This window comes from Dromaius novaehollandiae, chromosome 16 (genome assembly GCF_036370855.1).
Source record: "Dromaius novaehollandiae isolate bDroNov1 chromosome 16, bDroNov1.hap1, whole genome shotgun sequence".
Lineage (NCBI taxonomy): Eukaryota > Metazoa > Chordata > Aves > Casuariiformes > Dromaiidae > Dromaius > Dromaius novaehollandiae.
Genome location: NC_088113.1, coordinates 9,617,340 through 9,901,341, shown reverse-complemented (window position 1 = coordinate 9,901,341; position 284,002 = coordinate 9,617,340). Strand labels below are relative to the sequence as shown.

The window sequence follows — 284,002 nt, the reverse complement described above, 5'->3', positions numbered from 1 at the left end:
GGAAAGAAAAGGGCGTTTCCCTCCCTGGAAGTCTCAAGAGCTTCCAAAAATAGTCCCCAGCCCCAGCCAAGGCGCACATAGCCAGGGCTTGCTTGGAAAGTGCCAGGAACCGGAGAGGAGAGGAGGGGTGCTTGAACCAGCCCATGCTTGGAGGGCTCTTCCCTGGCCAGCGCCCTGGCGCCCCGCTCCCACGCCTGCCCCACCACCATGTCTTGCTGGGAAAGCTGGGCTGGGCCAGGCTCCCCCAGCCCTGTCGGAGCTGCCACCGGCAGCCGGTGAGGCTGAGCAAGCCCCCAGTTCAGGGCCATGCAGCCCACTTCAAGAGTCCTCCATGGAGGCTGGGGGTTGCTCAGCACATGGTTCAGAGGAGCAGAGATTTAGAAACAAATAGCAAGGAAAGTGGAATGGCTTGTGCATGGGGAGGGCATGGATAGGTGAACTCTTCAACCTGGGAAAGAGAAAACTGAAGGGTATGGGGGACATCACAGGGATTTAGCAACTCCTGAGTGCCCAGAGAAGGTGGCTGGATTCACAAAGCACTGGGAAAGTTGGGCATATGTGTGGCCTCCATAAATTAAAGCTACTAATTGGCTTTAAAGTGCTATGAAAAAAATATCCTGGACTGAAATCCAGGAAGGATCCTCATAATGCACCACACTGTCAGCCCATGGACCGCTCCTGTGCCCGTGGCCAGATGTGCTCTTCTACGTCTGACGCAGTGGAGCAGAGGGATGGCAGCTGGCCTGTGTTACCCCGATGCTTCGCCTCCTGGGAGGAGGGATCCGGTACCAAGGGGGCCAGGGTGATGCCCCCCATCCGGGCAATGCTCTCAGGCCTGTGCTGTGTGGGATCATGCCCCCTTCCCAGATTGCCTGCACGGAAGGAGGATCGTCTGGGGAGCCCTCGGTGAGGCCTTGCAGTGGCCAAAGTGCCGTTAGCGGCACCACTGCATCCCATCAGCGCAAGGGGAGAGGCCCAAAACAGCCCTTCTCCCGGCTTTGCATTTTATAGACTTTGGGCTTCTCCCAAGCCTTCATGCAGAAACCCTGCTCGCACACGGTCGTTGTCTCCCACATCTGGCAGCCACGCTCTGCCCCTATCAAAGGGAGCAAGGAAAGCTGTTCCACAAGAGGAGGCACGCGCGTGAGGAACGGAGCTTGCCATGGAAATTTGGGCCTGGCCCCACTGGCTCGTCTCGCCGAGCCCCGTGAACGAGCCAGTTGCAGGCTCAGCCGCTTTTCCGGGCCGAAGGCACATTCTTCCCTTAACCCGCGTGCTTCAGTTCAGCGTGTGTGTGCACGAGTGCACACGTCCTCCAAGAGCCCCAGCCGGTGGCCAAGAGACTCCAGATGTTGGAGGAGCTGTGCACAGCTGCCGGCCAGGAGCAGCAAAGGGCGAAATAAAAAAATAAAGAAATTTTCTCCTTCCCCTTCCCTATTCATAACAAATACTCCAGCCCTTTGTAAGCCAACTTGCGCCTGTGTCCTGTGCTTATCCCCCGGACGCTTTCCGGGTTCAGACACTCCCGTGGTAGCGCTGCTTCCTTTGCTGAAGGCTTCCCGCGAACTGTGGAACCGGCAGACCCACGGCAGGTAGCTGCCATTGGAGGACACGTCCTGGCCCTGCGGTTCCCTGGGAACAGGGACGACTCCGTGCGGCTCTAGCAGTGTCGTGGAGCTGTGGAAAATGGCCCCTGTGCCTGGGCTGCTCCTTGGTGCAGCTGAAATGTTCCCCCGGCGCAACTGAGCAGGCGACGCGCACCTCTGCTTGAGGCTCTTTGCAGCGTTGCTCTTTGTGCTGTTCAGCAAGAGCCCGGCAGCTTTTCGGCAGCTTTTCCCTGCTGCTCTCATGCATGTGTCTGCAGGAAGGAGACATTGCCTGGCCCTTGTGGGACCCCATCTCTGGCTCTCTGCCTGTCCTCAGCTGCTGCAAAGTTGATCATTTACCCTGCCGTCTCTCCAGGCATGGCCCAATGGTTTTAACCCTGGTGGGAAAGGGAAAGTGGCCCCTGAGCCCAGGCTCCCCTTCCCGATACCCTCCCTCCCTCCCTCCTGGCTCTTTGCTAGCACCGGTGACACCTGCTCCCGGGCACAGAAGTGGGACATTTCTGTGTCCTGTCTGTCCTCCTTTGGGAGGAATTCGGTTCCTCCTAACATCCTGCTAGGTCCCAATCAGCTGGGAAAATGGATTAAAAACTCCATGATGGATGAAAGAAAACAAACCCAAACAGGTCTTGCTGCTACTCCTAAACCTGCCCCTCTCCTGCTTTTTGGGGAACAATAAGAGGTGGGTGGATGTTTCCCCTCTCAGCTTCTCTTATTCTGCTCTCCTTGTCCTGTTGGGAAGACAAAATGTCCTCAGGAAACCCTACGCTGTTCCCCCCCCCCCGAGGCATCTATGTGCTGCAGAGTCTCTGTCCATACTCAGCTGCTGATTGTCAGGACAGTCTTCCCCTTTTCAGCCTTTCTGCCCCTTCCCGTTTTTCACAGTGAGAAGGGGAGGAATTGCCTGGCTTTGCCTCTTTGCAGAGAGTCAAAGTGGGGCTGTGGCTGCAGGAGCTGGAACCCCCGCTGGCATAGCTGCCTAGTTGGCACAGAGGGAGGAACTGGAAGAGATTTTGGCACTCTTGGAAAGGGAAAAATCTCCCTGAATAATCACATGAGAGGCCAGTGAGCTCTGCTCTGCCTCAGCGCAGGGCCTGCTTGAGAAATGATAGCATGGAGCAGGAATGCCAGGTATTTCCTTCTGCTTCTCAGTGCTAAACTAGTCCCAGGTAATGGGAAAGGGAAGAAAAAGGGGACAGCGTTGCTTCCCCCTCATCAGTTTGTTGCTGAGGAGCCCTGGGTAACTTCCAAATCACAACAAGGCTGCAGGGCTGGGAGTGAGATTCTGTCTCTCACTGGCAAGATATGGACCTGATACGGTCAGCTTGCGCCGGAAAGGAAGCAGGGAGAAAGCCTGCAAGATTTGCAGGAGGTTTTATTCAAAGATTACATTGATCTGAACCTTTCCCAAGTGTGGGGGCTGGGAGGGAAGCTGCCTCAGAGGGAGACACTAATCCCAAGCTTTGAACCTAAAATGAAAGTATTTCCTGGGCCATCAACCCAGTGTGTCCAGCAATTTGCTTACCAGAGCGCAATGGGGATCATGTTTACAGGGGCACCGTAAAAGTGGAGGTTCATAAATAGGAGTCTGTGCCACTAACCGTCTGATACCGCCTCCCTGTTCGGGCACTTCGAGGCTCACATCGGAAACTTTGCAGGGTGGTTTCCTCAAAGGGAGCCCATGCCCGCGTAAGGCCAGAAGGGCATGGGAAGGGGAACAGACTCCAGGAGAGAATCGGAGAGGCACGGAGAGGAATCACCCTTTGAAAGTGAAGAGGGGGATGCAGGAATCAAGAGAGACTAGCCCCCAAAAGTTGAATTCAGGTCACGATTTCACTGCCCCTAGTTTTTGTTTCTTCCCCTTTGCGTGGCTTGTGGTTGAAACTCTAAACCGGCTCATCTGGCCGTACGGCCAATTGGGAACGGGGCTGCAAAGCTGAATCTTGGCACAGAGCTCACGTCAGCTCCATATAACCCCCAGTCATTTGTCCGCAGTGGAAAAGCACAGTAAAGCTTTTGCGTCCTCGTTTGTATAAGCATCGCTGCCATTTCCACGTACGACCGCGCGAACAATAGGCAGCTGCTGGCGGTGGCTTTGAAGGCTGGGGCAATTTGGAGAATGGCTGGCGCAGAGGAGCGGGAGGGATAACAGCAGCAGACAGTCACAGGGAGGGTCTACGCACGCAATGAGGCTGAAGGTCTCATTCACTGTGAACAAGCATCAGTGCATGTTTACATGCAAACATCACCAAAGCTGAGCTAAGCAGAGATGGCAGGAGCACCAGCCAATATACGAGTGTTGTGCCTATGGCTGTGCAGGGCTTCCCAGTGCGGAGTATGGTCAATGTGGGCTCCAGCCTGCAGCCGCCCCCGGCCCTCTGGGTCCCCCCTGTTTTCCCGGACCAGCGTTTTCAAGTGTTTAGGTGTGCAAGCACAGCGCTTCCCTGCAGCTGCTCAGCAGATGAGCGCTTTGCTCACTTGTCTGGCAGTGCTCTGGTTGCCTGCAAACACTCCCTGATTACACGCGCTCTTCCGAAATGCGACCAAATGGCAAACGAAATAATCAGCTCTTTCCTTCCCCTTACTAAACTCGGAGGCTGAAACATCATCGTCTCAGTGCTTGTATCATGTGCCCATATCCTTATATCCCTTATATGGGATCCAGATCCCAGTTACCCCAGTTCCCCCCAGGAGATTAGAAAATGGAAATAAAGACAATAGGGCAAAATGAGAAGCTAACCCCAAACTTAAAATCTATCATTTTGCTTTTACCTCCTTGCTCCTTGCGTTGTTTCTGAGCATCAGTAGGAGGGCTGGCCATGCTAGCTACCTTGACATGGAAAGCGAGGTTTGGGTTAAATCAACACAAATGCCAGCTGCTTTCCATGAAGAATAGCAAGTTTTTCTCAGAACTTTCTAGCTGAAGCTTTCAAGTTTGATAGCCTGAAAAATCCCTCCTGGTGGCTCTATAGCCCAGGGTACCCTCACCTCCTCCTGCGAACACTCCTGCTGCTGGGAGCTCATACCAAGGCCTCCTTGGATGAGTCCAGCCCCACCATCTCCTCCTGGGTCACCTTGAAAAGTGAATCTCAAAGAAATGGCCTCTTTGGAGCCTGTATCTTCTGCTCTCTGTCCCGGTGTGCTGTGAGCCGCAGTGCCCTGCAGTCATGGTGCCGTGGCTGTTCGCCTTCCCTGGTCTCCCTTGGATGCAGCTCCCAGCAGTCCTCTGCCCCAGCTCTCTCTAACCTCAGTCTTTACAGCTCAGCAATTTCCACTTTTGACCTTTTCCAGACTTACTCTTTCCCAGGGAGTAATTCTGCCTGTTGCGGGATGCACCCATGTTCTCTGTGCTTTTATCAAGCTCCTCAACACAAGACTGATTTTAATGGGGTATGATTTTAATGGCACAGTGGTCACCTGCTCTCCCGCAAGGCACCAGTCCAACCTAATATCTGTGGATACTTCTGCCTTTCCCTTTTCCTGGCCTCTGAAGGCCCTGCTCTGGCTGTCCCTCCGCTGGAGCCGTCCAGCCTCCCGTGCTCTGAGCTGTTATCCGATATTGCCGTCTCCACTCCGGGCTCCTCAAAGCCTGTTTTCTGCCACTTGTCTGTTCTAATTTGGTTCTTTAGCAGGATAAGTCTGTCTCCTCTCAGGATGCTGATCCAAGTCACACTCGTGCGACCCCGTTTCTCAGCTGCATGTTGGACCCATTTGTATGTGGTTGAGCTGACTGGCAGCAGCTCCGGCTGTGGATGCCCTTGATCACTTGTACGGAGAACCACGCTGCTCTTCCCAGCCAGGTCTCCAGACCTGGCAGAGCTTCAAACCTGTGGCAATCATGCAGGTTACAATTCAGCCCTGTACAGCGAAGTCTGGCCCGTGGGCACTTCCATCAGTTCAGCCCCTCGTTTCCTTGGAGGAGGCAGGGAGACCCCAAGGCACTGAACGTGCCTGGACTCCCGGATACCTGCTCCTGCAATGCAGGGGCCTGGCAGGACCTGCCGGAGCTGTTGGGGCGTCAGTACTCACCACACCATGCATTGCATGAAGACCATTCCCACCTTTACAGCAAAGGCACAGGGTGGGTCCTGAAGGAGCTTGGGTGAGCAAAGGACCTCTCTTGTGAGCTGGCCTCTGCTCCACCTTGTCATCCGGGCACGTCAGCAGGGACAGGATCAGGCCTCCTCCCATGGCCTCTGCAATCAAGCACTATGGGGATGTATGGTAATTATAAAGCCTGTTTAAATGCTGTAATTGGGGTTTTGAATTGTTTAATAGCAGAAAAATGAGGATGTAAAGCAGCAAAGAAGACATCGATGCTGCAAATGGACATGTAGATCCATGGACAGAGGTTTGGTTTCCTGGGGTTTGGTTTCATGTGGCTCTCACCTTTGGGGGATCTCTAATGTCCCCTAACAGGGTTGCCCTCACCCAGCAGGTTTTCCTTCAGTGGGAGACCTGATCTGCCTCTCTCTCCTTTACCTGGCCAAAAACACGCGGGAGTTTTATACTGCTGAGAGCTCTACCCCTCTCTTGAATCAGGCTGAGGCTGGATAACACGTTCCAGAGCCCTGGGGCGGGGAGACAACAAACGGCATCTCCGCAGCAAATGAGGCAAAAATCGTGGGAGAAGCAGGGCCCCATCAGCGCTCGCTCTTGGGCTGGTGCATATCAGCGCAGTCAGCAAAGCACAGCCCATTTTTACCATGTGAGCAACAGGCCCTCGGTGTTTAATCAGAGCTGCCTGCCAGCAGCACGACGAGGGCCAGGATTGCGGAGGAACAACAGAAGAGGCTTGGGGGGTTCATCTGACTTTATGAAAGGCAGAGGAGAGTGCTCCGAATGGCAGGGCAGCTGACAGCTTGACTGCTCCGACTGCATACAAAGAATGAGATAAAATTAATTATCTGGGATGATATCATTAAAGAGGGGGGAAAAAAGTAAATGGTTCTGGCACAGTCCCCTCTCTCCGTCCACCAGGTCCTGCTGCCTTGCTCAGCTGCGGGCACCTCGGGAGGCCGGGAAGCACAGCCAGCAAACACGAAATCCACGCTTTCCCTTTTGCAAACCCAAATCCAAGCAGAGCCTTTCATTCCTCAGGAGAGTCACGTGGTGGCATGGCCACGGCAGCCGGCCAGGGACAGGGAGGTGGGCTTTGAGCCCGCAAGCAGCACCCTGCTCCGGCTCAGGGGAGGGAAAACGCAGGGAAGCGGGACTGTGGCTGCGCTTGCCGAGGGGGAGGGGACCGACTCTTTTTCTAACAAAAATCAGATACTTGCCAGGAAAAGAATCAAACATATTTTCCGTTGTGTCTTGGCTGTGGAAGGGGGTATGTGACAGCCATGGAAAATGGGAGGGATTATGTAATATCTCGGGAAGTAAATAAATAAATAAATGATGGAGGGGATGTGGGGAAAAGATCCCAAACCAAAAAACAAGTGTCCCCCCATCTTCCAAACCTACTGCTCTCTGTGTAAAGCCACTAAAGCCTCTGCAACTCATTAGGGGCAGAGACTGCTTTACGGAGTACATTGTCCTGCTGTGTGCTGGAACAAAAAGCACATTTCTAACCATGGTGAGAGATTCTGAGAGCAATAAAAAAATCGCTTCCATGTGCCCCCCCCCCTTTTACTGTGCTGAATTTTCTACAATCGCATTTTCTTCTCTCCATCAAATACAGGTTTCATGTTCCAAAGCATCAGGCTGCGGTTTGAGAGGAGCAGTGGAAATTCCCTTGCAGTGGAAGGGAGCCAAAGATACAGGGGTGCAGCAGGGGAAGGAAAACGGGCTTTTTTCATTGGAGATGCAGTGGCTGATAGTGGCAAGGAGCTAGTGTGGGGCGGAAACCCAGCGCTCTTTGCTCTGCAGCATGCATATTTGCCTGGGCATTAATCCCAGCACACCACCCAAGTCCCTTAGCTGAGTGTCTGCACCAGGAGGGTGTGAGGAGCCATCTGCTTGCAGCCCGGTTGCCTGCCCTGTACCCCAGACCTGCTGCTGCCTCCCCTGCTGGAAGAGGAGACACCAGAGGGTCCCATCGCCCTGAGACTGCCTCAGGTCCTGAGGTGGTCAGGCCCATGTGAGGGTCAGAGCAGGGTTTTCAGTTAACGCCTCCATCCCCTGCTTGTGGACATCACATGGGGCACTTCCCTGCCTGGCTGGTCTCCAACACATTTTCCTTTCTCAGACATCTGGGGGAGAAGCGAAAGTGCTTCTCTCAGTTCCTGAGTGAGATCTTATTTACAATGACTTCAAATATTTACTTAAAGTGCTGCTCTCTGGCTGGGATGTCAGCACATGGCAGCTGGGTCCCTCCACACAGCCCTCACAGCATCTGTTGAGGAGGAGGGCTGGGCTCCGTATTTCCCTCCCTGGACTTGGGCCATCTCCTAGTATTTATTTATTTCCCATCTGCCTTGAGGATCTTCCTTGCGGTAAATCATCACTGGCGGAGCTGGCCGGGGGTGATGGGATTCAGCTGCCCTCGAGGTACAAGCTGTGTGTGCAGAAGCACCTCTGGTTTTGTGGTTGTAACTCTGGTGATGAATTCGCAAACCGAGGCTCCCCTGTCATCGGGATCCAGTACAGGCAGAGCAGGCAATGGCGAGGATGAGTGGAAGAGGCAGGAGGAAGAGGGACACTGGCCTGCTGCAGGGAGGCAAGGAGTGGGAAGTAGGCTGTGATCTGCTGGAACCCCACAGCAGCTCCTCTTCTTTTTATAAAGAGCTGGAATTAATCTTCAGAACAAGGAAAAGCACCCTAATCTCCAGAGGATAAGGGACCTTTGAAGCAATTTGGGCAAAACCTTGAAAGCCATACCTTTGGGGCATCAGTTTCAAGTAGTCTTTTCACATTTGTGACCCCACTTTGCAGCTTGCCAGTCATCTCCAGAGACCGTTCACTGGGCTGAGCACCTCTCAGTGGCTTGGTCCATAGATATCTGCAGTGGGGTCGGGGCCTTTTTGATCTCTCCTGCAGCACATCCAGACAGGGCTCTGGTGTCCCAGCCCCATGGGCAGGGGGACATGCATTTCTCAGTGTTGTCCATATTTCCCACTTCTCCCTTCCAGTACTGGTGGGCAAGGAGTAGGGCTACAGAGCTTTGGCCTGGCTTGGCCTCGTGGCAGCAGTGCTGAGAGATGCCACCTCACAGCTGGGCAGACCCAAGCCACCCACAGTTCGCCCTGCATCCCAGCCGTATCACGTGGATGACCAAACCTTCAATGAGATTGACTTTAGCCCCTTCTCCTTGCTGTTTCCTTTCATCTGAAGGAACCATCTCAGACCCAGAGGGAGCTGAGAGTTGTGTTCCCAAACAAGGTTGCTCTTCATAATGCATTTATGGAAATTTGATGTTTCTTCCTCCTTCCAAGGGTCACAATAATGTTGAGGTGTCTGCTCTACTGACACTGAGCATGTCATTAGGATCACCAGTTTTATCTGATGAGTTGTGCCTTCCCTCCTCTCAGCAAAACCTCTCTGAGCTGGATAATATTCCTGCAAATTAATTCAGACACAGCAAAACTCTTCCCAACCCTTTGTTTGCAGCTTGCTGCTGTGTGAGGTCTGACACCGTTGCCTCAGTGGGAATGGTACAAAGCCAGTGGCTCCATTACTATTTCCTGATGTGATGAGAGTAACCTTTCAAAGTGGATTTCTGGCACAGAAGCTTGTGTTCAGTTTGCTGCCTCTCAACACTCATGCTGGGCAGCTTAAAAGTCCTCTTCAGGCAGTAGCTCAGCAGCTGTAAGGTGAAACCTCCATGGCGAATACAGCAGGGTGAAAAGCTGGCTGCTGGAAATGCTGTCCAGAGTCCAGGCAGGTGTTGGCTGCAGGGCTGGTAGTCTCCAACCAGGACATTGCATCCAATAAAGCAGTCTGGAAAGGCTCCCTGCTCCAGCCTGGACTTTTCTGGCTGCTGGGCTTCTTCTCCTGGAGGACTCTCATCACTTCATCTCTCCAACACGTCTGGCCCATGAGCCTACTGTAGTATTGATACCCCAGGTCCAGAATACCTGTAGGAAGTTTTCAATGATTGTCTCTTTCCTTGATGCAATTCACCTCCCTTACATCATGTAAAAACATGTCCAGATGATTGTCTTAAAAAATAACAGCCATAGCCAGGTACTCTGAGTAGGTCTTGGTGGGCGGTTGTTAATACAGCTTGCAGCTACTGGGGTGGAATCATTCACCCACCTGTCTCTGCATAAAATACCAGTATATTCTGCCAGTGTGGTGCATGATGGTCAGAATAAGCCCAAACCAAGCGTTTGATAGAAGGGTAGTGGCAGAAAGTAGATTGCCTGCTTGCAAACATTTGGACGTGCCCTTTAGGTGTTGTTCAGCTTACTGTCCAGGGACCTTTGCTTTCTGTGACTAGCTCATAATATTCACCCCTCATCAGCCAACGCTGATGCTGAGCCTTTCCAAACTGCTTTATTGGATGCAATGGTAATAAGAGGGCAGGAGTGGATAAGCCCTGTAGTTCAGGCAGCCCATAGTTCTGTCTCTGGTTGGTCCAACACTTCACAGGAAAGTGAGATGCCCTCATGGTTGGCAGTAACAGGGCAGCCTATACCCAGAGCACCAGAACATCCCCCTAGTATAGAAGGAGGCTCATGGCCTGCAGCAAGAGTGTTTCCCTCCAAGGCTTCTTGTCTCCTTTCCAACTCTCGCTCCTGTGATGCTGTGTGCTCTTGGGACCTCTCAGGGAAGCAGGGCAAAGGGGTTTGGAGGTGTGTGCTCTGGATATCCAGTCTGATCTTATTAGCATTGCTTGTTTGTCTCAGCCACTTTTTTCAGACTTAAGACACTCAAATCACAGGCTGAAAACGGCAAGGAATGTCACTGCTGTCTCGTATGCAGGGCAACAGGCCCAAACTGTTCCTGTCTGACCCAGTAGCTGCTGATGTGCAGATTCCTTCCACTGTGACCCTGAGCTGATGAAGGGTTGTGGCTGGGCCAGAGGTCTCCTCCCTCTTCCTAAATTTCTTGCAGTAAATCCACATAGTTTTCCGGATAAAAATAGACTCATCCGCTGCCCTGGGGTTTGACTGAAGATATGTTTAGCCTCACAGGTGCAGCCTGTCATGCCAAAAGGGACTGTGGCAGCAAGGAGAAAGCCAAACAGGAGTCCCCAACTCTTGGCGGCCGTGCATGGACGTGGGGCTCTCTGTGCAAGGGGCACACTGTTTGTCGCTTCGGAGATCCCAAGTTGTCATTGCATGATACGTGTAGCTCTGCTTCACTTTCCTGCAGCTGGGGAGAGCCCCTGGCTCACCATCTTCTTCTGGTCACAGGCCAATCATCCTTGCTTAGTTGTGACTCTTAGGAGTGACGTGTATTGCTGATCTCTTTGGGAGCATTCAAATTGTGACTGCATGAGGAAGAGCCTAGGGTGGAAAATAAGAACCAGACTGTGTATCAATCTTACTTATTTATCTCTATAATAGTATCATGTCACTATTGAAAAAAATCAAGATACTTCTCAGATGAGAAGAGTTTTTGCATCAAGAGCTGATGTCACTGAGCATGTGGGTGTCTATCCCTCTCATAAGACTTCCACTTCCCAGTGCCCAAATGCAGGGTATGATTTTCCAGAAGCACTGAACATGCACATCTCCCTGAAGCTCAGCAGCTCAGAAGGCAAGGCCTGAACATGCCACCACCAGAGCATCCAAAGATGGATGTATCCAAAATGAGAGAGCCGTCTGGGTCTGTGAGCCGCAGATCCTCCACTTCCCTCTTGCATGCCTAAGACTTCCCTCTGTACCTTAGCATTTTATCCAGCTCCTGGCATGAAACCATCACCAGACTACACTGACAGCAGGGCAGCTACCTGCTCACAGCCTCCTCCTTGTCTGGCCTCATGTCAGGGTTCCTCCATGCTCCTCAGTCTGGCTCTTGGCTCCTCAGAAAGCCATTCTAAACCTGGGCCTGCTTTCCAATTAGCAAAGTATTATTTCCATCCCTTTGCAGTGCCAAAACAAGCAGGGCTTTTCCAATCACTGCTGCCTTTGTGGCTATTGCCAGGGCTTTGTTTTCTGACAGCTTAAACAAGGGACAAGTTGTAAACTGGAGTCTTACTGCTGGTTCCGTTGCTGGAAATGGCATCTGTAATCCCTCACTTGAGACAGAGCAGTTGTAGGCTAGAGGAGGGGGATTTTCATGCCTTCTTCCACCCCCAGCAGCCTAAGCATGCCCACAGCCCACTCTCCATCCTGGTTCCCTTTCTGGAGCCCCAGGCACCTTCTCAATGTCTCTGGCCATGTGGGTGGGGTGGTGGGGGATGAAGACAGGGCAGGGCTATGGGACATGGGGAAAAAGCCCCTGTGAAGTCATTTCAGATAACAAGTTCTGAATTTTTTCCCATTTTCTTTACCCATAAAGGTTCACCCAACTGGTAGGCTGTCTGAGAGCTGCTCAGTCTGGGGAGGATCAGGATGTGCCTGGTCACCACAGCCTATATTCTCATCAGATAAAATATCAATGAGGAGGAAGAATAAGTTTCTGGATTAGATTCTGGCATGAATAAACACTCGTGCTAGAGTTTGCCAGTCTGTCAGGAAACTGCAAGTATTTTCCCAGTGTCAAATGTTCATGCAGATAATGTATAAATAATGGCTATAATTATGTCAGATACTGCAATGAGCAGAGCTCTGGGCTTTTGTTCATAACAGTAACTACAAACCAGTGTACAAACCACTTTTTTGCTCTTCCCAGTAGATTCCTCACACTGTATTTCAGTGCTTCGTCACCCCACCTCTGCTGAGAGCTCCTCTCTCTCTCTTTCTGGAATCAGATGAGATGCTTTTCTCAGTGGGCCCTTGCTTCTGCAGACACGCACAAAGCTGGCCTCCTACTGAAAGAGCTGGCCGTGCTTTTTGCTATCTCATTGGCAATGAGGACTTCTGGCACACAACCTACTGCTGCTCTGTTTCCCATCTCCGCTGTGAGGTAGGAGCCCAGGGTACGTTTGATTCTGCAGGCTGGGGACAGCCAGTGCTTTGAGGCCAAACGCCTTTGTTTCCGGAAAGGGAGGCATGTCCTGTTTGTGCGAAGGGTCAAAGCAGCCTCCTAGTACCTTCCCTGTAATGTGACCAAAAGGTAGGTCCACACAGCCTGGCATATGGGCCCGTCCAGCTCTGGCAGAGACGTGGGATGTGCCTCCTGGGGGGCATCTGGCCACCTACCCATTGGCAACCTTGTCTGAAGCACCTTCTGCAGCTCTCCTGGGTGGAAACAACAGGCTGATCTCCAGCCTGGGAGTCCCAGAATAGGATTCTGGAGCTTTCTTTTCTCTCCTGAGAGGGAAGGAGGTGTCAGCCCCATTTGCCTCTGCAGCACGTGGCAATGGCATTGCCGAGGCAAGTGAATGACCAGCAGCAGACTCTGCCAGTTCAATGACTGCGCTGGAGAGCCCAATGCAGTCCTCCAAGTGGGATGCAAGGGGGCCCAGGTTGATGAGATCAGGAGCATCTTTCCTTGGCCTGGAGGAGAGCATGAGAAGTGTAGCTGCCAGCCATGAGACTCTGGCATGGAGCAACCCCTCCTCCGGGACTGGGACCTCTGGGAGATAATCCTGCCTACCAGGCTTTCCGCCCTGTGCCTCAGCACCACTCTTGGCCATCTCCTCCAGGACAGATCTGAGACAGAGAGTGGAAGGTATCTGGGGAGAGCTGGGGACACTCCTGGGTGTGATTCAATTGATCAGTCCTGATTCCTCTTTGAGCTGGGAATCACTCTCTGCCTGTGGCCCCAATCACTCACAGAAACATGACATGTAGGAAAGGAATGCTTGGAGTTTGCAGAAATAGCTCTTTTTACCTCTCTGCCATCTCAGAAGCTTCTCTCCAGAGACAACAGTGACCAGGGAGGAACTACCTGTCTACCAGAAGCACAGAGAAGCACCAGATCCAGCAACTTCGCTACTTCTCTGGCTAGAAAAATGACATCCTCAGGCTGTAGGCGAGAAGAGTGCTAGTGGGAAATAGCAAGGCAAGTATAAATTAAAGCTAATCTGAATGTCTGCTTTTTCTCCAGATTCCTCTATTTGTTCACAGTCTTTCTTTAATAAAATTGGTGGAAAATCAGTGGCAATGTACAGTGATTTCCAAACAGACAGAGAGGGAGAGAAAGAGAGAGAAAGAAAGCAGCTGCAGTAAGGAGTGCCATGCAGAGAGAGGCCATTGAAGAGGAACGAGCAAAGCAATCCCATTGAGTTCAAGAGCCCTTCTCCCCAGCAGCCTACATGTGCTGCTCCTTCCACGCAGGATTTTCCATTAATGTGTAATATTTAAATCTGCAAATTAAGAAAAAGGAAAATAAAGACCTTTTGTCTTCAAGGCTTGTAGCAACTGGACAACATCTCCCAGGATGATGGCTGCAAAGATGAAATCAAAAGCAGGTACCAGCTTCACATCAGCCTTGATCAGGATTCTGGAAATTGTATCCTTTTCTTGTCTCTCACTTTCCCTTCTTCCTCATTCCCTCAGCTTGTCAGAAACTGGCCATGCTTCACCCATTTAGGATGCCTACAAAGTACAGGAGGGACTTTACAGGAGGTTGGAAGGAGAAGATGATATCAAGAGTGCTTTGGTTTTAGCTAGAGACTGCAGAGTGCGAGAAAGCCTCCAAAAAAGAAAAAATTAATAAAAAAAAAAAAAAAAGAGCAAAGACCAGCCTTACAAATTTCCTGTAGTTTTTATTGTAGGTGGAACCAGTAGCCCCACCTATAATGAAAGTTGCCTGACACTTCCATTTACAAGACTCTGGTTTCATTTGCTTCTAGCTTTGCCAAACTAAAACAGCTCGGCCTGAAATTGTCTAGGCTAGCTGAACATCAGTCAAAATAGCGCCACCATTTTTAAGGACGGGGTTAAAGAAAAAAGAATGGCATTTCCTTTGAGAGAGCTCTAACAACTTCTGCTGTGGCAGGAAGATGTGTTTCATGTAAGGATAAGTCTTCTGGCAAAAACATGAAAATCTGCCCAGATGTGGCCAGGTTATAACCTCTGAAAAAATGAGGTCTGTCTGGCATATATGGCAGAAAAAAGAGTCTGTTTTTTAATTCAATCTTTTATAGTCCAGTGTAAAAGGAAAAGAGTTCAGCCTTGCTCTGAAGCATGGAAAGTGTTAATGCTGAGCAAAACCACCCTCCCCCAGACCCTCATATAGAAAGCAGAGCTTTTACTGGGATGTGGCAACACAATCACTGAAATCCACACAGAAATTCACCATTCCAGTCCAAAAAGGGGATCTGCTTTCTTTCTACTCACTCTCCTCCTGTGGGGAATTACATGCCAGGAACAAACCCAACCAACATTAGCCTCCGAGCCCTGCGTGGAGAGCAGGTTGAACCGAGCTCTGCATACCTGATTTGTCCAGAGTGCAGCAGTGTCCTCTCCTGCCAAAAACTTTTAAGAAAGTGTTTGTAATAATCAGTCACTCTGCTCTTTTATTGCTTGCCAGAATAGCTTTTACCATGTGGCTCTGCGCAGATCTGTGTGTGTCAGGCATGTCCAGGTATCGTTTAAGCCCCACTTGCTGCTCTGCTCTCGCACCCGACTGCCTCCCATCAGCGCTGGGCCAGACCCCGCGCAAGGCTGCAGCACTGGCAGTGGGGCCATCGGACTCCAAACCGCGCAGATCTGCTCCCACACTCAGCTGCTCTCAATGCTGGGGGAAAGAGGAGGTTTTTCTCGGTGTACTCAGGGCAGGTGGAGAAATCCTGACCCTCCCCACGCAGCGGGTCAGGAGCAGCCAGGAGCAGCCATGGTGGCCGGTGCTAGCCAGGGAGCTGGGTCACCACTCAGCACGGAAAGGCAGCAGCGGGTGCGGAGCTTGGGATCGTGGTGCTGAGTGGGGAACACAGGCCGAGGATCATCCGCTGGCCAAGGGCTGCTAGGGCTGGTGGCCCAGCCCTGCCTCCTGCCGATCCAGCAAGCCCCAAGCGCGGCTGAAGCATGGCCAGGACCAGTGATGTGGGCATCACTGGCCATGAGGAGCTGGGCCTTGCTGTGACGGGGATCTCAGGCTGTGGTGGGCTCGCTGCAGGGGTTTTCCCACAGTGCTGCTCTCTCCTGACCACAGTGATGGGCTACCCTGATGTCCCAGAGCACAGAAGTGGCTGATGGTCTCTCTGTGTGGCCTGGTGTTGGCCTGAACCAATGCTCCCCGTTCGGGGCAGGAGGATGAGCGATGCTGAACAGCCCCCTCCACAGCTGGCACCCTTTCTGCTGTGGCTGCCCCGTGGGAGGCTGGGGCAGGCCATGCATACCCAAGAAACGCCGCTTTGCTGGAGCCTGAGGGCCGGCTGGGCCCCAGGGAAGGGGCCAGGGCAGGTGAGGAGCATTTGGCTGGTGGGTCAGACCTCTCCTTTCTCCTTGTGCCAGGGCTTGGACAGCCACACTCTGGAGACTGGAGTGCAAAGCACCCCCCTGCACCCCACGATGGTCTTCTGGACGGGCATTCACCATGCAGCAATGAAATACCCTGTCTTATGTCGGTATCCTGACTCCAGACATCCTTGCAGCTGGGGTCTTTCCCTGTTGAGCTCCACCCATTGTTTAAGAAACTCACTCACTTTCTTGCAGATAAACCAACAGCAAGGAAGGGAGTTTCCATTAATTTTGTGCCGGTCCAATTCTGACCTATGAAAGAGACTGATTATTTATGCCTGAGTAGCCAAATCCCTCCTTGCTGCTGCTGCCTGGGGCCTGCTAGCGTCAGGCAAAATCTCTTCAGCTGCAGGGCTGCTCTAGGCTGGGATCTGAAGGCAGTCAGCATATGGCCTGGATCGGCTGAGGAGCTTCAGGCGAGCCAGAACCGCAGCCATGACGCTAGAGAAAATTGGACAGTTAAAAACGTACGGAAGGAACACCTGGTAAATGCTCAAACCGGATCTTGGACACAGCACCAGAACTAGCCCCCTCACCCTGGCTAGGAGCACCGAGGTCTCCTTAGCAACCTCACTTCAATATTTAGCACCAAGTGCATATGCCCGGACAACCTTCCAGGGTTGTTTCCAGGCAGGCCAGAGCATTGCTGCTGAGCAGACTCCAGGCGAGCGGCCGCTACCAACTGAGTCACTGCCAGCTCAAGATTTCCTCTATGTCTCCCAGACGAACACTCACTGGGCTTGCCACGAGCCGGTCCGCTTGGTGCTGGTGAGCTCATGGCCAGGGAGGGGCCTTCAGGAGAAACTCTGCAGGCAAGAGAAACAACGCGACATGGCCCACCATCTCAGAAGTTAGAGAACGCCAAAGTCAAAAAGGCCCATGGATAAAGACTGTTCAGTCATAGCCACAAGATGGAAAGGAGGGAGACGTGTTTGGAGCGGTGATTTGCAAAGGGGTGGAAAACAATGGCAGGCAGAAAGGCCTCAATCCCAGCATTGTCATGACTTGAGAAAGGACAAGCATGTTGGTGGCTGATGAGTACAAGGAATAGAGATGAGACCTGGAGAAAGTCTGTAGGCTGATTGCACTATGTCCATGAGGACAGCAGTTCTGATTTGCAATAAGGAGCTAATGGGACCTGAAGGAGAAAACGGCACGGCCTGGAGACTGACTGCTTAGTCAAGAAGACGGGCAGTAGTGTCTCTGCTTGCAAGAACGGGCACAGCAGAAACTCAAGAGAAAATCAGCAAAACAGAGAGGTGGAGGCTGTGGAAGCTCAGCACTCAGAGCATTAAAGGATAGCAGAGCGAGTGGTGTAAGGACAGGAATTTCAAGTCTAGGGATGATGCTAAGGTTACAAGTGATGATGAAAACAAATTGAGGATCTCAGTCAAGGCTAGGGAGAGAGGAGATGGAGTGATGCGCTGGGGAGATGCCTGGAGGTACTTCTAATGTGAGGATTTAGCTGAAGGAGGATGGGCTGGCTTTTGCTGGTGAGTGAAATAATATTCAGTGAAATGGTGAGTATATAATATTCAGTGAAAGCGAGACCACCGGCTTTTCTCTGGGCCCATTGTAGAGCAGGTTAACACAGATTCAGGCACAGAGGTGGATCTCACCAAGGTATTTCCAAAATTCCACTAGACAGGAAGTTTTGATTTCACCAAAATCAAGCTGAAGTTGAAACATGGGTTCATTTATCCCGGTCACCAGAGTTGTCAGGGGAAGGGACCTGAGGGCTTTCACCTGAGGCTTTGGAAGCTCAGCATCAACACAAGGCAATGTTTCCTGTTAACTTCCTAAGCTCCCCAAACATGGATCCACATGGACTGCAATCACTACTATTCCTCCTTCACCCATTTTAGCTATTTCAGCTTTGCTTTTTGATCACCCTGACTTCTCACTACAGTATGTGCTTGCTTATTTCTGTTGCCATGAAAGGCAGGTCTGACATTACAGTTCGAAAACCATGCCTTTCCTTCCTTCCTTCTATCCGTACCTTTACCACCTAAGTGCCTCCAAAGCACTTACTTTCCAAAGCATTTACCTTCTTTGGACTCACCTAGAAAGCCATCTCCTCAAAACTCCAGGGTGGCTAAGGGGAAAGCATTGAGGCAGCGTGACCCTGGCCATCAGCTCTGGGAGGTTAGCAAAGCCCACAGCTTGCTTCATCACGCTGCACTTTGATGATAACACAAATCACAATCTCAGCTTCCTTTGGACCTCTGGTATCTCTGTGGTCTCCTGCTTTTGTTGGGCCTCCTCCCTGCAGAGGCGCTGTGTAAACATGCTGCTGTCCACTCCCATGAGCCATCATCTGCACTAACAAAATGAAATTTTGGGTGCAGGATGCCTAATACCCGATCTCAGGGGCTGTGTGACATCTACAGAGACCTCAGAGCTTGGGACCTGGTGAATCTTTCAGCTTTGTCCCCAGCACCGCACCTGCCTTCAGTCTGAAATCTTCCCCTCTGTGCCTCCAAGAGTCAGCATGGAGGCACCGTGTGCGCAGATAGGAAACATCTCTTCTTTGAGCAGGAGGTGGGGGAATGCTTTATGAGAAGCAGTTACTGCCATTCTTAGAGGACTTTGGCTCTGAGCCCCTCTGCCACATTCTTAGGAGAGATCATATCAAAAACTATTTTTACTAAAAATGTAGTGGTAACAGGCTCCAGATGTCCGCTGTTATGTAATAGGGTTTGCTTTAATGGATCTGACTTCCAGATGTTCAGTTTGGACTCAAGGCGTCTGGTTGGTCCTCGGAGGAGCAGGCAAGAGCAGCCAGCCCAATGGAGCCATTATCTGTGCCGTGCAAGAGGGGGCAACTGCCTCCACCAGGGACAGGATCTTTCCTGGCTTGTGCATTTTTTCTGAGCACTGCTTTTCCTTGTCTTTCTTTCCGGAAAAGCATTAGTCATCCTGGGCAGCCATCTCAAGTCCCGCATTTCATTTTTAGAAGAGGTCAACGAGAAGGGTCACCGAGCACTGGCTTGCTCAGTGCTCTGTGAGAAAGGGGGAGGTTGTGGGCAAGGCTGGCGTAAGGAAGCAGTTCCTGGGAGCACCACAGTCTCCCATGAGACTCACCCAGGACCATCTGTAGGTATCACATCACCATCACATAGATGGGAAGAATTGCTCTCCCTCATGGGAGAAGATCCTTCTTTGGGACCTAGCTAATGATTCACAATAACCAGGGAGTGAGGCCAGGGAAGCTGAAGAGAAATAAGGGGCTGGCAATGTCCTGACTTTGCAGGGTCTGTTCTGTGGTTTCCTATCTGTGAGAAAAACCTGGACGTGAAGGCTACTAGGAGGAAGCAAGGAGCCAGTCAGGGGTTTCCTCAGGAGGAAGCATTTTGGACCTGGAAGTAGAGAGAGACAATGATGAGCTCTGAGGAAGGAGACAGCCGCTCCACAGCCCAGCGCAGCCGGGTGGCCTGTCCAGGGAGCCTACCCAAGCTCTTGTATTTCTTTCCTCACTTCACCCTTAGCGTTAAGAGGCCACAGGGCCTGTCCATGAGCTGAGGAAATCTGGGGAAAGCCCAAATAGGGGTGGCACCCTGGGGGTGAGGGAGGTGCTGACAAGTTATCCCCACGATGTGGAGGAGAGTGTCCAGGGAGGGGTGGGGAGTTTCTCCTTCCCCCAGTGCAGGCCTGGGAGCTGCAAGTACAGGATCTCCCAGGGTCCTCAGCACTGCTGGACCCTATTGACTGCACTGCTGAGATTCAACCTTCAGCTAGCACTAGGAAATACAGCTGCTCACCCCACTGATAGGAAGGGCTCCAAGTGCAGGATATAGGCAATATCTGCATCCTCACTGCTAGGTCGACAAGGGCATGAGTGGTGCATGCTAAGCTGAGAAAGATTTGAATTCAAATTATGTGGCTCCGTGCCATTGCTATTAGCATCTGCTAATAAAACGCTAAAAGCTATTAAGTGCCCGGATCCAGGAGGGAGATTTAAGGGGGATGCACTTGGACCAAAGGCGAGGAGGTTAAGTGCTTTCCTGAGAACACAAAAACATGAACAGCCAGGCGGCTTGACTCCCTGAGGAGCAAACACAGCCGCTACCTGATTACAGAAGGAAACAGCTGGAGATGCAATACCAGCCCTATCATCCCCCCACCCTGGACATGAACATGCTCCTCCTGGGCAGAGCAGGAGCTCCGAGGGGGAAGGAGGCAAAGCAAGGGGGGACAGGAATAGATTTGCACCCAGCAAAGCAGGGACAGAGTTGAGCTCCCTGCCCCAGGTCCAGCTTCTTGCTTCTGTCCTGGTCAGCATGTGGCCTTTGCCTCAAGGAGAGCAAGATCAGCTCCTGTACTGACATCATTGACCTCCCTCCCAGGCTGAGATTGCCAAAACAGGTCAGGCAGAACTGCAGCCAAAAACCTCCCTTCGTACTTTTTTTTTGTCTCAGTTTGTACATTCTTAGCATCAGCAAATAAAAAAAGGTAAGGGGAAAAAACCAATCCCTGATCAGCTGGAGCCTGGCAGGTCTAAAGGGGAAAAGAGCTGCACTGGGTTCTCTGGTTCAGATACCATCTTTTACTTGCTCTTATACACACAGAGACTCTGGTGGACTCTGAGGTTTGCTTTGCATTTCAGCCACGTGCTTGTCTCAGCATTTTGATTTTCTTTCACCTTTTTGCAGTGCACCACAGTGCAGGTCAGGGTCTCTGTTATACACATGCAGACTGCCTCAGCCACGGAGTCGATCGGAAATCCATCTGCTCACAAACTAATGAGAAGGTTTTCATGGTTTTGCAAAGGACGCTTTCTTTTTTTCCCTCTCCTTTCTTCCTATGGTCAAGCCATACATGTGCACAGATAACAGTGCCAGAAATGTGGTATTTATCAAAGGTGTATTCCCCATGCTGACACAGGACGAAACTCCAGTGAACGGGTGAGAGTGGAACAGGGTGGAGGGGAAGACGGGAGAAAAGAGGAGAGCAAACATAAAAGCATACCCAAACCAGGAGACAAGCGGGTGGAAGGTGTGGAGACAAGCCCTGTGAAACTGGGCTGGGGAAACAAATGAATGTTTCAGCTTGGACCCTCCTCCTCCCAACAGCTCCATGTAAAATGTGGAGATTAGGTGGAAAATCCGTACAGAGGGGAAATGTATGCCTTTAACAGAACAGCTTTTCAACAGGCCAGCTAATGATTTTGAACAGAAGTCCTGGCATACAGAAAGTCCTCTCTCATTTTCCTTCCCCATTTCTACCATTGGCATTAACCCACCTGCCATGGGAGGACAGTAGGCGGGAGAGAGGGGACAGTCCCTAATGCCACCAGACTTCTGCAGGAGGGCACAAGGAGACCACCACAGACCCACATTGGCTGCTGCCCTGCTGCCTGTGGGGGTCTCGGCTTGTGGCCCACGCTCCCCCAGCCAAGCAGCATGGGGACCAACACCCCTCTCCAATGGGGCCCTGGGGCAGCTCTGTGGTTATTTAACCAGGGCATCAGCTCTCGATCCCTCCAAAAGCTTTCAAAAAATCACAAGGTGTGGGGGGGATTTCAAGATGCGATGTGAGGGGTAAACATACGATGCTGACAACAAACAACCAAGGCAGGAGGAAAGCACTCACTGGTGTCCTGGTTACCCCTTGAACTGGCAGAGAACAGACACGGAGGAGACTGAATTAACTTCCTAACTTAACTATTGGTAATTTATACAGTGGAAATGGATTCCTCTAAATACCTTTAAATGTCAATACCCTCTGGGGAAAGAAGGTCTAATGCTGCATTCAGAGGGGCTGAGTAGATGTGAAAAGACAAGCATGGAAGAGATATCCAGGAACTTTGCAAACAGGAAATCATCTTTGCAAGACTCCTAGGTAGCCATCTGTGCTGGCACACCAATGCACGGCAGCAAGAGGATGCTACCTTGCCTTGAGCAACTCCAGCCCCAAGCAAAACCTTCACACATGGCTCCTCACAGGGTTGAAGGGGGATGCACGAGGCAAAGAGAAGAGAATATCATCAAACAAGGGCTTAGACTGAGGAGGGGAAAGCTGGCGTCCTGGAGCATGTTCTCCAAGGTCACAGTTACAAGGGAGGTATTAACGAATAGGCCAGACAGAACGGACAGACAGCAAGCGCTTCTATGGACCAGCATTGGGGGGGGGGAGGGAATCAACATTCAGTCAGCACCAAATGCCCAGATCATCCAACAATGAACTCACCCAACATTTTCAGGACCTAGGTCCTGAGCTGCTCAAAGCGACTTGGAGAAAGAAGTGTGTCTGACAGGAAGGCAGAAAGCCAAAACAAAGGTTGTTCAGTGCCCTGCCCCAAAGCATCCAAGGCAGGTTGGATACCCAGTGATGATGTCTCAGTGTCATGTCTAGTCACAGGGGAGGGTAGAATAGCCCAGCTCTTGTCTAGATCTGACTAGATCTATCAGACTTCCCACACAGGAGATCTTTCCTCAAAAGGCTGCAGGGAACTATCCCAGCCTGTCCTGGCTAGGGGCTGGGAGCAGGGCTTGGACAGGGAGGAAGGCAAGGTGAGACCAGGGAGGGACCCATCATCCTGCTGAAGCCTCAGCTTCACCACCTCTGTAGCTTTGGGAAAAGACTTCCTGCAGCAGCTCCCAGCCCCTGGCAAGGGTGTCCCCCGGCTTGTGAGACCCCAGTCGCTGTAGCTGACAACCTGCAGGCAAGCGGTCACAGCTGCACCCTAGACCCCAATGCACAGGACCTCATCCTATGCCAAGGCTGCCTCTGGCCCACCAGGTAAGTTAGGGCCAGGCACATCTGCTTCTGAACCGGGGAACAGGGGAATGAAGCAGCAGGAAAGCCCTTATCTCCTACTTTGTCAAACCATGCTCACCATTTCATGACGCACACATTTACACCCCCCACCACTAACTCACCTCCATGAGCTCAGGGTCCCTGGGAGGTGCAGTAGCCTGAGACAGGAGGGCAGAGCACAGTGAAGGCTGCACACTGCAGTGTGTTGAAAATACTACCGCTAATTACACAATGGGTTCCTTATGTTCCCTGGAAAAGCAATATGCAGGAGGACTTCCAGCCAATTCGTGTTTTAGGACAAATCAGGGCAATATATTACTCCACTCAGCTCTTAAATTTGGTCATTCTTTAGCTGGTGTTTTCAGACATTTGTGAGCTGGGTTGGCCAATGCCACAGAGAAAAGTGATGGGGCAATTATCCTAACTAGGAACAAATGCATTACTTCTGCAAGTTATTTGGTGCTTGGAACAAGCCCATCCCATTGCGTGACTACTTTGCACAGTTAACCCCCACTGAGACCTCTGGGAGGTAACTTCTGTGGAAGATGTAAAGGAAAGATCGGTGCCCATCAGATTGCTGGGGTTAAATGCTGTGCAACCCATGATGCTTTTACAGCAACCAGCAGCAGGCTCAGCAGCTTCAGTGGCACTAGGCAACTTCTCCCCTTCATGGGAAACCAGGCCAGGCTGTGTCTCCTGTGAAGGGGCCTGTGCCATTTGGGGATTTGAGTGCCAATCAAGGGAAGAGCTTTGCTGAATAGAGATGTTTGCTGACTCCATTTTACATTCAGACAACCAGAGCAGAATTAAAAAGAGGCAAGTAAACAAACCAAAGGGTTGGAAATGTCATATGGACTTCCAAGCCCCTTCCAGGGATCTTGTTGCATATCACACATGTTGGATCAGGCAGCAGCTTCACCATGTGGATGAGCAAAGCTCCTCTTGCCCTATCCCTCAGTCACAGCCTGCAGGCTCCTGTGAAGGGGTGTGAATGAGGCCTCACATTTGGGACCCCCAGAGAAGAGCAGGACAAGATCAATTAATGACCCAACCCTTCCCAGCTGGGCACTAGCTCTGCAGATTTACCCCAGCATTGAAGTCCCTGGAGAATGTCTCTGCAATGAAGAAACTGGCTGCTAATTAAAAACAGCTTCCTTTTCACTCCACTGCTGTCCACTCAGGTGCAAGGTCCCAAAAGCCTGCAAGCCAGCACTAGGTCTGATGGCTCTGGTCTGGAGCTGAAACAGGGTTCTGGCTCTCCTCATGGAGCAGCTATTTGCACGTTTGCTTATCTGAGTTGGGTCCAAACTGGTAGGTGCAAGGCAAAACCAAAGTACCACATGGAGTCTTCATAGCGAATACAGATCTGGTGCTATCCCTGGGTCTCCTGGTCACAAATTTAGGCAGGAAAAGGGCTCAGACACACGATGAAGGCACCACATCTTGACAGCGCTGCTGTGAGTCAGCTGAGCTGGAGCAACTCCTAGTTCAAGAGAAATGAGAGGTTAGGTAGGGTAGGCAACCCTGCTTCCCCGCAAACTGAGCAATGTGAAATTGTCTTTGAGGTGGGCTGATGATCTGTGACACTGAGTTCAGCTGTGTGATGGTCTGTCCCCAGGCAGTCGCTTGGCCACAGCTGCACCCCAAAGAAGGGCCAAAGCAGGACTGAACTGTGAGGAAACATCACAGCTTTTTCTTCCTTTCTTTTTTCTCTGCTCTTGGTCCTCAGTTTGCAGATATGGAATAACAAAGCTGCCCCTCGCTGCAAGGCGAGGTGCTGTGTGCTGCCTCTTCCTTAGGCCCCGTTAGGTCCAGAGCACAGGAGACACAATGAACCTCACCATTTCCTCGCTAGCCTCATCTCAGGGGGTCCCAGAGGATCTGCCACATGATGTAGGAGCAATGGGATGTTAGGTTACCACCACTAACCCTCCTCTCCCTTTCAGCAGAAGCAGAGCTACCCTCTTCATGCTGCTGTCACAGCCAAGAGCTGCTGAAGTTGCATCCATCCAGGGGGCTTTTGGCAAGAGCAGGCAGGCTGAAACTCCTGACCCTGAGATCTCTCTTCACCTTCACATTTTGCCTTGTCATTTTCCCCCCATTAGCAGCAGGCCCATGTGCTTTCAGGGGCAGGAAGGACCCTCCTGTCATCGTCGTCATCCTCCTCCTCCCCCCCCCCCCTTCTTGCTTGCACAGACTGCAGGGAATTCACAACCCATCAGCACCCACTCAAAGCAACTCTTCCCACAGCATCACCAGAGAGCTCATGGGCCAGCAATTTAACTTGTTCAGGCTGTCGCATGACATCATTTGCAGTTAATGAGGAGAGAGAGGAAAGACTCATCCACCCTCCTGGCCCTGCTCTGGTCCCAATTACAGAGCTCTTAAAGTTGGTTCCTGGAGGTGTTAACGGGGAGCTGAAATAGGGAGCACCTGCAGCATGGGCTGAGGCTGGTGCCCCCATCCTCCCTGCTCTGGTGGGGGCATGGAGGCGGTGAGGGAAGAGAGCAGCCATGTCATGCAAGTGCCATCCATGCTCGCTCCCCGAGCTTGGCTCTGCCCCATGCCTGGGGAGATGCATGCTGCTCGTTGCAGCGCTGCCTTTTTCCATGGGTTCTTCTGCTTGGATGAGGGAAACGGTGCTGCTGGCTCCTCCTGTCCTCTCCAGCACCTGCCTGAGGCAGATGCATGGGTGCTAACGCCAGAGAGCAATCAGTGAAGCTGCTCAGGGGCTGCAGCTACCAGCCCCTATATCCCAGCATCATTTTCGGACTTGTTCAGCATCTCAGCTGTGTCTAGTAATGGCGCGATGCTGACCCCATAGTGGGCCGCCATGCAGCAAGGTGGGCTCAAACACCTCACTGCACCTTCCCGGCCAGGCAGCAGGGAGCTGGTAGGCAGTCCTGCCCGGAGCCAGACCCCCAATTTCTGCAAATATGTCCCTGTGCAGCCAGCCCCATGGCTCACACAGGGCTCTGCATGCTGCAGGGTCATTGCCTCCTGCGTTGCCAGAGCTCTGGGGGGACACCGTTACAGCCAGCTGGGCAGTGCAGGCTGGCCCTGATGAGGGGCTGGTCTCTGTAGCGGGGGGCAAGTTGGCATGGGAAAGTGCGCGCTGGAAAGCCACCCCGGCGCAGCCAGCCTGGCTCGGACCACCTGCAGCAAGCCACTTTGCCCGGCCATGGCTGGGCAGGATCCCCATGATGTCCTGCTTGGGGTGGGCCGAGCTGGAAAATCCCAAGCCTCTGAGGGACTCCCTGTCTTGGTCCCAGCAGGGCAGAGGGCACAGAGGCTGGAGGAGCTGGTTGTATTCACATCCCTTTGTTTTTGTATTTTGTCTTTCCTTCTTCTTTTTCTGCTTTCTCAAAAAGGGCCCAGATGCCTTTATTTTGGCTGGGATCCCTTGGCCAGCAGCCCAAGGAGGCACCAGGAGCCGTGTGTGTGTGTGTGTGTGTGTGTGTGTGTGTGTGCACGCGCGTGCGCAATATTAATATACAGAAATGGAAGGCAACCAGCATATAAACATTCTTTACTGTTTGGGTCACAGCCCAGGGATCTGTAAGAGCTTTTGTGCTGAGTTTTGAACACAGACTAAATAGAGAGGGAGCGAGAAGGGCAGAGAGGATGAGAGGAAAAGAAAAGGTGGGAGGATGAGAGGGAAGGAGGACCAGCATGGACCTTCTTTGGCTCGCCGAGGGCAGCAGTGCAGAGAGCGGGCGGGGGCCGGCTGGCGCACGGGGTGGCAGCAGCACGTGGGGAAGGTGCAGGGCTGGGGGCTACTGAAGGCCACTGACAACTGCTCCTCGGAGATGGCTGAGCTGGAGGTGGACGAGAGCCTGGGGCTTGGGGCTTGTTTTAATGCCTTTGGCTTTTTGCATTAAAACAAAAGAAGGCATATAAATAATAATAACAGTAAAAGGCAACATCCGCTGAAGGCTGAAATAAGCAGGATTCCGTTGCAAATCTCATTAGAGGGGCTTAAGTGTCTATTGGGGAATAAGGAGGAGGGGGCTACACTGGAAGTATTTCTCCATCAGCCAGTGAAAATGACAGTCTCTTCAGAGCTAATGAGACCCATCTGGGGCTCGACTGCAGCCGAGAGTGTTAAATCAGAAACTATTCCATCAACAGCCAGTTTGGCCAAATATGAAACATTTACAGGGAATCAATGGCCAGTGCTGGTGACGCAGAAGCCAATAGTCTTGACTTCTTTTCCAGAGCCTCCAGAAATATATTCATCATTTTGGCCTTAAAGGGACAGGCTGCACTTTTTCCAGTAATCACATTGCACTAGGCAGAGCCTTACTGAAAAATTCAGATCCCAGCAGCGAGAGGGATAGCTGGGTTGTTTTAAGCCATCGGTTAATGTTTGAGAAGGGCCCTCGAGGCATGCAGACCTGCCAAACTGCTCCACATTAGGAGTTCGAACTGGACGTGTCCTCCCCAAATGTTTTCCGTGGAGATGAGCTCGCATTGAAGACTCGAGTTTTACACAGCTGAGCACGGACCACCATTGTTCTCGTCCTCCACCAGCGGCCGAGCCTCTGACCTTCACCTGCATTGAACACATGGAAACCATATGTGAAGGCCTTGCACATGTGGATCCAGGACGCACCAGACGTGGCACGAGAGCAGGGTTCCCCAAACCTTTTGCCAGAGCCCTGCCACAGACAGGGTTGACTGGTATTCACTTTTTTTGTTTTATAACATGTTCAACCTCTTGGTCTACAAGCTCAGCACAAATTCTGGAGCCAGCGAGCACATCTCCGAACCACCGTACTCTTCAAGGAATAAAACAGCTCGTGGGGAAATGGTGTCATATTTTCTCCAGGCCCGTGGCCCCTCTGGCCTGCTTTTTCTCTCCAGGGCACCAGGCATCGCAATGGCTTGTCCCAGCCCTCCTGCCAGCCTGAGTCACCATCATCCCATCCCAGAAGAGAAACAGTGTCGGTGATGTATCCCCAGTCACAGCTGAGCAAGACAGATAAATTGTTACAGTATAGAATAAGGATCCTTGGGGACAACACAGAAAGGGAAGAAACTGGCAAAAAAATGGTATCGAATAAATGCAAATTACTCAGACAATGGAACAATAAAATCTGTGGAGTGGTATTTGCTTGCTGCAAATTAGCCCTTATTGCTATTTCGAGCAATGCAGCCCCCACCCCCACCCAGCTCTGACCTTTGCAATGCACAGTAAAAGCTAGCGAAAGGATTAGAGCTCTGCAGCAAAGCAGGCAAAGCTGAAATTTGGCATCCCTCAAATAAGGGGCTGGGCAGGCAGTGGCCCGTGCCTACTCTGCTGTCCCAGGTCTGTGCCTGGAGCCCAGCCCTTGCAGCCTGAATACATCAGCCTCCTTACACTTCCCCCCTGTCTCGGAGAAAGACTCATTTTCAGCGGGCCATGTCCTCCATCAGAGGAGACCTACTTGTGTTCTGCCCCCCAAATTGGCTTCATTTTAGCTGAGGCATGTCCACATCTGCAGTTTTACACTGTAAAAAGCCTTGAAACCAGGTCCCCATGATGACTAGCCACAATTTTCCTCCTTGTAGCCAAGAGCTGCTGACCAGGGGGGCACCACAGGTGCCACACCGCCAGGACAGCAGGGATGCGGTCTCACTTTGTCCAGGGTGTGTTCAGAAGTCATCTTGCTTTGCACGATGCTTCAAGCCCACCAGGTGAAGGGCACTTTGCATCTGCAGCAGGCAGGATTGATCAGTGAACTCCCCGTGGTGCCTGGGCTTTAAAGGCCTGGCTGGTGGTCTCCTCCATGGATATGAAGCTAGCATGGCTTTTATCAGCAGGCAGGGAGCTGCAGAAAGGGGCCAAGCATCATATTTCTCTTTCTCTGCTGTAGGCAGCCCGAATTCCCATCAGCTGGTAGCAGGGAGCTCTTGCAGCAAAAATAATCCTGGGAGTTCTCCTGTTAAGCAAATTTGGGGAATAAACAAAGTAGATGAAGAGGTTAAGCCAGGCGGGGATGGGGTGCACCCAGCAGCTGGCACAACTAGAAGCAGGCCAGGAGACGTCTGCAGAGCACCCGGGGCAGGACATTGGCGGGGTGCGGCCATCGGACTCACGGCCATGCTGGGAGGAGAGTGGAGCAGCCCGGCCTTGCCCCAGTGCACCCCACGCACCCCCATGGGTCTGCACCTATCGCTCATGCTGGTGGCTCCCCTTCAACGTGTTTCCAGAGGTGGTTCCAGCATGGAAAGTTCTATGTGAAGAGCATTTTTCCCTCTCTATTTTTTTCCTTTTGGACAAAAAGCTGAAGGGCTGTAAGCTGCAGAATTTCCCACCTAGTTGAACTGGAGGAAATGAAGCTGACCAAAAGTTTAATTTACCCCATCGCAGCAGTAACTGCAATCAGGTTTTGGAGATGGGCAGAACAGCTGGAAAGAATGAGCTGGGCTACAGCATGAAAGAAGAGGGGGGCTTTGCTTCCCAGACCCCTGCCTAAGCAGCACTCAGTGCAAGGCTGTGCACGCACAGCGGGGTCAGAGCAAAGCTGCCCCGTGGCTCGTCTGCTTCTGGCTCTCCTGAGGCCACAAGCACTGTGAAACAAGGCATGTTGTTGGTGACTGCCCTGAACATGAAAGCGTCCCCCTGTCTGAAGTGAGCCAGCTCATGGAGCCAAGGCAGCAGGCTAAAGCCTGGCTATGGCATCTCCCCCAGGCTGGGCCCTCTTTCCCTGTTATGCCTCACCGGGGGGGAGTGAGTGGTCCTCAGCCAAGGAGAGGATGAGGCCAATTGCATCATCAGCTTTTGCAGATGATGCTGCACAGCCCTGGAGCTGCCTTCCTGTGAAGACCCGGTCTCCCCAAGAGCTGTTCTTGCAGCCTGTCTGGTCTCTAGGTGAGCCAGGAACGTATGCTGTCTGGCTTGGTGCTTCGTCTCTCTCTGAAAGCAAACCAGGCCTCTCCGGGGCAGCCCTGCATTCATACGGATCTCCTGTGTTCAGATGTCCATAGGAAAAAGGAGTGAAAGGGCCAGCCACAAGCAGAGTGAAAACACAGGATCCTGCCTCTTGAATTCTTCTTGTTAGCTCATGAGAAACCAGGCATGTAGGTAGGAACATGTCAATAAACATCTTACATTCAAGGGACAGATGAAAGTGGTGTCTTCCATTACATCAGCATTGTAGAGAAGTACTTAGAGCTGCCAAAATGTTTCCATGAAATACATTTTTCTTTTTTTCTCATCAAAAAATAACACCCAAGTTGCTGGGGAAAATGTATTGATTTCAAAGAATTTTCATTAAATAAATATCCCAACTTTTCAGCGCTGAAAATAATCTGAAAGAAATCAGTAAGAAATGCCAGAGCATCCTACTTGGAGATGCCTGGCAATGGAACAATTAGATTTTTTGTTGTTGTTTCTAAGATATTTTTTCAAAGAAAATTTAATTCTGGTTGATATAGGATAAAGGTCAGTGCTGAAAGGAAATGAATTGTTCTGATTTTATTTGATCGTCTTGGGATGTGGTTCTGAGCAGGGTTTGTTTCCATCTGCTCCAGGGTGTGTGTGGGTCTTGGAAATTCCCAGAAGGAAAAAAACCAGACAATCTGGATCCTTCCAGATCCAAATGCATCCATCCCCTCTGGTGCCCCTTATCCAGGAGCTTCACCCAGGTGGTCACCGCCTTGGTGAGCCGGAACCAGCAGCACTGAAATGACCAAGCTGCAGCTTCCCCATCTGCCCTGGGCCCATGGGAGATGCTTTCCATGGCGGATGGGCTCTCTGCTCCTGGGTCTCTGGCTGGCGCTTGCCCCTTGGCCAGTGCAATAGCAGCACTCCCTGGATGTGACGTTTGGACCCCGGAGTGGAGCAGGTTTCCCCATCTCCTCCTGGCTCCATCCTGGAGGACTGGGCCCACTGCAGGCTCATGGCAGGCTGGCTAACGAAGCGAGCTCAGCGCATGCCCCATCACACTTGGTTTGGCTCGGTCCCGTGCTGGCAGGGAGGTTAATCAGCTCCTGGGAAACCTCTGGGAAAAGCAGGCAGGGGGCAGGTCTGTCAAAAGCACTGAGAGGGAGGGAAAAAGCATCATTATTTTTTCTTTTTCAACTCTCCCCGCTGGCTGGGAGTGAAGCGCGGGCAGTAGAGGTCACCACTTTCTGGGGACGACACCAGGAAGTCACTGGGGTCCCTTGGTCAGGGGCTGCCCAGGGACCTGCCAGCCTGTCAGGGATGCAACTTGGCTGGTGGGCCACACATCACCATGATTCCTTTGGAGGATTAGACTAATGCGATTTCCTTCATTGCATGGCGATTTTCCAGCCTTGCCAGCATGCACAGTTTTAACATATGCTGTGGAACCCTGCTGCAATAAGTGGGCAATTTTTCAGTAGTGCTGATGAATCTCCACCGTCCTCCCCTGCTGTGGGAGAGCTGCTTCGAGGAGGGTTTGGCTCCCCGAGTCAGAGGTAGTATGGAGCCGGGGACCAGAGATGAACAGTGGGGCCCCTATGTCCATCTGCTGCTGCTCAAAACAGACAAGACTCCGAGCACCAGGAGGGCAAGAAATGCTCCCTCAACCCTGCAGGCACTGAGAAAGTAATGCACATGGATGTAAAAGAGGTTAAGGGCTTCCAAGAGATGGGAAACTGGGTGATGGAGAGAGATCAGGGAATCTGGCTTTTCTGAAAGTGTGATGGGTCAAGGCAAGGCCAGGTCTCGGCAAGGGCCCCAGATGAGCCTGCCTCCAGGGCACCAGCGATGCTCCGTGCCCCAGCAGTTCCTGGTCCGGAGCTGTGTGGGAGTGCAGGCTGCTGGACCGCACTGGCCAGACCCAGAGGGATATTTCAAATCTTTAAGAGCCCTGCTGCTAAGTGCTGATCTGGGGATTTAGCCAGCCCCAGCTGGGATCTTAAATTTCCCACTCCCCTCCAAACAGAGCCACGTTAGTGAGAGAGCAATACCACCCAGCAGTGGGTCATGATATTCCCCCATCTGACAGTGCAGTGTAGCTGCTGAAGTCCTATTGAGACTCAATACCACCACGAGCACCAGGCTTGCAGTGAAAATGAGCCCTGAGTCCATCCCACGCAGGCAGAAGGGGCAAGCTGAGAAGGGCCAGTGCAAACACCTGGGGCAAGCAGCCAAGTCCAGCTCCAGCTGAGGGTTCAGTTACACTGGCACTGCCAAGGAGCACAAGTCTGGGCCCTAATCTGGCTACACTAGACAGTGGGTAAATTAAAGGCACATGCTCCTCCTCGAGCCCTCACCACACTGAGCATTTGCAGGCAATGGTGTCTGACCAAGGCCCAGCAAATGCTACAGGTCAGGGCCCCCTTGAATCATTCGTTTCCAACTAATAAGTCAGCTGCACACTATGACCTGCCAGGTTTTGCAAGAAAGCAGCCAGGAACACAAGTGGGTTGTTGTGCGAGTGGTGCACACAACCCCTCTGGGGCAGTACTTGGTCTCTGACTGCAGCCAGGGGAGCTGTTATTGGGCTACTGCCAGGCTCCCTGGGGTGCAGCCCTGCAGCTAGAGCCGGCCAGCTCCAAGAAGCAGCTGGCGGATCCTGGACTGGTTCGCGCCTTCCAGAGAGAGCACATCAGGACGTCCCCCCTGAGGGGGAGCAGATGGTCATTTCCCTGTGGTTTTCCCTCGTTCTCAGCCCTGGGTAGGTTTTGGGATGCACACTATCTGTCCTCAGAGGTAGCGCAGAGCTGAGGAGTTCAGATTGGACTGTGCGCTCAGATTTCGTATGCTGCAGCTGGTCAACACCAGGGGAAATCCCCTCCTATGGTTGCCTCTGAGACTCTTCAAACTCAACAATTCTTCTGTTTTGGGGGATATGCTGGCACTCGCTGTCTGAGTCACCCTTGTATTGTGCTCATTCTGTGTTGGGCTCAGCGATGCTCCCGTTGCTCCTCCGTTTCCCCTTTTTGTTCACGTAGGACCACAGCAAAAGAACAATCATCTGCAAGTGCTTTAGATAATGCTACAACCTTCCAGAGAGCATCAGATGCATCTATAGCAGCAGTGGTACCCAAAGCAAGACTTCTCCTAAGACAGTATTCTCCCTGTAGGTTGGGAACTGCCTTGGGGAAATTTCCCTCTTGTTTTACACACCAGATCTCAGTGAAGGGGACTTCTGAATTCAGACTCTCCATGGTGAAACTCTGAAATGTTGCAGCTCTGCCCAGCAGTGCCTCTAAGCGATGTGGTCTTCCATACTGCTAAATATTAAGGATCTAAGACTGAAGAGCCAACTTTCCCCCCAGATCTGGAAGCCACACCAGCAGGCTTTGCATGGAGCAACACTGGGAGAAAACATCCTGTAGGGCATGAGCAGGATGGTGATTAATCCTTGGAAAAGACTAACTGACATGACCATCAATAACTACAGTAACTTGTTATGGCTGCCTCATTCCAGGAGGATTACATGCCTGAACACTCCTTAAAACATCTAATGAATGTCATTTTCTTTTTACTTTCAGTGCTCATGCAAGTGAAGCACTCAACAGTGCTGGCCAGAAGCATGGTGTGAGCCGGCAGGACTGCTCTGAACTTCCCACACACCGACCTGTCAGCGCACCTCTGCACTGACCTGAAATATCCCTGCTGGACCCTCAGGCAGCCCTGCTGCTGGATCTCCTCTGGCCAGAAGTCGCCTGCTGGAACTTTGTTACCAACCAGGTGTTGGGTCTCATTGATTTTAGCTGGCTTTGAAGGACATCTTGCTAGGGAACACCTACCCTGTAGCATGTATACCTTGGCTCACACCTCTCTCTTTCCAGTGACCTGAAAGCAACTTCTTAGCCAAGCGGAGCATGGATCAGGTTGTCTGTCCCGTCCCTGATTTGGAGGTTTCTATGGTAATCCTCAGGTAAGAAGATGGCAAGCGCATGAGTACTGACCCAAAATTGTTTTTGTTTGCTCATTCCTCAAACTTCTCCTCTTTGTCCTTATGAGAGAACAAAATTAAACAGCAGAGGACTTCCCGTTAAAGGCCAACAGATTTTGCTCTTCTTGGAGCCATGAGCTTTGCAGACATCTGCAGGTACTCTCTCAATAAGCTAAGGATGAGGTGTAGAGAGAGTTTCCCAGTAAGAGCTAAATCCCGGTATGCCCCACTCCAGGAATGCCACTTATCTGTGAGGTCCATGCTAACTAGGGCTCCTCTTAGTTTTGCTGAGGAGTGTTTAGAAAAGAGGAAGAGTGGAAGCAAGGTTGCAAAAGGCATTTTTTGCACTGAAGGACCATGTCATTTTGACTTCCTGCACAAACAAGCCATGATGCATTGTATCCCATGTTTCAGCCTTGGCAGGCTGAGAGCTATGAATCAGTGTGGAGCTGTTCACTTGACTTGCTCACACAGCAAGTCAGGAGAGAGGGAGAAAGGCTGTGAGCAAAGGTTATGTACAGTTCCAGTCACCTTCTCCCGAAGGTTACTGCTCTAGCTCATGCCTTACAGGGATGCTATCAGTCAAAACAGTGGGGCAGTTGTTGCTACTGTGTCAAATCCTCCCCAAAACACCCTGAATCCATTTTCATCAGTGGAGCTACCCTGGTCAATAGTAGCTGAAGAGCTGGTCTCATGTTTCACTGAGGACACAGCAGGGAGTTTCAGCCACCATAAGGCACTGCCAGTAGCTGTTCCTGAGTGTGTCCATGTCTACCATTTCTCTCTCTCAGACATGACTTTAGGAAAGGCATTTTTATTTTCTACTGGAAACGCTCTGGGTTCATACCAGGATTGCCCTGCATTCCCAACCCAGGGGTAGCTAGCAGTCCTACCTTGCTCACTTACATTTTCTGCTTTTCAGGGGGCTGCAAGCACATTTGACTGCCTGCCTGCTGATGCCATGGGAGACTTTCTGGGCCCTGAACAAAGGCCCTCTGAAAGGTTTGGAGACACTTCCTGAATTTGCGTGCACAACCCCGCTGATGGTCTCAAGTCCTCTGAAGAAAGACCACAGTGCTGAATGGGAGATCAAAGAGGAGCCCAGATGCCAGAATCCCACCCCACTCCTCCCCACATCCTGCTGCGCTGCCAGGATAAACTGCCTCGTCAATTACTTACTCTATTGCCTTAAACATGAGACTGTCTGCAGAGATGCAACCTGAGCCCAGCCCCATGCGGCAGCTCACACCTGACCTTCCTTTATTTCCTCACCCCAGAATGGCTCGGCTTTTACTATTAGCAGAGGACCTTTTTGCCGCTTCTTGTACTCTGAGCCTCATATTTCAAATTCCTTCTGAGCTGTATCTGGTTTTCATTTAAATGTATTACATTTAAATATATATATAAAATACAATGGGAAAGGATTTTCAAGGTAATAAATGGAACATGCAAGCCTAATTATTCAGGATGACCCAATGCAATTCGGTAAGTCCAAAGAGTTGTTTATACTGGCAAGATGAGAGTGAAATATCATTGGATATGGTCATTACTCTTATAAGATTTCAATATATATACATTGTCAGGAGTCTCTGAGTTATGAAGTCCTCCTTGCTTGAGGAATAAACATGCTGGGTAGTAATCCTGGAAGCAATCAAAATGCCTTCAGCTCGGTGACTGTAAAGCCCCTATCTTCGGTGAAGTCTGGAGTCAGCCCTGAACCCGCGGGCTTAGGTCACAGCCCAAACTTCCAAACAGATAGTTTATCTCACTATGAGGCCACGGACAGAGTTCAGCGAATGAGCAGAGACAGAAATATGATTCTTGGCATTTCAGATTGAATTACTGGAGCTGTCTATGACTGGCCCCACTGGTCAAATAGGAAAAGACAACACTAGGGAGCTGGCTTCGTTCTCAATATGGCTGGAGGAGCCTGAAGGGCGTCTGCTCTCAAGTGCTGGCCCGGAAACATCCTTTAGAGGCTTTGGCTTTGCAGAGGCAGCACTGGCTGCTCTGTAGGCGGTTAAGGCATCTCCCCCACCTTGGATGCCTTGATGAAAGCTCCTTTAGCTGTTGATCCAAAAGCAGGCTGTGGCAGTCTAGCATGAATGGTACTGGAGTGAAAAGGGCTGGCCTCGGTTCCTACCTCAGATGTGCACCTTTTGCAACTTGAGAAAGCCCTCAGAGCATTACTGGTGGCAAAATCTGCTCGTGATCCTGAGGAAACTGGACAGTACAGCTATGTGAGTCAGGTCAGCACTTTGATAGCAAAAGCTAGGCACACAACAGCAACCTTTCAGCTACCACAGGAGGCCTCCAGCCACATAAAAATACACTTTTGTGGTGGTGACACACAAATTCCTCCACTGAACAGGGGCAATGGCAGCAGACCTGCACTCTCTCAGCACACTGCTGAAAACAGCACCTGGGTTGCCTGTCCTGGGACCACAGGGTGCCGTCACCCAAGCCTCCTCTGCAGGACAAGGTGACCATCACAGAGCACAGCGGAGCTATGGCTGAAAGTGCTCTTCTAGTCAAGATATCACAGCTATCGTCTTTGCAGCAACACATCGCCTCTCCCCGCAGCTAAAATTCTACCTGCTCCCAACACAGCTGTCCAAAGGGCACCCAGAAAAACTCTGGAAAACTCTGAAGCTCTTCTGATGAGAAAAGAACCCACCCCTCAGCTGTTTCTGTGTCTGGAGGATATAAATCAGCCCAAAAGACAGCGTTTCTGTTTCAGGGAGAAGTTAACTTTCCGCTGAATGCACTGAACTGACAAGCAGTGAAGCTTTGACTGTTTACTGCAGAGCGCAGACTTCATGGTCTGCATGGCTGAAAGTCTCAGTGGGGCTCTATTCACTTTGATTTTACACCAGGGTCAACTAGACCCCGGTAATTATTCCCTTTTAACAAGGCTGTGTTTACACCTATGAGAAAGGGTCAGCTCCTGACTTGCTCACTGTGGCTGGAAAGAGAGTATTGCCCATGGCAGCTAGAGAGGTGAAGTGACTATAGGGGGGAAAGAAAAGATGGGAAGAAAGAAATTTAAATAGGAAAGATGATATTAAAGCTCAGATGAAAAATATCTCTCATGATCTTTGACTCCACAGCTTGATCTCTCCCTGTCAGTCCTTCCACCCACCATGTTTCAATGCAGCCAACAAGAATGGCCCTAAGAATGCACACAAAGATAGTTGGAAGCTGGGACAAGTTGATTGATTTTCTTAGCTCCTGGGCTATTAAATGTCTGGACCAGCTAATTTTAAAGCAAACAAGCAAAGGCCAAATGACAAATTGTTTGGGAGGCCCTTCAGCAAGAAGATGGAGTTTTATGACCATCACGAGTACTGTTGCTGCTATTAAATCTGTAGACATGGGGGAAAATAAGACCTGATTTATTTGGTGATTGTGAAAGATGTTATCCAAGCTATAATTTATTGATCATTGCATCCTCCTGGCTTTCAAGGCCTCTTTCTTGTGCATATGGAACATATACATATTTTTCTTTGTATATGAGACTGAACACAGCAGCACTCCTGCATTGCAGGACTACGAGGAATTTTTGCATGGTCTGCTGATCGTGGTGCAGTAGACGGGAATGTGGGCAGACAGCCACAGCAGCATGTGGGAACGCCCTTCCGTGGTGCAGGACAGGGCATCCTGGTGCTGGGGCACTCATTTGCAGAGCTCCTCCTGCCCCACGGCGCCTGGGCGATGCTGCCAGAACGGCAAGGAGCCCTGGGCTTGTCACAGGGCCTCGCTGCCCCGGACACGGTCGAGTCCTCCTCCAGCTATGGGGGGATGTGTGTGACCGCCCAGGAATGGCAGATCCATTCCCCCATGGCAGCAGGATCTGCGACATGCTGTCTCTTTCCCCAAACACCTGAAACATTCCAATTGCACTGGATGTGTGCTTGCAGGGAATAACTCCACGCTGGCAGGGGCTGCTGGTCCAGGAGGGCTCATCCAGGTCCAAAGTCTCTATCAGGATGTCCTTGGGCATCTGCCCATCTCCTCGGTCTTCTTCTTGTCTCATTGCCTCCCAGGGATCGGGGACCGTCACATTCACCAGCAAAGGAGGCGCTCCTCACTTCCCCAGACCCACGGGGGTACCTACCAGGCTGGAGGTGCTCACCTCGCCTCCACGTCCATCCCCACCCTTCAGCTAGAAGAGACCCTGGGACCCTTCCAGCCCTTCGGGCCTGACCTCTCTTGTGGTCCTGTAGGTGTCACAGAGAGCACGTGGAGCCGTGTTGCCCCTGGGGAAAAGTGACTTGGCTCAGGCTCCCTTGAACATCCACGGCAGCTAGAAAGCACACCTCGGGGAGGTGCATTAGACGTAAAGGAGAACAGGGACATGCTGCTCTCCCAATACAGCGCTGCCACGGCAAACCCGAGCCACCTGGTACCCTCCGAGCTATCACCCCAGAACAGCCCCAATGTCACCCCCAAGCTGCCTGCAGCAACGTTTGCCAGACGCTTCCAGCCACAGCCTGTATATGGTTTTCATTTTCCAAAGCAAACAAGGGACTGGTGTCTCCCTGAGCTGGGGCCTGTGGAGCCCAGCTGCCTCCGTTACCTGGCTGAGGAAGCAAGATTGCTTCCCACTGCAAGCCTGCGTGGTGGGAGCAAAATTCAACATGGCAAATGAAAAGAGGGCAGCCTCAGTCTCTCCGGCCTCTGGGGACCCTCGCTGGAGCTGGAGGCTTTCTAAGCCAGTCCATCTGGTGAGGAGAAAGCCAGGCTCTGAAGGGACAGCCGGAAATAACAGCAATTTATGCAGTTATGTTTCCAGAATTTTTTCTCTAACCATCAAATAATACCACACAAAAAAAAGGAAAGGAAATAGAAAAAGTAATATAGGGACCAGAATTTTTAATCCTCCTTGCTTTCCCAGAGAAAGCCACGGCCTCTTTCCACCCTTTAACTCACTCCTGTTCTCCGTTAGAGCCTCTTCCAGCCGACTCGGTGAGAGGAGCCCGGTCTCTGCCACCTTTTGCTGTCCAGAGGGGCTGGGTAAGAGAGTTGAAAATGAAAAGAGAGGATATTCCTGAGAAAAACAGGTCCTATGGGAGTGCTGACTCCCAGTGACATTGCAGCCAATGCTCTGGGGGACCAGAGGGCTGCACTGCAAAACTCCCAGTTCAGCCATAGGCAAACAAAGGGAGAAAAAAGGATAAAAAGACAGAGGCCACACTGCACTCCAATGTCAAATGCAACAATTGTGACCTGCAGCTTTTGGAGGTGACCTTGGTGGCTTTTCTGCAGCAGCCGGAGCTCGCAGAGCGTGCACCCCTCGAGCTCTGCAGCCGGGAGAAAGCAGCCGGGGAGCTTGGGCTGCTCCTAACAGCAGTGCAAAGAGCTCAGACTCGCTCCCGGAGAGGATGGGGCTAGCTCCGAGCCAGAGGCTGTATTTCCCTGTGGTGTCCCTAGGACTAACTCGCTAGCAGTGATCACAGTGGTCCTGGTGTGCTGTTGCTCTGACAGTAGCTGTGCTGCCACATCCTTGGGGAGTTACAGAAAAACAGCTTAGAGGGGCAGGTTCAGCCTTCCCAGCCTCTCTGCTGAAGCTGTGCACTCCTCTCCGAGGACTTCTGAGTCCTGCACGGCGTATGAATAGCGTTGTCCCTGTGAGGCTTCTGGATGAATTTTGGCTCAGAGCGGTGCAGCCAGCAGTCGTGCCTGCAGCCCGTGTCAGACCCCGGCTTGCTCCGGAGCAGCCCATTGCCCAGGGGCAATGTCCTCAGGGGATGCTGGTCTGAGCGGTGGTGGCCCAGACGTGCGGTGATGCCTTGAGTCCCTCGGCCAGCAGCTCACTTCAAAGGAGAGCGCAGGAGAAGAGTGGGCCAGGAGGTCAGCATGCCGGGGAGCCCAGGAAGCACCATGCTGGGGTGGTTTGCACCACGGCTCCCGCTCGTTTGTTTTCCTTGATTTGGGAAGCAAAGGCCAGGGGCAAAGGTGGGTTGCCCGGACCACCCACAGCCCTCCGCGGTGACAGGGACTGACGAGGCCAAGAGGGACCTGCCACCCTTTGGGACTGCCTTCCCCTCCATGAGCAAGCCGCAGCCACACGGGCTGCAGAGCTCGTTAATGCCAGTTGTAGCAACGATGCCCGAGGTGATGCACCGACTGCTCCTCTGCTGCTTCCACTAGGCCGGGGACAGGAGAGGGACAGGAGACCCCGGACAGCAAGGCTAAATCTGGCTGTGTGAGGTTACACCACACAGCCTATTCTTCCTCTAGCATCTGGAAATGACATGAAGAAAACAGTATGGAGTGGGAGCGGACAGGGCTGAGGGTTTCCGTCACACCTATCAGGCATCAGGCTGGGAAAACAGGATTAATAGCAGCATTCTCCCATTCTTCATGTGTAAAAGGGACAGCGCCCAGAGAGCTGCCAGAGCTCCTGCCTGTGAGACAGATGGACCACGTTACAGGTCCCCATGCCCAAATCTCCTCTTGGTTAAGGACAAGTAAGGGAGTTCGGTTTAATGAGCACAATGAAGGCCTTTTCCTAAGGCCGTTTTCTTGCTAGGGGAGAGGATGTGGCACCGGACCAGGGTATCGCAGGTCAGTGGGGAAGGGCGACCCTGGGAACAAGATTCTCCAGCTCCAGCATTAGCGTAAAACAGCAGATATTTTCTCAGTTTTGGAGCAAAGCGGGAAGAGGGCCATGCTGAACGGAGAGCGGTGCCCTTCGGCTGTGTTTGCGTGTCCGTGAGACTCAAGACCAAGCACCGCTGGGGGTTTCCCGTGGCGTCCAGGCCCCTGGAGGTGGGTCACGAGCAGAGGGACGGGGTCGGGGCGAGCCAGCCTCTGCCGAGCGCCAGGATCAGGCAGGGCACATGCAGCCCTCGCGCTGCGCAAACAGAAGAGGAGCTGGCTTGGCATTTCGAGCTATTATCCCTTCTCAGGGTAAAAAGCCCAAGTACTTGCTATATTTAGAGGCCGGGGCTTTTCAGGAAACAGAAAGAGGCTTGTACGAAACTCTGTGTTCACCTCCGGAGATGGTCCACTGCCTCCTGACCAGGCTCTGTGGCCCTGACCTGTCCTATGGTGAGGCGCCCGCTGCTGAAAACCACCCCGGCGGCTTTCACATGGCCGTGGCAAGGGAAAAGGCTCAGAAAAGCTGGCTGGGGGCCAGCGCTTCAATGGGAAAGAGCAGCAGAGCCTGACACCGGCTGCCACGGAGGGTTTGGCGCTTGCCTCCGCGGTCGCCGCCGAGCCCTGGGAACGAGGGCTGGCTGGCTGGCTGGCTGCGGCCCGGCAGAGGGCACTGAAGATAGTGAAGCCATCCCATAATAACAGCCCCTCCAGCTTTCCAGGCAGGACAGCAAAAACAAAAAACAAAAACAAAAAAAAAAGAAAAAAGCTGGCCTTTTTACACATGCATCACTGCGCGTCCGCCAGCGTCCCTGACGGTGCCGCGGCTCGCTGGGGCGCCCGGCCCGGGGTTCCCCGAGCCTCCCGCGCCGGCCGGCCTTGCTGCTGCCCCGTGGAGGCTGGCGGCGGGGCCCATCCTCCGGCCTCCCTGCTGCCAGCTGGCCGCCTTCCCGGCAAGGAGCAGCAGGAGAAATCTTGGCTTCTGGTGGGGAGAGGCAGCCAGCGCCGGGGAAGGGCGGGGAGCGAGCGCGATGCGTTTATAGCGCTCGAGCACACCAGCCGCGCGAGGATCCCCGTAATTGCAGCCACATGCTGCCTCTCCCAGCCCCGGGCGCGCTGCCGCCCCAAATCCCCTTCTCCACTCCTGGGGCTTCTGTGGAGCCCCCGCTCGCCTGCCCCAGCCAGGCCCTTTATTCCCGCTCCAGGCTGGCGCGGAGCTGCACCCATTCTGCAGTGCCAACCTGCAAACTCCGCCGGGGAATTTGCAGCGCGCCCCGCAGCTCCAGGGGAAAACCAGGGCCCCGACAGCGCGCTAGTCCCCCGGCCTCCTTTCTCTTTCTCTCCTCCGTCTCTTTTACAGCATGAATATTTATTCGCTGGCCGCGGCTTCCTTTGCTCTTGCTCCCGGCGTCGGAATTCTCCGCGGAATTCCTCGGCATCCCGCTGCCGCGCGCGGCGCGGGGCCGGGCCGGGGGGAGCAGCCCCTTTCCCTCCCGCTGCCCCCGTCCTCGCCGGCGAGCAAACATTGTTCCTCGCACAAAGGCGGGTATTGTGGCGACGCTGGGGTGCCGGCGCGGCGGAGGGAACGAGCGAGGCCGGCAGCGAGGCGAGAGACCCGGGAGAAGAGGGCAAACGGGATGTGAATATAAATCCTGTAAATATTTTCTTTAAGGTGCTGCGCGTAATCCCAGGAAATTGGTCCGGTTTCCCGGGAGAGCGAGGGGCAGCGCCACGGACTTTGCAGCGAGTTTCTCCCCGTTGTGGAGGCGGGGGAGCCCCCCGGGGCGAAGGGCTGCCCGGGGGCAGAGGTGGCCCTCGGCAGGGCTGCGACCCAACCGTCCCCCCTTGCTGCCCTCCTAGCTCCCAGGGCCGGTCCCTAATTTCTGCTTTATAACATCTCTGCGATACCCGTCGGATGGGGTCGACTCTGATGCTGGGGTGCCGCAAGGAGCCTCCGAGGCGGCAGCCGGCGAAGCGGGCGCTGGCGGAGGGCACTGAGGGATACGGCCCCTTTCCGCCTCGCCAAGGCGCTGGGGACCTGGTGTCCCCGCGCTTCCCACGCCAGCAGTGCCGGGAGCCCCTCCGGAGGCGCCAGCTCCTTCCTCCGCTCTCGTATCACGGCACGCTGGCGCGGCGAGGCAGGAGCTGGGGCCTCAGCCCTGTAGAAAAGGAATTTCTAATTCTAGGGAATTCCAGAGGATTTAGCAGTTATTGTCTTGGTTTGCACCTCCCTTTTCTACAGTTATGATCGATTTAAGCACTTGCATAAGCTGCAAGGTTTTTTTAAGCACGAGGAATGTGTCGCTAGCCACTTGGTGCCCCATCTTTCCCCAAGACAATGGAGGCTGCGGCTGAAATCCTCTTTCACACAAGGCACCATTAAACTGTGACACTCGCTCGTCAGGGCGCTGCGGAGGTCAGAAGTATAGATGCATTGCAAAAGAGATTAGACGAATTCAGGGAGGTCCATCGGGGGCTATTAAACACGATGACCTGGAGGTGTGCCTAACCCTTTAACTGCCAGAAATCAGCAGAATGATCGCGGTGCACTCGTTTTCTCCCTCCTCCCCCAGTCACCCATCCCTGGCTGATGTTGGAGAGGAGCTATGGAGCTGTAGAGACCTTTGATCTGCTCCCATACAGCTCTTCGTAGTCCTTTATGTAAGGGACCAGAAATGTGACTTAAATAACTGACAGAGTGCATAGGAGCGAGCGTGAAAAGACCACAAATATACATGACACCATGCCCATGACTGACACTAAATAAGTTTTGAATAGAACGGATGGTATAAATAGGATGAAAAGCAGAGAGACTACAGACGTAACAGACTGGAGGCCAGGCGTGCCGGCCACAGTGCTCGGCTCGGACGCGGGCGCAATGCGGACCGGGCGGGATGGGTGGCCAAAGCTGCAGGCGCAAACACGGCGGCGCAGAGCCGGGGGCGGTGTGGGTGAGCGCGTCACCCCAAGCCCACCCCGCGGGCGATGGGCCGCACACACCCACACGCCTGCCTTCGCCAGCCGCCGAGCAGCCACACGCGGGTTTCGAGTTTCACCTTCGACATTTTTCTCCTTTCTCGTTTCCTTTCCTGTCCTTCCCCAGCGGATGCGTGCACCCCGGGCTCCACTGGATCGTGGCCCTCCACGCTGCTGTTTATGGCCCTGTTTGCAGCAAGAGCGGGGCAGGCGCTGATGGCATTTCTGGCTGGTACGGGCCATCCAGGTGGCCTGAGCAGGCTCGTTTCCTTGGGACAGTCATTTTGCATCTATTGCTCAGCTTGAGGATCTCCAGATGCTCTAGCGAGCGCAGCGCAGAACCCGCACCAGGCTCAGCAGAGCTGATGTGAGTGCTGCAGCGCCTGTGCAGCTGGGACACCATCCCGTGTCCGTGGCCCAAAAGCCCGAAAGCAGGAGCAGAGCCCAGGAATCTGCCCCACCGGCGTGACCCAAATCGCCAGGGCAGCAAAAGCTCAGCCTGTTTAGCTGTCCCGGGCACCCGAAGCCTGGCGAGGCCCGGCACCCACCCTGGGCATTGAGACAGTGCGCGGGAGATCCCCGTGGGGACGGTGCATGGTGCCGCTTGCAGCTGGTGCTGTGGCGGGATTCACGCCTCCGCCCGCGCTCCCGGCTCCGGACGCAGCGCCGGCATCGCTCAGCGCCGGCAGCACGTGAGGACGGACATCCCGAGCGGAGCTGGGGGGCAGAGGCTCTTTGGATACTATCGGCAGAGGAGCTTTGCCCAGCTGTGATGCCCAGCGATCCTTGCCCGGTGGAAAACTCCCCCTCCCTCCCTTCCACCTTCCTTGCCGTGGGTCCCCCCGTGCTCTGCGGGCCAGCAAACGGCAGCGAGCTCCCCCCGCATTAATATTTGGACACGTTGCAAACGCACCCTCGGTCCGGCAGCATCCGGCTGGGCTTGGTTCAGCGCGGAGGGCTGGAGCTGGAGGCGGGGAGCTGGGGGATGGAGGGCAGAGTGCGGCTGGGAAGGGCCGAGGGGGCTGCAGATCAGGGCTGATATGGCCTGGCATTTTGGCAGAATTTTCTAGGACAGTTTGTACAGTGTCTTCCCTATACAATGGTTGTGTCTAGCCGCCACGGTACGACTCTCATTTCCCTGAGCAAGGAATTCAACCGAAAAGTAAACAGGAAAAAACGTTACATCTCACAGTTTATAAATATATACAGAATTATTTAGGCAGTCAGGCCAATTTGCACAGATGCCGCGTATATGCTGTGACAGATCTTTATGTTGTTTCGGAGCCACCCCGCATGAATGGGAAACAGGGCTGGTTTCTCGCCATGTCTGCATGAAATATCGGTATCCTCCTGCAAGCTGGCTGCGAGCGGCGAGCGCTGCGGCTCTTGGGAACAAGGCTACGAGCCGATGTGAACTATTTGCACGTAGCACTGAGCGATCCGAGCCCTCACGTTTCCAGCTCGGGCTGTGCTCAGCCTTCCCAAAAGGCAGGGGAATTTTTACTCTGCATTTCACAGAGATTGAAGCCTGGGACCTGTGAGGGCCATAGGACAAATTGTCCTTTGGTGGGATGGGGGGAAGGAGCCACCGGGTCCTGTGGGACCGCCGTGGGATGCTGCCAGGCGGGAAGCAGCTGGGGCATCGCGGGATGGAGCCGAGAGCCCTGCACCGGCCCCCCAGGCAGCGCGATCTGCTGCTTGCCTAAAGCCCTGAGTTTGCCCCAAAGCTCTGCATCCAAAAGCCTCTGCAGACTGCTTTTAAACGCCGTTGCGAGTCTCCAGCCAGTGGGGCACATTTTGGAGCCCCGGCTCCCCGTGGGATGGGCTGACGGCGCTGGGTCTCGGGGGGCAGACAGACGTGGGGCAGGGACAGACCTGCTCCTGGCTCCACAAGGGTGCTGGCGAAGTGCCACCCGCGGGAACTGGCCACCAGTGGCATCCCATTGGCTTCCTCCGCCGCGAGCAGCCGAAAGCCTCCGGAGCACGGAGACGCAACCTCCAAAACCGTGATTCAAATAGAAATGATGGGGTCTTTTTTCCTCAACAATGTCCCTTCTTCCTCCTCTCACCCCCGGGGCTGAGCCTGGAGGTTTATTCAACCTGACAGCTGAGTGACTTGATCGTTCAAAGCAACGTCTTAATTACAGGACGTCCTCCATGGTGCTCTCGGGCTGCGCTCTGTAAAAGAAACTTCGCTTCCCCCATCTCCCTTTGCCCCCCCAGCACCGCCAAGCCGCGCGGAGCCGCGCGATCGGCTCAAACAGTGGGGATATTGTTTGGGCCATTGCCTGCACGGCCTGGCCTCCTCAGCTGTAAAATTACCTAGAGGATAACCAAACAAACCCCAGACAAACACTTCTTTAAAGCGCACTGCTTACTTTGCAGCACTGATTTCCCCTGCCTGCCACATGTGCTCCCGCCGGGTTTCTTTTCCTCCATTTCAAAGGCGACGCATTCGCAATGCCCTCGCCGAGCACGCGGGGATGGGGCGGTGGGACGGGGGTGGCCAGGGGAAGCAGGGAGCCCGTCTCGGCCGCAGGACATGGTGGGCTCTCCTGCGCCCTGCACTGCTCAGCCCTGGCCTGGCCATCAGGTCCAGAGGCTCGCGGGCAGGAGGCACCCGGAGCATATGCGGAGGCAGCAGCGGCGATGCTGCAGCTAGTTGGTGTCGGCACCAAGAAAGGGATGGTGGTTTGAAGGGTTAAATCCTGGCCCCTTGCCTGGGGGACTGGGTTTTTCCCCAAAATTTGCAGAATAGCGCTGCCTGCCCAGAGGGGTGCTGGTCCCACCAGCCTGGCCCAAAGTCCATTGAAGCCAGTGGAAAAACTGTCCCAGACTCCAGCATCATCCATGACCCAGTGGGATTTTGCATAGCTCCAGGGAACGAAATCAAGGTTTAGGAGATGATAAAGCACCTCCGGACAGGGTGGGATGAAAGGGAAGGTCAGGGCAGGCCCTGTCCAGGAGGTTTTTTGATCTCTAACTACCCCTCAAATATGGGAGAAGTTTTGGCCGAATCCTCTTTCAGAGTCAATCTAAGCATTTCCTGACTTGGTGCTGATTTCACAGAATAAAGCTTGTCAAAAACAACCTGGTTGAAATCCAGCCAGCATTAATTTTTTTGAAAAAGCAGTCAAGGAATTTCATTTGAGTTTGTTCTAAGGGGAAGGGCTGTGCTTTTCCCACCCAGCAGACTGTTTGCTTTTGGAATATGTGCAATAAACACACATATGTCAAGCTCCAACTACAAAGAGGTTGCTTTCTGGTGCAAACGATGTCCTGGGCATTATTTTGTGTAAAGGTGTGGGGTGTTAGTCAATATGGGGTTTTGCCCTTAATTTTCAGGACTGCCAGTGAACCACGAACCCCAGGTATTACAACTGCCCCCAAGTTTCAGTGTTCACGTGAAGGCTGCAGGAACAGTCTGGGGTTTGGCACCAGGAAGCAATATGGGAATTCAGGATCAAACCTCTCCTTGATCCCAAAATAAAGGGAGGATGTTAATGAAATCCCTGTGTATTATTGCAAGCAGTCAAAGAGAGGTTTCCCCTTCTGGTTTCTTTGACCTGTTCAGATAGAGCATGCCCTGCAAGACAGGAATGGAAAACCAAAACACAACAGTGCAATATGTGCTCTGCAAATATGTGTAGTCAAACTGCGGCAGATCGCAAATTTTGGCAGATTCCTAAGATCAGGAAATTCCTTGAGAGTTCGGGAAATTCTCCAAGACTGAACCCAAGCTATTTCACTTGCAGAAGATATCAAGTTCTCCTCCTCTTTTTTTTTTTTTTTTTTGTGGTGGGTCAGTGGGACCTTGGCACACACGCGCTGCTGTACAGTGGGAAAGAGGATTAGAGAAACCCTGCCGAAGGCCAAATGCAGATGCAGGGCCCGCAGGAACAGCTGCTTGCAAAGGGAAGCTGGCAAAGCCAAAAAGCAGCCGTGAGGTCCCGCTTCTGAGCAGGTCTGGAAGAAGCCCAAACTGGTATCGGTTACACTTTCTTCCCTGCTCCTTTGCGTATGCATAAATAACTGTGCCTTATTAATGGCTGTTCCCCATCGCACGCACGACACGCGTGCCTGCAGGTCGCCTCGGAGGATGGGCCAGAGCTGGCTGTGGCACGGTGCCCAAAGGGCCCCTTTTAGCTCCTGATGATAACTCCACCTCACCCCTGTGCCTGAAGCAACGTGGAGGACAGCAGAGTTTCAGCTGTCATCATTTTTGCAGAGGGCAAAGCCCCGTCGCTGGCGCAGGAAGCTGGTGGTCTCACCACGAGGAACCGGGCACGCGCAACCCCTGCAAGCATCGCGGCACCGCAGCTTGACACGGGGCAATCGCTTTGCTTTGCAGGTGTCGGGGACAGGGCGCAAAGGAGAGTGTAGCGGTTGCAATTAGCTCGGCTGCACCACGGTGCTGAGTGACTTTTTAAAAAATCAGTAAAAGGTGCATTTATATTGACATCCATCAGCATTCCTGAGGTCCCAAAGGAAAAGTATACCACCGCATACAGCAACGAGGTCACCAAGCAGAGGTTTTATGGCTAAATTGCTGGATGCTGCCATCAGTTCGCAGGAGAGGCAGGAGCTGGGCTGTCTGGACACACAGCTCCTGCCCAGGGCTCCTCCCGACGCAGCTGGGGAGAGGCACAAGCGAGGAAAGGCATCCTCCGCACCAGGCTGCTTTTGCATCCAAAAGAGCCCAACCTGCCGCTCCTGACCCAGCAGTAAGGGGGAAGCCTGAAAAACAGCAAAGCACCTGGCCTAGCCCTGGAGAAGCGGTCAAATGTACCAGTTTTAGGGGCATTTCTTTAAATCAAAACACCAGGCTACGGCTCCCTCGCTTCCAGTGAAACTGTTCCCTGCACTACGGCCTGTCCCTGGACAAAGGCATTTACCCAGGAGAGATGGAAAGGGCTGCCTGGAGTGCTCGTGCTGAACCCCTGCGACGGTGTGGAAATGATTGAATTATTTCAGTAGCACATGAGGTCATCTTCTCCTGCTGAAGACAACCTCTCCTCAGCCTCGCAACACGCGTGGGCTGGGACGCAGCACAGAGCTGCTTCAGGAGAGCCTTCCCCAAACACACCCGACCGCACAGGCCAGCAGGTAGCACAAAACTGTGCAAGGCTCTCAAAGCCAGGGCTCCTCAGACACTGCAAACTATAAAGCTTGTAGGAAAACAAATGCCTAACTGTCTTCTGCCTTCCCCACAGAGCAGTCCAGCCCTGGTGAGAGCATGGAGATGGGCTGACACCCTTTTCCCATCCCAGGTCTTTGCTCCCATCTGCAGATCAGCCCTCTCTCTCATCCCCTAGCTGCAGAAACATACAGCCCCTGCCCTAGACACCTCTTGCTCCTCACTCCCAGCTCCAAAACCCCTCAGCTGTGTGTACACAGCCTTTTATAGAAGTCCTCCAGCTCCTTCCCAGCTGAGCCCAAGCTGATGGGGACTAGCTGAGATGAGGGCTGCTCCTCCCTGGTGCTCTGCCTGCCTGGGAGCAAAGCCCAGGTCCAACCAGGCCCCCAGCATCCTGCTAGCAACATGCTGGGCATTACTGGGAGGACGTCACCTCCTTCATCCTAACCTCCCTGCTAGATCTTCAGTCTCCTCACCCTGCATCCCTGTGCTGCTGAACCCAGCTCACGACTGCTCCTGGTCCCTTGTCCTGCTCCATTCCCCTAAGCCAGTCTCCACAGCTATTGCTTGGTAATGCTCTCTCTTCCCCAGGATCCTGGCACAGCCGCGAAATGCTCTTTTAAGCACATCACCCCTGTCCCACACACAAGACCTCCTGCCTGCCCCTTGCCTTTGCTAAATCTCCCCTTACAGCCTCCCTGTGCGTTTTCCTGGAGGAGGGATGCTAATGGGCATATAAATAAAGCAACCTGAGTATTATTCTCCCCATTCAGAGCTTATTTAACCTGTGGTTGACCCCTCCTAGTCCTCCCCAAACCACAGCCCCAGTGTGTACTGCCTGCTGCTGCTGCTGCTGCTCTGGCATTTTTATGAATGGCCTTGAGCCCAGGGAAGAGATTTGAGCATGGATTTGGAACAGCTCCATCCCTTCTACCGCACGCGCTAATCTTGACAAATGATCAGCGTGTGGCTTTCAAAACCAGAGATAAGGCTGTCTGACCACTTCAAGTCACCACATTTTCTCACGAAGAAAGCAAGTTTGTTCTCAGCCCCTGGCCACAGCTTCCTCTGGAACCTGAGCAAACCCAGATGCTCCCCACAGAGGCGTTCTTGCTGCTGATGCAAGGTAGCTGCTCTGCGCCGAGCAGTGCTGCCTTCCAGCCCCATAGCCTGTGTAGGGACCCTGCATTCCCATCCCTTGGAAGTGGGGCTGGGGTCTGATTCAGAACAAACCCTCGGCAACCTCCAAACCAGGCGCATATGGGACATGCTCCGGCTTTCTGATCCCACTGGCTGGACCACAGCTGCTTCTGCCTGCATGAACAGGAGAAATGGTTCGTGCCCAGCATGGAGCTGGGATGTGGCAGAAGCCAGTGCTGGGAGTCAGCAAGAGCTTCCCGTCCTGCAGCTGAGCCATTCCCACGGTGGGCTTCCTTGAGCTCACAGTTTTAGCTCGTACATTGCTCTGGGAACTGGAGCACCTGGAGAAGTCCTGGCCCAGCAGGCCCCACTGGAAACATTGCTCTCTTTGGGCTAGTGTCTCACTGGTATTATGATACTTCACTCACTTTGTCGTTAGCCTGCTACCCCAGGGCATTTGGGAAATGCATCTTGCCTGCCAGTCTGGGCAACACAGCATTGCTGTCCCTCCCTGGGGTCCTCTCCCTCCCCAGCAGGGAGCTGGGAAAAAGCTATGGTGCAGCTGCAGTGTCTTCAGGGAGACACTGAAAAGGCAGAGATAGCCTTAGATGGATCCTGTTGGATGTGCATCTTGGAAAGCTGGGCTTTTCCCCTCTCTCACCCAGACACAAACCCACTGCCAAGGGCAAAGGCCTCTGTGAGTGCCAACTCAAGGAATGCCTTTGGTCCAGTGGGAATTGACAGGGAGGAACTCTGCCTCTAAATTAGGCTGCTCTCTTGCCTCACCACACTGGGAAATGAATTTATACTCAGAAGAACTCAGGCTGGGAGGGATCTTGGGAAGTTATCCAATCCAATTCCCTACCCCTAACTGGTTCTGACAGATTTTTTTAAATCTAAACTCTCCTTTAAAATCTCCAGATGGCTCAATACAGTCTCCTCCAGGGCTGCATTAACTTTACTACTAGAATTTTTTCTTATTAATATCCAACTAAGGTTTCCCTTGCTGCAATCTGCTCCTACCCTTGGCAATCTGGAGGACAACTGTACTCTTACCACTGACCCTCAGTGTATCCCACACTGCCCAGCGTGGTGGCTGCCTTTCCAGCAGTGGTGGCTCACATGGAGCTTGTGATGTGCTCTGTGTCTGGATCCTTTCCTGCAGGACCACTGCACAGCCTGGGCCTCCTTGTCCCAACATGTGCAGCTGATTTGTCTCACCTGTGCTTGTTCCCCATCCTCCAAGGATGCAATCCGTGAACAGAAGTCTATTTATTTCAGACTGTTTGGCAAAGGTCAATGAACCAAGACCATTTTGAACCTGGATCCAGGTTTGTGGTGCTCCACTGGCTGCTTCTTGCGAGGTGTCCAGTCTCGGCCACACCAGGTCCAGAGCGACATGTCCAACTGCCTTCCAGAGCAGGGTGGTGGGTGCTGGTCATACCGCAGGTGCCCGGGTTGAGCTGAAGCCCGGCGCCATGTACTCTGCTCTTGCTGGGGTCCTAGATATCACAGCAGGAGCAGAGGAGAAGAGAGGGCAGTGGGCAGGAGTGTGAACTGACTAAACTGTTTAAAGCTCAGGACTAGAACAGCCAGGGCTGATCCCGGCCAAGAGTGAGCAGCATTGAAGAGCCCCTGGACTGTCTTATCACTTTTCCTGTTACAGCATCAGCTGGAGGGAGGATTTGGCCATGTGAGAATGCACATCCATTGCACCGAGGCAGCAGGCCCTGCCCTGCGCAGACACTAAACATTGTACCCAGGTGGGAACAGGAGGTCAGGGGCTACTGGCTTGTTGACCCATGAAGAGAAGCAATTATTCAGCAGATGAGGCCATGCAGGTGTTAATTAAAATCCATGTGAAGCAGAACAGGTCACTGTTTGGTGTCATCCACTTGTGAAATTAGCCTCGCGATGGTTCACCCAGCCCTCCCAGGAGACAGAGCCAGGAGAAGAGCTGCCCGTAGCCCATCTGCATTGACTCTCGTGCCCTCCTACTGAGCTCACATTTCTGGGTCCCTCTTCGGTCCTGTGCAATGTCCCTGCTTCCCTCCCTCCCTTTATCCTTCTACACTCTTTAATCCCCCTTTTTGACCAAATCTCAGCTGGATCCTTAATGCAGAACTTCTAGCCATTCACCCCCAGACTGGCCCTGAGTGTAGCTGTGAACAGGGACACAGCACAGTTGCACAGTACAGTGACCAAAGTCTGGGACAGTCAGACAGACAGCAGGCAGAAGCTGTGCCCTAAAGGTGGGCTGGTAAGAAGCTTTTGGGGTCCCCTTTGGTGCACCACAGGCAGAACCTTTTTGCCTGTGTCTCCACTTCACTAGCGTGAGGTGACAAAGCAGGGCAGAGCCTGCTGTGTCCACCGCAATGTAGTAAAGTGAACCCATCACCGTCCCGCTGGGTAATAACAGCCTGAAAGTCTTGGCATCCTGCAGGACAGATGAGATCCAGCTCTTCTCATGAGTAGTTTAACTCTGTGAAATAACCAACTTCTGGCAGTGCACACAAAGAAACAAGCTTCCTAGTCAGCTGCTGAGCTGCTGCAGGAGGGCGTGGATGGACACAGCCTCCAAGGTCATGTACCCTTGTGGATGTCCCTTCATAGGGTCTTGGATTTACTAAGTGTCCAGATTTGATCTTCAGCATTCACTTTGGTATGATCCTCTTTATTCTCCAGCCAAGGCCAGAAGAGGAAACAAAGCTTCCTTCTGGGAATGACCAAGGGCTGGTGCTCTCTGACCTGAGTGCCCAAAGTTTACCAGTGAGCAGGTCTGCAGAGGACTTCAGTGGTAATTTGAAGTTGCAAACCCATCCACTTCACTGGAGAGCTCTGTGCTCAGCACACACACTTCATGGGAGATGAAGAAACTTGGCATTTTCTCTGTTAACCCCCTCACAGGAAGAGGACATGCCCATGGCAGCAGGATGACCTGGTAGGAAAGAGTGTCCTGTTTCCACTCCAGGTGAAGACTTCTCCAGAGCCAGGCTCTGATGACACAGGCATGATCCTGGGACTGGCCAGTGCTTGTTGCAAGATGAGGACAGACAGCAGCATGGCTGAGCATCAGAGAGTCAAAAACAAGCTACTTGGTGAGAAGTGGGACTTAACAAATCCTGGTTTCCTGCCACTCTGTGTCTCATAGTTGGATTAGCTCACAGCTAATAAGGGACAAGAAAGTTTTTCCCATGGTTTGGGGCACTCATGATGGCTTTCTCCATGTGGATTCTTTGATGTCTGATAATAGAGTTCATGGAGAATCCATTTCCTCAGTGGGGACCCAAGCTTGGTTCTCTGCCTGTTCAGATGCCTTTTTTCATAAAACAATTAAACAATAAAACAATAAAATGGAATTCAGTCATCTCTCTGAAAATTCTGCCTCTCTATGAAATACATCTGAAAGTGACCCAGAGCTTCAAAAGTTATTGGGGTTGGACAGTGGGGACAGACAGGTACACACATGCATCTGTGCACCTACAAGTGCAATGGCTTATACCACGTTTCCTCACAGACCCAGGCCAGCGAAACCTTAACTCTGCCCTGTTGTGCCCAGTCATTACAATATAGTCTTGAAAGACAAGATCAAGGGCTTTTTTTGCAAGTGTGCAATGACAGATGTTTTTTCCTGAAGCCTCAGACACACACATGCAACAAACTGTTATTAAAACTGGGTCTTACTCCCTGCAGACAAGGGAAAGAATTAGGGCCGTGTGTGAGGTTAGTTCTCAACTTTGGCATCCAGCATTAAACCACGCAGGCTCTGTGGACTTTTGTTTGTTTTTATAGAGCCGCTTATAGACCATCCCTCCTGCAATATCCCAGAGGACCATAACAATCAGATACACCAGCTGGATGAGAACTGCTTCATGTATTGCCAAATATACCATGTAGAAATCATAATGCAGCCACCTCTGGGGTGTAACCTGACAAATGCTTAACGGCTTGCAGCAGTACCCTGAAGCAGACTGAATGGAGACAAGGGAACCTAATCAGAAAGGCAATTTGAAAGGATGCATTGGTTCATTACACAAACTTCCTCCTCTTGGTTTCCTGCCTTGTCTTTCTAGTGTCCCTCCCCTAGCGTGGCTCTGCAATGGATTTTCTTCTGCCAATGTTTTTGTATTCATCTCAGACCTAGCCAAAGGCTCCTTTTACCTGAAAATGGCCATTTGTCTCAGTGTCTTATTGTCTCTGTATCATTCCAAGCCTTGATGCCTCTTTCCCCTAGCAGCAGGTTTCCCTCCTGCATTTGGGATCCCATCCATCCACCCTTTCTCAGCCACTTCTTGCTTCTTCTCCAAGAGTTCAGGAAAAGCACTGCACGCCTCACTGTGTTTTTCCCCTCTCCAGGCTGTTTTGGGGCTGGCATCTACCAAACAAGAGCCTGCACCAAACTCCCAGTGTGGGATCGGTGCTGTGCCCAGGGGTGTGAGTGTCCCAGGGCGGTGGGATGCTCAGCCCGGGATCTGCTTCTGATATGACAAAATCGTGTGCTCCCCAGCAGGCAATGGTGTGGTGGCCTCAGCTTTGCAGGGACATGGGCTGACCTCTATCGGATAGCACCAGGGATGTTACCCCACGGCCTGGACCCTGCTGCATCCCACATGGCTCCCAGTTGTTCAGTGCCTTGGGCAGGGTGGCCTCTCTTCTCCCTGTTCCCACCCACCCAACGGCAAAGCCACTCTGTGCAAATGACCATAGTCACTGCTCTCCCGGAGGGTCGGGAAAGGTGCTCTATGGTTAACGTCGTGGGGCCTAGGCGGTGGTGCCAGGGCATGGCGCGGTGTTTGGCATCCAGCACCCACTGCCACGGCTCACCGCAGGTGTACGCAGGGATCTCCACAGCACTCAGGAAGGGTTGGAGTGAGGAAGGGTTGGAGGCCTGAGCCCACCTTTGAAAGCCACCTATGAGGAAATGCATGTGGCTGCGTGAGATTCGCTGGTCCTCAGAGAAAGGCCAACAATTTCTTCCCCCTCTTCTGGAACGCGTGCGGAGAGCGGGCCGCTGCGCTCCGTGCCAGTGCACCAGGGCACCTGGAAAAGCAAATGGGGAGCCTCCAACCAAAGCTCAAATCAACCAGGAAGGGCTGTAGTTGGCTCCAAAGCGGTGCCACTTCCTTCTTGCCCTGTCTGAGAAATCCAGGTGCTGGGTTCACCAGGCCCTTGGTGGCGGTGCCCGATGCACAGGCTGGTACCAGCCAACCGACTGGCAGCTGCCATCTGCCGCACGCCAAATGTGCCCAGCGGGCTGAGTCCCGGTGCTCCAGCCCTGCTCCTCGCCCCGCTCCCGGGCGAGGGCAAGCCGGCCGCCGGGGCCGTGCGAAGGAGGGGCCGCCCGGTGCGCGGCGGCTGCCCGGGCAGCCGGGGCGCGCGGAGCTGCACCTGCTAGCGGGGGGAGGGCGAGCCCCGTTCCCGGCGCGGGGCGAGGAGGGGCGGCCTGGGGGCGCAGCCCGGGCCGGGGCCGCGCTCCTGCCCAGCGCCGCCGGGGCGGGCGGCGGGCGGCGCGGGGGGGCGCAGCCCGGCGGGGCCGCGCCGTCTACCCGCTCGCGGGGCCGGGGCCGGGCCGGGCCGGGGCCGGGGTCGGTGGCGGGCGGAGGGCGGGGAGCAGGAGCGCGGCCCGCCCCCGCCGCCGCGGTACTAAAGGGGAGCGGGCGGGCGGCGGAGCAGCGTGTGCCGCCGGGCAGGGCAGGGCCGGGCAGGGCAGGGCGCAGCGGGCGGCGCTCCGGCCCCCTCCGCAGCGCCGTCCCGGCGGGGCCCGCGGCCGCCCCGTCCCGTCCGGTCCCGCCGCGCCGCCGCCGCCGCCGCCGGCCCGGGACCATGCGCAGGGCGCGGGCGCCGCGCCGCCGCGGGGCTCTGCTCGCCTGCCTCTCCCTGGGGACGCTGCTGGCCCTCGCCGATGCCAAGGGCGCCTTCTACCCCCCCGCCGCCCCCCTGCCCTACGGCGGCAGGTACAGCCTCTACACGGCCGGCTCCAGCCCGCAGCTCGGCCCCGGCAGGCCGGTGGGCAAGCACAAGTAAGCGACCCCCGTGCGCCCCTCCGCGCGTCCGGCGGCCCCGGCCCCGGCCCCGGCCCCGGCCGGCGGGCAGCCGCTCCCGGGCCGCGGGCACCGGCCGTCGGTGCCGCCCGCGCGGTGGCGCTGGCGCCGCGGCCGTCGGGCACCCGGTCCCGGTCCGGGGCGCGGTGCAAGGGCAGCGGCGGCGCGGCGGGGCGCGGCGGGCTCCAGCGGCCGCGAGCCGTGCACCGAGCAGCGGCTGCCGGGCACGGACCGCGGGCACCGCTTACCGAGCACCGAGCACGGGCACCCCCTGCCCGGCGCCGTCCCCGCGGTACCGTCCGTGGGCACCTTGCTGGGCACCGGCCGTGGGTGCCACCCCCGGCCCCCGCTGTGGGCACCCCTTGCCGGGCACCGAGCACGGGTACCGACCGTGTGCAGCCCTCACCGAGCGGGGCAGGGTGTCCGTGTGTGTTTGCGCACCCCTCCCCACGCGGTAAGGCTGGGGTGCCTCGGCGTGGGGTGTGTGGGGGCTGCATTTCCACGAAGGAAGGGGTGGTGCGTGTGCGCTGGGGGGACGCGTGCTGCAGACCAGTGTAGGACAGGGCTGCGGTGTGTGTCCGTGAGAGCGGGGACGCGTGCGTGCGCTCCCGGGGTGGTGCGTGTGTGCGCGTTGATGGGGTGAGGTGCGTGTACCGGTGCTGCGTGACACAGGCTTTGGGGGGGGGGGGCAGGGTGATGTGCAGGAGCGGGGGATGGCTGTGCACAGATGAACACGTGAAAATGCAGCTCAGTTCAGGGAAATGTGAATTTACTCATTTGCTTGTGAAGCAGGGACTTACTAGAGTTTAAATATGTTTTTAAATAACCTAGAAAGCTCAGGCAGAAGAGGAATGTGAGCTTTAAGTGTACAGGAGACTTTTTCCATTTGATCACAAAGAGGGAGTTATACTGGTGGGGGCTCGCTTCCCTCGGCGCTTGCTTCCTAGAATCACTTCTATCTCCTTTGAAAGGGGACGGATGTGGTGTTACGAACAAGCTGAAATGAATAAAGTAACATTCAAAATGAACAATACTGGCAATGCCAGTGAAAGGTCTCCAAAACCCGTAACATTTTCCAGCTGCTCATTCTTAAAACATCAGGCTGGAGCTATAAAACTGCTAGCCACAGGTGGGTGAGAAGGAAAGGGCTCTCTAAAAAGGGGCAAGCCAGAACAGCTCTAACCTTTTATCCAGGTAGTCACAGGGAGCCATTGTTTGTTACTAGTGGCCCAAAGATCTGCCTGTGTTGGCTGCTAGCTTACTTGAAGAGGGCTTTTGCAGTGTGTTTAGCAGTGGATCCTGGGTTTATGGATAGACAGTGATTCTAAATTTCCATACACATGCACACATGACCTTCCTTCCCTCCAGCTAGGAAAAGTTGCTGGCCTTAGTTCTTGAGTAGCCCTATGTAAAGACAAATGACTCATTTTATGGAGTAGCAGGGAGCAGAATTGACCCCTGCACACGCGGTGAGTCCTCTTGCCAGGCGAGAGCTGCTTGCCTGCAGGCAGGCTGGAAATGCCCGAGGTTCACTACTGGGAACGGCGGTGCCTGTCATGGTGAGGGGAAGAGGGCCCTCAGGGAGAGGACCTGGGTGCTCCATGGGGGGCAGCCGGGGTGGGCAGGAGGGCCTTGCTGGGAGAAGCTGACTGGTGATGGGGAGAACCAGAGTTAAGAAGTAAGATGAGCCCAGGGAGCTGTGGGTCCCCTGTTTATGCCCTGCTTCTTGCCCCATGCAGGGCTCTTGGAGCCTGCTCGTAGCTTGGCTTCCAAAAACAGAGGCAGAGGGGGGCTTCTGGCAGGCCTTGGTGTGGGGGGAGGTACTTTGCTTTGATGTGTTGGTGCCCACAGTGCTTCTCCTTCCTTCACCTTTCTCCCCTCTCTGCTCCATTTGCTGTGGCCACGCTCAGCACTGTGACGGTGCTGGGGCAGGGTGGGCTGGAGCCCCCCCCCCCCCACGCTGTCCCCAGAAGGTGACAGTGCTGTGGGCACAGGGACACATAGCAGCTTCTCCAGTCACAGACCATCAGGTCTCTTTTCCCTCCACGATCATCCTGGCAGGCCCCAAACTTGCTCCCTTCCCCAGGCAGACGCGAGGCTGGCCTGCTCTTGGCCAGGGCCAGGGGGCCACACTTGTTCACCTCGTTCCTTCAGAGAGGTGGCTCAAGCAAGCCCAAAGCAGAGGGCTGCTGCTAGAGGGCTACACGCACGTGCACACATGCGCACAGGACACCACAGGCTGCTGACTGCAATCCCCCCTTATCCCTCCCTGTCCTTCTCCTCAAGCCTTTCTGCCCCAGTGCGACTGTCTCAGTCCCTTCTTTCCATTGCCATCACCTGCCAGAGGCGTCTGAACATCATCTTCATGGACCATCTTGATACCAAGAGCTAGGCTGAGACCCCTGCAACTCGTGTCTCTGGTGAGCACCCAGGGCTGCTCTCCCAGGCCATGCAAGGGCCTGTTGGCTCTGTGCTAGCACAGGCGGCGCCGGGGGAGCTGCAGCTGCTTCCTGGCTTGTGGCCAGGCGCCTGAGCAGCATCAAACCTACCTCGCAGGGAAAGAGCTGGGTCCCCCAGCACTGCTGAGCAACACCTCCCGTGCACCAGGAGCTCGCTCCAGCCCATCTGCTCCGGCCCGCTGACCCTCCGCCTCCACCTTGGCTCTGAGCTGTGTGCTTGCACCCTGCTCTCCTCCCACTCTGCCATCTGCCGTGTCCCTGTGCCCTAAATCACTGCCTTGCCGCACACCCCTGCTGTCTCTGCCCCTGCAGACCAAGTGCATCTGCTCTGCCCTGCAGCCCTGCCTCCAGCTGGAGCAGCCTCGGCCTCCATCTGCCCCAGCACCTCTCCGGGATCCCTTCTACACGGCCTTCCTCCCAGTGACCTCCTCGGCACACAAAGTTTGCCACTTGGCTCCAGAGTGGGCTTGCATCCGTGGGAGCTGCCCGGCACCCTGGGGCACCCAGCTGCAGGTGGGATGGCAGGAGGGAGGAGGCTCTGCTCCTTGCTGGAGATTTCACTCTGCTGCAGGCAGACTCGGGTAATGCTGCATGTCCGGGGAGCTGAAGGAGTTTCCAGCTGTTGCCCCCGTGGTGGAGGGAGCTGTGGTCCTGCTGTGGTCCAGGAGAGCGGGCAGCCTGGATCTCCTCCCCTCCGGCTGTAGCATGCTGGGTCTGAGCATCACATGTGTTACCGCAGCAGCATCCTCGGGTTTTCAGGCTCAGTCCCAGCTCTGGCCGCACTGCAGGAGCCAGAGGAGGATCCTCCGCCCCTGCCAGATGCTGCTGGAGCTATTTTGGGGGAGCTATTGCTGTAAGTGCTCTTGCTGGTGGGGCTTTGCTTATCCTGCAGCCCGTCTCACCGCCAATACCATGCTGCACTGAAGGCAGCCTTGGCTCAGCGCTGCTGTGGCTCTGGCTAACCCCGGTGCTGGGGCGGATGCAGCGGTGCCCATGGCGGAGGCAGCGCACTTGCAGAGCGGCAGGACTGCGGGCGAGCCCACGCTGGTCCCAAGGAGCTCTGGAGCTCCTGAAAGTGCAGCCTGGAGAAATATCAGAGGATGCCCCAGGAGAGCATGCACAGCCCATTTCCAGCACCAAGAGACTGATTTCTCAGGGGAGGCTCGACTGCTGAGGACTGCCAGCCAGGGCAGCCCTCTGCCCCACCCCTGGGGTAGGAGGAGGATGGGGGAGCAATCCATGGGGAAGCTACCAGCTCAGAGGGGTCTTGTGGGCGAGGATGCTGTCCCGAGGCTGAGACCTCAGCAGAGCTGAGGCCGAGCAGAACTGTGTTGAAGGGTGTAGGGATTTAGCTGCACTCCTGTAACCCAGTGGAAAAATACCTGGATCTACCTACACCAAGGAAAAGGCATCTCAGGCCTGGGCTTTGCCACCATGACAGAAGCCAGGTCCCAGCAGCCAACTGGCCTGGCCTCATGCCCAAAGGGCACATGGCAGCACATGAGAGGGACTGGGCAGAGTCTGCTCCCTTTGGGGCTTTCCAGAGCTGCTCAGGTGAAGGTGGGCAAAAGCTGGGGTGTATGGGGCCACTCCGGAGGAGGGATGCAATTCGGTCAGCCTGGCCAGACCGGCAGCACCTGCCTGACTGTGGCCTGTCTGCACCCAGGAACCAGCCTGGGCATTCCGGGACCCTTCGCTGTGTTCCCAGCCCTCTTGCGGTCACTTTTCCAGGTCAGTGGTGGCGAATGCCTCCCAGCGGATGTGCGGGTCGGGAGGGCTCTCTAGCTGCCTCACCCCACCAGGGACCCCAGCAGCGATATTAGCTGGGGCAGGTAAAGCCAGGGCTGGATTGGGACCGGCGTGCCACCGAGTGGCCTGGGGCGATGCTCTCTGTCCTCGCTGGTCCCTGGGGCAGGGGGTGATGGTGTCTCGCTGTGCTTTCCCCTAGGAGCTACTGCGCCTACGTGGTGCAGCGCAACGTGACGTGCACGCTGCAGGACGGGGCCGAGAGCTACGTCAAGGCCGAGTACCACAAGTGCAGCTGGGGACCCAAGTGCCCTGGCAAAGTGCTGTGAGTACCTGAGGGGTGCGGGGCGACGGGGGGCAATGCTCGCTTCCTTGGGGCCCTTCCCTGGCTTCAGATCACAGCAATCCTCGCAGCCCCCAGCGGGACGGAGGGCAGGGGCACTAACACCTTGGGCAACCCTGTATTTGACTTTTGGCCACGAGCGAGGGAGTGCTCTCTCTCACCAGAAATAAATCAGTGCTGTTTCCGCGGGAAGCAGGGCTGTGCGGAGGTGAGGAGGGGACCGACTGTTCAGAGACCTCCGTTTTGGTAGAGAGATGGCAACTAGGTGAGAGAGTGAAAGGAAAAGGAAATGGAGCCCATGGTTGGGGCCAGCTGAGGGCTTCCTGCCCCAGGAAAATATTTGCAAAATTTTCTGCCTCTTAGTAAATGCTGCAGGGAAACACCCCGCTGGGCAGGAGCCGGGCGACGGTGGACACTAGGGCTTTGTGCTTCGCCACGAGCCCTGGCCCGGGATGCTGCGCTGTGCCCAAATGCAGCACTCCCCCATCCTCCCCGAGCCTGCTGCAAGCAGCAGAGCCAAGCACCAGGGCAAACGGGGCTGAAAGGGGCTTTTGCTGGAGCTGCGGGGCTCAGCATGCACCGATAGCACCGCGGGCTCAGCGCACGGGCTGGCCCGGCAGGGAAGGGCTGTCGTGCCCACTCACCGGTGTTTTCTTTCCTTGCTCCCATCACGAGCATTATTCCAGCTTTTGGGGGTTTTGGATATCCTGCAGCTGCTGGTTCCTGTGGAAGAGATCAACGGAGCATCTCCCAGCTCCATGGTATCACGGCTTGCCCACAGTGCCCGTGGGAACAGACTCAGACCAACTGCCCGCAAAGCGGCCAAAGGAGCTAAAGAAGAGGTCTGCCCCGAATCGCAGTGTGGTGGAGCGATGGCAGCTGGCCGAGGAGGCGCCGCGGCAGGAAGGACACCGCGTGGGGCAGCTATGGTGGGGAGCATGGGAAGCCAGGTGCTCTGGCCTTGCAACCAGCCCCCCAGGCGCTGCCGTGTCCAGCTCCTTGCTGCTGCCCAGCCCCTCTCCAGCCCCTCAAACAAATGCCAGTGCGAAAACTGGGTGTTTCCAGAAAGGCAGTGCACCCACCAGCTGAACTTTCTGCACAGCCTGTGATGCTGTGTCCACACATGAGGCAGAGACATGGTTTTTCCAGGCAGTTCGGGCCATCAGCAAGTGTTTGTGCAGCCACAATAAATGCTTTCCCTCGCTGCTGTTTGGAGGAGAGTGTGGTGCCGAAGGGCTCTGGGTTCCCTTGCAAAGGTGGTGGGACGTGAAGATGCTCTGTCCTCTGGCTGCCGCGCTCACTCTCCATTCGCAGCCTGGGCTCTGCTAGTCGAGAGGGAACATTAGGCTGCAGCCTGGACAGCTGAGGAGAGGCTGGGGCCGGTCTTGTTATTGGCAGTGGCTGGGTTCAGCAGTTCCTGCCTTTTCTGCATGCCATGATGTTTCCAAGCATCCATACTAAGAAAGAAGGAAAGACCATAGAAACTTGGAAGCTGCTGTGAAGAGGAATAACAAAAAGAAGAGCTAGTTTTTCCAGCCACTGTAGCCACTTCCCCCCCCCACACACACTTTTTCATACTCCAGTGGTGAGCAAAGAGTAGCCTCCACGACAGCGAGGCGCTCTGGCAACTCACCAGAAGGACACAAGAGCCATGGTTGTCAGTGTTAACTGCATTTTTGAAGCCTGGTGTTTCCAAGAAGACAAGCTTGCCAACCCCACTGTCCCATAGCAAGCTGAAGGCAGCCGAGCCATGGCAGGCTTTCTCCTGCTTGCAGAGACAGGGCTGGTGGAAATACCTTTGCTTGAACTGGGCACACTGCCTGGCCGTGTGCTGATGCCCAGTGGGATCTGCCTGTGCAGCCTGGGTCATGTTTTCTCTCATTTCCCCACTTTGAGATTTTTGCCACCAGAAACTAGAGCACAGCAGTTCTCAGCAGCACTTTGAACCCTGCAGGAGCTGTGGCTCACTCGTGCGTGGAGATGGGTGGGCACTAAGTGGAGGATTGCGATGCAGGTCTCTGGAGGTGTGCCCCCGCCTGTGCCATGTCCTGTAGCACCAAAGCCTGCTGGGTTTTTTGTGACAAGAAAAGCCCCTTCCTCTGGTGTTCAGCAGATGAACAACACCTTTCCCTTTCACTGCAGTGTGAGGAGCGGGGAATTACTAGACCTCAACAGAGGGGCAGGTTTGAAGACCAAACCAAAATCAGCAGAGAAAGTCCTGGCTGAAGCAAGCTGTCTGAAAATGCCCCTGTCTTTGGGAAAGTGTCAATGTTAAGAAATTTCAAAGTGATTCAAAGGATGGAGGATTTTGGGTTGAAGTCCCATCCTGCCCTGCCTGGGAGTTTATTTCCCCGTGTTATGTACCGAGGCAGCCATACGTGCTTGGTATTATGCTTATGCCGAGGAAGCAGTGCTGCCCAGAGGCTGCAGCCCGAGGCAGGGGCACGGAGGGACCTTGGGGTGTGGACCCCTGTGCTGCCCGAGCTGCCGGAGAGCTCCGAATGCCTTAATGCACTTCTCTGGACCTGTGTCTGTACAGCAAGGATGTTTGTGCCAATCTCCTCCAAGGCCTTCCGCTGAGTGTGCTGGAGAAGAACAAGGGCCGAATTGTGCATGTTTGTTCAAAACAACAAACTTCAGGATTTTTAAGCCCCTTGGTAAATTTAGACTGGAAATTTCCAAAAGCAGCTTCAAATCATTGGCATTTCAGAGGTGGTGAAAATCGTGCTGTCTTCAGCTCTGTGTAACTCAGCTTGGGTGGTGGCAGGGAGTGCAGGTGCTGGCTATGCCCTGTCCGATCCCTGCCTGTGTGAGGGCTCTAGGCGCCTCATGGGAGAGCAGCTCAGAAGAGCTGGGAGTGGCTGAGTCCTCCCTGTGGAAATGGGGCTATTGACCTCCTTAGAGCAAGAGCAGAAAGGGAGGGCGTTAATGTCACATCGAGCAAGGAGGTGGGCACCAGCCTTCCTTGCTGCATATGGAAGTGGGTAGTGCCCCAGTCAGGGCTGGATAAACTCTGCTCACTTCTTAGTGCAGCCCTGCTTGGGGACAACAGGGCAGCAATAGCAAGAAGCATAAAGGAAATACTTTTCCAAAAGTATTTCAACCCTCCCAGAGATCTCAGGGCAAGAATAGAGTTGAGAAGAAGATCTTTACCCTCCTAGGAGATTCTCAGGTCAATCCAAGCTGTAGAACACACCCACAAGCTAGCATCCAAAACTAGCAAACTGTTCCAAACTAGCATCGGGAGTTCCATTAAAAAAAAGAAAAAAACAACCCTACTAACGAGCCTTCTGCTCAAAATCCCCACAGCTACGTAAGCGATGGCTCTACGCGAGTGCTCTCTCTTCCCACCCCCAGGGTATTTCTCAGTCTTGCCTAGTTGTATTATCAGCTTTTTGGGGAGAATTCCAAACTTTGCTGTGTGCCACCCTGGAGAGAGTGGGCAGATGTTTTTGGAGTGTCAGTTAAGGACCTGTGTCCCCCAAAATGTATTGCTGATGTTACATTGTGCAATGGTGCAGGAAGAGCTCTTTGAGGAGGTAGGTAGTGCTCTGCTGATGAAGAACTAGAGTCTTGGCCAGACTTTCCAAGATGCCCCATTGTGCACAGCTGACACAACCCATGGCAACTCTTCTGCATTGCTTGGAGTCTAGATCATCTTTCTAAACTGTCTTCTCTCTCCCTTCCCTCTCCTGGAAAGGTACCGCACCTTCTTCAGACCCAAATACAAGATTGGCTACAAGACAGTGACGGAGCTGGCCTGGAGGTGCTGTCCAGGCTTCATGGGAGAAGGGTGCCATGACAGCCCAACCGACCAACCTGGCCTCCTTCCCCAACATCCCAGCCCTAAAATGCCTCCTGGACAAAAGATGTTTCCAATTCCTAGAGTTCCTCCCCCTCCAAAAAGCCACCCTGATCTGTTTCCAGGACCAAAGAAGAATCCATATGGTGAGACCTCTCTCATGCTTCACATTGCTAGGTTATTCCAAGAAAGCCCACTCTGCAGTCCTTGGTCACAAGCCTCCCCATTTCTTCTCTTCCAACACGGGGGACAAATTTGGCAAGCCTTCAGTTAGTGGCCTGCTTCCTGATCAGAGAACTGACTTTTTGTTTGTTTGAGGATCACTTACCTTTTTTTTTAATCTAGTTTTTCTCAAAATACACCACTTCAAAATTGCCTTTTCTCATTGCTTTAAAGCATTTCTCCATTAATTTTAAGGTAGCTAGAGTGTGTTTTGAGACAAAGCTCCTCCAGACCGTTTTCGTCACTTATTCTTCAACTTGGGAACAGAGGGCCTGATCCCACATAGTGAAAGGAAGAGGGTTTTCCCTGTCACCTTGGGACTGTTCTCAGTAGGAACATTAGGGGAAAAGGGGGGGGTTGACATTTGGGTGAAATGGCAACAAGGGGGAGGCTAATGTTAGTTACTACGGAAGAGGACTCAAATCAAGAAGACAGCACAGGAAGGAGGCTATAGGAGCACCAGCCCTGACTGTCCCCTCTCTGTTTCTTTTCCTGTGCAGGCAGGAAGTTGCCTGGCCTTTTTGGAGACCGCCTGGATCGTCTGGAAGAGGAGGTGAGGCGCCTCTCCCAGGCCTACGACAGCCTGCACACCATGGTCAGCGGCCTGGGTGACCGCCTGCGGCTGGCTATCCGGGAGGACACCACCAAGATGATTGGGTCCCTGATGAACAGCCCAGGTGTGCCTGACTCAACGGTGGGTTTTGGCATCATTCCTGACGGCCTGGTGGATGTAGCAGACAAGGCCGACATCGCCACGTACCCTCCCGTGGGGGAGATCTTGACCAAAGTGACAGAGGTGAGCGACGTGCTGAAAACCAAGGCAGACTTGCTGCACGAGGTCCGTGGCATGGTCCTGGACCATGACGGGCAGATCAAGCACCTGCTGGAGTCAGCCCGGCCCTCACCCCTCACCTCCATCGACCTGCTGGAGGAGTACGTGGACACCCGGCTGAGCAACCTGCGTGGAGAGCTGCTCGATGGCTTTGAGAAGAAGCTGGGGAAGATCCAGACCACGTGTGACTTCCGGATCCAAGAGGTGCAGCAGCAGTGTGAGGAGGAGAAAGCTGCCAACCTGCGGCTGCAGCAGACGCTGGATGGGAAGGAGTTAGAAATCAAGAAAGAGATCTCCCAGCTAGAGACCCAGATCCAAGGGCTGACAGTGGTGGAAAGCTGCTGCAGCAACCTGGACTACCTCATCGATCGTATGAACATCCTGGAGAAAGGCCTCCACAGCATCTCCGAGTCCCAGAAGAACTTACACTCACGGCTGGATGGAGAAGTCTCCACTGTCACCCTAGAGAATCTCTTTGAAGGGCGCTTTGAGGATCTGGAAGCCAGACTCAATGCTACAGAGAGAGAAACAGGGAGCTGCTGCTCCAGTATAGAGGACAGCATGAGAGGCACGGTTGTAGCAGAGGTGGATGGCATGAGGACTGCCTTTGAAGACAAAATGCAGATCTTGGAGGACAGGTTCATGACCATTGTGGGGGAGCTGAACAACATCAGTGCTCCTGTGGGCATGGACGGAGCAGTGGTGCCCATGCTGGAGGGGGAGCTTGCTAGCATGAGGAAGCGTACAGATGAGAGACTGGAGGTGTTGCAGAATCGCCTCATCACGCTGGAAAGCACTTGTTCCCTGGGCTGCACCTCTGCCTCCAAAGACGTGGAGACCTTCCGGACAGAGATTGAAGACTGCCAGAACAAGAACCAGGACCTGCTCCTCCGGATGGACAGCAACTATGACCTCCTGAGCAAGCTGAATGCCACCATCTTGGAGATCCAGCGGCGAATTGAGGAAGAAGCATCGGGAGCTTTGCAAGGGGAGATCACCTTGCTAAAGATCAACCTGAATACCATGAGCAAGTCTCTGACAGGGCTCAAGGACTCTGTCTCCCAGTACTCAGACACCGTGACACATGTCAACTCCTCACTGGATGAGCATGAGCGGAAGATCGAGGATGAGGTCCACTCCATCCAGGAGAAAGTCAGTGACCAAGGCTCCCAGCTCTTCTTTAGCAACCGGCGTGTCCTGAACCTCAAGGGAGACTTGGAGCGACTCAAAGCTAGGATTGTCAGTGACCTGAGCTCCTGCAAAAGTGCAGCCCACGACCTGCAGCGGGAGATCGCTCACTTCGATGACCGGGTAGCCCGGGTGGAGAGCGTGTGCGGCAGGCTGGGTGCTGTCACGGGAAGCCTGGACGTCATCAGGGATGAACTGGAGAAACACACGGGCAGCTTGTGGGACTATATGGACCATATGAACAGGACCCTGGCTGCCCACTCTCAGGAAATAACAGGACTGAAGGACAACCTGCTTGACTGCCAAGCCAAAGTCTCTGAGCTGTCGGAGCAGGTCAGCCACTTGGAGGAGCAGGCAGACAGAAAGCAGCATTAGCCGTCCTGAAACTCACTTCTTTCTTCTCCTCCCCACCTTGAAGAACAGAATTAACTTATATCATACAGACTTACTCCAATGTGACAACAGTTCTTTGGATATCTTTTTAATTAAAAGATAAATTAAAAGCTGCTACAAACCCTTCTTCCCCATCCCCTTTTTTTAAAAAAATACTTACCAGTCCTGCTTTCCCCTTTGCCATTACCATACTTTCCTCCCGAGGTTTAGCAGCTGTACTGACCCCCGTGTAGCAAGGCACCTGCCTCTGTAGCTGGGGGTGTTGTTTTGGCTCCTGGACTGATGACCCCAGAAGAGCAATTCAAGAGGAAGCTGGAGGCGGGAATGTTTTTTTTATTTTGTGGATTTATCGCTTCTTGAAGAATAAAACTCTGGAGTTGTGAGTTGAGGAATAGAGTTTCTCTGACCTAAAGACCACCTGCATCTTAATCCAGGGAGTAAGAGAGCCAGGGCTCCTTACAGGCAGCAAAAACTCACCACAGGAATTGTGGATTTCAAAGAAAACATGTATTCTCACATCCCCCTGGGAACTGTATTCCCCTCTTCGAGCTGTCAGCCCTCCTTGTGTAAGGTAAATCCATTTATACTGCTCAGTTCTTCATGCAAATGCACATGCACTACAGAGCATATGAGGATATGCATTAGGAAAACATATATATATGTATATATTTTTTTTGAACAATCCACTGTCATGGTGCTTGTCCAACTGCAAAGTTTTCTCTTGGTGCCCCCCTTTCCCTGTTTTGAAAAACCACGCCAAGCAGTTAACAATTGCCACAACGGCCGTTGCAGGAAGGCCCCGCAGTGCCTTGGCGGTGCTTTGCGATCCCCTTGTCCTTTGCTCTCCAGTAACACCTGGGAGTGGCATGAAGGCTTACAGAAAGCTTGCGTCTTCCCTGATGGGCCACAGCCCTTTGCATGTTACTGAAGACACGTGTCTGTAGGTGCCTGAAGAGCAGTCCTGTCCTCCAGCTCTGGCTCTCTTCTGTTTTATTGCTTAAACTGTGAACGCAGGTTTCCCTGTGTCCTCGTGAGGCAGACGAGGTCCAGCTGCGAGAGCGAGAAGGCCCCCATTCTGCAAGGAGTCACCGTGCTTCCCTTTCCAGCAGTGCAGGAGCGCGAGCCTGCTTCCTCCTCACATTCACCTGCTAATGCCACCAGGGAACCCACTCCCAATAGTGAGTGCTGAGGAAGAGGAGGAGGAAGGCAGGGATTGCTCACAGCATCTTTGAGAAGCAAGCCAAGACCTCTCCTCAGCTCGGCCATGGGGAACTGAACTGGAGGAGATATGAGAGACCTGGGTGATTTGCCCAGTTTCACTCTGGTTTCCCATGAAAGCGCAGACTGGAAAAGGCCATACAGGTACCTGAGCGACTCCAGATTCGCCATATGGAGCTAGTGCCCCTCCCACACCACCACTCCCCGCAAAATCCACCTCCTTGGAGAGGCCAGGCACAGGCCGCCTCCGCTGCTCACCCCAGAGGGACTGCATTACCAGAAAGGACGAAGAGGAAATTAAAGAGCCTCCATTTGACCAGCTCTGGTACTTTAGCAGAGGAATATGTTTTCCTATGGACTCAGCACTGCAGCTAGCTAAGCCTTTCGCCCCAGCTAGCCTTCAGCCCCCCTGCCCTGCATCCTTGCTCTTCCCTGCTGTGGTTTCCTGGGTCAGGACACACTGTGAGAGCAGCGAGTACCACGCACAGCCTGCAGCATCCACCCTGAAGCTGCTCTCTGCTCCCACCAACACAAAGCAGCAGTGATGCCCGGCAGAGGTTCAATAAGGACAAGTTTTCTCCTCCATCCTATCCCATCCAAGCTGAGTTAGCTCTTTCAAACAGAAGCTCCAAGGCTAGGAGGAATCACAAGGATCACCAAGTCCTGCTGGCCACGTCACGTTACCCTGACACGGTAGAAGCGTTTTCTCCTGCCACGTGAGCTTGGGGCATCCAGCCAGCAGTACGAACAGACCCAGCCTTCCACCATGCTCTTACCTAAGCCTGCTTGGGCTGAGGGACACTCATTGCAGCAAAATCCACTCACCCCGCTCTGGACTTAGCTGATTTGGGGCTACACTGCTACTGCTGGAAGACTCTTTTCCAGCTGAGGGAGGAAGCAGCTGAGGAGCAACATCCAGCTGCCTTCAGGCATCCCAAAGAAACTGCTGTTAGACCACAAAGACAGTTTCAGCCCCAGCCAAAGGCAGGGGTTTCAAGCCAGCCCTTGCCCCAGAAGAGCCTCCTGCCCAAGCCAACCTCCACATCTTTATGGAACAGGGAGAAAAAGGGCTGCAGCAACCAAAGAGGAAAAATTAACCAAGCGCCAGGCTAACGGGATTTCCAGGCAGGCCAGTAAGCCGCAGCTTGGGTTAGAGAGCAGCTGAATAGGAACAGCTCCCTCCAGCACAGAGAGGGCTGAGATGCTGGTAACAGAGCTAGTGCAGGAGGAGGAAGGAAGAAGTCAACCTTCCAGAAAATGGTGCTATGTTTGGACTATTCCTGACTAGTCACTTGAAGATATGGACAGTTTGTATTTCAGTTCTCAGCTATTTGCGCTTAAAAAGTGAAATGAACTTTGTGTAAAATAGGGCATTTTTTTTTTTGCTTGCAAAGAGGGGAGGAGACTGTGCCTGTGTGGTTGTTCTTGCACTGGGCAGGCTTCTGAGATGGTTGGCGACTGAGCCTGTTAAGAGGCTGTGCTGTATTGTTTTTAAAACCTTGTACATTTGTTCAGATTTTAAAAAGCTGAAAGACTGTTTGTACTGGAAAGGAAAATAAAGTATTTCTTGCTGAGGTTTCCAGCATCAAAAATGGCTCGTGTGGCTTTAAGGAAAAAGAAGGCGGGGTGGGGGGAGCATAACACCAGGATTGTGTTAAGACAGGGAGCTAGAGTTAAAAACACTGAGACTCTTTGAGAGAGGAACAGTGAGCAGGCAGACTAGAGGGAAGTGATTTACATTCGCCCACCATGGTCAGGGAAGGGAGAAGCTGGATACCAGACGAGAGGAAGACGCCCAGCAGTGCTCCTGCCTGCATTTTGTTTTATATCATTACGGCTAAGTGCCCCCAGAGGAGGACCAGGTTGTCTCAACACACAGCTGCCTGCATGGTGATGCTGACAGCTGGGTGTTGGAGCAGTTCCCCACCCAGCATGGGGACAGGCTGGCTGAGGCCTGACAAACACAGAGCTGTGTTTTCCTTGAACTCTCCTACACAGGGGCACAGGAGCCAGCTCCTTTATTGGTACAGGGAACTGGCAGGCTGCAGGCACAGATGATTTGCCTCCCCTATGCACACCTGTAAGCCAGGGTTTGTCTCCTGTATTAAATCAGCTTTGCCTGAAGGTAATAGGGAGGAAAATCCTTTTCTAAGCTGCTCCACAGGCCCAGGAGGCTGCATGTTTCATCTCCACCAATATTAGAAGTGCTCTGTCCAGGGGTCATGAGGATAAACCCACCCGCATTTGTGCAAGGCCTCCGTCTGGCTCCCCACGTCCCTGCACAGGACTACAGAGGACAAGAGGCAGCCTAGAATAAGGCACCGTTTATTAATGCTATTAGTGAAGAACACTCAAACCTTGACCATTTCCAGCCATCTTTATGAGTTAAGTCACATGACAGCTTGAACCTATCAGTTACCAAACTGCAGGTAGCTGGACCATCTGGGAACAACCAGTCGAACCAGAGGTAGCAATAGCTATGCCAGAGGCTTATCAATAAATAAAACAGTGATCCATCACCTTTAAAAAACAGCCATGCTTTAAACATATTAAGAACCTTAAGAAAACACCTGGCTGATAGGAAGTTTCAATTTAGTAAGTGATTTTTTCTAAAGTCAGAGCTCCTCTACCCCCATTTTGTCCCTTGAGAAGGAGTATTTCTAGTGCAGAATATGACCCATATGAGAAGTGCAATATGCCCGAGCAGTACACAGCGGGAGGAGATGCCTCTGTTGCATCCAGTCCTCGCAGCTCATCCTCACAGCAGAGTCCTCAGCCTGGTCTCCATGGGCAGCAGGGTCAGAAGTCTTCCAAGTCAATGACAGGCAGTGGAGGTCTCCAGTAGGTGAAGTGGCTATACTCTGGACACACCAGAGCAACATTCCCAGTCTGCCCTAGGGGAGGGAAGATCAGCTCCACCAGCTCCGACAGCCGCTCATACCTAAGAGGGTAAGAAAAGAATTGCAGCAGTAATGGATAAAAAGGGGCTTGAAGCAATCTTGACCGCAGGGGCCTTGCAACTGGGTAGTCAAGACCTCCAAGCTCGTGCTAGCATTATGGCATGCACTGGTCCACGCTCAGTCATGTAATCATGTCCCAGCACTGCCATCACAGAAATCCTCCCAGGAGCCTGCTTGGCTGGCTGCATGGGAGACAGTCTAGTTTAAGTCAAGAGAGTTTTGTTTGCTTTTTTTATCCCACAAGACTCTTCCTTGGGTTAAATCCAGGTTAGCCCAAAGGTGCTAAGGAGCAAGGAGGCAGCTTACGTTGACTTGTGGTTCTTAGTGAGCTCCTGGATCAGCTCTCCCTTGGGGTTGACAGTGAATATGCGAGACTCTGGCAGTCCTACTTGCTTGTAAGCATACACATCCTGCCAAGGGAAGGCCAATAAGAAGCATGAGCACGACAAACACGCTGCTACCCCTTCCCCAGCCAGCACCCTCCTCTTCATCTCCAGCGGACCCACTCACATTGAGTCTGTTCCCAAAGGCTGCAAAGAAAGGCTGCTTTGCAGCAAACAGGTTTCGGATGTCCATCAAGCAGGCGATCTTGAACACCTCTGGCTTCTTCTCAATCACCTCCCTGCAGCACAAAGGACATGCATGGAGCCAAGGTCAGAGCAGCATCACCAGGCCAGGACTGTGGACAGCCAGGCTGTTCGGGGCTTGAAGAAGAGTTTTGAAGGGCAACAGAAACTTTATGCATTGCAAGATCTTCTCCACAAAGCTTCTGGAAAGGCAGGCCCAGTTCCTCCCACTGCCTCCCATGAAAGGCATCCAGCACCATGCAGGCCAGATATGGTTTAAAGCTGCAACACCCCTCGGCTTCAAGCCTGGGGAGAGGGAACTGCCATCACCATGGGCACAGGAAGGTTCAGGGCTGGGGACAAAGAGAGGAACAGGTACCTGTGGAAGGCAGAGAAGAGGCTGCTGGGGGCAAGCAGGATGGGGCCCCTGGGGAGGGCACAGCCTTGCTCATTGACCCATTTCAGGTAGCCTTTGGTGATGTGTGCCATGCCAATCGCTCTTGCTGAGCAATAGAGGAACTTGTAGCCGTTGCTAGAGAGAGTACAGGGAGAACCCTTGAGAGCTGTGCTCTGGACAAGGCACCCTCTGGTCCCTCCTGCCCTCACCTGAGAGCAGAGGGTGAGACTGAATGACTGGCCTAACCCAAATCTGCTTGACCCCTTCAACAAACAGGATGGCTTCACAAGTGGTGCAGTTTGCTTGCTCGAAGGAAACCCAGATGGGTCTTTATCCTTGTTGTAGCAAAGCCCAGAGAACAGAGGTGAAGACAGGCCCTGTGCCATCTTCCAGGCCCTTCCTAGCAGCACCACTCCTGCTGTAAGGTGCCCTTCGCTATTTGGTGCCACAGCTGCCTCCCGCCCTTTGCATGGACCTCTGCTGTGCAACTGGACAGGACTCTCAGGCCAGCATATGACAGCACCTTTGTCACATCCTTATGGACTCAGTGCAGCTTATGGGGAGCTGGACATTGCCTCTACAGTCCCCCCAAGCTACTAGCATCGCTAAATTGGCTGCTCTGGCACAGACAGTGCACTGCTCTTGCAGGATCAGAGATGGTACCAGGTATGAGGTGCAGGTAAAGGCAGGCCTCAGCTTTGCAGGAACACATCTGTGGCTCCCAGGTATGGCACCACAGAGGGGCTGGGCACCACAGAGGGGCTGGGCCCAGCTTCACTTCCCAGTGTCACGGGGGACAGAATAAAGAAGTCCTGTTTCCACACCAAGCCTGGCCGAGCAAACAGCAGGCCAACAGTGCCTCTTAGTGGCCAGAGATCCCAAGTCAACGGGACAGACCTGAACACTAGGCTCCTGCACATGCTGCTATCTGCAGCCACAAAGACTGAATAGCAGCAAGAGCGAGCGGGGACAGCATCAGATCTCAAGGCAGGTTTATCTCCTAGAGGGGAGAAATATCATAAATGACAGCTGGGTGCCTAAAAAGGCAACTGTCACTGATTGAAGAGACTAGAAAGGTTGAGTAAGCCCTTGTGCACTGTGTGTGCTGTTATACCACAAGCACAAAGGACTGGGTACAGCTAGCAGCCCAATAAGCACTTTCTTGTCTGATCTCAGCCTCCATGGTTGCATCTTCAGCGCTCAGCTACCTCCTACTTCTCACTTGCCAAAGCCTCAATCGACACACCCCCTCCTAGCCACATCCCCAGGGAAGCTATTATGAATGTGTGCTCCCAGCATCTCTGGGGAAGACAGTGTCCATGCAACTGCAGGCCTCACTCCTTACTCAGATCCTCTAGATCTGAGTGGGACATGAGCAGATCAGGCCATATATTTGCTCCCATATGCAGGACAACCCTCAAACCTCCCAGGTTCTGGCTGCTTCTGCTGGCAGTAAGAACTAGGAAGTCCTAGGGAGATTTGTGGCCATCAAGGGATACAAGTAAAGCCAAGCTCAGTGTTTGCAGAGGGGGAAGAGAGCTATGAGCTTTACTCAGTGTGAGTTAGTCTTCTCACCTGCACCATTGCAGCTCAGGCAGCAGGAAACAGTAAGCTTTGAACAAGCAAACAGGAGGGTTTGCCACTATGGTAGCACTTCTCTGCTTGGCACATAAGCTTCCCAGACAGCCCTGCCAATAGCAGGTACCCACAGAGCACAACCTCCTTTCTCTACCACGTTCTCCATGGTTGGAATACAATGACAGAAGATTGAGTGAGTCTTGGCCTATCAACGCCACACTGCTGACAACAGAGCAGCTCACTCAAGTGTCTACAGTAAACCCCCCTGCCTTCTTCCCCCAGCATCCCAGACAGCACAGCAAGCATCAGTTATCAACTACATCAACAGCAGAAAATTAAGACCAGTTTGGCCATCCTCAGCAAGTGAGGAGCCCTGACTCTGGCTTCCAGACCTTGGTACAAGACCTCTCCTCCACCACCACCCTCCTGCCTCCCCTCAGCCTCAGAGTGCTAGTCAACCTGATACCTACAGGTGGATTTTGTGGAAGAGCTTAGCAATCCCATGATGAGTCCAGTCTTTTCCCAGATGTGGCAAGATGTGCCCTAGAGCATCTGACCTAGCAGAAAAGGGAGAACAGGTTAGGCAAATCCAGCCTGGCGGGTATCCAGAACACAATGTGGTTGGTGTCCTCCTGGCTGCTTACACAAGCCTTGAAAGGACACCCCCCTAACGAGGGCAGCATAGACACAGTGAGGGAGAAGGATGCTTTACTTGGTGATGGTGCCATCAATGTCCGAGATCACCACCTTGTCGTCCCAGTTCCACAGGTAGATGGTGGCCTCACAGCGGCATGTGCCCTGGTACTGAGTCGTCACGCTGAATGCCACCTCATTGGGGCCATCCTGCAGATTCAACCTCTCCTGCAGCAGAGGGGGAAAACACACCAGGGAGATGTGACACCACCACGACATGGGGGAAAAATAAACAGCCTTTGGTGGCTCAGCCAGAAAAATAAGACTCTGAAGCAGAGTCCTCAAACATGGTATGCAAGCACCAATTCACTGCAGGTCCAAAGACCAAAGGCCAAGACTGCCACTCAGCCAGGTCACAGAGGCCTCAGGGCTCTAAGAGGGAGGCAACCTAGGGCAAAATACTTGGAAGCCCTATAAAAACATAGGGTCAGGAGTACAGAGAGTCCCATGAGAAGGCTGTGTTCCTTCCACACAGACAGACACCAATGAAGGGGGAGAGTACATACAATTTGTTCAGAGGAAAGCCGCAGAGACTTCTTGTAGGTTGGCAGAGATTTCTGTGCCGAGCCATCCTTCGTTAAAGAGTCCCCAGAATCCAGGAGCTCGTCATCACTGGACGATACCTCCTCCTCCTGCCTACACAAGGAAAGAGCCTGTCTGCTTTTCCATGCAGGCCATGGCTTTACCCATGAACACCAAGAGAGATCTGGAGGGGATCCAGAAGGAGAACTTGTCTGTCTGACTGTGAAGGGCCTTGCCTGGCCTAGGATCAGTCAGAGTGTTAATGGAGCTTTCTGCTCTCATATACTAAGTGGATTTGAGAATAACTGGCCATTTGGAAGAGATCTGGTCTCTTAAGGCAACCCTCCTGCCCTAGCTAGAGGCCAGCAGCAGGAAGAAGGCACTCACCTCTGCTGAAGGGAGTCTGGCTGCAGTGTTCCTGCATCAGCCTTCCCTGTCCTCCGTTGTGGCTGCAGACAGAGGGGCATCGTTAGCACCTTGCTGCAGAGGGAGTTGAGGGTAGCAGCAGAGACCACTTTGCTTCACTGGCACTTGGAGCAGCGATAACAGAAAAAGCTGTGGCAATGCACTCCCATCCCTTCATGGGGATAGTGCCACGTGGAAGAGGAACTGTGACCTGGTGCCACAGCAGACAGCAGGGAGAAGGACAAGCCAGCCCCAGCAGAGTCTGCAAGGCAGGCAAGCCCACAGGCATACTTGGACTCCGTGTGGTCGCAGGAAGCCCAGAAAGGCCTTAGCACTGCCAGGGCAGTCTGCTCCATACAGCGGTGAGCCGGCACGCACAGGCACATGCTGGCATCGTCCTGCTGCTCAGGCATTGACAGACCTGAGGGGATCAACCACCTGCAGAAGACACCTTGCCACCAGGTACCTCTGGCCTCTCCTGCACGCAGCCTCACATCCTCTTCCCTCCCCATACTTGCCAGCAGCCAGAATGACTCCTGCACCTAGGGACACAACTGTCACAGCCACCACTAAAAGCACACCTCCTCCGTAGGGAATTCTTGCCTCCTCCAGGAGAACCACCATCTGCTGCCTCTCTTTGGCATCTTCTCCTTCACTAGTAGGTCAATGGTGCTCTGTGAATGTGACAGAACATTGAAACAAATCATTCTTCAGCATAGAGATGCTAAGCTGTCTAAGAGCCTAAAGGAAACCCTTGCCCAGGCAGGTTTTTGTTTGCAAAATCATTCGCATGGTAAGGTGTGCAACTATCCTGTCACGTCATGTCACGAGCCAAGACGATTTGAGGGGAAGGTACCACAACTTCTTCCCCTGATGAAGCTTGAAAAAACACATTTGGAGGCCTTATTCCACGTGGTCCCAGCCAGCGCCACAGAGCCCTGGAGGAGGCCCATGCGGGTCCCAAATCCTCTCAGATTCCCAAGTCATCTGGCTCCTGCTAGCCCTTGCACAGATATAACCATTGAAATAGGTCATTTTTGACAAGGAACTCTGCTTTCCAGGCTTCAGTAGAACCCAGGTACCTAAAAGCCACCCCCACACACATCTGAGGAAAAGACAGACCTCAGGGTTTGTAGGCTAGAGCAACCCTCAGCTCTGTCCCAGAGTGCCTGCAAAGCCCAGGGGAGCAGCTTGGTCCCACTGCGCTCTTGAAGCCCCACTGACAAGTATGGGGAGCAAATGTGTTGTGCTACTGACCTCGGGAATGTTCCTCTGGAAGGCCTGCAGGGAGAGGACCATGGGAGCAGCCACTGCCCAGTTGTAATACCTGGAACAAGCCAGGGGAGTGGAAACATTACAGCACACAGACCACTCAGTCTCAGGAGGGCAGCAGGGAAGAGATGGGCAGAGCATCTCCATGCAATCCAGACAGTAGAAGAGGTTTGGAAGATCTTATGTTCTCTTGGGAATACAAGGGCAAGTCACAGCTTGGCTACAGCTCTTTTCACCAACAAGGCAGCTGGCACAGCTTTTGGCACAGCTTTTTTGGTCTAGAGCATCCCTCAAGCATGTCCATTTGATCATTATATGCAGAAAACAAAACAGACTACATACTGCTGAGAGAACATGTCAGCAAGCAGACTTTCCAGGGTGGGATGACAAAAGGAAGAGTTGTGCACAAGTCTGGATGCCTGCCAGGGCAGCACAGTACCACTTGCTGGAGCCATGGAGCCACAGGGTCTGTTTTCAGATCACTGTTCTACAGTGTGGCTGCAGAGCCCCTGCCCATAGCTATTACATTAAAATAATTGCCTCAGATGGAGGCACATTCCTACAGAAGTATTTCTGTAGAGGAGAAAAAAAAAAAAAAAAAAAAAAAAAAAAAAAAAAAAAGGCCACACTGGTTATCATGGGACAAAACAGGCAGGACAAGCAGGCCACTCACTTCTTGTTGAGCAGTATCACCAGGTTTGGATCATCGACGATTCCTGGATTCTCAGCAAACTCCTGGTAGGAGATGATGCGCTCCATGAACTTCTCTGATGGGACAGAAGCTGTGTCATACCACTGGTGTACACAACAGCTTTTGCAATAAGCAGATTCCCCTCATACCTACCATGAGAAATCTGCCTGCTGCCCCCAAGGCCTCCGCACAGTGACAGTGCGATTGCGGGCATCGAATCTGAGTCAGAGTCCATGGGGCTCTCAGCAGGCAAGTCAGATGGCAGCTGGACACACAGAGGGCTGCTGGGGTCAGCCACAGGCTTTGGACTTTGCTCTGTGTCACTACCAGCAAGAAAAGAAACAGAAGCAACATCAGTCAATAACTTTGGGTGCACCCCAGATCCTTCGGTAATAAATAAATAAATAAATAAAAATAATTTGCTTGAGAAGGTCTGAGCTTGGCCAGTTTGGGCCTCCATACCTCCTGGGGAAATAGAGAGCCACCTGCTCCTCATCCAGTCTAAGGAGGTCTTCCAGGTAAACATCACTGGGACCCAGGTGAGGACTTCTTTTGGTGGATCCTCAATGCACAGACAGAAGGGAGAGAGCTTAGTTCAACTGCCTTTCCAGCCTCTCAGGATCTTATGAGAAAGCTAACAGCATTTTCTTCTATGTCCCACAGATGTTATGAACAACAGAGAGGGCATCTCTTCTCCTACTTGAAAAGCTTCCTTAAAGTAAAGCAACAGAAGTACCTCAAGACTCCTGCACAGGCATGAGACCACCCGCAAGGAGGACCCAAAGGACAGGCCAAAGTCCTGCCTATGTTCTGCCACAACAATCCCAAAGGTGTCATTTGGGGTTAGCACTATATGGGATATTACTTTGTGATCTCCCTCTTCATCATCCCCTTAGTCTTCACTGTCTGCAGGCAGACAGTTTTATTTTGGATTTATGCTGGCTGGAGGAGCAAGTTTGCTTAGGACCCTTAACAATCTAATAAGCATCCTTAAATATAGTCTCAGGGGAGATGTACGCATGCTCTGCTCTGATTTTCTACCTGACTTGGCATGCTAGGGATGAAGAGACAGGCCAGGTCAGGGGCTGCCAGCCACTTCAAGCTAAGGCTGGATCTATACTGCTAAATAAATCTAAGCCTGCACAAGGACAAAGAGCCAAGGATTGACTTCAGGAAACTGCAGCGACAGAACAACTTCTTGGAAGTGTAGAGGTCACTAAAAGGAAAAAAACTGGAGGAATGCCTCTTCAACAGAAAGGAGCTGGCAGCATCTGGAGGTGGCAAACACACACTTCATCCCTCTAATCCTGGCACAGTCATGAGCAGGTTATGTTGAATGAACAAACCAGTACCCCTGTTCAAGTCCAAACATGTCTGTGGGCTCAAACACTGCTTCCAGCAGCACCAGTAACCTGCTCACCTTGTCTCTTCTGGCTTTCCAGGTAGGACTCTGAGCTCTCCAAGCCTGCTTGCCTCAGGCCAGCAGCTCTGTCAGCAGCCAAGGGCTTTGAGTCCGGCTGAACCTCTGGCACAACGCTCTCTCCTCTCTCCTGTTTCTCTGCTACCTGCTCCTCTTGCAATGCTGAGGAAGGCTCTGACAAGCTCTCAGCCCCCACAGTGCTGAGAATGTCCTTCAGTTTGGGGGGGCTGTTCCCTTTCTGGGGTGTTGGCTCAACAACAGACACAGCAGAAGAACAAGGTGCATCCTGCAGTGCCACTGGGCTTGGACCACCTCCCAAACCTTCAGAGATGGCAACAAGGTGGGTTGTTCCATCCACTGGGGCTGGCGTTGCTGACACAACAGTTGCTGCAGCAGCAGTGGTCTTTGTGGACTTGGCTGATTCAACTCGCTCCGATTTGTTCACCTTGGGGAAAGCAGAGGAACAGGTTTGAGTACAGGAAGTAAATCAAAGCATTAGGTATTAGAGGACAGCTCTTCTGAGGCTGCCTGGCCACAGCTTCTTCCACTTTCCCTCAGGTCTTTCAGGCACCCTCATCCTACCAGTCACTAGAGAGGGAGCAAGAGCAGAAACTTACCTGAGGGAGCCTTCCCCAGGCCCACTGCATACAGGATTCAGCCCCTACAGCAAAACTCTCCTGGGGTCTGATCTCCAGCTCAGAGTCACTTTTGGGAGAAGATGGATGGCTCAGGGTGAGGCTGCAAGAAGAGAAGGTGATATTGGACCTGATCTACCCCATAACCCAAAGTTTCCCTGCCACTGCAATGACATCTAGGGCCAAGAGCCCTGTAAGCCTGGCTACAGAGAGTCAGTCCTGCCCCATAAAACCTTCGACTTACAAATGAGCAAGACTTGTGGGAAGCTGCAGCCTGGGGAAGCAAAGTGATATATCCCAGGTTGTCCAGCAGCAGGTCAGTAGCAGAGGAAGGGATCAGTCTGGGACCAAGCTGAGAGCCCTGTGTACATGGTCCTCTTGCTTCTGTGACTACAGCCAGGAGAGGTCTCCCTCACAGACCCTGACAGGGCTCTTCGCTTTCCTCCAGCCACATCTTATCAGGCCAAGGAGAGAGGGGAGGGGGGAAAAAAAAAAAAAAAAAAAAAAAAAAACCAACAACCCCCCCCCCACACACACACCTTCCCTTCCTGATACTTCCAAATCCTTTTTCCTTAAAGCCTGCCCCACCTCTGTAAGGCCTGTTCCCTGCTCTTGCCAAACCCAAGTAGAATGCCTTTACTCTGTCACCATTACCTGTCCACAGAGGCCAGCTCCCCATCAGAATAAGGGTAGATCTCTTGAGACTGCAAGGACCCCGCTTCTTCTTTGGGGAGATCGGTGAAGGAGAAATACACTGAATCACTGAAAAAGGAGGTGGTTAGTTATGCACAGCACTACTCTCAGATGTCAGTCTCATCTCCCATAAAGCTGGTAATATCCAAATTTTCCATTTCCACTGGCTTTCCGCTTTTCCAGTCCACTGCAGTGACCCAAGCAGGTACTTCACAGAAGGCTGGTATTTGAGTCAAAAGACTTTACATAGGGAAACAGGCATGTTTCAGCACTGCAGAGCATCAACAAGTCAGTGGGCAAAGCCTTCAGGCTATGTCACACTGCCTTGACAACAAACTTACCTGGGGGTTGGCAGCCTATATTTCTCTTCCAGAGACATTTCACTTTCAGAGTCCTTGCAGCCTTCTAAATTGGACTCTGCCACCTCCTTCCGCTTGGGCTTCTTCTTGCGTCGCCTCCTCTTACGCAGGATCACTTCGGAGCTCGAGGCCTCCTGTCCCTGAGAGGACTGAGCTATGTCCTCTGGGCTCTCCTCCACAGGGATGGGGGACGTGCAGAGACGGGAGGGAATGCTTCCCTGAAACACAGGTGGGAAGACAGTCCTTCCTCTCAAACTCCCTCCTTTCCCATGGCTCTTCTCTATGCAATTCCACCATCATAGCCAACACCACTAAGCCCTAGTCTTTGGAGTGGTTTTGTGTCTTGGCCTAAAAGAGATGTTTTGTACACAAAACATAATAAAATAAAAAAAGTCCAGCCACAAGAAGGAGATCTCTTTAGCACAGACAAGGAGAGGCAGACAGGAGATGGCACCAAGAGACTAGGATTATGGAGACTACTGAAGCAATTTGGCTCCAGAGCCCTCTCCCTGCTACAGAAGTAGTCCTGTCCAACCCAGTCTAACCCAGTCCAAGCTAGCAGTGACCACAAGTCAGGCTGGGAGAGAGCTGACTGAGATTTCTGGAATCAGCAGCTAGTCTTGTCCCACTTCCAGTGGGGCAGACAGCCTGCCACAAGATCTGGCTCATTCCCATCCCTGTCACAAGATCCCTCAAGAGAGCAAGCCCAGAGGTATCTGCCTGGCTGGCCAGCAGTCATGCCCAGGGAGGGAGGCCTGTCTGGGATGCAGATACATGGTCTAATGCTCCCTTAAGGTGCTCCACAGCCCAGGTCCCCCACATTGACTGGGAGGTCCTTTGAGAGGAACCTTTCCAGACACACGAACTATCAGAGCAACTAATGGAGCTGCCCCAGTGAAGAACAGTGATCCAAGCCTGGTCCTTCTACCTGAGCCCCACACTGCCAGGCAGTCACAGCAAGAGAGAGAACACAACCTAAGGGCTCCCCCGGCATCTGTCCCCTTCAGCATCTTCAGATGTGCCTGTGGGCCCCTCCCATGGGTTGTTCACATGGGCCTGCTCCTTCAGGTCATCGGCCATCTCCTGGGCTTTGCAGAACTCAGCACTGAAGGCCCCAAGCCCCTCTGTGGATCTGCCCATAGCAAACTGGTAGCAAGAGAGGCACTGGACCGACATCACAGGGGTACTCGGAGCAGCAGCTGAGAGATTTGCATTCACTTCATCACCAACCTCATTCTCCTCTGACTCCTGGACAAAGAAGGCCTCTCCGTTATCACCCAGCTTCATGTGCAGGTCCACAGGCTCCCCATTGATTTCAATGTCAACCTGACGAGAGGCAGAAGTCTGTCCATCCAAACCCACTCACCCATCAGTGTACAAGGCAACCCAACCAGTCCCCTCCCCAGGGAAGGGCTTTCTCAGAGGGCTGACAGCCATCTGGTCTTTGAGGCAAGGGACCTCTCCTAGTTTCCCTAGGAAGCACCATCCTCTTTGGAAGAGGATGGGTTCCATTTTGGGGCATCCCCTTGAGAACTAGCAAGCACCCCTTTCAGCAGGGGTCCCCTTCCCTCAAACAGGGTTTTTCTTGGTAAGCATAGACATTAATCTTCCCTCCCATAGACCTCTTCTGTTCATGGGAATGTCCCTTGGCTAGATGTGCCCACTTTGGGGTTGCCAAGGACACTCTACATAAATCCTAGGTCCAGAGACACCAAAGGAAGTATAAGTCTTTCCCGCTCCAGAAGAAACTGGCTGTGCTACCACCAGGACTGTGACAGGGTAGAGGACACAGCTCTCCTGAACTTAGAGCAGAAAACACCCAGAGGAAGAAACCCAGTGTCCCCAGCATCTGCCCTGCCAGGGCAAGCACCACTTACCACCTTCTCCTTCGAGCGCAGCACACCCAGCTTCCCGAAGCGCACATGAAAAGGTGAGCACTGGAAGGAGTTATCAGGCTGTCTCACCACGATGACATCGATGCAGCCTGTCAGAGTAGCGGGGTTCAAACCCCTGTACAGCTCCTTCACAGTGATGAAGACGGTCTCAGCAAGCTGCCCCACATAGTTCATTGTTTGAGACTGCAGCCAAAATACAGGAAGAGACTCAGGTCAGGGGGAAAAGGACTCCCCTAGGCAGATACAAAGGTCAGTTTACTCCAGGAAAGTCACCTCATTTCACAGCTGCAAGCACAGCCCCATCAGGGAGACAGGTAAGCTGTTAGGGAAACTGAGGCAAAGACATGAAGGGGCTTAACAGAGACCAGCTAGGGAGCTGGTAAGCACCAGAGAACATAGCAGAAGCCAGAGCACTAACCATCGTATCTGGCTTTGAGGAGAGATGCCTTTGCCATCAGGATACACCGTCACTTACCCCTTGGGAGGGCAAATACTACTTCACAACCACACCTTGCAATCAAGTTGTTAATATACCATTCAAATAAGCATTTGGTTGGAGGGAGACATCCTGCCCTGGACTGTCCTTAAAAGCTCAGGGAAGAGAGATGGGAAGTCCAAGGAGCTGCTACATATACCATATGCTCACTTCATTCAAAGCCCAAACCTAACATAGCCCGCTTGGAGGTGTACACATACACATAGCCAAAATGATCAGACGTGGCCCTTGTTAAAACCAGAACTCTCTGGTGTTCACTTCTTGGCCAATGCCACCATCATCCGGCTTCCCAGGGAATCCTAGGAGAGAGGCTGCTGCTGCCGGGAGTCGCAGGCCGGCCGAGGACTCCCAGACGGTGTTGGAATGCTGTTTCCGTCAGGCTCCAATGTACTCCGAGGCTGCAGTTTCTGTTTTTCATTAGCAAAACATTTGGAAGGAAAACCGTGCCTGGTTTCTGCTCATCACCTCACCTGCTCACATCCTCCAGCTGCTTGCTCCCCAAGTAGAAGATAATCCCCTATCCGCCACACTCAGTCAGGCGCATGGAGGAAAGTGATGTCTGCAAAGCTGGAGACTCGCATGGTCCCTGCTGGGGGCTCACACCGCAGCCAGCCCCTCCCAGTGACACAAGACAGCACGCAGGCTCCAGATCGTTTGGCAGACTTTTGCACAACCCACCTTCCTGCAGGCCACCACTGGGAGCTTCCTCCTGGCCAAGGCATGGGAAAACCCCAGAGTATTTTCTTGCTGAGCACAGCCTGGGTGCCAGGTGTTCATCCCAGCCTCTATTGCAAAAGGAGCACTGAGCAAGACCCAGCAATCAAGGGATTAGGGCAGTTTGTTATCTCTCCCTGCAGTTATCCTGGGCTCCTGGAACATAAACCTCAAGGAGAGGGTAGGCAGTCCTGGGACAGGTCAGGGCAGCATTTTAACTGACTCCTCCTCAGGAGGAGGAGGAGAAAGCCGCACAAGTCATGAGGAGGCACGGCAGCACCAGCAACATCTTATCAGCATTGTTCAGCAACATCCCAGTCCTAGATGAGGGACCTGCAGCCACAAATTACAAAACAGCAGAGCCACAGACCAATCTCACTTGTCACCCCAAGAGCATAACTGTGCCCGGGCAGCATGTCCTACCAGTAGCACCTCAAGGCCTCCCCAGCACCCAGGCTCTCCTGCCCTTCCCTGTTTTCAGCTGGGGAGCAGCAGCAACCCAGGGCCCCAGACCCAGGGAGAAGGGGGATAGAGGGTAAGGTGGGATGAGCCAGCATAGGTTTGAAGGGAGAAGAGGTACCATGCACTGTTTAACCTCGTCTTGCCCAAAGCAATGCTAGGACCAGGGAGGGAGAGGCCTATTGCTGCAGGCTCCGCAAGGCTGCTCTGAGAGCACCCTGTATGGCCTCTGGTCGCTGACACGGCTGGATGAGCCAGCCAGCTTACCAGCTCAGAGGCCCGCGCCGCAGTGCTGCAGGGAAGAGCTGGGTTCAGACTCTGTTCCCTCACTAGGATACGGCATCAGCAGGACAACTGTCTCCACATTATCATGTCAAACCCCAGGAGCAAGTCTACGGCCATTTGAAGCCAGACACCAGGCTGGCACGGAGGCAGAGTCCAGCTTTCAGAGCTCCCAGATCCGGACCCACTTTGCCCCAGGACAGTTACTGTGCATGAGCTAAAACCCACCTCTTGCTCCTGCAGCACGGTCACCAACAGCACGGTGCCCCCAGGGGCTCCCAGCACAGCCCCCAGGAGCACAGACGACCCGTAGGGAGACCAGAGGAAAGCCGATTCCTTACCCAGAGGGACAAGCACAGACAGACACTGCCTGAAGACCTCTCTGCCCTGGCAGGCACCTGGCCCCTCCAGTCCGTTTTGCACAAGCTCACGTCCTTCCCATTCCCCGGCATCCCTCGGGTCCCTCCGGGAGGCAGGGCTGCGCTGGGAGCCCTGGGTCCAGCTCCATGTTCCCTCCGCTCCTCTCCCGTACAGCGATGGTGGAGAATGAGCCAAAATCCCTGTGGCCGAGCAGGGCCCCATGCGGGGGCCGGCGGGCAGCACCAGCCAGCTCCAGAAGCTTCAGTGCCTCCGTCAGCAGGGCGCAGGGCCGGCGTCACGGGACAAGGCTCCAGCCGCGCGGTCCTGCTGAGCCCAGCTTTCCCGGCACCGCCGCCGGGCAGGGGTCTGCGCACCTGCCGCCTTCCCCCAGCACGGCCGGGTCCGCGCCCCGCGGGATGCACCTCTCCCCACGCTGGGGACCGGGAGCGAATGCCTAGGGCCAGCCCCGCTGCTCCAGAGGTGGTGCCAACAGGCTGCCGGCTGGGATTAGCCCTGGATACACGCCAGGACAGACATGAAACGCATGTGGGGAAAACCCTGGGGACACAAACCTGCACGCTCGTGGGGGCCCACCGCAGCACCCCAGCGAAGCGTGCTGCAGAGCGACCCGGGATGTAGCATGCTGCAGGCTGCCAGGGACCTGCCCCGCTGCTCGGGCAGCTCCTTCACCGCAGGGTCTCCGCAAACACGCTGCGGCACCCCGGTGCTGAAGGGAGGACCCCAGCAGCATGCACGGGACCCCAGAAGCTCGGGTGGGCCTTGCTGGGACACTGCGTACGCCTAGCCCAGCATCCGTCCCGCGTGCAGCGAGCTGCGGCCCAGGGAGCCTGCGTTTGGGCTCAGAGCCACTTTCAGAGCTCGGGACATTGGGAGCAGGAATCCAGCAGTTTCCAGCTCAGTAAGTTTAACTCTCTGTGGACTTCACCTAGGAAGGCCAGAGGAGGAAAGGGAAGAGAGGAAGAAAGACTCAGACTTTTCCTTGTGGTCTTTATCCCAGCCACAGATGGAGCAGATCCATTACAGAGGTGAGGAATTAGTTACGCTTTGGAAAGAGATTAATGGGTGGACAGGGCAGGAGAAAGGGGCTTTCAAGCCAGCACACAGACACTAAGCCAAACTCAATAAACAAACCCCCAGGAGAAGAGGGGCCTCCCCCACTCTGCTCCCCCAAAATGAGCAGGGTCACAGCCCTTTGCCACCCAGCCCTTGCAGAGGGTGAAGGGGCAGCCCTTCCCCGTGGGGGTAACGCAGCCCTCAGGCTCACAGCCCAACTCTCCAGCCAAAATGCCTCCCAGAATAAACAAGGCACCTTGCTAACAAGCCACCTGCCACTCTGCTCCTGCAACAGCAGTAGCCACCCAGGCCTCCTTCTCCTGGGCCATTTTGGGCAGGCAGTGCAGAGGCAGAGGCAGCCACCCACAGGCTTGGTCACACCACAGAAGAAACCCACCACTTCCACCCTGCACAGCCACCTTCCCAGGCATCCCACATCATGGGCTGCCAGAGACCTGTCCTCATTACCTGGGCAGCTGCTTACCCTCAGCACCTCCACAACTCAGGAGCAAACCCAGTCCAAAAGTCCCAGGAACTGCCTTCTGCCAGCAGTAATGCCTTGCCCTTAGCTCCTCCTCTTTACCTGCCCCTTCCTTCCTCTCACCTGCGCAAGGGGAGGGCCCTGTCTCCTAAACAGCACCAAATCCCCAGGGCTGTGCTTCCCACTGAGCCTATTAGGGCTCCGGGGAGGCCCCGAGGGTGGATCTCCAGGCAGCAGCTGTGTGTCATTGCAACCAGCTCTCCTGCTCCGGCAGCTCCAGGCAGCTCTGCCAACTGTCGTTCCCTGATGGAAAGACTCCTTCCTTCCTCTCGCATTCATTTCCCAACCCAGAGTTTGCAAGGCTATTGCAGCAGGACCCACCAGGCTGGAATTTCCCAGGAAATGTTCTCCTTCCCTTTTCCAGACCGCTTGCCAGAGCTCCCAGGGTTTAAACCCTCAATGTATGAACTGTGCAAACCCCCAGCTCTCCTTGGGACCGAGCCCTCAGGAAAACCCAGTGACAAAGGCACAGTTTTTGGAAAAATCTGCCCTTGAAAAGCTGCCTTGCAATGACTGGAGAGCAGCCTCACAGAGTCATGACAGCCAGATGATGGCAGATGGGGCTGAGGTGCAATATTTGTGCCCAGCTGAGATGGGCCAGTCCAGCACGGGAAGCACCTTGCTGCAGAGCCCATGCTGGATGCTTATTTCCCCTCCTCCCCGAGGTTATACACCTGCCTGGTCATATAGGTATGACCACTAAGAAGAGACACAGTGATAATTGCTGTGTTGCTTCCTTAATTGCTCCTCAATGTAAGAGCTGGTGCATCTTAGCAACACTGGCCAGGCTTGGACTTGGAGGAATGTGGGTTCCTTTATCATGGCTTTGGCATGTGGTTTTACGTGGAGGAATGAACCTTTGACAGAATCCAACATTTGGGGAGGAATTTTTGGATATTTTTAGCTGTCCCTCAATAGTTGTAAACTTGAGGGTCAGTTTTGGTGGGTTGTTGCATTGTGAAACCTGGGGCTGGCAATAGCCTGAGACACCAAAACTCCTTGCACAAGTCAGTCTTTGCCTCTAGCTGAATGGGGGAAGGCAGAGTTTCGTGCTGGCCTGGGCTTGTTCCCTGGCTTTGCCACTTGCCTAGCACAGGTCTTGGTGTCCCCGGAGCAGGATGTGACTGATTTCACAAGGATCTTTTGAGGCAAGGCGTGAGTTATGGGTTGCTGTATTACGCCATACGCCACAGGGAGCCTGAATTTCTCATTGCACCTATCCTAGGCTTTATCTTCTACCATCCCCAGAGCATCTGCACCCCATGGGCTGCGACACCAGCCGAGCCGCCGGCTCCGCATCCTGCCGGCCCAGCTCCGGGAGACCCGCGGCCGCTGCAGCCCTGCGGAGGTCTCGCCGCGGGGTGGCGACTTCTCCTTCCCTTCTCTCATCCCTCCATCCATCCCTGCTCGCTCTTTCTGCACCCCAAAGCTCAGGGGCAGAACTTCACCTCTCCACATCCATGACTGCAGCTTTCTGCCTTTTTTTTTTTTTTTTTTTTTTTGGCCTTACAAAATCTTCAGGACACAAGGAAACACTGAGCATTATTTCAGGGAGGCACCACCACAGCCCACCCTCACGTCTTAGCAAGACATAAAGGAAGGGGATGGCTGGCCCCAGGGGCCCTCTCTGCCTGGGATTATCTTTGTGGGGAGGAGAAAAGAGAGCAGCGGTGGAAAGAAAAGGACAAAACAAGAGGCTTTAAAAAGGCTGACCCTTTCCAGATCTCAGTGGGCCGGGGAGAGCCAAATCCGGAGGGTGGCTGCTCCGGACCTCTTTAGCCACTCAGGAGGAGAGCCCACAACATCCACGCTGGTCACAGCTAACTGGGGCTGAGCTGAAGAAATGCCGCGTGCGGACCGAGAACTGCATGTTCCCAGGCAAATCACGTCACCGCCCTGTGCCTCAGTTTCCTCAGCCATATGATACAGGTAAAATTGATGGCAAACCGACGAGCTGGAGATCTGTGTCTGTACAGCCCCTAGCACAGCCTGGACACAAGGTCCCAGATCCTCTGCGGGAACCTGTCAAAGAGCTGTGTCAAAATAAGTAAGGGAGGGAGCCTGTTTTCCAGCACCTTAATATTTCTGAGAGCTCTACCCCGTAGCGAAACTGGACGCGAGACAGCTCTCGTGGGTGGTGAGGCAGGGCTGTGCTCCCTTAGCCAGGCTGTTTGTCATGCCACAGCAACGTCTGCTGACCCCAGAGCCCACTGGGGTTAGAGGGGTGCCCTAGGCAGGCAGCTGCCCCCAAATTCAGCAGACTATGGTCCCCCCAAACTAGTTACTGGGCATTTATTCACAGCCAGGAATGAGTTTGGGAGCCTGTTTTAACCTCAGCCTAGACCTGAGTCTGGATACCCCAGGCTGCGACATCGCAGGCACCGTGACTACTGTGTCCTTGTCACAGCATTTTGGACTAGCATTTGGTCACGCTGCCAGAGAGGACCTCACTCTGCACAGTGGTTTACACCCTGCAAACCCCGGTTCAGCAGAGAGGGCTGTAACACAAAGGCAATGATAAATCCGGACTGCACATGCCTGGTACCTGACCAAAAACGCTGCGGCCACCTAACACAAGGCACTGACCTAGCACAAACTCCATACATCTACTCATGTTTTTGTAACTTTGAACAGATTGAATTTCTTCCAGCAGACAGGATCAAGCAATCTGCTATCATCAGTCATAAAGACAGCCTCAAAGCAGAAAGTTTGCGTAAACTCCAGATCATGTACACTGCCAAATTAGCCAGACCTGCACTTGGGCAATCACCACTGATCCAGATCCACTCTGCACCCAGTGGATTCAGCGAAAAGACTGTGGTGAAACCATGCCCTCTTTGAATAAGGACCAAGGTTTTCTAGAGAAAAGCTGCTCCAGCCCTGCTGTGGGAACACAACCCAAGCAAGACCAGTGCGGTGCCACAGGAGCTGAGCCCAGGCACCCCCCAAGCCAGCTGGGCTCCTGGCAGTTCACGGTCCTCTGCGCTGAACATAGGTGCTCTTCTGCAAAAGCTCTCAGCTGCAGGTGAGTTCATTAGGATGCAAACGCACACTAGGTCATTTTTTCCAAGCCCTGCATCCTGCTTTGCCCTGTGGTTTGCAGAAAGAGCAGACAGGATCCTACCTGCATGCCCCACTGCTGAGCAGGTAGGTCAGGGCTGAAGGAAGGAACTGTGGGAGACGCGCCGGGATGTCACTGTTTGCAAATGCTGCTCCCCATACAGTGCGGCTGCAGCGTCTGGGGCCGGACATAGTCACTTTTTGCAAAGTTGTGCAGTCTCTTGGTCTTTGCCAGCTGTCTCTGAGCCCCTCATGTCCTCTCGGTCCCCTTTAGCTTTTTTGTAAGGGTGAGCCCTGCAGGACCATCACTCTCCAGATTCATCACCTCGGGTGCCCCAGTTTCTCCATGTATCCTCTGCATCCTCCGACCAGGACCTGCTCAGTCCGGGAGAGATTTGATTTGTTTCCCCTTTTGGGAACTCCACAACCAGCAGATGTTTGCAATGAGCCTTTTCAAAACAAGGCACCTTTTATATTAGCCAACCGAGATATAACACTTTCAGCTCCTTGCATTCCAATGGAAAAGCAGAGCTGACCCGCGCATCCATCTTGGCAGCTTCTTCTTGCACTCCTGGCACTCCCCACCACTCTCAGATTGCAGCTTCACCTGGCACGGTGTAGCGGCGCTTGTGTCAGGGCTCTGGCCCCTCGGTGCTGTCCTGCGGGCTCTGCTGTTCCCCTGCACGTGTTGTCCCTCTCCTGGCGGGCAGTCCGGAGAGCCACGATCCCGGCATTTCCAGTGCATCTCCAAGAAAACTCCATCCGTGGGCTTGGCAGTTTGGAGCACTCGAGGCACCTGCTGCCTGGGAGACTCCTAAATTTTCCTCTGTCCCAGAAAAACAATTAATGTCTTCAGTCAAAGGAAGGAGGAAGGGACAAGCCATGTCAAAGACGAGCTTGTTTTTCCCCACCTTTGTATTTCAACAGCTGCTGCAGGCCAGGCTGCAGCCAATTCTTCGGATGCCTCCAAGGTGGGAGTTGATACCAGTTTTGCCTCCTCCCTCCTTCTCCTGCCTGAACCGTCACATTCTCTCTCCTGGATTTTCCCGGCTGTTTAAGCTTGTCTTTGAGCCTCCTCGCAGTCCCTTGGGACGCTTCCCCTCTGACACCCTCTTGCTGCTCGGTTCTTTGTGGACCTGGGATGAGTGGGAAGGAGAGCAGATGGTCTGGTGGCACGAGAGACCCTGCAAACTGGCCAACTCGCTGGCATCCTCTGTCGAGGCTGAGACCTGAGGCAGCTCAGCTCACCAGACACTGCAGAGGAGCAAGAAGTCCTCAAGGACAGGATGGGGACTAACTTAGCAGAGAGGGTCTCTCTGCCCGTGAGGGCCTTCACTGTTACGTTGAGCTAAGCTGGGGTGGTAGGGCTGGGATGGGAGGTGAACTTCCAGTCCTGGGCTCGTCCAGTAGCTGGGGACACCAGTACTGTTTGATGGACTGGAGTCCACCTTGCAAAGCCACTTACTGCACCATCTAAACCCTCCACCCCTGAGCCAGGGAGCCGGGTCCTCCTGCCCCCTTTCCTCCTTTTTCTTTTCCTTCCCCTTTTCCATTCCCAGAAGGATCAGGTCAGACTGGCCTGGCACGTGGCGGAGCGGGTGGGAAGGCCATTTTGCCTGCAGAGAAGGGAAACGCCATCCGCAACTGCCCGTCGCAAGCCCTGGCAGAGCAGCGGGCCGGCCGCGGGGCCGGTTTAAACTGTCCCTCCTGCTTTACGAGCACGCTCTGCTGGGGAACTTTCTGACTTGGCTCCCTGTTTCCAACCTGTTAAAAGTTCACATTTTTTCCGCAAACACGAAGGGCTCAAGCATACCTAAACCCAAAAGCTGCGGTTCCTGCACAGTCGCGTGGCTCCAAGGAGGAGCCCCGGCGCTGCGAAGCTGGGGGAGCGGGTGGCCCTGCGCAGTGACTGGCGTGTGCCGGGCACGGAGAGCGCTCTCCCCCCGGGGCCGAGGGGCCGCCGAGCCAGCCAGGACCCGCCAAAGCCAGCGGGGTTCCCCGGGGCTGAGAGAAACCGCATCACATTCGCATCAGCGGAACTGCGAGCCGCGTCCGAGTCCGGGAACAGAGCTACGACATGCGCGCTCCGGCAGCTGGAAACCTGTAACTTTTGTCCAAAGCTGGTGCCTTATTTCAAGACACATGTTACAAAGCTACACTTAAAAAAACCAAAGTCAGCGCTCCGATGCAGTGCCCCAGCTGCTCATAACCGACACCGTTATTAACCACGGCCAAGCAGCGAGGTGCTGCCGCCCGGTCTGCCACACGCCGCCCCGGGGAGCCGCCCGCTCCGCCCGCCGGTGCGAGGCGCCCGTGCCCGCCGCCGGTGCCTGCCGCATGCACCCGGTGCGCCCCCCCGGGACTCGGGGCACGCTCGCATGCACGCGCTTGCCGTCCTATCCTGGGCTTGGGCGCGTGCCTGCTGCACGTACCCGCCGGTGCACGCTCCCGGGGCAGGTGCTAGCCGCCCTCCCCCGTGCACAGGCCCGGCACAGGCGTTCGCCGCTCTTCCCGGTGCATGCACCCGGTGCACAGTCCCGATGCAGGCACTCACAGCCCTTCTCGGAGCATGCACCCGGTGCCCGCGCTCGCCGCCCTTCCCGGTGCACACACCCGGTGCCCGGTGCCCGCGCGCCCGCGCCGCCGCCCCCGGTGCCGGCCGAGCCTCGCGCAAGCGCGCGCACCGCCCCGGCCCAGCTCTGGTGACGTCACCGCTCCCCCCGCCCGGCGATGGAGTCTCGCTGATGCCGGTGTGTGTCGCGCCCGCCCGCCCTCCCCGCGCGCTCCCCCCCGCCCCCCGCCGATGCCTGGGTTCGGCGGCGCCCGCCCGCGCGGCCGCCCCGCTGAGCCGCCCGCCCCCGCCCGCCCCGCGCTCGCCGCCGGGGCCGGGGCCGCCGCCGCCGCCGCCGGACCGCGCCGCGCCGCCACGGCGGCCCGGGGACCTGCCGCGGGTGAGTGCCGAGCGGGGCGGCCGCCGGGGGGGTCCCGGGGCGGCGCCGCGCCCCGCACCTCGGCTCACCTCAGCGCCCCGCCGCCCGCGGGGAGCCCGGCCCGCGCCCCGGCGGCGCCGCGCGGCCCCTCCCCGCCGCCCCCCGCCCCCGCGGCCCGGCGGCCCCGGCTGCCCTCTGCCCCGGCGCCGCTGCCCCTCCCCGGCCGCCGGCCCGGCTCCATCCTCTGCCGGCGCCGCCATCCCGGGCCCCGCCGCCGCTGGGGGGTCTCCGGGCCCCGCAGGGCCCCTCGGCTGCCCCCGCGCCCCGGCCGCGTTCCCTCCGCCTCCTGCCCGGCCCGGGAGCTGCCCGGCGGCCGGGGCGGGAGGACCGGGGCGCTGCCGGCGGCCGAGCCGGGCACGGGGCAGCGGCTGCCTGCCGGGGGGGGGGGGGGTCGGGGTCTCCTCCCGGCCGGCGCCGTCGGGTGCGCGGTGCAGGCGGGGCGGCCGGGCTGCGGCAGCCCCCGGGGCGACGGGGACGGGGACGGGGACGGCACCGGGAGCCTGCGTTTCCCCGGGGTGCGGGAGGCATCCCCGGGTGTCCCCGACCCTGCCCCGCCGCTTCGGTCCTGCGCCAGGCCGGAAGATGGGCTGTGCCAGCCGCTGTTCGCCTTGGTCAGACCGTGCGCTGGCGCTCGGGCTTCCAGCCCGGTCCTCGCACTTGAGCTCCGTACGAGCGCTCAGCCGAGCGGAGCCGTTCTGAACTTCGCGTTTCCGTCGGTGGCCGAAATCTTTCCGTAGCCGTTTTTGGGTCCCTTCTGGCCCCGTTCGCTCAGGTTTGGGGGCAGACGGGTTAGTTACGAGTGGGCTTTCTCGTGGCTCTCGGCATCTAAGGAACAGCCTTACACCAGCTTTGATATACCTGCCCTTGGGACAGACCTGGATACGAGCAGATTTTATCTCCCTCTTTTTACGGGTAGGAAAACAAAGACAGCACTGAGTGACTTGCCCGAGGTCACGCAGGAGACCTGTGGCAGACCCGAGACTAAACCCCGGGCTGCTCTGTCCCGATTTCCGGTTCGGTGCTTCAGCGACAGGACTGCTCTCCTCCCTGGGCCGCGGAGGGTGGTTCGGTCCAACACCCGGCGCCGTCAGGTTAAAGTCCCGCCTCGGCCAAGCACGGCGGCCAGCTCGTGATCAGGGCTCCTGCCGTAGCCGCCGCTGTACGGTGGCCAGGCTCGTCGCCAGGTGCCGGCGGTCCGCGGCCTCCCTGTGCCGCGCGGCCGCTCGGGGAGGGGAAGCGGTGCGGTGCGGTGCGAGGGGCGCGGGTCCCGGGCGGAAGGCGGGGACGCTCTCGTCTGGCATCGCCTTCGCCCGGGTGGCTGGCGTTTCTGAGGAGTGACTACGCAGGCTCGCGCTGCCGTGTTTTAAACTCCATTCTCCGGCTTTGAGCACAGGAGGGGCTAGTTTCTCATCTGTGCTTTGAAAACTCAAGCAACAAGTGTTTTTTTTATGAAGGACTCTCTCCTTTTCCCACGACTGGGGGGAAGCTTCTCGGGGAGAGGTAATATGTCTCCTTAGACTGACTGATGTACCTGGAAAAACCCTATGCGAGCCCCTCTTCGGATATGTTTTCCGGTTTCTGCTCCCAGATGGAGAAGACTTCTGCCTCGCTGTGAGCTTTCTCCTCCTGCGTCCAGCGCGGCGTGGTCGTTCCGGTAGGGCAGGGTTTGGTTTGGTGGCGTTCATTCTGGCCACCTACTATTTCTGCAATCCCAAACCGAGGATCGCTGTGTCCAAAGAAATTTTAAGAGGCGATTCTCCATGGATATAAAGCCAGAAGTTTACTTCATTATCTGGAACAGCTTATTTAAGCTAATTTCTCTTTAAGAGATGAAGAGGGGGAGGAGGAAAAAAACCCGAAGATCAGAAGCAAACAAATTAAAGATAGCATTTTATTTACTATAGAGGAAAACTGCAATTTAATGATAACTTATATTAACTAGGTTGGGTCTGTGACCTTGATATATTGTATAACTTTGGATCCATAGCTCAGAAGAGATAGCAGCCTGTTTCAGTCTGTTGTTGTTCCCTTTTAATTCCTCGCAGTAACTTGCAATGCATTAATGCCCGCACAGTTTTAGAGCCCTGACCCACCTTTGGGGTGGGAGAGGAGAGATTCTTGGATTGCATTTTGTTTCAGATATTTACTCTGAGGCTGTGTACAGCCTAATCTCTAGTTTATGTTAATTACATTAGAGATGGATTGGGGTTTAGCATAGGTTTTTCTGACAGGGTTCAGCCTCCACAGTCCTTGCTGCAGTTAGGAAGCCACAGCAGTTTGCAGCCCCAAAGTCACTCCCGGTAACACATCTCTATCAGTAAAACTCCTGTTGTGAAAGCAAGTGAAACCAGCCCGCTCTGGGCTTCTGTCTTTCCTCAGTAATCTGCAAAGACTGGTATCGGCATTTCTGACAGCCTGTAGTGGGGAAACCAAAGCAGGTGGGACAGGCTGGTGGTAAGAGCCGTCGGGGGGGGGGGGGGTGAGGGAGGACTTTAAACAGCACTGTGCCACACGTTCTCCTTTATACAGATAGTACCCTCCCTCATCTGGCTTTCTGCATAGGGGAAAGATTTTTCTTTCCCTAGTTAGACCTCTCTCTTCCCCTCCAAAAATGTGGTGCCTGTGTGTATATAAGCTACGCTAGATTCATTATCTTCTGCCTCGGTTACTATGGTGTTACTATGTAAAAGCAGCTCCCTCTGCTAGTCTCATAGCTACTAAAATATTGAAAACTTGGGTTTGCAGTTGCTGGTGAACATGTAACTCTAAGATGTGGGCTGGCATCCATCTCTTATCGAGGCCTTTGCCTGTTTGCTCAGACTGCCGTGAAAGAGGTCTGGAGGCCTGCATCGTTCTTCACGTCAGGCTGTTTGGCAAAGCTGTGGTTTCAGTCCTCCGGGAGCCTTTTCCTGTGTCACCAGTAAAAGAATAAGGTGGACTCCGCTGCTCTGAGCGAGGTGGTGGTTTAGGTGTGTTGTTTGTTATTTCCGAACGTGAGGCCACGTCCTCAGAGGTGGTGAGCCCTGGAAGACCTGTTTACGTTCAGTGAGAGTTGTGGATGTTCATCCCCTCTGGGGACTGGGCTGCTTGTTTCCTGTCAAATGCAGGCAGGGCTCTAGCTCGCTTGAAAGACTGTTGGGAATGGAAACAAATAATTTAGAGTCTGTGGAAATCTATGCAAACAAAAGGCAGAAGATGGGAACAGACATCCCCCCCCCGCCCCATGGCCACCATCCTGTGCAGCCTTTTCAGCTTGCGTAACTGTGCAAGCAGACTCGTGTACACTGTTTTGTTTCTGCCTGTTTTGCTACAGCGTGCCTCTTGTTTCCCATCCCATGTTGTTTTTTTTTTTATATATATATCTTTTCTACCTGATTTGCATGTAAAAAGGCACGAGGGGCATTCATCCTGTGGAGAGGTGGTGGGAGTAAAATCTCAGTTTGCACACTAACAATGTAAGTTATTGTCACCCTTGTGCTTGCAGGGAGCTGGCATGGCCCTGAAACACAGGGTGTTGCTTGGGAGAACAGGAGCCGAGAGCCAGGCCGAGATTCCTCCCGCCTTGCTGGTGGACAGATCTGGTATTCCAAAGAATGGTTCACCCCATGCAGCCTCTGAATCACTCCCGGACATGCTTCTCTCTCTGCATGAACTAAATAGGAAGCTTAGGATGATTTGGCTTATAACTTAGGCACCTGTTCTAGGTGGAATGAATCTAGGTCCTTCTGGGGAGGCATATTTGGAGAAGACCCTGCTTTCTGGTGCTTGCTGCCAGACTGACAGTCTTTGTGGTGAAGATCTGCAGCATCTCTCTTCCTCTTCCAGCTGTGAGGACTTTTTTTGCTTTGTTGGGTAGGAGAAGGGTGATGTTTCTAATTGAAAAAAAAAAAAAGTCTTGTACTTCTCCCCTTGTTTGTTTGTTTTTTCTTTCTTTTTTTTCTGGACAAATGTTCTAAATAACAATGCACACTCACTTCATTTGCATTTTAAACATGAAATAAAATCACTTGAGAGGCCTTGGTTGGATGAGGACTCCGTTGGATTTAGAGGAGCTAGTGATGACACATGGCAGAAGAGTCGAGCCAAAGCGGTTGGTTTGTCACCAGATGTAGTTGCAGTAATTGCAGCTATGGCTCATCCTTGCATGGAGGACATATACACTCTTACATTTCAAAAATCCCATGATTTTTCTCTTTTCAGAGCGACACTGTATGTCAATGCCCTCTCCTTTCTCTACTTATGTGATAGGAGTACATTTAACTGAATTCCCTTTTAATCTGTGTGTTCTTTCCCTCCTCCTACTGCATATTTTTTCAGAAATAGAAACCACTTGGAAAATCAGCCTCCTAAAATGTGCGTTTTACTGTAGTGATCCCTCTTACAATGCTCCACGTACTGAATGATAGCACAATCCTTAATGCTCCAGCCATACCCCCCTCCATGTGTTTTAGCGCTTGTTTGGAAAAAAATAGCGTGTTGTTAAGCTTGCAAAAGTTTCCGTTATTGCTCCACCCAAACGCTTGTATCTAGTAATGCCCAGAAAAATCAGCCTGGGGATGGGGCATCCATTAATTCTTTTCTCTGAGCAGATGAGTTTATTGGAGAAGTTGTGAGGGGTGCCTGTTCCAGCTGTTTGAGGAGGAAGGCTGTTTGTTTGTTTTTCTTATTTGTTTTTGTTTGTGTGTGTGTTTTAATACAGGGATTCTTGAGAGGGCCATGTCAGAAATAAGGTAGAGAAGGAGTCTCGGAATTTGGCCTCTAGATTGTCCTTAATAAAGAGCAGCATCTGGGTGGGGTAAGTTTAAGTAATGAGTGCTTAAATATTCACTGAGGCAAGTGGCAGATGATGTAGTTAAAATGGGCTTCTTGCTAGTCAAGGAGGCTCTGACCTGTTGCTTGTGCCAGTATATTTTAGCCCTTCCTCTCCTGAATAGGTGTCTTGAGATTATTTTCAGGCTGCCTTTCCTCCTACGGGTACCAAAGGGTCAGTTTGCTCCTGTGAGAAAGAGAAAGATGCAGTGCTGGTTGTTCGTGGACCTCTGGCTTTGCTTGAGGGCCACCTTCAGCCAGGCTCACACGTTCTCCGCTATGATACTTTGATAAATAAAAACAGTTTTCATGAAACTTCTAAAAACTTCTCTCTCGGAAATATATCAAGCAAATATTTATTTCCCTAAGGTGTCATGCCAATATTGTACAATACTTCAGTGGGTAACCGTTCTATTCCTCCTCCTCCCACCGTGTTTCTTTTTAAGCATATTCGGTGTTGTTTCCTATTGTATATAGATACATACAGTAGTAATTGTATGTAATCTGTCGAACTGTAGGTCTGTCTTTTCAACTGGAATTCTGTGCATCTCCTGTGGATGTGTGCTCTGCAATTGTAGCATTGTAAATCAGAAACTTCGACCTTTTTTTTGAATCCTTTTTTTTTATCAGAAGTCTATGCGGTGTTGGGGAATTTTTTGTCCTCCAGAGAAGGAGTTTGCCTCCCCCCACCCCAAGTCATCTGTGGGGTAGTGTCTTCCTTGGAGTATTAGACAGGCGAATGGCAGCATCAGCCATCAGCAAAAGTAGAACTTAAAAAAAAGTGCCGCTGCTTTGAGGTAGCCGACTGCCCTAAATAACAAAGTGATCTTGTGCCAGTGGATTGCCAAGAGGAAACCATATCTCAATTAGGAACAAGGTTTTTCTTCTGGATTGGCAGCCTGCCTCTAAACTATGTGCGTGTAAGTGAACATGATTCCTTCATTTGCCAGCTAGACTGATGGATGAGCCTAAAACTCCATTTTCTTTCCAAGGATCCAAGTTTGCCAGAGTGAGTACCTCTTAGGATTAGGTCTTATTAGTGAGGAGGCAATGGATTAGCATAAGCATTGGCCATGGATCGCTGAACCTGGGAGGGAAATCAGTTTTATTCCTATGTGACAGAGGAACTGCATAAATAAGTTTAAAAACAAAACTCTCAGAACCCAGCAAATATTAATAAAATCAACTTGTGTACATTTTTTGGGTCTTGCTGTTGGTTGGGCTTCCCAGGTGGCAGATCCTAGCTGCGGTGTTTCTACTGGACTTCTGAAATATAAAGTCCAATGGTTAGGTGTTCTCACACGTGGGCAGTGTTGTTACTGCTGAAAGTGTGTGCCCTGCTGTCCGATGGAGTCCATTCTTCTGGCTTCCCAAATAACCCGGAGTCAGTCAGTACCTGTGCCTTTTCAAAGAGGGATTTAAACTCCTTGTCTGCTCTTAAAATGGTATAAATAAAGAGTTTAAGCAGACCAAAGTTCAGGTTGGAGTCTTGGATACTTGATCTGATAGATCCTCATCTCCAGATCTCATCGTAGCAGTAGCAGGGGTCTTTGCAGTAGCGTCCTGAAGCATTTGGAGTGTATTTTGTGCAATAGGTGATTGAATACGCAGTTGTCTTGGATGCTGCTTGATGTGTTGTATATTTAATGACCTAAGGTTTTGGATCTCTGCCTTAAAGATCCAGTCATATTGCTAGCTGTTTGCATCTGTGCAGAGAACAGACTTCAATACCTAGAGACTTTCCCAGGTAACTCCAAGTGCTGACTTGGGGGCTGGCTGTGTGGCCTTGGTAGCAAAAGGGCCATTTTGGCCCTTGATGCTTAAATGATATTCAGTTCATTCAGCACCTTGAGCATGAGAGTCTTTCTCTGGGTTTGGAGACCTCGACAAGCCAGCTGTGGCATGAATGCATCTTCATGCTGGCATGAACGCTTTTTGGAATGTGATTTTTTTACAGTCCGGGCAAGATGAGTGTGTTTACTCTTTGCATTAAGGTTAATTGGCTCTTATGTATGTTACTAGTCGTAGGCTAGTGGTGTGGGTGTGAGTATTAGAAACATATCTGGAAACACGTGTGGTATGTTATGCTAGTCTGTTGTGCGTTGTGCTGTGTTTTGTTAAGCAGGTTATAAATGTATCTATGTGGACTCCTCTTCTGAAGTGTTTTTTTTCTTTTTTGTTGAGAATCAGTTCCATGTAGGAAAATAGTTAAGGAAATGGCTGTGTCTCTGTTTAACAGAGGCAGAGCTAATTTAAAAAAAAAAATCAGGGCAAAAAAAACTCAGTTGCATCGGCAGAGAGGAAGCAGACTCATGGTCTAGATTCAGAGCTGGAAAAGGAATGTGAATATTTTACCAAGACCATGATCCACCTGTTCGCTCCTCTCCCCCCGTCACTTGTGTTCCTTGAAGTGCAGCGGATGTTTTAAATAACGGGCTACGCTCAGTGCTCCAAGTGTTTGGCATTTGAATGTTGCTTTACAAGCAGGAAAGAAACCGAGGGTGATGTAGTAGCCGTCGCAGACTTGCGGGGCCTTTGCTTTTGGCTTTCGTCTCGGTAGATAGCTGTCTCTCGGCACGCTGTTGTCCTGCTCGCCCGACCTGCGGAACAGATCCCGGGTGGGTGCACAGCACGTGCAGCGCTTGGCCGCGTTTGCGCTCCCGCATGTGACTGCCACACGCCAGCGCTGGTTCTAGAGCTCCGCTGATGTTCCCTGTTCTCCATTTATGAGTTTCTGGAAGACTGAATTATCTCATCTGCTTTTGCGTCACTCAAACCTGCCAGCGAAGACCAGTGTGTGTCCAGCTACTTTTTGAGTGAGAGGGTTCTTAAGAAAAGCTGTGGGAATATTTAGAGATTTGGTCCTGGTGCTTAGTGCTTACAGAAGTGCTGCTTTTGGAGGAGGGAGAATATGGAGGCCCTGTTCCCCTGTATCCAGTTTTATCCATGATTCTGTTCTTACAGGTAAGGTTGTTGGTCCTAATATCCTCTGTGGATCTCAGGTCTGGTGCTGGTGCTTTGCCTTGCTGAAGTTTCTTCCCAGTTGCAATAGGATGAGGGTTTTGCTTTGCCTCTGTGCCTAGACTGTCACGCTAGACTGCCAGAGAGCCGTCGGATAGCATCTGCCGGGGAGGAGGTCACTCCTGTGGAGTGAGAACTGCGGGCCTGACCCTGCACACACCTCGGTTTCTGATTGCAGGTAATCCAATTGAGTTATCACTTACTATTTTGGGGTATTCCTATAGCAAACTTAAAAATGAAACTGTTTGGGGAGAGGCATCTTTGCACCGTTGCGCTGGCGGTTAATCGTATAAACAGCCGCTCTTGTGAGCAGTCACTGCCTGTATCCACCTGGATCTAAACCGTTCCTGAGCTCCTCCTACACTCCCTTTGCTCTGCCTGTTTTTGTCTCCTGTTTTAGCTGGCATCATTTCCTTGCTGATCTGCATGACTAGAATCACAGCAGGCCCCACATCCTGCTCATTGCCTCACAGGCGCGATCTTGTGCAAGCTACGGGGCTGTTCCTACTCTGTCTTAATTTAGTTGGCTCTGCCACCCCTCCCGGCCATTGCAAGCTTGGCGGTTTGCCAGCGCAGATGCCCACATCTCTGCTGCGCGTGCCACCGCTCGGGGACCGTGCTTCGGCAGATCAGGCGATGCTCCCCCGAGCTCCCCGTCTGCAGCTGGCTCCCTCGAAGCCGGCCGCTCCCCAGGAGGGGTCCAGGGAAGCTGACGCTGGCTGCGCTCGTGCTGCGCGTTTCGGATCTAAAACTCCTGCCTGCTCAAAAAATGCTAAAGGCACCCGGTTATTGAGAGTGGGATGTCAGGTAGGACTTGTTCTTTCTCAGGTGAAAGGCTGTTGGTTTATGTAGCTCCTGCACGTTTGAAACATTTCTACCCTCCTGGTGAAGGGTAACCTGAGCTTTGCTGCGGTGTTTGAAAGCGCGTTCAACAAGAGGGGGACGTCTGTGGCTGTAAAAGACTGTGGAAAAATAAGCGTCACCATGAAAGACTCTAATACTGTACCTGGCCTTGCTTGAAGTCCATGCCTCTGCTTAGGTCATGCCTGTTCTTCAGATGTAGTTTTCAGTCTTCTGATCTGGGGGCACTCGCATGTTTTCCAGGGTGGTGGTGATTCCCTTAGGAATTTCACATCCGTAGGTTGTAGAGCAGTAAACTTCTTTTTCTTAGTCACCTGCTGTGGATGCCTCAAATCAGCCTGTGGATCCCCAGGGGCTTGTGGGGAGCAGGAGGAAAACTGCTGCTTTACAGGGAGAGCAGAGTGAGTTGTTTAAAGGAAGCTTTAAAGCTTTCACATCGCTACTTTGATCTTCTCTGGCATCTTGGATAGGTGTAGTTTGCTTGTTTGTTTTGTTGTTTGCTTGTTTTCAATTGCAGTTTCCAACATGCTGTCAGGACAGTTGGAGTTGAGAGGGTGGGATGAGAACCAGCCATTGCTTTGAGGGGTAACCACCAAGTTGCTGCAAGGCAAAAACCAAGTCCCTGGTGTGCTCAAAGCCCAGTTATTAGCAATACTAGCGTACTGACGTGCATGCTTGGCAAGGTAACATGAGGTAGTAGTTAGAAATTGAGATTCATGCCTCAAAACTGGGGATGTTTCTGTCTATGTGCTCTGTCCCTTCCTCTGCACAGTACCTTCAAAACAGGGCCTCCGTCAGGAACCAGCACTTAGCTGACAAACTCGATGATGGGAGAAATCCGTCCTTGCTGGTGGGTGTCGTGGATGCGTGTCGCTCGGTCCCTCTCTTAGCTGCCCTCCCCGTCCTGGGGTAAGGCCGGCAAGTGCCGACGTCGGTGTGGCCGCTGCCCTGCCGGCTCGGGCAGCAGAGCCGCTAAGGGGCCCGTGCGGGACGGGACCTCCCTGCCCGCACCGCCTGTGCCTCCTGCTCGGGGGAAGCCCGTGTTCCTGGCTCAGCAATGACATTTTAATGCCGCTGGACTGCTTGTTTTGGAAATGGAGGCTTATTTCCGTAGAGGAGGAGGTTCTCCTTTCTAATTACAATCGCTGGTCAAGTGGAAAAGGGTGAAATTAGTATGGAGCAACAGAGGATGCTGTGAACAACAGAGAAAATGGCTAAACAAGATGGGCTTGCTTCGCCTTCCCAAAATGTTTACTTCAGAGGGAGAATTGCTGTTCTGCCTCTTAACACTCAGAAATGCTGCCTTGTGCGTGTTTTCTGCTGGAGCTGGATTTGTCAGTTCCTTGTAGGCCTAAGACGCAAGTAAAATTTAAAAATATTATGTTGAATTTAAGATGCCATTGATTTCTCTTTTTTTGTATTTTTCTTCTAATTTAATCAATTCCCTACAGCGTTGAAAATTCCAAATGTGAATGGGAAATAATTACACCAGTACCATAATTAGCATGTTACTATGAGATGAAGAAAACCCAAACTGCTGAGCTGATTGGTGATTACAGGCTATTTTCTGAATTTTCAATAATCACATCTTATGTTAATAAGGTATTGGTGAGGAGGAAGTCTTAAAATTTTCTAGAGGTGAATGTAGTGTTCTTTGTAGTGAAAAATAGTACGTGCAGCATAACTGTTTTTCTCATGATTACAAAAAAAGAGATGAGGAATGTTATTCAAACTGAATCACAGATGTAAGGTATTGCTAATCTTGCAGCTAACTAGCTAATTTTTTTTTTTTTTTTTGAAAATAGGAGAAATTGTGAGTCAAATAGTCTTAGAGACAAAGCAGTGCTTTGGAGAACCTGTTATAAAGGGCTTATGCCTGTTTCCTCGGGAGAAAGCTGAGTGATGTGAAAATACCCTTTCAGCATCGGCATTGATTGCTTTTTGGGGGAAGGGTGTTCTCCAGCATTTTTACTTGTTGAAATAAGGGAACGTAAATAGAAGTTTTTTGCCTTTCTGATCTGCCTGCAGCACATCCCACTGTTTGCCATCCCAATTGCTTCCATAGGGTTGTATTTTGACACCAAATACTTTGCATGAGGACACTGAATTGGGTAGGCTGTATGAAAAAGACTTTCTATTCATACTTGTGCGTGAGTGTGTGGGGCAGTAAATAATATATTGGGTGAAGAAAACATTACACTTCAGTGGTGCTTTGCTGCAGTATGCAAAAATAATGAAGTTCACTGGCGTCCATTAATAGTTAATTTCTATGTTTACCACGCATCCATCTAGCTTCCAAATATTTTACTGTTGGTTTTTGAAGGAATCAGTGCAACTAAGCCGTTTAGGAAGGGGTGTTTTCAGAGCACCCAAGAGCTGGACACACTGTCAGGTTCTGTTTTGGTCCTGGCTTCCTCAGGTGCTTTTTCCAAGCCCTGCCCTAAAGTAGAGTGGTTGGACAAATCATCTCTCTCCTTTAGTACCTGAATGGTGTCTTGTCCACTATAAAAGTCAGTTCTGAAGAGATTCTTCCACCTGATAGCTAGTGTACTTGGGTTCATATTCAGTGTTGCCAGATATTATTTTATCTGATGATTCATGCTTTTCCTCTCCTAGAACAGTCCCAGTCAACTTCTGACAGTAGCAATCTGACCCTCATGGCTTGTTTTGCACGTACAGAAAAGATTTACAAAGCCCAAGTGATGCTGATACCAGGTGTTCAACTAGAGCACTGCTTTAGAGGTGCTTTTTCATTCCATTTTAAAATGAGTTTTAGCAACATACGCTAAGTTGTGATATATTTCAATGCTTATAGGCCTACAACTATTTTGTTTAGAAATGTTGGAGGTAATACTTGCCTGTTGAAACCCAGGCCCTACAAACATTAAATATGAGTGTACTCCACAAAGGCAAGAAATCCCCGTGAATTTGATGGAGCAACCTGTGTAAGCAAAGCTTTTTCTTAAAGGTGTTTTTGGGATGGGGGCAAATGGAGACCCCTGTAACGTGAAGTGCTCGCTGCACCAGAAAGCCAGCGAGTCTGATTTATTCCCCGTTTCCTACACAGTGAAGCTGAGGCATGGGATGGCGATGCGGGAACTGCCTAGGGTCGCGCAGCAGGTTCAGGGCAAGCCAGAAGAGAGACCGGGGCTCCAGAGAGCCTGCCCAGCGCGCTGCTCGCAAGTCCTGCCTCCTGAAGGCTCAGGATGCGGTGACGTACGCCTTGTCAGATGTTGGTTTAAAAAAAAAAAAAAAAAAAAAAAAAAAAGTCAGGCCTGCCCAACTGCTTTGAAAAGTATTTATTATTTTATAAATCCAAGCCCAGCGTTCTGTGGGAAGGTATGCGAATGGATAACTATGGTATTTTCTTTGCATATTTTCCTAATGTTAGAGACCGTCTCAAAGCAGTATCGCATTGTTTCATTTCCCCTCAACACTTCGTGTTTTTCTAAAAATAAAAGCTAATGTCAACAACCATACAACAATGAATGAGTGAATGTGCACGTCCTGCACCCGATTCTTTTTTTTTTTTTTTTTAACAAAAAAAATAAAGATTTAAATGGTAATCACATTATGAGCTACGGATAAAAATTTATCTTTTAAACCAACTCACTGATGGCTTTTAATTTTTCCTTTTTAAAATGACATTAATCAATTTAGAAGCTGAAAATACTCTCACAAAACAGAGAACAAGGAAGGTCTCTCGAGGTGAGTAAACAAGTTGGCCTCTTTATAAAAGCCAAAAAATGGGCTGCTGTTGCTACGTGGGCTAAGAGTACCTTATATACAAAGTCTCCTTCAGTTCTGGAGCTATGTTGACAGGCATCACAAACACCTTTTATAACAAACCTCTAATTATAGCTTACTGACTCTTTAGGTTCTCCAGATCAACTTGGGAATACTGCACCAAAACCCAGAGAGAATATTTATACTTTTTGTGACTGTTGGGTGAGCCAGATTTAGAACTGGACCTGATTAACGTGGTGCATAGCAGCATATTTATAGTGGTGTTCTTGTTGTTGCATAATACAGTTTAGGGGTTAAACTCTACATTTAGGAAAAGAATTTGAGACTCTGTTGGCGCTGGTCAGGCTGTGACCAGCTGCTTTGGAGCAGACCCTAATTGAGCTGGTTGGAAAATGATTCTGCTGGTTGCCAGCTCTTGCAGCTTGTCACCCTCTCGTGGTATTTGATACTTTGCTTTAGAGCCCAGCACTCAGAACCAGGGACTTAAGTGAAAATCTCAGTTTTTAAAGAAAAAGACCTTCCGAGTTTCGTGGTTATGGAGAAAAGCTGGAAAATATGAATCCTCAGGCGGAGAGGGGAGTACTGAGATGCCCTCCTCACTCCATCTCACATAAGCCTGTTGTTGTTTTCTTTTTTCTTTTTTTTTTTTTTCTTTTAAGTATCTCCTGACCTGGATCCAGTCCCATGGTATTTGGGGCTAGACTTGTGATTTTAGGAGTTGGCAGTGCTGGTACTGACAAGCTGATTCTTCCCTCCTACGTTTATTTATTTCTCCCCCCCCTTCATTTTAATGCTGCCCTTGGAAGAGCTCAGTTAAAATCTATTCATTGCTGAAATACTTCTTCTCCCTCGTGTTCTGGATGCCCAGTTTGGGTTGATCGTGCGGTTTCTTTCTGGCACGGGAGGAAAAGAACATAAGAACAGAGTAAGAGCTGTGCCTGGAGTTGGGGCTGTGTGTATGTACATGTGAAGATACCATATAGATATTATGCGCATGGTATAAAGTGGAGAAGGCATATGCCAGTGCTCTGGCTCGTCTGGCTTAACCAAATCCTTGGCAACAGTGCGGATCACATTGTTAATCAAGGTACTGCATATCCCATGGCTGCTGGAAGCTCTCGCTGGCAGCTTCTCCTTCGAGATTCATGCTGTGAGCTCGGTCTCCCGTCTGTAGCAATAGCTTTTTATCCATGCTGCCGAGGCCTACCCCTTTCCTTCCGCATCTAAGCATCCCCCAGACTTTAACAGACCTACTTCATGGGTCTGCTGGGAATGGGATTTTTATTTCCATTTATATTTCCCCAGCTCTGCTTCGAGTTTAAGTTAGAGTTTTGAGAGACAGCTGATCTGATCTAACGTTTAGGGATAAAAGCAGACAGCTTTCTGCTGGTTAGCAGTTGAGCTGGCTCTGGGAAGGGTCTGGCATGTACTGAAGCTAGCGAAAGCATAGAGAGTGACTGCAGAGGCAAGGAAAGGGAAAAGTGGGGGGTGAGGGAGGGGAGAGCAAAACCTCCCCTTTTTTTTAGCAGGATTAAACAGCTAGATCAGCTCAACAGCCCAGGGACATGCAGCCGTGCCTGGGCAAGCAGAACTCCTCTCTGTTAAGCTGAGCCCTGCAGTCCTCGCTTTCAGCCGGGTGGATCCTCAGCGACTGCCGCGTGCTCCTGGTTAAGCACTGGCCGAAAAGGGCTGCAGCGCTGGGGCAGCTGCCCCCCGCAAGGGTTTACCAAGCGCATGGGGACGACGTTCTGGTGACAGGTCTGTGGCTGAGATTCATAGCATCGTTCCCCTGCATCCCCAGCACCCACCTCCAAGGAATCAGAAATCACCAGTGAGACTCTGCAAAATTGTGAAGCTGGGTAAAATCACATAATAATACATTGAAAGTTCTTTCTGCTTGTCCTTCAGTCCTTGAAGATCTGGATCGCGTTGCACTCTCGCTTGAGAGTTTTTCTCCAGAATCAGGGTGTCTAGACGCTTATCTTTTTTCCCCCAGATGAAATCTGAGATTCTCGTGACCCCAGGAGCTGAAGCTTTTCCTGGCTGATGCTCCCAGCAAGAGCATCTTTTATTTCTCCCAGTGTTATGAAGCTTGTGATAAAATTGCAAGGCTTGGCTATGCCGGTTTGGTGCTATTCATGTGCCAAACCCTGCTGAATGAGTCTTTTATCACGGATTCGTAACAGTAGCTGTTGGAAAGGGGAGCTTCGCAGCAGAAGTGCTTTCAGAGGAATGCTTTCGTAAAGAAACACAGCAAAGAAGTGCCTTGCAGGGGGAAAAAACTAAACCCAACATATTTCTTGTGTTAGTGTTGTAAAATTTGCCCATTAATTTGGGCAAATAAGAGTTTGCTTCCATTTCTAGACAATTTTGTTTGTCCTCTTTGTACCAGCAAGCACTGTTGTGCTGCAGGCATTTGGGGGGGAAGAAGACATCTAAATTGTGACTAACAAATGCCAAAATATTTGTTTTGTGTAACTCTGCCTAATGTCCTCCAGGCATAAGCTGGCCAGCCATGTCCCTGCAGGAGATGGGATCAGGACACAACTAATAATTTGCTGGACTGGTAGTGGAGCCGCAAAGACAGCGCTGGTCTGTAGCATGATGAGGAAAGTGGCTGACTCTGAACTTTCAGGACCAAAGATGGGTCAATTCATCTGTTGCACTTCAAGTAGAAGCAGAGTTTAAAGAAAGGCAAGGCGATAGGCTTTCGGAGCAGCAAATGTGTTGTTGTAACAGCAAAGGATGTGTAAACTCAGGGAAGGGGGGCTCTGGGGCCCTTAGCTCTCGTACGTGCTCGGGTTTGAACTGACCTTTCCTGTGTTTTAGTTGTGGAGTTGAGCTGTTTCTGATCCGTTCAAGAGCTGTGTATTTCTGAACGGCAGAAACTTAAAACTTGTCCTCCCATGTTTGCCTCAATTAAAAGTGCTTTTCCTTAAAAAAAAAAAAAAAAGAAAAAAGAAAAAAGTAAAACCTGCTTTAAAATTACAGTGATGTCTGAAAATGTTTTGGCTGCTGCTTTACAACCAGCACCTAGCTCTGCTCTTCCTGAAAGACCTCCCTGAAGAGGGGAGGGAGAGTGGAGTTGTGCTCTATTTTCAGTTTTGCTTTGGATTGCCATATACTTTTCTTAAATACTCAGTTTCCTATGTTGCTTGCCTGTCTCTTTGGCACAGAAGGAAGAGAATAAAACATTAAAAAAGGAGTGTGATTATAATCCCATAAAAATTGACAGGGGAATTTGGCAGTGCTTGCAGCCTGTGAATGTAATATATAATATTTTATTCGTTCTTTAAAATGATTAGATTTCAAGCTGACAGTTTAAGTGACAAATCACCTTAAAAAGATATTATGCATAGTGTGAAAACTGTCGGTGTGGTTCGTCTTTGCTAACTGAGGATTTTGCAAGCTGCATGTACAGAAAATAGGGTCACTTAGCTTCAAGCAAGCTGCGTGCGGAAGTCAAGGGAGAAGAGCCCTGGGCTTGCAGTATTAATAATTTGTACTACGATAGTAGTGTGACTGCTGGCTCCCAGCCTTTTTTATACCTGAGTGAATGGCGGTGCTTCCCGCTGCCTCCTTTCCCTCAGGAGCAGCCCGGCTCCCCAGGGCCGCTGCCTGTTGTGGGACACGGCCTCACCTGTGAGCTTCCCGGAGGGCACGTCTTGGTCTAAGGGAGATGTTTTGTCAGATAAACCCTGTGTCCCCGAATGTTGCTTTAGTTGTCCCCTTGCTCTTCCAAACTGCTTGTGAACTGGGCCAATAATTGCAGCCGGAAAAAATTGGAGAAAGGCAAGAGGAAGATGGCTGGATTCACAGAAGGAGCGAAAGAAAGTGACAGTGATTGTTCCCCTGCGCCCGAGGGGGGTTGAATCCACATCTGCTCCCTCTTAGCAGAGCTTCAGCCACTAAGCAATAGGATATTATCAGCGGGAAACTCTGGTCCTGATGCCCAGTTTCTCATGCATGAGCACTCGCCCCAGCAGGGGAACGTGTGCCCTATCCTTCAGGTGACTGCTGTAAGCACGAGACAAAGGAATCCTCTTCTGTGCCTTCGGTTTTCTGACTGTTTAGGTGTTTTATCGAGAATGCAACGCAGAACCTGGGAGACGGTGACATAATTCCCCATCCCGGAATATCCCAGCACACAGTGGGAGCTGGAGCTAATGAGGCAAACCCCTTCAGGTGGCACAGCGATGGAGTTTGTTTCCCGCATCCTGGGGATGCTGTAAACTGAAGATTTGGGGACAAAAGAGAAACTGGTACTTTTCTCTTTCAGCTGAACTGGATAATCACGCAGCCCTGATCTAGACAGCTGATCAGGGCTCTGCTGTGCAATATGTAAAACAGATAACACAAGTGATCATTTCTGCCCCCAAATAAATTACGTCCATAAGTAAAATTTAGACACTTGTGTCCCTGTTATGAGCCTCTTCTGTGTGTAAGAGAATTTCCCGGTTTATCCCCTAGCACAGTAATTCTAGGAGCTTGGCTGCAAGAAGGATAAGAACTTCTAGCTTTTGCCTGTGCTACTAGGAACATCTTTATGGGCAACCAAAAGAAAATGAGAGGAGTGGGAGCTCGCTGTGTTCTTTCCTTTTCTTGTTCAGAGTGAGAAGCTGACTACACTTTGCCGAACTTTAATGCATGATGCTGGCTGTACTCCTTTTTAATCCAATCTGAATAGGATTAAAAAATTTTTAAAACACTGCAATAGGAATTTTCAGCTTAACAAGAATAATTCTGTAATTCCTTCCCTTTGTGATGAAAAAATAACTAAGGGAGACATAAGTTGGTCTGTGTCTGCTTGTAAATTCCTGGGGACTGGGCATAAAAGTAGGCCCTCTTCAGCTGAAAATAAACATCCTGGAGGAAGTAGTTGAGTATTGGCAGAAGACTGCGGAAAGGTATCCTCTTAAGTTTTTGGCAGAAGTGAAGAGATCAATTAGAGGCAGTCCACAGGACAGTAACGAGATTGACTAGAGGTCAAGAAACCACTATTTTAAACAAACCTGAGCTGTTTGGCCTAGAGAGGAAAACAAGGAGGGAAAGAGGGATGGAGGAAATAAGTTTGCGTGTACCTAAAAGTGCATAAAAAGGAAAGGGTTGTTTTATTTTCCACCTTCACAGTGGATAGGACAAGAAGTCATGGGTTTAAGTAGCAGCGAAGAAAATTCTGATTAAATATTGGGAAATACTCTTCTTAAAGAAGAATACCTTTGGGAAGAAATACCTTTAGGTAACAATTGTTACACGCTGAATTTGATGGTCTGAAGAGTTTGTGGAGCATCAGTCACTGGAAGATTCAAATTGACTAGAAATATCTTTCAGAAGCACGATGCAGGTGGAGTTCATTTTCCTGTACGTGGGAGCTGTCTAAATGCATTCCTGTGGTCCCTCTGTGCAGCACTGTCATGGAAAGGTAAGGCTAGAAAGGGCTGGTTTTGATCTAAAAGAAGTGAGAGATGAAAAACTGCGTTCTGTGGCTTAAATTTTCAGGCACTTAAAAAGACTGAAGTGACTACAAATTATCTAAGTTTGCATACCTCCTAAAAAAGCAAATATTGGCTAGAAATATCTTATGCACCTTGATTCTTAAATTTTATGGCGGTTAAGTTGTGTGACTTGGCTTTCTTGTTGATACAGCCTTTCCAGGACACTGGTCCACTTGAGTCGGAAGTGAGACTGAAAGAGCAGGCATGTGAATGATGTTGCCTATAATATTATAGCTGTTTCTCTTTAAAGAAGTAACAGCAAAGACAAGTTCCTAGCTCTATGTAAAAAATGGAGAGATAGAAACGGTCATTTCAGAGATGCTAACTGGTAACTCTTCAGTCCCTAATTGTGCCTTGAGGCATTGGAACGTTTTTAAGGCAAAGCCCCAGGTCCATGTAGGCACCTCACTGTCCCAGTGCCTCCTCAGGAGATGGCTGGCACCAGCCAGTAGCAAATAACCAGAGCAGTGAGGCTGCTGCACGCTCTCCGAGGAAGGCCCCAAGCGGCTGAGAAAGAGATTCTCCGAGGAGATCATTTGCAGGTCAGGACGATGTTGTGTAGCGTCCCCTTCCCACGCTCTTTCCTGCAAGGGCCTTATCAAAGATGCCAGTCCGATGCCAACTTCTCTTTTTGTCTGGAGGTTACAACTGTTTTAGAAGCAAGAGTGCTGAAGAGATCTCTGCTGTTTATTCAGGAATGAGGTACAGAATCTCAGGTAGGCCAGGGAAGAGTTCTTCCTTAGCAGCAAACGTGCATCGCTGCAGTGATCCGGAGCTAACGTTCCCATGGCATAGCACCTACACCCATTGATGCTATGATTAAAATGGTTTCAAAATCAGTAGGGAGTGATTCCTTTCTACCTTTCATTTGTGACTTCTGCTACCAAAAAGGAAAGTGGAGGGGCAATGTTTAGGGTTTTTTAATTCCTTAAAATAGTCTTTTCTTTTTTTCCCTTAAATCCATGTAAATCAACTTAGATGTCAGGATATGAATGAGCTTTTCACACCTTGCTAGGTGTAATAACCACCTTTAATCAGTTCTAGAAAAAAGCAGAAGAACGAGGACCAGCTTGTTGGTGCTGGTTTGTTCCGAGGGGTTATTGCAAAGCTCAGGACCTAGACTTGCACTTAGAAACCTGGATCAGGATTCCTTGTTTTCACAGGAGTCAGGTAACTAACTTGGTTAAAGCTGAGGGGAAGAGAGAAACTCCCCTGAGAATCAAGCCACCTTCATGCCTGTCTGTAGTCGCTTGCACTTGAATACCCTGCTGCTGCTGTTGGAAACAGATGTGCAAGCAAAACCCGCTGCCTGTCCTGATGGAAACAGCGTCGCTGCTGTGCAGCAGTGGGAGAGCAGCGCTCGCACCAGGCAACTCGGGACATGCGAAGCAGCAGAGCTGAGTTCAAGAACATGTTTGAAAGCTACTAAATCATAGTCATCATAAAGTAGACTGACACAGTAATTGAAAGAGGCCAAAAGAGCTTTGAACAAGGCCTGTTTTCTTGTGGATATTGGGAAGCGGAGCAGCTTCGCAAGAGAACCTTGCCGTGTTCTCCTCTTTGGAGCAGAAGGTCCCATGATTTTCACAGGAAGGTGTGCGTCCCTGGTGAAACAGGAATCTTGAAAAATGTGTGTGTTTCTGAGCTGTTTCCCAGTCCTGGAAATACTAGTCAGTGCGAAAAAGGGAAAGCATGCTGACGCTCCTTTCGGGACAATCAGGTAGTGGAATTGTTTCCTTTTTTAAGTGTCATTTTGCTCTTTCACAGCTTGACCTCCTGCAGAGCAAATTGCATTTCTTCACTAAGGAGGCTTTGCTCTGGGACAACGTTATGCAGTTTCCAATAGTGTGTGTGGCGGTGGGGGAACAGAGCAGGAAGAGAGCTAACAGCCATTTAAAAAAATCTGAAGTGAGGTTGTAATGTGAAAGGAAAACAGAATAATCTCTACTTCTGAGGCTTTACAGTGGCTTTGACTTTTAAATGTCTAGACATTATGTTCTCAAATAGAGCAGTGGATCTCTGTGCAGGAATTTAAGCATGCTGATATTAGACTTGCTTTTCTTTCTTTTTATAAGTCTATTGACCCAGATGGTTCAGGGCATTACAAATTTAAACCCGCAGGTATATTAGGATGATTAAGTATCTGTGTCAAGTCTAATGTTTTAAAAACATGATCTTCTCTTTCCTTGAACGGTCGCTGTGTTTAGTTTTGAGCCCCTTAGTCAATCCTGAGGAAACTGTGATATTTGGAAAGACTGGCAGAAGTGATGTTAATTTTTATGATCTGCGCGAATAGCCCTGGTACCTAGTGGAAATTCCTAATATAGAATGACCTGATTGACTTTCTGAATGTACCGTTGTTGCCACATATTCCTGGGATTTTAATATCTGAAAAGAATTAGGGAAAAAAGTCATTGATAATCCATGTTGTCTGCTCTTATGGTTTGTGATAAGCAGTTGAACTGTGTTCATGCGCTGCTCTAAGGAAGCCCCAATCCACGCTCCCTTACCCCGAGCTCTCCTATATATTCTTTTACTTGAAGCAGCAGCTTCATGCAGTTCAAGGAGCTGCGTAAGGTCACAGTGGCTCATGTTGCCAAATTTGCCATCTTTAGCTCCGTATTTTCAGAGATGGCTCTATAGAAAACTCAGATTTTTTTCCCTGCTTCCAGTTTGAGTTTCTATTTAAAAACATCTTTAATTTCAGGAGATACAAAGACCCCCAAGTCTGTTATGGGCAGGTCTCTCTTCTTAACTGAGGTACTCCAAGGATCAAGAAAGTCTTAGATGTATGTTTAGTCCCTGAATGAGTGTGTGCATGATATTAGACCCGCCGTAGCCGTGGCAGCTTTGTGATGAAGTGAGAGGAACAGTTGTGGGTACTTCAGAACTGTGAGTCTGCTCTAGCTGCTCTTATCAAAGGAAGAAAGATAAGCAGCCGGGGCTGTTTTGTTATCGCTTCGTTTTGGAGACTATAATGTCGCGCAAGTTGTGGCAGGACACTTACACAAGCTGCTGGAATACAAAACACTTAATCAGCAGTCTAGTATTTGTTTCTTATTATATGTTAAACTTTTCCTGGCTTAGAAGATGTTGTCACCTGTTGTGTCAAGGTCCCAGCGCTCAACGCTGGGCTCTTTCCAAGCGTGTTGAGACCTAACTGGTTCAGAATAAACCTTTCTTCGTTTCACAGGGGGTGGGGTGGGCAAGGGGGTGCATCTAGCGGGCATCTGAGGCATTTTTCCTTGTTCTCTGAACCTTTGTGATTTCTCAGATTTATGGCTGAATTTTTCCTTAAGTTTGTGTTCACTTTGCATGTCGTAGTCTGAGCTGTAGCGTAGGCTGGCATGCACAGATCTTCACCGAATCAGAGCCAGGAGTCCAGCCCAGGAAGCCAATTAAATCAGAAGAATAACATACAGCAAACGGTGCCATGAGTCTGCAGGGGAGGCGAGCCTCGCGGGAGGGGCTTTGTGCGGAGGATGGAGAACCGTGCTTAAGGACCTGAGAGCATTTGAACACCTAAGTGCTTAGCAAGGGAAAATCTTTATACGTCCTTCAACGCTTGCACAATATATTTGCCTTTTTTTTTTCTTTTTTGAACTCTTGCTGGGAATTCAGGTTTTGATGCTATAGCATTAGTGGAAGCTTCTTGTTTATAGTATTTGGAAGGGGGGAGCCTTCCCACGATGTCATATGTCTGTGCTAATTATTTTAATAAATCACTCAGTGCTATTTCATCTCCCCCCCCCCCACCAAAGAAACGGTTGTCAGCAAAGTGTATCATCAGCAGAACATAACCTGAAAGAAGCAATTTAGTGAGCAGTAGGGGTTTGGCAGGAGACTTTTGACTGAGAACATATGTTGGCTGGAGCAAGCACAGATACTTTGGACTTATTGCTGGGGGAGGTGACGCATGTGAGATGAAGAAAACTTGTCATTGACAAAGCTCTAGCACTGAGCACTTAAGCAAAGGAAAAATCACATTTATTAAGAATCACAGCATAGTTTTCCTATTTTTCATTTTCGTTAGAAGTTCTGGCTCACCTTTTTCCAGGGTGACTCTCTCTCTCTTTTTCCTTTTTTTTAAATACGTAGTTTTTTCCCTCTGTCTGAACTTAGTCCCAGAAATCTACTTGGCTGATTATCCCTTTATACAGTTAAGTTGAGAAATTATGAAATACATAGGGCTGGCTTTACTGCTTCTGCCGGGATGAGGGAATGGGGACTGGACAGCAGCTGAGGAAAATGGAGGAGAGAGAGGAAGCACACAGCTAAAAGTAAAACTGCAGGTTATATATAGATACAGGCTGCCGCAGTATTGGTCAGGTTGTTGTGACAGCTTCTTTAAATGTGTTCTTGGCTAGTTGAGGTTTCTAGTCCTCAGCCTGTTTAATGAGCTAAGCAAGCAGTTACCGATAACTGGAGAGTAGTGTCTCTGCAGCTGCCAACGCACCACAGCTGGTGTGTTTTTACTGGGTTGAGAACACCGTGGTTGGGTGCTTGGCAATTAATTCTGCTTACTAGGTTAACTTCTGATAAAGGGTGGTCTCACTAATTGAGTGGAAAAAATCAGGACTTTTGGGAATGCTTTAGTGAAGATTTAGTACAGCGTCTCTGTGGTGAGAAGGTGGGGCGAATGGAGTGAGTTGGGAGATGGCTTAAATTGATTGTTGTTTTATTTTTCCTTTTAGTATTTACTAGCCAAGGGTCACCTTCTCTTTCAGAACTGCAGCAGTAAATTTGGGTGTAATGTGTTCTCTTCCAGCCCTGAATCTCAATGCAACTGAAGCGACTACTGACACTTTAAAGATGCGTGCGAGCAAGGAAGAAGAACTGGAAAACGATACATTAAGGAAATATTCCATTTTGCAGGTAGGTAGCAGCTGTGATTTTAGTTTCAGTGCACGATATATGCAATGCATGTTTCTGTATTATGTAGTTTGAACAGAGAAATCTGACGTAGTTCAGTGTAAGTGCTTTTTCTTACGTAGGTGGAATCATGTAGGACTGTATTAATTGGAGAAGGTACCTGTATAGTATGAAGTACGATAAAATGCATGAGAGAATAAAATACCTATTTTGCTTAATAACTACAAGTAAATCACTGATTTTGGTGATTGGCCATGAGTAGTGATTGCAGGCTCTCGAGAAAGAGGGAGAATGGTGAAAGGTGGGGAAGAGAAAGGAGGGAAATTCTTTCTTTAAGGCTTCAGAGTGATCTAAGGGATTCTCCTATGAAGGATTTTCTGGCCTGGTGGCTGAAATAAATGATCACGTAATGGTTTGCTCTGTTAACCCTTGAGGAACTCAAACCATGCTCTGCTCCATGCTTGGTGTAGATCTTGGCTTACGCTCCCAGTGGTCTCTGAGAAAGGAGCCAAGTTTTTTTTTTGCTTTGGAATCCAATGCCTTTGACAGGACAGCGTCCAGGTGTCCTGTATATTTGTACTCTTCACCTGGCTGGTGCTCATGTGTGTTTGTGCTGTACCACCGGCATTTTTTTCCAACTGTAAGAATCCATAAAACTTAATAAATGCTCCTCTGTATTGAGGGTGAGGGGGTTTCATGAAGGCGATGTGTTTCCCCCTTGGCTTCTGCCAACCTGTGGATAGAAGATGTGCATTTGGATGTAACACTCCATTCTTCCATTATGCTATTCCAGAGTTTTGAAGAAGAAACTGGGTCTCATGCCAGAGCAAAGCCATTTAATTTGTAAGCTGAAACTGTATGGTTAAGCCTTTATGAGTGGCTATTAGCTGGTGTGGAACTCATTCACCCAGTTAATGATTGTGTAATAAATGACAATGTCCCTATGGAAATGGTGATTTTCAAAACCTAGAATAATTTCTACCCCACTTGTGCTGTGCCTGGAGACTGCTTGTTGTCAGACTTTAATAAATAATCAGTGACCCTGTTGGGACTGCAACAACCGGACGGATACTGTTTATTGTAGCTAGCTTTCCTGACACCTTCCCAGGTCTGCAAACTAAATCTAGTCTGTTAAGCTCATGGAAATAAACTAATGGACCCTGCTGTAGCAAATGGTATACTGGGACCTGTGTGCACCCTTAGTCTCCTGAGAATTTTCCTCCTTGAAGTTGCCTAGATTTTTTATTCATTGCATACTAGATGACTCCTCAGATCCTTCATATTAGTAATCCTGCAAGTGCAGTGAACATTGTTGCTCTCACACAGTTGTCCTACCATTATAAATAAAGAATTTGGTGAGGAGTGGGGTAAAGCTCTTTTGTAGTTTAACTCTGCTACTCTGGCTTGTATTGGTAAACTGAGTCGGGACTTCTTGGAGGAGAGAATAGGGAGAAGGGAATTAGGTTTTATACCCCTTAGTATTTGCCACTGAAAAATAGTAGGAATAGATTTGGATGATTTGTGTGGAAGCTCACTGGGTGAGTGGAATGGATTCCTTTGGGTTACATCTGCAGAAAATAATGTAGTTTATTACTCAAGGGTTTGCACACAGAGACAGATCATAGCATTATAGCAACATGTGTCATCCTCTTTGCATGCTCACAGTCCTGCTCTGGCACACGGTGGGTTTCCAATGTGTTCTGAAGAGCTTTCAGAACCAGCCGCTCAGGGTCTCTGCTCTTAGAACTTGGCCAAGTTCTCTCAACTATTCCTTTTCCCCCACCATTCTCTGATGCCCTCTCCCTCCCAGTTCATTTGTTTTTAAAATGATTGTGCTATTGTGTGCATCAGTATGCACATAGCCTGTCTTGTTTTTCTCTTGGACTAAAAGTGCGAAGAAAATCTGTTTATGGTTTTGTTGAGCTAATTCTTCCCCACCCTAAATTTTTTAAATAGACTCTTTCTTTACCAAGCTTGCAAAGCTCGCAGGATGTATTGAAGTAATAGGAAAAATATGTTGTGTGCTAACCTTCCTTTTTTGTAAAACTTTGTTTACAACACCCTGTTCCTAGCAGTACATTTAGGAGGTGCAGAGCTGGACAACGAAGCTAGTAGATGACTTTGAAATAAGAAAATGATACCTTATTGCATTCAGGGAGGAAATCTTTCAGTTTTCAACTTTCAGCACTTGAACTGTGGTGCACAATCTACTAAGCTATGCTTAAATGTCCCTTCAATTATTTAACAGTCCTTCCCTTCCTGCTCATCTCAGGTCTCATGCATAGCTGTTGGGCTGATTGTTGCTTCTGGTTAGACCTGCGCCTTTGAAAGGCAAAAGGTCCCAGAAGGCTGTGTTAGCAGCCTGGCTCTGCTCAGGGTGACAGCAGTAAGGAATGCTCTTGGCCTGTAGACAGTCCATTGGATTAAGGGTTTGACGTGTCCTGGTGTGCTGGAACCTCCTATTTTACCTCTTGATCTCATCCTTCCCAAGAGTCAGTCTTAGATCTGTCCGTTCAGGTTAACAACCTTTTCTGTGTACTTATGGGGCTTAGCACAGTAGAGTCCTGCTCTGGGCATGGGGTTTTTGGCTTCTGGGAGGCAGAGTTCAGCTCAGCAGTTGGCACGCTAGAAAAGCCTCAAGGGTGCCGACATCTGTGGTGTCCAGAGAGCAGCTGCTGACTTGACTTGCAGGATTTGTGCAGGAGCACTGCTATGGCTGGCATAGGCCTTCCCCATGCTAGGAGGCTCTTTTGGCAAACAGCCCGTCTGTCCTGCTGTTGTACCTTCTCACCTCAAAACCTAGGCTGTAGCCATTATTTGTTTCTATAGTAAAACTGTGTTGCTTGTTACTGGCCACAGGGCATGGGCTGTATGGAGGCGGGCATTACACGAGCAAACGCAATTCCTCTGTCAGCGTACAGCAGATAGAGCTTTGTAGGGCAGATGGTGGCTTGGTTGAGGCCTCTAGGTGCTTCTGTAACATAAATAAGTAGGAGTAGGATTTCAAAGCAAGTAAGTTTTTGACATAGTTGATGTCACACCTCTTCAGTGCTGTATTTTAGGGCCCAAGGATCTGGAGGCCCACAGCTACTACTTTAGTCTTGTTACTAATAAGCTATCTGAGGCATTTCTGCAGAGCTGCATTGAACTAATTCTTGCAAACGGCTGATGCGTTCGTTCTTATCAGATGGCGTAGTAGCAATAAAAACACGACCTATGACATGAAAAGCATGCCGTACTTTCACTGTGAGTAAACTGGGTGCTCTGACTGCAACTTGCTTCTCACCTGGGTTTATGGTCAGGTGCTGAGGACATGAGTAAGGGTGAGAAGGTCTTCTGGTGAGTAGTCTTAATACATAAAAGGGATAGGGCAGGGTTGTCATGCTCGTATGGTTGTCATCTTGTATTCCACTGAAGAGCTGCCTCTGCTCCTCTAGTAAAGTGGAGATGGGACAAAGATACCTGTAATTTCCCAAACCCCCTACCCTGAGAGGGAAACTTTTCTTGAGAACAAATGTTCGTGTGCAAATCTGCAGCAGAACATGAAGTAAAGAATTCCCCACTTAAAGAGTGCTAAGCAAAGGTTTTGCACATAAAATTGTTATTTATCCATTTAGTTTTGTACTGCTTGGTTTCTGTTCTGTAGCACGCTTTTTCTCTCTATTGACCCACGAATTTTGGTGCTCATTAGGAAGGTAATGGTTGGGGGCCAGTGCTGACTAAAGCTCCTTTTTTGCCAAGCAGGTGGCCATAACCCTGAGCATACAGCTGTGAAGCTGTTCTGAGAAGTAAGCACAAAGTGTTACGTACCTCTCTCTTTTCTTTTTCATATCTGCCTGTTCAATATGTGTAACTATAAACTTACCCCAACTAGCAATTCATACATTGCTTTCCTGATGCATATACATCCCTTTCCCTTGTCCCTCCCTTCCCACTCCTCCAAGAAGAACTAATCTATTCTTACTGACATATCTGCTTGTGAAATGTATACGATATCACTTTGACAAATGAAATCTCTTGCACAAAGAAAGATTGAGACCACTGGCTGCTTAAATGCAAAAGCTTCTTGGCTAGACCCAAGCTGTTTTGACTTTTCCCCCCCCATGTAGTCTGCGTTGTGTTGCACTAAAAGAGAATTCCATATTGTGTGGCCCTTTCCAAACCTATTGCCTGACATTTTTACTGTTTGTCATCAGCTGAAAATTATCTGAGCACTGTAGATATCCACAGACGTGGTTTGATTGTCCTATTAAAATTGCATCTTTCTATTGGAAAGCTTTATTTTTTCTGTTTCTTTTTTTCTTCTTCTTCCTTTTTTTTTTTTTTTTTTTAAAGTGTTTTTCTCTGTGCTGGACAGTTATACCAGTTTTAGCCACAGATGAAAAAAGCAGTGGTCTGGGGTGATGTTGTCTGGTTTTCTCAGCCAGTGTTCTATAAAAGAGGTGAGCTGTCTCGAAGGAAGGTATCGGGGTACGTGGGAAGGCGGCTACTGCTGGAATTGAGGACAGCTGCTCCGACAGCAGTGGTCACCACCCCTGCGGACTCACAGGAGCAGCCAGCCTGGATCTCTGCCCCCCTCTCTCCTTCCTAATGCAAGAGTTGTCTGGCCTCAGCCCCTCACTCCTGGGGTGGGAATACACAATTTTGGCAGTGCTGCCAAGATGCCTTGAGCCAGCTCTGCTTAATGATGTTTCCCTGAGGCTATGGAAGCCTTTAGCAAATGTTTTCCACTCTCAGTTTCTGTGATGGACTAGGGTATTCGTAGAGCCCTGGGGCTGAGAGGTGTTGTAGGTTGCAGGCAGATTTTCTTTGGGAAAGTGAAGAATTGTGCCTGTGGCCTGTAAAAGCCTGCACAGAGTGTGTTCAGATGTTTTTGTAGCAGCACAGATGGAGTGCATGCCAGGTTCAAGGTGAGACCTCGTGCAAAGGGAAAGGTTTTTTGATGTTGGGATCGCTACATAGGCTGGAATATGCCGTTTCCTCCAGAGGTGCACGGATGTTTTTATGAATGAAAATGCAATTACAAGGTGTAACTTACTAACTGGTAAGCTCTTACTCACTGGAGGCCGCCCTTCAAAACAAGGTGATTAACTCCAAATGAAAAACATCTTATCTCATCATTTGATCTAAAGTCTTACAACCACTTTGGTGTTTCTTCTGTCTGCAGTGCTGAGGGAGTTGTCTGTTTCAGCACGCTGAGCATGCTGCAATTTTTATTTTATTTTTTTCCAAAACACCACTTGGAGTGTGTACGGCTGGAAGGGAAACTTGCTAATGCTTTTCTGTGCCACTATATTTCAGCCTAATTTCTTGGCAATACCTTTGTGGGCACGCTGGGAGGGTTTCCCTCAGAAGATGATACATTAGAAGGATGATGTCTGATAAATAACTAGACCAGGACTCGGAAGACCTGGGTTCAATTCCTTGATTTGCTATGAGCTTCTTGTGACCTTGGGCTAGTTATTTAATTGCCCAGTGCCTCATTTCCCTTTCTGTAAAATGCCCGTAACAGCACTTCTCTTCCAGCCCTGGAGTGCTGTGACAGTGGGAAGGCACTCAGTCGCCCTTTTCAGTAGCTGCTGTATAAGCATTGCAAAAGCATAACCATCTTATGGGCCTTTCTTTTGTTCTCCTGGGTAAAACAGAACAAGATGATCCATTTAAATGCTTGTGTAGGTGTCCAGAGAATATCCTCTCACTTTGTGAGGTCCTGAGGCTCCCAAAACAACTGCAGGTGTGCACCAGCAGGTTGGTTGTTCTTTGAGCTGAGAAGCATTCCTTAGCATTGCTTTCAGTTTTTCCTTTAGCTTTAAACTGATGGCCACTGTGGGTAGAGCAGGTTTCTGATGTTCCTATGGCCTCCTTTTAAAGTTTTCCTTCAAGCTGTTGTTCTGGTTTTACTCCTGTTCTGCTGCTCTCCTTTAAACCCCAGTGGATGCTAGGGAGAAGTGATGGCTTTGTGGATAAATTTGCTGACCTGGCTCTCAGGCACATGGAGTCATTTCCCACTGAAGCATGCAGACGTACCTCAGACAGATTGCTTCATCTCCCCATGCTTCAGTGTACTTGTTTCCCGTGTGGGGGTAATGATGCTGACCATCTAAAAGCACTTCCTGAATGTGTCAAGAGAGTTAGGCTTTCTAGCACCATTAAATCATGCTAAAACCTGCTGGTTGGAAAGGCAGACCACCGGTGGAGGCAGGGAGCTTGCTGGCTCCCGTATTGTGCTCTGGGGACCACTCGCTGTCTCCGTGGGATAAGCCTTACACACGGAGGACGCTTCCACGTGACAGACACGTCCAGGCACTGGCAGGAGCTGCCTTGAGATGGCTGCGTTTCAGCTGCTGTTCGATACAACAGAGCCGCAGATGCGTGAAGGCAAACCTCCTTCATGCTAATGGCACCCAGCCCCTCTCTTCTAGAGCCTGATAGGTGTGAGGCTGATCACCAGAGAGCTGAGAGGCACCCTGTGTCAGCACCTCTGGGAGCAACTGAGCTACGGGGAGGTGTTGCATGCTGTTGTGGAATAAATGGAAAGCACTATCTTTACAAGACACTGCGGAAAATCAGGCCTTATGGTATTTGCGGGGGGGTAAAGATGCTACTGGGGAATATTTGACTATCCAGAAATAATGAAAATAGTTATCTGCTTTTAGTCATATAGCTGGGTACAATGGCTTGCACACACTGTTGAAGAATGCACCAAAGCAACTTAACAGCAGTCTTTTAGAAGTGTAAATCGGGGCCAACTCTTTCATCTTTGGTGTGAGGATTTACCATGTGAAGGTTTTATAGCATATGATTTAATCTCAACTCTGCCTTATTGGTGGAAGAGCAATCTGCAGTCTGTGCTTCTGCATGTCCTGGCAGCCCTTTGCAAAACCCCAAACGCTATCCTCTTCAAGGCATCCTCACTTGAGTTATTAAATAATGCACCACCATGAAGTTCAGCGTCTGGCTCGATGCCACGTGGCTAGGCGGCTGGTGGTGCTTGCTGTCTGGAGCAGGACAGCAGGTTAGGGTTGCTTTTGGACTGGGGGGTTTGTGAGCCTCACTGTGAGGCTCTTGAGAAGGTTGGAAGCTGTTACACAGGCAGTGTGGAGATTTCAGGTAGATCTGCCAGCTGTTTCCTTAGACTCTGCTTGTAGATGGGAATCCTTCTGGAGTGAAAAAGTGTCTTGAGTAGCGGGTAAAAGGGAGGAAATCTAATTGCCAGTACAGGGGATGTGCTATATTCAAGCCCTTCTCCTGTCTAACCACTTTTTTTTTTCTTTTTGGTTTGAATTGCATCATGCTTGCTCTGGGACGAAGCACATTTAAGGCTGTAGACTTTTCATGAAGTTGTGGGTCTTCTAATAGCTGAAACCACTTTGTGCACTGGGGAAGGTGAGCTTCAAACTGACTCATGGATTTACGAAGTAAGATTACCCAGACATATGATTTGTGCCTTTAGAGTTTTTTCTTGGAGGATCCTAAAAGGAAGTGCTTTGGGGAGAGGCTAAGCAACTATCCTTGGGGAAATCTAAAATTCCAGGAAAATAGCTGATGGCAGAGAAAGGGAGGGATGAGGAGAAGGTGCAAGGCAAACAAGGAGGTGGTGAGCAGGGATTTCCCTAACCTAGATGGATCCCTGGAGTACTAGTTCAGAACACCTGTATGCTCTGAAGACACTGCAAGTGAAGTGCTATTCTCCGTAACTTAAATATCATCTTACAAGTCAGGCTTGTTGGGTGGGGAAGTGGAATCCTGTGGGACTGCTGCCCAAGATGGCAACTTCTGTAATCTAAAAGATGAGGGTATCATCTTTGCTAGCAGCTTATCACCACTCACCAGCACTTGCCAGATGGTGATGAGACTTGTGCCCAATTTTAGAAGGGGGAAGAGGATGAAGGGTACAGACAGGAGCAGCTGGCCCTGAATTTTGAGGGCTGCACCTAGCGATTGCTAAATCCTGTTGATGTGAAAGCAGACGATCTAGAAGGGCCTCAAACAATGGCATTATAGCTCTTCAGTGTTTTGGACAGTGTTGCAAACCACTTTCCCAGCTGCCTCTGCAAGGTATGTACAATTTTATGAGATTGTCCCAGGGACAGTTCACTTAATGAAACCTCTCTCTCCTTCTGTGAGCTCGGCTGCTCTGCCTAATAGTGGCCACTTGAGTAACCAGCTTGACGTGAGGATTTGTGTGATTGATCTTAAGAACATTACCTTTGTGGGATTTTACTGTGAATTGCAGCTACCTTGTGTGTTTCTGAGTTGATTGGAGATGAGTCCTGCAGACTGTTAACATTTCTTCCCCTTGTTCTCCCGATGTTGTAGACATCAATTTGCTTAATCTTCTCCTGGCAGGTGATTATGGGCTTGTATATGGAGGGAATTCCTGCTGTCCTGAGCTTTATCCAGCTTGACATGCTGTCATTTTGGTGCAGTATCATTAAGATGCTTCCAAGCCTGCTCCTCTCCAGACTCAAAGACAAAAGCAATTGCCCAGAGAACAGTGTTGGGTTGTGTTTCCCTCTTTTGCCTTCAGTGTTGATTTTCTTCCCGGCCTCCAACTGGCAATAGCTAAATAACTTCAACCTCTGTGATTTCAGACTCTAAGCAGAATTAAAATAAAATAATATAGAACAGCTTTGGGACTCTTAATTGAGAAAGTAACCTGTTCTTGTAAAACACAATGCCACAATGTATTATTCTGTGGTATAATGTATCTCGTTTGCTGTTGACTCTTATGGGTTCAGGACTGAGAGCTGTGGGTACCTTTATCTGTTGTCCACTGCCCTGCCGTGTTGGTTCAGCCAGATCCTACCAGGAAATCCAATGTTTCTTCTAAATTTTTTGAAGAAAAAAACCATCTTGCACTAGAACCAACCTCCCCCAGCCCCCAAATATTCAGAGATCTGAAATGTTTCATTTCTGGAGCAGTGAAATGCGAAGACGACCTGTAGCTTCCCAGTGAGGGGCAGCAGCAAAGCTTCTCAGAGCTGTGTTAGTGGCACTCAGGAGATGCTGGCTTTCCTGGCCTCTGGCCCTGGGGCAGCTCTTGTGTTGGTATTGTCCTGGGTCTGAGCGCGTTGGGGCTCTGGGTTCGGCGGGAGCTGCCTGTCCAGGCTGTAGACTGCACGCTTGGGGGAGCAGAGCAGTTTTCCTGGGGAGACTGGAAGTCGCTGGGCTCCTTGCTGCAAGGCAGCACTGCAAAGCTGGAACCGGGGCTTCTCAGCCAGCTCACCGGGTTTGCGCTGCGACCTGTCTCTTCTGTGGAGTTCATCAAAACAGACACTTTCATAAAACATCTCAGTCCTGAAGAATTGGTATTTCCAGATGAAAACTTGTCCTTTTTGTCAGATAATTCCCGAGTCTAGTCTCAACAGGTGCTTCTGGTCCCACTGCTAAGGCTGAGAAGTGATAGGTTGCATGCTGTAGCAAAGGGACATGTGCCAGGAATTGGACTGAGCTTGTACATTCACCTTGTCTCGATATGTTCCTTGATTTTTGTTAACATGGCTACGATTTGAACTGCTGACCTAGAAATGAAAGGCTCCGTGATTCCATTACCAAGCCCCTGAGCCATACAGTCATCCTAATTCCTTTATTTGCAGACTGCCTGCTGACACAGCATAAACATTATTTTTACATTATGGTCCCCTGTGCTGAATCTTCCTGCAGCTTAGTTTATCATGCTGTTTTCTTACTTATGTTAAATAGAGTTAATTTATACTGGGCTTTTCACCCTAATAATGATGATGAATGTTTTAGACTGGTGTAATGAGATCTCCCTTCATTTTTTGCTGAAAAGAAAAAGACAATCTTTTGACTTCTGTTTCTCTGAGGGTATAAACATAGGCCATGATGCTTTTGGTGGGGTAAATCAGGAATAATGTGGTTATAGATGGTACAGTTTATAGATGGTACAGTTCACCAGTTTGCAATGAGAACTTTTCAACTTTCAATTTAAGGGCTGGGGAATTTTAGATTCCTGAAAGACAGCTTTTCTCCAAAGGCTTCTAGTAAAATAGGTTCTAATGAAATGAGAGCTTTCAAATAGTCAATAAAAAATCAGTTTGCCTTTCATTTTGTTTCGTTCCTTGGTCCTTGCCCTGGAAGGATGCTGTTACCATCCTGCTAGCCCTGCATCCAATCTAGTCTAACTCGCACAATTGGGAGGGGTGGGATGATTTCAAGAGGGCAAAATGCAGCAGTCAGCTCTCCTTTATGCAGCATAAAGAGACAAAACTGGCAAAAACCCTTTCTCTTTTTTCTCCCATCGATCCCTTTTATGTCATTTGTCTGCATATCTTATTTGGGCAAATAAACCAGCTACTAGTAAACTCCGGTTTGGTATTGTTGCTGGGAGGGGCAAGAAGTCCTGAAACTTACTTAACTACATGTTTTGTTTTTTCTTTTGGAGCAATTCATCTGTGTTTTGGAAAGAAGAATTACTCAGTGGGCTTTGTAAATTACACAAATAGCCAAAAACTGCTCTCTATCCATGCAGCAGAAGTTTGTAGGAAACTGGAACCTGGTACTGATAGGAAGCTTTGCCTCCCTGGTCAAGAATTGATAGAAACTCTTTACTCGGGGGGGGGATCAGATGTGACCTCCAGCGGTCTCTCCCAACTTTAATTACTCTGTGTTTCTATGACATCCACAAAGGTCCCCAAAATGGGACATTCAGGAGATGAGCTCCTGTAATGGCTCATCGGCAGTTTCCTTATTTCCACAAGTGGGTTGTCCAAAGCTGTTTGGAGAAAGAGTGTACGGTCATTCTTTCACTGGTGAACCAATACCACCCAACCAACCCACACCATTCTTTGGTACTGGTGAACCAATACCAATTTGTTGGGGATGAGACCAAGATTTCTACCGAGCTGCTCTTGCAGGCTGAGAGCATGAGAACGAGACCAAAATACAGCATGTGGCAAGCGCCCCTGGGATTGGCATGTCACCGTCAACCTAGAGCCGCTGCTGACCTCTGCGTGACAGTCAGCTTCTGCGTGGAGGCAGTCAATGACCTGGGGAGCTGAGACGGTAGCAAGAGGTATCTGCCTCTGTGGGTGTGTCTGAACAATGTATAAAATACCAGGTATTTAAAAATCTGCTAATACAGCTGTTGGAGATGTACTAATAACTTCACACTTGGCTTCACACTTGGCTGTGTGCACAGGAAGTGGGGATTTCCTTTTATTGTAATTTGGGCATATATATTTTTGAAACCTATAACAAAGACCAGGAGGTAGGCTCTATATGGCTTGGCAGTAATTGGGCAGCATTTGCATAATGATAGTAATTTGCTTGTTCTCATTTCCTGAATTTGGTTTGCAAGACCATGCTGAAATTTGACTCAAAGCTTTAAGTATTTGTCTCTGTTGGCATTTGGAAATGTAGCATTAGCTCTGACTCTTTACAGAAATAAAATTGTTTCGTGCTGGAGCTAAATTGAATAATATGGTGGTGTTCATATCTTAATCTTCCAAATAGCACGCTTAAGTTCACTACATTGGTGTCTGGAAAGCTTAAAAATAATAAACTGTATTGTATAGAGCTTTGAATACAAAGTGGAGGCTTAGTAATTGTTGGCAGTCGTAGATATACTCGCCAGTAAATGGCAAGGAAGCAATTCTTCTAGCGTGCTGGTTTTTTTGTTTTGGTTTGGTTTTCATTAAATTCCTCATATTAAGGCCTTCAGATCCACAAATTAATTAGTACACCGATAATTTGAATTAAGGTTTGCTGGAAACCTCAGTCCAAAAAACAAAACCCTTTACATGGGCCGTCATAGCGCCTTAAAATATCTCTCGTCTTCCCCGTGTATCTGCCAGAAGCTGTTTCCATCCAACAGCTATTCAGTAGCTTACGTGAAGTGGGTTGGTGAGCTCATATTCCATCCAGCAAGAAACACCACCAGCTGACTTTCGGCAGAGAGCCGAAGTACTGAAGCTTTCAGCATCTAATTTAGCCTCTGTCCCCTGTAATAAGGTAGCAAGCTAACTCCTAACCTTCCGCTGTTCACAGGAAGAGCATTGTGAAAATGGCCAGATACTTAATGGTTTATTTTTTTCTAATAGTATTATCAATTGATTAATTGAGTTCCTGGGGAACTCAGAGTTCAAGGGATGACTTTGAAAGCAAGGGTCCAGTTCTGCTGATTTTTCTCAGAAGAGGTCTATATTGTCCTGCTTAGTTCCCCTGCGTCCCTGTGAATTAATTTTTAAATGAGGAGTTGCAGAAGGCGGCTAGGGAAAAGGCCTGTTAGATCAGAAAACGTGATTTTTTTTTAAAAAAAAGGAGGGGGGAGGGAGGGAAAGAGGAGATGATTTGTTTATCACAACAGTACTTGAAACTAATTTTAAATTTCTGTCTTCTGAGAGTAAGGAAATTCCTTTAGCTTCCAGCAGTAAATAACTGGGATGCTTTTAGCTTACAGCTGATCACTAGAAGATGATGAGTTTTCACTTAAAAAAAAAAAAATTGAATCTCCATTAAATGGATAATACATTCAAAGTGTCAGTCTAAAAAGCCAGAGGGAGAGGGGAATTCTGACGAGCCAGGTTTATATTGCAAATAACCCTTGAACTTTGTTCTGTTTCTCTGCCTCACATCAGAGTGGCCTGACGTGGTTTCACCTAAGTAGTCTGCAAACCGAGGAGCAGGTGAAAAGGAGTGCTTCTGGCTTGCAGGCGCTCCGTTCTGGCTCCTCTGTCTCGCCCGCTGAGATCTAGAATGAAATTCCAAATCCATTTTTCCTCTTACTATCAGTCCTAGAAGAGTTAGTGATTATTTCAAAGAAAGGCAGAAAGTTGTCCGTGAACTCTCTGTGGTCGGTGAATGAGGGTCTGGCGCTAGCGACTGCAGCATACAGCAGGGCTAGTTCCAGACTAAGTGTGCGTATTCACATGATCGTTGCTCTCACTGGGAGCTGCAATTGTAGATGTTCACTTGGTGGTACTTGCAGGTGTGGTTCATTACTATTAGTACCTATGTTTAGCAAGCCTGTGTGAGTCTACCTGGGTTCATCCTACCTCCGAATGCAGAATCAATGTGACCACGGCAGCTAGGTCTTACTGACCAGCAACACCAAGGCATGCTCCTGTAATCCTAGTTAGCAAGGATCTAGCTGTGTCAGGGCAGTGACTGGGACACCTCAAGGGTATGCTCTGATGCTGTTGGCTGAGGAGTGGGCGTCTTCGTAGTTCTCACAGCCGCTCTTCTCTGTGGTTGAGTGGTGCAGCGCGTGATGTGAGTTGCAATGAGACAGACTTCTGAAGCTCAGCGTGCGTTCAGGAACCTCAGCTATGGGTCTGGCCGATAGGATGAGGTCTCTTAATGATCTGCCCTTCTGTATTGCAACAGGAACTATTGGGAAGTGGGCACTCCTGGAAGTCTGTTCCTTACATGAGTACTAAAAGGGAGCCGGACTTCTCTGGAAAACCATGTTCCAGTTGAGGGAGCTACAAACTTGCCAGTCTGCCCATGTGCTTTCGAAGTTCCTGTGGTTCAATGCTTTAGGCCAGGATGCTGCCTATTTAAGGCAAAGGAGGAAAAACCCTATGCCACTCTTGCAGAGTAGGTATGTGAACTCAAAGCTTTAGGACCAAATGGTAGTTCTAGAATTAGATTGTGTCCCTAATTTACCTCTCCGGTTTTAAGTGGATGCAACATGCTTCACTTACAGTCCCAACTGTTGTGTTGCATTGTATGGGGTTGAACATCTGCCCCTTCCAGCCACAAAAGTGGCTGTGTTCCAGTGACGGATGGTTTCTTTCTATTCAGGGATGCTCTGAGGCCTGGAAAAGCTAAAGTATTAGGCATTACATACCATCAACTGTTGCAGATCCCTTTGGCTCCCCTCCTCTCAACATCTGCTAGGTCTGAGGTGGCCATCTTGTCTGTCTATGCACCATACATAGCACAGAAAGATCCTGGCCCTGCCAGCTACTTCTGCCACTACTGAACAGTGACTGGGGCCACAGCAGAGACCTGTCCATCCAACACTGAAAACATTTGTGAGGCCAGCTTCTAAAAGAGAAGAGGGAAGATCTGTTGTGAGCTCCCATTAGTGAGGACTCTTGAGTCAGAAAGAAACATAAGCCAAAAGTTGGAGTTTTAAGACTTACTAAAGCGGATAAATTGACTTTGTTACCTTCCTGTGTGGTTACTGGCCCCCATGGGCTGTACTTCTACCACTTGCGAATTCATCGCTCACAAGCAAAATGAAAATGTGGCTTGGAAACGAGGGTGGCTGCGTTGCGGGGGGCACGGTGATCGAGTCCTGCCTCCCCACCTCTTCGTGCCTCGTAAATCGATGCTCTTCCCCCTTGTGGTGGCTCTGACCTAGCAGCCTTGCCCTATTCGGGAGCAGGGAAAGGGGCAGGCAGAGCAGCCGTGGGACGGGGCCTCCGCAGGAATACCCTGCCCCGCATTGGCAGTGATTGGGATGCTAGAGGGGAACCTTGTGGCCTGCCCCACGCAGGTTTCTCAGCATAATACTTGTCTCCCCCAGCACTGTGCTGGTGATTGACTGGCGTTTGCCTGGCAAAAGCCTTTTGAATATTCAGTTGGCTGACAGGAGATGAGAGTGCAGTGGCTCTTGAAATCAGCTTGGAGAGGAGAAGCAGTAAGACTGCCTTTTTCTTTTTACTATTGCTACTTGAACTGTATCAAATGTATACTTCAAATGGATGAATGATTGTGGAGACCTCAGCCTATCTAACAAGATTGCTCTTGTAGAGCAAAAATTATAGGGCCTGCATACTTGCCATCCTCATTCAAAAGCCCATTCCTCATTAATATCTCTTTATACATATTATTTCGGCTCAAAATGTCATTCCTCTTCTCCCCACCCATTTCCTTTACTGGCTGTGACATACAGGAACTACACCCATTGCTTGACTAGCCTCTCCTGACCTTTTGTAACTTGGCTCCAAACTCATTTTTTGGGTCTTTTGCAAAACACTGTCAGAAGGGAAAAATCCTTTGTTAAAACACAGCCAACTCCTGCCTCAACGTGGAACAGTTTGTTCTGCTAAAAGAATGAGCCAGTTCAGTGAGCAGAAAAACATTGCCATAAACTAGCGTATTCAATAAGCTGCAAAAGCGATCGGCCGCAGTCAAGGTCTAAAAGAACGATTCTGAAGCAGGATCCGTGGGGGAGAAAAATCCACAATTCTGACCTGCCAACCCTGTTTCCTTGCTTTCAGCTTAAGTATTTTGCAGTTGTCTTTTTGGTTATAGCAACTGTAAGTGGGGAAATGGGAGCTGATGGTGAGCCAGAATGTAACACAGCTTTCGAAGCTAACATATTGCAAAAGGGCACGGTGAATGAAGTAATCCAAAAATGCTCAGCTGGGAAGGGGATACAGCGCTGTAATAGACTTCAGTCTGTGCTGCAGATGATCAGCTCCAGCACCCTACGTTTGGTGTCTGGTACTGTTTAGTAGCTCAGTTTAGTCCTTCCCACCCACGTCCCACACCTCCTTTTAAAACTCTGGACCTTGGAGTTCTTTACCCTGCGCTCTAATTTCCTTGGATTTGCTGCGGGTCATTTCCTTCTGTGGCCGCTTGGTAACTGGTGATCAGCCTGTCTTCAGCAAGCTTTTCCTCATTGCACGAGAGACTTGGATGCTCGGTGAGATAATTTTGTGACCCCCCTAGTGTGGTTTTCTTTTGTGGTTCTGTAGCGAGATCGTTTCATTGCTGGTATAAAAGCTGTTGCTGGTTATCTCTTAACTGTAAGTGTTGCAATAGCATCTAGAGCTGCGTTTCCTAAATTTGGGATGATGACCCCCAAATAGGGTCACACATATGGAAGTGGATGTGCAAACCTGGAAGTGGGGTTGTGAGCAGATGCGCTCAGAAACACAGGTTAAGCGGCTTCCCACAAAATGACTCTCCTTGGTGCTAGGCAGTCTGCAGCTGTGCTGAGAACCTGACGCTCTCGTCTGCTTTGTGTGGGCTCTGTTGTCACAGGGTGCTCGTACTTGTGAACTCTTAACTAACTTGGCCTGGCATTTCCTGCTCATTTAAAAGACTCAGGTATTGTTGCCAGAAACGTAACATTGACAAAGCACTAACTCTGATTCTCATTTTGCTTTGGGAGATGGAAATCTTGACTCTGAGCCCTCTGTGATAGTTTTTGGCTTGGAACGAATTCAGTGACTCCAGAGAATAAAAATACAAAGAAGTATATTTTAAGTGTAATCTATCCCTTTTCATGTGTATTCCAAAGAGCTGAATCTGGCAAAGCTGATCTTGCACTACCTAAGTGGTGATACTTGAAAATAAAATCTAAGCATGGAATTGGTAGGCATTTTACAAGCTTTGAACGCGGTGTGGCAAAATATTACCCTTTTGACCTGTGTGTGGCCATTTAGATTCAGCGATGAAGCAAGAATCACAACTAGATCCGTCTGATAATACAGGCAAAATGCAACCTCCTAGAGAAAGCACGAGGAGCTGAAATCAGAGCCCCTGTGCATATACAAACATGATTGATGTTCTCATAGTGTCCTGTCTACTGGTCTTCACAAGCTGAGTGCTAGGTGTGATGGGAAACCCAGATAGATACTGATGAGCTGAGGGACTTCTTGAAGCTTTGTTAATGCTATCTGGTGTCCTCTGCTGGTAGCATTAATCTCAGAGCTGGCTGCATAGATAGATGATTATCTGTCTGCTGGACCTTTTCCTTTTGGGGGAACGCCAGGAATGTTTTGCAACATGGGCAAAATGTGCAGATTAAAGCTGTGCATGGAGGTGGGTCCCTGGAACAGTGAGACCGTGAATCTTGCTAAGGTACTGTAACTCAGAGCAAATCCGTAATGAAGCCCATATGGTAAAGGATATATATATATATATTTGAGGATGTCAATAGTATGGTTGCATCATGTTTATTTTGTACTTGATAAATGAATGAGGGTAGAGGAGAAGGAGTGAGTGAATTCATGTTAGTAATGTTCAAACAGAAGCACGCAAAGCTCCGAGGGATGATCAGTGGTTTTGTTTTGATGTGTGCTGTGTTTTTTTATTTCTGACATTCTATTGAAATATAGCACGCAGGCTTGTCTCTAAGGGGGGCACATTGCCAATAGTCTAAAGGTTATATTATCCTAGTGACCTATTTTTGTACTCTAATCGCGTTCTGTTTCAGCCACCCCTTTCTAGCCTTCCATCTTGCTTAGTTTTGTGCTCATCTGAAGAAGAGCAGAGATAATTACCATTAGTCCCTGAGTGCTAATAGCGCAAGCCAGCCTCTACCCAGGTAATGAAGGCAAAGGCAAGTTACTGATGCTTTGGAAGTATGAGACCAATCCAAAAACACAGCTCATAAATAGATGATGGCTTGAAACAGGTCGATGAAAAATGTGCTACAGGGTAAAGGAGAGAGGTCTTCTCTTAAAGGCACATTTTAAACGGAGAAGTACACCAGTATGTAAAGGGCAAAATTTTAATGAATAGCTCTGTTTAACTAGCCTAAATGAAAATGACACTTTTCTGCTTTGGGCCTGCCAAGTAAGGGAGAATGAATACGATTGTTCAATCAACCAGCTTCCATTGCCTTTAAACTGTACATGTGTTTTCAAAGCCAGGCTTAATCTACAAATCGCCCTGAACAGTAGGCATAAAGAGAAATTGTTCCTTAGTACAAACGTTGACTATGTGATGCTGCTTGAAGCTTGAAACTGCTGAAATTCGTGTGTGTGTTTGTACATTTGCATGGTGCAAAATAATAAAATATGAAGAGGCTTTTCTTGCATACATGGCTTGTCTTGGGCTGCTGCTATTTTATAGCTGGTTGCTTTTTTGTTATTTCTGAGAGCACCTGAATTGTGGGTACCTGTGGCGTTAGCACAGTAGTGATCTGCTCTGGAGGGGGAAATCACCTCAAGTGTTCGCTCATGGGAACTTGCAGTCCCTTACAAGGTAAACCCAAAAGGAATTAAACGCAGCGTGACTTTGGTCCGGGTTATGGACCAGGCTCTGGATGGTAGAGAAGTGACAGCTGACTCCCCCTTTACGGATATTACCTAGAGGTGGGGGCTCTAGCCAGGGGCACGGCATGGAGATGCACGCTGCTTGCCTGCAGCCCAGGTAATGCTCTGGTATTGGCGTTTTTAGGCTTCTGGAGAAGGTCTCTCCCACGGCTTCTCTTCCAGCTGCAGGGTTTATAAACAGCTACCCAGGGAGGACGGCTGCACCCCAGCTGATCTGAGTGCACAGACAGGGAACAGAAGAGCTCAGCAAGCTCCATACTTGCCTCACAACCCTGCCAAATCTTGCCTTTTCTTCTCTATTACAGAGCCGTGCTGGCGCAGCTAAAAGAGAGATCCCATCTGCACCCAGGAAGTTGAGGTTTGCTCTGGAGAGGTGGGCTGTTCACTCTAACTTTGTCTGTCTGTACTGAACCGTAGGAAAATAGCAGGAAAGGTCTTTGCCAGGTTGTTGTAGCGTGTCCCTCTGTCCCCAGAAATGATTAATGATAGCTGTCCTGTTGCTGACAGGGGTTGTCTCCTCTGTTCTCGAAGCCCTTCAGTGACGCTGCTCCGTGCCTGCTCCCAGCGCTTTGTTGCACTGCTGTTGCCGAGTGTAATCAAAGCCGGGGACTCCACGGCCGTAGAGATGAAACCCTGATTAGAGTCAGCTTGGGGCAGCCTCTGGCAGCACAGCAGGCCTTTACCTCTTTTCATTTCGTTCTGGAAAGCACATGAGTCCCCAGCCATCCTCTCTCCTGCTAGCCTAAATGGTGCATGTTTTGGCAATAAGCTAGATAATTCATGTAACTGGTGAACTCCTACATGATTTCTCATGAACGGACTCCAAATGCAAAACAAATGTTAATGACTAACCAAAGAGAATGAGTCCCGGGACTGCCGTGGCTGGTAACGGCAGGGGCCGCGGGGCCGTGCCACACGTATGCCTGCGCTCACTGCCGCACAGACCCGTTGTTCTCCAGCACTCCCGCGTGCCCAGGTAAATAAACCCAGTCTCAATTTGCTGAACCGACATGCAGTAATGTGCAGAGCGGCTGGGTGTCTGCTGTGCTCCGGGGTGACCTGCTCCTCACCTGGGTGAGATTTCTCTCCTGAGCGTTTCACGTTAGGAACGTGAAGACGACTAGCCTATCAGTCTGGGCACTGCTGAGCGCACCGGCTCTTTGCTGCTGACCACAGGAATCTTTTATTTGCTGTCCTTTATTTGCTAAGCACTGATGGAGAGCTGGGAAATCCTCTGTGGACTCCTCAGAGAAAGAAGTGGGTCTCGCGGGCCTTGCTGGAGGTAGAGTGTAAAGGGAAGAGCAAAAAACTCTCCAATGTCAACTTTCTTCCTCCTTTAATTTTTTTTTTCCATATTATGGTATCAACTAGGGCCTGCAGAGTTTCGGTTTAAAAACAAACTGCTGTTATTTAAAGTGCCAATATTGTGCTTGGCTTTGTATGAGACAAAAACATCAACTTTGTCCCTGACCTGGGGAGTGTGTCTGCCTGCCTAGCAGGCACAGAAAAGTGTTGAGAAAACTGTTATTTTACTTCTATTTTGGTGTAGGGATTTTTGTTTTTGTTTTTGTTTTTTTGTTTTTTTTTTTTTTACTTGCATTTACTCTTCAGCAGAGCTGCATCAAATGCTGGAGCCCAAATTACAGTGCCTAATCATCCTAAAATGTTTGTGTAGAGGCTTGTAGCTCATACTGTGCTGCTGGACCCAGGAGTTAGCCGGGCTGGGGGCAGAGAAGCGTTGCGGTGCTCACGGTCTCTGTTGCAGGGCAATGGGGTGATAGCTGTTGCGTATTGCTGTGCGCTGGGTGTCTGGTGATGCTGCATGGATGGGTTTTTTGTTGTTGTTTCTAGGCGAGGTTTACGAAAGGTCACAAAATTAATCTTCTAACTGGGGACCTTGGCACCACATAGACTGAATGTTTTGCATTAACAACCTAACTCATTAATGCACTGAAACATTTAAAACCAAACCAGTTATATCCAGCCAAGCTGGAAAAAGCTGAAAGTTCATACTCAGCAGTGCAGATTTCGAAATCTCCCTTTGTTAGTCTCTGCAGAAGTAAATTTTCTGAAATTGTTAAGCTCACTTTGAGCAGTCTCTCGGCATTGTTTTCCTCCGAAGGGACAGAACTGCTGTGCTGCAAGGTAGCAGTGCGCACCTGAGCTTCCCGGTGAGGGCGGCAAGGCTTGAGGGGTACGGAGGAAGGAAGGGTGGTATGGAAAGTATTGCAGGAAGGGAGTGTTTGAAGCAGTGTTTTAGTTTTAGGGTCATCTTTAACGAAAATGCTATGCTGTTTTTGTAACTTAGAATCATGGATTTAACGGTTTCTATCTGCCTCCCGTTACCTTTCTCTGAACCCCAAGGAGGAGTTTAAATCGTAGTCTTAATACATTTTGTGGTGCTCGTTCTTCATGTTTTTAAGCTGGAGATGGGTCACTGGATGTGTGGCCTTCGTGGCCTCGTACACTGGTGAGAGATCGGCAGAGCCAGGTTGGGCAGGATCATGCTCACTGTTCACCTTCCCCTCATCTCCCGGCGGGGTCTTAGCACAGCCCTCGCTGCTTTTGAGTCGCAGGCCTTGAGAAACCGATAGATAACAACCCACGCGTCTGTCCCTGTAGTGATGACATGGGGACAACTGCATAAAACTGCTTCTACCAATGGAGCACGTGTTTCCAATGGTGCGTTTTTTTAAAAACTGTTTGTACTTAGGAGCTGTATAGACAAGCAATCACTTTCTTGTTTTGGGCATGGGGAACCATGAGCCAACCAAAACCATTCATCTGGGTTTGTGCCCGCTGTCCTCTTCTGCAAAAGCATGGCTGATTCTCCTGTGTCACAGGAGCAGAAATGCGTGTGCATCACATCACTCGCACTGCGCCGCGGCTGCGCCTGCACTGCACGTGGCAGCGGTTCCTTCGCGCTTCCAAGACCTGACCACCGTACGGTTGTGCCTCTCTTATGAGGTAAACATACTTCCAGCCAGGTGCTGGGGGGATCAGACAGCATTACAGACCTGGGCCAAAATGCCCTTGTGGCTGCTCTTCCTTCTGTCGTTAGCTTTGCCGTGAGCATCGCTGGGACCAAAGCATTTTGTCTCTGCTTTAAGGCACTTTTCCTTTGAATTTCCAATGACGGTGGCAGGTTTAAGTACCTTGGTCGTTTCTGAGTGGTGGCTTCTGCTTGCAGTTTTACTTCACTATTGAATTAACAGGTGTAGATTAAACAGGAGCCATCAATTTTAGCATAATCCTGTTGTCCTCCTGACTGCCAGGTATGTCATTCAGCTACTGTTTCCTTGGTCTGATCAATCGTAAAGTAAATCGTGTTCTTCACATGTGACTATACAGATTGGTTTTAAACATTTACAGTGGTGGTATTCTGAGCCCCATTGTAAGGCTGATTTTTAATTAAATAATGTTTCTGCCATTAAATTAACCTATCCATTAAAAAAGCCTTGCTTATTCTAATGACAGCGAAAGGGATGCATTATACGTTCTGCTACGTATTAGTGGTGCATTAAAGTATTAGTACATTCCAGAAGGTGAGCAGTGAATAAAACATGCTCTTAACATGTGGTTATGTAACTGTTCCGTGGAAATGAAATGGACAAACAGTACACTTGATTAATTTTTTTTCCTGCTAAATTGACACAGTGATTCACTTCCAGCTAAACTGGCAATCTGTGTTCTCAGGTGGCATTAATATTGGATCCCCGGCAGGGGAGCTGTGCTGGCTGGTGCTGCTCTGATTGCATTTTTAACAAAACTTGTTGGAGGAAGCACTGAGCTTGATGCAAATGTGTGGGTAAATGAAATGCAGTGCTTTGAGATTCTCTGTAGGTGGGTCAGACTGTTTAGATTTACCCAAAGTAATACTGACTACATGCTCTGAAGAGGCACTCGGTAAAAATGGCACAATGGGGGTCTTTGTGTATCACCTCGATTGCTCTGTATCGAATTTACTCAGTTGACAGATAAAAATCATGTTTTCGATATCTGGTGACTCTATAAACACAACGTAAGATCCATCGGGGACTTGAGCTGTCTCCAGTGACAGAGATTCTGGAGCTGGATCTCTATTAATAGTTCTGCTGGAAAGGCAAAACTTGCGGAGGGCCCAGCACTTTCGCCCTGACCTGCGTTAGAGCTGCAGCATGAAATCAAACAAGTATCAGTGAAAACTTCATGCGGGGAAGGAGGTGCATGAACTCTGTAGATCTCTGTGCAGTGATAGAACTCACTTCTACAGTTGCTTCCATGACACTGAACTCCTTTCAGCTTTTAAAGCTATATTTTGTAGCCTTGAGGCTGTTCTTATTGTTTTTTCCTAATTGATTCGACTTGGAAAGGTCATCGTACCCTGCGAGATTGTGTAATATTTAACTTAGAATCAAAAATGAGGATCTTGGGATTGGTGTCAAATTGATGCTGTTCCCTCCTGAATAGCAAAGCCCATTCATAGTCATCCAAGTATTCTACTTGTTAATGCTAATGAATAACTTTCTGGCCCTCTGCAGGGGGAAAGACTAACCGCAAAAAGGTGGGATAAAAGTGGCATAAAGCAGGTATTGAGAGCACGAAATTCGCACCATCTAAATCCAGATCACAGCATTAATACTTTCTTATTTATAGATTTTTTTAAGTTATAATTTCTAGCTTTTCATGAAGCATTAGCATAGCAAACAGTCCTTTCTGATGCCAAGTTCAGTGATGACTAACACTATTTACAGGACTATTTTGTAATCTCAGATCAGCCCACGTTAACGGGAAGTTACGTTTTCCCATCAGTCTTTTAAATTGTGCCTGAATGTTGCTGAGGTCAGAATTGGCCATCCAGGCTCTTCTATTTTAAAGCTGATAATTTTTTCCAGAACAAATTTTGTATTAATTTCTAATGAAGTTGCAAAGGTCGAATTTTACTTCCTCAGTTTGATTTTTGCATTAGGATCTTTCATTCCTGTATCTAAAAGCTACTGACAAAAAAAGGCAGAGTAGGTATTGCATAAGCACTACCAAGTGATTTGCCTGATCTGCATTTCTCTGTGCATGAGATCAGCTCAGAAAATCTGACATAAGCTACTGGTGCACAACTGCTTTAACTGATAGGAGTTACCTCTGCGAGTCATCTAGTAGGATGGTAAGTTGGTCTTTTTTTTGTTGTTGTTCAGGTTTTTATTAGTGTTTTTATAAAGCTCCATCTCAGTTACTGTAAATCTGAGGAAGTCTGGCACAGAATCTTTATAATATGAATAAGTGTGTCCATATGCTTCCAAGTGACCTTGCAATCTGGAAAAATACAATTTTATCCATGCGTTTAAAAGAAAAAAGAAGGGTTGCTATAAAAGATTAAAGAAGGGGTTAAGGCAGAGATATCGCTCTGTCAGATTTGCTGCCTTCCTGTCACCAGGACCCATTTGGGCAAGTGACTCCTGGTGCCAGCTACAGCAGACAGTTTCACTGCCCTCGGGTCGTGATCTCAGGCATGGAGCATCCGCAGTGCAGATTGCAAAACTACGTCAGGCCAGAAACAAGGTTTTGGCTAAAGACCCATCCAGCCCCAGCCTTCCACAGTCTGGAGAAGTTGGGCAATTGCTTTAACTTGAGAACAGAACTTGAGACTTTTTGAAGGATTATTCCTTATTTTCTTTTAATGCGACAGTTCTCTGGTCACCTCGAGCCCAGAAAAATGGCCTTGTGTTGTAGAGAAATTGCACTTTCTTAGGAAACACCCACACTTCACTAAGCTGTATGAACAGGGGGTAGTCCTAGGTTAATAGGTAATAGTCCTAAGTGTTGTGGGAGGGGGAAGGCTGGAGAATCTGAGATAAGCGTGTGCTGCCTGCGCTTGGTTTTGGGGGCCCTACCTTCTCTTGCATGCAGTTCCAGCCAAAGACTCAACAGATGCTGTTAAAGCAAAGCGTGCGTGTGGTGGCAGGGGGGAATCTCACAAATTATTTGCTGGCTTCCTGAGCCATGGTGGCCAAAATACATGGCTCCAACTGCAGCCTTGTTGCGCTCTCCAGAAATTTCTGCATGCAAAGGCCTTTGGCACAGGCATGGTGCTTTGAGCTGGCAAGGAACTTTCCGACAGGATGGTTGGAAAATACCAGTTTTGAAGGAATCGAAACATTCTGTGGGAACGTGTTGATTTTCGTCAGGTTTTCTGACGGAAACCAGGCAGGTTTCCCAGGGTGACCCTACCTGGTATTGCCTCTGCTTGCCTGGCAGAGGCTGAGCTGAGAGCCTGGAAGCCCCAGCAGGAGCCCGGGTGCGCAGGGAGCCCAGGCATCTCCTCTGCAGAAATACTGGTAACTTGTCTTGTCAGGGAAGTCAGAGGGCAAATTTCAGCATTTTTCCTCCTTAAATGGGAATTTGGTTTCCTGAGCAGGCCAGTTGTAGTGCCTAGGGTTAGTATGAGCTCCTGCAGCTCCAAGGTTTTATGGTAGAGACCAGGACCCTGTATCCGGTAGGTGTAGTACAGTGATGCGGGCTCTGAAAGAGGCATTGCACAGTTGCACTATGTAAGTAAGGAAATTGCTCCTCTTCTGGCCACTCGCTACACGGCAGCAAGTGAAACCCAGCAGGAGACGAGAATCGTGGTGCATATAACGCACCGCAAATACCTGGTGTTCTTTTAAAAGGAGTCGTATTTGAAAAAAATAGTCCTTAGATCCCCCTCACAACATCAAATGCCAGCTGTGGGTAGAACTGGATGCTTAGAGGGTTTTGGGTAAAAGGATCAAGCTATGGGGAGGGAAAGAAAACTGGGGATCAGAGCTGTGGGGGGCAGAGTAGGCTCTGGGAGGCACCTGGGAAGGAAGTTATGTGGTCAACTTCCCCTTGTGATATCTGCTCTGCTGCCAAATCACAGATTGGCTTTTGGTTTTCTGTGTTTGTTTTTCAAACAGATAATTCACCGATTGTACTTATAAAAATATGGTAAATCGAAGGTCAAGTTAAAATTTTCCAGTGTAACAGGCTGAAAATGATTTATTGAGTGAAACAGTTAAATACCAGGACAGCTGTGCTATGTCTAATGCCAAGGGAACTAACTCCTCCTCTCTCTCCTTGTCCTCAGGTTCAGTGGCAAATATGAACATTTGTCCACATTTGACAACAACTCCTTGGGACACCATGAATTTGCTGGAATCTAGACCACAGAGCATTTGCAATAGCACTTTTAAATTTTAATTTAATTTAAATTAAAAAAAAATCATCTGGATTAATTGTAGTCATGGCTAGCAAAAGAAAATCCACAACTCCCTGCATGATACCGGTAAAAACACTGGTGCTTCAGGAGACTGAACTGGATGCTGTAGAAGATGATCGTGAAGGAACTCAACAGGATGTTCCTCCTGAAGTACCAGCAGCTAGTGATGCTGGTGCAAGTAACAGTAATAACGGAGCATTACCTAATGGGCACCGTGGTATTGCTGATAGTGATACTTATGTGTGCAAGTACTGTGACTTTGGATCTCAAGATGTTCATCATTTCATTGGGCACCTGGACTCTGAGCACTTAGACTTTAGCAAAGATCCTGTGTTTGCGTGTGTTGCATGCAGCTTTCTGGCAAAAAGCCAGGAAGGGCTCTCACACCACAATGCAGAGTCACATGCTGGTGAAACAAGCTTGGTTTGGAGTGTGGCTAAGAAGGATAATCGTACAACTGTGGAACAAAGTCTCTGTGATGCCATCAGCAGCCACGACCTTCCAGGAGAGGTCCCTGAAGAAGTGGTGGATGGTCAGTCTGAAATTATCATCACCAAAACCCCCATCATGAAGATAATGAAAGGTAAACCTGAGGCCAAAAAAATCCACACGCTGAAAGAGAATGTATCGAATCAACTGAGCAGTGAATCAGAGGTGAAAGATGGAGAGCACTCGTTCACAAATGGGTCCGTGCCGGTCAGCCAGTCCACTGCAAGTTCAGCAAAATCATCTCATATAGTGAATGGCTCCATCATAGGAAACGTGCCTGTTTTGCAGGCTGGTGTTGCACAACTTGTTTCACTGCCGCAGCAACCACCATTGCATCAGCAGCTACCTACATCCAAATCCCTTCCCAAGGTGATGATTCCCTTGAGTAGCATTCCAACATACAATGCAGCCATGGACTCTAACAGCTTCCTGAAAAACTCTTTCCACAAGTTCCCTTACCCCACAAAAGCTGAGCTCTGCTACTTGACTGTGGTGACAAAATACCCAGAAGAGCAGCTGAAGATCTGGTTTACTGCACAGAGGTTGAAACAAGGCATCAGCTGGTCACCAGAAGAGATAGAAGATGCCAGGAAAAAGATGTTTAACACAGTTATTCAGTCTGTGCCACAACCCACAATTACAGTTTTAAACACACCATTAGTTGCAAACCCTGGGAATGTCCCGCATCTTATTCAAGCAACTTTACCTGGCCATGTGGTCGGGCAGCCAGAAGGAACGGGGGGCCTGCTCGTTACACAGCCGATAATGACAAATGGATTGAAAGGAACCGGTTCCTCCTTCACATTAGCAGTGACTTCAGTTCCCAAGTCGCAGCCCGTGACGCAGCACAACACAGTGAGTTCCAATAGTGCATCAACAGTGAAAGTGGTCAATACTGCCCCGTCTCTGCTCACTGCATGTCCAGCCATATCTTCACAAACTTTCCTAGACCCCAACATTTACAAAAACAAAAAGTCCCACGAGCAGCTGTCTGCATTGAAAGGCAGCTTTTACAGAAATCAGTTCCCTGGCCATGCCGAAGTGGAGCGGCTGACAAAAATTACAGGCCTTTCTGCGAAGGAGATTCGAAAATGGTTTAGTGATAGGCGATACCATTATAGGAATGTGAGAGGTGGTAGAGCCATGTTTGCTGGAGATACTCTTGATTCTCTGCCTGAAATAACTTTTGACATGTCACCCAAAGGAACAGAGTTAACTTCTACAACAGCAGCAACACCTGTCACTCATCACCAAACAAGACGACAATCCTGGCATCAGACACCCGACTTCACACCAACAAAGTACAAAGAGCGAGCGCCAGAGCAGCTGAAGGCACTAGAGAGCAGTTTTGCACAAAATCCTCTTCCTCCAGATGAAGAGGTGAATCGCTTGAGGAGTGAGACAAAAATGACACGCAGAGAAATTGATAGCTGGTTCTCTGAAAGGAGGAAAAAAAAGGTGGCAGAAGAAAATAAAAAGGTAGAGGAAACAGTTCAGCAGGAGGAGGAAGAGGCTGAAAATGGTTGTGGAGAAGAAGACTCTTCAGATGACCTGAGGGCCTCAAGTGAAAATGGCTCAGTCGATGCATCTACCAACAACCCAAATTCAGCAGAGCGGAAAGTGAGTCCCATTAAAATCAATCTGAAAAACCTCCGAGTGACAGAGTCCAACGGCAAAGGCGAATTACCAGGGATTAGTGCAAATGAGAAAGGGGATGGCAGCTCCAGCCGGCCACCCACTCCTCAGAAAACCAAACTGAACTTTAAAAAGACAGCCCAGCAGCGGCATTTGCTTAAACAAATGTTTGTGCAGACACAGCGGCCAACAAACCAGGAATATGATGCCATAGTTTCCCAGACGGGCCTGCCGCGGGCTGAGGTAATTCGCTGGTTTGGAGATAGTCGATATGGCTATAAGAACGGGCAGCTGAAATGGTATGAGAACTACAGGCGTGGTATTTTCCCTCCAGGCTTGGTAGAAATCAGCCCTGCCGGTAGAGAGGTCTTGGAGGACTATTACAGAAAGCACAAGGGGCTGCAGGAAGATGACCTGCAGAGCCTCTGCGAGCGGTCCCAGCTGAACGCCCCGCAGGTGAGAGTCTGGTTTGCTGTGAAGGCAGAGGAGGAGACCAGGGGCTCATCCGACACAGGCAGCGAAGACCGGTACCCGAGCACTGGCGAACAAGCGGGAAGCCAGAAAGGGCCGGGGCCGTACGACGCCTGCTCGGAGGTGTCTGAGAACAGCGAGTCGTGGGAGCCGGGCGGCCCAGAAGGCAGCGCAGAGGCCCTGGATGCCCCCAGGCAGCCGCCCGTGGTGCAGCTCGGTAAGGCCCTGTCCTCCCCTGCTTCGGGCAGCTCACGCTTGGTCTGTAGGGCTTGGGCCAGAGGCGCATTTAGACAACCACGAGGCACTGAGTATTTTGCGTTTGGGAAACTGAGACTTTAGGTAAGGGTCTAATATCATGTCTTATTGTTTGTGATTTATCTGAAGAAGCAGTGGGGAAATCTCCCCGGGAAGGGGGGGTCGGGGAGGGAGGAGAGGGACTGGCTGGATGCCATGACCGCTGCTGCCTGTCTGACCCAGCCCACCTTGTGACGGGCTGTTGGCAAAGCTCTGAAGTCAAATCCCGGCACTATATTCAGCCTGAATGAAACAGCAGGAATGTCTGTTCCCTTTCCCTGGCCTGGGAAAAGGTGGCTTTGGGGTTTATTTATAAAGGGGATGCGTATTTGGGAAGGGAGGGCCTGGCTGCTGTTCCCCACTTCTGCCGCGGGCTTGCTCAGAGCCTCGGGCAGGACAACTTAACCTGCGAGCGCCAGCGCTTCCTCCCCTGCGCGGAGACGAGCCTCCGCCTTCCCCCCGCTGCCGCCCTTTGCGAGCTGCCGTGGCTCTCCAGATGTGAGCACCGTCGTTTGGGAGCGGGGCAAGGCGTGGATATCGAAGATGGAGCCTGCAAAGAGGGAGAGGACATGGGCTGGAATGGTGTTCACAGCTGCTGGCCCTACCCCTCCTCCCGGACTTGCTTTTGAAAGGCTTGTGTGTGTGTAGGAGAGGAGAGGTGGTTTCCAAGCCCTCCGTGGCTGCTTCAGCATTGCAGCTGGGGGCTGTTTCCTCTCTGGCAGGGCTCCCAGCAGATGGGGAACGCTGTGCACGGCGCTCGCCCTGTCCGACTGCGTGCTGCGCGGCCCTGGGGCTGCTCCGCTCGGGCAGCCCTTCGCCGGCAAGGCCAGGGTGGGCTCCTCTCGCTGGGTTGGTTTGGAGCCTCCCACACACCCCCACCGCGTCTGCAGGCCTTGCAAAAAAAAAAAAAAATCAGGCAAAAATCAGTGGTTCCCTCCCCCCTCCAATTCAGAGGAGATGGAGCGTGGGCTTCCATGGGGCCACCTCTTTATTGCAGCCGAAAAATCTGGACGAGCATCGTCCTGCTGGGAAGCGGCTGTGCCTGGCAGAGCGCGGCAGGAGTGCAGCGGAGCAGCAGCAATTTGGGGAGGGGTGGTGGGCCAGGGTTTTTGTCCATGCTGGGGAGATGACCTAAGCCTCACGCAGCTGCGTTCCCTCAAGGTTTTCGGGCTTGCTGCTCCATCCCAGCACCGCGCTTGGCCCTCACCAGCGCAGGGCAGGGTGTGTGGGCACGGCTTTTCCCTGCAGCCTGCCTGCACCCGGGCTAGGACGGCTGCTGCTGCTGCTGTGATTTCCGCTTCCCGCTGGGAGAGCGAGAGCTGCTTCTCCGGCCGCGAAGGAGGAGGACGGGGCTGTCCTGCCAGCTCTCTGGGCTCTCCGCACAGACCGAAGCAGAGCGAGAGCCTCCCCCGGCGGCAGCTGCCACTGGCAGGGGCCAGCTCCTCATTTTGCCTACCATGAACTCCACCTGCGTCCCTTCTTCCCCGCCAGCACCTCCGCTTTGCGCTTAGGTACCTGCGGGGGCACGTGGAGCCTGTCTGACACTGTGTTCTTTTTCAGAAACAGACTGAACTCAAATCACCTGCCCTGGAGGATCTGCTCTTACCCTTGAGAAGATGTTTCTGTTTTTCTAAGAAATCCATGGGCCGGCCTGATGCACACCTCAGGAGCAGGACATGGTGTTAAAGCACTGCCGTAAACGAGACCTTTGAGTACAGCACATCAGAGTGAGAGTACGTGCGAAAACTGGGCACTTAGTGCAGAGCTCCCTGTGGCCTAACCTAGGCGATGGCTGAGAGCTGGCAGAGGTGGGGGCTGTGAGCTCGGCTCGCGCCCAGGAAATAGGATGTTCTTATTTGCTTTCCAGTGGACAGACTTTCAGATTTCATATTCGTATACTGATGCCTACAGCTGCCTATACAAGCATAATGAATCTCAGACATTGTGTAAACAAGGTCATTGCTTTAGATATGGACTATCATGGCACAATACTTTTTTTTTTTCATCTGTCCATAAGGTGTTTGTTCTCTAAAGGTTGGCATGGCTGCATAAATGCTCTCTAACCTTTGGTCCTTAAGCCCTGATAATGAAGGGTTTTGTGTGTGTGTGTGTGTGTGTGTGTGTGTGTGTGTGTGTGTGTGCACCTGTGTGAGTGTGTGTGGGTTAGGAGAGGTATCTGAGAAGAATACTGCCAGTCTTGCATTAAAGTCAAGTGGAAGTTCAGTGAGAGTTTCATCCCTCAGGATGAGGTTAGATTTAGCTTGTATACCCTCCAATAGCTAGCAGGTCTAAAACCCAGAAAACCCATGAGATGGAGTTTGGTGTCATTTGTCCCTTGCTGGCTAGAGTATTTTTTCCTCCTCTGCTCTCGGAGACTCACTGTAGCAGGCTGTTATCTCTCCAAGTCTCCCTTTAATCACTGAGAACTAGCACATAATAATTTTTCCATCCTGACCTGGAATCCTTTTCATTGTTTGGAGAGAACAGGCTGTTCTTGAGGGAACAAATGCAGAGAATACGCTGTGTTGCTGCTGATGGCTCGAGCCATTGTTGTCTCCAAGGGATCTGTTCGGCAGGCAACTCTTCTGTAATCAGGAAGCTTGCCTGTCACAGCCCTACGTGACAGATCCTGCTGCAGCGACGCTGGTAACTTCAAGTATTTGCCCAAGTCTTTTTCTTCAGGCCATCTACAGGTGTTCTGGCTTCACGTGAAAGAGCGAAATAAATTTCCCAGTTAATTTTTGGTTTCCTGGTTCTTAGTACCTGTACCTTTTTAACATGCCCGTGTTATCTTGGGTGGTTGCTGTGTGATACAACTACTTGAAGATTTTTTTTTTTATTCCTTTCTAATAGAAACCAAGGTCTAGAAGGGAACTCTTGAGCTACATAGTCCAGCCAAATGCAGTGTCAGACCATTCTGTCATAGACTAATCAAACCCCAGGTCAAAATTAGTTCCATGTCTTGCCTTCATTTTTGCTCTTGGAAGGCTATTCCAGAACTTCACTGCCTTTGAATGGTTAGAAACTTTATTTAAATCTCTCATTTGAATTAGTTCGTGGCCGGTTCATTCCTGGTTTGTTTTGAAGCCAACACTGTCCTTTAACTTAAATAGTTTTTGCTGTTTATCCACTGATGTATTTATGGAGAGTAGTCATAGCTCCTCATTTTTGCCAAGCTAACTCAGCCAAGTTTTTTCAGTAGAAGGTTTTTATTTAGTGAGAGCTTTTTAATGTGGGAGACTTTATTGTTGGTGGTAAATGATATGTGTTAGAAGGGTGGGTAGCAAGCCCCAAAAGATCGGATCCAGAGATTTACAAAAAATCTGTTTTAAAAACAAAAACTCTTCCAGAACCTCTTCCAAAGATGGTGTCTGATTTCTACCTTTAATTGCCTTTGCTTTTCTAATTCTTTCTTCATCCCCTCTGTAAGAGGCTGCCTTACTCAAATATTAGGAGCTCAGTGCTTTGTCTGCAGTAGAGGGCTTCCTCGCCCAGCGGTACGTGCCTACATCGTAGGTGCCTGCATCTGAGCTCGCGCAGGCTCCTATTGCAGTCAGTGGGGATCTGACTGTGCAGCACAAGGTGCAACTCCTGCAACCCAGCATAAGCGTCTACTTTAAAAGAAGATGAACTGCACCCTAAAAAGAGCCAGGAGTGACTTGCTCAGATGCAGACACCTGCGCCGTAACCACATCCCCCCCTCCGCAGTCAGATGAATCCTCCCCCAAATGCTATGAGCATGGGCAGTGGCACCATGCTGACACCAGGCTCCATAAATTTCTTCTTCCTCAGAAGCACTATTGCTGGTCATGCCTTCGCTTGAGGCGTAACTAGCAGCCATCCCACCTCTAATGTGTGTCGTCTCAGCAGCACATCGTGTCTCTGAGGCCGCATTGCTCTCGCCCTGAAGAGCAGAGCTGGGTGTAATGTGAAGACTGCCAGAGTCCCAAGGATTCAGCCCTTGCAGGTGTAATCCTGTATACCCTGAAACTTTGCAGGTTGCGGGGGGAGCTGGCTGTTCCTAGAGCCAAGGACACGAGTTCTAGGAGTCTCGTAGCCCGAGAGTATGAGTGTATGTACAGTGTTACCTTCAGAGAACAAATACAGGTAGGTAATTTACTCTCTATTGTCTATGTACATGCAGGTTTATTTAAATACACATATATACAGTTCAGATATGCCATTGATTCTTTATTGCATTAAGATGTACATTAAAAATGTACACTTTTACTAACTAATTGCTATATAAATATGTTGGAAATGTAGTTTGCCCATTCAAGGTGATTTTCTGTGGGATTTCTGGTGTACACTTAAAGGCTTATGCTAATTGGAAGAGTGATCCCCACTCCATCTACAGAAATGCTTAAGGATTATGGTATACGCTGGTCTCTTCAAACCATTTTTCCATGCACTAGCTGAAATTTTTTGCATTTGGATTGTATTCGGCCAGTTTTGCAGAAAAAATGAAAAGAGAAATCTTGTGAGCTAGGGGGAGAATTTCCCGGTGTACACAGAAAAAACAGCCTTGAGGGTTGGAAGCTGCTGAGGTTTTTGAGCTTTGTCTCCATGCATTCATACAAGCACAGCAGGAGTTTTCTTTCTTTTGGGTCAGAGGAATTTTAAAAAGTGGTTCCATGCAGACTCCCCCCATACGCAGCAGCTGGGTGAACAGGCTGGCAAGCCCTGTTGCATGGGGAGGGTAAGATTTGAAGACAAATACTGATATACAGCTTTTGAAGCAGAAATCAAAAAGTAATTGAGTTCCCTAACTACCACATTCTTTATCTGCATTTTTAATTGACTTGATATTTCCTTGAAAATTTAAGCTAAAGATTTGAGGGTTTAGCTCTGTCGTCCTTTGTTGCCCTATCACATCATTTCTGAAGCTGAAGAGAAGCAGGTGTCATCTCCAAACATACTCAGGTTTTGGTGCAGGACATCATTAGAAATATGTTTGCATCTGAAACTGAAGGAAATCATTGAGAGGTGGCTTGACAGTCCCAGCAGCAGCTCTTCTGGTGTTAAGAGGAAGCGTCACCACAATTCTACATGTCGTGTGAATATTTATCATCATTAATCAAGGATGACTGTGTTGACTTAAAGAGTTTAAGACAGAGGTCATGCAGCCAGCATCAGTAGGGAAGGGAAATTAATTTTTTCACCTCCATCCGCTGTGTGTGAGCTTGGGTTTGATAGACACAGTAGTAACCATCATTTTTAATCCATGTGAATCTTGTTACTTATTTCTCTGAGGCTGCTTAGATTAAGGTCACAATCCAATTACTTAATAGCCTGAAACCCTGCTTTGTGCTGTACCTGTCTCACTCATGTAAAGGGCTGCTGGTTCTCCTGATGCAAGGAACAGAGTTGGTTTATTTGTTAATATCAGCAGGGTCCAGATGAGATTTCTCGACACAGCTCTGTGTTTTGTATAGGCGGCTTATTTTTCTGTTCCTTAACTAGTATCCTGGAAATCCTTTTTTATTATTTTTTAGCAGAACACTAAACAAACCATGATTTACAGGAGCCTATTTCCATTTGCCTGAGAGCGGAGTGCTGCTGCACATCAGGCCCACAGCCAGAGGAATGGACGCAAGTGCTTGCTTCAGCTTCAGGTATTTAAAGCAGCTGCCTGGCCCTCTCTGCTGGGGGCTTGCCGTGGTCACTGTGAGAAGCTGTCAGCAGAAGCAGCAGCTGATGGCAGCTGCGACTAGAAATCCTGTAGACAGGCCCACAGCTTAATGCAGAGCCTTAACCCGACAGTGACACTCGCGCAGAAGCTGGAGCTGCAAAATATCTGCTTGGTTTATTCTTGCTAGTCATCCCCTGTCTGTTCAGGAGGATGTGGAAGGTTGGGTGTTTTTTTTTCCCCTCCATTTAGTGTTTTTTTTTTTTTTAATGGAAAAGCAACAATTTTAGTTACAGGGAGAAGTTTGCACTCTCCCCCGCTGCAATCAGTCTCCTGTTAAGAGACATTATGCAGGAAACCTGATTGGAAGGTGATGTCAGGAAGCTGGGGTAAATGGTAACCAGAAGGGAAGGTGTTTTTCAGCACTTTAGGCACAAATTGGGATGGTAAGATGATACTGCACCTTCCCATGGTATTTCATAATCAAGTTGGTTTTATTTAAAAATGCTTTAAACTGCTCTTGCCGGCTTCACATTCTGAATCATTCTATGGACTGATGTGATTCAGCTCACAGGGGAGTCCAATGGGGACACATCAGGCAAAACTACAACTAGGGGGGGAATAGACTTGTGATCTGTACTCTTTCTTTTTTTTTTTTAATTTTTTTCAAGTTTAGTTTCTGCTGTATCCTTCACTGGCAATGGTCCCTGCCAGGAATACTGAATCGGAATCACAAAACTTTAAAGCAGAGCAAATGAACTCTGCTATCTAAGCAGTGATTTTTTTTTCCTTTTCCCTTTTTTTTGCTTGTTCCAGTAAAGAGTGCTCTATGGGCTCAAGTTGGCCATTTTTTTTTTTTTGATGGTGTGATTAAAGACAGTTTTTCCTGTACTGATGATGGTGGTAATAGCAGGACTCTTGCTTACTGGTGCTAGTGAAGGTTGGGATAGGAATCCATGGCATAGAAAACTTTTTGCTAAAAATTGCACTTTCTCTCTGTGCCCCATCTGGCGCATGGTGTTGTTATGGGTACGTGGCCCTGTTTCCCCTTGCACATACTAACATTGCACTAAAAGAGAGCCTTTGGAAACAGCGTGTTGATCACTTTGTTTCTCGCCAGACCACAAAGTCAGCCTAATGGGGTCTTTTTGTTTTGTTTTGTTTTAATTATTGTTATTTAGAAATCATGCTGGTGCTGAATGACCTGGAATTTTTGCTTGGATTTATCCAAAGGAAAATGTAATTGTAGCTGCAACGGGACCTTTCATAAGGGTGGCCGTGTAGCTAGGGGCAGAGCAAAGTCTCTGCTGCGTAACTGTCTTTGTACCGGGGAAGGCCGGGGGCGGGGGGGTTATTACTGTGTTTTTTAAGACCACAATTTTGGATGGTCACCTGGGAAATGTGTGAGACAGGAGCTAGTTTTTACTTTTGGTAAAGGTTTTAAAGAGAAAAAAGTGAAGCTGCCTGTGATTGTGGGCTGTGGCTATTACTAGGGCTAGGGTAGCTTGTACCTGCTATGGACTTTACCTGCTCTTATTCTGAGGGCAAGAACTCCCTGTAGCAACGATGCCACTTCTGAGAAGTGAATGGCAAGTTTCCCTTCCTTTTGTATATGTGGATGTGAGGGTGGGAGAGGGGAAGAGCTTGCTTGTACAGTTTGTTGAAATGAAACCAGACATTTTTGGTTGTTCCTAAATAAAAGAGCGTAAAATATGAACAAGAGTTGAGTGGTGATTGGAATCAGGTTTGGGTTAGCCCAAATGCCCCGGTTGAAATGTCCAGGTGCTACCTTCTGTCCAGTGCTACTGCGCTGGAACCAGGGCGTTGTTACGGCGAGAGGTGTCCCACGCCGAGCTACTTGGTCTGGAATGGGGAGGGCCAGCTGCTGTCCCCCACGTGTCCCCAGGAGACCCTGCTGCCTGCAGTGGGGCTGGGACCGACCCTGTCTCTACGGGGCTGCTGCGTGCAGTCCTTCCTCTTTCAACTTGGTGCCAGAAGGTCACTGCCCTCTTCACCCACTTCCTTAGCTGTACCAATAAAAGCAGCTGGGATTTCTGCGCTGCTGCCTCTTCCACCAGAGCCCATTCTGTTATTGTCAGTACACATAACCACCAGCACTGGCTGCACGAGTCCACCTTCCAGTGCATACGCCTGGCAAAGGGGCCTCTCAAGGTGCTGGGTGGTCTATTCTGGTGGCACCTCTCTGGGCAATGCCATCCTGCCTATAAAGTACCTACCCAAGCATGCAAACACAAGCTGGCAGCGCTCTGGAGCCCAGCAGCTACGGCCCAGTGGGTCCAGGCCTGCTGGGATCCCCTTCACAAACTTAAAGAAAGTGATGGCCTCCTACAGTGCTCCAGGGTGCCTGGGATCTGTGCTGGCGCCTAGTATTGGGCCCTTGCCTGAAGCAGTGTGTGTTTTTCCATCCTGCTGGGCATCACCATAGAAAATTTCACCTGCAGCCTGGCTGGGTCTATGCAAGGCCCCAGTTTTGCACCATCCTGCTGCAGAGTCTGAGGTAGGTGTGGAAAAATTCAAAGATAAAACAAAACAGATAAATCTTTCCTACGAGCCCTTCGCCAGCCTGCAGTCTCTGCCTGGCTCCAGTCCTGTTCAAAAAAAGGCACAGTCAGCTGTAGTTCATGTGAACACAGCAATTTTTACCCTTTTGAGTGAACAATTTTAAAGCTGAGGTTGCGCCTGATGATTATTATTTTTTTTTTCCCCAGTGGCTGCAAACTATCCAAAGAAGGGGCAGGGAGTGACATAGCCACCATTCAAGGGCAGGTTTGCAACCCAGCAAGCGTCTAAATTGAACACAGGCCCCAGGTGGGTTTCAGCAGGCTCACGTGTTCCTTTAGCCCCCTAAGACGAGCACAACGAAGCTCTTCCTCACCTCCCCGGCGCCTGCAGCTGGATGAAGGTGGCTCAGTGCCCAGCTCCCCTGCAGCGCCCTGCCCTGCGGGCTCCGGCCCCGGCTGCAGCGGCTCCCTGCCTGCCTGGCGCGCGCCGTGCCCCGTCTTGCCGTGCGCCGCAGGAGTCGGGACAAGAACAGCGCGCCGGGCCTGCCCTGAAGGTACAAACATAAGTCACAACTCCCAGGTAGGGCAAATTGCCAGTGAGCCAAGACATCACACGCTTAATACTGACACTTTTATTGTCATTTAAAGCTAGAGCGACCTTGTAAACGTAGAGTTTCACTACTGGCCCCATAGGCAGTGGCTATACAGGCAGGTAGATGTAATACTGCCAGGGCAGAGGGACGTTCTGCCTTGGTCTCGTAACCCCCCGCCCCAGGCCGAGCCTGGGCAAGGCAGTAGTGGAGACCGGTTACAGCAAATTAACGCTGGAAAAGGCTTCCCGGCAGCTGCGCGTCGGAGCAGCGCAGGATCGGGAGCGCCGCAAGTACAGTCAGAGCAGAGACGGCAGAGGGCTTTTTGTCTCTTTTCCTTGCGATTATAGACAGTTTTGTCTCTCACCTCGGCGGCTGGCAGGCTATACACATCAATACACTTCATTAAGGGCTTCATGGTGAAGGTTGGTGGGTGTTTTGGGTTTGTTTTTTTTTTTCAATTTTTTTTTTTTTTTTTAGTTCTCCACTCAAACACACTTCAGCGGAGAAACTGGAAAAGCTGCCTGAAAGTAGGCCATAGCAGTGCCGTTTCCATAGAAACCAGTTCACAGCGTGCCGTGAGAATCACAAGCACTGGAGGTGCTTTCAGCAGGCCAAGTTGGGCTACAGCCGGTTGTCCCCGTTGACCCTGGTCCTCCGCAGTACCCTGCAGGGTGGGCACAGAGAGAGGGCACGGCGCTGAGCTGGCGCCCTTCGACGCCCGCACGCTGGCCCCGGCGCCGGCCGCCCGCCGGGGCGATACATGGCTACGCTCCCGCACATCTGCGTCAAAAAATCGCTCAGCGGCAGGAATGTCGGTGCCGGCCCAGGAGGCACATGCCAGGGAGGATTGCTGGCTTCCCGTTAGCGCCGCGCCCAAGCCCGACCGCTACCGAGGCCACGCTGGTCACTGAGCTATGAAATAGCAGCTAAAACCCTGGTCCCAGGCCTCCCCGCTCTGCCATGCTAAGTCTTGCTTCACGACCTGGGTTTCAGCCCCATGAGTCCCCCCACCCTCAACAGTGGGTTTTTTTTTTTTTTTTTTTTCCTAGCTGGGCTCTTAAAGCAATGCTGTTGCCTTTTCACTGTCTGAATAGTGAGGAGGGCACTCGGCAGGTCGGCCAAGCTGAGAAAAAGCTCCATCAGCCAATGCTTCCTCCTCCCTTAGCCCAGCTGCAGCCAGCTCACAGCCTCCTCGTGCCCCTACCACCACCTCTCCCTCATCCCTCCCTTCTCCCACGCTCAGGGGCTTGAGCTAGAAAGATCTCAACCAGCTCCCAACCAGCCGGCGTACCTTCGCTCCCGGCTGTCGAAGTGATCAGCTAGCTGCTCCTGTGATAGTCGAAAGTCCTCAAATGGCTGCTGGTACCGGGACTCAAAGGACCCCTCTCTGGCTCTGCCTGCCAGGAGCTGATTTGAAGCATCCCCAGCTCGTTCCCGTAGGGCCGAGGCGCTGAAGAGGGTAACTTCGCCATTCTCCTGCTTGAATCGGAAACAGGCGGCAGTGAAGGGCTTGGGATTTCAAAGCGTGTGCAGCAGGACCTGCCTTTTCTACAAGATGTGCAAGTGCAGTGCGGGGCTCTGGCTGCACGGAGCGCTAACACGCACAGGGGTCCTAGGGCTGACGGTGTCTGTGGGTTTGCAACATGCAGCTGCTCTGCCTTTAACAACCATCACTGGCTCCCAGCAACATAACTTTTAATGAAGAATTAAAAGAAACATCTGTCTCAACAAACCCTACCCCACCCTGCTCATTCCAACACGGCTGGCCCTGCGTCGCCATGCTCCGCGACATTAAGCTAGAACATCCCCCAAGTGCAGATGGAGATCTGGAATGGAGCAGATCCGCCTCCTTCGGCTTTTAGAGAAGGCATTTACAGGGAAGCCCAGGCAGGAGCCTGCCTGAAACACCTCTGGCTCAGTGCAAGAATTGAGCCCAGTATGACCAGTGTTTCCCATCCCTTCAGCCCTCCGTGAGGACAGAGCACGACTTCAAAAACACCCCTGGACCACACGAAGGAACAAGGGGAATGGGAACAACCCCAAGGAGACTAGGACCTTGCATTTAAGAACCTGCCCCATCTGCAGCTGTGGCCAGGGCTCAGTGGGACTCAGCTGTCCTGTGTGTGTACAGCTACCGCTGTGCTTCAGCACACAACCTGACAGAGGAGCAGAAGTCGAGGCTGCACCGCTGTGGGTGTGAAAGAAGGCTTGCAAGGTGGGGAGGAAACCCAGCAGCGCAACACTGGTTAGCAAGGAGGGGAGGTGAGGGCGCTTCGGCTTTTCACCCAAGCTGTGCGGCCTGCTCACCTCCTGTGTGAGCCACTCTTACCTTGCTAGGGAAAATGTCTATCTTGACAAGCAGGGACGCCAACTCCAGGCTCTCGCTGTAGTTGTTCTTCAAGGGTACAGCTCGGAAACCTAGTGCAGAGACAGCCTCGGCGTCACTCGCAGCACAGGCAACGTGTCAGTCCCCAGGGCACAGACCTCGGGGGGCATTTTCCAATTCCCCTCCCCTCCTCTGGTGGCCCTGAAGTGCCAGTGAGCCCAAAGGATATTAGCAAAGGGCTTCTGGCTTCCTTCTCTTACGAAGCTTCGTATCTCCCTCACTAATTATTTGATTAGTAGATTGGTGAGGACCAACATGACACAGACACCCACACAGACACATGTGGTCCCTGAGCACTTTACCTGTCTTCAAGCCTTTCACCAGGAAGGTAGCCTGAGCCAAAAAGTTCTCATCGCTGAACATGTCCTCTTCATACACCACAAAGCGGAGGAAGGCAAAGTCGGGATTGCTGACCTGAAAATGGAACTGCTTCGGGGTCCAGAGAGGGTTCAGGCCGTTGTCCGCTGTCCACAAAACACCGCAATCACACAGCAGCCCCGGCACTCACTCCGCAGAGCCACGCACCCCCTGCACCCCTGCTGCTCCTCGGTCACGGTTTAGCCTATTTGCAGCCCAAAAGCAAGGAGTTGGAGGGGGTGGCTGCTCACCCTGGTGCAACGCTTTTCTGCGGTGCCCATGGTTTATGCAATGGCTGAGAAAACACACCAGCTCCCCCCTGTATCCCCCCACTTATTCACCTGCCAGAGGGATTTCCAAGCATGTGAACATCACCCTCCCAGCCCTCCCTGCTTCCCTGCCTTACTATTGCAAAAGCCCTCCTAATAATACATCCAGGACACTGGCCAAATTTCAGGGGAAAAAACCCAGCCTGACAGTGTCACCTCTCCCTCCAAACATGCAGAATGGGGCCTGGCACCAAAGCTCCCCGGCACACAACAGCAGCATCTCCTCGCAGCCGCCCAGGAGACCCCGCGGCTCGGCCCGGCCCCCAGGGGCTGGGAGGGCACAGGGGTGCCCGCCGCGGCCCCCACTCCCGTGCCGGTGCCCTGCCCGGGCGCGCGCAGCCTCCGGGGGACTAGCTGCCATCAAAGCCGTGTCTCTCACTCGGCTCTCGGCTCCCCACGGTCGCTAACGGGCCGCAGCTCCCTTCCACGTGTGACGGATCCCCAAAACTGCCGAGAGCAGCCGTAAGGCCAGCAAATGGCACCTTGCCTTCGGTGGGAGGGTTAAAAGGAGCTCACCCACAATCTCGGTTTTCTGTTTCGCGTTGTCGTACTCGGCGCCGGACACCTCCACCTCCACAAACGGACAAACGATGCCCCTCCCGTTTTTGGGAAGGTGCCGAGCCCCCAGGACCTAGGGAAGAGAGCAGCAGAAAAACTTTGGAACAGATGGAAGCCGAGGAGAAAACCTTGTTTGCATACCAAGGAATTTTCTTTCCAAACAAATCGCCCCAGGTCTGCTAATCGGAGGGAGAAGGGCACGGACAGCCAGCCCAGCCCAGGCTGACCCTCAGGGAAGGAGAGTTCCCAAACCTAGAGGCTACTGTTACCCAGCACCCCTCTAATCTGCAAGCCACAAAAAGCCAGCTGAACCGCCCAGGTTCCTGCGTGCACTCTGGAGAGCCGAGCCTGGGACTACAGCATCTTTCCTAGAGCCGGCGAAGCAGGATTCGCGGCCTCCTCTGAGCCAGGCCACCAAGCTGGGAGGCCCCTCCCTGGCTGTTAGCAGTCTCTCGTGGCACGGAGATTTACACGGACCTAATTCTTCATCAAAACTCCTGGGCCCCACTGCCTTGAGGGCCAAACGGAGCTCCTCTCCGTGGCTGTTCCCCCTCCTGTTCGTGGCACTGCCGGTGCTCAACACAAATGACAACCTGCTTCCTCGCAGGAGAAAGAAATCCCAGCTCCCTCTTGCCAGTGGCCATATGTCACTCCAGTGTGCTGTCAGCACACTGCTGTTGCAGGGGAAGGACACGCTGCCAACGCTGGATCATGTGCTTTGAGTCATGCTGGGCTCGAGACGGCTTCTCCATCCGTGAAAGCTGGCTTTGGTGGGGACATCGGGCAGTTTTGCCAGAGGACAAAAGGCTGAGCCCATCTCTTAAAGGAGACGGTGCGGCGGTTGCAGCTTCACCTCAAGACACAGGAAGAATCTGTAGAGCGCTGCTTTGTAAAAGGTGCAGAGAAACGGTGCCAGGGTTTCCTCGGGAGACACTGGATGTGGGGTCGATGGTCCTGACGGTGCAGGATGAGGCGCCCTCTCCGAGCACGGTACTGGCTCTCCTGGGTGGGATCGCTTTGAAACGCAGGTCGCCTCGGAGGGGCTGGAGTTTTTGCGTGTTGTCAGAAAACTGCAAGTCCCAAGGGCGAGATCTCTGCTGCCTCGTCCCCCAGGTCTGCATGAGACGAAGGCGACTTGCAGAGATGACTGCAGACCAACGAGCAGCCAGCTCGGCTCTGGGACCACTAGGGATCTCTGCACAGGCTGGTGCGACAGCCACCGGTCCAAGCACGAAAGCCATCTGGTCTGGCAACACCACGGCCTTCACACCCCTCCCGGGGGCTGCTCGCGTGCCTGGAGAGCTGCCCTGGGCCCGCAGGGTCCCTGCACTGCGGCTCCACGGGCGGCATTGGAGCAGGCCAGCCCCAGCCCTGCCAGCCGGGGAGGGAAAGGCGCAACGGGACCTGCAGCCGATCCTCTGCTAACCCCGCAGCAGGGGAAGGCAGAAGCGGGCTGAAAAGCCTGCTCCGACCACGATCGGGCGGCTGTGAGCAAAGGGACTCAGCACCGCCTGAACCCAGCGTCTCTCTCCCCTGCCCGGCCCCTTCCCGGTCGCTGGACCAGGGTGTGCTGGGAGCAATTTGGTGACAAGGAAGGGAGGTCTGGCGCGGCTGGGGCTGGCTGTGATTCGGAGAGAGCAGCCAGGCAGCAAGGCCCCGCTCCCCTGCTCCCAGTAAGGGCCTCGTGCGTGTTCAGATAGCCCTAAGGAAGCTCGGGGAGGAGGCCGCACACCTTGCTCCCCTCCCTGCCCGTCGAGCCGGGGCTGCCAGGGCACCGGGGCTCCGCAGCTCGCGATTGCCACCTGCCGGCACCAGCGCCCTTGGCATGGTGCCCTCTGTCCAGGGCTGCCTTCACGGCCTGTCTTCGGGCTCCAGGGCTGCAGTTTGCTCCTGCGAGGCCACGATGAAGGGAGTAAAATAGCCTCTTCTTTCCTCCTTTTCCCATGCAGAGAGGCAGTAGGATTCCCCCCGTGCTCCCAGCAGGAGGTTCCCCAAAGCAGCCAGTGCTGGAGCGGGGCATCCAGCAGCTCCTGCCGCTCCTCCGCAGGCACCTGGGGAGTCCGGCAGCACTTTCCGCCTAAAGAAGCGCCCACAGATCTCCCCTTTCAGCTACTGCTCTCCAATCCGACCCTGGCAGGACAACTCTTAAAAAGGGGCTGAAGTGGGGGGTCAGCTGAAAAACAGCAGCAGACAGAAGCCAGAAACCCATGCAAAAATGTTATTTCACCCCACTTGCCCCGAGCCCACTCTAAATGCCTTGGGCTCAGCCCCATCTTCCTCCCCCATGGGGATAACCGTCCCTCTGCGCCTTCTGGCCAGGGGGACGCACATCGTCTCCCCCGGAGCCAGGCCCTCTGCCCCTAGCGAGGTCCACAGACCAGGCCGGAGTGGCCTGCAGCCCCTCTCTGCCCTCCCCATGCTGCTAAGGGCGGGAGCAGGGGAGGGATCGGAGCAGAAGAGGGCACCCACCTCAATGGAGATGGAGAGCGGCTCGACCCCGCGCAGCGTGCTCTTGTCGAAGGGGTCGAAGAGGTCATCCCGCATGTTAGTCGGCTGCAAGACGTACCCGCACTGGCCGCTGGACAGGAACAAGGCCTGGTTCATCTGCATGGGCTTGTCTAGGGAGCACAGGCAGGAGATGGGTGGAGGAGGCCCTACGCCCCTTCCACCGCAAGCCAGACCCCCTGGGCTATTTGTGCCTTGCCGGAAACCCTTTGCTGGGGGACTCAGCTTAGCCCCCCAGACCCCTTGTGCGCCATGGGCTTGCTCAGTCACTGCATCCCTGCACGCGCCTGGGCCGGGAGATGACTTCCCCATGTGTGATCTGCCCAACCACCCAGTGCTTCACAGGTCACCCCTCTTTTCCTCCTCCTTCCTCTTTCTGCTTTCCTGCCCAGCTCCTCTCCCTGCTGCTCTCACCTGGCGTCTGGAAGTTGAGTGCTACCAGCTGGCTGCCGCAGATCCACATGGGCAGGGGGTCGTAGTTGGAGGAGTCGAGGCGCTGGCCCTTGGGGTAGATGCGGGAGAGCTGCAGGCGGTTGTACTGCAGGAACTTCTTGCCTTTGATCTTGTTGACGTACTTTTCCGCCTTGGTCTCAGGGAAAGAGGACATATCCCGGTAACAGGCCCTCTCTGTGCCAATCTCTGGGAGAAGACAACATGCAGCACAAGTCATGAACACTGATCGAGGCCTGGCAGGGAACCTGCTACGGGAAAACAGCCATCTGGGAGAGGTCCGGCTGCTCCAGTGCACTCCCTTCCCACACCAGCCTCTTCAGCCACAGCAGGCCCCTTCCTAACACTGCCTTCTCCTGTCCCGGCTCCAACACTGCCGGGTCTCACAGACTCGACTCTGCTCTGAACTGGGTTTACTAGTGCCACAGCAAACGCAGGCGGTTGAAAGCATCAACACCACTCTCTCTGATTAGACAGCCCCAGCGCATTGCTCCCCAGCCCCACTCCCCCAGCAGCTCTGGACGGTGCCAGATCTCAGCTACGGAGAGACAGGGAAGGGAACTTCTACCCTCTGGAGAAGGAAATTTTCAGATCTCCAATGTAACCTGGTTCCAATTTGCTTTGGACACCTGTCCCCCTTGGCCAAAGGCCAAGAGAGCATCCTTGGGGACACACGGGAGGGTCTGTAATCCCAAGGTTACTGCCTGCTACAGCCATGAGATCAGAAGGGAGACCAGGAAACTGATGCTCACTCTCTTCATCGAAGGGCACAGGCCGGCAATAGACAACCAACTCTGAAAGCTCCAGGGCAATCTTCTTCCTTCTCTCCATCATCTTCCCTTCAGAAAGCTGCCAAGATGGGGAGAGAGGCTTCAGGGCCAGCTCACCAGCTGCAGCCAAGAGCCGCGCACGGCCACCCAGCTGAAGGGTGGGAAGAGCCAGGTCGGCTGGTCCCTCGCAGAGGCAAACACAGGAGCACCCATGGGAAGGGCCCGCAGCAGGTCTGGCCTCCTGCTCAGAGCAGGACTGGCACCAGCACGAGAGCAGGGCAGCTGCGGCTTTCTCTAGCTGAGGCCTGACACCCTCTGTGGATGGAGATCCTCCACATCTCTGGGTAACTGGCTTAAGCTGCAACACCCTCCCGATGAACTTATCTTCCCAGATATCCAGCCTGAACCTTCCAAGCCACCGTGTGTGGCCACTACCCCTCGCTATATTGCCCAAGAAGACTCTGCCTTTACCATCTTTGTAATTCCCCCCGCCAGGAGTTGCAGGCAGCCATTAGACCACTCTCTCCCCCAGCCTAAGCCTGCTCCCTTGGACTCTCCTCGTCTACCCTGGGAAACCCAGGGCTTTGCTACAAGATGTCCCCCCACTCCAGGCTCTCCAGACTCACCCGGGCATCGGCTGTCTGGGCTGCCTCCCGGATCTTCTTCACCCAGTCCAGCAAGTCCTCGTGCGTATCGGCTGCCACATCAAGGGACAAGCGCGACACCGAGGCCATGCTAATGGAGAAGACGAACATGCGGTTGTTCTTCCCCTCGGGGCGGATGGCTGTGCAGGGAGAGGGAGCAGAGGGGAAGGTCACTGGCAGGCACTGAGCCGAGCCCTCCACCCAGGGCAAGGAGTGAGGAGCGGACAGATGCTGAGGGACTCCCACAGCTGCCCCGGTCTCTCCAGCTGAGAAGAGAAGCTCCCATTTCTGGTGATCGGAGGTAGAAGTTGCCCAGGAAGCAATAGCTGACAATGCAGAGTGCATCCTGAGGGCGCTGAGAAGACCCCCGTGGCCTTTGCACCACCCTTTTCCTCCCATTCCTGTATATTCTTCACTTCATGCCCTGAAATGCCCTTGCTCCCTGGGAACAGACACCCAGAATAAGATGTCCTCTGGGCTCAAGGGGGACAGAGAGGGGATGGGGGGGCAGAGCTGCAAGCCAGACCCAGCTCTGCTGCTGCTCAGGGGAGCCCCATAGCCCATGGCAGACTGGCAGCGAGGTTTGAGCATATGTACACAAGGGAGGACAAATTGTTACAGAAAAGGTGAAGGAGCCCTACAAAAGCACTCTGAGACCCATTGTCCTTGGGGTGGCTGGAACCGACTCCTGCTGCTGCCCACTGAGAGAGCAGGTTCAAGGCATCCTGGAGTGGCTCCTCAGCATGACGCCAAGGATTGCTCCCAGACGCCCAAATACGCTCCCAGGCTGTACTCGGGAGTTCAGAGACGTGCCGAGTCCCAACGGGCAGAGGGCAGCCTTGGTGCAGGCAGCAGCAGCAGAGTGCATCACTGCACAGAAACAGGCACTGCAAACTGGCATCCACTTGCAGCAGGCACAGGGGTGCCTACAGACAGATGGAGACCCACAAGACCCACAAACGGACCATGAATGGGCTGTAACATACCCCTGTCCTCCATCCCTCTTTGGCACTCACCGATCTGACAGGATGGCACGTCCAGGACACCTCCGAGCAGGTCTCCCAGGGGGCTGTTCTCATCCAGCTGCTGCTGGGAATGAACAACAGGCACGATTGTGTTGGATGTGACCACAGAGCCGCAGGGGCCTCTGGTGCGCTGGCCCCCAAACAGCCGGGTGATGCGGCCCTAAGCGCAGGGGGCTGCACACACACATCCCTCCCCCTGCCCATCTTGGCTCCTTGCAGACACAAGCTCACCTCCCGCTCCGGCTCCAGGCTGCTGGGACTGGTGATTTCCTCCACGTAGTTGGAAGGGAACCACAGCTGCTTCTTGCCCCCATAGTCCCCTCTCCACCTGGCAGAAGGGAAGAGGCAACATCAGCACCCACCGTGGGATCCCAGATCCTCCTGACTTGGGATGACATGTGCCAGGCGGGTCCTTCGTTGCCTGCCTTTAGGGTTCACGAGAACACAGTGGGCTTTGGGGCTGTGGGCTATTCCCAAAGGGACCTCCCTAGATGGGACACCTCACTGTACGGACTGTTCCCTAGGGAAAAGGGAGGTCAGGATCAACTCACCAGCCTCCTTCCTGCTTCTCCACGTTCTGGATGATGGCGTTCTTGGTGAAGGTGAGCTCGTCCTCCCGCTGCGCCTTGTAGTCAAACAGGGCTTTGACTGCGCACTGCAAAGAGGAAAGCAACCAACTCGGTCACGTTTCTGATGAGGCCACAGCTGAGAGATCAGCTCCCAGCACCGTGTGTGGGGGGCAGCACGAGGCACATCACGCACAGCCAGCCTGGTTGCCAGACCCTAGTGACCCTTTACAAAATAAGTCAAGGCCCCCATTTATGCCAGCCCGCAGAGGCCAAAAGTCTGGCGTGGCCCTGCACAGGCACTTTCCTTCGTGCTGAAGTGGCTGAGGGGTTCAGTTTGGAGACTCCAGGACAGAGGCAGCATGACCAGGAAACATGCAGGCTCAGCCTAGAGCACCTGTTACTGGCTGGTCTAGAAATGAATGTGCAAAACGACATACCTCTTCCTTAGAAAATAACAAGAGATACTTGCTAAACCCTCAGACCCCAGGTAATACAAGGACTTGGAGAGCTGCAGTAATTGCGGTCATGCTGAGGACGCAGGACAGAAATCAGACTGTTCAGGCTGCTCAGCTGCAGCAGGGCCAACGCTGGCCACAGCTGAGATGCCCCGGGAAGCAGCTGCCTCCTGCAAACCTGCCTGGCTGTATCGTCGGTGGCCCTGCACATTACCAGCTAGGGCTGAGCTTTTTAGAGCTTTAACCCACATGCTGAGGAGGACAATAGGGGGATTTTTGCATGGCCATGGGCTAGCAGGGCTCCTCCCGAGCAAGCTGAATCTGTCTGGAGCTACCCAGGGATCTCCCAGCCGCCCACACTGGCCCTGCTCAGAGCACAGGCACCACAGTCAGGATGAGCTACCCCTCGCTGAGTGCCAGCTCACGGGGGCAGTTCCTATGAGGAAACCAAGTCTGTGATCCTCCTCTGAACCCTGCCTGCAGGGACTCACATGAGTTGTGTTAAGCTCTGCAGGCTGGCTGGATCATCAGAGGAGGGTTCAGAGGTGGGGCCTGGAGTGTCCTTCCTGAGCCACTGAAGATGAACAGCTGTGATGCAGGGAAGATCCCAAATGAAAAGGAATTGCTACTAGTGCCAGGGCTACTGCATCCCAGAGAGTTTCTGCACGAAGCCTGAAGACCAGAGCAGGCGCAGCACCACCCAGCCCGGCACAGGAAAACGTGCAGAAGAACTTTTGCTCGTCTAGGTTTTTCTATGAAGCAGTAAGCTCAAACTGATCCAGATACTCAGCCTGGTTGGCTGGACCAGAAAGCCTGTCCTCATCCTCCCCTGAGCTCTGAGTAAGACCAACAGAAGGCTGAGAACCAGACTCAGCAGCTTTGAGAGAGAAATAGATGGTGGGAGAGAGAGATGGGTCTTATCTAACCCTACAGAAGGTCCTCCCTTGACCCTGCTTTCCTCAGCAGAGATCAGGAAACTGGGCAGAGCGGATTGAGAGAGGCTGTATGGTGCAGAGCTGGCCTTGCAGAGTGTTACACACCAAGCAGTGAGAGCGTACCTTGAAGGTTGGCATGGGGTTGGCTTCCACGTAGAAGCCGGGATGGCGCCCCTCGTACAGGGCTCCGTAGTCTGGCTCCTGCGAAAACAACGGCCGGCGATGAAAACGGTGACTCAAGGAAGACTGCAAGAGAACAGGCCCTCTCCCTTTAGGGAGAGAGAGAAATGCTCCAGGGAAGATGAGCCTATCGAAGAGACGTTGCACACTGCAAACAGGTGCACAGCTCACACTCCCTGCTGCGGTGGGTCGGAGGGGCAGCCACAAACCTCACTCAAGCCAATAAATGTTTCCAACAGGTTGTGGCAGGGGATGAGGCACCAAGAGATGTGGGCTGTGAGGCACAGAGATGGTTTCACGTGACACCGCATAGTTTCACGTTTCATGTTTCACGTGACCATAGCTCAAAACAGACCTGCCCCTTTTCCTTTGGGTTCCAGTGCCTGCCCACACTCACCGCTGTCCCTATCTTCTCCAGCGTCTCCTCATTGATGGGGTACCTCAGCTTCATCTTGCGGTACAGCGGGTGCTTTTCATAGTAGCTGATCAAGTCCACCAGGCTCTCGAACTCGGAGTTGCCAAGCAGCACGGTCTGGCCCTCTTGCTGCACTCGGCAGTGCTTGATCTTCCCTTCGGCTCTGGCAGGTTGAGAGAAACAGAGAGGCTGCTTGGTACATGGCAAGAGAGGGCTTCCCCCTGCCCCCAAAAAAGACACCTAACTGAAAGGTCCCTCCACACTGGCTGCTGGGCGCAGCAGCAAATGCTGGCCAAAGCGACCTCTGTGCTGAGGCACAGCCCTCTCACACCACAGCCCTCTCACACCACAGCCCTCTCACACCACAGCCCTCTCACACCACAGCCATGTCACCTCAGGGAGGTATCTTCATGGCTGCAGCACACCACAATCCCCGGGCACCACGGCCAAGGATGCCCCACACCGCACAGGGCAATGGAGGCAAGCAGCCAGCCGCTCCTTTCCTTGTGGAAACAGGAATGTTAGGCAGGGAGAGAGGTAGAAAATGGTGTGGACCTCAGGTTGATCAGAGCCACCACGGCCAAGGAGGAACAGCATCCTAAAGGCTCTTACAATATCTAAAGCTTATACAAAGCCATCCAGAAGAGACCAAAAGCTCTGGAAAGGCTCATGTTAGGCCAGAAATGCTCCATCAGCCATGTGCCCATTGCCCTATAACACAAGCTCCCACACCCTCCAGAGCAGGAGTAAACAGCCTCACGGGCACAGTAGGGGAGGAGGCAAGAAAGTGGCAAACCAGAGAAGATGAAAGATTCCCCAAGCCATGTGCAAATCACTCGGACCTATCACACTGCTGTTCCTGACTCCTCCACACACGTCCCCTCTCTTGCTCTTTGCACACAGCCTCCGCAGCATCACAGCTCTGCCGCTCGTGCCCACCACCCTTCTCCCAGGGCGTACCGGAAGGAGATGGCGTAGGAGCTGGGTTCGCTCCTCTTGCGCACCAAGAAGGCTCCGTCGCGTGGCACCCTCATTAGCATGTGCTCGGCCTGGGCTCGGGTGAGGTTGGCATGGTACCACCTTTAGGGAAACAAATGTCACTGTGAGCAAGTCTCTGCACTCATCTGCCTCATCCCAGAGTCTGGCCCAAAGCTCTGCCACGCAATACTATTTCCCCTCGCACCCCAAAGGCTGCCCAAATCCTCAGGAAGAGGAAGGCAGCAGAGATCACCATCATAGATGTACACTGCCACAGGGCTGTCTTCTCCCCTCTGAGGGACAGCCAGGGGAGGCACCAGGAACAGAGCCAGTTGGAGACATGTGGCATGGCCAAGGGAATTGCAATACCTCCTTTCTTTGCTCAGAGCTCCCAGGGCAGCCAGCTCCAAAAGCAAAGTCGGCCAGCATTGCTGCCCAGGGAGCCGTGCTGCTGTGACAGAGCGCTCTGTGGGGAGCAAGTGGGACCAGAGAGCCCCAGTAGGGACTGCAGAGAGACTTGGAAGGGTTTCCCAGCAGGTACCAGCTGCCCAGTCATTACAGGACACAACCAACCTTCCTCTCACACACACACTCACTCTTTGCTCTCGTGGGCATTGGTCTGAGGCACCGGCTCTGTCAGCCTCATCTCAAACTCGTTGCACCGCAGTGGCACCTCCTGGTAGTGGGTGATGAGGTCGTAGAGGCTGTCAAACACTAGGTTGTCGGTCAGGAAGAACTTGGGGCTGCCAGCATCCTGCCGTGAGTGGATCCGGCAATGCTGCACCTTCCCGTTGCGCCTGCAGAAAGGGGACAGGGTAAACCAGGGTTGTTTGCAGAGATTTTACACCTGCCTGAGACACAGCTCCAGCCGGGGTTAGCTGAGGAGGACACGACGTTCCTGCCCCACAGGAGACCGTTGCAAAAGGGTCTCCAGGGACTTTACCCTTCTGTACTGACACAGTGAGCTGATGGGACAGGGAGGCACAGAGACATGGAGAAATTTGCTTGCTGATCAGCGGCAGAGTGGGGAACAGGACTCCATTTAGGTCACACGACTGAAGACCACCCCAGGAGTGACATGCAGAGCAGTGAACAGGTTGGTACCTGCAGACCCTTACCAGAAGGAGAGGGTATAGTCTCCAACGAAGGTCTCGCTTTCTCTCACAAGGAAAGAGCCATCGGGGGCCCCCGTCTCGATGCAGTACTCCGTCAGCAGCCTCTCAGCTATGTGGCGTCCATCACGTCCTGCCCCCAGTTTGCCATGAAACCACTTCTCCGTGGAGTGAAGCTCCGTGCTATTGCTTGCCTGGCAGGGGGACAACACACAGCCTTGGGTCACTGAGGGCAGGCTTATGGTGCCTGGGCCTGTTCTGCTCACGGGGCCTCTAATTAGGACCAAGGAGCTGCCAAATTAGCTCCCATCTTTCCCACCACAGCATCTCCTGCTGAAGTCAGGCTGCAGCAGAGACGTTCAGCTCCTTGGGCAGTCAGGTCCTTTCTCTAGGGCAACAACTTACCTTCATGCAAGGGAGTATCGCCCTTACCTCCTTTTGCTCTTCCTCATCCTCATTTCCATGGTCACTGCTTGTTTCCCCAGAGTAGTAGATCTTGCTGCTGGTCAGGACAAAGTAATGCGGGTTCCACTCCTGCAAGGAAATGAGCTTTGGGCAAAGAGATCCCCAGCGGAAGCACCAAGTGGCCCAGTGCTGACCAGTGGGGTTTTCTCCTTCTGATTAGCACAAGCAGAGAGGAGTGATTGGGTTTGTGAAAGACAGTCGTCAACAACAATGATTTAAGCGGAGAGTCACAGGAGCTTCCAAGACATCCCCCAGATCCAAAGCAGGGATTTATCACATGCAAAAAACAGCACGTGGTAGATCTCACATACAAACTGATCGCAAATCACGCTGTGAACTCCCCAGCACATGTTAAAGGGAGCTGGCCAAGGGAAGGGCAAATCAATGCAGAAAGAAAACACTCAGCATGGATTCAGCACAGGGGATATCAGAGATGGGAATGGTTTTACCATTGCACTTTGCTATTTTCCAAAAAACTGTTTCTTTCCGATATGATTTTGCCTGAAAGATCCTCCTCAAAGCAAAAGCAGCTAAATAAGTGGACTGTGTATAAGTAAATGCACACAGGAAAATGAATGCTCAATGCTTTCCAAAGCAGAATGCTCATTTAGTTGTGCTATGAAGTGTTTAGGCAATTGGTGATAAGCAGCCAGGTCTAGGAATGCAGGCCATCACTGGAACTTACTGCAGCAATAGATAACACACTGTTTGGATTACACAAGGGCAGAGAGCAGCTGCAGCGCATCAGCCCACAGCTCCCTCTAGCCCAGCCCTCTGCCTCTAACAAGGGCCAGCAGGAGATGCCTAGGGAAGAACACAGGAGAGAGCCAGCATAAAAACTCTCCCAGCCTTCAGCTACCTGCGGCTCAGGGATTCCTGAGAAACAGGACAGGCCAACAGACCCTTAGATCATCCATACAACAGATTTTCCTTCCAGCACCACATGTTGCATTGCTGAGTTATTCACAGAGCCTGGTTTAGTGGTGGATCCCTACATGGCCCACCATGAGGGGCCAGGGTGACAGTGGCAGAGACGTACGTGATTGATGGGGTCTTCCAAGTAGAGGATCCCGTTCTTGATGGAGTTGCTGATGTCATTCTCTGAATACATTACGGACGTGGGGAGCTCCTCATAAGCACTGCCCTCTGCCAGCTTCTTGTGCTGTGGAACAAGGGAGGGGGTCAGGCATGCTGAGGGGTGCAGGCACCCCAAAAGGCTGAATGGATCTCCTGGTGCCCAGATGTTTACCACTCTAAAACTGCAGGTCAAATGCTGTGGGTCCCCTCCAGACTAAAAGGACTAAGACAAGACCCATGCCACAGAGATTATCAAATGGCACTGAAGACCCACTCTTTCTTCCCAGGGGTCATTTCTGCAGGAGAAATACCAATATCCTAACCAAGCTCCCGAGAAGGGCAGCATCCAGCTTCTGAGCTGCGTCTCAAACTCTTGCCCCACCCACTCCTATTTTCTCCATTTAGAAACCTAGCTCGGGAAGGAACTCACCTTTATTAGAATCTTCCTCTTGAGCTGGTTTGGAGAGGGGAGCCCATCAGCAGAAATATCTACTGGTTTGGTCAGAAGCATGTCCCCAAAGACCTTCTTGAAATTCTGAGCCATGTTCCTCTGCTGAGCGATGCTGCAATGGTCCTCGATAGACAAGATGACGGGGAAACTGGGAGAAGGAAAACAGCTGTCAGTACTAGAGCAGTGTCTGGATGGCATTTAACACCTTCCAAGCTTCGTTTCAAAGCCTGGCTTCTGTGCCCTCAAAGAGTGTTTTTCACCAAGAGCTATCCGTGCTGCAGCTGTGCTTTCTCAAGCCTTCAGCATAACCATCGCACAGCAAGGTGTCCCCACCACTGCTGGTGATGCAGAATAGAGAAAGACTGGTAAACTACCAAGGCTGTGCAAAGCCTTCCCTCCCACAAGACTTTTTTCTAGGTGAACTCTCCCCTTGGCTGGAAGGCACATATGCTTTCTTCCTCCTGAATCCCAGATATGTGCTTTTTTGCCAGGTCTCTGGATAAAGGCAGCGCTTCACTCTGCTACAGCCTCAGCTCTACCCACATTTTGCCTTTCTGACAGCTCTGCTAGGTGAAGTTCAGGTCCCTGCTGTACTCACTCAGAAGTGACAAAGGCATGCTCCTTGATAGTGACCAAGACGTCAGAAAACTTGATCTTGGTGGTTAAGGTGTGTCCATGGTAGATCACTGGCATCCCATCGGGACCATCCCAGCAATCCACTGAAAGAGACCCATGGGGGAAGCTTAGCTCAAAGGCCAGAGCACAGGCAGGACCCAGACACAAGACAGACCAAACCGAGCGCTGCTGGGAACTCCCGTTGGATGGCAATAAAGGAGAGAGGGGAAAATCAAAATCTTTCTGGGGGAGCAAAAGCTCAGGCACATACCAAACAGCCCCACAAAGCAAACAACCTCTGCCCTTTCAGCATGTCATGGTGATAATACTGCCACCAGGACTTCATCCTGCAGCCCTGCCTTCCACACACAGACTTCACCCACCACTGTAAACTGCCCTACTGGTGGAGACAAAGCTGCCGGTACAGGAGCCAGCTCTGCCTCGGTACTCACGTTCGATGCATCGGCATCCCATGCGCAAGCAGCGGGCGTATGCTTCCAGCGAGGACTCGCTCGAAAACTGATCTCCTGTCAGGTACCTTTCACATGAGAGAAGACATCAGGAGAAGAAAGACATGCACTACGGGTGTGGATATCTCCTGGGGCACCATGGACCTGCCTCTGTCTCTCATGCAGGCTCTCATGCAGTCCCTGTCATCTTGCCTAGGTAAGGTTCAACTCTATCCCTACTCTAAGGGGCTCCAAACACTACCTTACTGAGGCACAGTCTTGCTGCCGGCCCTTGAGATAAGCCTTAAAGAGTGATATCAGTATTGGTGCCACAAAGAGCCCCTGTGCCAGCCAAAGGAAGGGTGAGCCATTCCCACAGTCCCAGAGCAGGGTTAGCCCAGCTCTTGCAGGCAGACTGGAGCTCCTTGCTTGTGCTCCAGCTCAGTTATCAGCTGGCTTGGGAGATCAGACTCTCCGTCTTTTAAATTAGGACTAATGTGTTGCCACTGCACCAAGCAGACTGGGAGCACAGACAGAGCATGCGTCTGCCTGCAAGGACTGCAAGTCCCACAAGATTCTTCTACACAGCCGAGGGGTACGTGGCCAGCTTCAGCCTGCCAGGGTTGTATCACATCTATTCCTAAAGGCTATGAAATATGATATTGCAAATGGTAGGACACTGCCAGGGTGACAGCCTGGGACCTGAAAGCACAATCTGGGCAGAGCAGATGTGCATTGCTGACAAAGCAAAACACTGATGATAAAACCATGGGGGGAGACTGGGGCACCAGGAGGAGTCTCTGATGTACTGACCCCAAGTTGGGAAAAGTCTACTTGTCACATCACCGGGATCAGGCAAAGTGGTTATTGGGAGAATTTCACCCTGGCATAGGATGACCCATAGCAGAACAGGATGCTGGGAATGGAGAGGCAGGGAAAGAGATGTCTCCCTCATCCTTACGTGTTGTGTGAGGAAGAGATCCAGTAATGAGAGAGGGGGTTGTTCATGTTCTCCAGACACACCATGTCCAGCTGCGAGTCCCAGATGCTGTTCTCTTTGGAAAACAGGAAGGTGAGAAACTGCTCAAGAGAAAAAACAGAAGAGTGTTAACGTCGTGGAGGATTTGAGTGCGGCGGGTTAGTTTTACACACACAGCTTGCCTTCAGTGTCTGCAGCTACCAAGACAGCAGCTGTTTTACAAGCCCCGCACAGACTGTATCACGTGGTGGGAGGCTGACCACCGACTCCACCACCACCACCAAGCAGCCAAGGGCCTGACTCAGTCCCGAGCGCAGGCAACCGAGACTCAGTGCACAGCTACCTGACCCAGCATGCTCGAGTGACCACAGCTTCAGGTGTTACCACCTATCTTCCAAGCTGCACCATGTATCTGTATACAGATCCTTACATTAGCCCAACTGGAGTCAAATACATCACTCTGCATTTTATTTTGCAAATCAGGCACGCCATCAGCTCACATGGCAGGCAATAGCTCATTAAGGCCATGTGGATATCTGCACTCATTTTTACTCTTTCATATCCAGAATTGCTGAAAACTAACTTTCTTGCTTTGAAGGGGGACATGCTGCAAAGGGGCATTAAGCCAAATGTACCCTCTTTTTGTCTAGCAATCGCATCGCTTGTAATTATCCAGTCCCCAAATAAACTGCCTGATGAGTGCTCCCAGCTGCACATGTTCTGTACAAAAGGAGAGCCCAGAAACCATTCCCTCCACCAGCGGGGAGGTCTACCTGCTCTTGTGCAACATGGTGACCACCTAGACCACGAAGCTCATCCTGTATAGCACTGCTGCTCAGAGGAGACTGTGATCCTCTGACCACCACGACCACACAGTCAAAGACACAGACAGGACAGAGAGCACAGCCGGTCACACCGCAGCACTCATTGCACCGGGGACGTCGCACTCCATTCACCCCGGGCCCATGCACACACTAGCGTTCAAGGTGCCTTACTTCATCCAGGGAGAAATATGGCTCATCAATCTCTCTCAAAGGGTCTCGCAGAAAGCTAAACATGAATTCCTGCACCTGAAGGATATCTGTAGCCCAGAGCTCCTGCAAACCCACAAAGAGACATAAAAAAAAGAAGCAATTTCAGAAAGTGTTATTCAAAACCACATGCGGCACATCCAGCTAGAAGCTTTAACCATTAAGGAGGCAGCTCTTAATGTAAGACCATCCCTGCCAGGGGATTCAACTATCAGCACAAACACTGGCTAGCAGGCAACTGCAGAAACCCGACCCACTCTTAAGTGATCTTCATTTTCTCGGTTTCATGTATTTTTCTCTCTCCTGGCGCTGCCGCACACATCTGCCGCGCCAGCCCCCTCTGCAGCAGCAGCCAACTCGGCTTCCTTTTGTTCGTTCCTCTCCCGGCACGTCTTTCATTAGGTCATCAAAACGGCTGCGTCTCGCCGCTGGTTGATTTCCTACTCGCTGCGGATGAGGCAAAAGGGAGGCAGCCGCGGGAGACGGGCGCTCGGCGGGAGGCGCTGGGCACCGCTCCCCTGCACGCCCGGCCTCGCGCGGAGCGGGGCTGGCGGGCGACGGAGCCCGGCCGGGGCTGCGGAAGGGGCGCGCGCCACCCGCAAATGCACCGTTTGCGCCCGCAAGCGTGCGTGAATGTGGGCGCTGGGCGGCTGGATGTCGGGAAAGGTTCCTTTTAAAAGGCAAGGTCGGCAACCAAATCAGTTGGCTGCCTCTCAGGTCTGCTGAGGTCTCCTGGGCAGACGCTCCTGCCGGGGAGACGGGACAGACCAGGACTTTGGCTCCTGCAGCCCTGCAGTATAAGCCAAAATCTCGGGGTTTCAGTAAACCTCTGCTCCCCAGTTCTTCCCTCCTGGAGCCTCTGCCTTGCTCAGGCCTCGCAGGGATCTTCTGCTCTCCATCTCCTCTCCGACAAGGGTCCCTGGCTGAGGCCACGCTTGTCGGTGCTCCCCTTTACCCATTTCTGACCCACACAAGGTGCTCTCCAGTGGTGGCCCTGGGCCAGGCAGAGCTCCCCACGGCCCGACCATTCCAGCTGCAAGTCAAAGCCACCCCCCGAGTGCAGGATCCCTGTCGATATGATGGCCTGCCCCCCCCGACCCCCCAGCTCACCATCTGGCACTCCAGCAAGAACTTCTGGAAGTCCAGCAGCGACACCCTGAAGTGTTCAGACCTTTCTCCACCCCTGAGAGCAGAGAGAGAAGCTTCAAGCAGTGTCACAACACGGCACTAAGAACAGCGGCCGGGATGACAGGAGCGGCCACCGGCAAACAGCACGGCACGTGCAGGTGACACACGCCATCTCCCCCCGCAGGCAACACCGCGAGAATGGACGGGGATGCACACAGAGCGCCACAACGGCAGGATGGCAAACGCCCAGCAGCTGAGCTTACGTGTCCGCATCCCAGAGAGAGGGGCACCTCGAGCAGTCCAGGAGTCACACCACCAAGGGTAGGACAGCATGAAACTCCAGTGGAGAGCAGCAAAAATAATCAGGAAGCCAGAGGGACTGAGTCGTACAAAAGGGAAAAGAACTAAATAGGTGCGGGGCAGTCAAGGGGTGACTGCCGACAGGACAGACCTACAGATATTCACAGCACATGGACTCAAGGAGCTGCTGGGAAGGAAGGAGGGACTGTTTGCAGCCGATTATCTCAAAAGACTACTTGTCCCTGAGAGTACCTGGCTGCAGTGGACAGCCAAGGGCCACGCTGGGGACTAACAGGAGAAAAAAAAATGGACTGGGCAGCACTGACTGCCTCGGGCACAAGGATGAACCAGATGGTCCCTTCCAACTCTCTTCTCTAGGATTACACGAAAAAAAAGAGAGGGAACCATGGGAAATTACTTGGACAAGTTAATAAGTCTTTCACTCTTTAGCTTCTGGGTCTAAATTAAGGCTCTTTTTATCACAGCCAAGATGTGCATGGGTCAGGGCAGGGCACAGCCGCCAGTGGCACCGCAGGCACAACCTGGAGCGGGGCCAGCGGCACAGTCCCTGGCGTAGCGGCCAACTAGCACCAGCTACGAGGTAACTGGGGAAGCGGCTCAATGTCTGACTTATTTCACATAAAACAACTGACAATTTTTTGGATGCAGCTGACCTGAGCCAGGTCTCAGTCAGATGCCTGGGAGAAAGGAGGTCCCTTACTGACCTGAGCTGAAGTGTCTACAACGCAAATGCGGATTCACGAAATGCAAAAACGCAGGCAGCACTGTGACAAGCGAGAGGCATGCAGCATGCCGGAGAGGCTGCTGCAGACGCCGAAACATGCTAGGGAGCGAAAGGAAACAGCTCTGCCCCTTCCCCAGCAAACAGAGAGAATTAACCACCTTTCTAGGAATGGGACGTCCATCTGCAAAAGAAAAAGCACAAGCATCAGGTTTGCATCAGTGTCACCAACGTATGTGAAAGTACAACTTGATCAAGAAGGTGACAGGGTAGTAAAACAGCTCTTTGTATGGCCCTGGTCTCCTAGACCCTTTCCACTTGCTGCAGGCAGATCTCTCCCCCTGGACACCGGGCTGTGGTGCCGTATGAAGGCAGTCATGGTCAGCTCCCACCTCTCCTGGAGCAGCTCTAGGTGTCTGGCCCTCACCTCCTCTCTGTCCTGCTCCTTGCGCCACCGTTCACAGCAGTGTCAGGCACGGACCAGGGGACAGACGCTGGGCTGAGAGGTGCTCCAGCCTGGCTTCGACGCGAGCCAGGATGGCAGGGCTCTGTCCTGCCTTGCTAACCTTACAGCTACTGCTCACACAGCCCTCGAAGCGCCGTGCTAATCAGGCTAAAGCAAAACCTTATTTACTCCCTGCCTTCCCTGGCTTAAGGAAACAAGCTATTAGTTGAGGGAGGCAGAGTTAAAAAAGGCAATTAACAGAAAAAGCCCAGTAACAAACACAGCTCTCCTTCCCCACCCCTGACCTAGAGAATTCAGCTCTTACCATTTTTTGGGCGCTGAACATCAGGCTGCGGTACAGCTGTGCAAACTGCCCGTACGTTATATCCCCGTTCCTCTGCTCCACGTCCTACGGCCAAGAAGAGCAGAGGTTTTACAGGGTCCACAGGCAGCTCTGCAGGAGACCTGCAGGGCTTGTGGCTGCGGAGTCCCACCTGCCCTCAGGATCCCCCACAGCAGGGCTGGAGATGCTCCCGCAGAGGGGGAAAAGGAGGAGAAAAAGCACAGACCTTGGCCTGGCTTTGCGTCCACCTTCATACCTTTCTGCCAGGAACAAGGGGACCACACCAGTGTCCAGGGACACGAGCATATCCTAAAACTGTGCTACCAGCATTCCCCAAGCTCACCCATATAGAGGCATCACTGTGCTGGTCATAAAAGCATTGCAGCTTACTTGAATAGTTACAAAAGGATCGTTTTATTTTTCATTTGCAGCGAATATTTGAAGTGTCTGCAATTTGTGTTGCAATCTGCAACACATGAGGCATATGCTCTTCTTTGCATGCAGTGATCTTTGGCCCTCAAGTTTATTGCTGGTGGAAGTGAATGACAGAGATGACCTGGTGCCTGAGCTCAGAAACGTTGACTTTGCAAAGCCTACCCCCTGTGTTAGCTACACACAAAACTACTCATCTGCGAGTGGGGCTGTAAAACGTGGGCTGGTAGAGGAACCCCTGCTCTCAGCCCAGCTAAGAGACCCCAGCAGGATCTGACTCGCATGCACTTCTCCACCCCTTCGCCCCTCATACAGGGCAGGGGTCCTTGGGAAGGCTGGTGGGAGCAGCGGGATCTTTCTTCGGAAAACTGGACCCCGGGCGAGCAGAGACGTTTGCAGCAGCGCGCGAAGAGCCAGGCCCTCTGGTAACCCAGGGAGGGTCGGAAGCAGCAGGGTTTCTCAGCTCTGCTCTCCACTCCACTTTCAACCTCACGTGAACGTAGCTCAGTCCCTTCCACCCCTGCCCCTTATTTTCTCACTATAATTTTTTTTTCCCCAATTTCCTTTCTCCCAGGGGTCTTATGAAGCTTTAAAGACTATACAAGTCCAGCACGTTAAGATCATCCGAGGCCATACCCCTGCCACGTCGGTATTTCGTAGAGACCAAATGGCCGTGGCGGAGAAGCCGGTGCAGCTCCATGCCCTTCTCCCAGCCATTTCTGGGCGTGCAGCGGCATGGGCAGAGCCACCGCTCGTCCCCCCAGGCAGCGGGGCCCAGGGCGGGGGCCGGCGCTGCTGAGCTCTGCCCCGGCAGGGCAAAGCCTGCGCCGGGAGCCAGCGCCAAGGCTCGCCGGGAGCCCGGGCGCCCGCGGGGAGGAGCGGGGGCAGCGTGGGAGGCCGCGTGCGGGAGCAAAGGGTGCTGGCCACCGGCGGGCCAGGGCGCGGCACCAGTGGGAGCTGGCACCTCTTCAGACACGGCAGTGGGTGGGGGCCCTCCCGGGAAAGGCTGGGAGCCTCTGTGGTGTGCAAACGCACCGTGGGAGTTCGGGCACCGCGAGCTTTTGCTTAGAAGCAGGCAGCAGGCTGCCGAGGGTCCCCGGCGCAAACGGGAGAGGGAAGGGGCTGTGAACTCACCGTCAGTCTCTCCCGCAGGAACCTCATGTTGGGGACCCGGTAGTTGACCTGGGACAGCATGCTCTTCAGGTCCTTGGCCGAAATCCTGGCTCGGCAGGGGAGAGAGGGGAAACATTCAGGAGCTGTGGGACCGGAGAGTCTCACCCTGGCACGCAAAGAGCAGCCATGCCCCGAGGGACATCGGCAGCAAATCACGAGGACGGGCGTGCATCCCCGGAAAGACACAGTCGTCGGGACCCAAGGCAAAACAGAACATTTCCCGCTTAGATACACATTGTACCTATGTTCTGCGTGGGGAGCAGAGCTGGGAGATGCAGTATTTTTAAGCTATTTGGGCCCAAATGTGGAAGCTGGGTGACCGAATCCTTTCCAAAACCCCTTTTCTGACAGGTGGAGGGAGCTGGAGGTGGGCAGGCTTTGCAAGCGATCTGGGCCAGGCTAATTTTATCCTGAAGAGATTAAAAACTGTTTTTGTCATCTCTAGCCACAGATACAGACCTGCCACCTCTTGCCCAGCTGCAGCCGGCAGGAGGAAGTACGGGGACACCTCCCGTCCGTAGGCTTTGAGAGCCGAGACATCTGCGTGCAATAACTTCCAGGCAACCCCCACCTTAAAAACTAGACCTCCGGGTCTGCCCCGGCAATCACAGGATGCCGGCACGTTCGCGCCGCAGCACCGCGAGGACTCACGTGTCGGGAGCCCAGAAGAGGAGCCTGGCTCTGGCTCCCGTGCCATCTCCTGTGCCAGCACCCTTGGGACCGTGCAGGCAACTTGCTTCTACTCACCGACAGGACCACAAAGGAAAAAGGCTGGCGCACGGCCCCAGCCTCTCCTGCCCTCTCTGCACGGTTAAGTGGGCTACAGAGCCAGCAACGGTCTCAGCGCGAGCAGCAGCTCGAGCAGTTTCCTCCCCAGCACGCAGAGTCGCCCCTTGTGGCTCAGGCAAGGCTTTTCGGGAAGGAGAGCCCGCCTCGCACCTCCTCCAACGCACAAACCTCTGTGCTGCCCAGCGCGGTCCGGAGAGCAGGCGGGTCCGAGCAAGAGCACGCGGCTGCCGCAGCCCTGGGTGACGGGGAACGCGGGCGGCGCGGGGGAGCGAGACAGGATCGCCAGGCAGGGGAGAAGGCGGCTATGGGACATGGCCTCACACGTCAAGGACTGTAGGGTGCAACAGCTCTCGTGGCATCCCTGAGGGAAGCCCAGGGCCCCCAAAAGACCAGCCGGGACAACTGTCTCGGTGGTGCTATCCACTTCTCCATCTCCCGCCTCTGCCCTGGCCTGCAGGGATTTCTTCCCAGAGGCCACGGTCTGGAGAAGGAAGGAAATGGGGCTGGGGAGAAGTGCCCGGAGCGTGGGAACCCCATGACACTACAGCGTAACCCCAGCAAGAGGGGATGGGGGCAGAGCACCACCGTGCCAGCTCACCCCACGCGGGCCAGACGTGCCAGGGGAGGTGCAACGGGCACCAAATCCGGTGCCCCACCTGGACCAGCTGGGGAGAGACCTCAGCGGCGACCTCAGCGGCTGCCGCCAGCCCTTCTCCCCCCGGCTCCGCACGCTCTGCTAGGTGCACGGCACACGAGGGGGCCCCTGGAGCCAGTGCAGAGCACTGTACAACTCACTCCAGTTTCACCAGGCCATTTTCACAGTCCGGGGAAGGACTGAACTCTGGATGCACGAGGCCTGCGACATCACGAGGAACAAAACGAGCACGGTGCAAGAGCTGCACGTCCCACCCCAGGCCGGCTGCGATTAGCCCTGCGGTCCCAGGGGGCTGGGGTGGTGACACACCGAGCGTCACTGCCGCGAGAGGCATGCAGAGACGGCATGTCCACGCTGAACCGGGGTGGGAGCAGCTTCCACGCCACGTCGCGCTGCAGCTTCCCGACGGCCTCGGCCGATGACACCGCCGTCACGTTTCCACGGGGGCCGTAAGAGCTGGGCAGGAGGTCTGCAGCCCAGGGGAGGTGCTGTGCCACGAACCGTGGGTCTGCCCCACAGCACTATGAAGTGGAAAACAGCAGTCCCTCTAAATGCTACGGCCAGCATCCCCCTCTGCTGCTGGTAGGAGGACAGGGTATGCAGTGATGTTATTTACTGTCTTATTAGTAATATTAAAGTGCTCAAGACCTTGGCTAAACAGCTTGGTAATATTTTAAGACAAGAAAGTAAAAAAAATAAACAAATTAACCTCTTCTATGGAAGGTTTTTTTTGTTTTTTTGGGGGGGGATTTTTTTTTTTTTTTTTAAGGTCTCATGACAAACAGGCCAAAGGACAGATCCAGCCATCTCGGAGGGGATGGAAATGCTCCCTGTGTCCCGCCCCCCGCGCCATGATCCTGCTCCTGGGCACGGGCAGCTTTCCGAGCCCAAGGCGAAACACTTTCCTCCAGAGCACTTTGGAAAAGAACAGCATCCTGTTATCCTCCTTCCACCAAACTTCCCTTGAAAAAACAAACACCCGGAGGCCTTGCAGCCAGGGAAAACAGCCCACACCTGCGTGCGTGCCGGTGCAGTGCCAACGCCGGTGACGAGCCCCTCCGAAGCGGGGGCTCTGCTGGTCTCGGCCCCCCGCACAGGGCAGGAACGGGCAGCAGCGCCTGCAGCTTCCAAAACCTGCTACTCTGGAAAGCACCGAGGTTGTTGATGATTTGTAAGAGAAGTGTTTAAAAAAAAAAAAAAAGTCACCACTCACTATTCCCTTTTCAAATCCGTTTCTGGGCTCCAAAGCAAAAGCAAAACACCCCAGTGACCCCAAAGCGAGCACTGAAACACCTCGTGGGGGTGAGGAGCTCGTCCAAAAGCCCTGTAACGTCTGCCTCTGCTTTACAGAAAACACATGGCTGCTGGAAAAAAAGGGCAACCTGAAATCTCTCTGCGTCCCCTCTCTGTGCTGTGGCACTTATTGCACTTTGGGCAGGATCGGCAGTTCTGTCAGTTAAGTGGTTTGCATTTAATCCTTTCCCCTTGACCGGCAGCTAAGGGATACCCCGTATTTTGCTGCCTTAACTCTAAACACTAATAGAAAGATGATGTTAAACAAATCCACAGGAGAAACGCACCAGGCTGGCCGTCAGCTCTGCTGAACGCACCTTGGGCAGATGCACCTCAGTCTCCTCTGTCCTGCCATGGAGCCATTTCATTAGCTTTAGTCCATAACGGATGAGAAAAAACACGGACCACCTTTCTCTCGCGGCCACGCTCCAAACCCTCACGCAGCCATTCCCGCACCTGCCTCAGCCTTCGCTGCTGCCGAACACGCAGAAATCCAGCTTTCGAACGCGACGCACGCAAAGGAGAGCGCCAGCATCCCCATCCGGAGCCACGGGACAGGTCACCTCCTACAGCCAGGGCTCCTCGGGGCAGCCCACGAGCTGCCCTCCTGCTTGCTCCCCCCTCGCACCCAGCCAGCGAGGGCAACCCGTACGCCCAGTTACGGGGCAGGAAAACCAAGCCTTGATTCGAAAGGCCTGTGGCAGATGCAGAGCAGCTGCAACACATTAAAGGCCCCCCTCTCCTTCCCCTTCCACCCCTGCGAGGACTGACCCCTCCTCCGCCAAGCCCCAGTGCACCAAGCCCCGCTCCCGCCAGCCACGGCGCAAACCGCTGCGAGGGCGAAACGGGAGGGCCGGGGTGGGTCACGGCGTCCCACTTCTGGCACTCGGAGGCAGCCCGGGAGCGGACGTAAAGCCCGCGTTCATTCAGGTCGGGATCACAGCCACCCACGTCCCGCTGTAAGCAATGGGAAGGAGACGGGGCCCCTCCAAAACACTCCCTCTCCACCGGCGAGGGAAATCGGATCCGAATTTTGGCCACATCAGTTCTCTGCTTACAGCTAAGCAGGACAGATGGGGCCTTCGCCTGGAGAGGTCTGCACAGCATCTACACGTCATCGCACACCACCAAACACCTCCAGACACCGCTCTGGGAAATTTAAGCTCAAGCTGCCCTGGGAAGAGAGCAGGAGAGATGAGGCCCCACCAGTTCCCAAGGGGAAATCCCAAAGAGGATTCCCAAGGGCACTGCTCAGGTGAAAACGCCCAGTGCACGGAGATTTCCTCAATGCAAAACACTCCCTCTCCCACTCTGCTCTGCTCCGGGTTTTGGCCAGGTTTAATTTAATCCCGGGCTGCCCCACAGCAGGCTTTTCTGTCTGTCCTGGCTGGCACGGGCCAGCATGCAAGGTCTGGACGGGAGGCAGAAACACAGCAATACGAACACATACAACACAGCGGGACGAGACGACCTGCTCACTTCACCACTCCCGGCAGACTACCGAGCCGTCGCTCTGGCCGGCTCCTCCGCAGGACGGACCCGTCTGACCACAGTGCAAACTCACCCGCGGTTCCCTCGGCCGTGAGCCCCCGCCGCAGAGAGCCAGGTTCACGAGCGCAGCTACGAGAAGTTTCTGGCAGGAGCTTCCTGCAAGGACCAGGAGGACTCCAGGGCTCGGGGCAAAATGTGGAAATCATTAGCACTGCTAGATTAATACCAGGGGAGAGGCAAAATGGAAGGTCCTCTGGCATACAGCGATCTGCCAGGTGCTCCGTTGCCAGGGCAGTAAGCCCAGCCTAGGCAAATAAAGGGAGCAGATGGAGCCCAGGTGCTCCAGCGTCGCCCGAGCGCACGTACTGCTGTATCCGCGACGTCTCCAGCTCTTCCCTCCGCTCTCCCCTCTCCCGAGCGGGCCGGCCGTCTCGGGGGAGCTGAGGAGCACGGAAATCAATACCGAAAGGCTAACACGCTCGGTTAACATCACGAGGGAAAATCGTGTCCCAGTGACAAAAGGAGGCAAATAACAGCACCTCGAGAGGAGAAGACTGCCAGCCACCATGTGCCCTGGGCAGGGTGGACTGCAGGAGCAGGGGGAGCACAGGCAGGGAGCTGAAAGTCACCTCCACAACAGGGCCTATGTCCCCTTCCCCGATCTCCCCCTGGATTGACCTGATTCTCCTCATGACGGGTCCAAGCGTGACATCTCATCTACTAGGATATCACAGATATTCACCCAAGAACCCCACAGGCAGCGGCCCTGCTGCAGCCCACCGACCAAAACTCAAGCGGTGGGAAGAGCCACAGCTTCACAGACCTCAGAGGAGGAGAAGCAAACAAATGGGGTGGCATGGGGTGGCATGGGGGTGACGAGTAACAAGCACAATCCAGTTTAGCCCCAAACCGGGTAGCCAGAGCTGTCTGTTGGCTCTTTCATATTTGTTTCCCTTGGCGATGTCAGTTGGGGGGGTGAAGGTGTCTCAAGGTGTTACTGGGTCCAAACAGCAGAGAAACAGGTCAGGGAAACAAAGATGACATTTTTTTTGATGTTTTAATTCAGTGAAAACCAGCCAGGAAAGGATTCGATTAAGGTTTCTTGGAAATGAAAACTAAAAATATAAAAAACTCAAAAGAAGCCTTTGTTTTGCATTTTAAAGTGAAAGGGAAACCCTTCTAGCTCAAGCCCTCTCCTGGAAGCGGTACAAACCAGGGATCTTACGCAGCACCTGAATCCAGGTAGGCAAGTCTCGCCGTGACTCTCCGTACCCGGGACAAGAGCAGGACAGCTCTGTGCACGCAACAGTTGTCGCTGGAAGCCTTTGCAGCTCGGTACAGTCAGAAGGGGCCAAAAACATGTTCTGCTGGGGCGGGGGGGGGGGGGTTGTGGTGGTGCGGGGATGCTCTTAAAGGTGTTTCTGGTGTTTCTAGGCCCTCTTAAATATTGAGGCTTTGGCACCAGGTAAAACAGGCCTTGCTTCTGTGGATATGTAAGTCTGTGCAAGCGAGAGTTTCTCTTTTTACCTGTCTTCCCGGTTACGATCCAGCGAGTAGAACTGCTTCCGGAGCCATCTAGAAGGAAAGACACAAACATGCACACACTCAGCCTTACCTTCTCAGCAACGAGCCCGTTCTGCTTGCTGCTGTAGCCAGGAGACGCTCGACGTCTCACCACCCGCTCGCACAGCCCTCCTTCCCATCAGAGGACCTGGCTCTGCTCCCCTTCCAGGGCAGCCTGCCGTACTTTCACGCAGAGAACCTGCACCCTGCGACACTCTCCCTGCCTGAGAGCGACTGCACAGAGAAGTCTGCACAAAATCAAAGGTACGGGGAGCTGGAGGCTCGCTGGGATAAAAATCCAAGCCTGGGACAAGGGCAGAAGGACCCTGCTGAGAAGCTGCCTGCTCCGTTCCCTCAGCCTGGGCCTCTCACTCCCCCGCACACGGACAAGTTTCTCACCTTTCAATCTGCAGGGGGGTGGCAGCCTTTAAAGTGTCTGTCACCAGCCAGTTCAGCCCTTTGATCCACATGTTGACCTCGTCCTCGGAGGTGGCTGTGGAAAGAAGGAAGAGGAGAAATGGGAGGAAAGGACATAGAGGCTCGCTAGCCCAAACCTCTTGAGGCTACCCCCAATGCCGTGGATCCCTTCCCTCATCCCGCGGGAGGCAGCTGCTGTCAGACAGGATCTCTCCTTGCAGAGTTTCTCCAGTTGGCTGCTCTCCCTGCTGAGCTCCTGCTCATCTCCCTCAGGACGTGCGCAGCTGGGTGGGCGCCACCCCCTCCACATCTCATGCTTTGCTCCGTTCAGTTCCTGAGCACTAGGGTGTTATCCTTGTCCCCAAGGAGTAATGCTCAGGCTACCCTGGGTGACGGGTCAGGAACTCCTTGGGAATGTGTGCCAGCTCCTCCTTAACCTCTCCATTACCAGCTGCATCCTTTCCAAAGGCAGAAGTGCTCCCTCTGTCCCTGCGTGCTGCAGTGAGCAGTAGGCAGATTAGCCATGGGCATTCAGCGTGACTGCCTCCATCAGTTTGTTTAAACGAGACACAAGATTGAGCACTGTTAGTGGAAAAAGTTATCCATCAGCTGAACTATAGCAAGTGATTATGAGCCCATCTTCCACCCATCCCAGACAGGAGGTAACTCAACAGCGCAGACCTCTGCTCATCAACAGCCAAACACAAGACTCGCTGCTCCCAGTCCAGCCTAAGTCAACCAACAAGATGTTTAGGAAAACTGAAACAACACATCAGAGTTACCATTTGTCACCAGCAGTAACTGGCAGTGTTTTCCTGCTCAGAACTGCAAAGCAGAAGTGAGTGGGCTTTTACCACTTCATGTGCATGGCCAGTTACCACAACTCAGCTGATGAACGCTAACATGCCAAGCTGAGATAACACAATTTATTTCAAGCACACGTTTGAACCAAAGGGTTCAGTTCATAGAGCTTTTGGTTTTGCCAGGTGAGTTAACTGCCTTAACTAGATCAGCGTGAGCATCAGTGAAACAGTGTCAATTCTTCCAAAGACACCTCCTGATCATGGTGAAAACATCTGCCCAGGGATACGCTCCCCTCACTCCTGGAAGGATGCGTGCAAAGTCCGGGTACTGCGGTGACGAGGCCTGTTCTGCCTTGCTGGCACAGCCCCAGGGCCGCGAGTGCTTTACCTTGCAAGCTGAGGGTCTTCAGCCTGAACTCCATGCCGTAGAGGACAACGAAGCAGTGCGACTGGTCTGGTCGGAAACATGGATCCTCCTGGTACCGGTCAAAGTCACGTGAATTCCTTCCTGGACGAATCTCTTTGATTTCACGAATATCGACTAAGAGATAAAGGGGGAAGGGAAGGAGAGTTAGTGAACGGCCAGGCCTGGGGGCTGCGGTCACTGCACTGTGAGGTCGGGCAGCCGAGGGTGCCTTCGGGAGGACTGACTTCTCACCTCTGACGAGAAGCATTTCAGGAGCCCCAGCTCATGTTTTCAAACCAAAATGGAGACCTCACCACTTATCTTGCACATCTCCCTCACCGCGTCAGGGTGACGGCACGCACACGAGCTTGTGAGCGCAGCCACTTCTTACCAGTTCCCTAGAAAACCTTGCCAGCCACCACCATGCTTATCCCCCCGTGTGTCCCCAAAGAACGGTGGGGTCTTTCCCCCACGGTGATCCCCAGCCAGGACACACGACAGCTCGGGACTGCTTGCTCCAGCGTGAGCGATGGGCTGCACCGAGCGGCGTGGGCTACGAGCTCCAGCTGACGTGCCACGGACCGCCCGGCTTCGACCACCGCACCGCCTCCAGCTTGGTGCCTCTCACCCTCCCGAGCCTGCCCGCCCCGCAACGCCACGCCAGCCCGGCAGGCAACGCTCTGGTCCTGCCGCGCCGGAGGGACCGCGATCCGCGCGGCTACAGTGGCGGCGAGTTTCTTAGCTCTTTGGCTTCACACCCCACGCTTCCCTCTTCCTCCCACCAACAGACATCTGTAAGCTGCGTTTTTTTCTTTTTTTTTGCCTTTCAAGAGAGCAGCATTTAAGAAAGCCTTTCCCGAGGCAAAGCCTCCGAGGGCACAGCCTTCGGCCCGGCTACGGGGCATCCCGTTTGCAGCTCCTGCGCCTTACGAGCGCCGCGGACCTAAGGTCGGCTCCTCTCCAAACTCACGTTAGACGCTGAACCTGCCCCGATTCCTGGCTTACTCAGCTCAGCGGTGCCCCTTCCTCCCCTCTCCCCACCTTCACCCGGAGTTGTGGTGCCGTCTCCACGGGGCTGGCCAGGACGAGCACTGCCGGCGCAGCGGCCGACTCGCCCGGAGACCCGCGAAGGGAGAGCGCGAGGCTGTAAATCTGCGGGCGCAGCTCGAGCCGCAGCTCCGGCCGGGAAACAGCAGCCTGCTCCGCGCCGGCCACCTCGGTGCCACGAGCACCTTGGCTCGGGGAGGCCGCGAGCGCTCCAGCTAGAGCGTGCCAAGACGTTAAACGCAGAGACGAGAGGGAGCTCCGGAGGAGCTGGTAGGGGAACGTCTCGCGGCCCGCTCGCCTCCCTCCCCAGGGGAAATTCTGGGAAAGGATTCTCATTACCATAAAACAAAGAGAAAACAACAACAGCAGCAGCAACAAAAAACCCCAAAGCCCCAAGAATCTTTGCTTCCTGGAAAAATAAAGTTTCTTAAATGCTCAGGGGAATCAAACAACAACATTTCTGAGTCACGTTTCCAAAGCAGATGATGCTTCTGAGCAATGTGGGATGGAGATTACTGCAAACCTGGCGTGTAATTCATCCCAATTAAACTCCACTTACTGCAGGCGCTGCGGATCGACTTGCCCTTCGGTTCAATTCACTGCAGTTTAACGCCAGGCAGAAATGTGACCTGCTCATCAGCGACGGCAGAGCCTGGCAGCACCGAGCCGGATCGTGAGCAACGATACTCGCTCCAAACAAATACAGTAGCAAGCCCAGAAATTCGGCACGACTTTGGGGAGACTTGTCATAAACATTACATGAGAAAAGCGGGATCCTCTTTAAACCAAACTCTCTCTGCTGGGGAAGCAGAGTCACAGCAGCCTCCGGACTATAGATACTTGTTTTAAAACCACTTTTGTGCTGTGATTTGCACTTTCTGCACACACACCAAATGTGTAGATAGGAGAAACACACCAAAACCTGGATGGTCTTCTACCTTTTGACAGGATATACCATGCAGCACAGTAAATCAGCATCCAGAGACAGTGGCAACCCACCCACTTGCCTGACTCCGGACAGAACTAGCTCAGATCATTGCAATAACACTCAAAACTCTGCAAATAAGGGCAAATGCACAGAAAGATCCAGCTCCTTGGGACTCTAAAGGGCAGGCAGACAAGTTTCCTAAAACAGGCAAGAGTGCGACTTTCTAAGGCATCACCTACCCAGCAGAAACGGGCTGGCTGGAGATTCAAACATTTGCTTGTCCTGTCATAATCTGTGCATATGCTCACATCCTTAGTGAAAGGGCATGCCATTTTATCCCTAAAAAAGGGTATCACAGCATTCAAAAGTTACAGTCTTTGCATGCATGACATGCACAGCAGGGCTGAAGACTATCCCTGTCTTTAAAGGACACGTCGCTTGACAAAATCAGTTGGAAAGAGCTGCCAGCTGGGTTTTCACAGTAGTTTACCAGGCGATAACTAATAAGTACATGCTGTCTCTCAGTGGAAAGAAGGTGCCAGAACGGTAATAGCCTTCCTTTGCACCAGACCTCCAGCGTCTCGTCTCCACTGAGGGATGCCGCAGGGTGCTAACCATGCCCCGCATTCGCTTCTTGCTGCAAAGAGCGCCCATGGGTTAGCGGGGATAGAGCTGTTGTTGCAAACCGCATGCCTAAAATCCACGCTATGGAGAAAACCCTGGAGCAAACGAGGAGGTTCTCAAAGGCAGGAGCATGCAGGGAATTTGTACGGCCAAAAGCAGTCCCTGGGAGGACACCGTGCACCTGGAGGGAGCAGGGCAAAAAGCACTAGCCCACGCATGCTTGCAGCTGCTTGCTCAGCTCTCTCCTCCTCCCAAACACGCCTGTGTGTGCTGGGGAGAAGGCGGTTTAGGGCTTGGTTTATGCAGTCCTCTTCACGCCACACCGATCTACTGCAGATCAGCCCTCTCTAGCTCCACTGTCTCTAGTGACTCAGATACCTTCCAGCACCTTTGCACTGTGGAAGGAAATGACTCTTCAGCAGGAAGCACGGCAAGCGCAAATGCCACCATCCCAGTCAAGCAAGCACTGACACGCTGCTTCCCCGAACCAGCCCGTGCCCTTTGCTTCCAGCACGCCTCCATGCCTCTGCGGTGCCCGCTTCCGCGTCTGCTGCGAGCCCACCGCAACGCCACGCGCCCATCCCTCCCGCCGCAGCGCCGCCCCGTCCCACCACCTCCAGGGCCAGATGGACCACTCCAGACAACAAACCAGACTCCAGCCCAGGAGTATTTCCACCTCAGCTTGCAAGAGCCACAAGTAAAACACAGACATCTCAGCAAACAGCAGGCGCCCTCCCGAAGGTAAACAGGAAACCCAGCACCCCGCTGCAGTCTCTATGCCCTTGCAAGCTTGGGCAACTTTTTTTTCTTTTCCCTCTCCTCCGCGGCCTGCTCTGACCACGATTGCTGTAGCAAGTGCCAAGGGCTGCTGATCCCACGCACTTGGATCTGCTCGCCAGCGCCTGCGCTTACTTGGGGAGAGCAGAGTCCCTGGCAGGGAGCGCTGTGTGGGGGAGCCTGGTCCCCCCAGGGCGGGTGGGTGGGGGGAGCTGGCACCCAGCCTTGAGGAGGGAGTGGAAATTCAAAAGGAGAAGGTAGACAAATGGAGGCCAGCTGAAAATGTGGCAGAGATTCTCCATGTGTGCAGCAGAGAACAACTGGAGAGCACATGCTTGAAATGGAAAGTCAAGTCAGCTCTGTCGCCCTCAGCATCAGTGAGCTCCCCCGGGTGAGCGGCGGTTTGGGCTCCGTCATAACGCCCACATGTACCACCTCGGCCAGCACGGAGCCGGGAACTCACCCGCACTGCGGGGCACAGGAGGCTGATCTGACCCTAGCAGAAGGCTCCTTTGGTGACCCGCTTTGCTCTTCCCTTCTGGGCAGAGGAGGAGGCCAGCTACCAAGAAGGACCGACAGATGGTAAAGCTCCAGCACAGAGAAGTGGCAAAAGACCTCCAAGGCACAGGGAAGAGACCATTTGGTGGGGCCAGGGAGCACTGTGGTCCTACAGCACTGCAGGCCATACATCCATCAGGGCAGAGGAACAAGTGCCAGGTCGAGGCTGAACCCTCTAAAGATAAGCAACCACTCACTGGGGAAAACCACATCTCTTCACAGTAGCTGCAGAAGGCAGAAAGTGGTCCCCACCTGCAGGGACAGCGGCAGGAGGAGGGTGGACTTGGTGCCGCAGCAATAGCAGAAGTAGAGGGCAGCTCTCTGCATCCCATGGGTCCAAGAGACTTGACATCTCGGAGCGGGGACTACCAGCAAGCTTGGAGAGATGACCTCCTGATGGTAACTGGGGCCTGGAGCACGCTGGCCACCCTCCAGCTTCCCCGGGGCTGCGTGCAGACGGCACCTCTTTGGCAGGAGCCAGGAGAGGCTCTGTGAGAGAGGCAGCAAAGCCCATCCAGCCTGAGCCTCACCTGCGCTGGCAATGCTCTCAGCTTCTGCTCACACGGTGTCACATTGCACCCTGAGCTGCGCCATGCTTTGCAAACAGGTTTCTTCACAGCCCAAGCCCTGCAGCCTCCCAAGCTTATCTCCGCCCAGGGGAAAGGCCTGGACCTAATACGCAGTGGGCTGGCAATGCAGCCACGCAGGCAAACGCCTCTCCACGGCATGCCTTGCCTTCGCGCGGTGCTGCTCGAAGGCTGGCAGAAGGCCAGAGCACCGCACCGAGCTCGCTCGCCTTGCTGCCCTCAGCCACCCAGGTGCTGCCTTCTCCTGGGAGGTGCATCAGGGCAGGCCCCGGCCCTCACTCGGGCTGGCAGAAAGGTTTCTCCTTTGCCTGGCCACCAGGCAGGACGGTGCTTCTGCGAGGAGCTGAACCTCTTGGGCTTGAGGGCCTTCCCAAGCCCGCACACCCACTGCTCCATCTGTACGGAGAGATCCTGCCAGCCATGTCCTGTCTTTGCGTTAAGGTGACACCAGCCTCCAAACTGCTTGGCTTCACCAGGTCAGACAAACCCTGCCACAACGTACTCAACACCCGACGCTGTCTGGAAATCCACTCTCCTCCAGCGCTCTGCAAAGGACATGGTCACGTTTCTGGGCACAGAGCCTTCCCTCCAGCATGAGCGGGCTGCATCAGAAAGAAAAAGCTGACCCTACATCCACCCCCACCACTTAGGGAAGAAACCAAACTACCCTCTGGTTACATGAAAACCAGACCCACCCTTAAAGTGATTCAAAACTGAAGCCTCGTCCAAGCCTCGCTTAACTGCTGATGGATAGGGTGTTGTAACGTGCAAGGATAAGGACATCCTGGAACACACTGCCAAGGGTTGCAAGATTCCCATCTCTGAAGGATGTTTGGAAAGATGCTAGACGGATTTAAAAAAAAAACACTGATAAAAAGGGAGTTTAGCCCAAATTACCTTCCAGGACAGATTTATCAAGGACAGCCTCCAAGGAAACACCCACCCCTTCCACTAGCAATGCTCAGTGCAGTGTGTGTGCGTGGGGACAAACAGTGCACTGGTGACTACATACTCGCTCATATTACAGCTTGACCCCAGCTGGCTGTGATAGACTGATCCTGCCCTGGGGCAACAGGCTATTCGCTCTGGTTAAAAAAAAAAAAAAAAAAAAAAACTCGTCATGATATTTAACACTGTAGATTCCACTGAGCACCACCTGTGTCATCATTTCTAGCCTTCCCAACACTCAGAGGTGGCACTGGAAGGTCAGGCCCCCAAGAAAGAAAGTCAAGCGAGAAAGGGGAAAAAAAAGACATGACTCTTATGTGCATGGCAGTAGAAATAAAATAAATCTATTATGCAAGAGCATGGAGAATAAAGTGGTGGTATCAACCTCTTAATATTTCAATAGAAGCCCACTGTCTCTGATATTCAGGCCAGCACTAGCTATTAAAAATTGCAGAAGTTTAAATAAGGATTTCAGACTGCCTTCGTTATGCACAGATTTACTGGGTGGCGAAGGGATTTCAGGACCACTCGGCTTGCACGCAGCTCACCAGACACCCGCTGAGCCCAGGGCAGGCTTGGCCTCCCGTAGGGATTTTCAGCTAGGCTTGCTCTCTACGTACACTTGGCTCTATATCAGGTTAGCTAGGACAATTCTGATTTGCCAACTGCAACTGAATACCACTCAGAAAAACAAAAATCCCATGTGATTTCAAGGGAACGGTCAAGCATGCACTAAGTGCTTTGCTGGACTGCGGCCAGAGTCTTCAGCACCTTGCAGTCTGGAGCCACGTATCGTACCCTTCAGCATTTATAAAGCCCCCTCCATCTGCAGAGCTCTGCATGGGCTCGCAAGCCTGCTTTCAGTCCAGGCGTAAACCCATCTCCATTGAAATGCAGCCACCTCCTGGGTGGAAGGCATTTCGCAACGCAGAAACGCTCTCCCAGCAGCACGTCTAGTGTGAACAACACCACGTCCAGCAGCGCTGATGAAGGCATCAGGTGGACAGTAATTATTCGAGCTTGAATTTGGCTGGACTGCAAAATTATTAAGGCTGCTCTTAATGAAATGCATGTTACACCCATAACGAACGCAAGTTGGGTCCTACGATTTATATATCTCATCTAAAAGAAACCAAAAAGTAACCCTAATCTATTAAAACCAGACATATTTTAAAGGGAAGAACCACGCACCTCTCGTTAACACAGGTTCTCAAAGTGACAACAGCTCAACCTCTCAACTCCACAAGCTTTCCTGAACGGATCAGGCTGAATCAGACAGCACAATGGCAAATTGAACCTGCCTGTGCACAAAGACACCCAGCGATGGGGTTGCTACATCCTCTTGCTGGCCACACTTACTGCCGCGCCTGCCATCAGCATTGCTGGGCACTAGCTATGGGGTTTCTGAAGCGTGGGTAACAGATGGCTTACCCGGACAGCACAACCATAACGCAGCTGAGGCCTCTAACTCAACCTTACTGCTTCTTTGGAGGCCAGGAGCAAGATGCTCCACCTCCCCCACTTCCCAGCTGCGAGAGGGAAGGGGTGCGATGGGGACGCCTGCTCCTCATGGGCCCGCGGTGAAGGTTAAGTCCCATTCTCACAGCTGTGACGAGGAACCCCGCGATGAGGAAGCACGGTAGGCAGCAGGGCCCACGCGCGAGCAGGTAGGTCCGTCGCGTGCTACCTACTCGGTGGCACAGCGCATCGGCCAAGAGCAACGTTTGCTCTAAGCCGCTGCGTTTTGCTGTAAGGTGACTGGGGTATGGTCCCAGCAGCAGCGGCACCCACAGAGAGTGCACTTGGGGAGGGAAAAAAATAGATCAAAAATAAAATAAATCAAAAACTGAGACAGCACAACAGGGAGCTCCCAATTTGCCAGGATGACTGGGAATGGCCTGGATCCAGACTCAGATCCTGGCTCATCTCCAAACGATCGCTGTCCATCAGCAAAGGGCAGAAGGACCTGGCAGGGAGCTTTCCAGGAGCGGCAGACATCCCCGTAGCTGCCGCTGGGAACCAGCGCCTCTCGCCAGCACCCGGTGAGTGCGGTTCGCGCCAGCTGCGCGCCGAGTGGCTCGGGTGCGCTCCCCGGCACACCAGCTGCTCCGTGCGGCTTCTTTGCGGGCACGAGTATTTCCTGCCCTCGTCTCGAGCTGCAGCTGCCTCAGCTTCACCTCCGCGTCACGTGCCCTGCGGTTTCCACGCTCCGGTTCCTCCCGCCCCGGCCCCCCCCCCAACAAATCTTTATCAAACGTGAAGGAAGCTGCAGGAGATGTGCAGGGAGATTACCAGGAGCTGCTCAGCTCTGTGGCCCCACGGGTCTGAGCAGAGGGAGCAGGACCCCAAGCACTGCCCTCTCTCCTCCCGCTGGCCTTCCCACATCGCACGGCGGCCACGGGCTGAGCTTCTGCTGAGACGTTACCCTACTTCTACAGGGCAGTTCAGATCTCTTCCTGGACAGTCCCATACCTTGCTGCTATACTGACATAGCCAGCTTTGGCCTCACACAGGTGACCTCCAAGGATTCATGAACATCCTCCTGATGCTGGAAGCAGAGGCAGCTGCAGGCTGGCAACTGCTACAGCCCTTAGGCTTACTCACAGCTACAAGAAATTATGAGTTAAAAAAACAAACTGGATCCCACCGTGAGCAAAGCAGGATGCTGCTATCTCACAATCTCTGCCCATCAGCCAGAGAAGACTGGGGATGTAAAAGCTGGCAGTTTCCACTGTGCTGGTATCAGCTTCCCAAAGATAACGTCATACCCAGATTCACCTGGCCTGAGCGAGCGCCACGCCAGCAGAGCCTTCTCTGCTGATGAGACACACATCCCCAGCTGTGCCTGTCTCCATCACTTGGCCGCAGCACAGTTTAGGTGGGAGGGTAGCAGGTCTCACATCAGGGCATGTCTCTATTCCCAAGGGGCTGCGTGACTTTGGGCAAAAAAATCTTTCCCCCTGCTGCTGCTGCAGCCACAGTTGCACCTCAGGAGCTACGGGGACAGGCGAGTAGCTCATGGGGGTGCGTACCGGCCCAGAGCACTCTGCTGCAAACTCCAGCTTTATGTGCAATATTACACAAGTGCAATATCCCAAGAGCCGGCATATGGTCTGACATCCTTGTCTTAAAAAACAGACAGCCAAGAGACCACACCAGCAAATAACACAAAGCAGAAGATGCTGGATCCCTGCTCCTGGCCCTGGCCCCTTGCTTCAGTTACAGCCCAAACCTTTGATTAAGAGCCAGGGGTCCCAGACCTGCAACCAGCCCCAGGCTCCCCAAATGCTCCCATGGCCTGCAAACACCCCTGCCTCTGGGACCTAGGTCCTGCTCAGAATGGTGTAGCATTCACCTGCCTCAGGGAGGCACTGACGGCACGCCGGAGCCCTGGGCTGCAGCCCGCAGCAACCAGCCAGAGAGGCCTGGGAGAGACGGGGCAGAAGAGATTCACCACTGCATCCTGCCCCAGTGCTGGCTGATTGCCAACTGGACCGGCAGTTTAATGGAGTTATTGCAGGGAATTCCTCCACGCACCCTTGCAGGGACTGTCCTTCCGTTCTCCCCTCTGCTCTCCTCGGGCGGCTTTGCTGCCACCAGGGCATTCAGCCAGGGTGTTTGCCAACGTTGCAGGGGAAGTTTGCTGAATGCAAAAAGCAAGCTCTGCCCAGGTGCCTCAGCCAGCTTCTCCTCACCGACCAGATGAGCTTTCCCTATGCGATGCTGTGCTCCTGCTGTTTCTCCTGTTCTCCCCTGAGCTTTCTCCCACATCACTGGAAATCCAGTGTCTAACGCAAGCTGGTCACTAGGGCTCCCTCCACAGCCCAAGGAGAGATGGGCACTTCATTCCAGCCCTTGTGCAAGTCTATGAGGCCTTGCGTAAGCGTACAAGGTAGGTGAGAAGAAACATCCCAGGAGACACATTGTCAATGACTACTGGAGACAGACCATCTAGCCCAATACCTTGCCTCTGGGGTGGCCAGCAGGGAACAGCCAGGGGAGAGCTAAGAACAGGGCAAGCCTATGTGACACCTCCCCCTGAATACTTTCCCACCATCCAACACTTTGCAGTTCGGGGTCTCTCGCAGAGGTGGTGTTTTATCTGTCTTGAATTTTCACTCATGACAACAGCAGAGTGCAGGCACCCAACTCGAGACCCACCAGTCAGGAGGGATGAGCCTAGGCAGCATGACTAGCCTATAAAATGCAAAAGCAGAGTCACAATTCACAATGCGGAATTCACCCAGCTCAGTGCTTGGGTCCGGGAAACACAAACTTCCTCCTTGCTGGACTCCAGCTATCCCAGGGGAGGGAATGACACATCACTGCTTCCCCCCATGAGGGCAGTGGCAAAGAGCTCCAGGAGACAAGCAACTAGATGGTAAACATGCCACGCAGGGGCCCCAGCAGTGCACTTCCTGGGAAGCTCCGGGGTTCCTCTGTTCTCCGTGGAAATTTTGTGTGGGTAAAGTCATGGGATCTTGTATTGGGATTTCTGGATTGTGCTGAATCAAAAGCTGGGCATCCCAAATGCCAGCCATGCCCACTCCCCGGAATGCACAAAGCTGGCACCCACGAAAGCCTTGGACTCCTTCCACCTTCACCACGTGGGACCGAGGAGCACCTTTCCATCCCAACACAACAACAGGGACTCCAACGTCACCTACTTCTAGGTAGGGTGGGCCAAAGCACTGCCTGCAGGGATGCTGCTCTGGACAAACCTGCACCCCGTCCCGAGATCAAACCCCGAGAGTGGCAGCTGGTGGAGCCACCTCCAGCCTCAGCCTAGTCCGCTTGAGAGGCAAAAGCTTCCATTGACTCAGATGGAAACAGGAAGCTCGGTGCTGGACGAATGGTCCGTCTAGGGGTGGCTCGGCATGCCGTGTCCAAGGTGACCTTCTCTCTGCACGGCGTCGAGGGCTCCATCCCCCAGCCTCAGCTAGAAACGTAATCACCTTACAGGAACATAACACAGCGACAGGAGGAGGGGGAAGATTTGAGAGCACGGCTCCTCCAGCCTGTGTCTCACGTTCTCCCTCCAGGGCGGATGTGCAGCAGTAACAAGATCTGAGAGGAACCGCAGAGGACACGGATGGATCGATGAGAGGCATCTGACACAGCACCGCGTCTGCACAGAGGGGGCTGGGAGCAGGCGGCAGAGGACGAGAAGCGAAGAAAACTTCCTCACCGGGCCAGACTCCATGGACAGGTTTCTCTGACAGAAAGATCCTGCCAGGGGACACTTCTGTGCAACTGCCCCGCAGTGCTGGAGCTAAGGGGGAGACCTGACAAACACCTAGGTCTCCACAGCTCTCCCGTTAACAGCCAGCTAGAGGCCCCCTGCCCACTGCCAACACAGCTCTCTGCACCGCCTGGGAGGGGAACTGGATGGACCAAGAGCAGAAGCCAGCAACGTCCTGAGCACCCAAAGGCAAAGCTCACAGCGTGACGGCCAGGAATGGGCAGGGCCAGTGAGGAAGCCATGGGGTGCTGAACAGTAGCAAGCTCTTTTTGGCGTCGCTGGGGGATTTTTGCATTCAACCCATGTGCATTCTTGACTCCTCCGTGCCCAGGGAGAGGCACGGCAAGTCACCAAAGACAAATAGAGAAGAGACATGATGCACCATCCCCAGGAAGGACTGCAGAGAGGAAAGGAGCAAAAGCCGAAGGGCAGAAAAGATTTGTCACGTTCTCAGCAAATACCAGTGATGTTCAGATGACACAACAACTCCGTTTTCACCCATCCCACCAGTCCATCCAGCCAGGCTTCTCTGATAGCGACTGAACAGCAAAGATGATCGCTAGCCAGGATATTCGATGGGCAGCAGGGAGATGGCTTATTTCTGTCAGCACAAGCCCCTGAGCTCTTTATTGCCAGGGTAAAGTTGAGAAGAAAAGAATGGGATAAAGATCCCATCTGTTGCTGAGTCACTTCAGGTCATGACAACAGCCTGACCTCTTCCCCCCGCCCCATGCCTGTCTCCAAAGCTGTTTTCAGACAGCAAAGCCAGAGCAGTCACCGAAGCACAGATCTGATTTCCAGATGCGTGCCTTCCCCTGCATCTCCCCGTGTGCCACATCCGCAGAAGGGACTCCAGTGAGCTACACTGTCCCCACACGGAGCCTAATGCACCCAGCTGGGTTGGGTGCCACAGCTGAGTGACACGACTGCTCCTTGACTCTCAGCACCGCTCCCTCCCGCCTGTCACACCACGGGAGCCAGAGAAAAAGGCAGAGCTACCCGAGTAGCTACTCCTGCAGGCAAACTGCTTGGAGGTAGGCGCATGCTCCTGTCCTGAGGCAGATAAAAATGGAGACAATGACTCTTTTCTTCCCTTTCCACCAATTTTACTCCATCTGCGCTAACTGTGCTGGGACGAGAAAACATGCTGGCTTCACTTTCTATCACCAAGGCAATAACAACATGATTGACAATCAGTCATGATGACATCTCCTTACAGCACCTTCCAGCTGAAGATCTCCAAGGGCTGAGCAGATACTAGCAAACCCACACACAGCCCTAGCAGGAGACACCAGAGGTGTTATCTTCAGGTTACATGGGAGACACAGGAGCTCTTGGTGACTGTCAGCGTGCACACACACAGCCAGACTCCTCTATTGATAGGGTTGCTTCTGTTTTAATGACCTGACCTGGGATTTATTTGGTCCCTGAACTGGAGACCTCCCCCTGCTTCCATACCAACCTGCTCCATGGTTAATACCAAACCTGGTGTGCTAAGGGTCTAAAATTGCTTGCCCGTGTCTCTAGGCCTTTTCTTAGCACACTCCAGCAGCCAAGCCACTGGGGACTACAGAGACCACGTTCTGACTACAGGCGAGACTTCTAGTGCAAGCAGCCTGGTGCAAGGCATTAGACAACATGTGAGGCACAGGGGAGGAAAAAAAGAAAATGTTCTAACCTGTTGGGACTCAGCTAAGCGGTACCCAGCACCAGGGTGAACTCCCCACTGCACAGACAGCTTGAGGAGCACAGCGGTGTTCAAGGTCTGCTCTGGCGCCCAGGACAACCCTTGGAGGTTGATGAGGGTTTTGAGCTGCAGCTCCCCATGGGGTCTGGATGGCAGCCAGGTCCAGGAGTGAAACCCCAGTGCCTGTCTCCAGCCCAGGCTGCTCACGCCAAACATCTCCCAGCCGCTGAGGACCACCACCCTTCCCTCACTGCTCAGCTGTGAGAGGAGCTGGAAAGCTCTGCTCTGGCTGCCCCAGGGCCAAGCACCAACTTCCCGCACCTGCACCAGGAGCCCTGGCAGTGCCACCCCTCTAGGCCCACCATCTTCCCTAGCCATCAGCAGGTTCTCATCAAAACCCTTCTCCTACAACATGAGCAGTCAAGGATCGACAGGCCAAGGATGGTGGGCTTGCAGGAAAGGGGGAGCACCCATGGACCCCTGGCCAGAGGAGCCGGTGGTGCAGAGGGGACAAGCGATGCCTGCGCTATGGGTGCTGGTCTCCTAACAGGAGAGCAGGTGCACTCGTGTATGATAGCTCGAGAAGCAATAGGGTGGCAGACTATCTGCTGTTGATCTGATACAGCCTGGGAATAACTGAAGCCTGCCCTGAGCTTGCACTTAGGGAGAACCTGGCGTCAGGCAGCGCCCAAACGCTCGACAAGCAGAACCATCCCACGCTCCTGCCCAACTCCTCCGTCAGCTGCACAGCAGATTTACAGGGCAGGGTGCTGAGGGGGCTAAACTCCTCTTAGACACCCTGCGCTCCCACACTGACCCTGTTATTGGATCTGGCTCGCGGACAGGGAACTGCACATGCATAGCGGTTGCCGAGTGATTTGGGGAAAGCAGAAGTTAGGTCAGAGAGAGAGAGCAATAAAGCCAGACATGCAGTTCCCACAGCTAGAGAGCTGAGGAAGAAAAGGGAAATAAAGCCATGCACACTGCAAAGAAGCGACTAAGTCACCTGCGTGATTTTTAAGATTCCCTGAGACACTGAGAAGTTAACGCAGTAAGAGTGGGACTCCAGAAAAAGGGCCGAGAGGAGGGAGGAAGAACAATAAGAGCACACACAGGAGGGATATCTTTTAATCACATTACCCAGCACTTCTTGGAGCAAGTAAACAGGAAAAAGTCTCTCAAACAGCTGCTCTACCCCGTGTCCCCATGGGGAGCAGCCTGCCACAACAGCCTTCCTTGATGTCTCTCCAGCACGAGAGAGCTCATGAAATCTTCTCAGGGATAAGGAATGCAGAGAAACCACTTGCCCTGGCATGGAAAGTCAAGCTGCCCACGTCACGCCATCTGAAATCAGCCCAGATAACCGCAGTCCTGGGCCAGGGGTAGCAAGTCAGAAGCAGAGGGAGCAGATCTATAAAGCAGAAGGGGCATATTCCCTCCCTACAGTCACCTCATGGGGTAAGATCCAGGAGGGTGGGAGATCTGCCTTACAGCAAGAGCGACTTTTAACGCTGACTGATCCAGCCTAGACAGATGTGCACATGAAACACCAAGGGAGGGAAGGAGGGAAAAAAAATAAAAAAGAAAAAAGAAAAAGGATGCTCATTCGCCCCTCTGGGAACCCCAGCTCTGATCGTGCCACTGTGATGCAGGCACAGCTGAAGATGAAAACCATCCATCTCACCTTCGGTAGAGACGGGAGCTGGTCACCACTGTGCTGGGGCAAGGGCTGCTGCTCATGGACGGAGCAGCAAGCCAGGTCTGCACACAGCTGCAGGGCACTGGGGGAGAGCACAGTGGCCACAACACCTCTGTGTGTCACCGGGCTGCACCAAGGGATGCACAGAGATGCCACGGATGGGACAGCCCTCCTACACCCTCCTGCTTTGGTGAGGCTCTGCTCAGACCATGCATGTCCACATCCATTTTGCCTTCTCCCTCTGGCTCTGCACATGTCCACGTGCTGATCTCCCCACGCGCTGCTCCGCGCCGTGGGCTGCACCGCCCCAGAGGCATGCAGCCGTGGCAGCCAGCAGCCAGGGGAAACGGCACCTCTGGCTCCTGATCCCTGGGCGACAGGTTGTGCTGTTAGAGGGCAAGGCCTTGCAATGACTCAAGGCAACCTCAGCCCTTGAGAGCTATTCACCTGGCACGTATCTCCTCTAAGAGCCACAGGCTGGCCGGCAGCAACGGAGACCCAGCTACAGGTCTGACGTGCCTGCACGGCTCCACTCGTGGGAAGGCAGCAGCTGCACATCACCCACGCGGGCTGGGAGGTGAAGGCCTGGGGGAGCAGACGGGCTGAGCAGGGAGAGCAGGAGGCAGTGGAGTTCAGGGCTCGGTGAGGATTTTCATGTGTCCGGACCAAAGCGAAATCACATTCCAAGAAAAAGAAAGTTAAGTGCACTTGTAACAGGGGCTGGGGGAGGAAAGCAACCCCTAAGGCACATTACGACATTCTGCTGTGGGCCGGTTACCCATCTCATCCTCAAGGGCTGCAGACAACACCAGTTCGGCAAAGCTCAGCTTGTGCAAACTCACTTGCTAGATTGCAACCTTCGCCCGGACAATTTTTAAAGCAACAATGTGGGTTTGTTTGCCTGCAGAATGCCAGGCACGCTTCTGGGCACCGTATTAATGACACAAGAGGAGATTATTGACTGAAACCTCAGAACTGCAAGTTTTTGCAAACAAAAGGTAAGAGCTGCAGAAGAGAGAGAGGTCCTCCCCCGACACTGGAAAGTTTTACGTGACTCTCCATCCAGCTGAACTCACAATTCACAACTCCAAATCTAACTGAAAAGCCATCCAACCACACATTTAGCAGGGATGGAGCTGGAAAGCAATTTAAAAATCACAGTTCTTGGTGAGACTTTTAAAGCATGGGCTGTCAGCTACGTAAAGCTCTGCTGATTTCTACAGATTTCACGCTGCCAGCTTCCATTAGAGACTCTAGCCCTTGGCCTTTTTCTTTTTGGGGGCAGACAAAGCTTATCTCCTAGCAGCTCCATTTCACACTACAAGCTGACTTATGTTCACCCCGGCTCCAGGCGATGCCAACAGAGGTTGTAGCTATCCAACAGCTAAGAGAGGGCTCCAAAACACCCTGAGCCCTGCAACCAGCAGGATCCCAAGCTGTACTGTCAGCCCTTAGCCCAGCTGCAGCTCCATGTCCACACTGCACTGGTGGAAAGAGGAGTCCTTAGCTCTCCCACTGCTCCCAGCGTGGTCTCACACAACACATCTGCCCGCTGGGTAAGCTGATTGCCTGCTACCAAAGACAAAAATACTGCTGAGACTGGCAGTCTCTGAGAAGAGTGGACGTGCAATGGCAGAGGCACAGGGAATCCCAGTCCTGTGTCCTCCCACCGTTTGATGCATTAAGGTGTCCAGGAGATGTAGCACGGTGCCCAGAGATCAGGAGGGCTAGGAAAGGAGGGACATGAGTTACACAGGCAGCACAGGCAAGGGCCATCCTGCAGGAGCAGATACTGCAGCTTGTCACTTGGAAGTGGCAGGGCAGGGAGGGGGAAAGTCTGCAGAGACACAGAAAGCTTTTGGAGACTAGAAAGTTTCTAGCTTGAATCAATTTCAAAAGCTTAAAAAAAGGTCACATTTTCCATGAAAAACACCTCTCTGTGCAATGCAAGAGTCCTCAAAAACTAAATTTCCAAAGGAAAACTTTCCCTAGCACTATGGAGTCTCTTTGGGAGCAGCCGTTGTCCCTAAGTCCCCTTCCTGAGAGCTCCGGCCTGCCTGCTCCTGGGAGAAACACTCCCACTTCTGCTTGACGTAACACCTCAGCCACAGAAAGTTTGTTCAATGCAACAGATGACCAGGGAAGTCGGAGCAGAGGAAGAGCTATGAGATCATCAAACCCACCCCCAGGCAAGGCAGGATATGGTCACTATGCAGAGGATGTGCTAGATATTAAGCCGACCTTATGTGTGATACCAGAACAAGCAAAGCAGCAGTAACGAACTGCAAGCAAGGACAGGAGCCAGCGAGACTCACAGGTATGTTTGCTTGGAGTTGCAGGTTTCTGAGAGCATCCCTGCCTGTCAGATACCAAATCATTTTCTCCACATCGGTGCAAGTATCTGTTAAACACACAGACCTTTCTCTGACACCTGTTTCTTTCATCCTGTCCTAAGTAGATACCCTTCCAGTTGTTCTTTCAGCATCAACCTCCACGCTCAGCTCTCCAAGCTCATCTGGCCAAGGGGAAAGTGTGCGTGTGGGTAACTTTTGAAAAGTATTGCAAGAACTTTGAAGTCCCGCCAATTTCCATTGCCCTTAAATCTCAGAGCACCCTGGAGAGAGAGGGAAAAAAAAAAAGCTCTCCACTGATTACAGACATTCGCTTTTACTATATAATAGTTCAAGTTGATAGGTTAAACTTAGAGCCGCATGCTTTTGCGATCAAAGCCCTGCATCCCCTCACCACATGCTGCAAGCTCTTCCTGGACTCCCTGACACTAACTTGCATTAGCATTTTACACCAGGTCTTCTAAAATCCATAACCATTCCGAAATGGAAATGCACCACAACAAGCACGCGCCAGCCGTAGCCAGTCCACCTGGCTCCAGGAAGCCTTTTCATGCACCTCCTAACCTAAGCTGCCAGCATCGTTTTTGGTTGACCTGTCACTAAGCAGAGACTGTATATCTCCGGTACATATATGGTATACCGGAGATACATTACTGCACAAATATGGCAGGACTGCGTGCTTGTACTTACAGAGCTTCTGCTACATTAGAAGTGTTGTGGAGCCCTAAGGTTGTGGCAGCTTGGCACACAGCCGTCCCACACCAAAGATGAGAAAAAACATGCAGGGAACAGGCAACACAGTTTCCACAGGCACATCCAGTGGCCTGGCAGGCAGGCAGAATGTCACGGGCTGACCTCGAATGGGACCACAGCAATTCCTGCTCCGCTACACATCTCAAATAACTCTTAGCCGCTCAAGTTTTACATCCCAGGCAAATGATGTCCACTCTGGCCGCAGGATCACAGTGGCACACGGCGGTGAGGCTGCCATCTCCTCCTCGGTGCATCTCCTTCTCGTAACAACCCATTTGCATCCTGCCAGCGTGCCCAGAGGGACGTGTCCCCAGCAGAAGGCAGCACAGCCATGGGGGACCACAGTCTTCCCGCACAGCCGGAGCGGAGATGAGTCATTTGTTTCACTTTGCAGCAGTGAAACACTTACAGCTACACCCAGGAAAGGAGCCCAAACACTGACAGCTCTGAAGGGATGTGACTCTGTCCACGTTCTCCCTGAGGCTGCACATTATGGTGCAGCAATGTCCCCTAGGTCACTTCACAGGGGACAAGACAGACCCAGAGTGCTTCAGAAGGGAAGGTCTCAGCCAAGCTGCAGTGCCTGAGTTCCCACAACCACAGAAATTAAATGCAGGCAGCATCCCCAAGGCAACTCAGTGGTCAAGCCAGTTCTACCACATGTAATGCTTGGGGACAGGACCTCAGCACCAACTCCCTCACGGGCTCCTGCTGAGACCTCGGGCAAATCCCCTCTCCTCTATCTGCAATCTGTGAGATATGCAGAAGGTCACACGCCCGCTCTCACAAGGCGCTGAGGGACAGGCGATGGGTATCGCTAACAGTCCGTACGTCTTCGCAATGTTCGCAGCGCACATCATAGCGATTAGATAACGAAGCTGAGCAAAGGCTTCACTGGCACTGATAAGAACGACTACCCCCACTGTGCAGACAAGGAAGCTAAAACAAAGAGCAGTAAAGAGGTCACAGATTGGGTCGGATGACTGCTGGCCCGATGCAGAGACAGGGCATGTTAAAAATCATACAAGTAACCCTGTGACAAAAGTGCCCTTGAGATGGGAGCTGACGCTATCAAGCACACGAGGTACTCCTCTGCAAAGCCAGATGTTCAGAGCCAGCTCACATAGACTGTCTTTCGCACCATGCCCAGATGCCCAACCAGCACAGCTGCCTGCTTTTGTGGCAGATTCAGAGAAAGCCAGGCCATATCTGCCTTGGCGCCTGAAAAAACCTGCAGCATTCAAGGCCTCAGGGGAGGTGAGAAGAATTCAGTGCAACGCTACATAAAACTTCTCCAGCACTTTTTAATTAGTGGGCTTAAAATCTATAAGCTGATACCTTCCACATGGCTGGCTGGCAAATGAGGGAACTAGACGGACAGACAACAGGGGCGCAGCAGGAGCACAGCTCTCTCGACCTGCTCACAGACCTGCTACCTTCCCAATGCTCTTTTGGTTGCCAGAAAAGATCTTAAAGATGACAAGAAAGGCGGTAATTTGTGACATGTCTCCCCACTGCGTAAGTAGAGGTACTCTAACTTGCTTCTCCTGGAAGACACTACTGAGAAGGGAAATGACAAAGGGATGAAAAGCAAGGGAAAGGGACTGCTTCAGCTCAGAGGTGAAGGTGGGGTACAACTTCTTGGCTTCCCCAGTTTAACACAAATACCCTAGTAAGCAGGAAGGGGAAGAGAGCTGTTTGGCAAAGATACAAAAACACCGCTCAAGCCTTCATTTACCACTAAGACAACTCCCAAGATGCATGACAGACCTTCAGCAAGCGAAGCTTCAGCTTTAGCCATTCCTGACAGTAATTCGTCAAGCTTCCAGCTTCCCGCACACGCAACTTCTACACTCGCCCCTAGCTCAGAGACCTGAGCTTCACAGGCTGCAAAATGCTACCTGCAAAAGGGCCATGGGTTGCAGGAGTGACCCAGACAGGGGACCCTGCTGCCCAGCTGGGGTCAAGGAGTCCTGCTGTCCCACAGCTAAGTTTGCCCAATTTTTACCATGCAGACCTGATTGTGAAGCTTGTTTATTCTTGCAGGCCATTTCTGGCTTGCTTGTTTTCCAATTTAGTGTTCCAAATCCTACGTTTATTCAGAGGGTCTCAAACAAAAATGCTCTGCCTTGCTGGATTAAAGAAAAGGGCAGGCAGTTGAAAAGGATGAGGTGAGTAGGAGCAGCCCTTCAAAGTCATTTTGTATTAATATTTCACAGTTCCTGCCATTTCTTTTTCACAGGCCTGGGCTCAGAGCAGTGGCTTTTTTCCACCTCCACAGGACTGAGCTCATTTCACTGAAAGCAAGAATGCAACTTTTTTTTTTTTTTAGGTGTTTTTTTTTCCCCCTCCCCTCCCCTATAAAACAAACATCTGCTCCAAATTTTCAGCTCGCTCTCTGAGCAAGCTCTCTGAATTTTCTGACGTGTCTCAAGGAAAACAGATCAATTAGAAACTGGCCTATAACCCCCCAGCATGTGGAGTTATGAATGCTGGACCCTTTTACATTAGAAAAGAATTACATAACACAGGAAGTTTAAAAAAAAAGCATAAAAGACAGCTGACTCAAGGGATTAGCTCTACTCTGCTTTGGGTGATTAACAAAAAGAATAGAAACTTATTAGAGCTCTTCCCATCATAACAGCCAGACCCTTCTGCAGCATAGATTAAGAAGAAAGCAATGCATTGATAATTAGAGTCAGCTGAAGCCATTTGGGATAAAACAAATATTAATTGAAAAATGGCTTTCTTGGACAAACCACTATAGATTTTCAAAACTGAAGTTATATGCAAAAAAAGTGGGGGAGAAGGAGGGTACCGTTTTTCTCAGAGCAAAAGGCTTCCCGCATGCAAAAGTTTGCGCCCTCCTCCCAGTTCGTCAGCTGACTCTGATCATGGAGAGCCACAGAGCTCCCGACGAGCTGAACAGCTTACCGAAGAGCCAGAGCTGGCGAGGAGATGGGCCCTTTCAAACAGAAGGGGTTCTTCATGGCTGAGCCCAGCTGGCCGGAGCCCTGTGCTGCCCGCTGCCGAGGCAGAGCCGCCCGCGCCGGGGAGGGGGGGGATGCCCGTGCTGACAATTAACGCTGCCTGTCGCACAAGGTCACTCTTTATGCAACACGCACAATGCGCTACAGAGTGTCACCGCGCAAGGCTGTGAAGAGAGGGGACTATTACGCGGGCGAGGATTCCCCCCCTTCGCAGCACCCACGTAGCACAGCCTCAACGCTCCCGAAAGGGCCGGGAGGACGGTGTGCACCGGAGCTATCTGCACGGGGATCCAGCCCTAGGCAGGGTGTGTGGTGGTGCCACCCACCTCCACCAAACACACGGGCTCTTCCACAGCCAGCCCCCCTCCAGCCCAGCCTCAGCCCAGGCGCTGCTGCGAAGGGAGCTAGACACCACTCAGCACCAAGGGGCTGGTCGCCGCACGCCAAAACTCATCTGCCACAACACAGCTTAGATCCTGCTCACTTCACCAAGCAACTTGAAAGAAAAGATGTCCCGTTACCTCCAAGCACAAACGGCATGGCCGGGGAGCTTGTGGCTACACATTCGCTTTGTCAGGCACAAGCTGGGGAACTGGTAACGCACTGTCAGTACAATAGCAGAGACACGGGGACGGGGCCACTTCCCTGGGCTCGACCTGCCTGGAGGCAAGCTCCTTCCGAGGGCGAGACACCCTGAGGCTGCCCTGGCTCTGCTCCCCTGCCCTGCAAGCACGGGATCCGAACGCGCCAGACCAAACACCACCGAAACATAGCTTCTGGCAGAGGCAAACTACCAGTAGACTATTTTAACCACACAGCACTCAGAAGGGATCACAAATGCTGACAAATGTGTCCAGAGACCCTGGGGAGACGGCAGCTTTGCAACACCACATGGAATGATGTCAAAGCTCTAAAATGAGCCCCTGTGCATGGAGACGACAACCAGGACCCTGCTCTGGACCCCCCTGCTGCTGGCACATCACAGCTTTAGCCCCTGAGCCTGAGGCAACCTGGAGATGAGCCAGCTAACCCCAGTCCTTCTTGCACTGCCAAGGCATGCAGCGCGGGGGAAACTGGGCTGCAGGTACTGGTGTGGTGCTCCTTCTGATGGGGTGAGTGATGTAGCCACATCCCCTAGAGCTGCCCATCATAGTCTGGCATGGACACACATCTCTCTTCCACAAAGCCCACCACCTGCAGAGCAAGGGGCACAAACCCTCTGTGCTGGGGTCTGCAAATCCCTTTCCAAGGCACAGACATCTACACATGAGCACCCCGAGACCAAGGCCTCAGTGGAGATGCTGTTCCACGCAAAGGAACATCAAACTGCCTGACAACAGGCTGCTCTGCTCAGCTCACAGCCTCGTGCATATTGGGTGTGAGGGCCAAGCCAATGCTGTCACTGGAAGCCAACCTCAGTCTTCCCCGACAGCCCCAACCATCTGCTCGCAGCCCTGGCATCGCTTGCCTTCATGGGAACTGAATCGGTCACTGCTCTTGGTTACAACTCACCCACAGTGAAAGTGGACAGCTTGACTCCAGCTCAGACTCCCCACCCTAAGTCAGACCATGGCCATGTGAGCCCTGTGCAAGTCAAGGGTAGGTTTCAAGGGTGGGATGAGCCAGGAGAAAAATAAGCCAATGCATTTGCCATATAAAATATGTGAAGCATATAATTGCCACGTTTCTTATGACTCTATTTATCTGAGTTTTCCCAGGCATCCTTTTTCCACCCAGAAAGCACATCCAGATGAAAATGGGGAAACTGGCCAACTGTCCAGGATTACTGGACACCAGAGTGGGTCTGCCTAGATACACAGTCACTATTTATGTACACAAGCCGATATTTCCACCTGGAACTCCCACGCTTCTGTACAGGAAGTCTTAAATGCAAAGTACTACTTCTTAGCTGTGTAAAGGGAGATGGGGAAGAGGACACCCTTCCTTCTGGGTGCTGGGAAAGACATTAGAGGAGAGAAGTAAGGCCAGCAGTTAAGGTGGGAAGAGGTGGGTGCAGAGAGGAGGCCACGGGGAGAATCTGCCAATGACAACAAAGTTGCTTTGCTGGGCACTAGCGCATCTGGCATCAAAGACAGCTTGGGGAAAAGGAAACTGTAACCCTGTAAGGTAACATCTTATTTCTGTAGCACCACTCGCCTCCACGTGTCAGAAAGCACATGGACGGGGAGGGCTGCACTCAGCAGGGAACACAGCTTTGCTTGCGAGGAAAGTGCTAGGGACCACGAGCACGTGGCCACCACGTTCTACAAACTCACCAACAATTTTGTGTTGCAATGTTTACAGGGACATAAAGGAATTAGGTGTTCAGGGTCCACTGACTTTTATTTTTCGTTTGCTAGAAACACATGGGTTGTCTTTATTTGATCATCTCGGTCCCCAGGACAGGTTCTCTGCTTTTACTGGTCTGGTCTTCACCACATGCACAGCACAAGAAATCCTCACAGGCAAGACATTATAATCATTGTTACTTCAAGAGTTTTGGTACAAGAAACTAGAGTTCTCTAGATTTCCCTAAAGTTAAGATTTCAACATTTACATCTGCACACAGGAATAATCACCCATGTACAGGACGGCAGGTACAGCAGCCCCTCCAGGGGCTCTTCCCCACGGGCCCCGGACCCATGCGCTCTGCGGGCACTGCCACAAAACGCAGTGTCTTGCCAGCGAAAAGCTGGTGCTTTGCCCTAGTTTAAAAACAACTTAAACCAGGGCCAGCCATGCCTCGGGCTCCTCCCTCTTTCTCCCATTGCCCGAAAGCTCCTAGAGGCCACCCTGAGAAAGGTGGGGAGCCCAACATCCCACGATGCTAACGGGGCCGGGCAACCACAGCATCCTCCAGATCTGCCTGGAGGAGCTGTTGGGGGAGAAGCTGGAGGCCTCCAAGGGTGTTGAGGCAAATGAAAGCCCCAAATGGGATGCGCTGGCATTTGGGGTCCTGCTAAGGAGCTGTACCCATCGTTTCTGCTCCCGCTCTTCATCTGAGCCCTCTGGCAACGTTTAATATTTCCAGCCTTTCCACCCTGGGCCAGCAGCAGTTAGCAGAGGACCGACAGCCTCCGTGGCAGCCGCGCTGTGCCTCAGTCGCATCCCTTCGTGCACCGGACGGGGCTAACGCACCACGGTGACGGCACCGGGATGCACGTCAGCTCGTCTTTGAGCGCGTCAACTCTTCCTCACCTCCAGAACCGAACTAGAGACACCGACCTCAGACTGGCGCGCATGGGGGTGGGAAAGGCAACTTAAAAGAAACAGCAGTAACCTAGGAAACCAAGGCAGGGGTTAAAAGTTTCCTGGTGCGGGGCCTCCCTGCTCTCTCTGCCTTCCCACCCATCTTTGTGGTTTGATGCTCACATTTCTTACGAATCTTTTCCCCTACCCTTCTCGTGCTAACGACCCACATCGCCCACGGGAGGCCGCGGCAGCTCCGCGCAGCGCCGCACACGGGGCCCCGGGGCCCGGGCCGGACCCACCACGGCAGCCCCTCACCGCCCCTCGCGGCGGCGCAGGGGGCGAGGGCGGGGGGCAGCGCCGGCCTGGCGGCTCTCGCCGCACTTCTTCTCGGGGGGTTTTGCTGCTGTTTAGTCCCATCTGTTGCACGGAGCGGCGACCCCGGAGCGCTCGGGCGGCCGCGGCGCCTCCCCCGATGCGGCGCACAGCGCGGGGGAGCGCGGACGGGAGGCGCCGGCCCCGCCGCGGCGCGCGAGGGCAGCGGGACCCCGAGGCGCTGCGGGAAGTTCTCGGCCGGGCGCTTCGGCGGGGCCGGGCCCGGCGCTCGCCCCCCGGCGGGACCGGACGGGCCGGGCCGGGGCGGGAGGGTCCCGCGCCCCGCGGGCGGCCCCGGCCGCGCAGGAACCCCCCGCGGCCGCCGCCCGCACTCACCGGCGCCCTCGAGCTTCTCGGAGCCGCGGCTCCAGGTGACCTGCCGCGTCTCCAGCTTCACCTGGAAAGTTTTCCGCTCGGGCCGCTGGGATTTCTTGGAGTAGAAGAGGGTCATGACGGTGCCCACCTCCAGGCTGCGGCAGAGGTGCGCCGCCTCCGCCTCGCTGGGCGCGCCGGGGCCGCTGCCCGGCCCGGCCGCCATTAGCGCCCGCCGCCGCCGCGGAGCTGCCGAACAAAAGGGAGCGGGAGCGGCAGCAGGAGCAGGAGCGCCGCGCTCAGCTCAGCTCAGCCCAGCCCAGCCCAGCGCAGCGCAGCCCGGCTCAGCTCGGCTCGGCTCAGCGCCGCCCGCCGCGCCCCATGCCGCCCGCACCGCACCGCACCGCACCGCACCGCAGCGCCGCGCCGCGCAGGGAGGGAGCGGAGGGAAGGGGCGGCCGCGCCGGCGGAGCGCGGCCCCGGCTGCTGCACCGCTCCGCTGCCGCCCGCGCCGGGCCCCGCGCCGCCGCCGCCGCCGCACAAAGCCTCCGGGCGGCCGGCGGGGCGGGGCGGGGCGGGGCGGCGCCGCGGCTCCCCGCCCCCGCCGCGGGCCCGGCCGCCTGCGGGCCCCACGCGTGGGGCGCCCGGCGGGACGGCGCCACCCCCCACCCCCACCGCCCTGCCGCTACACGCGTGGGCTCGCAGGGGAGCCGCGCGCCCCACGGCACGGCACATGCGGGATCCGGGTGTCCCACGTGCCCCACGGCATGGCATATGTGGGGTCCGGGTGTCCCACGCACCCCATGGCATGGCACAAGTGGGGTCTGGGTGTCCCACACGCCCCAAGGCACGACACATGCGGGGTCCGGGTGTCCCACACGTCCCACAGCATGGCATATGCGGGATCCAGGTGTCCCACGCGCCCCACAGCATGGCACATGCGGGATCCGGGTGTCCCACGTGCCCCACAGCCTGGCACATGCGGGATCCGGGTGTCCCACGTGCCCCACGGCATGGCACAAGTGGGGTCCAGGTGTCCCACGCACCCCACGTCATAGCACATGTGGGGTCCGGGTGTGCCACGCACCCCACAGCATGTGTGCAGTCCAAGGGGTGCCATGCGCCCCACAGCACTTGTGGGGTCCCAGGAGTGCCACGCACCCCACGGCACTTGTGGTGTCCCTGTGTGCCATGCACCCCAAGGCACTTGTGAGGTGCCCGTGTGCCACGCGCCCCACAGTACGGGTAGAGCCCAGCGTGGCACCCACCACGATGCCGACGCATGGCCGGGAGCTAGCCGGCCCCGTGCGTGACTCCCCGGTGGGCGCTGCTGGGGACAGGGATGTGCGCGAGGAGGTTTCACCCCGCAGCGCTGCAAGGAGTCGGGCTCAGCCCCCAGCCTCCAGCTGCAGCAGCAGCCTCCTCGCGAATCCCCGCTGCCGGCTGGCATCGCCCAGCACGGCGACGCCGAGCTGCCCCCGGTCCTCGCTGCAGCCTGCCCCGGCCTCTCCACAGCGCAGCACGACCTGAGCAAGACCCCCCCGGGGCTGAGCCCCCCTTGCAGCCTGCCGCCCCGCGGTGCCCCACTGCCAGCAGCGCTCCGGCCTCCGCAGGAAACGAAGGCTGCCTTCGCGAGGGGATGAGCCACCAAGTTGGAAAGCGTTTCAGGACCGTTTGCTCCGTTCATACCGCTACAGCCTGCAATTTCCCTCGTTCCCGTCCCAGCCTTCCTCCCCGCTGCCCTCCTCCCCCTCGCGAGGCTGCTGCCCCCGGCTGGGGCCGGCGCGGGTCCCCGGGACACCGCGGTTTTGCAGTGGGGTGCACTGGCCGCCCCGCAGGAACCGCTGGAGAGGGACCGGCCTGCTCGCAGGTGGGTGCATCCCCCCGCCGTCCGCTGGACAGGGCGCCCGGACCCGAGCGCGCCCCGAACACAAGCCGCTGGGCCCCGGCTCCCCTTTGGGCTCACCGTTTTAAAGGATCCTACCCAATTCCTAGGCGTTAAAAAGACTAGAAAGGACAAACTGAAGTAAGAACCTAAACCACGTCCAAACGACCAGCACGTCGGCGGCACCATGAGCCAAAGAGCAAGCTGAAACCCGAGCTCCCGCTGCGCTGCCCCCTCCTCATCCTCGGACCAGCTTCTTCCCTGCAAATTTGATGCCGCAGGGCCCCGGGGCCGCATCGGTGCTCAGCGCTCCCCGACTGAGGGGCACTGGGGAGGGGAACCAGCTCCGGGGCGAGCTGGGGTGACGGGACGCTGGGGACGTGCTCGGAAAGGGGACCCCGGCGTGCCCAGCGGCGGCCAGGTGAGCCCACTGCTGCCGGCACACCGCTGCGGCCCGTCCGCGCGACCTGCCGCTCCCGGAGGGGAAGTCGCTCCTGGCTTGTGTAACGGCCTCGCTGGGGACCGGCAGGAAGCAGCCGGCTCCCAGTGGTCCGAAAATAGCCGAGCAGCCTGGGCACACCCTTGTTTTTGAGGGCAAAACCTGCGAGGGGAGCCTGGCTTGTGAGGAAGCAGAAAGGTGACTTAACGGAGCGGGGACGCGGGCGGGTGGCCTTTACCCCCCTCCCTAAGCAGGATGGGGCCCACAGGGCATGGGGACATCTGCTCCCAGCTCCTCCCCACGGCCAACGGGAGCCCAGCGCCATGGCCAATGCTTGCCCAGATGCCACCAGCCCGACCCGTCGTGATGTGGCGGGAGAGCAGTGGGAGCACATCTTCCCGCCCCCCTGGGCGGTTATCTGGCCCTGCCAAGCTCAGGGACGGGGCACGAGCTGCTTCGGCAGGTCCCAGGGGAAGCAAACACCCTCTGGCAAGAGCATCCAAGCCAGCCCAGTCCTGCCTCTGCCTGTGGCGGCGAGCAGATGCCTGGGGGTGGAGGGGCCGCTCGACCCTCCCCGTACGTCCCCTCGGTGCTGGAGACGTGGGTCGCTCAGGCACGCGCGTTGAGCTGGGGAGTTGCGACGAGAAGCCTTGGCTGGATTTTCTTTTCTTCCACGAGTTTGGCTAACTGCTTTTTAGACCCGCGTAAGCTCTCGGTGCTCATGCTGTTGCGTGCCAAGGAATTTCATAGCTTGATTTTACAGCATGCAAAGCTGCTTTTGCTTGTCTGCTGCCTGCCGGCCTCATTCGGTGGCCCCCGGCCCTCATATCGCAGAGATGGTGAGCAAGCACACCCAGCCACCTCCTCCAGGCCCTCCGGACAGCAGAAACTTCCACCATGTTTCTTGCTTGTCCTGGGGTTGGGTCTGGGACTGACCAGGCTGGGAGCACTTTGCTTTCGAAGCTCTTCCCTGTGAGCACCTTCGGTGCACGGCTGGGGAGGGCAGCTGGGCTCCCCAGGTTTCTCCTTGCAAAACCTCTTGAGGGAAGGGTGTTTTCACCTCTGCGCCGGCCCCAGCACCACCCCAGCATGAGCCCAGCCCCCAAAGTCCCTGACCTGATCTGCGGTCCCAGGCAGGGGCGCCGACCCCCCCGTATCCTGCAATCCCACATGCATCCCAGCAGCTGCATCCTCTGCCCAGGCTAACAGCCAGGTGGTCTCAGGTTTGAGGATGGACTGTGGCCTGGCTCAAGGTCCTGCGAGCAAAATCCGGGCAAGCGAAGCCCTGAGGGCACCCTGGGGTGAGCCCGGCACATCCCCGCTCCCTGGCATCCCTCTGACGTGGGCTGCTGTGAAACAGCGCTTCCCTCTCCCATGGCGAAGCCCGGGGAAGGAGCTTTGAGAAGAGCTGCCAGAACCTGATCCGAGAGCTACTCAGTGGCTCGGAGCCTCCTGGAGAGGGGAACCGTCCCCAGGGTCATTTATTCACTGCTTTCTGCTCGTGCCACGCCACAGCCCCAGGGAGCTCCTGGGCATGAGTAGGTGTGGGTCCTCGCGCACGAAACGCCAAGGCAGCACCTGGGCTGGTGGCACCTGGGCAGGCATCGGCCGTGCATGAGAAACCAGCCCCAGGGCCATGAAAACGACTGCGGGAAGAGCGACTGCTGGCCTCGTGGCGGACGAGGAAAGGCTCTGCGGCCGCCGCGGGGGATTGCGGCACTGGCAGGCACAGAGCAGCACCGGCGTTTTCTTTGCCTGGGATGCAGAGCAGAGCCGCCTGGGGCTGCGGAGCCTCCGAGGTTTCCCCGCAGGCCGTCACGCAGAGCTGGCCACGGCCGAGCTCTTGGAGGAGCTCCGTGGGGCACAGCGCCTTCGTGCTCGGCAGCGCTGCGGCCACACCGAGGCAGGGGCTGATCGCTGGGGCCTGACCCGGCCTGGCACGGAGTGAGCGCCCAGGGGGCTCGTCACGGGCAGCCTTAACCGCTGCTCTCGCAAGTGAAAAGCCTTGAGATGGGAAGCACGTGCGGCTGCTTGCATCAGCCAGGGAGAGATGGGAGGGGAAAGCCCCCGTGCCGAGTGTGCACGAGCAGACGTGCAGAAAGTGCGAGGGACGTGGACTCTGGGAGGCCAGGGCCGGGCATTTCTGCGTGCCCCCAGGAGCCGCCGACCCGAAGTTGTAGGTGGCGTGAAGTTTCTCGTGTGTTGGTAGACAGAGCTCCGCCACGTGTGCGACATGCAACACGGTGGCTGCGCATCAGACGGGCTGCACCAGGCTGCCTGGCGGGGAGCCTGGAGGGTGGGCTGGGGGGGGCAAAGCCGGGGCAGGCAGCTTGTGCCTCCATGCCCCATCTTTGCAGACAGCTTGCACGTCCATGCCCCTATATAAGCAGATGGGTTGCACCTCCATGCCCCTGTCTTTGCAGACGGGTTGCACGTCCATGCCTCTACTTACACAGGCGGGTTGCACCTCCATGCCTCCGCTTACCGAGCAAATTGCCAGGATCCGGGCCTTCTCCATTCACTTTGCAAGGAGTGTGATGGTCCCTGCTAAAACACAAGCTAAAACACAGATGAAGTTCTTCCAAAGCTCTGTCACCCGCTAAAGCACATCAGCACGGACACAGCTCCTCTAGCTGAGCCAGGAGCCGGCAGGAGAGCACCTCTGCTTGCCCAGTGGTCAGCACGAAGCCGAGTGCCGTTTCGAGGGCTGGTTTTGTCCCGACGTACTTCCTTTCCCTGACCTAGTTATGTACCAACTCGCCGGCTTGCCTCGCGGCTGGCACTGCATGTGCGAGGCTGCGCGGGGCTGGCCAGCGCCCGAGCTCGCCAGCGCCTTCCCCAGCCCCTGCAGCCTGAGCGGGACGGCTCTAGCCGGTGCCGACGGCAGGAGCGCTGCCCTCCACTGGATTTAACGCGGGCCGGAGGAGGGGGAGAAGTGCCCTTCCCTGTGCGGCAGCGTAGGTCTGAGCTTCGGGAAGGGAGGGCCGTATAAATAGAAAGGGTATTTTTAAGGGCTGCATTGTTCCCGGCACAGACAGGTCGGGAGCACAATGAGCCCTTTTCCCTGTCAGTTGGCATTTTCTCCGCTGCACCTTGGAAAGGCCCCAGAGAGCAAACGGCAACTCCTGCCAAGCTGCAAGTCTTTGCAGCCACAACAAAGTGCCTTAAAATATCGCGGTTACCCGGTGGGAGCAGCCAGCCGCGCTCTGGGCGGCAGGGAGAGGCTGCTCCTCGCGCGGCCGCCTGTGCCCGGCGCTCCTCCGCCCTCCCAGAGGGGCTCGGTGGAGGAGCTGTGGCCCATGGCCGCTCCAGGCTTGGCTCATGCCCCCCGTGTCTCCCTGCCGGCAGCCCAGGGCACGCCAGCAGGGACACCGGGCCCCGAGCTGCTCTCCAGCTCCAGGGAGACAAATGCAGCCACCAGGCCTGAGCATCCACCTATTTCCTCACCCAGCCTCTCACTGGCCACGAGGAGGAGGAGGTGCTGCTGCTCTCACTCCATCCGCTTCCCTGCGGAGGGCTGTGGACTAATAGAAGGCAAAAGAAGCCAAGCCAGGAAGAAATGCTCAGATTTGACCACATCCCACTGCTTTTCCCCTCTGCCAGCTGCTCTGCGGGGCAAGGGTTCCCCTATGAGAAGGTGAGCGCACAAGCAGACAGCCCTTTGGAGGCCCCTTGCTAGGAGAGCTCTGGAGGCAAAGGGAGCTGCTGCTGAGGTACGTTTGTGCAGAAACGCAGCGAGCCCTGGACAGGGAGCAGGGAAATAGAAGGGTTCAGAGAGCAAGCTGGGGACAGGGGCCACATCCTCCATTGGCTGGGGACAACGTGGGACATCCCCAGCCCATCCAGCAGATGCTGAGGATCCCAAGCTCATGAAGTGCCGGGGACATCAGCCTCTGCCATCAACCCTCCAGCTCCTGGCACTCTGAGCAGTGCTCAGGCACCGAACAGCAGCCCCACCTCCCTGCAGCACCATCTGCCCCCCAGCACCCAGCCCACCCACTGCACACAGTGCCCAGCCAGGAGCATCCTCTCCAGCTCCCCACCACAGCTTAGGGACGACTGACAGCCCTGCCTCAGCCCTGAGCACAGCTCCTTCCCGTTTCTCCACAGCCACCTCTGCTGCACTAGGCTGAGCGCAGGGCTGTGACTAACCTGCCTTTGGCTGCAGCGAGGACTTGGGGAAAAGCCTCCAGGCTCCTGAGAGCCTTGCACTACAACCCAGGCCCCGGAGATCAGTGCAGAGTGCTCCCATTAGTAATATGGAATAAAAGGACAGCCCAAACACTTCGTGATGGCCTTCCTCTTGTTTCCTGGGGCTTTTGGAAACTCAGCTGCAGCATGTCCTGGCTCTCCACAAAGAGAGCATCTTAAGGAATGTGAAGGGAAGAACCACCACCTTACCACTGGGGCCACCCCAGGCCCAAACAAGCACAACCAGCCCCTTCTCCCTGCCGGAGGTCAGCCTGGCTGTGCCCCTTGCTCCTGATACCTCAAGTGATTTCAGATTTCACTAAAGTACCAGCCTCAGCTTCCAAGGATGCTTAAAGGGATCCCAAATACAGATACAAAGCCACATTCACAATATCATGCTAACAGACAGTTAACAGTCAAAAAGGGCATCCTCTACTCGGCATCGTGCAGCTGGTCTCAAACAGGGACCAAGCAGCTTCTCATCAAAAGGTAATAAAATCCTTCAGGCAAGTCCTGCTGGGGCTGGGAAGGGGAACTCCTGCTGCCCAGCAGGGCAGCTCTGTGCTCAGAGCTTGGCGATCAGGCTGCTGCTCCTGAAGCGCAGCCTTGCTCAAGGGGACTAATGGGGGAAGACACAGACACAGCCCCCAAACACGCTGCCATCTGTGCACAGGGAAGGGCTCTGGGGACCAGATGAGCCAACAGGCTTCCTCAAGCCTCAACTTCACAACCTAAAGCATTAGCTTGGGCTCATCAGCAAGCAGCAGGATCCAGCTCTCTGTGCCCCTAACCAGGGCTCCAAAGTGCCCTGCGCTGTGATGGGTCCAGCTACACAACCGCACACACAACAGCGTCACACCAGAGAGGAGACTGCTGCTGAGCCACCATGACCCCACACACAAGGCGAGCACCGATGGAAGATTACTCAAAATATGACAGCAAATGCTTTCAGCCACTAGAGAAAGTGTAATTGCTTCCCAAGGCCAGTCATGGCCAGACACTTCATCTTAGATCCCTGGCATCGTTATGAAACCCCATCAAACTCATCCACAGCGGGGACACGCTGCTGGGTCAACTCCCAGCACACCTGGCTCTTGACAGCATCTTCTGCACCAGCTCTGCTCAGAGGAGGAAGGCTCAGGGGTCTTGCCCTGGAGGTAGCGCACACTGGTAGGAGTCTGTAGAAACGCGAGGGCTGAGTCCCCTCCCTCCGGTGTCCACAACAGGGCACCAGCCCTCCCAAACTCCTGAACTAGGAAAAGAATCGGGGGCCTCACAACCTGCTGCTCTGAGCTGAAAAAACACACAGACACCAACACTCAGTTAAGTTGTAGGAATTTATTTTAAATAACCTACAGTTGATTAAAAGGGAATTCATGATAAAAATAGAAGATACTTGTTGAGGAAAGGCTGCAGGAAATGGTCTTCGCACACACACTACGCTAACAATGCCTCTAAAACTAATGATTATAGCAAAAAAAGGTTTCACATTAAAATTCTGCTTTTTAATTTTTTAAAATTTTTTTACACAATTACAAAAGAAAAAATAAAAGCCCTAAAATCTGGATTATTTTTCCTTTTTGGACCAATGCTCATTTCCATCGAAATTTATTGACCTGTGAAACTTCTTTTTACACAATAAAATCTTTCAAGTAAAAGAGGGGAGTGGGGCTTAGAAAAAAAGGGGGGAAAAAAGGTAAAACAGTCTGACAAACCTAAAAGGTAGATATTCTTGAAGTATACAGAGCGTGCTCAGAACAAAGGGTGATGGGAATGCCATTTGTTGCCATTTTCACTTGTCTTCAAATTCCACATTCATCTCCCCACCACACAACCCCCTCCCCCCACCCGCTCCCCAAATCTACACGATCTTTAAGATCAAGAAGAAAAAACTGCTTAAATATTTTAAAATAATTAAAAGAAATAAAAATTCACATTTAAAAAGGAACACTCAAGTCAGGAGGCCGATTTCCCATCACGCTTTGCTTTGAACAGATGCAGTGGATTTTTGTAATTCATGTTCCAATGCCACGACTGTTTCAAGTGACAAAAAAAAAGATTTGGGTATTTCCATGACAACAGTGACGGCTGTAATAGGTGCGTTGGGTTTCTTAAATTTTATTGGCTTGTTAAGTTCTGAAATGGGGTGGGAGGGGGAAGGGAAGGGCAGGGGATAAGGAGTCCATTTTCTATTAAAATATAGAAGTTATTGCAAAACCCTAACTGTAAAAACGCACCAATATAATTGGATTTTGTATACAGTAGCTAAAGATTCCCACGCTCTCAGTGTGATGGTGAATTTGCCTGGCGGAAGGTTGACAAATCCCCCATCCACTTGCCCTGCTTCAAGAGGAAAAAAAACCACACAAACCAGACAGCTAGAATTTGGATCTCTGAAACATTTTTAAATAAGTTGTCCATAGGACAACTGGCTCAGCTCCTTTAAGAGATTTCCAGGTTACTCTTTCTCCAAGATGTTGGCGGTTTTATCTGATGCTCACTTGCCCCTTTCCTCCCCCTTCCCCAGCATCCAAGGACAAGTAAGGCTCACAGTTTATCAATCTCCCTAAAAACCAGGCTACTCCCCCTTTTTTCCCATAAAATTCAGCTCATTAAAAACAGGTTAAAATTCATAGTCTTCCTCTGCCATGTCGATAGCCCAGGCAAATTTCTCTCGTTGGGTTTTGTTATAAATCTTCTCTATAGGGATTCCCCACTTCTTACACCTGCAGAAGAAGAGACACTGGTTAAGAGTCAACATGGCACAGGTGTCCAACCCCTTGCTGTCCCACTCTCCCTCAGCGCCTTCCAGCTCTACTCATGCTCCATCAGGAGATGTTACTCGGCTGAACAGGACCAGCTACTTCACCATTAGACCCCTGCAGATTTCCTGACCCATCGCCTCCCAGAGCAGTGCTAGTTTTGACTGACACAGGACACTTGCCTCAAGAGAGTCATTTAAAACTACTGTAAACTACTTGCAAATATAAGGGATGAGAGAGTCATCCTCAGAAGAGTGTCTGCCACAGAGACTGACCTCTCACAGCAGAGGGCCACTGCTCTCAGCCACAGCCTTTGTTAACTGGGGAACAAGACACAGGTGAAGGAGTGGTTCCCTCCAGCACGCCCTAGGCAGACACTTACCAAGCAACAGAGATCCTGGGATCCAGATAGTTGAGTTTGGAGGTGCCCAAGGCAATCTGCTTGTTCTCCTCCCTATCTGTAGCCTGAACCTCAAGCTTCATCAGCTGCTCCTCAATCCTCTGCACAGCCTTCTTCTTGCTCTCCACTGTCCTGGGGTGGGGAAGAAACAAAATGTTTAATCCCTGATGCCTTGCTGAGGCTGAGGCTACTGCACTGCAGGAACCCAGAGGGACCCTGCTCAAGGTAAGCAATGTGACCAGCCACAGAAGGCAGCCACGTCAACATGTATGGTGACACAAACCACGCAGCACATGCAATTAAAAACTGACATAGTCAAAGGCAGAGCAGAGCTCCTGAGCTGGAGTTTTGTTTTAAGGGGTTGGAAGCAACAGCCTCAACTGAAGCACTGACACTACACACACTTCAAAAACAGCCCATCTTATTCCTCTTTAATAGTCATGCTGCAGTTCCACCTTCAGAACTCCCTTAACTCAGTACCCCCTGTCTATTCTGCAGAGCACAGACACGGTCTGTGTACAATGCCTGCAGCCCTGGGCTTCAGATAGTGCAGAGTAGGACTGAGAAGTGCATTTGCATTTTCTAGTTCCCAGCTTCCTGACTCCCCATAAAGATGGGGATGCTGCACTTTGCTTGATCCATTACTTTGCTTGGTCCTGGGTAGCAGGGTGGTTACTATGCCACTGGCTGGTGCTCAGCTCAGAGGGCTGAAAGACACAGCAGAGACTGATGCTAGTGACCACATCAGGAGCTGCAGTGTCGGGCCACTCTATGCTCCTCAGCTTGAAGGCCACTTCTTCACACATAGGGCAAAGAGGGGACCAGAAAGCCTGAAGAAGTCTTCCCAGCTCTCTTGGATCACAGGCTAGGGAAGCAGAAGACAGTGCTGAAGGACCACTGGAGCTGACAGTACTGGGAGCATTGCACAGCCTAGTAACACCAGCCTTACTTTTTAGACTTCTCATCCCTCCGGACCTTGGCATCAGCTTTGGCGCTTTTCAGTTCTCTCCTGGCATCAGCTAACTGCTCCTTCTTGGCATCAATCTAGGAGAGGCAAAACCAAAGGGCAGCACTGTGAACAACCCGCAGACAACTGTGGCTGTCACCCCTGTGCAGCATGACCCAGCAACTGAGTCTATGACCATGATCAGAAGCTAACAGGGCTCAGAACCACTTCTACGAAACAATGAGGCCATTGGCCTTTCAATGTGCTGTGGGGTCTAGTGCAGGGAAGTGTTCCCTTGAAGAAACAGGGCCCCAGACAGCTCCAAAGACACAGTGGCAGCTGGGAGAAAGCCACTCGCAGCCTTCTCACAGAGCTGCATCCAAGCAGGGGAAGGGATTGGCATGGCCTGGGACTGGCCAAGAGCCTGTGCAGCCTGCTTGTCTGTCTTCACTGTCTCCCACCAGTACTAGCTCCCTGATGGTACCACAGAAGGACCATCCTTGTTCCCTCAGTGGGCATCAGTTCTTGTCCCAAATCTTACACATTGAAAGCTGATAAGAGTTCAGGCAGCTCTCTTTTGGTAAGCTTAGGATTCAGGGAGATTTAGTATTTTGCAGCTCCTTCAATTATTCCCCTTAAACTTCCCCCAAGCTCTAAGATCTAGGGTGGAGGCAGCCATGTTAGGTGTTACAGAAGCAGGGGTCACTGCAGTGCCAAACCAAAAGTCCTTATTGTGAAGGTTATTCTAAAACCAGACCAGGAACAGACCTAGCCCTTTTGCACCTCATGGCCTTCACCAGAAACAATCTGCAAAGGAAGAGGTCAGGTCAGAGGGGCATAATGTACCACGTACACAGCCTGCACTGACAGTGGCCTGGGATTCTTGTAACAGGAGTGGATGCCCACTCCCGTTTCTTTATGGGGACACAAGTCAGAGCTACAGACTGCAGCTCTTAAGTTTTAATAGCAGCAGAACGCGCTGCCCAGTCATCTGTCAAATGAAGGGCAGCTAAAAAGGGTCTGGTCTTGGTCTCCATGAATAAATGACGACTCAGACTGAAAGGCAACACTTTGAGCTCAATACTATGCTTCCAGAGTCCTCCTCTCCAAACAGGCCCATTTCTGATACAGCACTAACCAAATCCTGACAGGGAAACGCTGGCTCCCCTTCCATTTTACCCCAAGTAAAGGAAATGCAAGTTCCTGGATGCAGAACTTTGAACCCTGCTGCAACCAAAAAGCCAGGGTGAGGGTACCTTGCTCTGCAGATTCATCATGGACTTCTCGAAGGTCTTCGGTGGAGCCCTCTGGTGGTTACACAAAATGGCAACCGCTCTGTTGGCACGGTTATAGGAAAGGATCTTCGCTGGGATGTTGTCATCCGCTGTGAATTACAAAGAGAAGGTGAACAAGTGGTGTCCTCTGGGGCTTAACAGCCCCAGCCATCGTCCCACTCACTTTGTCAGCTCCCACTCACTGGTGAAATGACTTTCCCTTCTGACAGGCCAATCTCAGTGCTACACTCTAATCACAGCATTAAGAAGAGCCTGGCTACTTCCACCCTGGACCCTAACTCCTTGTGGACTGCTTCCTTCGATAGCAATAAAGGCAGCATTTGCCACTCACCAGAAAAAGGAGAAGCACATCTGTGCTCAGAGCAGGGGACAGTAGGACCACACAACTCAAGACACTGTTGAGCTTCACAGGCCCCTCCACAAACAGGAAGGGATGTGCCTGCTTTGTAAAGCTGATCAAAGTACAAATTACCAGTGCTCAACATGGGGATTGTGAATGAGCAGCCAGGAAACATGGGGATGTTACAGAAGCAGGCGTTGCCCGCCACCTATAGCATTTTACAATTAACAGGAAACAAATGAGAGATTTGGTAAAGACCAGGCATGTCCTACTACACACACTTTGGTGTGCTCGCCAGTCAACTCTGCACTACCCCAGTGCTGGGCTCCTCAACCACCTCCAAAATATTGTCTTGAAGTAGATTTTTGATCAGACCTCAGCTGTTTGACATTTACACTGGGAGAAGAGCAAACAGGAAATATTATAGAGACTGATTACTTGACACTAAGCCAAAGAAGCCACGTCTGTATTGCAGGATGAGATCCATTCCCCCAGACCCACCACAGTTGCAGAGACAGGACTTACGGTTAGTGAGCTCCTTGAGCTGCTGCTGTAGCGTGATGGAGGCATTGTAAGTACGGAATACCTTGGCTGTCAGTCCCTCCATAAGGTCTTGAAGATGTTTATTTAAGATACTGGTCTAAGGAAGCAGAAAGCAGGTGACAGTTAGCACCAGAATCAACCACAGCATCTGTGAAGTTCCTGGACACACTGCTGACGAAGGCATGCAGCTCACAGCTAGAACCTGACTAGCATACTCAAACCTGACACCCAATGGCCACATCTTCACTGAAACCACAGGAAAAGTGAACAAAGAAACAAAAAGGGTTAGACCAGTGTCAAGTACCATGTATGGCCAAAAAAACCCTTTTTCCAGTGTGGTGCTTTTGGGTCCCACTAGGTGGAAATGGGCCTGTCTCACCCCAGCAGAGGTGTCTGAACCACCACAGTGCTCCCACAGAGCCAAACATACAGTTAGGGACAGCATCTGAAAAAATGTCACCTCACACAATCATCTTTGGACTCTGAAAAGAAACCTCCCTAAGTCAGAGCCAATCAGGTTCCCCAGGAGCAAAGCCCATCACTTCAGGAGCCTGCAGGCACAGTGAACAATATGGACACCAGCTGGAGAGCAACTCACTGCCTCCAGACCACCCAGGCCAGCTCTGGAAAAAAATGCCACAGAGATCACTTCTGGAACAGGGTGGCAGCTATTGCCTGGTTCAGAGTGAGCATGTCCACAGTGCTCCGCCACCCTCCTCCCTCACCATTATGTGCTTACATTGAGGCGATCAAAGAGGTCGTCCTCTGGCTGCTTGTTCTCCATGAACAGCTGAAGATTCTTAAACACCTGCAAGAAAAGAAACCCCACATCTAAGGCACACAGACTGGACAGTGCTGGGAAGCAGCAACACCTACGGAGGTCTCCCTTCCAACATGCCGGTTTAAACCTGCTTTCAGGCAGCAGTGAGGAAGAAGCTGAATGCAGCTTCCCAACAGGCAAACACTTATCTCTGAAGATAACACTTGTGCTGAAGGTTCCTCCTCAGCAACAGGAGTCTTGGGCATTTAATGCCATGTATCCTCAACCTCTAGATAAGATGGCAAGAGACCTGCTTCTGCTCTGGCTTAGCTGCCTAACAGAGAAAAAGACCCCAAAAAGCTAGTGTTTTCCCCTTACTCTCCAGCATTACTCCAAAGAAACCTGTGAGCCATTTTCCATGCAGAGAAGCAAACAAAAGCCAGCCCTTCTCACTGCTGTGTTGTTTCATACAATTCCACCGCAAGCAAGTTTCACTGGGGTAGGAGGAATAATCAAAGCCTCTTGATTACACAGTGATCACAAATCCAAGCTCTCTGTTTTCCAAATCCCCAATTCCCAGCTTCTCATCAACACACATTCTTCTTCTACAGAGACACCTAATATACAAAGATTCCTAGCTCCACAATAATCAATTTCATTGTAAGTACTGAAGAGGAAACACCAAGGGACCAATGTCAATAAATTTAAACAGGAAAAAAAAAATATTTTTTTCCTTTAAAAAAGGGACAACAAGAATTCCAGCACACACTCATTTCTCTAGTGGCCATAGTTTTTCTTTCATTTATTTTGTTCCCCAAGAGGTCAACATTTACTGCTGTTTGTCATCACAATTAGTGCAGTATTATACACGCAGTATTTAACATGGTGCTAAATGCAGAGCTGTGGACCAGCTGCAAAGCTTGGTTACACCCACAAAAACAAAGTCTTTCTGGACAGAATCCTCCAGTTGACACTGATGGATGGGCTTCCCATCACAGCAGATGTGAAACTGATGGAGGATAAAAATAAAGGAAATAATGTCGCCTAGGAAAGAAGTCTTGGTTAGTAGATACCCATGCTCGTAAGTCAGACCTATCTACTGTATGCTCTGGAGTATCCAGGATCAGGACCTATCGCATCAAGGTCACAGCTCCAACACAAACAAAAACACCCTGATAGAGAAGTTAGTATCATGCAAGCCTGAATCTCCTAACTGCTACTCTAACAACAGTGTCATTCAATGTTGTAATTCAAAGCCTTTTATGCTATTATTTGCCATTTGTGCCTAGAAGTCTACCACCTACAGGTGACAAAACCAACTCTGCTGACCAGAACAAGACCCAAAGAACTCATTTAACCTAACTGTTACTATTATGCTATGTCAGCTCTTGGCACTGAGACCACAGGAAAGAGCAGTAAAATGGCTAAACACCACAGTGCTGGGTTATGTCATACCAACAGCAGCCTTATCCCCTTCCGAAGACACTTCCAGTAAAAGTGGAAGAACATTAGTTGACTTATTTTCTGACTAGGTATCTGATCACTGACAAAGCATCCAGTTATTGCCGCTAAGACTAGATCCACCACATTTTTCTGCAATGCATCTGTGGATATGTTTGTGGAGATGCCTTACCCTCTTCTCAACGGGGACTTTGTTGTAGTATCGGATGGAGTCTTTACCGAGGAAGTCAAACTCAACCACGTATTCCTGGCCATCCAGTTCAGGATGCAGCTTGATATGTTCTACTCTGAGAGAGCAGCAGCCCACAGTGTCAGCCGTCTCTCCTTCTTCTTTTTCATTGCCAGCTCTCAGAGCAAGCTACATTTAACCAAGAAAAGAGAGGTAAGCATTTCAAACTATCCTGGTAACAGAGATCGTGAAAACTGTTAAAAAAAAGCATCTTTGAAAAGGAGAGGTATGAAAGGCTAGTTACTGAGGAAAGCATGAAAATAGTTTGAGGCACAAAGAAATGCAATGGAATTTGCATGTCCAAGGCCATGGAAAAGAAAAATGGAGAAAACGCACTTGAGTGGCTAAAACTGACATTTAAAAAATTCTGATATCAATAAAACCTCTAAGTTCTTTTTAAACATGCTTTAAATAATCCTACACTAAAGCCAAAAGCCAATCTACCACAATCCCTTAAACAAAAATTGAGGTAAGGTTTAATGCAAGATATTTTACCAACTTTCTCTTGTTAAGTAACTCAAGCTTTAAGATAGTTCCGATTAATGAAAATCCATTTAAAAAACATTTGAAACTTTTTTAATCAAACCAATTTCCACGTGAGTTCAACCTGATATAATAAAGAGCAACTGATGAACTTTTTTGTAAGCTGAAAAAATACAATTTAAATAGCATTTGACACTTTCCCTGGCTCACACATAAATAATCTAAAGGCTGTACTAGGCTGCACTAAAAAAAGTGTTTAAACAGTACTGGCTAAACCAATCTTTAATTTTTGAAGATAACCTGAAGTGTTCATATGAAACCCAATTATTCAAATCAAACTTCCCTAATTTAAATCCAACCATCTTGAACAGAAACTTAATTTGGCTGGTCAAGAAGCCATATGGTAGCAGGGCAACAGCTCTCTGGGAACCAGTTTTGAATAGCTTAAATACATCAATGCAACTGCAGTCTTTATGCTGTGGGAAGAGCAAGTAGCATAATTATGAACATCATGACTGTGACCCCAAACTAAGAGGTGACAAAATAACAGAAATTCCCAGCAGGAAAACTGAAACAGCTGGAAACAAAAGGCCCACACAAAGTTCCCAGTAATCCAACCGGGAGATTTTAGAAAGAGGTCATGAATTTTGCCTGAGCAAAAACAATGCTGCCTGAAATAGCCATGTTCAGTACAATAGTTTATTGCTTTGAATTTCCAGGTAATGAGAAGGAAAGGGAGATAGGAGCCTGCCCACCAGGAAGCCTCAGGATACCTTAGCAACTGGGCTTAATTCAGACACTCAGCAGTCTTGAGTACTTCCAGCAGAACATGAAAGGAAAGAGAGCATGCTGGGGAACGAGCCTTACTTTATCAATGAAGTACAGTGCCACAGCCCTCTGCCGTACTTTCATCTCTTTGGATTTCCAGTCTTCTCGATATTGATTTCGAATTTTATCTACGCACTTCTTCAACCTCCGAGCTGTCTCGTACTTCTGCCAGTCCTTCTCACCCTGCAGAGAAAGTTGGAATACAGTTAGCATCAGAAAACAGGCAGAAGACCAGCTCCAACCTGCTTCTTGGGGCATGTCAAGTTTGTGTACAGCGAATGGTCTCACTGTACAAAAGTGCCAAGATTTCACTGCTTAAAAAAAAAAAAAAAAAGACAGAAAAGACATTTTATGCATTCCATGCTCAACATAAAAGTGGTTTCCTCTGCTTTATGCAGATGCCTGTTTTCAGCTGTGTAATTAGACAAACATAAGATGTAAAAGCAACATCAACAGATCATTATTATTACATATTCAAGTCACAGCAAAAAAGCCACGAATTCCCAAGGACAAAGATCCTCCACACTTGTAGGGCAAATTTCTTGTTTCCAATCCAGGAAGTTTCTTAAATGATTTCATAAGAACTTACATCTTACCCCCCAAACTGAAATCTTCTTGTCTTCCAAAGAGTTCATCATTTCTTTCATTGGACTGATCACTGACCAGCTACTTGCTCCCACAACAGGATTTGTTTTCCCTTATCATGAACTCTGCAGTCTTCTCAGACAGTAACCTGACTACATTTTTAACTTCACAGTAATTAATTAGCAGTCCATGGTTAGAATTTCAGCACATGATCGGGTACGGGAAGTTAGGGCCAAAAGTAGTTAAAACATCCACCAGAAGTAGTCTGTTTTGGGATAAAATGCTTCCTTTTAGGTTTAGAGAGTAACAGACTCCTGCTATGAATGATACAATAATGCTTTTCAATAGATATACTTTTAACAGATTTCCACTATTCTCCTATGCAGCAATTGCATTCTTTTTTTTTTTTCCTCCTTCCAAAGGGGAACAGAAGCACAGAGACTTTCCTACGATTTTCAGTCAACAGTAGAAGATAAAATAGCAGGACAGCTTTACTCCTTATCACTGTTCTAGCCAACATCTGTATTTCCTTCCATGAGACACAACCAATAAGAAATCTTTTAACTAGATCTTTACCTTAATTCTTGAACTGGGGTTCAACATGATGTATTTGATAGAACCTTGGATGTTCTCAGTCCATGAAACCAGCCAGGTGACCTTGTTATCATGCCGGACCTCTTTCCATTTGTGTCCTGGTGGAGGAGCAGGGATCTTTGAATCCCTGCGTAGTTAGAAAACAGAGGGAAGAAAAAAAAACAAAAAACCCTGTAAGAGACTTCCACAGTAACAGAAGAGAGAGAAATAATGAACACCAAGACGCGGTAAGAACAGGGAAGAAGACTGAAGCAATGCAACTGCATATTTGCACAAGCAAGAGATCAAGTGACTCAAACTGAACAGTCAAAGATCAGAAGTGTAACTGCTATGTCTGCTAAAGAATTAAACTGTAGATGTGAACACACGTGCTAACACCAGCTCTGATTTGTGGATGCTTCAATAGCTACACTTATCAGGAGAGGACTGGGGAGAAGTCCACCAAACCTTGGCCTTGGACATCAAGGAAGATTAAATAGGACAGTCTACTTAGAAGGAAATTCATTTTTGGCAATGCTAACAGGAAAGACAGTTTCAGCAGATGTAAGCAGTAGGGATGGGGAGGAAAATACCTTGAAAAAGCTCTACATAAAGCCCATGGTAGTCTTGTCTCTGCAATACACATGTCTAAGATAAGCAACACATTTATTTCTAAGAGCTTGGATATCAAGCTATACAGGATTTTTAAAAAAGCAGCTAACTAGAAAGCAAAAAAAGAGGTGCAAAGCACCCAAAGCTCACTTGCTGCAATTGATGATGATGTCTTCTGGCATGATGCGTCTCTTCAACATGCCCATTTTGGGATGATTCCCACGTCCTCGGAAGAGACCTGGGGGTTCAATCTTGAAGTTGGCAATCCTCTCCTTGTGGTTGTCCATCACACAGTAACCATACTCCTTCAATAGCCGCTCATTCTCGTCTTTGATTTTCTGGGAAAACCCAAAAGCAAAAATGATATGGTCGCTCAACATCACTACGTATTTCTACATGCCAACACTTAGGAAACACTTGATATTTGCACTAAATTAATGCTGAAGACCTGACTCAAAACCAGGTCTCCATCATGCCAAATGCTGTACCCAAAACACAGCAAAGTGCAGACTGTCCAGAAAAGCATTCATAAAAAGTAAGCAGCAAAACAAACAGGAAAAAGGGAAAAAATATGCAAAAAACTTAAATCTTAACTTTGAGGGAAACGGACCAAGGCAGTTGAAGATAGCTATGATTCTGGAGTGGAATTCACTTCATTCACCTCTATCTACATATCACAGTTACAAGGGCACTTTAAGTGCAGCAGTCCCACCACAGTACTGTTGCTTTATAGTTTATTTTCAGCCCCAGAGTAAGCCCTTGAAGTCCACTGGACTTCACATCTTTTTGTTTAAAAACAAACAAAAAAAACCCCAAACCACACACACACACCACCCACACTTGCGTTTGAACTCAGAAAGCAGGCAGAGGAATGGCTCCAGACTGCTGCTCAAGACATGTCAAGCCTCTGTCAGCAAATGTTTTCAGAAGTTGGAAGTGGTCTCATAACTACAAAAGTGCTGAAATTTCCCTGCATGCTTCTGTGCTTGAACTCTAATAATACAAAAGAAAGAGGCTGGGAAAAATAAAATCATCGCAGCCCAAATAAATCATCAAGAATCTGACCCACAAACAGCACTGATGCACCAGCTAAAGAAACTAACAGAAAAAGCCACTTCTGTTCCACTGGAACACAGTTCACAGTGTGAACTGGGGGAAGGCCCACTCATGTTTAGCAAACGAAACATTAAGACACAAGCTTTCTACTCTGGTGGGATCCATCTGCCCCCAAAGACAGGTTTCCAGGCAGCTGGGGGCCTCACTTCAAGGAGAATTACAGCAGTATTGCAGAAGACCAACGGAGAACATGGGGTAAGTTTGTGGCTCTCATTGGAGTGACTCTCCAAACACTCATCCAAAAGTTATCTATTCTCCTCACAAGCCACTGTAAACAGGAAAAACTCCTTTTTTAAGTGACAAAATTGAATTAAATGGAGACCTAATGTTTAAAATTTGCTTTCCATATATTTTATTCACAAATGTCTTCAGTGCATCCCTTCCACCATCCCCGATTTTGCCCTCCAAACCCAAGGAGCTGCCAAAATGAAAATCTATCATTAGCAGCTTACCTGAGTGGCCAGTGCTCATTATAGGGCAGGGATGTAGCTACTACATGAGTAACTATGCTCCCATGCACGTATCAGCTCCAATTCTCTTTATTTACTTAAGCAGGATAGATGCCTTAGAGCTATCAATATAATTTCAAGTCAAAGTGTAAACACAGTACTTTGTCCTACCTAAGCTATGCAGCAAAGATTCCAAGAATTAACACAAAAGTTCTGTAAGTTAGTAAAAGCTGACTTACAATGGCAAGGCAGGCAGAGGAACAATTACACAAAGATGTTTACACGCCAGCTAAGCATTTTAAGGAGTCTCCTACAATTCCCTCTAGTACCTGTTTCTCCTCCTTGGACATCTGTTTCCTAGCTTCCGACTGAGCTTTGAAATACTGGCTCATGTGGGTGAAGTCACACTTGCTGAGGTTGGTGATAGTGCTCTTCTCTTCAGAGGTCATTTCCTTGCAGAAAGAAAGCAGTGCTTTAAGTTTTCATACATGCATAACAGAGCATACCCTGCCTCAGACAGTTTAAACAGCAACAACAGATAGGTTCTTACAGTAAACTTCCCAAAGCCCCCATATTCTTGCATACACTGACTCTAGCCAAGGTCAAAAAGAAGAGGACAAGCAGCAGAGCGCACGGGACACTAGTCTTCTAGCGATCTGATCTCTGTAACCACTGTGCAGTGCCACAGCACCGCTCAAAGTGTTCTCCCACTGAACACTGGCTGAGATTGTTGAGGGATAGTGAAGAAATCCGGAAACCTGTCTCAAAAAATTGTGTCAGCTGATTTAAAGGTTTGATTTCATGGCATGGTAAGTCAACTGAGGTGAAGTTCTGGCTCTGAAGGTCTTTGGAACAGGCTTCCTTCTAATATAAAGATGGCTCTTCAACAAGGCATATAGGAATCAGATCAGCTATACCCCACAAGGCTATGACAGGCAACTGTCATTTGGAAAAGTCTGATCTTTATTGGTTTAAAAGGTATTTATGATAAGGCCCTTCCTGGTGAAGCTTCAGGATAAAATGGAAATTTCACAGCTAAGATCTGAGGCAGCTTTCAGTTGACACAAGCTAACCTTCCTGTGTGTGGAACAGCAGTCCCTTTTCATTGCCGAGCATGGAGAAGACACCAGTCATGTCTGCAGTCATTCCAGCCCAGGACTACACACATACCTTTCTCCAGTCTTTGAAAAAGTTTTTCCTGAAGATCTCCTTTGTAGTGTATTCATGATCAAGCATTTTTGCAAAGAATGTGGCAACTTCTTCTGCTTTGGTGCTCAGCTTCATGACTTTACCTACAAAGAGAGGTTTTCTTTTTAAAACACAGGGTAAACTTAGGAATTGAAGTCAGAAAGAAGCAATGGTAATTACCTTAAAGGACACTATACTTTTCCCACAGAAAAGTTTTTCACACAGATGTTATATGGGATGGCAAATTTGACAGGTAAAGAAAATACAGGAGCACAACTGCTTGACTTTCATCAGAAACATTTTGAAAAGTTTCTTCTGGAACCCAAACATTAGAAATAGCAATACCAGTCCAATGTGAGACAGGTTAGAGAGATGCAGGGCAGGAAGGGGAAAAAGGTCTCCTGAGGGAAGCCCTATGCTGAGACCTCCCAGTGATGTCTATGTGCCTGGGGAGATACTCCTGTTTGAGGTGGAAGAGGCAAATAATTGTATCATATTTCATATTCCAAAACTCAGACATATGAATTACTATCTCCATATTTCTCTTCTACCCACAGACATACACAGCTTTGGAACATCCCTTTAGCCTTCAGCTATTTCTGGCCAGGAACAGCCCTCACTATACATACACCACAAACAGGCTGAAAGCAATGCCAAACATTAAATTCCCCTTCACTGCTGGGAACTGTGTCAGAATTCTGCTAATCGTCTGAGGCCTTCATCATGGGAATGCACTTCTGTGTCTCCAAATCATGCTTGAAAGCTAGTCATATTTAAGACTGAGCTTTCAATGAACAAAGAATGTCACATTTCAGCTTATCTGCAAGACTGCTGTACAAAGTGAAATTGCTGCAAGGAAAAAGATTTTGTGAAGACAAGGGAAGAAGAGGGTGCTGTGGATTCAACATCTAACATTCGCATCGAGCATGCCTTTTCAGTCCGAATCTCATTCCCAATGACACATGAGATGCCAGTGATCTCTGTGAAGGATTTTGCATGCACCTCACATCTACAGCTAGTTGCGAGGAATATTTAGACTCCCAATAGGCTGGCAGAGAGTCAGCACCTGGGGATTTTTTTTTTTAACCTGTCTGTTTTACTGCACAAAAAGTCAATGGAAGAAGTGCTGCAGTTAATTCTAAGCTATTGAGAAAAGCTACAGTACTTTTGATTTACTACATGTTTAAAAACAAGTTACATCATCTCCAAAATTATAGCAAATGCGTTATCTATAAAGCTTTAAAATCTATAAAGCCTTGTAAAACAGAGCTTAGCAAAAGGTCCTAAAGATCTGAAAATACCCCACATTATAAATTAAACCAACAGTAACCCTGCCAATTTTTAAACTGCAACCTAAAATACAGCATTTGTTTGCTTAAAACAGGAAGCAGGGGAAGGAAGAGACAGCAAGGGAAACACTTTTTCCAGGCTGCAAGTCTAACCTGAAAGGCGCTATCAGTTAGTACCACACTACAGGGCTAAACCGACTGAAGTTGCTTCCAATTTGCTGAACGGCAGTACATGCACACCAGTCATCTTTATCTAATTGTTTTAGAGTAGATTTCATTGGATTTGATTTCCTTTTTCCAAAGGTTTGAAAAGGCTCTCAGTTATAAGGCTGTATCTTTTAAAAAAGAGATGAGAATTTTTCCAGAGCACTGAACATTAGTTACCTGACTTAAAAGCTGAAAACCAGAGAGCAACCAAGGGACATACTAGCAGAAGAGATCACATTGCCATGACTCAAAGGCAACTACCATCACATATATTCTTAACTTGCCCTATCTACGAAAAGCATGCAAGTTCAAGCCGCCTTTATGGTAAGAGTAGTAGCTTGTTTAACCACAGTCCCTCGAGCACATATCCAAGCCCTAATAGATGGCTTTGGCGTTTCAAGCTCCCTTCCGAGTCCGGTGTTGTAAGCTCTAACAATAGCTCAGGCAGTCATTATGTTAGATAGGAGCAGGCACTCTTACTGCAGCGCAATCACGAGGCAAGGGATGGATTCCTCCAGTGAGAGCAGCAGCCTGGCAGCTGGCTGGCTGGCCCCAGCGTGACTATTGGACTCTACAAATCATCCTAGGATAATCTTGAAATTAGACAATGCCTTGTGAGCACAGACAGCAGCTCTCAGCAGCTGCTGGGTAAATCAGACATTTGATTTTTAGCCTACTTTCTCAAGGCAGGCTTACACGATTGCTTTGTTTGTGAGAATCCCCCCTGCACACACACACAATTTTTGAGCTTATTGGTTGATTTCAATCACAGAGACAGAGGCTGCAAAAACCCTGCACTTCCTCTAGACTTTATGAAATAGATGGCTAGATAGGAGAGAAGCTTATTACTGCCTGCACTGAAGGGAGAGCTATAGCATAAACTCACCGCTCCCCTTCTCTAGACATCGAGAGAGAGATCTTATATGCTCTTGAATAGAAGAAAAATTTCCATCAACTTTGTATCGAGCTTTCATTTAACATCAAGAAAGAAGTCTGTAGGAAACCAGACAACCTTGATCACAGAGCTACTTGTTCAGAGACAGTCTTTAATAAGATATGTGTTTATCTCACTACATTATCACTGAAAAAAAATTCCACCTATTTCTCAGTATTTAAAAACATGCCATTTCACATGAACATAGCACATTGCTTCTGGAATAGTTCCATGCACAGATGCCCCCTTCATTGAAAATTATGTTTTCATCCACTCAAACACCTCCCACTTAATTCAATCCCAGGTTAATTTGATCCTTCATTTAACAAGATTACAGGACTAAAAGGAAACACATCGGTCATCAAGTTCAGTCTCCAGCAGGCATCGCATCATATGATCCCTTCCACATTAGCCTCTAACAACCAGTCATCCCAGTGTATTAGAATCCCACACCAGTTAGTCCTACCACACACAATGGCTGGTGAGTGGGACCTCAAGCTACACATAAGGGCTGTGCTCTTGGACCACGCTGACCCCATACAATCCTACAAGATCCTAAGCATCTGTATTAAAATCTAATTGTCTTTTATCCCAGTCATGCCAACCAAGTGATCATGAATTTCACCACAGATGAAAGTTAAAATTGATAAGATTGAAGGAAAAAAGAGCAAGCCTAAAGATAACCAGTGATTATCTACAATTATAGACTGCACCAGCTATACATTGCCACACTCAGGTATATGACACACATAGTTTAGCAAGCTGAGAGGTTTACCATCATAATAGAGAGAGAACAAGTTCACATCCATATCAAATAAATTAACAGAAATCAGCAGGCTTTCCTCTTACTTCTACAGATCCTTCTTTTTCTTAGCTGCTAACTTTTTAAGCCAACCACTGAAACAAAACCACCTCCTCATCTCTCCAGTCCCCAGAAGAATGTCACAATGCCCTGAAAATATTTATTTCTTGTCTCAGCCAGTAGAAACCCAGATTAACTCACCATCATAGTAAAACTTGACATTTTCAGGCAGTGGTTCATATGGTGGCGCAAATACAGGACCTTTGTGCTCTAGGAACTTCCACTTAATGCCTTCAGGGTAGCGCTCTTCTTCCCACCTTCAAGAGACAGTAACATGAATCAAAAAAATTTAGCAATTTAGTATTATATGGCTATAAGAATATGTTAAATAAGACCAGAAAGCAACCATTATTTTGCCATACACAGAAGAAGCACAAATACTCAATACAGTGTGTCACCTTTTTTTTGAAAAGCATAGCAACACCTATGAACAGAACACCTTGGGTTGCAGGTATCTGATGACACCAGAGTCGTCATCTTCCACTTGCTGCTCCCCTCAGATAAACACAAAAACACATAGCTGAAAAAGGTGAGAACTTAGAAAAATGAAGCAGCAAATCTTGTAAAGCAAGTAGGATCATACCTAACCAGTCAGCTGTGATCTAACATCAATCAGGCCCAGGATGCCTGCTCAGCAAAGCTAAGCTAAGTTATGCAGCTGCTTTCAGATGTGGACAGGTATCCCATTAAGAGCAGAGATAATAAAGAAACAGATGCCCATTTATGACCTAAATAAGAACCCACCTGTTTGAAATACTAAAGCCTGCGCTGTCATTTTAATTTCATACCCATTCTTCAGGTGATAAAAGCATACTTGGAGGAAAGCAAAATAGCAAAGGAAAAAAATATACTTCCCTTAAAGCACCTCTATAATAACATTTGGCAAATCATGTACTGGGTATCACAACATGGCAAAGTTGGGCCCACCAATGCCATATTCCAATTAAATAAACTCAGAGGGTCATCAGTATGTCTGCAGAGAAAAGAGGTCCCCCCAGGCCAGTTCCTCCCCCAATTATCAGTACCCTGTCCCCAAATCACTGACCCCACACTCCTTCCCTGCCTTCACACTTTCATGATCACTAGAACATTACTGCTACATACTGCCAGCACAGGATCCCCTGCTGAGACAGGCTATTTTACTTTAGCATTTAATTAACTGGAAGACCATCAACTTGTCACCACTCAGTCTCTGAACTGCCCAGACAACTCTGTTGAACAGCCATGACAATAAAAAAAGCTTAAGCTTCCCTATGCCAATTCTTTTTAGTCCAGCGTCAGCCCTATGAGCAGTTTCATCCTAGGTGTAACAGCAGCTGAGAAAAGACGTGCACGTACTGAATACATCCCAGGAAGTGTGACGCACAAATAAATATTGATTACTTCATTCCTAATTAGATAAGAGGGTCACTGTACAGAAGACAGGCATTATATAGAGAAAAGAGCTTTTCCTAGAAGGAGAAGTACTCAAAACGCTTCATAAATTGTTGACATGCAGGCGACACTGAAGAGCAACAGTTGTATGGGTCATAGCACATTGCTACAGCTAGAAAAGTGATCATCTTTGACAAAATGCTAGACCCAACCTTTTCTTACAACAAATGTAGCAGTATCTTTAAAGGCAAAGTGCAAAACCCCGCATGCCAGTACAAAGAACCTGTCTGCTTGATATCAGTCCTTTGCTGGGAGGAAGGCTTGAGTGAACCATGCTGAGATAAGAACTTGTAATATTGACATCTGAAGTCTAGATCCCAAATATTTACATTCCTAATGATTATTTTCTAAATTAATTGGAAGCTAAAAATATAAATATTTTGTCAAACATAGGTCTAGGTTCTTCCACCCAGAAGCTCCTTACAGCAAAACAAACCCAACCTCCCCAAACATCCACTTCTCATCCTAGTCAGGAAAAAAAAAGTTCTAACACAGAAAATTTTTATTTCAGTAAAACAAAAGGAGGAGATCATTCGCAGTAACCACTGCTTTAGAGGATAGATTTGTCATTTCTGCTTTTTCAGTTTTTTTTTTCTTTCTTTTAATTTACCATTCTGCTATTTACTTGATGGGAAATTCCATTCCTCTCTCTGTTCTATTCTCTTAATAAGGAAACATGCAAAAGGAGAACTAGAAAGGTAACTGTTTAAACAGATAGCTGAAGCATGCTGTGCCCATTGGGAAGGCTACAAGTAAACATCAGAACCCTGTGGTAATCTCTAAACCCATGTTCAGCAGCCCAGAGATATCAAAGTTCACCACAAAAAGATCACAGATGACTCCCAATACCATCTCCTGTGCTCCTAATCAGTGGTACAGGTTTCTTGATTAAATCTCATACAAAACCTGTCCTAAAGAATGCCAGGGTGACTTGAGAAGGTAGAGTTGGTGAGGGTTTTTTGTGTGGAATGAAAATACAGAAGTTTCTTAGAAGAGACCAGAATATACCTCAGGTGTATGGTTATTTCAAGGAAATGAACTTCTTATAGCACAGAGTGGGAAAAGTGCTCATAAGATACTTCTGGATCACACATTCTTCACACACTGACAGGGTGTGAAAATGACCTCTAAGGAGCTCCACATGGTGATGAACAAGGCCAATGCCTTGGGAATGTCTAGCATCAAGCATTCCCATGCACGGGGATTAAAGCACTCAAGGCAACAAGCACTTGAGGAAGCAGCCCCCCCAAAATCAGACTTTCAGAAAATTGACTCAGATGGAACATAAAATGCCCTAAAGAAATGCAATTGAAGTGCTACATGGAAATGAAACCCTGTCCAGCAAAGACACGCTATACAAAGCTGCAGATGGATGACAGGAACATCAGCAGAAGGATGCAGTTACCCACTGCCAGATTTTGCAAAACATGCTTTCAAAGGCAGTTTTTCTCAACAGTCAGCGCAAATTGCACAGCTTAGCATAGCTACCTGGGATTGTGCTGCCAAGGCAGGTGAGGGGAGAATTGTATGGCTTGCCAGTAAAGGTTTGCTGTTGAAGGATATGGACTACAATAAAAAGGAGTTGTGATAACAGAACAGTAAGTTTTAGACAGAACCAGTAAGGGCTGCTGAGACAAAACCAAAAAGAAGACAGATCATTAGGCCTAAAAGGACCTTCTGTAGCTTCCTATTTCTTCATGTCCCAGCAGGTTTTTTTTTTGTTTTTTGTTTTTTTTTTATGTCAAAGTACATAAAAATGTTGTCAAAGGGATCAAGAAGCAAATTGTTCAGGAAAAAAGAATCAGGATCTTTATAACGAGGGGCTTGAAAACTAGATTTACATGAAAGTATACAGGTATAAAAATAGGCAGGTGCCAATGTTCTACGTGAGGAAGCTGTGGCAATCAAAGGGAAATATTTAAAGACTATAAAAAAAACAATCCTCCATAATGTTTTTAAAATATGATTCAGTAAAAGCAATAAGGAGGTTAAGAGGCTGAACCCAAAAGGATCTGGAAGATTGCAGTCATTTCCTCACACTACAGATCTACTAAAAACAGCCTCGGTTTCTTCTGAGGGAAGAAAACACCAGCTCTGAAAGGGCTCAAAAAAATACACTACAGGAGATCAGAGGAGTACGGAAAACATGTTTCCACTTGAAGCCCTGCTGCATTAAACTGAGGGAAGTATTAAGGCATTCAAAATACACACATCTCCGCAAACTTAGGGGTAAAACTAGTTTACATTACTGAGGACAGTTAAAAAAGGAAAATCCAACTGGTTTCTTACAGAGAACACTATTGGTGCAGCACAGGCCTATCTCCTGCATGAAACAAAGTTTCAAATTTATTTAAAAAAGGTTCTAAAACTACAAGTGTCAGTGAAAGCAGAATTTCATTTACTCAGTGATGTTACTTTAGGATCCTGTGCGGGAAAGAAAGTGCTTCCCATTCAAATTTTTTTTCGAAATTTAATTTCCAAACAATTCAAGCTTAGCTAGTCAACAACTCAATCAACTTTCATCCTTGTACCTGAGATAGGAGCAGTTTTGTGAGGCATGCAGTTGACATCCAACTCAAAAAAGGTGGTCACTCACTTTACTACAATAATCTAGCTTTAAAAACCATACCAGTTAAGACATCTACTGCATTTATACATTCCTGCTGATACCCTAACCCACAGGTTTTCATATTGCTTTGATGAATGTCAGCAAGGGGCAAGTTCTGGGCACAGGAATGTCAGATCTGATCATTACAGGTAGCCTCCATGTTCTAACAACGGTAAGGAACTTTTTATTTCTTGTCTTAGGTATAGCAAAAAAGCTATTTCACTTTTATTTCAGAGGATGAATATATTGAATGAGATATTTAGAGCTTACCAGAAAGTAAGCTAATTATTCAGAACACAAATCCTTACGTATCAAGAAACGAGAAAGCCAAATATGTTTACTTAATCAGTCAGGATGGGAGGTGACAGAGGGAAAGTCCAGGCACAGGGAATAGTCTGTAGCGTTGATATATAGTTACCATTTCCATTTTTGTTCCTCTTCTTTTTTCGGCTTCTTTTTCTTGTCCCCTTCAGGGACTTTCTTATCTTTGCTCTTAGCTTTCTTGGCTTTGTTGTCCTGCAAAATGAGGAAGAACTGTTAGACAAAGCTACTCCCCCTCGCCAAAGATTATTTAAAACTAAAAAGACCTCTCTTGGGATATATTAGTTTGACCATGAACAACTGAATTACTGCAGCCTAACTACATAAATGTGCTCTTAGATCATCCTATTAAGTCAAAGTCCTCTGATGGTCTCACTTGAAAGTTCTAAGCCAACTTCTTTTACTACACAAGTGGGACATGCTAAGCACACACAGTCAGCTAGTTACCCTGGCTCACCTGTTAAGCTGTGAGTCAGGGCCACAGTAACATGATTGCCCAGTTATAGAAATGTCCTCCTTGATCTGCAATAGCACGCCTACTCTGGCAAGTGATACAGAACACACTCCACTGTGGAGGTGCTTCTGAGAATGTACTGGTAGATGCTTACTGCAGAGACTTATTAAGCTCTAGGGAATTAACCATGCTCCCAGGAGCTGCTTGCAGCATGTGCTTCAATAGGATATCTTCACTTGCAGATGTGCAGTCTAGTTCATTAGTCCCAAATTATGGTCAGCTTCTGTTCTCCAAGTCTCTTTCCAAAGAGATTCCCACCCTAGGCTCCATGTAAAAGCTTTAAGCTGCTTTATAGCAGCTAATCTAGGTTTCAGCAATTCTGTCTCTGAACTATGCTACATCATCTGTGCAGTTACCAGATGTTGCTAGTAAGGCTCCTCTGCCCTCTGAGGGATCCTTAGCAGAAGGATTGTGAATTCCCCGGAAGAGGCTACAAGTTCATGTCTGGGAGGCATCATCTCCATCCACTGTGTTGAGAGGAGGAGACAAGAGTTCTCCTGACTTGTATACACTATGGCTCAGACATGAACTCACACCACAGGGGTGAATCTACCACATGCAGCTTTTGACATGCACAGCAGCACTGGCTGCACAGCCCCTGCCTCCTTCCCCTTGCATCAGATTCCCTGCTCTACAGAATTCGACACCAAATTGTCAGCCTTGCTTTTCTTGATCCCAGAAATAAACTTGTTTTTCACTTTACCTCTTCCTCCTCTTGTTTCCTTTTCTTTGCCTTCTTGATGTCTTCTGTTTTGATTTTCTTGGGTTTATACTCAGCACTGAGAGAGAAAAGAATAGCTGATCAAAAGTCATACATATATGAAGTGTGTGCGTACACGCGCCTGTGCATACAAAATCACAATACTGCTGGCTTGTTTAACCTCTAAAGAATATATATTTATTCCCCCTCTCTGAAGGCTGAATAATTGCTATCCAGCAAGACAGCCTAAAAAAAAAAAAACTAGAAAAAACAACCTATTACTGTGAATACCCCTCCAGAAGTCATGGACACCAGAAGCAAAAAATCTTCCTCAGTGAAGAACCAGTTCAAAAGCGGCTGCCCAACAATTAGAGCATAAATCAGAGAAAAATCTTACTGGTACCCCCTTCTTTTCCCCCCTTTTTTGGCCATGAGTCTGAGACCCACCCACAACACCCACTTTTCGCATCCCCACTAGATTAAACAATGGCAAAATTGACTGCTGGCAAATTCTTAATCTTTCCATTGCAGGCATGAGATGGGAGGTCATAAAAACTTAACAGAAAGCAATAAATGATTACAGTGATTACACAAAAGATGTCACATCCATCTCTTGGAAACTGAGAAGTATCACATAGGAACAGAATGCCACTATGGTTTAAAAACTCTTCCAAGCCTTTAATTCCAGACAGGTAATAAGGTAATATAATAATAATAATAATAATAATAATAATAATAATATCTAAAGAGTTAGATATACAGAGATGGCGACAGAACACAACATGATATATTTATTTTACTGTGCAGGCTACTATATAGAGGACAAACATCACATGTATTTTTCTTTTGATTTACAGTCAAAAATCCTCAGCATAGCCCAAAATTTATTTAGATCCTTTTAAAGGGGAATCATGCGAAGCAGCACAGGCAAAATGAAATCAGGCTGACAGTGCATTTTCTTCCTCCTGTGCAGTCATTTCCTCACCTGACAAACTACTGCAACCACTGAGCTAACTTTAACACCTCACTTGCTCAGATTTGTGTTTTACAGTCTTGGTCTGTGGGGTTTTCTTCTACTTACCCGCTGGATTATTTCTTTATTTTTATTTACTAGCACTGCAACAGCTCACAACATACTCTCTAGAAGCAGGTAATGATATTTTTTCTACAGACAGCACAAATACCATCCTTGTCCTGCTCAAGAGAACTAGTAACAGCTTAAACAGTCTGATCTCACATGCAGGCCCTGCATCTGAACCAGTCTGAACTGAAGGACCCGAAATCCCACCTGCTCCCCCAAAGTTCTCTTCTTAAACCGAAGGCAAATACCCAAGTCACTAACACTTGGGTCACTTACTCGTCATCTTCTCGAGGCCTCTTTAGGGGTTTGGAGTCCTCTTTGGGAGGAACATAAAAACCGTCATCATCTGGTTCATCTTTACTACGTGGTGGACTACAAAAAGAAGCAAAGAAAGGTGGTTCTAACATCAAAGAATAGAAGTGGTCTGGAAACCAGCACTGACTCAATTGAAGAAGTGAGCTGCAAAGTGGGCACGCTTTCCAGCCCTGGAACGGGTTGTCGTCTTAGACCCAATAGCTCTGGGGCTTGTCATCCTCTGAACATCACAGACAGCACAAGGAGATAGTCTTTCCGTGTCTCAGTATTTCCCAAGCAACACCATTATCAATTCCAACAAACAGCTTAGATCTCACTGTGTTTCTTCAAGGCCTGTATTTTAGTAAAAATGAGTGCAGTTTCCAACACTTTTAAAGTATATTTAAAGACAAAACAAAATTGAAATCATGCATGTGTGCTGGCAGATAGGGACATTAAGTAGTTTGAGCTCAAAATCCTTATTTAGCCAAATAAGAGAGAAAAGGTTTGTCAACTGAGCAGATTTGAAAGCTATTCCCCCACATCTTTTGCCAACTAAATATTGAGGCATAATGCTAGCATGTGAAAACTAGAAAAAGAAACCAAGATTTGGCAAAGTTAAACTGATTAGTCTCTTCTCACTACCCAAACTGCGGGAAACAAACAATCCTGTCCCTCTCAACAGACCACAATTATTAAATTAGGCTCAATGTTTTCAGCCATAATATCCCAAGATGCTAGTAATAAAGAAAAAAAAATAGAGTATGACTGCAAGAGAGACTCTCTTTTTAAACAAACTCATTATTTCTAGATTTCACAGAGGCATCACAAGTATCTTCATAAAGAAAAAGATGTTGTAAAGAGTCCGAAATTACATTTTGAAGCACTTAGTACCACTCCACTCAGGTGGAAAAACTAACAGTGATATCTTGAGCCTTCCTATTCATATTCAATCATCAATTTCTCTATCAAATTGACTCAGTTTCCAAGTCAACATGCAGACTCTACAACTGGGTGGAGTGGGAGAAAAAAAGCACAGCATTCTGTTTTGTAGATCACTGTCAGCAAGAGACATTCTGGAGTCTTACATTAGCTGGTAATGCGTCCATGAAGCAGAACAAGACAGGTTGCTCTTTCACAGCTGTAAAGCCACTGCAGTGCTGGCGGATGCAACTCAGGAAACAGATATGTGCTGCTATAAGAAGCCATTTCTATCGCATCACCTATAATTAAGGTTTGAGTCTGCAGCACACAGACCACTTGCAAAACATCTATGGAAAAAGAGGTATTTGTCCCACCTAATTTCTCTCCTCTCCCAGGCAGAAATCTAGTACTACTTAACAACTCAATAAACAGAATTTTATCTAGTCTAATTTAACACTGAAGCATTTCCCAATGCTTTGTAACAGTGGGAAATGAAGTATGATTATTTTAAAAGGAGCTGCGTGACCAAGCTGAACCCTGACTTGTATTGTTCCTGAGACTGTAACGTTGCTCGTCCTACCAAGTCTTAAAGAATAAAATCAAAACCATCTGAGTGAGGACACATCCCTCTGGTGAACTTGCAAAAGAACATTTCAGCAGGAGGAAAAAAAAGAATTATTTACTCTTAGCCAGCTTTTGGCCCTGAAGGCGTCACAATTATGATGGTTCCTCCAGACTTTTTTTTGAACACATTAAAAAAAGCGCTGGGACCTGTAAAGGATCCACTTACTTTGACATGAGAACACCCAGAGTCTCTGGCAAGATGAGCCCATGCATGCACTCTGCTAAACAGCAGAGACTAGAAAGAGTTAATAAAAATTACTGTTTTCTACACCATAAAACATTACTGTTTTCCATTTCCAGAATATCAGTCCCTAAAGGGGCCTGGAGAGGGCGCCGCTTTCCTGTGCCAAGCATAAAAACTACAGAGTTTGCATTTTTAAATAGAAGTACGAGAACGAAACAGATGGAGGAACTCATGTCAAGTGGGCACATTCAAAATATGCAGAGAATTGCTGACAGGCATAGACTACACAGGTGCTTTCTCCCAACCTCTCTGTATCCGCAGAACACGGTGAGACTGGAAGGATTTTTTTTTTTCTTAGTTGATTCATAAAACTGGAGATCTGGTTGAAAACTTTAACCTGACACATACCAACTGCTTGTAAGGCATACCCATCTACCACAACACCATGGATCAGACTCTCCCCAAGAGAGCAGCACAGAAGCCTAAGTCTGAGGACCAGATTTACCACCTTAAAAACAATCAAAGCCTGGATTTAAACAAGTGACAGATCTTAGTTTGTCAAATATTAAAAAATTACTTTCTGTCAATTAATCGCTTCTGAATTTTAACATGACTGTTTAGCATCAACTGATACAACACCCAGGTCCAGGAGACACTATTAGCAGTTACTAAGCATTACTAATTTAGTAATTAATAGAATAGCTAGACATTTTCTAAAGCTATTTCTGGTTCAGACAAGCATCCTTCTTGCCACTTACTACAAAGGCTTTGAACTGTAGTCACTTACAGAACAGACGCTCAAAGTTGCCTTTATGAGGCTCTGTCTCCAAAAGACCAATTGCAGGGTTCAAATACCAATTTTACAACTATAACAGAGGTTGTCCCAACCCCAGCTACCAATGCTTCTACGGTTTAATCTCTCACGGGCAGAATTCAAGTACTTAATACTGGGAAAACCCAGCACATGCAGGGAGACAGCAAGTGTTCAACAGCTCCCATCACCAGTTGCTAGGAAAGTAGATCAGTTACCAGTTCTCTTAGTTGAGAATGATGTATCATCAGAAGGGCTCTAAGGCATTCCAACTTCGTTTTTCAAGACCAAGTAAGAAGATTCAAATGCTCTGAGCATTTAAGAAACATCAAATTGTTACTTTTTTCAGGTCATAGACTTGATTTCTTACCTGGAGAAACCATTTTCCTTTTCCTTCTTTATTTTTATATCACCAGCAGATAACTTAATCTGAAAAATAAAAAAGCAGGAGCTGAGTAGCACTGCACAGAGCACTGTATCTTTTTCCACCATGTAACACAGGCAGGTTATTTAACCCGCAGGAGGACCCCAATGGCACTGCTACAGGTATCTTCACCCTTATAGCTCTGACTGATCTACAAGATACACCAAAAAGGCACCATTTTCTCTAAGTCTTACTCAATTCAGTATATTCTGGCCCTCCAATTCTTTCAACAGATTGTAGTCAAGTGCATAATTGGTCCAAAATACGCTACTTGTCTACATTTATCTCTGCATGAAGAAACGTGATCCAATACATTTTTCCTTCCTTGTCTCTGAATCTAAGCTTGGCAAAACGAGAAAATAGTAACAGGAATAATTTAAAGCAAGTGGGCACATCTCCATCGTGAAACCATCTCCACTCACAATATTTGCAGGAAAAGCCCTTGTAACTTAATACCTTGTATTTCATAAAACAAGTTTCAAGCTCGGCACAGGGATAGTTCTCTCCAAGTCAATAAAGACTCTGAAGCCTAAGCCACATGCAACCCATTGACTTTTCATTATTGGCAGTGCAAAACAGAACACTCTCTCGTGTCTCCCACAGAAGCACCTACCTTCTCTTCCTTTCGCTTCTCCTTGTCTTTATCTTTGTGTTTGTCTTTGTGTTTCTCTGAGCTGCCATCTTTGTGTTTGGTTTTCTCCTTGTCTTTGTGTTTCTTTTCCGAGGAATCTTTGTGCTCACTGCAAGATAAGAAAGAAAGTTTGCAGAGGGGGACAAGGCAAGGAGATTTGACCAGCACAGGCAACTTCAGTGATAAGCATGGGCATAAGTCTTGATGCTCACGAACCCCACAAAACAAGTGATCACACTAACAGGCAGGTCCAGCAAGATTTCCCGTTACATATCATTCATTCTTTTTAGGAGGACAAAGACATAGCCACAACAGCCAAGCATTTCACATCAGGAAACCTGTATCAGCCTGGACTGCCAAGGATATTCAACAGTTGCCATGTTTATCAAGGCTGAACATTTTAGGCTGAATTCTTACCATCTCCGCTTTCCCTTTTCCCTAGTGCACACAGTGGTCACCGGAACAGAGCTGCCAGGTGCATCACTGCCCATGTGAGCTTTGGTTCAGGCAACAGGTTGTCAGTTTGTTAACAGTTTGCTAAAACAGCTCATCTCGGGAACTTAAAAGGAAAATCACTGCTTTCTATTATTCCCAAACAGATGAGAACTAGAGCGGACAGAATACGTAGTATAATGGTGTTTATACGAAGTCAAATAGAAAAGGCAGGAATAACTCTGCAGTCCTTAGTCGGAGCTGTTCCATCATCTAGGCCTCTTAAAATCACTACGGCAGTGAGCACAACTGACACTGCCCAAGGATGAAACACTACAAATCAGGACAGAGATGCACCAAAGATGTCTCCGAGCAAGAATCTGCTCTACTACTACCCAGATTCTAGCACTGTCGATAAAGTGCTGCCAGTTCAACATCCAAAATTCATGGGTCAGGACTGAGAGGGGAAAAAACGCCCCCAAGGAGAAGAATGCTGACCTTTTTTATTCCTTCTCTACTCCCTTCTGATTTCTGAGACATTTGGGTAAATTTGGATCACATTTTCAAGCTTTTTTTGAAAACATCACTGTTTTCAAATGAAAATGAGACTCTCATGGAATTACTTGACCTGTGGAGTCCAGAGCATGAGGAAACGCTCTCTGGAGACATGATAAAAATTCTAAGAACTGGCAATGTGGATTAGCAGCACTTTTGTGGAAGCCAAGCAGCAAGCCTGTCAATTCAACATGCCTTGAGTACACATTTGTGAGGCTGTACAGACTCCCTGAAGTCACCCTTGGCTCAAGCAAGCCAAAGGCACAGTGGAAATCCGGCTCTTTTCTATTGGCCACAGTTGGGCTGCAAGCACGCTGCCGTCCTCCTGCTGCCAGTTCACATGCCTGCTTCCTCAGGACTTACATTTTGACAATGTGCTCTTATCGCTGCTGTTCTCTTGGACATTTGCTGTTTCTCCTTAGGACTACACATTTTAATACAAAGCTTTGCTAGAAACAGGCAGCTTCCTTATTTTAGTTATTTCAAGACTCAAGACGAACTCAACCTGGAGGAATAGAGCCCTGGAAAACAGCAAGCCTGGAATGCCCACTAGGAGGGTGGGAGGTTTTATTATTATTTAAGATGCTTCAAGTCATGTTTCTAACAAAAAACTGTGCAAAAGGCCTGGAAGTCTCATGGCTACAGAAAGCAAGCAGCACATTAACAAGCTCCCATAAAGCTTATGTGTAATTAAGAGGAAGGCAACCAAAGTCACAAAAACACCAACCCACACCCAGCTGCAGAACTGCGGGGTAAAGTCCAATGTGGAGAGTTTCAGAGCCTCACAAATCACTAGCGTAAATGGACCTGACCTGCAAAAGGTCTAAATTATCCAAGCTCAGAGCAGCACACTCCAAACGCACACCAGCCTTCCAGGCCCAAGCAGTTAAAGGGAGAAAACTCAACCTTAAAGGAAATCTGTATACTGCATGTACTGTGTTGCATTAAAGAGACCAGGATCAACAGGAAAAGAAATCAGTTTCATTTCAACTCTCCAGAAACCTCACTTTGTACTACAGATATTCCTGTACAGGAATATCTAAATGTTAAAAGGCAACTGGCATTCTAGAAATTCCTGTAGATAGACACACAGCACCACATGTTGCCTGTGAGTGAAGATTTAACAACTGCAGACTATTCTTACCCAGCAGATCACGTTATGTACACTGTGTGATCAAGACACACAAGTACATACAGAATATCCTGACACTGGATCTGAGAAATCCACTAGGTGCCTCCTCCTTTTACTCAGATTTAACAACCCAGCCTCTGTATCCTGCTTATTAATCAGTACGCTTGAGACTCAGGACACCTACTTCATTTTACTTTCCTCCAACAGCATTCACTGACCCTCTGAAAGAGCAAAACTCCCTGAGCGTTAACAAACAATTTTCAGCTCTGGAAGGTCTGGAAATTCTGACTCGGTATTTTGCAGTGGTATCTGTATGCACGATAGGTACCTCATTTGCCAAAGATTCAAGTCTTACAATTACACACAGAGGTATATCATCACACAAGAAAAAAACAAAGAACGAACACAGCAGGCTTTGACCCATTTTAGTCTCTGCAGGTCTGCCTGTGTCTATTTTCTGACTCCTTGTTCTTATTTGTTATTTAAATCCTACATGAAATAACATGCTCGAGTCGGACAAGAGCTTGCATCTCCAAAGCTTGGCACATATTGCAATCAATGGAGTTAGCTCTCTAAGGTAAAGTTCATCACGGTTGTCTGTTACTCAGGAGTTTGGATAGGCAAAAAATGAAAAGCCTGGTCAAGTTTTCAAAAGCACCATACTCATTCTGGCTAGCAGGCAAAAGCACTGGTTTTCAGCACGTGCCTGCTGGAACCACGGGGAGTACACAAAATGTGACAAAGCAAATGGAGGACAATCTACATCTGCAAAATTTCTAAACCTGAAAAAGGCAGACAATCCCACTGGCCTAGAGGAGCTCTGACCATTTTTACATGGGCTGAATGCTTACAGTCCCTGCTTCCGGAAGAAAAAAAAAAAGCTCAAAATTTATGCTTACCTAAGAAGTTGTACAAATAACACCTCTGCTTCAAATGGAGTAAGCGGCCACCACTGAAAAGCTGCTATACAATCTAACGCTAAAAGTTTATCAGTGCTAGAATCAGAATCAAGAAGTCTGGATTCCCAATTCGGTCTTAGTTCTTAGACACAAGACCATCCTTCCCCTTTGCATTGCAGCAAGGGGCGAGATTTCTTACCTAAGCAACATGGGCTCAAATAGCTAGGTCTTTCATTTTAGTCTTAAGACTCCTTTTCAATACAGTAACAGTATTTAGTGGTTAGGTCCGAGGTCCCCAGTCTCTTCTCCCAGTATGTGATCAGAAGAAATTCCCCTCAGAAATCAAGTTTCTTGTGTTACTTGCTCCAATGAAAGAAAGAACATAGATTTCTTTCCCGCATCCATAGAGCAACTTTGTCAGACATGCATGTTTCTAGACACTGGACCACAACTCCAACGTTACCAACAAATTAGCCCCAAATTTTCTGATGTGTGAAAAGATGCGGGCTTGTGCTAGTCATCCTCAGTAGAGCCTGAAATTTGTGTCTCAGTAAAGCTCATCTGGAAACACACTGATAACAAAGGCTCAGTGAACAATCTTGAGAAGAGTAATTTCTTTTTCCCCAAAAGCAAAGCAGGTTTCCCAGATATTAACTTCAGTCAGCACACTGTACATTTTTGGTCTTTCATTTGGCTAAAATACTTATGCAAGCCTCCAGGGGAACACGACTTACACGATTTTAGAGAAGGCAACAGGATGCCATCCTACCCTGGAGAAGAGATTTCAGCCTTCCATCAGAAAGCTATTTCCAGGCACCCCCCCAAAGTTGTTATTAAGAGGGACTGGGAACAATTTGAAGATCAGAAGTCTTTCTTCCTGGCCTATTTGGAACTGGAAAAACCCATATGCTTTCCTAACCCCTCCTCCCCCCCCCAAATCCAACATGCAAAACACCATCAAAACACAAACCACCATGGTAAGGCTGCATGCAGCCACATAATTTATTTGCGAACCCATGTCTCCTGTACCCCTCTGCCAACAAAGCAGGTTGAAGTCACTGAAGCAGGACAGTGAAGCGCCCATAAAATAAAGTTCACTGCAAGTTATGCTGGACAATTACCACGTCATTAAAAACACCTCCCCACCACCACCCCGACCACCACCCTCCACAATCCAGTTCAGAAATACTCAGCCCTGTTGACAGCAAGGTGCTCCTTTCTACCCAAACCAGTACAGTTAAGCCACTACAACAGCACTCTGAGCTTTACACCTCAGTAAAGGTGTTTATGCTGCACTATTTTTGTAAGAACAACCCAAAACCCCAGTAGTGCAGGACACTATATTAATAAAGGCAGAACCAGGGATTACATCATCTAAAAAGAGTGAAACACATATCATGATACTGGCTTAGTTCAAACAAAGGCCAGATAGGTAGTAATGCATCTCCTAAAGCGTAACAGACTTTTTGTTAGCTTGCATGCTGTCTTTCATTTGGAGTTATAGCGTGAACAAGGGTATTCAAAGGCCTCGGAGAGCTCAGACTGAAGCATGAGGCAGTAAATGCAACCCAAGAAAGCATTTCCCTTGAAAGTAGAGCTGTCTTCTCCACGCAGGATGCCTGAAGGGAGACAGGAGGGAGGAGAGGGCGAGGAAGCGAGACCATGCACCTGGCAGCAGCTGCTTAGGCTGTATCACATGGGAAAGTCACAAGTGGAAAATGTTTCCGAAGAATGGCAGATGTGCAGATCACAGCTTCCTCCTTCAAACTGCAACAGCTTTGCAGTAATTTAACACTGCATTCTTCAGGTGCCATTTATGTACGCTAATAATCCCTTCCCAGGCCTTTTCCATTCCAGCTACAAAATCACAAGCTGGGAAGGATGCTTTATCTAAAGTGTCTCTTATTTCCTCTCTCTCATTTTCTCAGCTGCAATTAGCCTGTGTCTGGAAATCTGCTACCAGTGAGCATCAGAGCTCTGCTGCAAGCGGAGCTTTGCCTCCCGACTCAGTAGCTGTTAGAATCCAACTGAAGCATAAAATAACAGGGAGCTGCGATTTCAGTGAAATCTAAAAACACAACGGGGACAGAGCAGTAGTTACACAGCCCATGTCTTGTCTGACACAGTACAATACTAACAGAAAACTGATCATATTCAGAGCAAACATACTAAGGAATGTCCGACTGTGCGGGAAGAATTTTCGAAACAGGATACACACCAGCAAAGCATGGATTTTCAGCTGGCTTGCAGTATTTTAATAACACTAACAGTGAGCATATGGTATTACAGGGCTTGAACATGTGAGCCCCCAACGGTTAAGCTGGGATTTCAGCTATGCAATGAAAAAACTGAAACCGCTTTTCCCAGAGTAAGGGGAAATCTTTTCACCAGTTTTCACAGACAACAGATCAGGTCTTCAGCAAGCATGCCACTATGGGAGCAAGATAAAAAGCTGGGCTAATCAACAGCAGTTTAAAATATTAGAAAGTAGAACGACATTAGCAGGTCCTTTGAGATGAGGATCAGGCATAGCACGTACTTTCTATGGATGTGCTAGAGTCAGGCATACCACTAAATGAAAAAGCAACAAATTTTACTAGTGGAAGGCAGTGTCACACAAGCGAGCTGATCAAGGTCAACTGTGCACTGCAAAGGGAAGGGGAATTAAAACAAAACACCCACACTGGGGGACAGGACATGCTAGTGTTTTTCTAAATGCTTTTGCCTCTCTACGTCCGATATCCCTGCCTCTCACTGCCCCAAACTCACACAACCCTTAACCGTTAGGGGTCACATAATAAATTGGTTAGGAGGTATGCAAGAAGTCAAAACTTAAATTTATCTTCATTCATCACTAACAAATACTTTGAATCTGTCTTTTTCCTAGCAAAACCATGAAACTCGGAAGATGCCAATGAAGATCATGTCTATGAAACCTTTATATATGTTCCATGCTTCTGTTCCTATCAAGCTGTTAGCATGAGAGATTTTGTAAACAGGGGGAATATGCAATCTGACATAAGATTTTTTTCCCCCTGCAGCTCAGATGCTTGTCACTTTGACAACATGGATCAGTGCTGCAAGAGCAACATAGGAAGAACAAGTCTCTTTACTCCCATTCACTGTCACAGCCATTTCTGCGCTCTTCAATCTACTGGCAGCCCACACTGCATGTACAAACCCCAAGACACCTAGCAGACAGACAGTCATTTCTGCTAACACTTTGAAACCAATTTCTAACAAGTCTCGGCTTCAAAGGGCCCATTATTTCATTCTTTCACGTGGCCGCCTTGTTTGAAATGCTCACCTTCCGCAGATCAAAAACTTATTGCCACATCAGATTTGTTTCATTTTATTCTTTTAACCATTAACATTTATATTTAAAGGGTGTATATTACATTTTCTTTTGGGGGTCAGGAAGTAAAGGGGTGAGAAAAGGAACAAAAGACAACGCTTAGCCATTCTTTGAAAGTGATGGGGATTTATTCGTTGGTATGGATTTTTCTCCAGTGGGCTTTACGTTTTCCTCCCTTGAAGGGGGTGACAAAGAAAGATCAGAGGCAAACAAGTGTTGCTCTCTCCCAGTTTACTACAGCTGTAAATGAGTGGTTAGAACACAGAAGTGTCATCTTGCAAGTGGGAAAGAAAGAAAGAAGCAAAATTAAGAAGCTCTACAAAGCAGTCCACGCACTTCTGCCATATGAAATTAAGATTATCTATTTTAGGTATTTCTGAGACTTATCTCAGCAGTTTAGATCCTTCCTTCAAAGTCTGCATACAGGAAACATTCTCCTGCCTGGGAGCTTTTCTGCCTTCTTGACACAGGTTTTATTTTAAAAGCCTTGTTTCAGTACAGAATAGAAGATGAAGCTGTCAAACTCTTGCAGGCAGGAACGATCTGCTCCGAACGCAGCCAGGCAATGCTATTAACTGCGCACAGTGGGCACTGCTATACTGCATTTCTTGGAGTGCAGTAAGGCGACTCTTACCACACTCTGCATAGTGACACGGAGGTACAAACCCAAGTTTCAAAGACAACGATGGCTTGAGCTTTCTGATAAAGCAAAATTCAACCTCTTTGACAATTACAAAATATACAGCACATCTTTTGCAAGAATAAAGCAACCTTCCTGAAGTACAGAATAAATTTTCTGAAAATTTATATGCTATTCCAATAATTAATCTGAGATAATTCTTTAAAGGATTCATTTTCAGTTTTAGTAACTGGCAACAGACTTGAAGCACTCTCTCCCTGATCCACTTTTTGTTTAAAACCCCTGAAGTTTCGTATTAGGCTGAAAATCATATGAAAACATTTTCAGCCAAGACAGCGCTTCTCACGGTATACATTTATTTGCCCCATTCAGCTTGCTTCAGTCTCTCACCATCCTGATCCTTAGCTCCCCCATGCCCTCTGCCATCCTTGGATCTACACTGCCCACATGAACTCTTGACAGTCATCTGGCCACAAGAACACTCTCCACTCAGGTCCTTGCAGAAGTTCCCCCCCCCCTCCTCCAAGCAATGCCCTTATCACCAGAGATCTTTCCACCACCTCCCATCTCCAAAGCATGTTGCAAACTTGGCTATCTGCTTCTTAAGACAATTGTTAATTAAATCTAGTCCTTACAGGAACAATTTACATTTATGAAATTATGTGGATGACTTAAAGGATTTGGGGAAGAAATGTTTAAACTTCAATTTGAAGTCAATTATTTTTAAAAGGTTTGTTTTAGACGTCAAGTGGATTTTACACAGCAAGCAGCTACGATGTACTCTGTGTGTGACTGAGCATGGATGGGGCTATGCAGATTTTAGAGTACTCCTGAAGGATTAACCAAAGCATTGCCTCCACATGTGTATGTAGGTGAATACTACTTTCCCAGGAATACTAGCTTCAAGGCTGGATCTTGTCATTCCGGAGCCTGATGCACTCATTTTGAAGGCGGCACTTTTGAAAGGCAGAAAACACACTGAAGTTTTCAAACTGTGCACTCAGACTGGAGAAGTGAAGCCCCACCTTGTATAGGGGCCAGAGGAGCAAGGCAGTATCACAATCTCTCACCAGAACAAGCCTTGGACAAAAATCCCACACATGCATACGCTCAGTCATGCCATCTACATGTGTATTCTGTTACAGGACTCAAAGATGCAGTGTATTGTGCCCAGAGGACAGATGAACACTAATAGATAAATGAAAGTGGCTGGAGGCTTTAGGCACGATGCCCAAATGTGATACTTTTCCTACAGGGATTTCAAGGTAATGCTGTGGGGAGGAAGAAATTACTTTAAGATTAAGGACTATTACATATCATCTCATGGCAAAGCTACACCTTCCAAAACAGTTTAGCCATTCTTATCTCCTTTCTACTGTTTTGTTATCATTTACATTATCAGTTCTAAGCAGCTTCAAGTTATGAGCCATTATGAGTTGGGTGAAAAATATTTCTTACAGTTGAAAATATCCTAACCACTTTCATCTGCTACATAAACAGGGTCAAATCATTAACCAGTTCTGGAATTTAAAGATGGCACTTACATTAATCCTTACAAAAGGATGCGTTTTACTAAGATTGTAGAAGAATTTTTTTCAAGCAGCAATAAACGTTTGGAAATGCAAGACATCAAGCATGCACCCTAAAACTGACTTCAAGATCAGCAAAATGAGAAACTAGAAATTAAGGCAATAGAGACACGACCAGAGAAAATCACATGCAACAATGTGTATGAGGCATTTAGTCTTTGCTGTGGAAGCCAGTAAATGCTGCAAGTTCTTTGGCCTAGAATTTTTTTTCTTCCAATGGCTTACTTTTTTAAAGAAAGAAGAAACACTACGAAACAGTAAGGTTGTATAACTTCTTAAAAGGTCACAGCATATTCAGCTAAAGTGTGACCCTGATAACACATACCCACTGCCCAGCACAGACTCTCTCACTCTTTACTCAGTTCTTTTTAATAGAAGTCATTGTTAACACAAACTTTTTTTTCCTTTTAGATTGTGTTACAACAGCTGCACAGCAATTAGTCAACAACATTAGCTTGGCCATAGCATAAACACTCCCTGCCATTCCTGAAAGTCAGAACAGTGACTTACCCTCCAGTAACTGAATTGTGCAGATTTTACATTCAACATATGTAAATGTAAAATTTACTCCATGGCACTTGCTCATCAGGAATTACAACTAGAAAAGCTTTTTTGAGCTGTGTCACACATGCAACACACCTACCCTGTACTACACCATATCAAATCACTAAGGACAGACCCGCACATCACATTTTTGCATTCGAAGCCTAGATTAGGACATCAACTGGACCATGGAGTTGAATATCACCTTAAGAGCCATCAGTCACCACACAGGAAGTAAATGCTCCTCTCCATCAGCATGGATGCTATAGGAGGTGACTGGTATGAAACAACTTCCTGAGGTAATGGCAGTGTAGTGTATCATTCACACTAGATAAATTTGCATGCAAACCCTTTCAAATTTACTATCTAACCCAGCAGCTGAGACTAGTCCATAATGCTTGGTGAATGTACAAAGGACCGTCTTGCAAAGCTGTCACCAGGATTCTGGGGGACCATCTTTCCAGACACTGCTATTCAGAAGGCTGAGCAGTCACATCAAGTCCCTCTATGCTGAAACAGTGGAGTTTACTCCAACACTCAAGACAGCTCCACGTTTATGCTGAACATAATCAGAACCACACATGAGAGATTACCAACAAAGCTGATCAATCTTCATGCAGATGAGGTTAAACTAATTTTTAACACCTTCAATGACACTAAACTACAACAATCTCATACATTAGTATTGGCTCACATTTGCAACACATGTGGCTTCAGCTACCTACATAGAAAGGCATGCAATTACAAAAGTTCGGCTTAAAGCACCTACACTGATATAAAGTGCACTCAAAATGTAACAATTCTATCCTCAGTTATTATCATGGTAACTTTTGTAAGGCTGCATGAGCAACAGTGTTTTAGCCTATGTGGACTCCATCAACTTTTTCCTCACCTATTACTGTGCTTGGACTTTTCCCGGTCTTTTTCCTTGTCCTTCTTGTGCTCTTTGTGCCGGTGTTCTCGGTCTTTGTGTTTATCTTTGTGTTTGTGAGAATCTGCAAGCAGAGAGGCAAAAAAAAATTAAGAAATAAAATTGGGAGAAAACTCCATGCCTCCCTCATGAACCTCTGCATTTTCCCCACCCCATTACAGTACTTTCCGTAATTCAAAATTAGTAACAAAAAAATCTTAGTTTCAGTAGTCCTAAATGGACTCACTGCTCCTGTGGGACAAGTTAACTGATTTTAGCAACAGCTGCATTTATATGATCTTTAGTCCAATGATCTTTAAATGCTTTACAGACCCTGAATAATTGCGATCCCTTTGTTAAATAGTAAGCATGGCTATATCAAGTTCAATCTCACTTTGTAGATGGGAAAATTGGCTTTCTATGCCTTTAAGTACTTAACATCAAATAGTAGATTATAAGGATACAGGAACAGAGAATAAAGCTGAAATGCTAGGCCTGCTGTATTTGAGACTACTCTACTTCTACAAGTGTCTAATCTAGACAAAGAGGCCTTAAAGTTATCTTACACTTACCCACACAGTGCATGGCATGACAGGCCCATAGCAAGGGAAGGGGGATGTGGTGGGGAAAGAGAAAAAGAAAGTGGCAAGAGAAAGAAAAATGGATGGACTAGGAATTCCCTCCTCATGGTTCTCTAATGCAGAGATGCTTACCTCTGCGATATCAGATCCACCAAGAAAACTAAGCATGACAGCTCTCTGATGGGTACATGCTAGTGGAAAACCACCTACAGAGGTTAGAATTGGTCCAAATTAAGTGACAGAAGAAAGATGGGAGATGGTATTCAAGTGAATCTATATGCATACAATGATTTTAGTGCTTTCAATTCTACTTCCAGAGAGTCATCTTCTCATCCTCAATGCCAACTGTACAATAAGCAATAAAGTCCTTTAAAGCACCAAAAGAAATGGAGATCCAGCACAGGAAAAACAACATAGTCTGAATTATAACTAAACATATTTAAGGACGTAAACGTGTTTGAGAGCGTTCTTTATTGGTCAGTCAGGAAGGAGCTGAGGCTGAATTACCATACCAAGTCCACCTCAAAAGGCACAATCATTTAGGAGTCAAGGCCAGTATTCCTCTAATGCTAGGAAGTAAGTGTGCATGCCTGAAGAGTCTCCTGTCTTTCCAGGTATGTGCTTCTCAATGCCCTAAAATTAAGTAGCTCTTCAGGAAACCTAAAAGACTATGCTGACTTTGGCAACTGCTTTCAGATAACAGTGCCAGCATTTCCACGAGAGATTCCTGGATGTAAGGTACTCATGATTAATAGTAAAGAAGTTACACCTCTAAAACAGCTACTACCCCCACACTAAGAATAGGAAACTGCAACACAAGGATTTTGCGACCCTTTCATAGGAAATGCATTGCAGAGCCAGAAACAGATCTCACCCTCCTGACTCAGTGGTGCTTTTACCAGAAGTTCATTTTCTCTTTAACCAACACCAGTTCTTAAGTCCTCAAAACATTCAACTGGTTTTAGTTAAAACATACCAGCAGGCATATTTCAACAAAATTTGATTTTAATCTTCTGTTTTCTGTAACTTCAGGTATTGTTTTGAGACACTTGCAACAGGAAAACATAAAGCAACATATGAAAGTTGACATTCAATTTGCCTCCTGCATCTTTCCTTGATCCTCCTGAACTTCCTAGTGCTTTTGTGTGTACAGTAGATATATTTAAAGAGCAAGATTGAGTTTCTATATTTTGATATACTGGCAAGTGGCAGGATATGTGGGATATTTGGCATTGCAGCATAAACCACCTAAGAATTTTCAAGTACCTAAACAGCAAAATCTTTCACAGCAGGCTGGAGCTTTGCAGCAATCTCCTGGCAAACTGCGTGGGGACAGGACACCTACGCTCTCTGAACTGCCAAGAAGCAATTTCTTGGTGCCCTTCTCCTTCCCACTAGGACAACACACATTTCATGGGCAAAAATGTTTTGGCAGCTCATGTCACACTTATGATTCTTCAGTTCAGCCTGGAAGCTCAGACCACTTGGAAACTGCCTGGGTTTCAGTTCACAGTTTGCTCACTGATTCCTGAAGCACTGGCTGAAGAGAACAACCATCTATTTACACTTGATGAATACGTACATCACTAGAAAAACCATCATGCTATACATAGAGCAATGTACACTGATTTTATTACATATTCACTTTATAAGGAGGCACATACCAGCATGGAATCAATTTTTTTTTTTCTATCAACCAATTGATGGAAAATGTGTGCAGCTGTGCTCAATGCTATTCTCTATAGAGCTTAGAACAGCAACATTATTTTCTGCAAAACACTGCAAAAAGGAACGGTCTTTTACCTTCATCTCCAGATTCCTTTCCAATCAGCTCATGTGCTTTCCTGCTGAAACAGGCGTTTGCTCTTCAGAAGCTGTTCCAGGGCTATACCCTGGGAACACCGAGTCCGTCCCAGACATCTCCTCCAACCTCGGTACCGTTTACAACAATTTGGTATTTTCAGGCAATGAGAGCCTGGTAAAGCTGTAAGAAGGTGCCTGACCAGTGAAACTAGTTCTGCTTAGTGACATTTGCCTTCCCTTAGCTTTCCTTTGCTACATGCTGAAGGATTTGTAGCAGGAAGGCCTCTCACAGAGTATGCTGGCTAAAAGGCTGACAGAAGTGGCTGGAGGTTGTCCGACTATTTTTTTAAAGCAGAAGGGAGAAAGCGGCAGGAGAGCTTTAGCCACAGCACAGTTACAACCGGAAAGGTACTTGCCTCTGAGCAGATTGGGGAACGCTTGCAAATTCAGTATTTCCAGGCAGGTGGGTGTACTGCCTCCCAGGAATTAAATTGTTCTCAAATATTTGCCTAGTATTCAGAATCAATGGAGTTCCTTTCCGACGCAATGCCACGAGGCAGGTTAAGAAAGAGAACTTTAGTCTTTAGTTAACACATGCCTGTCATCAGAAGGCATTAAAGCTCTCCTTTATTTTTTTTTCTTTTTGAGGGTGGAGGTGAAAGTAGTACAGCAGACTGGAGAGTTAAAAAGAAGGACACAGCATTTTCTTTTTGGCATATCACAGGAGAATGCTTTTTTGTCAAACTGAATTTAAGAGTCTAAATGGATGGTTATTTGGTGGCCAACATGAAACCAGTTCAGCCATTTCATTCCAGTTCATGTAGCCACATCACAGAAACCTATTTAGCACCATCTCCAACTCAGGCAGACAGGCAACAGGTAACCCAGCTGGGAGGGAAACTTTTTTTTTTTTGGGGGGGGGGGGGGGTGTACTATGGGCCACCTCCCAATAAATCTCATGAACACTTGGTTGCTTCTGAGTTGATGACTACTGCCTGCATCTTCAAACTATTCAGAGTATTTATTTCTATTTCAGCTTCCAGTAACTCTCCCAGCTTACAGCTGATTAACAGTTGACTAGATCCCGCCTCGTATGAGCTCCAGAACAGTCACATGCATCACCACACACGTTTTGATGTGCTTCCTGCCTTTTGTGCCTTCACTTAAATGTCTGCTCTCTCTAATGCTAAACAAGGAGAGAAATACTATTACTTCACCAGGAGTATTTATTAGCAGAGTTCACTCTCTACTGTCAGCAAAGCTGAACCCCCCCAAAACTAGTATGATATTTAAAGTATTTCAGAAATCAGAGTCTCTCTCTAGCGTCAAGGTTATACCAGGGACAGGGCTTACGCTCCCTGGGCAAGGATCCACTACCCCGAAGGCTCTCCCTTTAGTATCCGCTAACCCAAACAGAGCTTTTGGCACCTCTTCTGTTCTAGAAAGCTTGACAGCCCTGGCACTCGAGCTCTGCCTGCTAATGCTGAGCCTGGTCCGCCTCCAAAAGATTACCGCAGTCCCCGCACTATTCCTGCTACTGCCTCCGTACCTCCAACAGTCACGAGCAGCTCTGAATTTTTGTACATTGATTCTTGCTTTTAACCCTGTTTAATTAAAAGGACGCCTGATTTAAGAATGGGAAGTTCTAAGCGCTTCTGGTCTGCCCCCTGCCCCCCCTTTAAGGCTCTGGGGAAAGGCTGAGTCATAACCCTATTTGCAATACTTGCATGTGTGTATTACTGGAACAGCCAAGTTTTGCTTATTATCCAGGAACAGAGCTGTAAGGGGTTAGGCATGGTTTTAACTATGGCATGACAAGAACAGAGCTGAAGTAAAGACAAGCCTCCTCCAGCAAGCAGTCGGTGTATGGAGAGCGGAGGGTGCCAACGGACAGAAAAGGCAAAGAGCCCACGCAGCTGATCGGACACCTGCCTTAACAGAACGAACGGCCTGCTCACAACAGCAAACTGTGGGACTACCCTGTTTTAACTCACATGAGACAAACTCATCTGCTTTTGAAACCCTCCGAACACCCTCTCCTCTTCTCCTTCCAAGAAACAGGCTATTTACAGACTACAACCAAGGGAAACAGGCCTACTCCCTAAGTTAATATTTCAGTTTTTCACGGCAACTTTTCTAATTAAACCCTAAAATTACACACAGAGGCATGAATTCTCCTACATCCAGTGAGGACAGCTATCAGTCTCATCTTGGGGAATCCTGCTGGCACAGGACATGGGATCACACAGGCTCCATTTTATCCCATTCACACTTCTCCCTTTATCGTCTCACTTCCATCCGACCCCATTTTCCTCAAAGAAATTTAGAAGTCTTTTTAAGCACTAAGAAAAAGATGTGAGCAGCAATCTGGCTCTTCTCACTTCTCCTAAATTAAGTGAGATAGCCAGCAAATTAACACTTGGCAACCCCAATTTCTGGTCAACAGTAGCTTTTCCAGAAACACCTATTAGCCTTCCATATTTACTGTCCTGGGTTCACCTTCTTTAAGTCTTTGTGCGCACAATTTGAATATCTCATTAACCTGCTTGCAGAAAGGCTTTGCTAGCAGTCTTTGTTCTTCTGAAATGTTTTAGCAGGTTCTGGAAATAACGACTTCCGAGATTTCCCCTCTGCTGCCAGAAGCACCCCAATTGCTTCACTGTGATTAGACAGCCTGGAAACACCACAACGCACAGTTATTTTAATGGTTTTTGACTTGCAGTTTTACAGTGATGTCAGAAACCTGGCGAATTAGCTTACATTCACATCCTCCATAGCAGGTGTTTGATTGATTATAAATTCATCCCAAATTCAAACTTAGTCACCTTCTGCTAACTTTTTAAACATATTTTAAATCAGTTAATTTTACATATGCACCTCTGCCCTCTAGACACCTTTTCTTTAGGTAATGGTAAACTGCCCCTCTTTCGTAATGGCAAAGTTATGTCAAATAAGGCAGAAATCACCAATTTTATTTGATTAATTTGTTAGGTTTAGAACAATTCAACAATCACATGCATATTTTCTGAGATCATGAAACAGTATATTTTTCATCATTTCAGGTGAAAAAACACACCTGATCGAATTCTGACTACTCAGACCTATGAAGTCTAACAGAAGTGTTACAGGGCTCTAAACTTTATTAAATCAGTTTTGTAAAGTGTGATGCACTGTGTAAACTTTATACTGGCAAAAAAAGAGTTAATGAAAGTCAGTACTGGGCTCACTGGTAAGCTATCAATTATCAAATCCACTCAAATGACACCCTTTAGGAAGGGCTAGAAAAGAGCTTCTCAGACTAAAAACAGCTCAGAAGATGATGAAGAAAGAGGAGAGAAGTTTCCATCTCTGAGAAAGCAGCTAAACAGAATGGCATCGGAGAGAAGCCCCAAGGAAAGGGGGATAGCCCCAGGAAAACAGCCCTATAGTAAGGGCTTCCCAAAAAAGAGCCAGGAGCTTGAAGATTAGATTATTTATTTTTAAATATCTATATGGTATGTTAAATATCTAATTTTAAACAAGTTAGAGTACCACAAGGTCTCAGAAAGAGCAGGGAAAGGTTTGGGTGAGGTTAGACGAAGAATGAACTGATGAAGAGGCAGAGGAGAGGGCAACCCCACAACACCGAGGACTCACCAGGTAAGAACATACTGGACAAATACCTGGTGGGCCACCCCGGCAGGACAGGGATGCTGCGACCTGGCTGCAGAGCCTGGTCAGGGGACATGCACCCAGCTGGCAACTGGGGCAGGAGGTTTTGGTGGGTTTGGAACTGTTCCAGAGAATACAAAATATTTAAGTGAACAAGATCAAAAAAATTGTCCAAGCAAGATCAAAAGCAAATTAAAACTGTGTTGCCCTAATTTAATCTTATGAAAAGCGATGGGCCAAGGTAGGGAGAAAGGGAAAGAGATATAAAGTAGAAATGGGTGGGAACTGAATGGCATTCAATTTGGAAGCACCTTGCAGCTTCCCTGACAGGCTGTCATGTGGGCACTAGCATTTCAGGCCTTCCCAAAAGCCTTCTGCACCCAAAAAGCTGCCATATTTTCACTAAGCATCTACCAGGAATATTTAACAAAAACACTGGAAAGAGGTATAATAGCTTATTTCACTTTTTTTCATAAAGGAGAAGCTGCCATTCCCTTCCGCAAAAGGAAAGGCACAATAAAAACTCAGCCCGTCATACAGAAGGTGTATTTTGCTGTCAAGAGTCCTCTGGGCTGGAAAGGCACACTAGGACTTTACCACCCTTTACAGTAGCAGCAACGCCTCACCACAAGCTATTAGAAAACTCAAGTAACAACTTCTGGCCATGGACCAAAGCTCCATAAATGGATGGTTTATTGCTATTGCAGGGAACAGGTTATTTCCTCCCGTACCTGTCTCCTTGTCCACTACATGTAAAATACCTGGGGTGAGAAAGAAGTTTTAGGCATCATCTAAAAGCTTTGCTACACTCGTGTCCATAAGGGCAATTTAATCTTACTATCTTGAATCTTGGAGCCAAAATTTGTGCCCAAATCTTAAGAAACAGACAGTGGGAAAAATTAATCATGCTAATGACTAGGAAAAACATTTTAACTGCTTGTTACTCCACTAACACCCTTCCTGCTTTAGCTGAGGAGCTGCAATTTCTGTCCCAAGTTAAGTTCAATGCCTTGATATTTGTTACAAGCAAAGTACACAAGCTTTCAAGATGTTAAGATTATTGGTCTTTACGACTATGTGGCTCTATTACCAGAACATACCCAGCCTGTACCTGAGGCACAAGCATGAAAACCTTTACAATCAGGATAGAAGACATTCTGTACATAAAATATAAAAACTAGTGGGATGACTGCATGTATGTGTCACTTCAGCCTCTCCTCTGGAAAGGAGAGGAAAGTTTGGCTATTTTGAACAGCATCTTAGAGAAGATTTCTCCAGTTCCATTGCTAAATGATGCAGCCAAGAGGGAGATAATCCAGGAACGTTTGACAGCTGATCAAAATCAAAATCTTCTCCTGGGCCTTCCTGTCACTTGAGCAATGGTTAGTCCCTTCTGAGCTGAAATACCATACCACCCAAGTGTTAGTCTTACCACACAACTACAGCAGTTTTACTATTTGGGCTGTTTACTTCCTCACCTAATGTGATGCAAAAATAAGTGAAGCAAGAGGACTCTGTATGACACAAATGAAACATTTTAACCATTGTTTCTCTTCCCTTCCCTCACAGGCACTTCTCAAAAGTTGCCTTCTTAAAACTGTAGATGATCTGGAAAAGGCTTCTTACATTAAGTCTCCAGCCAGCAAAATTTGCTACAATTTAGTTTGCCAATTTACATTAGAGTAATTTAGTATTTCAGAGTTCTAAAGTAGAGTTTTAATTTCTTCTATATTGAGTATAAAGAGACTAATATGAAAATTCTCAAGGTTCAGTTCCTGAAATGATACCTAGAAGGGCTATGAACATTCAAGCATACGAATGCAGTTCAAGGTATCTAAAATACTTCAAATTCTGGCACAGACAATTTTGCCTTAGGCATCCAATCAAAACGATTTACTGTGGCACGGAGTTTTACAACACATAGCTTACGTCAGCAAGAAGAAAGATCCTAACATTGAGCAGTTATCCAAGACCTTTATTATGAATAGTGACTTGGTTACCAGATTAGCTAGATTGGCAGCTGCAATCCCTCGTGTAAGAGGGTTGCTTTTTGTAGAGGTTCTGGTCAGCTTAAACATTGTGCATTTGAGGAAGCAACTACTGTGTGGAGATGCAAAAATGCAGTTGCACACTCCATACAGCTCAGGAGACCAACTATGTGGAGAAAGTGGAACAGTCTGGAGCACAGGGGATTAAGATCCTCATCATCAGATCAGTTATGACTGAAGCTGTCCGAATTTACATGTTTTGATAGAACAGTTTTAAAGGGGTGTACAATATCCCACCTAACCAATCTGGAAGAGGTTTAAATTTTTATAAAATACTTGCCTCCCTGTTGTAGGAACTGACAGTATGATCATGTTATTCCACTAATCGATTGCACAGAGCATCTGGACTTTGTTTAAACAGATTACCATCGCTGAAGCCCAGAAAAGGAAGAAAAACCATTGGACAGAAAACAGAATTGCACCCAGGTATCAGAGGCAACACCTTTCCCAGCAACACAGGGCAGACTGAAAGAAAACAGAACTGGAGGTGTGAAAGAAAGTACAAAACATCCATATGCAATTAGAAATGTCAAAAACAGAAAAACACACCCAGAAGGCATTGTTCAGAGAGAAGAGATGGTGGTATCCTGGATGATACTCTGGAGCACAAAATCATGGTCTAAAAAAAAACCTTCCCTTGTGAAACCAGGTAAGTCACCTTTTGGCCCAATGGACCTATTTATGCAACCACAGACTATGTGTAAGACCTATTTATCTGGAAAGGCATTGCAAGTCTGTTTACTGTGCTACCGTATTTCTCCGATAACTGATTGCAAAATATTCAGAATCCCGAAATGGAAGTAACAAGACCCACGATTTGGATCGCCATCAGCCATAACCTAAATCAGAATAATTCAGACTGGAAGTGAGAATTCACAATGTCATCTGCTCTAACAGAAACACAGAGTTTGGGGAAGCAATGCTTCCTAAGCAAGAGATTCAACAAAAGAAACAGGACTCGAGCTTTCAGTGGGTCTCAAGAAAGAAGACAACTACAGTGATATTGAAACAAGCCTGTGGGGCTCTCGCTTGCTCATTTAGAGTGCCACACTTAATGAGGTTACCTTTTAAAAGCCACTTGATGTGCAACCCTTTGCCAGTGTTCAGAGAAATCTCTGGCGAAACCCTGCTACAAACCCCCTTTGGCCTGCAATTTTTACAAATATGCCCGTACCTATACTACAGACTGAAACAGCCTGGTCTTAATTACACAGATACCAGATAACTATATCCAAATCTCATTACATCCCTGATGTCAAATGCAAACAAAGTTACAGCACTATTACAAAATTATTTTACCTCAGGTGCATCACTGGGTCAGGTGCAATAGGCTGACATCAGGTTGACATTTTCTTAACAGTGCTTATGAAAGAAATCTACTGCTTCCTTCCATAAACCTGAATAAGACCTAAGTTTTATACTCTGCTGCAAAACAATTCAATTAATTTTGACTAAGTGCAAGGAGAACAAAGCAGGTTTTGAAGCTTCAGACCCTCTGTCATTCATTTTCCAATCACAGAAGAGAAGAAAAAAAGAATGGAAGCTTCGTGAAAAAGGAGTTTGGAAAAGAACAGCAGAATAATCAGTGTTTTATCCTTCCTTAGGAAGCAACTTTATCAATCAAGCAAGACCCCCCTAGAATGCATTCTTCCCTTTCCAAGGGTCCAAATAAAGAAGCGTATCATCACAGACTAGGTATCAGTCAACCTATTTTCCAGGCTATGGTTACTCAGGATGCAAGAATCCTTTGACTTTACTTTTCATTTCCTGAAGAAGGCTGAAGAGCAAGCCACCAGGCTGAGCCAGAACAGTGGGACCAAATGACACAACAGTGCATCCAATTCTGCCCTCTCAACGCTTGAAAACAGAGCATTTTTGATAGGAAAAAGTGACATTAATGACCTCACAATCCTTCTCCACATTTCAACAATTACTTGAAGCAAAAGACACTCACAGGGACAGATATTAAGGCTTTTTCCTTAAAAGGACTGTGCTAGGAAACTTGGCTTCAGCAACCAGACAGACCCCTTAGTTGCTGCATTCTTTGTTCATCTTGTAATCCCAAGGCCCTGTATTCTTTGCTGCTGAACAACAGAGGGGAAGGAAGAAACCCATGGAAGGACTTGGTGAGGAATCTGAATAGAGGCATACTTAGAGATAAATAACTAAAGAAACGGCTCCAGCCCTTCTCTGTCCTTTAGAATAGTCCCTAGGAGCTTCCTGACAAGTTCCACTTTCTCTTCAGCAGAGTTCTGTTATGCAAGCAAGGATCTTACACAGCATTTTAAAATACAAAGTTTACAAAACAAGATTAACGCACCTTCTGCTCCACCGAAACCCCAGGGCAACTTCAATCTAAGGAAGAAAGGTAAAAAATGTGACAGAACTGCTAACAGTGAGAGAGAGCACGGCGGGCACAAGACCAACTCTGCAAGCTAAGCTCTACACTCATTTCTCCCTTCCAAACTTTAGGGCTCATCATGGATTGATTTAGGAGGCCAGGTGGAAAATAAAACAAAACAAAAAACCCCACCACAGACTGATCATCCCTATCTTGCGTGACTGAAGCCTCCAGGACATGAATGGCTGAAATTAACCTGAAGCAAATGCCATCGCTGGCATTTTATCACTCTAAGCAAATCTACAGAAATCAGGTAGATAAGCAAGACATGCTGTGAGAGCCTATTCAGAAAGGGAAGCACTGATATTATTCAGTGCACTTGTTTCAAGCCCTTGTTCAAATTTCTTTCGGCCACCTTGGATTAGTCACTTCTTTTCTATGCACCTCATTTTTCTTCCATTAGAGAGGTACCCAATATTCTCAATATGGGCAATTAATGCTTAAATAATTGAGAGAGTTATGTGGTGTAAAGGGATGCTGACCTTAGGAAAGCCCCGAAATTGCAAGCATTTTAGCAAAGTATATAGCAAAACAACTAATTGAGAGCAAAGACAGCAGCAGCAACTTTAATGAGCTGTAAGCACCTTTTACTCCGTTTCTTCTGAAAGATGGGCTTATTCGGATATGCCTGTTCCACAGCTTATCTTAGTTGCTGCTTAGCAAATGCATTAAATCACTGCAAGCAGAACTGCACTAAAAGACTACGTAAGGGCAAGACTGGGAAAGCCTTATAAAGCATGAAAAATACATGCTTGATCAGTACAGAAAGGCTAAATTAATAGCTGCTTCTTATACATGCCAAAGGGCTCCCAACTGAGAGGCAACAATGAAATTTCAACCCATTATTTGCATTCAAAAAATGGAAAAAAAAACCCAATGTGAACAGAACCATGTGTTTCCAGGGATTCCCAAGATGTAAAACATTCTTCTGTAATTGCATAAGTAAGAGCCAGAGAATGAAACCCATTAGTATATTCCCATTAACCAAGCAGAATAAAACAGAACAGTGAGTTAAAACTTTATGGAAACTGCCAGCATTAGCGTACAACTTAAAATGCTGTTGGCAAAGAGAGGAAAGTCAGGAGTAGTCTCTTAAGAAAACAAGATAGGAACAATCCTGTTCTTGTCCCTAGTGACATTTATTCTTATAAGGCTACATTGTATCATGAGCAGAACTATTTATTTTTCATAGCCCCCTTCATTCCAAATTTGAATACCTTGCATATTAACACACTTTCCTTCCTTCCCTTACTGGGCTAAAAATAGTTTCAGCATTTTTTTTTCCTGTTGGTTTATGAGTTTGTACCCTCATGCATAAACAAAGCTATGCACTGCATGCATGCACATCTTGATGCAGCAGAACTGAAGATACACTTTTGCCTGATAGCTTCACAAGCTGTCACCCACCACAGCTCTGCATAACAGGAGCCCAGAATTAGGCCGAGAACGCTGCTGAGGGAAAGTCCACTGAAGGAGCAGTACGGGACTTGGGACTCTCCTAGGATACTCTAGAAAAAAAGCTGTACTGAAAGCGTGTGGAAGTTTACATGGTATACGTCTGCTTCTCTTCTGGCTGTTGTCATCTCCACCACTGTCTTGCTTTCAATAAGCATCGAATTCCTTCTTCTCCTGCCTCAGACTAGCCCAGAATTACTTTTCAGGGTCAGCGAAAAGGTCCAAATAAGATAGAAAAGTGGAAAGTTAGATAATTGTAGCAGCCAGTGGCCCATTACAAAGCCAGCTTTGCCTGCACCTGAATAACGCAACCAGATCCAAAATGCAAAATGTAAAAGCAATGAATAGTGACAAGCTTGAGCTTCTTCATCTCTTTTGATTCAAACGCCTTGCACTTATGACAAACAAATCCGTATTGCAAGTTGCTAACAGACATATATACAGGACAAACAGGGAGTCTGAAGGACTTAGAAATCTAAAATGATGTTGCCAGGGGAACACACAACAGAGAATCAGCTTTGGAAAATTTTTTTTTTGCATAAAGTAGTAGCTAAAGGCAGGTTTTCCCTGCGGGTTTCCATTAAATCCACTAACACTGGACAACTACCAGAGCATCTAAGCCCATCGTTCTCCAAATTCACATCACAATTTCCTCCCTGTTGTGAGAAATACAGGTAACATAACAGACGTAAGCTGGGAGAAGCAGGCTCGGTGAGAAAGATTGGACCAGGCTAGCATCCAGAAGTGTAAAAGTAGTTGAAAATTATGAAACGTAAAATTTAAGGGGATTCAGACCCTGAATGCAAGAGAGATCTATCTTGCTGTGAGAGTTAGAAAGCAACCAACCTTTAGCACAGACCCAAGGTTTAGCACAGAGTCTGTCGCACAGCTCCTCGCCAGACACCCTCGTCTCGTTACAAGACAATGGGAGACATTACGCACTGGAAGCAAAGACAACAGGAACTGCCCAGGGTCACTCGAGGCCCTCCTAACTCCGCTTGCCTTCTGCCCTGGTTCTCCCGAAGGGCTCTCCACAGCCTACCAATTGCAACATTTACAGTCCTGTTTAGACTTCGGAGCAATCAGCCAACTGCATGAGATAACATATCCCTTACTTCGACACAATCCAAAGCAAAATGGCTCAGTTAACCCTTATTTTTCTGGTTCGTAGAAGCCTTTTTCCTTCACAGTTCTTGCCAAGCAATTCGAGCTGTGGAAGTTTTGGGACAACAGACTGCATCTCAACCCTCTCCTTCTCAGGAAGGATGTGCAAGCCCATGTGGCCCAAAACACTTACTTGTCAGCGGCTGAGTGCAGTTACATCAGAGGCTTTTTTTTGCTCTCCATGTTAGCTGTTTCAGAGCCTCCTGGAGAAACAGGCATAGCTTCTCTTGAGACAAATCTCCGCGGTTCCTTCACACCTCAGCGAATCCCAGCCTAGAGGTGCAGTAACTGTTCTCCTGTCTGCACCACATCACGAACAGGTGGGCTGAATCCTCTGCTGGAGGGTTTTGACAAAAAAGTGCCCAGGGAACAGCTCAGAGTTACTTTGGGAGACTGGGTCAAGAGCAAAGAAAATGTTTCGGTGCAATCTGTGACACATTCGCACTGCAGAGAACTTTGTGTACTGTACTCCACGCATAGCCTGAGTCACTGCCCCCAACAGAAGGTTCTTCCGCCTCCAACTGCTCTTTATACCGTCATTAGAAAGGTGCGAACAACATAATTTGTGATACAAAGTCAACAGCTGCTTATTGCATGCAGTCAAGCTTCCATGACAGGTGAGCCAGGAAAAAGTACTGAGAAACAACTATAATATCTGGTCCTGAGAGAGCACAATGGAAACTTCAGTTATATTAGAAGAGAGAGAGGTTGATAGGATTTGGGGGCATAAGAAGAATAAAAGTTTCAGTTCTAAAAAGTGCATTAGCCAGCAGAACTGCTGTGTTGTCAGGAATATTACACTGCAACGGCATCAATGAGAAATATTTTCACTTGCTGGCTGTGCACTGACTTCTTGTAAATCACTAGCATTTTTGAATTCACTAAGAAGAAGTTGGTAAAGATTCCCCGAAATCCTGACACTGCCCTACTGCAAGGGTGATGTCTCACCAGCAGCTCAAACAGAGCCTGCATTCAAACCAACAGCACACAAGGACAGGCCTGGTATGTTTGGCTATCCTGGGCTTGAGCCAGAACAAGGGCTCCCCTAAGCAAAAACTTCGCAGAAGATCAAAAAGAGCAGTCGCATTGAACTGCTTCTCCAATTGCAGTCAATTACTAAGACTCCTGTCAACAGCCAGGATCTCACACGCAGTTTATGCACATGGGAGTAGTATGAGCTGTGTTTAGTGTCCTCAGAGGAGACACTCCAATGGCATTTGTTCAAAATCTTTTATTAACCCTCCCTTCACAACACGAAGCAGCTTTGGACAGTGCTCGTCTCCTGCTTGCTGCAGTCGGAGAAGGCCTGAGGTGACAGCATGCTTGGGAACAACGTGTGGTCTCCACAGTCCTCATTTAGACAAGGTTTAGTTTAGAAGACCAAGAAGTTGTATAATTTTATCACACAATTTGGTTCCTCACTGTAGAAGCAGCTCTCCCCGATTCCAACTTTTTTCCTCTGTTTTTTTTTTATTCCCTAAGTACAACTTTTTTTCATTTAAGATGTCTTTTTTTCATCGACAATCATTTATTTCAAGTATGTGGGCACACCAGAAGGACACAGGCTGATTTCACCTCCTTTCACAGGGCTGACAAGGTATGTGACCACTCATCCATGCTAGACTAATTTCAGCAGTTGTTTGCAAATGTCTTATCACCAGAGACAGCTTTGCCCCAACCTACTCTCAAGGTGAGGGAAGAAATGCAATTCCCAACCCCTTAAGTAGACACTGTTGCATTTAATATACAAGAAGAAACTTTACTCCAGCCAAAATACAAAAGAAAGTAACTAAAAGGTAAAGGGCAGCTGAGACTTCTGCACTTCATAGACCACTCATGACTCTTCTGAAAGGAAGAAAAAGAGGATGTAGAAAGAAGCATCTCCTTTGCAGTGGCATAGGTCTCGTTAGCTTTAACAGTATATTTTAAAATACATGATGCTACAGTTGCAATACCTAAATGGCTAATAGGTACAGCCCCTAGATAAGATGCACCAATTCCACTCAAAGTCCTCAATTTAAAGCAGCAGGCAGGAAATGTTACTTTAAGTCACTGATTTTAATCTTGTTACGCATCTGTAATCTGTTTATTTTGTTAAATCCAGGTCAAGTCTCACTAGCTGGCAACTATTAAGTCACACTGATGCAGATAATTGAATGCAAAATGTAACCTGCTTGCTGTTATGCAGGCTAATATGCTGTGCTTACCTGAACAGGCATAATAAAATCTTAACTTCTTAAATTAAGAAAAGCTCCACCCAATACATTACCTTAAAAAACAAAACAAAAACATCCACACAAATCCTAATGATTTGCATCTCTGGATGGAAATCGGAATCCTATTAAATACACAAGCCAAAGTTGTCAGATTCCCTCTAGATCCAAAACTCACATCTCCCTCAACTGAGACTTATGAAGCAAGTTTTCCTAATTTGTTTTATATCTAAAGTCTATCAAAAAAGGAAGTATCCTTGAAAAGGAAACTGAAGCAATTGCTTCTGGTTACCCTGCCCCTTACCTGTGCCCAATTTTAAGGGTAGCAGATCCCACCCTTTCTTTATCTATGCAGAAATAACTAAGTGTGAAAATTAGCTGTTCCTCCTCTTTCCAGCTTTCAGTTGGCTTCTCTATCATATGCCCTAAATGAGCTGCTTACACTGAAGAGAATATACTGCAGGTGCGAAGTGTCATCAAAAGCTGGGTTATCACTGCACTTCAAACTCTAAGTGCTTAACTAATGACTTCTGTCATATCAGATGTTTTACTTTATGACTACAGCAACATGACCATGCTCCCTACTTATTCATTTTTTCTGAATATGAAGCCTAACATTATATAAATATTTTTATAAGAGGTTGGTTGATGAGAGGGCTAGAAATATGCACTATAGAAGCAACCCTATAGATTCAAGAATCTTCTTATCCCTCTTTAACACAATCCAAAAATGAAAAAAAAACCAAATAACATAGCTCCAAAGGAAAAGTTAAAAAATATTTTTTCCACCTACTAATTTCATGGCAGGAACTGACAAGGGAAATAAGAACACCTAACAATCTTTAAAAACTGATAATTTATTCCTGCATGATTCAACTATAAGGCTAGGAAAAGCAACCCCTTTTTTAACAGCTTCTTGGCTGCCAGTTTTATTACATTAAGGCAGATTTTTTAAAGTTTCTTATTATTCCTATAAGAGTCAAAATTAAGTACACTCATATATTAAAATTTAATATGAATTTTACATTGAGGAGTAACACCATCCTAAGAGCCACAGCCACTATAGCTGATTTAGTTGGTTTGCTCCAATGCAAATAGGCTAGAACAGTATTTGTACATTTTTCTCCTATCCTTTCTTGCCAATGCATTTCAAGCCTGAGCTAGACAACACAACTTCTGGGGGCGAAAGCACTGTCCACGAACCCAGTGGCAGGAAGACAATGCTCTCATCCTTCACAGTAAGTTCTGCTTTATCTGAAACAGCAGCAGTCTTTGTCAACAGCCCCAGGGATTTCCAAATTTGCAATATCTGGATACACTCAACTTGTTTGAGTTAAGAATGGCATAAGTGAAATGCATGTAAAGTTGTAAAGTGTAGCTTTTATTTTTCAACTCGGATCTGTTTTACAGTTAGCAGCTATCTTCTTGTAGCCCAGCCTGAGGCAGACCAGAAAAACCTCTCGTTTTTCCTGTGATCATAACTGACTGATGTGTGATCAGCTTTACTTGATATTATGAGATCTGAAAGTACAGTGATATTGGAATACTGGAGTCTTAAGCTTTACTTAATGCTACCACCATGTATTAATAAAAGCTTGTGAGAAAGCACATGATGAGTAGCCCTAGTACCATAAGAATGAATGCATATAATCTATTCCGAGAATCAGTAAATGAGATGAGATGCTTAACTTCACATTCCACTCCCCAAACTAACAGGTTCAAAGAACAGATCAAGATCCCCTTGGAGGAAAGAGATAATAAAATTGAAAAACAAATGATAACCAACCATAGAAGTAACTTTTCACTTCTAGTGACCTTGTATTTCTAAAAACCCCAAATTGGAGACAAGACTGAGTTAAACCTTAAGATAAGAAATAATTCAGTAGTCCCTACTCCAGAGTGTGCTGTATGACCAGAACAGTCCAACACTGACAGCAGGTTTTCACAATGGAAGACTTTTTTTTAAAGTAACAGTTACCTTGAGGTAAAAATATAAAATGAGACACTTTTTGCCACCACAGTCACTGTAAAAACTACTGCAGTCTTGTCTGTTAGCATTTTACAGCGAGACAGCTACCCTGATATAAAAAAGCTGCACTTTTTATAGCGAGGGCAATAGCCATAGACAAGTAGAGGAAGGAGACAGAATTTGCTAACACCAAGCAGTAAGAGTTCATCAAGTTCTCAGAAAAAGATAAGCCCACTACAGTGGAAAAAAAAAGTGCACACTTAACATTAAGTCAGCCTGCATTTGTTTCATCAAGGAATGCTTTAGAAGTTGCTTTATGAACTATATACACATCTGACACACAGAAGTAATTTTGGTAATGATTAAATACAAGACAAAACAGCAGTGGCCAACAGGGAGGAAATATCATCCGACTCCCACTATACAAGGATCCTCAACAATCTGTTTCTGTACTGACACCCTTCAGGAGTACCAGTCTGCCTTAAGTAATCTGATCTGAATTTAGTTCTCCATGTTACATGAAAAATTTCATATCATAGGATTTAGGAAATCACATGTAGTTAACAAAACAGTACGAACACTGCCTAATAACGTACTATTCTGATATTTAAGACTGGGCAGGAAGAGGGGTTAAAAAGTTAAGAAATAAAAGCTTAAGTGATGAAGAACTGAGCAAGTGTCACTGACCAAGTTGAATTTCCTGACCAAACTACACTGACTTCAAAACATGGAAATAAAAAGCCTACGAGATGCATAGAAAAGCTACAAGTTCTCATTCATTTTTAAGATTTCAAACACTTCAAAAGTGCTTAGAGAAAAGCCCTTCTGAATACTGGATCTTTTCCAAAACGAAAGCTAGCGGAAAACTTACCTTCCCAGTCTTCAAAGACACTATGGAAAAAAAAATCATCACACACATTATACTTGTTTGTGGTCCACATAAAACTAAATTTTGTAATACTTTTTACTGTATGGGGAAAGAACAACCAAAGTGAAGGCTTCACTGACTGTATCCTCCAATTGTGTTAACTGCCAAAGATAAACCTCACAACTTTGCTGAGATTGAACTGTTAATACACACAAAAAAGCACTACGAAATCCCAGAATAAAAAAAACCCCACATATTTATTTCAGTTCCATTCAAAAAGGTAAATATTTGCCATGTGCAAGTTAGCAAACTTCTTCTCCAGGACATCTTCATAAAAACAAAACTCAAATTTGTTGCCCTCCCAAATCACAAACACATCTATGTTATGCAAGGAGGACTGCTTGAACTACATGCTAACAAGTTCCCTTTGGGTTTTAAGTCTTGTCACCTTGGATTAGAGCATGAGGCTCCTCTGCTGGGCGGGGCGGGGGAGATGGATATTTACAAAGTGCAGGGAGCAGCGAAATACGGGAACTTAATTTAACAAACAAGGTTCACATCTGTTTTGAGCACTCTCTCATTATCTTCGGAAATACCACTAGAGGGGACTCATTTCACAAAACAGTGTTTCACAGCTTCTCTATAAGGCAATCTATTTAAGACATACACCTACAGAAGTAACTTCAGTGCACCAAGGCCTTGTAAACCTCCTCCTGATCTTTCGGAAATGAACATGGCCAGGGGATTAGCCTCTTTTCTCATTTTAACCACGTACACATACAAGTTATGGGCAAAGCCCAAGAACAGATCAGTTCCTGAAAGATCCAAGCCACCTCCTGAACTAGCCATCCCTACTATCAACACCAGATGTAAGCAGCTTGCTAAACTGCACATGGAACAGATCCAGACCGCAGGCAAAGGCAGCACCAGCAGCTCTGAGCAAAAATCTATCAGATCCCTGAAAGCCAAACACTGAACAGAATGAGTGCTGTAAGAGTTGCGTACTCATGAACATAGAGACAGACAGAATGCTTTAATGCAGGCCATAGTTCAACAATACATTCACCTTTTTCCTCTACAGACAGGTGACCACTTCAGCAAGGAGGGACAGGAGTACCATAAGCTAACGAGACAAAAGTCTCAATAAGAGGGCTGGGGGAGGAGGGAGCAGACGTGTTAGGCAGGGAAGGCAAGTGCTGGGAAAAGTTGCAGATCAACAGCTTTACACCTTTATTTATGAAAGAAGAAACTGATGGGATGTTATCAATTCAGTGCTTCTGTCTTTGCATAATATTCAATTTAAGAATTAAATTACTGGGATAGCAGACACTGCTAACTGCCCTGTCTCCATCCACCACAAGAGAAGCTACAGTCTGGTCAATCAAACCACACTGCGCTGGGCACTCCCAAGACCAGACGCTGCCAACGAAAGATGCCAAGTGTATAGCATCGAGCGAGCCCGGAGTCACATCTTGTCTTTACATCTAGACAGTATAGTTTAAAACCTAGAGATAACTTTGCTTTAGATACAGGTGATGCTGAACAACCTCATTTGATGATAAAAGGAAAAGGTTAATTGTTTATGACAGCTATCGACTCCAGGAAAAATGTTTTAAATTAGGAGACTGTAACTATTCATAAAAACAGGTATTTTAAAGACAGCTTGGTTATGCTTCCTTACTAAAATACAAGCGACATACAGCTATAATATTATGACTCAGACAAGATGCTGGCTCCTCAGGAAGGCTTCCTGGCTTTGGAGTCGAAGAACACAAGGAAGACACAAGAAATCAAAAGTGAAAAAGGCTCTTGCAAACACATGTAACCCACATTCATTAGCAAAGATATTCTGGACAGCTGGAGCAGTATTTCAATCTGCTGGAGCAAGACAAAATAACCTAAGCACCTGAAGAGCTCCAGTATGACAGCTTGCAAGTAGCAGAACTAAGAGCAGCAGTATTCCGACTCTGATTTGTGCCCGTGTTTCTTTGCTACAAAAGCTAGAACAAGATGGCACGTACAACAGGATTGTGAAGTCCTGCAGAAATATCAAAGTCACTTTTGTTAAAAGCTGTCCATATCTCGCATTGAATTTGTACTGACATGAACCTATTGCTCTCGATCCACCAATTTACACTTGTGTGCTGGAAAATAATTTGCACCTTATTTCTTCAACTGCCAGAAAGCACTCAGGTCTTTTTGCCCTCTCTTTCTAATGTGTACTGGTACCAAACTAAAGGAACCTAATCTTCAGTCAAAAACAGTGCTAAAAACTATGCACTAAAGGGGAAACGCTTGTAAGGAAAGTTTCCTCTGATCCCTACATCAGGGGGTTTACTGTTCACAAGTGTTACGACAGACGTAACACGTTTTAACAGCGTCAGTGACATTCTCAGTCCTCAAAAGAGGAGCAGGCAGCTTTTCATTCCCCATCTGGTGGTCATTAACTCTAGAGCACAAACCTCAGAGTACGTCATTAGTGCTGCTCCATCCCTCCATTTTGTACATGCTGCTTGTGTTGTAATGAATCATACCCTCACATGGATCTCTCCAAAGGGCTCCTGCCTCCAGTTTCCCCAAAAGGCCGGATTAAAATGGAGAGCGCTTGTCTAACTTGTACGTGTACCTTCTTAGGCAAGTTAAAACTGGTACCCGCCCATCCCAGCTGTTTTATCTCTCCAATAATTGATCTTACTCATACACTTGCTAGGATTCTCAAACTGGCAGAAGGCATAACATGCCGTGTTGATGCTCTTCCTATTGCTCAAGGCATAGTTAGGAGACATTCAAACCAAGTGGCCCATATGGTGCAAGACTAGCCTGATAAATACCTGACACCAGAACCCAGCGCACAGACCAGGAAGCTACTGCTCCATACAGCCAGTCCAGCAGTCCTACTAACTGAAAAATCCAACGTGCAGTATCTTAGTGTTTGTGAGATGATTTAGTACCACAGAAAGAGCAGGGTTCAGCTCCTGGGACGAGTGCCGCATTTAAGGAAAAAAGTACAACAACATAAGCTAAAACTACACAAGCTTTTTTTTTCTTTGTACTGGCCTGCCCTAAGTATCTCAGTCTCCAACTTGAGAGAAAAATTAAAAATTGAAAATTAAAGTCCGAGTTGGAATTGGACCTTCATCCTAGCCAGACAGCTTTATATCTATTTCTGTGCTGGAAGAAGTCACTTCCTCCCACTCTGTTCTTGTTCTCTACCTCTAAGAAGAGCTTAATACTCCCGTCTCCCACTGTGTTGCCTGTTTAGGCAGTACGGCCTTTGGACAGGATAACAACATATAGCACAAAGGACCTTAATCCCAGGCGTAGCGTCCAGATGTAATAGAGTGTCCCTCCCCTGTGCTTCCTGCCCTCGGCTTCAAAAGATCTCTCTTCATATTCAAACCTCCACCTTCCCATCGGCTGCCAAGCACACAAAGCAATGCAGACTATGCTGACAGCCGGCAAGATGGCATCACACAAAACCAGAACGTGGAGTAAGGAATTGTCAACTCACTTACCACTAATCTTTCCAAGGACAGAAAGAGCTCACCTCTGACTCACATCTACCAGAAACCGATCAAGGAACATAGTACTCATATCTGATTATCAGGTGTCCAAACCATCTCAGGTCACAATCTGTGTGATAGGCATCCCCTGCCACCATTTGTACTTTCCTCCTCATAAAACTCTGCATGGAAACCACAAAAATAGACCCCTCTCTCAGTTACACTATCCAAACTTCAGTAACCTCTGCACTGCAGCTGTAACTCCACAACATGTTTCTCAACTCTCTCAATACCTAAAAACCCACAGCACACACTTACTAAAGATTAACTTACTATATTTCAGAGGAATAAACAAAAGAGTGCCCACTGTTTCCCCACACCCTCCCCAAGGTTTTTTCAAACCACCTCAAACCATGTCCCTAAAGCAAGAAACTGCAACCTCAGAGGAAGATGAGCAGCTGTTTTGACAAGTCTGGCCCTTGGTCAAATATTGCAATATAAGACTTGAGCAGTAATGCACTGCCATCAGTAAAAAAGTTCAACTAAAGTACATCACCCTGGTCCTGGAATACAGGTCATCTTTCCCATGTTACATACAAAGGAAAAATGAACAATTGCCATTCAATTCAAAATGAAATTAAATGACCTTCTATCTTTCAACAGAAGAAAAGCTGCAATAACAGAAGAAAATGGGTCCTCGATAACACTTTGCAAGTTTATATGCTCATGCATCAGAAGTGGCCAGAGTAAGTAACAACTGCCAGGACAAATTAAAAAGCTATCTATACTTAGGCATTGTTCCATTCCCATTATTTTCTTTGCTCTTTACCGTGAAGCTGTGTCTCTGGTCTATATCTACCAGAACAATCCTTTAAAATTTTGTGAAAATTATTCCATTTAGAGATTGCTGCACACTTCTTCCAGCTGCAAAATTACAGACACTTGGATGGAAACAAGACAACTTCCATATCCATGCAGTTTACACTGACTAGTGGAAGAGGCCCAACACTTCAAAGGTTAAAGCATTTGGAAAGCTCACTCCAGAGCAGCCAGAAAAACAGTGCTCGTGCATTAGCCCAATGGGTTTTAAACAGGACAAGCTATATGCAGTCTTACTCATGTTGAATAAGAGACCTCGTATTTCATTTCTTCCTATCGCTTATTCCATAACTAACAATGCATAATTCTCTGCTAGTGAGGTCCCAGATGTTTGCTGCAAAAATTAGTAAGATGCTGCAAATAAACAATTAGGATTTCAGAATAAGCAGCAAGTAGTAAAAGGAAGACACAAGATTTTATTCTTTCTTACTCCATAAAGATTTTATAAAATAGCATTATAGGAAAGTAAGGGACATTTTGAAGAAGTAGAACTGTGTCTCAGCTGAGGATGTAAGAGCGTTTCTCCCACAAATGAAGTCGTACTACCTGCTAAAACGCGGTACGTCTACTTACCACAGCTGACAAGAAACAGCACACACACAGCTAGCATATCTTCACTATATAGTAGGGCTTTAAAGGAGACAGACATATGACCTCACCAAAGGTGAGCTATACAGACTGACCAAAACACACTGGTGAAGCTGCGAGAACTTTCCAAGCTTTCCTGAGGCAGAAATCACTCTCTCACTCATGGAAAGATACTCCTAACTACAGGATCCTTCTGCTTCAAAGCTGAATTCCATGAATGACCATCTGTCTTTAACAGGCAACCATCTATGTAGGACATAATTGCAAAGGAGCAAATCTACATTTTCCAGTGGGCACCATGAGCCTCAGCGCTTTGTGACACTCCTAGAGAAGCAAGCCGTTCTCTCTATAACACACCCTAAAAAACCCTCTTCTTGCTGATGAAGGTGTATGAGGTAAAAAGTAAATACCTGCACAACCACACACCTCACAACTGCACAGAAGCAATATGGTAACAGCTCATGAGCATGCGCAAATACATCCATGGGAGGGATAGTCAAAAACACTGCTAAAATATCAAAATAAACCTTCCAATAAGCAGCTTTGTGGAAAGCAACTTTGAGCACTAAGAGATTGACAGGATCCCTCTGTTAAAACAATATCCCACTATCCTGATGTATCCCCTCTTTACATTGCAACCATCCCAATTTCACAGATTATTTTCTTCAAACTTAAAGGGATTTATGTAGTTTAAATGGAGACAAAGATACTTTTTTTTCTTGAACAGGTATTGTCTGCTGAGGCTGAATGACAAGTAACTACACTAAACTTTCCCATTATGCCTCTGATATTTGAGCCTACACTGCCCCCATCCCATCAAGATATGCATTTCAGATATTTTCCAACCCCTGACTCCAAAGATTTCCAAGGCAGGAGGAAGGCATGCTCAGTGCTGTCTTTCCTTGTGACTCCATGTTGGAAACTAGCAGTTTTCAAATGCACAGCAGTTTTCAGTACAGATTGTATCTAAGCTGAACTACTACTGGATCTGCCTTCTAGTGAAGTCACTGGGATTTCAGTAACAGTTATGAACAAAGGAAATTTCCATAGGGTGAAACAACAGTATGTAATGTAGTATTCATGTGGGCTGTTTGGCTATTTCTTCTTTTCCACTCAGAAATGTTATTCTAGCAGCCAGAGAAGCCAGGGGATGATGGAATACATCACTGCACCTCTGCAAAGAAACACTAGCGAATTTATGACAGGCAATACATACTCTAAATGCTGTCCCTTCTCTGCACATCTTTCCTCACTGCAGATCCCCCTCCATCTCTATCATTACTTGTTAATGGCCAAGGTCTCCTACTGCCCCAAGTGGATCAAATCTGGTGATCTCCACTGGTTTTGCTAGAGAATCTCCCAGAACATTGTTTATTGCAAGAACGGGCAAAAACATTGTATTATATTTCATATCACCCTTCCTGCCAACACTGCAGTACAGAAGGAGGTTTAACAAAATACTTTTTCTCAAAAAAAAAAAAGAAAGAAAGAAAAGGTCATCAAACATTGATGTGAAGTATGTGTTACAAAATAACAGCTTTGGGAAGACTGACTGCAATCTCGATTCCTTTCACCTTCATTCTTGGATCTGGAGCTCTCACTTGCTCATCAGCTAAGTAGCTGTCAAAGAAAAATTCAGAATCCAAATCTCAATTTGAAAATATGTACATGTACTGACCCTTCTAAAGCCAACAGAAACTTCCAAGCATTAACTTTACCTCTTTTTTTACATCACCTCTTGAAAGCCGTCTCACTGTGACACCAGTATATGCTACTGCAACTTCACTGTTATTCTTTATGGTTATTATTAAAAAAAGCTAATGTTTGAGGTGGAAAAACTTCTAAGTATAAATCTGATTAAATCCACTGGAATTATTTAGTATTGATGTCAGCCAGTGCATTTTGAATGAATGTTGTGTTAAAAATGCTATAGCCTTGTGCATACTCAGAAACCAACACTACAGCTTGTTCAGCTGAACTACTAAACAGCAGGAGCCATAGAGCAGAAAAGGCTCTCTCTGCTCTGCCCAGCACAGCACTTAAACACTGTATTAATTCAAATGTTAAACCAGTGACAGACAGTGGGAGCGACCAGAGGCACATGTGGTGGGAATTTTTAATAGGAGATCCCTAGAGCAGACAGTTAATACCAGAGTAAGGACAGCAGCAACTGGGAATACTGTTTAAAAGGAACCGTTCTATCATAGCTAACAACTTGTTTTTAAGTTGTGATTTCCTAGCCCTTCGTTTTGAAAAGCAGGTCAGCAACATAAACTCACACGTTGCTGAAACAACAGCAAGTCTGTACCCTTTCTCTTGTTCTCTTAACAGGAGAAAACATTTTGAAATCTAATGATGATACCTATTTAAATGCTGACAGTGCTAAACAGCTCAGAGCTTGATAGTCACACAGGGAGAAGGCATGGATGGGCATATTTGTCATATGCTGCTGTCTCATTCAAATGAAACAGCCCCAGAAAAGCAAGGTGATAAACATGAGTTTCTGCAGTGAATATTCTCTCCCAGATTTGCAAACCTAAGACCTAATTGTTTAAAAATGCAGGTAGCAGTGGAATATGTAATACTAAATACTATTCCACCCCCATGATGTGGAGCATGAGGTTTTCTATAAAACTTGGGACAGTTTCTATAAAACTACCAGCCGCAAAGGCAATTCAATCTAATAAGCTAATAAATACTTCTGAATGACTGCACATCTTGCAAGGATATCTGAAATTATATTAGCACAACCAGCTCAAGCTGGTTGAAAGAGGAACTATCCCATCTTGAAAAACTATAGAAAAAAATCTGCAGTGGTTTGTTATGTTAAATTATCCTTTTCATAAATAAAGTCACTGTATCATTAAAGTCCATCCCTTCAACCCAATAACAGAAAACCAGAAACTGTCAGAACTCTGCTGATTTTAGCAGATCTATGACAATTTACACCGCAAGTAAGGATCTCATACAGTCTTTCTTTAATAGGGCAGTGACTTGTGCTATTTCAGCAGGTATTACTTTAACAGGAACTCAGTGAAATCATTAACAGAGGAATTTGAGTCAATGAGATGTTAAGTACTTGCTATAATTACATATTATTGCAGTTTCTGCTGACAGTGCAACTTAGGCAGTTGGAATTCAATGAACTATCCAACAAATATCTAAAGCCACAGTTGTAACTGAAATTAAATCTGAATTTGTGTTTGAATCCTTTAATGAACTGTGTGCCTTGTTTAAGTAAAGCCATGTAAAAATTCTCACTTTTGCATAAATATTGGTTCCACAGCTAAAACTAATGTTTTAGAAAGCAGCCGTGATAACAGGTTAATAAAAGATATCTCCTAACACTGCAGTTAAAGGGCAAACATCTTATGAAAATTTGCTAAAAGTAGGAAGTGTATGGGCCGTTAGCCACCAAAACAGACCTTCAACCCTTTTAGGTAATTCTGCTGAGTTTTAACAAAAACAGAAGTGGCTGCAGATAACAGGAATGCATTCAACTCCCCACTCCCACAAGACGCCCATTAAGTTTTAACCTGAATGCTGAATGTGTCAAAACAATTAACACAACAGACCTCAAAGTCTTTAGTAAAGCCATTCTGAGGCTACTCCTGGGCAAAAAACCAAAAACATCTCATGTGGCACCTGATATTTAAGAGCATCTTACCAACAGTATTTTAATTCACTTTTCACTAGCTTTACCTAAACCTGGCATTTGAGACGTGTCAGAAGTGATCAACTTACTGCAGAGTATTCTCATTTGTAACAATTTGCAGATTCCTTTAGGAAAGCTACACTGTTACATTCTGTGACCTCTGCACCAGATAGCTGTGAAGAAAGCACTAAAAAAACCAATGCCGGAACAAAACGAAATTTTGCTGGAAGTGGAGTCTAATATTAAATACTTTTAATAGCAGAGACAAGCAATTTCTTAACTTAAAAGGACCCAACTATTGTTCTGAGTACAGGCTGTGGGCAGCACTTCTTACAATACAAGCTCATTGACCACCTCGGTTTGGAAGCGAAGGCAGGGAGCCATTCAAAGCTCGAGTTGGAAGGAACAAGTCACATTCTTTAACATTCACACATCCATGTATCACAAAAAGGGAAAGAAAAATTTCAGTGGAGATACCAATCTGTTTCTAAATACCATTAACTACCTGTTGTCCTTTGGAACACCAGCCAAACATTTGACATTTTAAAATACTGATGACATCATGCTCCCAGGGAACGTGAAGACAGTTTTGCCCTGACGTGTGCAAGATACAGAGCACAAGAGTTTGGCTTCAAGCTTCCTAACTTCATCAGTTTTTTTTAGTAGAGTGGCTGTAACAACAGTACTACAGTACACAGAGCCCTATGTCAGCAGCAGCCCTGTGCTCAAGAAAAATAATCTCCCACATCCAGAAGACACCAACTAAGCAGAGGCAAGTGGAACAAATCTAGTCTTCAGCAGACTATTTCAAATCCATTAAGAAATTTTAAGGTTCTTTTTGTCTGCTTGCTTGCTTTTAAAGTTCTTGTTTGCTGCTTTTAAGTTTGTTAGTATTTAAATTCCCCCCCCCTCTCTGTTCGCCTCCACCTTCTAAGTGCCCAGCTCTTTCACCGTAAATGAAACATATGAAACACGGACTTAAGGCAAAAGAGAAAACAGGTGCTGAAATTGCATAACTTGCAAGGCATTTGCTCAGCACTCTTGTCTTGTTGAGCAAAGTAACTTAATTTCTGTCTTGCTCACTCCCTTTCACATCTTTGCCCCGATATACAAACCTGCCATATGAATGCACAAGACAACATAAAAGCCTGTCAGTTTCTGATAAGCTACAGAAGCAAGAACAGCAATTGCTTCCCCCCCCCCCCTTAAATTTACTATTAAAGCAATTAATTCTAGCATGTTTGACTTCTGGAAGCTATTTCTATGACGCTGGGCAATCACACTCACACTTGAGCCCTGTTAATATACTCTAACATTTGCTACAGTGATATTGGCTTCAAATTGCATCTGAACATTATTGGTCAACTCAACCAGAGGAAAAACATTGGTTAGGGTGCTGACTTAACTTTTTATATAAAAGGGTGCTGAATTTTACAGAAGTTCTGTTCATGGACTGACTGCCAACACATTCTGTTATACTGCAGGAATAGCACGAAAAGCATTTTACAGTTAGTGCAATTTAGTAGCTTTGGACCGATTTTTATTATTTTGCAAACAAAAATAATTTTTATCTGTTGCACTCTGCAAACACAAGAGAACTGAAAGTCAAGATAAATTCCTTTTAGTCTCAATACTGTTTGCTGTAGTAAAGGTTGTTATAGTTGAACTTCCAAACCTTACAGGCTAAACTAAACAGAATCCAAACAGGTTTTGCATCTGAAGTGATTTGCAGCTTACTGAGGAAAAGGCAGAGGGGAAGAAAAAAGATCCTCCCTCAAGAGTTTGTAGCTGTGACTTAAAATTCACACCTGTTAAAAAGAGGCTATTCTTAATGATCAAGCTGTACTTAGAGATGACAGCTTTCGACTATCATTTCCCTTCTACAGTGCTGCAGATTGTGAGGATGGAACTTGAAAAAGGCTTGCTGTTTCAGTACAATATTATTCTCAGGATGGCCTGCAAAGAGCCACTGCTACAACAGGACATCGAAAAGTCTCTGCAGCATGTACAGCCACTGAAAGTATAGTTAAGGTGAAAAAAACACCCACTACAGACAAATTAAACAAGAGGGACAATCTGGATATTCAGATGCAATGCAATTTACCCAAGCTGAAATTTGCCCAGGACACTCTTGCTTAGAGTGATCTGGCTATTTAATGACAAGAAATAGCCAGCAATGCACATTTACAATTGGCATCCTCTCTCACACCTAATACTATTCCACTCCCAACAAAACGGGTGTCTAATCAGACCTAGGGTCCTAGCTACAATCAGGGTGCTCCTTGGTGACCTGCAATCATCGAATAGATCCACTCCCACCCCCCTTACTTCAGTTGCAACATCTTGTGTGCTCAAAACCCAAAGTAGTATGTCCATTGACCTAGATATGAAAGATATTTGTAACAACAGGAAACTTCAAAGTGCTTAAGTTATTCTATCATTAATACAATATCCAGAAGTCACCCAAAACACTCTTTATTAACAGAACTGTTTACTGCTGGTACACTCAACTCCTAAAATTAATCAGTACCAGCAACAAACCTTCCCTTCCCCTTAATGTAAAGGGAAAGGCAGCCTAAAAGGAGACTTTGGCTCTACTGTAAGAGCTGTCTGACAATAATCAAAGTACAAACCAACTCTAAACAGCTGGATAAATTTGAGATTCCTACCACCCCCTCCTCATCTTTGCCACTAAATAGGATCAAAAGAAGAATAAGAGCTAGAGCTCTCACCTATGCCTAAAAGAGAACTGATATTCTCAGAGCAGTGTGTGACAGTTCTGACACAAAAGTGCAAGGTACTCCTGTGCAGAGGAAACAAGCCTGAAAAAACACCTCAGAGCAAATGGAGATGACAGGTTTTCAGGAATATCAGTCTTGGTCACAAGGTTGGAGAGGACAGTGTCTACACAGCATTATTCTCTTACAGAACTAACAGGGTTACACACACCTTTCATCACTGAAGAGGATTTTGGATTTTAGGGGCCCCTGATCAGCCTCACTGATGTTTCATGACAGCCATAAAAATAAATACAATGGGCAAATACAATGAGAGGAAAAGAGCACCAATACCTCCACTATGTTTGGTGCATCTGATTCACCAGTAATGCACTTTTTCCATCTAGATGTCTTATTTTAAATCTGTGTAATGACTTTCTCCAACACATGGTAGAAGCCAAAATTAGAGGAGTTTTAAGCGCTGTGTGCCTAAAACCCTCATAAAAATAAAGCAGCATACAGTCACAATGGAGCAGGAAAACCCTCTTAAGATGTTCATAGAAGTTGGAATGGAATAGTCAAATATGCATCACTTCCCCTATTTAAATCAGTGAGTAGCTGAAGCTTTCCAGGGGTTACTTCTCCCTAAATAGAAGCGATCCTTCGGCAAATGTTTCGCAGCATAAGGCTACAAATATTCAAATACATGCTTACATGTAAGGTTTTTCAAGAATTCCTATTGCATTTTTGGGGAACTCTACTTCCTCCCTTTCTTCTGTTAAGAATTATTCATAGAGCTCTACTGTAGCTTCAGAGTTGAAAGAAAAGTTCAAAAACTGTAGATTTGAAACTGCATGCTCCTATTGCAAACACACAACCACACCAATGAATGGATAGAGAGAGGGGAGCACACAAACATGGATCTGTAAATATTTACATGCAGTAGCTTGCAAAGCAACCAGGCACACACACATTGTGCAGAAAGGTGTGCTGAAAATGAGCGTTGCTGTAAGGATGCATTCAGCCAAGCTAATGTATCTTCTCTTCAACCCTTTTTGTCCTCTACCATCTCACCAGTTAGGGGACAGCTCTACGCTCCTCAGACACCCCCACCAGTATGACAATAACACATGCATGCAAAAGTAGGGTCTTTTTAACCTCCTCTTCCACACACACCCCCCCCATCCTCCCAAAATCTGCCATGTACCAAGCTGGGGAGAAAACAATTTGCCTCCTAGAAAAATGCATCAACACTCAAAAAAAAGTCGGTAGCCATCAGGCTTCTAAAAAAACATCATTATGTATACATACAGACATACATACATATAAAAAATAATAGGGCTCCTATAACCTTTCTAACCAAAATGAACAGTCAACTTGCAAACTTTCCGAAGTGATGCTGTCTACCTTTCTGGAATTGTCTACGCTGCCTTTTTTTTTTTTAATGTGGGCTTTTTATTTTTTTTAATTAAAAAGCCCCACCCAAAAAGGTAAAGTTACATCAATTAAACAGCAAGGAAAGAAAGAAGAGTGATCTTAAAATGGATGCAGCAGAATCTTTAAAGAGCAACATGTTGCAATCACCTTTCATTTTAGGGGAAGGGAGGGATTCCCTGAAAGGAACCGAGCAGGGGAGCAGTGGGGGGAGGGAGGCTGCGATAAAAACCAGCTCGGGGATTTATTTTAGCTAAAAACTTTGCTTTTCTGCCTGCTCAGAAGGGGCCGTGGGCCGCGGATCGGTGCCCGGCTCCTCCGCGGGAGGCTCCTTTTCGGCAGCTCAGGGAGGGGGAGAAGCAGAGAAAGACACACACAGCACAGAGGAGAAAAAGAAAATGGCGCAGAGACTAAGTCCCGACCGTCGACAAGGCGACTTTCCAGGGAGGAATCGGGGGCCACGGGGGGCGCCGCGGGGCCGATGGGCGCGGATCGGGGGCCTCCGTAGCCCCCTCTCGGGGAAGAGGGGGCCGGGGGGGGCCGCGGCCCCCGGCAAAGGGGCGCTTTGGGCGGCTCGATGGGAACAATGGGGCCGGTGAGCGAGGAGCCGGGACTTAGTCTCTGGGACGCCATGTCTGTGCGCGGCCGGCGGCGCCGCGGCCTCACTCACCGTTCGCTCGGAAATCCGCCTCGATCTGCGGGAGAGGGGAGACAGGGAGACACCGTGAAAACGCCGTCCCGGCTCGGGGGGTCCCGGGGGGGGGGGGGCGCGGGGGCGTCTCTCCCCCCTCCCTCCACCCGCTCAATTCTCGTTTTTACAAAAAATTAAACGGCACACGAGGGACAACCAGCCCGCCGCACCAGTGCCCTCCGCGGCGGGCGGGCGGGCGGGAGGAAGTTGCCCCCGGCCCCCGCTACCCCCTTCCCTGCGGCCGGCGGGGGCCGCACACGGGTCCCTTCCCCCCCCCCCCCCCCCCAGCCCCGCCTCGGCGCAAACCCGCCACGGGGGTCGGGCGATGGGGCGCCCCGCCACGGCGGGGGCAGCCCGGCTTGACAGGGCTCTCCGCGGGGCCGCTCGCGGAGGGGCAGGCGGGGCGGCAGGAGGGCAGCGCCGCCCGGCTGAGGGCGAGGGCCCGCGGGGGGCGACCCCGGAGGGCAGCGAAGGGCCCAACGGCCGGGCGCCCCCGGGGAGCGCGGCTCCCCCCCCGGGGCGGAGGGAGCTCTCACCTGGGAATCGTTGTGCAGGTGGTCGCCGCTCATGCCGGAAGGCGCGAGTGGCCGAGCGGAGCGGAGAGCCGAGCCGCCGGGGAAGCGCGGAGCCGGAACGCGACGGAGAGCGCAGCCCCCTGGCTCCGCAGCCGGTTGTGTAACAGACTAAGTCCCGATTTCCACGCACTGCGCACGCGCGGCGCCTTTTAACCGCGGGGCGTGGCCGCCGGAATGTTAGGGAGAGCGTTGGGGGGAGCCGGGAAACGGCTCTTCGGTCACTTGCACCCGGGCCACGCCCCCCGCGCGCGCCAGGCGCCGCTACATTTGCATACAGGCCACGCCCCCGCTCTTGCCGCTTCCCTCCGAACGCAACCGACCGGCCACCCCCTCCCGCGCGCCCGGCGCCGGCCTTCTTTACATATCCGGTCCCGCCTCTTCCTCCCGCTCCTCCAATAGCGCGGCGAAAGGAGGTGTTGGTTGGAAATCCGACCCCGCCCCGCTGCTCCCCCCTCCCCCCCATTGAAGGAACCCAGCGCATTGTGTAAGGACCCATTCCCCACTGGGCGCAGAATGCGCGTGCGCCCCACGGCACCCTGCGGGCAGGGCGCTCGATTTGCATACGACGCCCCGCCCTTCGCTACGCAGGCCCCGCCCCCGGGGTCCGCCGGGGGAGCATGGC

General features: G+C 49.9%; 5 protein-coding genes across 25 annotated transcripts; 2 read left to right on the top strand and 3 right to left on the bottom strand.

Moving 5' to 3' along the window:
• The first annotated feature begins 55,275 nt into the window (after positions 1-55,275).
• Positions 55,276-69,235, top strand: EMILIN3 (elastin microfibril interfacer 3). Its single transcript, XM_064521425.1, has 4 exons — positions 55,276-55,497; positions 59,926-60,048; positions 63,767-64,014; positions 64,591-69,235. Exons 1-4 carry the CDS (start codon positions 55,301-55,303, stop codon positions 66,483-66,485), a joined length of 2,463 nt encoding a protein of 820 aa, XP_064377495.1. The 5' UTR covers positions 55,276-55,300; the 3' UTR covers positions 66,486-69,235.
• A 795-nt stretch (positions 69,236-70,030) lies between these two features.
• LPIN3 (lipin 3) lies at positions 70,031-91,874 on the bottom strand. 10 transcript variants are annotated; one of them, XM_064521420.1, is made up of 21 exons: positions 89,705-91,377; positions 88,858-89,619; positions 81,790-81,990; positions 81,143-81,238; positions 79,895-80,130; positions 79,515-79,622; positions 78,843-78,963; positions 78,226-78,670; positions 77,268-77,367; positions 76,959-77,128; positions 76,788-76,881; positions 76,100-76,169; positions 75,424-75,516; positions 74,825-74,886; positions 74,422-74,551; positions 73,935-74,083; positions 73,693-73,779; positions 71,627-71,779; positions 71,192-71,303; positions 70,988-71,091; positions 70,031-70,662 (listed from the first exon to the last, which is right to left on the bottom strand). In XM_064521420.1, exons 2-21 carry the CDS (start codon positions 88,861-88,863, stop codon positions 70,521-70,523), a joined length of 2,679 nt encoding a protein of 892 aa, XP_064377490.1. In that variant the 5' UTR covers positions 88,864-89,619; positions 89,705-91,377; the 3' UTR covers positions 70,031-70,520. The 10 variants fall into 10 exon arrangements, with proteins under 10 accessions (XP_064377490.1, XP_064377489.1, XP_064377491.1 ...); XM_064521419.1 differs by having other exon boundaries at positions 88,858-89,929; positions 90,607-91,377; XM_064521421.1 differs by lacking the exons at positions 88,858-89,619; positions 89,705-91,377 and adding an exon at positions 91,813-91,874.
• On the top strand, positions 91,472-150,026 carry ZHX3 (zinc fingers and homeoboxes 3). 7 transcript variants are annotated; one of them, XM_064521415.1, is made up of 5 exons: positions 91,472-91,543; positions 114,485-114,591; positions 132,881-132,948; positions 139,657-142,600; positions 144,238-150,026. In XM_064521415.1, the coding sequence occupies exons 4-5, from the start codon at positions 139,813-139,815 to the stop codon at positions 144,246-144,248; spliced, it is 2,799 nt and encodes a 932-aa protein (XP_064377485.1). In that variant the 5' UTR covers positions 91,472-91,543; positions 114,485-114,591; positions 132,881-132,948; positions 139,657-139,812; the 3' UTR covers positions 144,249-150,026. The 7 variants fall into 7 exon arrangements, with proteins under 7 accessions (XP_064377485.1, XP_064377484.1, XP_064377488.1 ...); XM_064521414.1 differs by lacking the exon at positions 91,472-91,543 and adding an exon at positions 91,587-91,744; XM_064521418.1 differs by lacking the exons at positions 91,472-91,543; positions 144,238-150,026 and adding an exon at positions 91,587-91,744 and having other exon boundaries at positions 139,657-142,155; positions 142,247-142,387.
• Positions 150,027-151,445: 1,419 nt separating this feature from the next.
• Positions 151,446-206,771, bottom strand: PLCG1 (phospholipase C gamma 1). 6 transcript variants are annotated; one of them, XM_064521409.1, is made up of 32 exons: positions 206,228-206,771; positions 182,119-182,271; positions 180,910-181,003; positions 180,475-180,522; positions 174,681-174,765; positions 173,097-173,180; positions 172,488-172,510; positions 171,267-171,339; positions 170,121-170,222; positions 169,108-169,226; positions 168,150-168,235; positions 167,681-167,801; positions 167,062-167,230; positions 166,594-166,716; positions 165,522-165,623; positions 165,096-165,283; positions 164,574-164,774; positions 163,960-164,079; positions 162,982-163,162; positions 162,528-162,605; positions 160,997-161,100; positions 160,677-160,773; positions 160,437-160,509; positions 159,403-159,560; positions 158,759-158,855; positions 157,971-158,195; positions 157,521-157,669; positions 155,010-155,124; positions 154,110-154,271; positions 153,751-153,839; positions 152,713-152,900; positions 151,446-152,085 (listed from the first exon to the last, which is right to left on the bottom strand). In XM_064521409.1, the coding sequence occupies exons 1-32, from the start codon at positions 206,427-206,429 to the stop codon at positions 152,043-152,045; spliced, it is 3,852 nt and encodes a 1,283-aa protein (XP_064377479.1). In that variant the 5' UTR covers positions 206,430-206,771; the 3' UTR covers positions 151,446-152,042. The 6 variants fall into 6 exon arrangements, with proteins under 6 accessions (XP_064377479.1, XP_064377481.1, XP_064377480.1 ...); XM_064521411.1 differs by having other exon boundaries at positions 152,713-152,897; XM_064521410.1 differs by having other exon boundaries at positions 160,437-160,506.
• A 7,265-nt stretch (positions 206,772-214,036) lies between these two features.
• TOP1 (DNA topoisomerase I) lies at positions 214,037-283,507 on the bottom strand. The gene is made up of 21 exons (XM_026093000.2): positions 283,342-283,507; positions 282,785-282,809; positions 251,168-251,270; positions 241,113-241,239; positions 240,446-240,504; positions 237,515-237,610; positions 236,161-236,236; positions 235,041-235,138; positions 230,722-230,837; positions 227,271-227,392; positions 226,430-226,552; positions 224,686-224,873; positions 223,927-224,071; positions 222,805-222,948; positions 221,398-221,583; positions 219,744-219,812; positions 218,987-219,101; positions 218,083-218,210; positions 216,830-216,924; positions 215,863-216,012; positions 214,037-215,444 (listed from the first exon to the last, which is right to left on the bottom strand). The coding sequence occupies exons 1-21, from the start codon at positions 283,372-283,374 to the stop codon at positions 215,342-215,344; spliced, it is 2,301 nt and encodes a 766-aa protein (XP_025948785.1). The 5' UTR covers positions 283,375-283,507; the 3' UTR covers positions 214,037-215,341.
• Positions 283,508-284,002: the final 495 nt, after the last annotated feature.

Bases quoted from the DNA above. Each gene is read 5' to 3' on its own strand.
- EMILIN3 (XM_064521425.1), top strand. From the start codon at position 55,301: ATGCGCAGGGCGCGGGCGCCGCGCCGCCGCGGGGCTCTGCTCGCCTGC. The intron at 60,049-63,766 runs GTGAGTACCTGA...TCTCCTGGAAAG, and splicing joins AAGTGCCCTGGCAAAGTGCT to GTACCGCACCTTCTTCAGAC. The intron at 64,015-64,590 runs GTGAGACCTCTC...TTTCCTGTGCAG, and splicing joins ACCAAAGAAGAATCCATATG to GCAGGAAGTTGCCTGGCCTT.
- LPIN3 (XM_026093019.2), bottom strand. The intron at 77,368-78,225 runs GTGAGCAGGTTA...CTGTGCATTGAG, and splicing joins GGAAAGCCAGAAGAGACAAG to GATCCACCAAAAGAAGTCCT. The intron at 70,663-70,987 runs GTAAGCTGCCTC...TTACCCTCTTAG, and splicing joins ACTAAGAACCACAAGTCAAC to GTATGAGCGGCTGTCGGAGC.
- ZHX3 (XM_064521415.1), top strand. From the start codon at position 139,813: ATGGCTAGCAAAAGAAAATCCACAACTCCCTGCATGATACCGGTAAAA.
- PLCG1 (XM_064521409.1), bottom strand. From the start codon at position 206,429: ATGGCGGCCGGGCCGGGCAGCGGCCCCGGCGCGCCCAGCGAGGCGGAG. The intron at 165,624-166,593 runs GTACGTCTCTGC...ATTTCCTTGCAG, and splicing joins TGGAAGACCCCATCAATCAC to GAGTGGAACCCGCATTACTT. The intron at 159,561-160,436 runs GTGAGTGCCAAA...CTCCCTGCACAG, and splicing joins CGTGCCATCCTGTCAGATCG to CCATCCGCCCCGAGGGGAAG.
- TOP1 (XM_026093000.2), bottom strand. From the start codon at position 283,374: ATGAGCGGCGACCACCTGCACAACGATTCCCAG. The intron at 218,211-218,986 runs GTAAGTCCTGTC...TGTAATTCACAG, and splicing joins GCTCAAGGAGCTCACTAACC to CGGATGACAACATCCCAGCG. The intron at 216,013-216,829 runs GTAAGGCTGGTG...TCCCCACCCCAG, and splicing joins AGGGATGAGAAGTCTAAAAA to GACAGTGGAGAGCAAGAAGA.